General features: G+C 38.4%; 7 protein-coding genes and 2 long non-coding RNA genes across 20 annotated transcripts in view; 6 read left to right on the plus strand and 3 right to left on the minus strand.

The window, feature by feature from the left end:
- The window catches only part of pofut2 (protein O-fucosyltransferase 2), a 6,124-nt gene extending 1,616 nt beyond the window's left edge, over positions 1-4,508 (plus strand). Inside the window, exons 4-9 of one of the 2 annotated variants that reach the window (XM_077536519.1) lie at positions 1-12; positions 652-718; positions 973-1,098; positions 1,855-2,056; positions 2,119-2,242; positions 3,840-4,508. The exon at positions 1-12 is cut by the window's left edge and continues 99 nt beyond it. In XM_077536519.1, the coding sequence (XP_077392645.1) occupies positions 1-12; positions 652-718; positions 973-1,098; positions 1,855-2,056; positions 2,119-2,242; positions 3,840-3,993 (685 nt within the window). In that variant the 3' untranslated portion in view covers positions 3,994-4,508. The remainder of the gene's footprint in view (positions 13-651; positions 719-972; positions 1,099-1,854; positions 2,057-2,118; positions 2,243-3,839) is intronic. The other variant, XM_077536520.1, reaches the window with a different exon arrangement.
- Positions 4,509-6,015: 1,507 nt separating this feature from the next.
- Positions 6,016-71,632, plus strand: abca12 (ATP-binding cassette, sub-family A (ABC1), member 12). 2 transcript variants are annotated; one of them, XM_077535882.1, is made up of 71 exons: positions 6,016-6,215; positions 7,698-7,775; positions 7,849-7,942; positions 10,571-10,715; positions 10,987-11,102; positions 11,300-11,373; positions 11,560-11,718; positions 12,694-12,887; positions 13,287-13,405; positions 13,505-13,605; positions 14,488-14,634; positions 15,700-15,866; positions 15,988-16,121; positions 16,623-16,753; positions 18,865-19,029; positions 19,110-19,321; positions 19,408-19,541; positions 19,664-19,778; positions 20,751-23,360; positions 23,915-24,027; positions 24,168-24,223; positions 25,021-25,148; positions 25,225-25,355; positions 25,553-25,695; positions 26,886-27,053; positions 27,387-27,604; positions 29,223-30,161; positions 30,794-30,900; positions 32,268-32,374; positions 33,286-33,485; positions 33,626-33,702; positions 33,907-34,037; positions 34,234-34,401; positions 35,652-35,816; positions 35,899-36,094; positions 36,191-36,330; positions 37,531-37,650; positions 37,744-37,834; positions 38,042-38,221; positions 38,486-38,768; positions 40,526-40,640; positions 41,257-41,586; positions 41,657-41,726; positions 41,824-41,958; positions 42,882-43,040; positions 43,283-43,466; positions 44,520-44,738; positions 45,362-45,558; positions 46,811-46,968; positions 47,111-47,344; positions 47,955-48,099; positions 48,961-49,207; positions 52,245-52,334; positions 53,824-53,911; positions 53,992-54,119; positions 54,268-54,355; positions 54,457-54,565; positions 55,631-55,685; positions 57,556-57,733; positions 57,850-57,965; positions 60,048-60,210; positions 61,469-61,728; positions 62,159-62,360; positions 63,516-63,625; positions 64,416-64,566; positions 67,771-67,905; positions 68,121-68,224; positions 68,390-68,482; positions 68,652-68,757; positions 70,385-70,522; positions 70,934-71,632. In XM_077535882.1, the coding sequence occupies exons 2-71, from the start codon at positions 7,710-7,712 to the stop codon at positions 71,054-71,056; spliced, it is 13,374 nt and encodes a 4,457-aa protein (XP_077392008.1). In that variant the 5' UTR covers positions 6,016-6,215; positions 7,698-7,709; the 3' UTR covers positions 71,057-71,632. The 2 variants fall into 2 exon arrangements, with proteins under 2 accessions (XP_077392008.1, XP_077392009.1); XM_077535883.1 differs by having other exon boundaries at positions 26,886-27,047.
- An 829-nt stretch (positions 71,633-72,461) lies between these two features.
- On the plus strand, positions 72,462-89,473 carry bard1 (BRCA1 associated RING domain 1). 2 transcript variants are annotated; one of them, XM_077535885.1, is made up of 12 exons: positions 72,462-72,526; positions 72,619-72,671; positions 73,034-73,090; positions 73,509-73,657; positions 74,610-75,595; positions 76,536-76,616; positions 77,025-77,197; positions 82,206-82,332; positions 82,419-82,551; positions 83,724-83,816; positions 87,777-87,874; positions 89,029-89,473. In XM_077535885.1, exons 3-12 carry the CDS (start codon positions 73,080-73,082, stop codon positions 89,371-89,373), a joined length of 2,196 nt encoding a protein of 731 aa, XP_077392011.1. In that variant the 5' UTR covers positions 72,462-72,526; positions 72,619-72,671; positions 73,034-73,079; the 3' UTR covers positions 89,374-89,473. The 2 variants fall into 2 exon arrangements, with proteins under 2 accessions (XP_077392011.1, XP_077392010.1); XM_077535884.1 differs by having other exon boundaries at positions 72,474-72,671.
- Positions 89,474-96,077: 6,604 nt separating this feature from the next.
- Positions 96,078-111,025, minus strand: vwc2l (von Willebrand factor C domain containing 2 like). Of its 3 annotated transcripts, XM_077536666.1 has the most exons (5): positions 110,435-111,024; positions 110,196-110,320; positions 109,418-109,921; positions 100,473-100,602; positions 96,078-97,223 (listed from the first exon to the last, which is right to left on the minus strand). In XM_077536666.1, the coding sequence occupies exons 3-5, from the start codon at positions 109,799-109,801 to the stop codon at positions 97,075-97,077; spliced, it is 663 nt and encodes a 220-aa protein (XP_077392792.1). In that variant the 5' UTR covers positions 109,802-109,921; positions 110,196-110,320; positions 110,435-111,024; the 3' UTR covers positions 96,078-97,074. The 3 variants fall into 3 exon arrangements, with proteins under 3 accessions (XP_077392792.1, XP_077392793.1, XP_077392791.1); XM_077536667.1 differs by lacking the exon at positions 110,196-110,320 and having other exon boundaries at positions 110,354-111,025; XM_077536665.1 differs by having other exon boundaries at positions 110,196-111,024.
- Positions 100,493-165,780, plus strand: LOC144030402 (uncharacterized). 5 transcript variants are annotated; one of them, XR_013287251.1, is made up of 4 exons: positions 100,493-100,646; positions 110,729-110,868; positions 113,547-113,716; positions 121,211-121,871. It is a non-coding gene; the product is annotated as an uncharacterized LOC144030402 (long non-coding RNA). The 5 variants fall into 5 exon arrangements; XR_013287250.1 differs by lacking the exon at positions 100,493-100,646 and adding an exon at positions 109,046-109,133; XR_013287248.1 differs by lacking the exon at positions 100,493-100,646 and adding an exon at positions 109,298-109,353 and having other exon boundaries at positions 121,211-121,868.
- On the minus strand, positions 156,999-171,086 carry LOC144030399 (neutral alpha-glucosidase C-like). Its single transcript, XM_077536664.1, has 23 exons — positions 170,968-171,086; positions 170,813-170,869; positions 170,353-170,455; positions 170,044-170,171; positions 168,825-169,004; positions 168,375-168,396; positions 168,233-168,293; positions 167,985-168,081; positions 166,649-166,820; positions 165,071-165,194; positions 164,598-164,833; positions 163,909-164,115; positions 162,642-162,785; positions 162,109-162,205; positions 161,430-161,531; positions 161,036-161,210; positions 160,885-160,953; positions 160,076-160,140; positions 159,925-160,001; positions 159,523-159,597; positions 158,260-158,373; positions 157,376-157,488; positions 156,999-157,308 (listed from the first exon to the last, which is right to left on the minus strand). Exons 1-23 carry the CDS (start codon positions 170,994-170,996, stop codon positions 157,092-157,094), a joined length of 2,664 nt encoding a protein of 887 aa, XP_077392790.1. The 5' UTR covers positions 170,997-171,086; the 3' UTR covers positions 156,999-157,091.
- A 1,611-nt stretch (positions 171,087-172,697) lies between these two features.
- Positions 172,698-174,782, minus strand: LOC144030712 (uncharacterized). The gene is made up of 2 exons (XR_013287330.1): positions 174,379-174,782; positions 172,698-173,188 (listed from the first exon to the last, which is right to left on the minus strand). It is a non-coding gene; the product is annotated as an uncharacterized LOC144030712 (long non-coding RNA).
- ikzf2 (IKAROS family zinc finger 2) lies at positions 173,093-194,166 on the plus strand. 3 transcript variants are annotated; one of them, XM_077537246.1, is made up of 8 exons: positions 173,093-173,194; positions 175,291-175,340; positions 179,768-179,857; positions 182,205-182,396; positions 184,029-184,196; positions 186,167-186,304; positions 187,285-187,398; positions 190,069-194,166. In XM_077537246.1, exons 2-8 carry the CDS (start codon positions 175,313-175,315, stop codon positions 190,872-190,874), a joined length of 1,536 nt encoding a protein of 511 aa, XP_077393372.1. In that variant the 5' UTR covers positions 173,093-173,194; positions 175,291-175,312; the 3' UTR covers positions 190,875-194,166. The 3 variants fall into 3 exon arrangements, with proteins under 3 accessions (XP_077393372.1, XP_077393371.1, XP_077393373.1); XM_077537245.1 differs by lacking the exon at positions 173,093-173,194 and adding an exon at positions 174,358-174,871; XM_077537247.1 differs by lacking the exons at positions 173,093-173,194; positions 175,291-175,340 and adding an exon at positions 178,347-178,406.
- A 13,187-nt stretch (positions 194,167-207,353) lies between these two features.
- erbb4b (erb-b2 receptor tyrosine kinase 4b) overlaps positions 207,354-288,358 on the plus strand; it is a 238,036-nt gene continuing 157,031 nt past the window's right edge. Inside the window, exon 1 of the mRNA XM_077536191.1 lies at positions 207,354-207,728. Coding sequence (XP_077392317.1) covers positions 207,650-207,728 — 79 coding nt within the window. The 5' untranslated portion in view covers positions 207,354-207,649. The remainder of the gene's footprint in view (positions 207,729-288,358) is intronic.

Consider the following 288,358-nt stretch of genomic DNA (forward strand, 5'->3'; position numbering starts at 1 on the left):
CATTACAGTGACGTGAGTCCTCATGCTTATTGAAATATATTTATAGACACTTACCAGTCACAATTTCATGTACACTTTCAGAATCTAAAATCCTGCTTTTACAACATTAGAATCTGTCAGATTTTGCTAGAAAAATATAGATAAGACACACCCACTTTTATCTTATGCACTCTACACTACTGACAGTGTCCATTCAAACTAATATTTGTAAAGGAGGAATTATTGTCTATAACTCTCCTATAAGCATATAATTGGATGGTGCATGGTTATATTACGAAAAATAGGACTAAATACAAAAAAAACTTTAAGGTAGGTAGAAATGTATGATGATTGCTGTTGCACATTATTTTTCAAAAATTGAACTTTGCACTCAGTAATGCAGTTCACTGCAGATTCATTTATTTTTTTATTATTATTATTTTTAAATATTAAAGCTATATTCTAAAAGCACATGTAGTCCAATTCAGAGCTGGACTGACCATCTGGCATACAAGGCAGATGCCCGGTGGGCCGATGTGGTGCTATTCAATTATTATTTCCCTCTATTTTACCCCAAAGGTCAGCCTACAATTTAGAGGGAGCAGCCAATTAATTAAGTTACAATATAGAGAGCAAGCTGAACCAATTTGTTGTTGTTGTTGTTTTTTCCAGCTCAGTAATGCTCGACCGGGCAGAGACACTTCTCCATGATCACTATGCTGGGAAGGATTACTGGAATGTAAGTCAAACATGTTTTTAACATCAAACGAGCGGAACAAAGCTGCAAACTGTTTAAATTCTGATTATTTTCTATATTTAATGCTGATATTAGTCATATTTCAATCTGTACAATTGCTGTCAGATGGTCATTTCACCTCAGGAGAGTTTATTATTATTATTAATATTATTATGTTGTAAATATTATACTAGTATATTATTTTGTAAATAATATACTAGTATACTAATATGTACCATATTCCCTCTTTAACATAGAGCCGCCGCAGTATGGTGTTTGCCAAGCACCTGCGCCTCATTGGAGACGAGTTCAGAGCAAAGTACCTCAACTCGACAGATGATGGCGATCACACGGTTTACAATGAAGACTGGACTCGCATGAAGGTGAGTCAGCATCTCTGCTGTGACAGCCAGACACGAAAGCTGTCCAAGGGTTACTTCAGGTTAAAAATTTCAACTTTCAAAAAAATTGTTTCATCTTTTCGGATTTGGTCAGATGTCAGAACAAAAATTTTATTTGAATATTTTTGTTACTGAGCCAAAAAGGTTGTCATCCTTTAACAAGCATGGAAGTTACATTTTAAAGTCATATAACAGGTGGTTAAAAATTCGGATATTTTAAAGACAACAAAACTCTTTCATCAAGAATAATAATAAATGTCACATGCTTTTGCAACACTTTTTTTTTTAAACTTTAACTGTCACAAAAATTCAAAAATATCAACCACCAATGTAATGTACAGTCAAACAATATAAACACAGTACAACACACTCCCTTTTCATTAAAAGTAGCACTTAGCCACTTGACGGCTAGCTAGTTAGCATGCTAGCTAGTGTTTACAACATAAACAGGTGAACTACAGTAACAGAACATTCAAAACCAAGTGCTTGGATCACATCTATGCATTTAATCAATCAACTAAAATGGAAATGGAGAAAAACAGGAAGTGCAAAGCTTACCAAAATAAAATTGGCAATAGTGTTCAGCAATCAAACCAACACTTATCCCAAAGGTGTTTGGATGGGGTTGAGGCAAGATGTTCTATCTAGACCAAACTCAACCAAGCATGCCTCTCGACCGATTCTCACCTACAGGCACTTTATAGTCTTGGGGAAAAATGATGATGATTACAATTTCAGATTCTGCAAACTTCCCCTCAGGCGAAGCTGGGCTCTGCCAAAGGCGGTCCATACCTTGGGGTCCACTTGCGGCGGAAGGATTTCATCTGGGGCCACAGAGAGGACGTACCCAGCCTCAAGGGGGCGGTCAAAAAAATACGCAGCCTGATGAAGAAGCACAAACTGGATAAAGTCTTTGTTGCAACTGACGCAGATGAGGAAGGTGATGACATCACAGCATTTGTTAATGAAGTATACAGTTAAAGTGTCTACGCCTTCCAACAGAACTGAAGGAGCTAAAGCGGTTGTTGCCTGAGATGGTGCGATTTGAACCGTCCGCCGAGGACTTGGAACTTTTTAAAGATGGAGGAGTGGCAATCGTTGATCAGTGGATTTGTGCCCACGCAAGGTAAATTGCTGATCGATAGGACCATTGAATGAAAAATTAGTGAAATTAGGGGGATTGATGTTGTACCAGTTCGGTCAAGAGATGTTTGCAAATGTCTTATTTTGATACACACAGAAGATAACAGTCTTCTTTCATGAAGGACTACAGAAATCAGTCAACAATTGTAGACATAAATAAGTCTGTATCTATTTATTCACACTGAGAGGCAGAAACTAAGAGAGCGGTACACATGAACAGTTGAGCAATAATCTGGCAAAATACAAACAATTCTCAGAGCCTTAAATAGAGAGTCAATCAATCTCATTGGTTGTGGCTAGACATGTGAGTACTAGTACTGACATGGAATTTTCTGATTGGCTGTTGACGCCGTAATTAAAGATAGTTCCTGACATCAACAAACATCATATAGCATAAAAGATCCTTGACATCATATAGTCCAGACATCATATAGCCTAAAACTAGTTGAAACTGGATGCTCTTACATCAATACCAAAACAGACGCGTAACGGGTCGTGAACTCTACTCAAACTTAACCCAGGCGTGACCCCAGACATGAGACAAGACCCAAACATTACTCCTGCATGATTCGAGTCATGACAACAATTACTGCTGATAGGCTGAAATCAGAGGATTTGGACAATTTTAAATAAAGAAATTGAAAAAAAAAAAAAAAAAAAAAAAAAGAAGAAAAAGGTCTCCAAATGATTACTCAATTAATAAATAGTTGTTGGTTAATTTGAGAACCATTTACTTGTCGATTAATCGATTCATTTTGGCAGCTCTAATGGAAATTGTGTATAGAGTAGTTTTGTCATTGCTGCACACATTGCGCTGCCAATCTTTGTGTTCCTCCTGATACTTTGCGTTTTTCAGCCTGACAGAGGAAGGACCAATCCTCTTCACTTGCTTAGTGCGCAACATAGCAAACATGACTTGTTGACAAATGAGGTTAGGAGATAACATCAGTTACAAATCAGGGGGTGGGAGGGAGTGTGGCGGAAAGGGACATAGTTAAAGTGATTATGGTAGCCTTTCGAGGCATACAAGATTTGAAACCCCCCCCCAGCAAGATTTATTGTCAAAGTAAAAAAAAAATGTCAAAGTATGTATGTGAACACAATCAGCATTTTAAATGTTCGATGAACCGTCAAACTGCATTGTTCAGCTGGTCCTCGTGTTACTGTGAACTTTTCCAGCTGTCTCATGTAAAAAAAAAAAAAAAAAAATCAGATACAGTTGTACAGGTGAGGGCAGGTGACTTTGGCATATTTACAGCATGGAGGCACATACTTTTCGGTCAGTTTCCAATGTTTTACAAAATCAGTGACCACCGCAAATACACAAGCAGAAATAAAATAATAATAATAATAATAAAAATGGTGGAAGTTTGTCACAGCAAAATAAATAAAAAAATAAAAAAATAAAATAAAATCCTGACCATGTGCTGTGCGTTACAGTGACTTATTATTGTTACAATGATGATTATTGTAACCATGATGATTATTTGTGATCTTTATAAATCATTCATCTGCCTTAGGAAGCTTGAAGAACCATGCTATTAAATGATCATTCTTTTGTTTCTATTGCTTTATCTTAGATTCTTCATTGGAACATCGGTGTCGACGTTTTCCTTCCGTATCCACGAAGAGCGCGAAATACTTGGTTTCAATCCAAAAGCAACTTACAACCGTTTCTGCGGGGACACCGAGAAAGAGTGTGAACAACCCACACACTGGAAAATTGTTTACTGATGTCAACTTTGACTTCTGCCACTTATACACAAGTGCCAAAAAGCAGTGTTAATCATTGCAGTATTTGAAGTGTTACTTTTTGTAACGGGTATCACCGGTACTTTTTTATGCCTTGTGCAGATCTGGAGTGACACCACGAACCGACTGTCATACCGAACTTGTTGTAAAATGTTGTTAGAAGACTGATTTTAATAATTTATTACGTATACCGTCAGCATGGTTACAAAATATATTCGTATGACTTTGACATACGCAACTCTTGTGTGGCGAAAGCATTGAAGAAAATGATGGATGGATTACTTTGACATATCATGTTTGATTTCTCTTTGACTCATTGACTTTTATTTGAGGAGAACATTTCCTTGTTCCTCATTTTTGCACGATACAGGTTTAATTCTTTATTTAAAAAAAAAAATACCGTTGGAGGAAATGCCAGAAATGTATTCTGCTACATGGATCGGACAATGCTGTGATTATTGTGCACTACAGTTGATAAAGATCAAAGGGATTACTAATTTGCCTTCTCCCATACTTTTTCCTTTCACGAAAAAAAAAATATATATATAAATGTTCCTGAATCGCAGTTTACATCTTGAGTACACATTTTTTATTTTTTTTTTAAGCGCCAAAGTGGTATTAACTCATTTACTCGCAGCCATTTTTACTAAAGTTGTTTTATTTGATTTTGACTGATTTTGCAAGACCCACAGAATATTGTGTTCTTTTGCTACACAAACATGGAACCTACCAAAAGAAAGATTAGAGTCTCTTCTTTGATCGTGAAAAAAAAAGTATATTTGTATCTTTTTCCGTTTTGCAGCAATTAGCATTAGAATATAGCTAAGTTTAATCATTATTCACAAATCTGTTTAGAATTGTGGGGAAACAGCTTGTTTTAACATGGCCCTGGTTGATCTCTTACACTCTGCTGCCACCTGCTGGCTGTTACTACCATTGTTTCACCCGTTCTCTGCAGTTGAGAGGCTGCATCAAAGCCTTCTGTATGCTCTAGCATAAAAAAAACAACATTGAAAAACATATAAATACGTCTTTGGGAGACTTAAAACTTAAAAAAAAAAGAACGTATTTATACGTGTTTGGGAGCAAATGAGTTACTGGTTTGAATGGACAATCTATTTGAAAACCTCCTTTGTGTAACCCCAGCTAGTCAATTTCTGATGTGGGTTTCGGGATCAGGGGAGCCGCTTCAATTGGCCGGGAGTCGGCTGTGTTCCATCCCACATCAGCATAAAATGCACTTTTGGACAGGGAGGCTGCTAAGAGTTCTACAGCAATATTGAAGGAGCTGCAAAAATATCTGGTATACTGGCTGTTTAATGTGGAAACAATTTTTGGATTTGGCTAATAAACAATAAATGTCAATATTCAATTTCACCAGATGTTCAAAATTAAAAACTGGGACACTACAATTGAAATTCGAATATACAATACCTCACAAATCAAGTTACAACGATTCAAAATGCTTTTCAATGTCTAATGCTTTTCAATTATCCTATTTATTAATTGATTATAATTAGACAAACAATTTTTGGATTTGGCTAATAAACAATAAATGTCAATATTCAATTTCACCAGATGTTCAAAATTAAAAACTGGGACACTACAATTGAAATTCGAATATACAATACCTCACAAATCAAGTTACAACGATTCAAAATGCTTTTCAATGTCTAATGCTTTTCAATTATCCTATTTATTAATTGATTATAATTAGACAATCTATGCTCCACTCGATTGTGTTATTGCGTTGGTTGCTACCTGTCGTCAGCCATTTTGCACTTTCTGTTTATTTGAGTAGTAATTTAACAAAGCGTAAGTGATGCTAGTAATACATTTGACTTACATTCCTGTACAAGTGTATGAAATCAGTTATGAAATCAGTACTTGGGGGGAAAAAAAAAATACGCGCTCGTGATTGGTCCACTCCCACGCCGGAGACGAGAGAGTTTCGTGTGCAGGTGTATGCTGTTTCACTCCCCTCCGACAGTCAACGTCGTCCACGGGAGGTGTACAAGCGGAATTCAAACCACTTTTTCGTGCTTTCTATCTGGAAGAGGAACTTTACAGACCAACGGTGGTGGTTTGACTTACAAAGAAAAGAGGTTGTTGTGCGCGAGGACTACTAGTCGTGGTTTTTTTTTCCCTCTCACGCCAAGAGTACACTGAAGAAAAAAAGCTAATTGGGAGAACAAACTTAACAGGTGAGCATTATCATGACTTTATGTACGGTCATTAGTAACACAATTAGTAAGTTTTCTGCGTGGCAGTCAAAAAAACGTATTTATTTTTTGCTTCGATAATCTCTTCTGGATGCTGGTCGCTTTTGCTAAAACTGGCTGCATCCTTACAATAATACAGTCGTGTACAATAATAACCACAAAGGTAACAACCTTATGGCTAACAAACACAAATCTCACAAAGTTTATTATTGTGAAATAATGATGTTCTTTCTGTTAACTCACAAATGCTCTCTCATTCAATGTGATATCCAGTTTATTTGAACACAAAGCTATTATTCACATGTTTGCAACAGGTGGGTTTAATTGTATACGTCGCTGGCATGTAGGTGAACAAAGATACCCAATTTGTTGTTAAAAGAAAATCATTTTTTATTGGAGATTGGATACTTAAAAAAACAATAAACAAATCTGTATTATTGATTATATTTAACTGATCTCTCGCAGTTATTACAGGTAGCCTACAAGTGATTATGTCTCTAAACTAACTTTATCTAGACCATTTTTCCACATAGTTCAATTATTAATAGGGCCGATACCGATTTTTGCCAGGGGGCGGAAAAATACTGATGACCTATTAATTGGCGGATTAATTAAAAGGAATATATAATGTATAAAATGCATTTCAATGGGTGTCAATTATGTGTGAATTTAGTCCTGGACCAGCCTAGTCCATATTCCTCGCGAATAGCGGGTGCCAACTGTAAATATATTGTTAAAAAAACAAAAAAACAAAAACACTTTTTGTTTCCCAGAATACATTGTGTGGCACAATGCATTTAATTAATGAAGTTATAAGGACATTAATACTTCTCATATGTATTTGTGTCATATTTGACACATTTATGTTTTGATTTATGTTGCGCTATGGTTTTATTTTGTTTGTGTTGTTTTTGTTACAAAAAAAGACTTTAGGTATAGAAAATTGTGACATCCAGGTTGCATTGCTAACCTAAACATTGCTTGTAAAAGCAAACATTAGCCATTTGACCAATAATTTTGGCCGATGTTTGAAGGGCCGTACTTAATCGATTTAATCGGCCGGGTTCTAATTATTAATACAATTCAAAATGTTTATAATCATACAGACTGTATGGAAGAACGCTTCCTGTTTTTGTACTTTAAAGTCCAAATGACTTCCAAAGTTGTGTAAAGTACGGAAAAAAAATACTAATATGGAGAGACAGCAACACAATATAAAGGAGTCAAAAGTGGAGGTCTTTGAGAAGTACAATTACTGGGAAATTAAACAACTAGATATAAATGTATGCACCAGTTGTACCAATTGTGCATTATTGAATTTAAGCAAGCATGATAGAAATTGAGTGAAATCCCAGCATGTTAGCAAATATTAGTTGTCAGCGGTAGTCGGTAAATGTTTGTGCCAGAGATGAGTTCTACATAATATGCCGGTAATATTTGTAGCACATTTTATCTCCATTATAGGCTCGTCCAAAGATGGGCTTCTTCCAGCAAGTCAAGCTTCTTCTTTGGAAAAATGGGCTGAATATAATCAGACATCCAGTGAGTGTGACCCCTAAGAAAGTTAACGACAGCAATTGATGGCAAGTTAAGGAACGGAAATGGTGTGTTTTAGGTTTGGTCGCTGACTCTGATCATCTGGCCTTTGATCATCTTCATTATTGTCGCTGTGACCCGAGACCATTACCCACCGGAGCTTCGTGCGTCATGTAAGTTAAAAAAAAAAAAAAAAGTGTTAAGTTTCTTCCATCTACTTTTTTTTTTGTTCACATTTACGTCACACTAATGACAGTCAGTCACTCAGATTGCAAACTAAATATGTACAATAAGATAACAGAGCAGAAAGCGATTGAACTAAATAATGGACTCTTGCCTAATACACTGGTCAAACCTGTCTTGTGACTGATTTCAATCCTGATTAGAAATCTACTCTCTTTTTTTTTTTATACTAAATAAACATATATTTTCTAAAAGAATGACATTTACACAATAGTACTTTTCTTCAATATAACCCTCAAATATATCAATCAAGAATGCAATTAAAATGACCCTTTTTTTTTAGCTATCTTGTTGTGAGCAGATTTACAACTTGGGAACTTTTACCATTCCGCAATGAGAGCAAATAAAAGGAGAATTCCTCAAACATAAGAAGTCCTTGACAACCAACCTTTGAACTCCGTTTGTCCTCATCTATTCACGTTAACAGGTTAAATAAAAAAATCAACAAATGTAGAAGGCGCTCACGTAAAGGTGTTGGCCTCCCACCTTATCTTCTACTTAGATTCTAGTTTGCCAAACCACAATGAAGAGATTCCTTACCCTTTAGATGGCCTCCTGAAATACCACAATCTATTACACTTTATGAGCAAAACGGACTACAGTTAAAATGAAACATCTTAAGTTGACAGTCCTCTGCACGTCAATAAATAAAACAGCTTTTGAGTGTTTAGAAAAGTGTTTAATTTAAGTAAAACAACAAAACAAACTCGATTTTAAAGTGGAAGAAGTAAAACTAGTTTAAAATAATGCTTATTTATCATATATATTTATCAGTCTCACACTATCAGCATCACACCTAATACTGTATACTGGTCAGGTGATCCTGCAGAGGAAAGTGGTGGTCCTGGGGCGTCCTGGTCCTGAAGGATGTGAAGTTCAGAAGATCCCCCTGGCTCCAAAATATTTTAGAAGTGTTCCTAGAAAGACAAACCTCCTTAGGTTATCAAGAAAATAGAACATACCGATACTCAGACTCTCAGTACTCACCGATACCAACTGCTGATACCAGTAGTACATTTTGACAAATAAAAAAAAAAATCACTAAAAGATATTTTTAAACAAATATATTTCCTTTCATTTTGACAAAAAAAAACCAAACACAGTCACTCTTCAATAGTCTTAATAAAATACAACACAAAAATGCTCTTTTAGTTTAAGATTCACAATTTTGAAGTATTTCCAAACCAAAAGTTTTGGTGAAAAACTGCTGCAAGCTAGCGCCACTTACAGGCAAGGAGGACTCACTTAACGTCTTCCCCCTCTGCCATCGGTCGCTGGTACTCGTCCGCGTCACGAGGACTCGAGTACTTGAAAAAAGGCTGATGTCGGCTCGATACCTGGTATCGTTACTCGCCCATCCCTAGTCTTAACCGCTTGCAGTAATGCAGAATATTAAAAATGAATCTGTTTTTATATTAAAAATTGTGATGTACAGTGCTTGTACCCAATTACAAATTTGTCACTGAACTATGGGGCTGGCCAAGAGAAAGTTAACATCTATAAATCAATGCCCGAGGCTAGCAAAACAAATAAACTTGCTAAAAATAAAATAGAATGGAGTTTCACCTCCAACTTTCCATCACCAACAAGTCCCTTATCTTTCTCCTTTGATCGTTTGTCATCTTCAGTTTTCTTCCGTGTTTTTAGCGCCACTGAGCTAGCTTCTTTTTGATGACATTACGGTGTCTGTTTTATTTAGTAGTACTCTCGCTAACGGGAAGGGTAGATGTCAATCATTCTCACATCGTTGTTATGGTGCCGTGAGGCAAAGCAAGGCCAGGACCAAGGATGCAGAGCGAGAGACAAAGTCCACAGTTTATTGTTCACAAAAGTATCAACAGAAAATCACCTTTCTCAGGGAAAAAGGTCTAGAAAACAAAGTAGCAACAAAAAACACCTTGTTCAGGGACGAGAAAACACTAAAGCGCAAAGTAGCAACATAAAACACTAAGAGAAAGAGTCATCTTAATAGACCGGTAGAAAGGTAACAACAGTGACGTTACTGATGTCACAAACTGACACAAAAACACCAAAAACACTGCTTAACATCACAGTTTATTTTATTTATACCCTATGTTTGTTTGTTTTTTTAAATCAAAAATGGGATGTAATAAAAAATATTAGAGACAGAATGAAGACAGGACATTTTAATCATCATCAGGTAAGACTACACATAGAGCTTGGGGGCCCCCTGGTGGCTTGGGGGCCCTAGGCAGCCGCCTACTTCGCCTATAGCCAAAAACTGGCTATGCTCAGGGTGTAACGGTACGTCCAAAATAGCTTCAAGCTGTTTATTGAAATTTGATATGATATACTGTACATCGAACACAAATAATTAAACATCCACTGTGGAAACATACCTGATACACAGCCGCATTGGCAAAAACAAGCCCACGCATAGCACACTGTGACTCATATTGTTTTTGAATGTTCATAGTTCATTGAACCAGTTAAACCTGTATTGTTCTGTTTAATGGATAATTCATAACCATATCAGTTTTTTTTTTTTTTGAAGGTGTGTGTTTAAACTCCTTCAAGAGATTTGTCTGGTTTTCTAGGCTATGTGGCACCCCGGAACCTGCCCAGCGCTGGCTTCTTCCCTTTCTTGCAGACCCTCATGTGCAACACAGACAGCAAATGTCACAACAGGTCACGCCTGGTGAACCCAGCCAAGTTTACAAAAAGATCCACCCATAATGCCAGGTATCACCTTATAGCAATGCAGTCCGATAGGGGGCGAGCCCACAATGAGGGTGACCCTAGCGATTTTTTTCTTTTTTGCTGTACTACATTATAATGCAATTGCACATCCACTACAGTAGGTGGCGGTGGCACTCACAGTATCAGAGTGTGCAAAGGGGGAGGTTGTAACAAAAAATAATTGAGAAGCACTGTTTTAATGTGTATTTTCAAAATATAAGGCAAAATGTTTCATGAGGAAATTTACCGTTGCCTCACGTCGTGCTTTTGTCAGGTCATCGTCAAGTGGGTCTCTTTTGGCGAAGCTGATTCAAGGTGGTGACTTTTACGGTGACACGTTTCCGACCGACTCCATTCAAGACATACCCTTGAACTTGGAAAAAATGCTGTGTAAGTTGACGTTGTCTCTAGAATGGGTATCATTTTCTGTAGCACATTTATTTACATTTGTTTGGCTAATTTGTTGACCCTTTACATTTCTATGACCACAAAATGAGGGATTAGACTTACACTTGTTTTCAGCATGGCGTAGCATCATTGTAATAATAATCGTTACGAATAACATCCTTTGTTTTCTTTTGTTACAGCGATAGTTAATCAAGGAAAACACAGGAATGCCACTGCCACCCACGCTAAGAATACAACTCTTGTTCCGGATCAGGTAGGTATTGTTGAAGTGTAGCTTCAGGTGTGAACAATGAAACGTTAATAAGACAACTCATTACTGATGCAATTTATGGCCTCTTATTTGGCAATTGTTTGCATTCAAAACAGTGCTACAAATATTGTATTAAATACCCTCTACTGTGATTGTCTTGACTATGAATGTAAAATTGTCCGCCCTTAGGAATCTTTGTCCAAAATGATGGCAGCATTGAACGTGTTGAAGCAGCCCATCTGTGCGATGATCAACGCGACCGCACCCAGCAACATCAGCAACGCAGCGCACAAATTTTGCAACTCCAATAATACTGTCTTGGAGGACTTTCTACTGATATTAAACCAGGTCTGTGTGTCTTTGTGGATGTAGAGTGTATTTATCGTGTTATATTCCAGCATCACCTAAACCAGGGGTCTGCAACCTGCGGGTCTGGAGCCACGTGTGGCTCTTTAGTCCCTCTCCTGTGGCTCCCTATGGATCTCTAAAAAATTTTTTAAAAAAATTGTAGAAATTAATATTTTTGTACTTATTTATTTTTATTTTTTAGATAATTTATTTTTAAAATGAATAAATGATTAAATAAAACAAGAATAATTAAATATTCAAAAAATGTTAAGAGAAAATGAAAGGTAGATGAAAAATAAAAAAAAAATACCTAAAAATGTCCAAAAAGTGACCATAAAAGAGGAAATGCAGAAAATTACCATTAAATTCCCTCAAATTTCAGAGAAACAAAAAAAAAAAAAAAGTCAGACCAAAACAAAAACAAAAGAAAAATGCTGAAAATTACCATAAAATGTCCACAAAATTGCCAAAAAATCAGTAGCAAAAGAGGTAAAAAAAAAAAAAAAAAAAATCAAAAAAATCAAAATAAAAAATAGCCATAAAATGTCCAAAAAAAGGAAGAGTGGCAGAAAATGACCATAATATTTGCCGAATTGCCAAAAATGTCAGAAATGTCACAGAAATGCAGAAAAGTCTTGAACACTCTTGAAAACGAAAGATGCCGTACATTTTAAGCAAATTTCCTCATGGATCAGTAACAACATGTTCAGATTTGTTTGAGTACAATTTTGCTGACATGAAGTAGGAATTATGTACTTCTTTGTCAGTCTTTACAAAAAGCATTTCTGTGTAAAACAGCAAGACAATTGTAACAAGTTATTGGATTTTTTTTTTTTAAATTGCAAAACATGTGCACATCATTGTGTCAATGCAGTCTAACTCTGCACAATATAGTTTTGTGCCTGCAAATGGCAATGAGTTTGTTCAACACAAGGTGATATTTTTTTTTTACTCTAAGTGGCGTGTGATTCTCAGATCCTGAAAGAGGAAATGCTACAAAATCCAGAGGAGCTGGTAAAGGTCGTTGGGGCCATGTTGCTGGTGTTTGAAGAGATGCAGAAGGAAAGTTTATTGTGGGAGAGTCTTCTAGCTATTCCCCAGCTCTTGTCTGCTGGATCACCTGAACAGATGTTGGACATTGCAGCGGGCCTTTTCACCAACATACAAGGGTAAGTTGCTCCTAGTCATAAAAACAACATGAATGCACCTGGTAACAATACATAGTACAAAAATTTGCAGTCACGGCTACATTTTGATTGTCTTAATTGTATTGGCTCTCATTAGCACTACAAGACCAATATTTATTTTATTTTATTTTATTTAATAAATGTATTTTTTTTATGTGGGAAAACACATTTAAACAAATATGTAAATGATATCATATGTAATTCTAAAAAAAAATATAGCCATTCATTTTCAAACAACTGTTTATTTTTTTGTGGTGAAGTCCGAGTTGAATTTCATAAAGTCTGGAAATTGTTTTTTGCTTTGGCTCTTCAGACATTGAATCTTATTCGGCTGTTTTGCACAGTTGCCTTATTATTGTTTTTCTCATGATCTTTTTATAGCATTATGCATGTTATCCAGAGCAATTTCTCTGAAACCGCTGAGTCAATCTCTGCACTGCATCCACTAATTGCTGGAGGCATCAACATGATCCACTATGTTCAAAACTGGCCTGGCAACGGTAACTAAGCATCATTTGAACTGTATGAACCAATCGCGTGCTGAAATTAACACACCATAGCAGTCACGTGTAATAAATCCATTGTTTATTTCTGCTTAGATGTTTCCATCTCCCTTGGAGACATTGTCATGCTGAACAATGACTCATTGAGCGAAATTGCTGAACAGGTTTTACAAAATGTCCGAATACCACTTGCCCAGGTATGTATTAGGTCGTTTGGACGAGCTTATCAAGCTATTTCCGTAGTTTATATTTAAAGCAAAGGAGAGTGTCTGTGTTTTGTTTCACATATAAAAGTATTTTCTTTTAACTAGAACCAGCAGGAAGATGTTATGTAAACGCTGTCTTTTGCTTATGTTGGGTTTTATGTAACCGGGTTATGCAATTGGTCATTGTGTACTCTATACTATAGCAAAGCCGGCCTTACCCAAGGTGGTACCATGGACAAACTTTTTTTTTAAAGCACCCCTATCCATCAGGGATTTATTATACTAATCAAGTAGCATTGCTATTAATATTTCTGATTAATGTAAGGAATAGCATTTTGATTGACATATAAAATCAGACAAAATGTTAGCAATTCTTCCTTGCTTTGAGAAGATTTGATTTGTGTGACATTCTCTCCAAAAATTAACTCATTTTCTCCCAAAAACGTATAAATACGTTATATTTTAAATATTATCAGTGTCCCAAAGACGTATTTATACTTTTTTTTTTTTTTTTAATGCTAGAGCATACGGAAGGCTTTGATGCATGATGCAGCCTCTGAATGAGAACAGTTGAAGCAATGGCAGTTATTACGAAAACGGCCAACATGTTTTCCCTACAGTTTTAAACAGATTTGTGAATAATGATGGAAACTTAGCTATATTCCAATGCTAATTTCTGTGAAATAGGAACAGATAGAAAGAGAGAGACCCTAATCTTTCTTTTGGTAGGGTCCATGTTTTTATAGCAATAGAACACAATATTCTGTGGGTCTTGCAAAATCAGTCAAAATCAAATAAAACAGCCAGGAGGTTGCTTCAGTGAAAATGGCTGAAAGTGATATGCATCCAATCTGACAGTTTTCTCTTCCTCAGGTTATCTTTATGACATTAGACAAACATTTTCTGCAGTCCTACATTTGTGACAACAGTAGTAACCCCGTGTGGCTCTCAACCATGTGCATGACTGGTGCACTGGATGTGATTCTAGACGCCATCAGTCCCAACAAGGTTGCCCAGCAGGTAGGTTACAGTCTTGGCAATTGTGTCATCCACTTTATGTTGAAAGCGCTCTTGTCGATTCCATTTTCCTCTCCCGACACATTTGCATTCTCAATTGCACAAGTAGATTAAAGAGTTAGGCTTCAGCTGCGCAAAAGTTGTTGACCATGGCGACAAGTGGGTCGGACTTGAGCAACGGAAATGTCGAGGCCATCCAATTAGCACTGTCATTCAACTTTATCTCAATGAGATAAAGTCAAATGGACATGATTAGATTTTAGGGCTGCCATATGTCAATTAGTTCAATTACTTCTACAAGTAGTGAGATCAGGAGGGTGCCACAGTATGTAAAATGCATCTGCATCCACAGATTCACGTTTCATGTACACAACACGCATTATAATGTAAACACAAAATTATGGAAGATACTAAAATTGATGGAATATGTTACAATAGCTTTGAATAAATGAGCGAAGAAAGTTCCTGATGTAGTATGTTGTTAATAGTTTCATAAAGCGTCAAGCACACTTCGAGGGCTTATCGCGATATGTAGCTCACAAACTTTAAAGTGGAAGTCAACCCCCCCAACATTTCTTGACAATAGTTCTCTGCAGCCCCACTAGTTGGCATTGTGGTTAATATTGCATTAGTGGAATATCATTTAAGCAGCAAGATCCAGCAATTTTTTATCAATATCTGAAGGCGGCCATTTTGCCACTTGCTGTTGAGTAGAAATGACATCACAGTTGCTCGGTCTTATGTAACAACCAATCACAGCTCAGCTTCAGAAAACAGGTAAACTACGATTGGTCGTTGCCTGAACCCTGAGTAACTGTGATGTCATCTTTAGTCGACAGCAAGTGGCAAAATGGCCGCCCCCTGAAATGGATAAAAATGGCTGGATTTTGCTGCATAACTCATATTCCACAAATTAACATTAATCAGAATGTCATGTTTAGCCTAGTGACGTCACATATAACATATTCTCAAGAAATGTTTATGGTTGACTTGCGCTTTAAGAAATATTAAAATCAAACAATAATGACTTGAGCTAATTTGAGTTTTCTCCTGACCCTTTTCTTCCAGGCTTTACTGGCTTGGAGTAAGCATGTTGCTCCCCATGATATTTCATTTGCCAAAGGATTGCTCCACAGTCTCTTGGGTGGAGGCTTGCCATGGGGCCTGGGAGGCTCCAACATCTCGAGGCCCTGGCATAATATAGACACACAACCACAAAACATTGAGGAGGAGCTGTACGTATAATGCCTTTTTCAACATAAAACAGCTTTAACACTCAATTTGTTCGACTAGCGCAGTTTTGGAGAGCTCCTGCATTTCCCGGGCATGATTTTCAGGAGGCTTTATGCTTGGCAGGTTTTTGACAGTTGGTGAAGTGCTGCTGAAATTGAGTGAAATTCATCCTGACGTGGACATGATTGTCCAGCACATCCTCCGCGTTGGTTTTCAGTCCATGGAATGGGCAACTCTCTCGATTCATACTGTTGGAGGTAAAATACGTACAAACAGTCATCATGTCTTATCTTATTGGGTTTGAGTTAATTGTTGCCTCTATGATGTCTTGCTTTCAAGACGCCTCTCATTTTGATAGGTGCAAATTTGACATAAATCCATCATTTTTTATATAAAGGAAAGAGCTAAAGGTTAGAGTCCGAAGAAAGTCGAGCATTTCCTGTTACACAAAACCTCAGTCGCTATTGTTCTCTCTATTGAAGTTGTGTTGAACCGAAAGGTAAATGTTCACACCCTTTCTCTGGGGACCGCTGACCGATTTCTTAGTGAAGGGCAACTTGAAGGGTTTGTACGCGAGAACACAATACGTGCTCACAAAGGAAACATACCCCATTGAGCTATTATACAAAAGACAATTGTAAATAAGTGGGTGTGGTCCAAAGGCTGAAATGATTGTTAAACGTATTGTTTTGTAACCTGACATCGCTAAACTTTTCTTGTATAATTTTTTATTTTTATTTTTTTACTCCTGTTTGCAGATATGTTGGGCAACATCTTGACTGATTCTGGTCAACTCCAAAACATTTTTCTAACCTTGCTTACCAACCAAAACGAGGCAAGTGTTTGGATCGGCCAGATCCTAGAAAGTGTCGCTGAAGTAATAATGAAGGTATGCCTGGAAGATTATGTGATGAGATCATATGTTTTTATGCACAATTACATACAGTATACATCATTTTTTGATATCTAACTGGTTTAAATAATTTACTTTTGTGTTGTTATGTAGTGTATGACTTCTGAGACACACATAGGACAGAACAGCTTCAAGTTGTTTCTCCCTGATTGGCTATCTTTCATTTTCACCTCACATTCACGTTGTCCGTGACCTCTAGAATAGAATAGGCTTTGTCATTCTTGTTCACAATAAGAATGGTGTGATACAAGAGAAAGGAATTACAAAAAAAAAGATCACGTGCAAATGAAAATAATGACGTATACAAATGATAATATTGCACTTCTGAGCCATATTCTTCCATTTGTTCAAGTCCACGTAATTTTCCATTCAGACATCTGACACCTACCATGCTTAAGATGAGAATTAATGTGGAAAAACCGAAGCGGTGTGATTCATTGACAGCCGAGACTTGTGCAAATCATGGTGACATAAATCTTTCATGAGAATTGCGAATGTCGTTAAAATCAGTGAACAAGATAAAGCACAAGTCTTTTTTTTTTTTTCCCACCATTGACTGGTTTCACCCAATGAGATGTGTTGACAAATGATTAAAGGGATACTTGACTCATTGAGCCATTTTCAGCAGTAAAAAGTTAATATTTTGTCCAGAATTGGATTTGATAACTTCATTATTTTTCATATACAATTTTTACCTTCCTAACAAATTTTTCCACTTGCTGTCCACTGAAGATGACATCACCTGTGCTGAGGAAGTAGGTAACGATCAATCATGGCTCACTTGTTTTGGTTTGGTCAGCAAACGTTACCAATTTCCTCAGCACAGCCTGTGATGTCATCTTGAGTCCACAGCAAGTGGGAAATTTTATTTTTTAAAGTGCTAATTGTACATGATAAATAAGTTATCAAGAAGTTATCAAATTCATTCTGGACAAAATATTAACTTTTTCTGCTGAAGATGGCTCAAATGGGTCAAGTGTCCCTTTAAATGTGCAAATCACCATTACGACATTACCCAGGAGCCATGCCTCGTCAAAATAATAATAATTAATATTATTATTAATAATAATAATAATAATAATAATAATAATAATAATAATAATAATACTAGGAGCCCTGCCCGTGTTTTTATTTAACAAGCCGGTCACGTCTTGGGTGTATTTTTTTTATTATTATTTTTTTTTTCTTATAGAAAATATTTTGGGCCAGAAACATGTTTAAGTCAAAATCTCTCCTTGCAATTTCAGATGAGTATTGAAAATGAATGACAAAGAAATAAAAGAAGTAAGATGATTTCCGTTTAGTTTCCATGCATTGTTAGCTTTCTGGAAGTCTCTTTTCCAATATTTTTCTTACTTGTGGCATATATTGATACTGCATCCAAACTTTCAAGTACTTGATGCGGGACTTATTACTGCCTCTGGGGGAAGAAAAGAACTTAAATTGATGGGAGAATGCGTGGAAATCCAGACTTGATGGGAATCCCCACAGTTTATGGTTTCGCCACCCCGAGTACATATTGAGCACAAATGTTTGTGACCGTATGTTATATTTCACTTTAAACATTCATGGTGATTAATCTTCACTGTTTTCTGAAGTTAACACAGCCCACTGCACAGGATAATTGTGTTCGGTGATTTTTATTGACGTCTGACAATTGAGACTTTGTTGACTTTGATTTTTTTTAAGGGGGGTAAATTATCTGTGTGTAGGCTACCACCTTTAAGTATCTTAATTCCCATAAATTATACTCTAATGTGTCTAACTTTGTAATTTCAAAGCACCGATTCCTGTTCATCCCCTTTACCCCTCTAACTCACTACCTTCGCTACCCTAACCCTCTCTCACCATCTGGGTATCCTTTAAATTTATATATGAACTATATATAAAAAAATAATCTCATTGTATTGTGAGAAATCACTGCAGTTTGTTTGTATTATTTTTGATCCAACAAATAAATCTGTTGTTTACACTGAGTACTCTCGTGAATGACAAAGGCTAGAAGGCTAGACATCGGGTTAAGAAAAATCATCAAAAGAAAAAGTCAGCACTAAATCCGCACAATCATCATTCTTTTGCTTCAACAGAGTCTGACATCACAGTCTGTTACGTGCGAGGATGCCCTGGGCCCCTTCCAGTGGCTCTTGTCAACTGAGACCATCAAGTTTGAGGTGTGGAAGTCTATCATCTGCGAGAACGCTACAACGCTAGAGAATCTCCTTCTGGTGGACTGGATGCCGTTGATTGAAAAAGTAATACTTTTTGGAAACATTCGGTCCTTTCAACTAAAGCAAAAGTGGAGAAAAAAATAATTTTATGCTGATCTTCATAGGGAGGAGAGCTATACAGCACCCTTACTGAGGGAGGGAAAGACTTCAACGTAACTCTTCCTATGATTCTCTCCGAGTGGCACAAGTTGTGTAACAGCTCCTTGGAATTCGGAGCTTTTTTGCACAGGTTGTCCTCAGAGCTAGGGGAAGATTATTGGCTCAATTGGTTGCCGGGAAATAGCTCAGGAGATATTACGGAGACTCTTCTGCAAAGGTCCGGAGAAAATGAATCTACCAATTTAGTGACGCTTCATACAGCTTAAATGAAAACTTCATAACTTTTCATTCTTTGCTTTTTAGTGTTTTTGTTTTCATGGTGAATTTGGGAGAAAAGGTTGAGATGAGTCCACAGTGGCCTGAGATGAAAAGCTACTTCCACATGATTTACTGGGTTTTGAACTACAGGCCTGGAAACACAACTCAGCCAGCAAACTGTGAGTCTCTTTCCTGTCTGTTCTCCCTCATTACATGCAACATTTTCTTTTTCAATCACTGCTGCAGCGATTGACAATTTCATAGTTGGATTTGATGTAAATATGGATAACTTTCTCTTTAGGTTCTCTTGACATGTTCACCCTTAATGTTGATTGTGATACCGATTTGGATTGGCACACTTTTGTTGAAGCTCTCATTAAGGCTGTGGTGTCGCCAAGCCAAGACATCCTGTTAAAGTAAGTGGCAAATTCCACCTGTCTGAATGTCTAACTCCCAACAACACCATGTCCAACCTTTGAATATGCATACGGTATTTTGAATGAAATAGTCCTTTTTCAAGCAAGAAAGAATAATTGGTGATTTAGAAGTAAGTCATAATAATTTTCCATTTCATGATAATGTTGATGATAATAATAATAATAATAATAACAATAATAATAACAATAATAATAATAATAATAATAATAATAATGATGGGTGTCAGGCGATTAAAATTAATTAATTGCCGGACTTCAATAATGAACTCACAATTAATCGCAAATTTGATATCTGTTCTAAATGCAGAATTACATGTACAATAAAATGTTCTTTTTAAAAAATTTCATACTCTCGTTAACATAAAAGTGGAAAAAAATAAACTAATAGAAATGTGGCAGCATCTTTTAGTCATTGATACAGTAATTTCATTAAAAAAAAAATCATAAAATTGGGTTAAAATCAAAAAGATGTACTGTACTGTAAAAAAATGTGTGTGATATCGATTTGTGTTGAGGTTATTTTTCTGCCACTAGTTGGCATAATTTCGTTTGTAAGATGTTGGTGACAACTCAGTGCATTTTTCTCTTCATATTAAGAGTTGTCTAATTTTTAACATGAAGTAACTTGTAAAATTCTGCACATTTTTAAAATGATAAAATACAACTTGAACCCAGTCTCCACAAATATATGCATTATTATTACATTTTTAATTTTGATGTGGGTGAAAATACAGGTCAAGTTTTCTTCCAAGTATATTGCTAAGACTTGTCGAGTCCAATGTTTTATCTTAAAAAGAAAACTCTCTACAATGGTAGCGAAAGTTATCAAACTGAGTATGCACTATAGTTCCGAACCAGACTGTTCTTTTTCTTGCTGTTGCTCAAGTACACTCCTGACTGCTATTGTCTAACTGTATTTCCGTCTCTTCTGTTTTTCTCTATCCTTTGCAGCTGTCTCAAAGCAACTGTCAATCTCTTACAGCATGTATATGGGGACCTCATTGAGTATATATCAGCTTCATTTTTAACGCAAGAAATTCAAGGTGGAGATGCACTTTCTGCATACCTGATAAACCTAATGAGCAAGCTGAACAACTTTGTTTGGACCGTCACCACACTCTCAGATCAGAACATCTTAAACCCGGACGTCATGTTACCCATCATAAGTGAACTATTTGAGTCCACCGGTCTGTCCCCACTGCTGCCTCTGCTCCTCAGCGACTCAATCAGTGCCTCCAACATTATTGACGCGGCTGTGAAGCTTGGTCGAGGCAACCAGCACATTTTCACCTTCAATGAGACGGACCCAGCAATGCCTGAATTGGAGCGGTTGATAATGCAGTTCCTTTCCTCCGAGGCTAACCTCACGATGTCAATCTCCTATGTGATGGGGAACACCCTGCTTACCTATTCGAACTACTTCGACCAAGAGGAAGCGGCTCATCTCAGAGATGCTTTAAAACCTTTCACCAGCCAAACCTCATCAGGCATTGTGGAGGCCATCCTTCGTGCTATGGAGCTTCTCAATGAAGTGGTTGATGACCCAACAAACATAATTCTTTCATATATTCATCAACTTCAAGAATTTATGGTGTCCCTGTTTAAGCTGCGCCGAATCCAACAAGTCTTGTTGCCTAATGGGCAAATGAGCACATCAGAAGTTGCTGACCTCCACCAAGTTTCTGCTGATTTTCTCAACCTCCTCACCCCTGAGGGCCTTTACAACCTCGCTCAGATTGGCCCGGAAGCTGCCCTGGATCTGGTGATACAAAAATTTCTTGCATTCTTACCACCAGAATTCCAAGCAAAAGCTGCGTTGTGTTATCAAGATTTCAAAGTATTGCAGTATCACTTGTCTTCATGTGCGTCACAACAGAACTGTTCATCTGGGATCTCGGAATTGTTCACATTTTTGGATGAAATTGTCAACGTGATGCTCTCGGTCGATGCCAATGTCACCATTAACCTTACCAGCAAGTTTCTGCAGAGTGGGGCATATGAATATGAAGAGGTTGGATCTGCTTTCTTTTCACTCTTTTTGTCTCCGAACGATACTGCCTACGTCAGGGTGTTCAATCAGACTCTTCATTTCGTCAGGCTGGTTGTAGCAACACCGATCGGAACAGTCTCTCACTTCCAGAATATTCTGAGACAGTCAAGCATCACCCTTGAAGAACTAAACGACATCGCTCACATTGCAGGACCTGCCAATGTTAATGAGCTGTTAGTAAATGTAATGGATATAGCCAATGTTCCACAGTGTTTTGAACAGCACAACACATCAGTGACAGCCCAGTGTGTCATGGGATTAATAGACAAGGCCAGTAAATTTGTGACGAACATACCTGCTCTGCATAATTATGCATCTATCATTTCCCTTGTCCCATTCGTTGTCAATAAAACCACAACCGACCTCCTCCACGTCAATTTTAGCTCCGATGCGCATATGCCTGTTATACGCGTTCTCAACAACACCCTGAACAATATTAAGACCAACCTCCAGATGAACAATCTGAGTACTCCAGAAATCATGGAAGAAATCAGAGTGATGGAAGGCCTGTTGAAGCTAGCCGCTGACCCCGAACCCTTGAACCACATCCTTGATGCCATGTCAGTACCGTACACCGAGGAAGTCACGATACAATATTTGCAAATCCTACATTGGTATTTGCAACGGTTGGAAAACGTGACGAGCGCCAGCTTCGTGTCGGATCTGCTCCACCCCTTTTTGCGCCTCACACAACTACAAGTGACGCTGCAAATAGCGCAGACAAATTTGACCGTGTTTATTAGCAACCGGATTGGCCACTTCCAGCAACCAAAGTATGGCGCAGACGTGATCAAAATCGGCCAAGCGACTATTGAGATTCTGCAGCAGATTCTGGACTATATAGTGGTTAACATTCAAGTTCAAGATGAGTCTTTTCAAACATTTGGCACCGTGCCGTTCCCCAACACAGCCACGCTATATGAAGTTGAGGAACAAATTCAAATCTATCTCGATCTTATCCATGCATGGATGGCAGAGCCCAATGTCACAACACTCTTCACCAGTATGCTCCACTGGGGAAACCCTTCCACGAATGTTTCCACGCCTGTAAAAGACCTTCACCTCCTTTTGCAGACGATGGTTAACCATCTCACTGTTGAACAACTGGATTACCACTACATCATCAGCAATGTCACCCAGTCCCTAAGCGAAGCTATTATGGTGTTAGAGCAACCAGGAGATCAACAGTTTGACCACCTGTATGCCGCAATCATGGAAGCAGTCCAAAGTTTCATGCCAATTCTGAGCCAACACACGGCCCCACTGCCACAGTCCGCGCAGGAACACATCCAGGAGATTGTCCACAGTTCATTGGTCCTGTTTGTCGAACAGAACTTGACTTTTTCCGCATCACTCAACCTCACCCTGGACGTCCTCAATAGAACCCAAATTGTTGTTCAACAATTGATGCCGGATGACGTCGGTGTCTATCTGCTCGCTGGTCTCAAAGTAGTCACCAATTATTTTGAGACCATCGCCATTGCCAATGGACCAGACAACTGGAATCTCATGTGAGTGCCATTTTCAGTTTTGCTGTAGTTTAGACAAAAAAGTCACTGGTATAAATATGGCATTCTGGTTAATATTGCGTTAGTTGAATATGAGTTAAGTAGCAAAATCCAGCAGTATTTATCAGTATCAGAAGGCGGCCATTTTGGTCTCATGTAACAACCAATCACGGGTCACCTGTTTTCTGAAGCCGAGCTGTGATTGGTTGTTACTGTGACGTCACCGACAGCAAGTGGCAAAATGGCCGCCCCCTGAGATGGATAAAAACGGATGGATTTTGCTTCATAACGCATATTCCACAAATATAATATTAATAAGAATGTCATGTTTATACTTGTGAGGTCACATATAACATATTGTCAAATGTTTACAGTTGACTTCCACTTTAATGAATACTTATCTGGTATATGATATCTTAAGCCAAAATGGGTTTTTTTGTACATATAGTCCTACTGTCTCTCTGACCAAAAAAACTTACATCACACATGCAGCAATTTTCTTTTGTCTGATAATGTACAATGGGAATATTGCACTTCTTTTGTTTGTTTTTTTTAAGCATTTTGAACCAAATGAAGACAATTCAGAGCCTCTTGCCACCAAACAGCGACGCTCAGTACTATTTTTCTGTTATCATCAACATCACTCACGTCATCTTGGACTCCAACCAAGGTAAATCAACCTCAATCTGAACTCTGATGGATTCTTCCATTGCATTCGTAAAAATAAATAAATAAATATATGTTAGGTTGTAGCTCAACTATCATTTAAAGTTTCTGTTTTCAGTGTTTTTTTTTTTTTTTTTTTTTCAGGCAACACGAGCTTAGAAAATGAAACAAAAACAATTCTGACAGGGATTTTTAACCAGGTAAGACTTCAAAAGGAGCTCCGCGCACACATTCCAGACAAGTTTGGTGTTTTGCGTGTAGGACGTGCAAACTGCTAAGGCGATCACAAGGAGTAATATCTTGATACCATCTGTATGTCGTCTTTGTTGTGCTCGCCTGACAGCCCCCATCTGAACCACACCTAACTGCAAATGAGTCACAAACATTCTGAAATGTAACTGAGTCGCAGGCAATTTAACTGGTAATTTTTTAGTCATTTTTTTTTAATTCAACCAATTCATTAACTAGACTAAGTGCAAATTCTGGAGAAATTGCGTGGGAATGCTGAATGCTGAAGGCTAAGATTTGAATGCATGTGGAATGCTTATGAAGTAAATTGAGAGATACATTATGAAATTATAGGCCCCTGGTTAACAACTCTGCCACCGAGCAGTATCAAACACCTGGTAATGATAAGTTATACGTATGGAAGTGGGCGTGGAAAGCGAAAAAAAAAGTTCAATGTCTGTCCCATTGAAAATGAATGGGGAAAAGTTGATATTAAATGTTAAATTGTGCAAATACTGTAAGTAATGTAGAATCAGACGATATCTATACCCCGGGAGGCGTCAATTTTTGAAGCTAGTTGAAATTTGACCAATGTAAATTGGAAGTATTAAGTGGGAGTTGTTACGCGGCAAAAAAGTGTGGAGAATACAAATCACAATAACATATGTGGGAATGCTTCAGCATTACCACAATTACAACCTGTTCTGTATATGTTGTGCAATACTAGATCATTTGAATTAACTTTTTCCTTTTTTTTTTTTTTATACAGCTTTGGCAGATTTTTATGTATGGTCCAGGCTTCGGTACTATGACTCCATCTGTGGACGCCTTATCCCATCTCTGTGCAGTACTTGAACAGATTTTGACTGGACATGCTAACCAAGAGACGTGGCATAAGTAAATTTAATCTGACTGAAATGATTAGGGGTATTTAAATCTGCTTTTGAGTTATAGTCATTTTGTTTTGGCACAGGCTTGAAAAGATGTTGGAGGCTGTACTGTCAACAGTCAGTGAAATGCAACCATGGGACAATGTCACGGCTATTATCCCTTATTTTGAAAATATCATCGAATGTATGGTAAACACCAAGCAAGCAGAAAACAGTGAGTAAACCGCTCGGCATTAAACGTTTGGTTCTGCATTTGTATACGTTATATAAAATAATAAAACAGTTTGATTATTTGCAGGTTACATTTTGAACATTTGTTGCAAAGTTGAATAAATACCAAAACATACTTTCGCAACGTAGTGTTTTTGAAGAGTCTGACTCATCAACCCTTTTATGTTGTCTTTTTCACAGTGATGATACTAAGCCTTGCGGAGCCTGTGGTGACCCTGATGAGAGAAATTGCACAGACTGTGAACACCAGTCATTTTAACTTGTCGGAGATCTCGGAAAGAATTCCGACTGCCATACAACAAACATTGCTGGCAGTCGAGCAGGTAAAGGCCATCCTTTGTCCACAGGAGAGCAATATGTTGAGTCATTGTCATTTGCTGCAGGAGACTTAACTTAATCCATTATAAACTGTATTCGGTTTCTTGTGTGTTTGTATTTTATTTTATTTTATTTTTTTAATAAGTCCTGGTTAAGTGAAAATATATGTGTTCTAAATTTGACACACTGCAGAGAGAACTCTTGTTAAAAACTTTTTAAGACATGCTACTTGCCCTGGAAGATCCCTTTTTGTTAGATTTGTAAAACAAAGATGTCTATTGACTAAGATTTTTTTTTAAACTCCAATATTTTACGAACCTTGTTCAATAAATATATGGCTTAAAAAAAAAATTTAAAAAAAAGGTGGAGTTTTTATTTTTTAAATTTTTTACGCCAATATTTTCCCTTTTAATGAAAATGAATATCGGCTACAAATATCAGTTATTGGCATCTTGACTACAAATAATCGGTATCGGCCACACCCACTTTTCAAGTGAGCAAAAGTATTGGAACACATGAGTGAAGGATGTTCCGAGTTGCTCCAGTGTTGCCTTTTAGATTGATTACTTAAACATTAGATTCTGCTTTTTGAACTTTTTGTTTCACCTGTAACAATTGCATTTGCTGTTAAGCTAACATGAAGACCAGAACGCTGCTTATGAGAGAAAAAGCAAACCATTTTGAAGGTGAAACCAGCGAAAACCGACTATGTCCTGAGCAACCCTGTGCTCGTCTAGATGTAAATACCATTACATAAAAGCTAGAATTCTGAAATTTTGACTCATATTCATCTTTTGATCTGAAACCCAAATGTCTTTGGTATATACCAAAAAAAAAAAAAAAAGATCTTGCCATTCCAAAACTTTTGTAAAGAACTGTAAATAGCTCTGGAGAGACACACCTAGTCTGAAAACCTTTTGCATTCATTCTCTGTGTGGGTGTCCAGTGATGTGAAGCGGTGATACCTGTGTGATTCTTGTGCCATTTACATTGTGCGTCGCACGAAGAGAGATTATCAAGTATCCACCTGCGCCCCAGCCTTTCACCCAGACTCTTTGTTGTGTATTGTTGCGCTTGTGTCCGTCACTGCCTCGCCAACAGAACTGGTTTCCTCACTCGAGGAATGCGATGAAAGATGACAACGTGTAGCAAAACATGGGAGGTGATTGACACATTTTGTTTGCATTTCTTTTAGGCGAATGGAACGTTGGAGTGCAGTGAAGCTGTGAAAGCATGGGAGCCAGTCAGGGTTGCGGCCGGTTTAAGCCGTGGCGCTATTGAAACGTGGTGCAACATCAGCCTGCAGCCTATTTTGGAGATGTATGCTGCGACTCATTATGTCTGCCACCATCTGGATGTGAGTGTGAGTACAGCAAATAGAAATTGATTAACCTACATCAGGAAGTTAGATGAAATCCTGAAGGAGATTGGGTTGGATTTATTTCCTTTTTTTTTTTTTTTTTTTTAATCTTTCCAAGTCACATTCATTTAGCAAGGGGATTTAGTGCCAGCACATTTCAATAAGAGACGTATTTGATCAGATCATATCAGAAACGAGGAGGCGTGTGACCATGACTTCTCATGACTTCACAAAGAAATGTACCATTACAGTGCTGGTCACATTTTTACCATTAGGTGGCAATGTTGACACACACAACACTTTGAACATTTTTTTTTTTTTTTTTTCCCCCTTCAGCACATGGATTTGGAAGCAATCACCGCTGGTGATGCCGCTGCCCGGATCGTCAATGCTACAAAATCTCTGTATCAAGTGAACAGAAACCAATGGCATGTGATGGAGCAGATCTTCACAAATGTCTCCGGTCTATTCTTTGAGTTGCTGGGCCAGCCGTTAAGCGCTAGCGCTCAGCATCACTGGGACGAGCAGCTCCAAGTCACGCAGCTGCAAAACAGGTGACTGCACTCATAATAAGATCACAAAAATATTCACACTATTTGTGTAGAAGGGCAAATATTTTAAAACAGTATAAATACTGATGCAACTCCTGTACTTAAGAGTTAGCTTGACTTTTATGCCATCAAACAGCGTGTTCCCGTTATAAATTTTCATATACAAGTGCTCGGTTATCTAATAGCAATAATAACAGCTTTTGAACACAGAATCTGGTGTATTTTAGACTTGCACAACACACGTTATTCGCCACAAATCCTTCTTGTAACTGACAACATAAACTTCTCTGCAATGAGGCCACAGATGGTAAATAACATAAGTCTCTGAATCTCGCCATTGTCGTTAATGCTGAGTGTTTTACGTTTCTGTTTGTTTCTGCCCCTTAAGCCCCCAAGATCGCAATCAATCAAAACGTCAACCGCAATTGGCCTAACTTATCTCTGTTAAATGTCTTTTTTTTTTTTTTTGTTCGTTAGGTTGAAAAAAGAGCTTTGTTTGTTCTTCTTGCTCATGAAGCATAGACAACACTACTGAATATGATAAAATGAAATATAATGTATCAGCAATTTCTTACACATAGTAGTTTGATCAGTAGAAGAAATGTGAATATTTTTTCTCTGCATACACTAAACGTTTAAAGTTTAAACGGGAAGTCAATCCACCCCAAAAATTCTTGACAATCTAAATAGGGTATTCTGGTTAATATTGCTTTAGTGGAATATAAGTTAGGCAGCAAAATTTAGCAGTTTTTATCAATACCAGAAGGCGGCCGTTTTGTCACTTGCTGTCGAGTGAAAATGACATCACAGTTGGTCAGATCTCTGGTAACATCCAATCACAGCTCAGCTTCAGAAAACAGGTGAGCTGTGATTGGTCACTGCCTGAGCAAGTGTGATGTCATCTTCAGTCAACAGCAAGTGGCAAAATGGCCGCCCCCCTGAGATGGATAAAAACTTCTAGATTTTGCTTCATAACTCATATTCCACAAATGTAATAATAATCAGAATGTCATGTTTAGATTAGTGAGGTCACATATAACATATTATAGTCAAGAAATGTTTAAGGTTGACTTCCCCTTTAAACTGACTTACACACTACCTAATATAATATGGTCTTGTAGTAATGAATTGATGGTTAGGTTCCAAAAAAAAAAACACATGCAAAATTGCACTAAAAAATCCACGAAACAGCGAGGCCGTGAAAAGTGAACCACATGACACACTATATTGAGATTACGTATATTACAAAAAATGTACTGGCTGCAATAACGAGCTATGCACAGTGATAATGATGCTCGGCACATTGCGGCAAATTCATCAGGGTCAGATTACAAGGGGAAAAGATCAGGAATCACAGTGCAAATATTCTTTTTTTTATTGTCAGGGACGGGAATGGGAAACTAGCAGCTGTATGAATATTAATGATAGAGGAATTATTACTTTGGCCAGCACTGAAAGAACACTAATAATCTTTGGAATTAAAAAAAAAGAAATCTCTTGGCCTACAAAAGAATCCCCAGCTGCCCATAGAACTGCTTCCTCACAGACATTTCACTCCTTTTTTCCCCAAACTTTCTTCTTGCAGTGAGATTCATTGATATTGAACTTTTCTCCTCCGCAGTTTATCCTCTCTAAAAGTGTTGTCAGACGAGTTGCTTCAAGTGGCACCCATGCTCGAGCCGTGCACGGATGCCATGGAGGAGGCACTAAGCCACATCCTGAACAACTTCCACCTCGTTCAAGACACCGGCTCATCTCAGGTCGTCTTCACTGAGGCAGCGACCATCTTCCTCTCCTGTGTCGACATCGACTTAGACGATATCTTCTCAATGGTGGGCGGCGACTTATCTGGGATCAGTAACGGATCTTTCCTCGACATGATAAGGGATGCTGTGAAAGCCGCGAGCCACCTGAAAGTATTCGGGGATGATCCGATGGTTGACCAAGCCCTGGAGCAATTTCTGGCCTCCGATGCTGGAAAAGTATTAGCGCAGAAGGTGATTGAAATGTCTGCATGGTTAGCGTCGTCAAATGAATCCGGACTAGACCTTCTGACCCAGGCTCTGCCCAAGATATCGGAACTCCTCGGACATTTATTGTCCACCCTGGCTCAGATGGGAGTCGATCTTCCGGAGATCGCGCACCCCGTCGAAGAGCTCGTTGAAAACATCGTGGCTATGCTGAGGCAGTTGTTAAGCAGTGAGATTTTGATGTCAATGGACCACAATCTGGGCGAGCTCATTGGTAGCAGCCACGCGTTGAACATCCGCCGCAAACGAGAGGCCCCGATGATTCCCCAGGTGTACCCTCTGAACGACTTCCTAGACTTTGTCTACTTTGTCTGCTTTGACTACCCAGCCATGTTCGGCGCCATGTCGGTCCCTTCTCAAGAGGAAATCCTGGAGACGGCTCACATGTTCTTTTCCGATCCCGATCTGAACACTGTAATGAAGGGATCGACACGGGGCATGCCGTGGACTTTGAACGGCTCGCGGGAAGAGGCCATCGATGCCGCCCTTGGGGTCCTCTCTTTCGCCACCCTCCCCAGTTCCGATCAGATGTGAGTGTCATTTTAACTGGCAACTGATACACATGTGTGAAATAGCCTCCTGACTACCAGCAATTCAAATTTGTCCTCTGTAGTGGACATTTTTAAACCTGAATATCTCCCACCCAGTGGATACAATTGAATTAACTCATTTTGTGCTCTATAGAGGACATCCAGAGCTTTCCAATTATACCAAATGTGTGGGGGTGGGGCTTTGCTACCTTTGATTGCATCATAAAAAAATGGCTTCCCTCGGTGCAATCACTTTTTAGGGAAGAGGAAAAGTAAGTGTATAACACTTTTTATTGAACAAATTTAGGTTTTAAATGTTGTCAGCATGTTTTCTTTAAGACTCTTAAGAACACATTAAAGTATTGTTTGAATTATTTTAACTATATTTTGAGCCTAGCATTTAAGTTTTAAAAAATGTCCTCTGTAGTGGACACATCATAGCTTAAAAATAATTTATTTATTTTTTCCAAACATTTATTTTGCAGTATTCCAGTTACTTCAAAAAGATTGCGGAATATCAAAATAAACATGATTGGACAATTTTTTTTCCTGGTAGTCAGAAGGATATAAAAGAGAGCCAGTTTTGTTTAATTGCGAGCGCTGCACAGAAATTTTGTTTCTTATCTTCCTAGGTCATCATTGGCTTTCTTGAAGGATGCTGTTGATTTGCTGCCGGATAGCTTTCCATTCGCTGCTCTGCTTAAAAATATGATCACAGCTCTTGCCAGTGAATCTCAAGGTAACTTTGACTTTCACATCCTCTGTTGAAATGATCTGCATATTATAGTACAGTAATTTCAAAATTATTCATAAAATTGAGTTAAAATTAAAAAGATGTACTGTACTGTAAAAAACGTGTGATACTAATTTGTGTTGGGGTCATTTTTCTGCCACGAGATGGCATAATTGCATTTGTAAGATGTTGGTTACAGCTCAGTGCATTTTTCTTTTCATAGTAAGAGCAAACTAATCTTTAACATTAATTAACTTTTGAAATTCTGCACATTTTTAAAATTGTAAAATACAAATTGACCCCAGTCTCCACAAATATATGCATTATTATTAAATTTACTACAATTTTGACATGGACATTTCTGCGACATTGTGACTAGAATTCCCCCGGGACAGGCTTTCCAAGTAAGGGGTTATAATTAATCACACATTAAAGGAACTTTAAATTAACACAAAATTAACGCATTAATTTTGACACCCCTATTAGAAACATCCCTTATTAATATGACCAAATACGGTTCGATACAGTGGCGAATTACAACCACAAAATAAATCTAAAGTGAAAAAGCATTTGCTATATTTAATGAAGTGTCCAGTCGATCCACCATAAATATTGGATTAGCAATACATTTTCTGGGACAACTGTATTGCGAAACAGGATTTTTTATTTTTTTTTTCTCAAATCAATGCTTCTTTTCAACTTTTAACTCCCTGTAGGGAAATGACGAATATGACTTCGATCCTGTTTAGCCGGCGCTCCCACTGAGTCTGAGGCTTTAATTGAAAGCCACTCAGCACGTTTTAAAATCTCATTAACAAAATAGAATCCAAACAATTATCTTGTCAGCCCTGGCCAAACATCTCACCTCGAACTGACATACCAAAGTGCACATCTATGACCTCCTTTCTAATTGGCGTCTGGGCTTGTGAGATAATGGTTCTTTTACAGCGCGGCCACAATGTTCGCGCTTGTGTACATTTTCCACAGTATTACACGCGTTTTAATTGTCCTTGTGAGGTGTCGACCACTATAAAATTCAAGATTGTCTAATTTCAGTGTAATTACACATTCTGTCATTGCATCTTTTGGATGTTGTCAGATTTGTTTTAATTCGTGACATCATTGACATCCCACTGACCCCATCTGTTCCCATCGTTCCAATCCAGGTTTTTTTCTACAAGCGGATCATTTGCAGCATATTGCCTAACAATGCTCGCCAACAACAGTCTGAGTTGTAATGAAGCCCCAGTGGAATGTTATGTGTCACCTTTTCACATGTCAAGACCCGAATGCATAATATTCCTCTTTCTCTTTGTTCTGCTTTCTAATCTTTCCTCATTACATATTTGTTGTTGTTTTTTTTCTCATTGCAGAGAACTTGATAAACCTACAACAGATCCTTCAGACACTTACTCTGCTTGTTCGGAGCGACCTGAGTGATCCACTTTTCGCAGAACATCTTGATCAACTGAGATATCAGGTCTCTTTAAAATAGTAACTCAGAATGTAGAATAAGGATTAAATGAGTAACTGTAGATAACACCTTTCATATAGTTCATTATCTACTGCATTTTTGTACACCTTCACAATCCAATGAGATCCAGTAGAACAACAAGACATTTTTGCCATTGCAAAGATAACGACGTCCAAACATTTTTTTTTAAATTCAGTTTATAACAGCAGGGTGCAAACATCAAAATGGGTGACCTCAGGTTTGCAAGTAGTGTTTCAAAGCAGGGTCAAATTAGGGGTAAGGTTTCAAAATAGGTTTCGGCTTCCAAAGTAGGGTTAGGGTTTCAAAGTAGGATGAGAGTTTCAAAGTAGGGTTCAAAGTAAGGCTTCAAAGTAGGGTACACAGCAAACAAGTGTTACTCCAACACTGTATATGTCATGAGCTGGAGGTTGGATCCCAAAGCGCAGACACAAATAAGATTGTAACTATTTATTCACATCGAGAGGCATGGAAAAAAACTTGACTAGTTGAGAAACAAAGAGAGTTGCACAGAGGAACAGAGGTAATAATCCAACAAAGACAGGAAAGGCTTATATAGACAAGGAATCGATCTGATTGGTTGCGGCTAGACATGTGGGTAACAGGACTGACATGGAATTATCTAATTGGCTGTTGACCAGGTAAAGTGATTAAAGATTCTCTGACATCACATAGCCCTTGACATCACATAACATCACATAGCCTAAAACCAGTTGAAACTAGATGCTAGTTACATCAGTTCAAAACAGACTCTTGACCTCACGGTCATGAACCCAACTTAACAGGTCAAAATAGGATTTCAAAATAGGATTAGGGTTTCATAGTATGAGGGTTGTTGCACTTGTTCGTCGGACATACCTGGCAATTCCTGATGGCAATTGTTTGCTGGTGGATTTCAGGTGTGCAAAATGGAGCAAACCGAGTTTGGCGATCACCTCTTGGGCGCCTTCGCCATGGAGCCTGGTCAACTGTGTTACGGTCTTCTACCAGGCCTGCAGGTCTTGTTGCAGGCTGTTCAGGTCAACACCACAGATCTGAATGACGCCATCTTCTTCACGTTAGTCGGAGACCCCAGCACCTATGACGACGACACCGACTGGTACAGTTTTGTTTGTTCTTACTACAGCATACTGTATGCCTATTTATTTGACATCTCTTTGTGTTCGGAATAACTATTTATTTTATTTAAATGATATATTAAGTGGAGATAATACATGCATGTCCGTGTGTTTATAATAGGTCCGCTGTGCTCAGTCAGAGTTTTGGCATTGACACCAGCAGCCTGAGTTCTCTCAACATCAACTTTACATCTCAAGGTGAAACACTTTATTTGCATTTCCAATATGATTTACACATTGCACTTCATCAAAATGGGCTTATTGACAAATCACAAGCTGTCAAAACATTTTTGTTCATAAAATGGACTTTTTGTTGATGGTGTTTGTTTTATGTCCAATTTAATATTATCAGTATTGGAAGGAAACAATGATGGAAATTGCAGCATTTACGTTATCTTGCAGAGGAGATAACAGTTGGCGAGATGCTGCAGAATGAAAGCGCTTTTTTCCACGATGTTCAGAAGCACATGGATTTCAATCCGTATGCTCTCCAGATACTCATGGACACAATTTTGCCTGCCAACAATTTAGAGGTGAGTAGTGGGGGATTCTATAAAAGAGGGGCAGGAGCCACAGTGCCCCACCAAATCTAGCATGGGTTTTTTCCCCCCCTCTTTTCATTCTGTTTTTGTATGAACTTGTCTCATAATCCTTATTGTGCTATTTTTGTCACGGTAGATATCTTTTTATACAGTCCTTGTTTTTACCACTTTCATGCGTTCGACACAGATCCTGTCTTGGTTGCTGAATCTGCGTCACTGCGATTCCCCCGAACGTCTGAGCATACACCCGGATCATCTTGTGTTCCAAACATTCTGCTCCCTGTCCGCTGAAGACTGGTACATCTTCTCCGTGCTCATGATGCGCCACGTGAACCTGGAAAAGTTCATCTTCAGAGTAAGGCTGATTGAATGAATGGCTTAATCATGTCATTTTTTTTAGTATTGATTTTGTGGGAAAGGTAAATGGGGAAAAGGATGGATGTGTATTTCCCCAGCAAGAAACATTTTCCATTTTCTCTCATGCTGCTTTTTCAACATGACTCGCTGATTCTATTTGATTCTTGGTAAATGATATATGTAAATCTGGAATTTTTCCTTATTGAGCTAAAACACAGTCTCCATTTTAAAAACTTATTGGTCAGTTCCTTTCTGTCTCAGTCTCCATTTTAATGAGCTATGTGCAAGTTCCTTTTTGTGTTTTAATGGGTTCTCCATTGAACGCTAAACACCGGCTTATCTTGATTTCGAAAATCCTCATTTGCTGTGGTGTCTCAGTGCCAGTAGAAAAAAAAAAAAAACATTCATTCTAGAATCTCTCATTTTAGAAAATCGCAATTTATTATGTCTAAAATGACACGTTAATGCTTGCGGGTCACATTGGATTTGGCTAATTCGTGATAATCTTATGAATAATTAAAAATCTGGCTCAAATTAAAACGTGCATATTTTCATTTCACTGAGCGCCGATAACCTCGGATTCATTTGTAAGACCTTATGAGTCAGCCAGTAACAATTTTTTTTTTTTTTTTTTTTTTATCATGACATTTGAACTATTTCATCATTTTTGCATCCAGAAAATGTCACAGCATCAACAAGGCACACTTTCTGAGATGATGACGATCGGTATGTGCCTTTTCACATTCAGCTTATTTCATTTTAGAAAAGTATTCATATGAATGCTTGACTAAAAATGTCCCCTGCCAGTGTATATTGATACCAGCCAAAAGAATATAGGAAATCTACATTTAAATCGCACACCTGTGGCTAATTTTATTTTTTATTTAATGCATTGACTGGTTCATAACAACCCTTTAGATGAGCTAGCTGGGACATCACATCACATTCAGTTTGTCACGCTGAAATGAATTGTAACTTCACATTCAATCCTTTTACTTTTCTTTTCTTCGATGGTGCTTGTTCTCTGAGAAAAAGCACACTTTTGCGAAGGACACAAGAAAATGTGTCAATATTTTTAAAGGAAAAATATAAAAATGGGACCCTGTCGTTATCACATCACATGAACTCTGTAATGTTAGGTAAAATGTATGCAAATATATACATAAAAGTCAATATAGTATGCACAGTTACCTTAGGAGATGGAACATTATAACAAATTAATACCGTGGAACTGCTCTTTGCTTTCAGATGGTGTTGTCAGATGAAGTTCAGAGCCTTTTGCGAGTTATGCTTCAGATGGCCAGCAATATCATCCACATGATGAACAAAATCCTTCCTGCCATCGATCAGCTGCATAATTACATGATCTCCTTTAAAGAACTCAATCTGATGGCCAACTCTGAGTTTTACCATGTGCGTGGAATTCATTTTTTAAAAGCATGTTTCTTAACATGTTTGTAAATAATTCCTGGATGATGTTTGATTTTTTACCCAGGCTACACGACACATGAAGTCGCACCTCTCTAGCAAAGCGACATTTGTCACCATGACTCAAGCAATGTGCAATCACGGTATCCTGCCTATCTTTGGACTCGCCAAACTGCCAACCAATTCATACTTCAACCCATCCTCCTTTGACAGCAGTAAGAGGGAGGAGATGATTGACAGGTTCAAGATTCCACGAAATGCCAGTATGTTGGGAAAACATGGGTCTTTCGTTGCCAATGTATTTATGCAGTCTCGTTGGGGAGAAGGATACAATGTGTCATGTTCTTTTCCATTTGTAGCTCCCTACTGTTTGAACATGTACCTAGACATGGTCAACACCACTGGGGGCGCCATTGCGTGGGCCTTCCTCAAACCAATGCTGATGGGGAAAATCCTCTTCACACCTGACACACCAATCACCAGGGCTATTATGGCAAAGGTACCCACCAGGCACTGACATACATTATTATCATCCATAGATTTTTTGTGTGAATAAGTTAAGTGTCACGGTTGAAGGTGCGGAGTGAATTTGGTGGATGGACCCAATGGAAGAAACACATGACGGGATGAGAAATGAGAGTAACTTTATTGACCAAAAACAACTAAAAGACAGGACGGGACATGAGAGGACTGGTCGCTAAGACCAGACCGGGCAAGGCAAAGCGGATAGCCATGATGGCGCGGGACGTGAGACTGATCGCCATGACTTGGACGTGGGGAGACTTGACTTGGACGTGAGTAAACTTGACTTGGACGTGGGGAAACTTGACTTGGACGTGGGGAGACTTGACTTGGACGTGGGGAAACTTGACTTGGACGTGGGGAGACTTGACGTGTGGAGACTTGATGTGGGGAAACTTGACTTGGACGTGGGGAAACTTGACTTGGACGTGGGGAGACTTGACTTGGACGTGAGTAAACTTGACTTGGACGTGGGGAAACTTGACTTGGACGTGGGGAGACTTGACTTGGACGTGGGGAAACTTGACTTGGACGTGGGGAGACTTGACGTGTGGAGACTTGATGTGGGGAAACTTGACTTGGACGTGGGGAAACTTGACTTGGACGTGGGGAGACTTGACTTGGACGTGGGGAAACTTGACTTGGACGTGGGGAGACTTGACGTGTGGAGACTTGATGTGGGGAAACTTGACCTGGGAGAACTTGACTTGGACGTGGGGAAACTTGACTTGCATGTGGGGAAACTTGACTTGGGGAAACCTGACTTGGGGAAACTTGACTTTGACGTGGGGAAACTTGATTTGGACGTGGGAAGACCTGACGTTGGGAAACGATGTGGGGAAACTTGACTTGGACGTGGGGAAACTTGATTTGGACGTGGGGAGGCTTGACGTGGGGAAACTTGATGTGGGGGAAACTTGACTTGGGGAAGCTTGACTTGGTCGTGGGGAAACTTGACTTGGACGTGGGGAAACTTGACTTGACTTGACTTGACGTGGGGAAACAACACCAACACAGCACGTCCCAACAGGACCAGACAAGACAATGCTCCCACAACACTTGAACAAACACCACTGACTAAACACAACACTAACAAGACACACCTGGGAAACACAATAGGCTGGGGGGCACATAGCAATAGCTATGACACTACATTTCTTCTACTGTTCTTATTCAGGCCAATACTACCCTGCAAGAGTTTGGCAACCTAAGGAGGCACTCTGACGATTGGATCAAATCATCAAAGTACATCTTTAAATCTGCCGAAATGCTGAGCCAAACTTTGCCATTGCTTCAAGTATGACATCTCAGGGCCGCTGTCTTGCAAAATGTCCTCCAACTGGTTCTTGTGGGATTTTAAAAGCTGTTTCTTAATTGCGTGTGCTTCCAGAGTTCCTTGGCCAATGCCTTTGTGAGGCGTTTCATTGAGATGCAGACAGACATCGATGTCGATAAAATGAAGGAGACGCTCAACAGCTTCTGTGAGTGAGCATTGTTATGAGCATCACATAATTTAAAATAATATATTTCATTATAATACACTATTACAGTTGCTGAGTTACCTGAATAATTCACTTAAAATGAACTATCAATAGTTTATCAAATGGTGCTGTAAAACCTTTACTTTTTTAATTTCTGAACAGATTAATTGAATAACTATTATGTGTGTGTTTTTTTTCTTGATACAGCAAACATGACATTGATGTTGGAGAGAAACAAACATGTAATGGATCAGATCACCACCCTGTCCACACTGATGGTCAACATCTCATCTTGTATCAAATTTGATCGTTACCAAGGTTACCAATCTGCTGAACAGCTTGACGCTGAAGCTCAGGAACTCGCCAAGGACCGCAATCTCTATGGAAGTGAGTCAATGTTGCACCAAATTAAAGAGTAAGAGATACGAAAAATCACCACATTGATTCTGATCACCATATCTACTGGACAATGCCCAGAAAAAAAGGTCTTATAGTTACAGTATATTGCAATTTGTTAGTTGGATGCAGCAATTGATCGAGTACAATTCTTAATTTATTTTATATTTGAGTTCACTAGAAGTTGAGATGATGTGCAATGATTTATGTTTAAACTTTTTGAAATGAAGTTATGTTTTCTCCTTTCTCAATAAGGTGTCATTTTCAAGCTCCCCGCAGAGTCCTCTTCCCTGCCACCCAAAGTCAGCTACACCATCCGAATGCATCTGGACAACGTCATGCGGACGGACCGAGCCCGCAGCCCTTACTTCACCAAGGATACGCACATATCTTCGGGGAGAACGATGCGGTACAACCGGGCTTTTGTGTACCTGCAGGAGAACATTGACCGGGCCATCATTGAGATGCATACTGGGAGAGTCTCAGACACGGCTGTGCAACTCCAACCTTTCCCATATCCCTGCTATCTTCGTGATAGGTGGGTTCTCTCTCTCTCTCTCTCTTTCTCTCTCTCTCTCTCTCTCTCTCTCTATCTCTCTCTCTCTCTCTCTCTCTCTCTCTCTCTCTCTCTCTCTCTCTCTCTCAAGGGCGCGAGCGAAAAATGTTTGGGGTATTTTTATTATTAATTTCAATATTAAATATTTTATACCGATGTGTAGGTATAAAATTAAAGCAGAAATATTGAGGACAGGTTGATACGTACGCACTTAATGTAACCAGTTCCGTGGTGTATGAAACGACAAAATCACAATTTGCCAGTTCGTTGGAATTTACAGTATTCGGAGAAAGGAAAAAATGACATCGCAGAAAAGCCGCAAGAGGTTTCAACCAACGATAAAGTTTACTGACCTATTTGGACAGCCACCTAGCCACTGATGTTTCTCGTATGTCCTTTCTTGAAAGTGAGGAACAAAATTAGTCCCCGTTTTCGTGATGATTACTCCAGTAGAACGACCACTTTAAATGATATTTTCGCTGGAGTATTCCTGGAGCGCGCCGTTGGACCGCGGAGCACGTCCGAGAACGCTGGAACCACCTCGGGCATGAAATATGGCCATTTGCCGGCCCTCTATCTCCGGGATGCAAAGCTACTGACTGCTAGCCAGTGCTAGTTACAATATAACCAGCACAGTACAACAGCTCTCGATGCTAGCAGGAATAAAAGTACAACAACAAACAACGTTAACTGAACTACCCTCCCTCCCGGGAGACCTGTGCTGTGTTCACTAACAGTCAGACATCATAGTGCTCAACAACCCCACTTAGTTCTCCAGGAAAAGGACACTCATTGGGATGAACTTGAACTGAAAAATGACTGTTGACCACAGAACAAGCCAAGTACGGCAATTTTGCGCATGCAGGTTGTCAGATAGGCTGCATGACCGACAGCTTTTCTGCCATTCAAAAGCCGCACTACCAAAAACAACGTTCACGGAACTAACACAATTGATTTCTCATTGTGTATGCGCGAAACAAACTGTCGACTTCTCCGCTCCCCACGAGGAAAACAGGACAAAATATACTGGAATTTAAGACCAAAACAGTAGAACTACGGTATTGTATTTTAGAGGACACTGACAGAAATATTTTCAATGGTTTTATTTTGAAGAGGTCGGGCAAGCGTCCCCTAATAGCTTACTAGGACGGAACACCACTGATATATATGTATGTATGAAAAGGATGATGTACACTGTCTCGGGGGTGAACTCAAGCCATTGATGTGGAATAATGCAAACTCCCTCATTATTCATCCGCCACTTGGGACTGTCAGTAAGTAGTCAGTCACTGGCAAGTCTCACATGATAATTGGCTCTGAAAAGGGTGCATGAATATTCAGCAAAGTGTGTTTGCCGTTCCATGCAGACATGCGCCACTCAAACCGCCCCCACTGCTCATGTCTAAAATGTACATTACTGTACGTATAACCAATCTGACAGTCAGACATTTTGCAAACATGCTAGAGAGTGTCTGGTTACTGAACACAGCGGCAGTTTGTGCTCGCCCTCAAGGGCTTTTTAAGACAATGCTGATAACTCATATCAGATGTACCATCAGGTCACTCACTGTATCTGACAGGCTGCTTTCGAGCCTGACTATGAGAAGGGCGCATCTGTGTCTTTTATTATTCAGGGTACAATTCTCTATTAGGCATAGCTGCAAATTTATATTATCTTTGTCATTCTCCAAATAAAAATGCTTCATTTTGAATTGTTGATGGATTTTTGCATCCATCAGGTATCTTCAGGCCATCTCTTTAGTCTTCCCACTCATGCTGATGTTAGCCTGGATTCTGTTTGTGGCCGACTTTGTCAAGAAATTGGTTCATGAAAGAGAACTGGGGCTGCATGAGGTAAGGATTCATTTTTTAATTTCATGTTTAAGGCACTGTTATACACCAAAGTTGTTGTTATTATTATTATTATCATTATTATTATTATTATTGTTATTTTACTCTGTTTGTACAAAGATAATAATTATTGTTGTTCCGATACCATTTTTTGGCTCATTTTTCGGCCGATAACGATACCATACCGATACTTAAGTTTTTTTTTTTCCTCAACATGAAAAAGCTGTCCTGCCATTGGTTCAGAGCATTCAAGGACCAATAGGATATCTTAGATCGGCATGCAGTGAACATGTCACATACCAGTGAATGTCGTGCACCAGCAAGACACAAGATGCTGCCTCCAAAATCCTATATTAGCGTTGGAATTAATGGTATCGGCATGTTACTTGTGAGTAGTCACCGATACCGATACCACTGTTTTAATGCAGTATCGGCACCTCTACCTATACCAGTATCGGTATCGGAACAACACTAGTTATTATTATTATTATTATTATTATTATTATTATTATTGTTATTTTACTCTGTTTACACAAAGATAATAATGTACAACCACAATCTTATATTTAGCAACTGATGCAAAAAAGAAATGTCATTTTCCTTCCCCTTAAATCTCCAGTATATGAAGATGATGGGCGTAAACCCACTCAGCCACTTCCTGGCCTGGTTCTTGGAATGTGCTGCTCACCTGATGGTGACCATCATCATCCTCACGCTGATCCTCAAGCATGGCGGCATCCTCTCGCATAGCAATGGCTTCATCCTCTTCTTGTACCTGAGCGACTATGGCTTGACCATCCTGGCCTTCAGTTACCTGATAAGCTCCTTTTTCGACAAGACCTACATTGCCGGTCTTAGCGCAAGCCTGCTTTACATTATCTGCTTCTTCCCATTTATTGTGGTCGTGGCGGTGGAGTCCAGTCTCAACCTTTTTCAAAAGAGTGCACTGGTGAGGGATTAAATTTTTCATCAAGACGTCGTTTGCGGTAATTTGTTTAATAAGTCTCATTTCTCCACAGAGCTTATTTTCCCCATGCTGTTTCAGTTATGCTAGTCAGTATATCTCTCTCTACGAGACTCGAGGAGAGGGTACGAATTTCCCACCTTCATCTGAAAATGATGCATTAGACATCGCAAACAAGGGAGTACATAAAAGGTGTTGTTGTGTTTGATGTTTTTTTTTTAGGAATTCAGTGGAGCAACTCATATTCCTCACCCCTATCTGGAGACACAGCCTCCTTCGGTTGGCTGTGCTGGATGATGCTCATCGACTCACTCATCTACTTTACAGTTGGGGCGTACATCCGAATGGTCTTTCCTGGTAAATTGAATGGAATGTGATGATTTTGGGGAGTTGAGACTAACCTTGGAAGTGTTATTCTTGATCAAGGGTCACCAACCTTTTTGAGACTGAGAGCTGATTCTTGGGCTAGCTGTTTTATACACACTTCTGAAACAATAAAAATGCTTAATTTACCTTTAATAATATTTTATCCTTCTTTATGACAGCAATTATCAACACAATTTGAGTGTCTGCACGTTTTTACATTGACTTTCACATTTAACTCATTCACCCCCAGCCATTTTCACTGAAGCAACACCCTGGCAGTTTTACTTGATTTTTTTTTTTACTGATTTTGTATGTCCCACAGAATATTGTGTTCTATTCCTATAAAAACATGGCACCTATCAAAAGAAAGGTTAGAGTCTCTTCTTTCAACAGAAAAAAAAGTACATTTGAATCGGTTACCGTTTTGCAGCAATTAGCATTAGAATATAGCTATGTTCCATCAATATTCACATTCCTGTGGAAAACAGTGTCAAAAAGATCTTGTTGCAACATGGCCCTGGTTGATCTCTTATACTCTGCTGCCACTTGCTAGTCGTTTTTTTTTTTTTTTTTTTTTTGTAATAACTACCATTGCTTTAAGCCACCTCTTCATGTCAGAAGCTGCATCAAAGTCTTCTGTATGCTCTTGCAATTAAAAAAAAAAAAAAAAAAAAAAAAAACATAAAAAACATATATATATGTTTTTGGGAGTGAAGGACAAAGTATTAAAAAAATATTTACACGTTTTTGGGTTTGAATGAGTTTTGATGACATTGTCTTTCCAACTAGTTTGCAGATAATTCCAATCATACCTCATCAGAAGCAGTTGAAACAGAAATTTGTGTTCATGCATTTCTTTGTGCATGCTTTAAATGTCATCATGACAAGTCTTTTTCCTTTTCATGTTCAATCAGGCAAATATGGCATCCCAGCTCCATGGTACTTCCCATTTACAACCTCCTTTTGGGCTGACCTTTTCTGCTGTGTAAAGTCACAGAAGGGGAGCAGAGGACATCTGTTCATCAACACCATGAATATAAACCAACCCGTGTTCTCTAATGACAAAGGGAAAGGTACAGAAAAAAAAACAATTTAACTTTAACAACTACAAGAGAACACACAGTCTCAGACAATTGCTTGTCCACTCTTTTTTTTTCTGGGATTGTCTCTCCCTTTGTTGTCTTGTCGCACTTCTTTTCATGGTCACCCATTTTTCCCTGTATAGGAGCACCTAACTATATTTCTGCCACTCTCTCTATTTATGTCCTGTACTGTGGTTCTTTGATTTACTGTTTGCATTTGTCCATTCTCTCAGGCCAGAGCCAGCTTTTCTCTCAGACAGGCGAGGACTTCTCTCACCTCCCGGTGGGTGTTGCCCTTCACGGTCTCACGAAGACCTATGGTGACCGGGTAGCCATCGAAAACCTCAACGTTGCCTTCTACGAGGGCCATGTCACATCACTGCTCGGTCACAATGGCGCTGGCAAGACTACTACCATGTATGTAAATACTGTATTAAATTTCCCCTTTTACCTGTCTCAGGAAGAATACTAAGACACACCGGCGATTGATATACTATATGTGCATGTGGGTTTTTAGTTTGATACATTCCTCCCTGTTATGGATGAATGACATTTTTGGGGATGAAAAGTTTACAAATCAGCATGGGTCAATATTAGATTCTGATGGTATGAAAACCGTGAGAAAAATATCGCCGTATCACGGTCTTGAAATTACATCTCTTAAATGTTGTTTAAAAAAATAATAATAATAATTTTCATAAATAAAAACAATATTTTTTTCCCATTAACATAATCCATTTTATTTTTAAGCAAAATATAATTTTGAATATTTGCCAATAAATAAATAAATAAACGTTAACCTTCCTCTATTTTAATTCTTCTGAGTAAGTCACAGTGTCCCATCACTGGTGAGTTAACAGACTTGTGGGCTACTCATGTTGCCTTGGGGCTAATTAGTACACTCTAGCACCATGTTTTCTATTTTTTCTAAGGACAATGCACATTAATCAGAAGACATTTCGTCTAACCTGCTTCCATCCTCCCACCTCCTTCTCCCCTCGCTGATGCCGAGAAGGAGAAAAGGAATTTATTTGGAGGCAATTAAATTCAAAGAGGCAGCTCTTTACTCAGCTATGCCAGCAGCCAATCAAATTGCGCCCTGTTTAGAAGTCCCCTCAAAAACGAATAAAAAAACGGCTTATTACTGGTGATAACTATAGTATTACCAGTTATTGCAACCGTAAACCACGGTAAACTGTCAGCCCAGACTGTAGCGGCCCATACCTATTATTTACATTGCGTTTTCGTGCATAATAAATGAGATATAACATTGCAAAGGTTGCCATTCTGCACCTAATAAAGCTTGTCTCTTGGGTCTCATCACTTTGAGGCTGGTACATATTCCCCTCAGTTACAACCGAGATAAAATAACCAGTGTAGCCATCTGCACTTAAAATCTTGTATAAGATGGTCACATTCAGTATATAATGTAATATAATATTCTAAATATGATATTTTGTATGTGGTTAGGTCTCTCCTCACGGGTCTCTTCGCTCCATCATCTGGGAGTATAGAAGTGTATGGCCGAGACATGCAAGCAAACTTGGATGACATCCGCAAAGATCTTGGCGTGTGCATGCAGTATGACGTTCTCTTTGACCACATGACCACCAAGGAGCACCTCCTGCTCTACGGCCAGATCAAAGCCCCACATTGGTCCGAAAGGGAATTGCATGAGCAGGTCCGAACGTAAGTGTTTACTCACCCAGGGTATAATGAACGCTTACAATTACATTATATTGCTTTCATTGATGTTGGACTGGGCCCTAAGGATCATGTTTTGATTTGTCCATGATGCAATAATGTAATATAGTGTATTTTTACAGCCTTTAGTTTTCATCAGCCGTGGTGAAACAGTGGTCTTTGCTCCGTTGACAGTATCTCCCCCCTAATAAAAGTGAAATGTGGGAAGTTGTTGCAGTGTCTAGAATTGAATGCCAACGATACGCTGGAGAAAAAGTTAAACATGGTTGTACTCAAGCACATTTTATGGCCACACTTAATTTATATGCATCTCCGGTGGTAGAGATAACGTAATTGTTGCACCTGTTACTCTTGAAATATGGTTTTCGATTTACCATCTGAAGAGCAGGGCAATATTATGAGGTACTTATAAGACCATTAGGTGCATGTAGAGAATACTAATGTGGGCTGAGTACTGTAAGGGTTTTGTAATATTCTGTTTTTGTGTTGATTTCTTTTTTAACTTGAGGTGAACAGCAAATCCCCTGTAGGAAAAAAATGGTATTGAAATGCATATAAACATTAACGTGCAGGTTGTCTTGCGTTCTTCCCACTGATTCATTTTCCAGAGTCCTGGAGGAGACGGGCATGTACGCTCACAGGCACAAGCGGGTGGGCACCCTGTCAGGCGGCATGAAGCGCAAGTTGTCGATCTCCATTGCGTTCATTGGTGGCTCCCGCTTGGTGGTGCTGGATGAACCCACCACAGGCGTTGATCCGTGTTCCAGGCGCAGCATCTGGGATATTGTTATCCAAAATAAAAAGCGTAAGTCCCCACTATTTGCAACTTTTGGTCAAATATGCTAATTCTAAGTGGCCATGCGATACCGCAATACTTTACATCGACTCACCTTCACGTGCTTTAGCAAAGAATACAAATTTATTACAGTTTGACGAGCCATTAAAGGCAGGGTCTGTCTTTTTCACTCAGGAAAATGCACTTTTTAAATACAGGATGTACACACTTTAACTCTTTCTCAGTTTACACATCTGGGCTTATGTTAATGTTTGGTGGTGATTTTTTCCTAAACCCCAAGCCTGTATTTTGCCATTTTGTGTTTGTTTTGTAAACAACGGGATGTTTCTTTGGACAGACAGCGTTTATACCTCTCCAGCCAATCCGGGAGAGGGGGGTCGGAGACGGGGCCGTTCGAATTTGTCGGCTTCGTGACGTCACTCCCGTGTCAACGACAGCACGCAGGGATTTTTTTTCTTTCCACTCATTCACTCACTCACTCACTCACTCACTCACTCACTCACACATGTAAGCTTGTGCGAGTGGAAAAAAAAATCCATGCATGCTGTCAAGCCACCCCCCACTCTGCGATTGGCTGGAGGGTTCTAAACACTGTCTTTCCACAGAAACGTCCCGCTGTTTACAAAACAAACACAAAATGGCAAAATACAGGCTGGGGGGGGGGTTTTAAGAAAAAATCACCACCAAACATTAACATAAGCCCAGATGTGTACACTGAGAAAGAGTTAAAGTGTCTACATCCTGTATTTAATAAGTGCATTTTCCTGAATGAAAACGACAGATTCTGCCTTTAAACAAATGACATGCTTTTGCTTCTTTGAATTAACTTTTCCTTTCATGTTTGAGGAAACTACAGCTAACTGGGCTAGGCTAAGCTAACTGGTAAAATGGAAAATGGTCTTTCGTACTTAACTATTTGGGGCCATTTTGTTTTACATAATCATTCCGACTTAACAGGCCTTACTTGGACTAATTCAAAAAGTAACTTCACTAGCTTTCGTAAAAGTTGTGGATATGGTGGGAGTTGAAGATTACTTTTTGCGTGATGTTTTTTTCTTGCAGTAAACAAAAGCAATGAAACTATTATTTTTTTAAGCCTAGACCATGCCTTTTTATTGTCAGCCAGGGTTACTGCTGAGATGACCTACGCAGTCAAGTTGGCAAAGAGTGAGCGATTTGCTCTAGGGTGTTTAGCTGGATGCATACACAAATGGTTGTATATTTTGTGTGTGTGTGTGTGTGTGTGTGTGTGTCTTCTCAGGGCATACTATCATTATGTCCACCCACCACCTGGATGAAGCTGAAATGCTGAGTGACCGCATTGCCTTCCTGGAGCGAGGGGGGTTAAAATGCTGTGGCTCGCCTTTCTATCTGAAAGATAAACTGGGCCAGGGCTACAAACTCACTCTCACCAAAAAGGTCATACTAGTGGTTTGGTAATAATGTGGAGTGTGATACAGAATTACTCATTGACATGTTATTGTGTATATGCTTCGAAATAATCCTTCAAGCAAATGACATTGTGATGTAAAATACTAACTTTATCTCGTAACCACTTCAGGTGCAGATTCTCGAGTCCGAGCGCTTTGACGACGCTGAAATGAAGGCATTTATCCAAGCACATGTACCCGAAGCGCGGCTAAAAGAGGCCCACGGGAGTGATTTGGTCTACTCCCTGCCCCCTTTCACCTCGTCCACTGCATCCTCATACAGCTCTCTTCTGACGGCGCTGGACGCCAACCTTAACGATCTGCAGCTGGGAGGCTACGGTATCTCTGATACCACCCTGGAAGAGGTAATCTCACATGCATCGAAAAGTTAGCATATATGTTAACTCATTTGCTCCGAATAACGTATAAATACGTAGTTTTTTTTAAATGTTGTAAGTGTCCCAAAGACGTATTTTTTTTTTTTTTGTTTTTTTTTTTATGCTAGAGCAAACATAAGGCTTTGATGCAGCCTCTCAACTGCAAAGAACGGTTACAGAAATGGTAGTTATTACACAAACGGCCAGCAGGTGGCAGCAGAGCAAAGGAGATCAACCAGGGCCATGTAGAAAAAAAGCTCAATTACTTACAATTTTAAATAGAGTTGTGAAAACTGATGAAACTTAGCTCTCTTCTAATGCTAATTGCTGCAAAACGGAAACAGATAGAAACATACTTTTTTGTCCTGATGAAAGAAGAGACTTAATCTTTCTTTTGATAGGTTCCATGCTTTTATAGCAATAGAACACAATATTCTGTGGGCCTTGCAAAATCAGTAAAAATCCAGTAAAACAGCCGGGAGCGAACGTGATTGCTTCTGTGAAAATGGCTGGGAGTGAATGAGTTAAAAAGATTATTTGGGTAGTCACTGGCTGCTTCAGGGGGCGTTGACTTGCATTTTTTTTTCTTCATCTATAGGTCTTCCTCCAGTTGACTGAGGATAACAGAGAAGGTGTGCAGGAGGACAGACCCTTTTCTATCTCAGAGACGGTTTCAGACACGGGCTCCATGGAGAGTTTCCCTGCAGATCCATGTGACATGATCTCTAATTCTGACAAAATTAGTAAGTTTATTGTCAAGTTTATACACCATCGATGACATTATAAAAATACACAAATGAGGAGACAGACACAAAAATGAGAAAACAAGGCTTTTATTATTCGTAATATGAGGAGAAATGGACAGAGAAATGTGTGCAGATCACCACTCTAACACATCCTCACACTTCTCCTCTATTTATTTGGGATTCTCTAACAAATGGTCACTAAAGGAGGTGGGGAAATAGCAACATTGACAACAATCAATTTACACCACTGCAGATGTCTTTTACAATATTACTCAAGGTGTCTCAACCATAAAACTTCCCCAGTCAGTAGTCTTTGAAGTTTGTTTACAGCCTTGGAATGAAGTTCCTCTTTCCGCAGCTCCTCGGAACAGATGTAAAAATGTTGAATAAATGCTTTACTATTAATTCTATGTACGGTAATAAAAGAGTACCGTAAATATGGAATAATGTATACATAATAAACCTAACATTTTATATTCTGTATTGATTTGTCTTGTGCAGATATTAGGGCCATGCAAAACATAAAAAAATATCACTATCACAATCAATAATATTACCAGCATAACCTTTTGAATTTATATAATCTTGTAATATTATGACTTCATTCTCGTCACGTAACTTTTTGCACTATTGTCCAATTTTCATTTTTTCATTTTGATTGTTTCTCAACCATTGAGTGTTTTTTTTTTGTATTTTACTCTCTTCCGAGTGTAAAATTTACTCGATGTAGAGTAGGACCAAATAAAGTACTCTTTAGAGTAAAGTTTCCTCTACGAAATTTACTAATGTAGCTAACAGAGAATAGGAAAGTAAGCCAGTGATTCACTTTGGTTTTGTGTTCCCCCAAATATCCTCTAGAGTTGACTAGTTCCAACAGAACACAAGGCATGGCCCTTGCCTGGCAGCAAGTCAAAGCCATACTGATCAAGAGGTTCCATCACAGCTGCAGAGACTACAGAGGCCTGATCTCCAAGATCCTACTTCCGGTTTTGTTTGTAACGTTCGCCATGGGCCTGGGATCCATCAGGAACGATCTGTGGCACTACCCTGAGCTGGAGCTTAGCCCCGCACTCTACAACTTCAAACCAAGTTACTCTTTTTTCAGGTCAGTCCTCGTGGAGGGCGGAATAAATGTGTAGATAGATCGTCAACGCTGTTGATCTGATCGGATGGGATTCAGGTAAAACTAAATTATCTAAGTCAGGGGTGTCCAAACTATGGCCCGGGGGCCATTTGCGGCCCGCCATCCATTTTTCAGTGGCCCGCGACATGTGCTAAAAATGGCATTTGACTCAGTTCAAATAAAATAAACAAAACAAAAATGTTTGGAGATGGTCAAAGTAAGAAGGGAGGGTATCGAAAAACAGGTGCCATTAAAGGTTATTTTAGTTAACTAAATCTAATGAAAAAACTACAACTAAATTTCAAAAACGAATATTGTTACCGAAATAAAATAAAAACAAAATGCTTTTAAAAAAACTAAAACTAACTGAAACTACATTTTATATTTACAAAACTAACTAAAACTAACTATAATTATAGCAAACATAATCTTCGTTTTCGTGTTTGGTAATTAATTTAACGCATGAGCCTTTGGGGATGATTTTAAATGTGATTTTTATTAGATTTATTTTGATATAAACCGGAAAAATGACGTTTGAAAGTATGTCACACAGAAGTGACGTCATCTAGTAGCAGCCAATAGAAAAGCACCTTCAGATGACATCGCACCCATGAAACTAACAAAGTAAACTAAAACTAAGCATTTTTTTAAAGAAATAAACTAATAAAAACTAACAGAACCACCCTGAAAACTAATAAAAACTAACTAAAATGAAAAAATCCCAAACTATAATAACACTACTGCCATATTACAAATAAATTAGTTTATATACTGTAGCATTTTTCTAAATATGCAAAAGCACAAATAAATTATTTGTACAATGTTTAGGACTAAACATAATTTCTCTTCATAACATTATGTGGCCCTTGCGTCCTTCTGATTTTCTGTATGTGGCCCTCAAATGAAAAAGTTTGGACACCCCTGATCTAAGTCCTCACGTCACTGACAAGATTTCCGCGAAACCCTTGCGTTTGTATTGATGTACCTCTAGGAGGCACAAAAATCATTAAAGTACATCCCGCAACAAGGCAATTTGGATTTGTTGAAATATTAATGACGGGCTGATGCATGTTGTTGCTTGAATTGGCCCGGCGTGTCCCTGCATCACTTTTTGGGTATCAAAAAAGTGGAGGTTCTTTGAAGGGCAGACATGCCCAAAGGGGAAATCAAGACGGAGAATGCGACGTGTGTCGATGCAATGCACGATTAAAGTGAATAACATTAAAAGTGTCGGGGGAGGTTGTCTTTGCCCTGAGAAGTGGCGCTATTTGATTAAGGATATACAGAATGCGTACCGAAGAAAATGCTGAGGTGCCATTAAAAGTTCATCTGCTTTCTTTATCCAGTTCGAAGGTTGAAGTAATTGATTTGATTTGTTACCTTTTTGAGCGGCACGGTGGGTGACTGGTTAGCACGTCCGCCTAGGCTCCAGCACCCCCCGTGACCCTTGTGAGGAATAAGAGGTCAAGAAAATGGATGGATGAATGGATGGATTATGGTTCTCAGGCAATTACATTTTTTAAATCATGATAATGATAAATTAATCAAATGTATTTTTTCTTATTTTCATACTCTTGTTAACAAATATGACTGCATCTTAGATTAAATTTTTTAATTTTAAAAATTTTAATCCTAATTAATCTCATGACTTCAATAGTTAACTCACGATTAATCACAACTTTTATATCTGTTCTAAAATGAAATTTTTTTTTCATACTCTTGTTAACATAAAAGTTGAAAACAATGTTAAAGGTATACTTGACTCATTGAACAATTTGAAGCAGTGAAAAGTTAATATTTTGTCCAGAATGAATTTGATAACTTCATTATTTTTTTTATGTACAATTAATACCTTTAAAAAAAAATGTAATTTTATTTTTCCACTTGCTGTCGACGGATGATGACATCACCTGTGCTGAGGAAGTAGGTAGTGGACAATCATGGCTCACCTGTTTTCTGGCTTTGGTCTTTAAACTGAGCCATGATTGGTCGCTACCTCCTTCCTCAGCACAAGTGATGTCATCATCAGTCGACAAGTAGAAAAATACTTTTTAAAGGTATTAATTGTAATTAATTGTAATTGAAAAATAATGAAGCTACCACATGGAGAAATAAGCGGTCAAGAAAATGGATGGATGGATGGATGGATGGATGGATGGATGGATGGATGGATGGATGGATGGATGGATGAATGGATGGATGTTACCTTTTCGAGCATGCTTTTTTTTGGGAGTGAGACCAGCGTTGATGACTTCAACTCATGGAGATGAGAAACTTTCTTATTCTAATGAGAAACTTTCTCGTCCAAACGAGAAACTTTGTCATCGTAACGAGAAACATTTACGTGCGAGTGGTAGCTTATTTAGCAGACTACAAGACTTGAGATGTTTTCAGTGTCTGTCAGGCACAACATAATGGTGACGACTGGCAAGTAAAGCAGCAATGTCCTTAGAATAAAGTCCCAAGTGAAAATATAACCAAACTACCGTATTTTTCACACTATAAGGCGCACCGCATTATAAGACGCACCTTCAATAAATTACATATTTTAAAACTTTTTCCATATATAAGGCACTGCAGTAGAGGCTGGGGTTACGTTATGCATCCATTAGATGGTGCTGCGCTAAAGGGAATGTCAACAAAACAGTCAGATAGGTCAGTCAAACTTTATTAATAGATTACAAACCAGCTTTCTGACAACTCCATTCACTCCCAAAATGAATAAACAGCTGTTTTATTATTTTCTCTGATGTAAAGCATTAGTATTAGCTAGCGATCCAAGATGGCGGGATCTTCTGCGCATGCGCGTCACCGATTGTGCAGGGTCACCGATAATACGAATACCGAAAATACGGTAGGTCATTTTCACACAGAAATGCTAACCGAAAAGTAGTTTTAGTCTCCTATGCTAGCATGCAATGGACTACTTTCTCATCCTTCTCGTCCAAATAACAAAAATATAACCCCCCCATGCCTCAAATATGATCAATTCCATTATTTCTGTTATGTATTGTCACAGTAACCAGAATGAAAAATCTAGCAAGCTGGTGGACACGATGATGTCATTCCCAGGAATGGATAACAGCTGCCTTGACCAGTCAAGTAACCCGTACGTACACACAACAACACAAGCTTCCATATTTAACAGCAATTTCCAGTTGATCTCATTCTCATTCTTCCCATGGCTCCCTTGTTTCATTTTCCTAGTCTGCCTCCTTCCAATCTCAACAACTCTGAGTCTCTTGCGTCGCTCTTATTTTTTTCCCGTTTCTTGGCTCTCTGTGCATGTGAGCGAATGCCGACAGCAGAGCCTTGCAGCTCAACAGCATAATTTGTATTCCATAAACACCTCCCGTTTATTGCAGAGATTTTCCCCTTACTGTCGCTGGATCGCAGTGTTGAGACTCGTGAAGTACACCTCGGAGCCATTTTAAAGCTCCCTGGCCCCCCAGAAGAAGTGTAAAAATCCAACGGCGCAATAGAGATTGAATGTTTTGCCTTCAAATGACAAGAGGGAGAGTGTGCTGTAGACCTTCACAAATCTAAAAATCTACATCCATTCTTGTCCTTTTGCTGTAGAGAAACAAACCTGACAGCATTTCACGAGCATGAAACGCACATATCGCTGGTACAGAGCAGAATCCTCACATCTCCAAAGCCCTCACCTCTCAGGAAAATAAAAATCCAAACGGTTGAGACATTAATATTGTATTTTCAAAGAGAGAAAGCCGTTTTCAACACTTTAGAGGGGTCAATAATAATAATAAAAAAAAAAAAGAAAGAAAAAAAAAGAAACAGGCTGAGCTAACGTATCGATTTGTGAAAAAAATGTAAAATTGACCACATTTGGGCATTGAAGGTATCAGATGACAATATGCATATACATTATACATAATGCAATAACCTGAAACAGCAGAATAGCATAACTTTACTTTCAAATCTAAACTTTGATATAATAATAATAATAATAATAATAATAATAATAATAACTTTAAAATCTAAACTTTGATCTATGCATTGTCAAAGATTACAACTAAAATAAATATATATGCACAAGTTTAGAAGTCAAAATTCTATTCAATCGCATCAGGGCCGGCGCTAAGTAATTTGGTGCCCTGGCCGAACGTGCAACCCCACCCCCCCCACCCCCCCCCCGTCTCCACCGCCGTGAAAATAAACGAATAAATAAATAAATACATTAATAAATAATATTTTATACCACACCACACAATAAATACCAAATTTCACAGACAACTACAAATTAAAAAATAAAGTCAAACGAATGCCTTTTTTTGTTTGGTTTTTAACCCTGAAATTTGGCGCCCCCTCCACTAGGTGGCGCCCTAGTTCGCCTATGCCCAGGGCCCAGCTTGAATAGTATGTACAAAAGCAGTCAAGTCTTGAGTGCCTGCAGCTGCGTTACTGTATGAGTGCTTTGCTCTCGACCTTCCTTCCATCTCTTTAGCTGTGTACAGGCTTTTAGCGTCGTCTCCGTCATATCAACTCATGTGAAGTTACGTTCTGGCATGTGACTGCACTCCCGTCGTTTCATTGAGCCACCATTTTCACTCAGTGAATGTATTCATTATTCTTTCAAGGGTTTGCACAAGCCAAACTAGCAGCTGGACTTCCGGAGGAAACGGCTCCGTGTCATATAGTGATTGCAAATGTACCATTAAGGAACAGGTGAGGGACGGCGAGAATGGAAGCGAGTGAGAATTTTTTCATGCTTTCACATTTTGGGTTAATTCCAAAATATGATGCAGATTTGCCATGGGGAAAGGTTCCAGCCAGCCAGTCGTCAGATCCCGTCTTCGCAGATCGTTTACAACATAAGTGGGATCAATGTAGAGAATTACCTGTTGACCACGGCCAATGGCTTTATTAGGAACAGGTAAGAAGAAGCAAGCATATCTACCTCTACGCATTTCTTTTGCGGCTGTTTGTGAACATAAGTGAATGAGTCTGAAATAGTTGACAATGCTCCTGGTTAGGTGTTGAAAAAGTTGATTCCAAACGTTTGGGTTTTTTTTGTATCTCAGGTACGGCGGGTTTGAGTTTGGAAAGCCGTTCCCACCTGACCTGCAAACGGATATTCTAGCCAAGTCTGACAATGCCACCTTATCGAAGGTATCATTCTCTTCTCTGCTGTCAATCGAATTAGAAAAGGAAAACTTTACATGACGCATGAAGATGGCCTCACAGTTGTGAGTGTTTGTGTGTTTGTGTAGGTTTGGTTCAACCCTGAGGGCTACCACACAATGCCAGCATATTTAAACAGCCTCAACAATTTCATCCTACGCTACAAACTTCCAGCAGATAAGGATCCAAAGGAATACGGTACTATATGCTGCTGTGAAGCAGTAATGAATACAAATACTTTATATCCCATTCGACTATAGGTAAAGGGTTGGAGAGAAAGGGAAGGGGGTCGGGAGGTTCACTATTTTAAGTGCTCTATTCCGTTATCGTGTCATTGCATCACCGTAAAGATTAGACTTGACATTTTAATATAATTATACAGTACTTGTACGCACACATAGCATATATACAGAAGCTGTGAGATCCAGGGGGATTACTTATGACAGTTATGATCTTTTAGCTTTGGACATGTAAGTTCTTAGCCTTATATAATAGACTTCCCACTCGAGGTTAGAACCTGCCCACGGATGTGTCATCGCACTCCTGCTCACCTAAAACACTGAAATTTACAGCCTATTCAAGCCATTCAGCAGCGAGTACACGGTTACAGAGAGGGGCGATAACCAGTTTGACGTTCATTAGAAACTTCTTTAGAAAGCTCAACTGTGTCATTTTCAAGATCAAAATATATTTACATCCAAACTGGATAATGCTCTATTTTGTATGACACTGTCAACTGTTTTTAATTCTTGACAATAATATATGTGACCTCACTAGTCTAAACATGAAATTCTGATAGCTATTACATTTGTGGAATATGAGTTATGCAGCAAAATCTAGCCGTTTTTATCTATCTCAGGGGGCGACCATTTTGCCACTTGCTGTCAACTTAAGATGACATCACAGTCGCGCAGGTAATGACCAATCACAGCTCACCTGTTTTCTGAAGCTGAGCTGTGATTGGTCGTTACCTGAGACTGAGCAACTGTGATGCCATTTTCACTCAGCAGCAAGTGGCAAAATGGCCGCCTTCTGATATTGATAAAAAAATAAATAAAAAAAAAAACTGCTAAAGTTTGCTGCTTAACTCACATTCCACATTTGCAATATTAACCAGAATACAATATTTAGAAGCTATTATTGTCAAGAAAACATTTTTTTTTGGTTGACTTCCATTTTAACAAAGTTTATTAATCATTATTGTGATTATGCCTGTTATGTAGTTAATATTTTTGCTCCTTTTCTGCCTCTTTTTTGTTGCAGCCATTTCAGTGTACAGTCATCCATACTTTGGTCGGACAGATGAAGACGACTCAATGTAAATGCATTTTTTACTTACTTAAAAAAAAAAACAAAAAAAAACATGCACTAGCAAAAAGCTCCTAATGGTGTAATTATTTGTTGTTCTACGGCTTCACTCAATAAAAAGCCTCACACATTTTACTTAGGACATCATAAGTGGTTGAGTGAGGGCTCGAGGAGATGGTGCTTTTTTTTTTTTTTTTTTTTTAACACTAATATTTGATTTTCTAAATGGATTTTCTTGCGCTTGCACTATAGAGCAGAGTGCCATTATAATGATGTTTGGCCAGCCGATGGCCGAGCAGCTGATTGACTGGAACTTCTAAAATGAACTAAAAAAAAAAAAAATGTTCAGAACACATAAGGAAGGATTTGTTTGGTTACATGTTTAAAATGTATGAATTCTCGTGGTGGACCGTACCAAATTATTAATTTCGCAAGTGGATTGAAAATGGCATCACCCTCAAACCTTCAGTATTTTATTTTGTATCCATGGAGATTTTTTTTATAGTTGCTAGCCTGGCAGGCTACTCCAGGACAAGAAGCCATTTTCTCCTTCTTCCATGCCCATATTGACGTATTGATTTGGCCTTGGCCATTTTAAAGATACAGTCGGCTTATTACAGTAAGATATCTTGATTCTCACAATGTGGCTGCCCATGGGATACATTGCGGAAGCTCAAGCTACAGCTTGGCCATGCTGATAATGAGCCTGATCAGTTGCTGCTGGCTACGTACAGTAATTGGAGCTTCCTTAACGCTCCCACCATGTTCCTTCTTTTTTTTTCTCTTTTTTTTTTCTCCTCCTTCTCACTTGGTCACTCAGCCAGCTTCGGCTTTATTCTCTTCGAGCTGCGGGTAGCTGATTAGAATGGTGGTTCCGGCCTGGCCAACTTGCACAGGAACACATAGTGGTGTTATGGCTCAAAAATTGATGTTTTCCACTGATGTTGCGTTCTTGGAATCTGTAGTCGATCCAAAAAAATCTCCAGATGTATTTTTAATGGATTCATTAATTTATCAGGAGTTCACTCAGGCGTACAATAGTGGAATTGTGGACATTTCTATGTTTGCAAGTTTGTTAGGAGAGTTTGCATAATTATTAAAAACAAAAAACAAAAAACGGCGGCAGATTATAAGAGATCAACCAGGGCCATCATGCAACAAGCTGTTTTCCCCACATTTTTAAACAGATTTGTGAATCATGATGAAACTTACCTATATTCTAATGCTAATTGCTGAAATATGGAAACAGAAATAATACTTTTTTTTTTTATGATGGAACAAGACATATTTCTAATGCAATAGAACACAATATTCTATGGGCCTTCCAAAATCTGTCAAAATCCAGTAAAACAGCCAGCCGGGAGCGAAGTGCGTTGCTTAAGTCAAAATGACTGAATGAATTAATATTTAACATTATATTACAGGAAAAATCTGATTTTTTTTTTATTTTTTATTTTTTTTAGGTGGTTTGATTTTGTTTTTATTTTGTTTTTTTGAATGGTGTTTTATCTTGTGAAAAATTAACGTGTTAAACAATCTGGAAAAAAAAGCTAATATCGGCTGATTAATTGGTCTTGCCCTACTCACAAATATTCTCCTGATTGAAAAGATAAACATCCCTGCCGACACTACATTTAGTAAAAAGTCTTGCCAAAATAGTGCAGGACTCCCTATAACTTTTCCATATAAGGTACCGCACGTATAATATACTGTTGCGAGTACAGCCGCACCAAAATAAATTGCAACCGCAAGCCGCAGCAACGCACAATATAGTTTTCATTATTAGATGTCAACAAACTTGGCCCAACGATTCATAAAAATGATGCTGTGATATTGTTTCTGTGAGACCACTTGTGAATAATCCAATTTGGTCTTCACAGCACTCTGGGAATGCTCCAGATCCTTGTGGCCATGTGCGTGCTCGCAGGCTTTTCCATCACTACAGCCAGCTTCTCCATCTACGTCGTCAGGGAGCATCACAGCGGCTCCAAGAGGCTGCAGCACATCGCGGGCATCAGTGAGCCTTTCTACTGGGCCATTAACTTCCTTTATGACATGGTAACACCTAATTGCCCAGTCTATAAATCACGAAAACACCACCTCGTCCATTTAATAACCGATAACCATCAAATAATTTGTCAGCAACGGATTACGACCTGGATCTTTTCCCACAGATCATCTATTTGATTCCTGTCATTTTGACCATCGGCGTGGTTGCAGCCTTCCAGGTTCCAGCGTTCACGGATAAGCAAAATTTAGCTGCCGTCTCGCTACTTTTGGTGCTCTTTGGGTGAGTCATCAGTATGCATTATATGTTAGCGTCCTCATCTTTTCAACGTACTGGAAGTTTCCTTGTCTTTATTTTTGATGTAAAGCATGTTTCATACAAGCTGTTTGAGGTTGGTGAATTTCAAAAATCCAATACAGAATAGTTAGGGCTGGGTTTAAAAAAAATTGAATAACCGGTATCAAATTGATTTTCATTTTAGAGCCTGATATCGATTCATAAAACCATGAATCAATTATTTTATCTCATTTACCAATTAATTCATAAGAAAGGCCTTTTTTTTTTTTTTTTTTTTTTTTTTTTTTTTTAATCTTACTGTTTTTGTCACGTCACGGGCGTGGACCCAAATGCAGGGAATCAGGGCGAGGAGGCAAAGAATGCGGTCAAAAAAATGTTTAATAAACAAAAACGAGGAGGCAAAAATGAGCTACAAACTAAGAAACCAAAACAACAAAGTCCAACAGGGTAAAACGAGACAAGACGTGGAACAGAACCGTCAGCATGACGGGAGGAAAATGACAATGAATCGACACAGACGGAGGGGAAACAAAAGACTAAATACACACTAGTTGACACAACGAGACACAGCTGGGCAAGACAGCAGAGTGTTCTGATAGGTTGGCACACGAGGCAAACACAGGTGGGCAGGACAATGCTTGACGAGACAATGTGAGACACACAAAAAAAAAGCAGAACATAACAGATCATAGAAACTTGAAGGAACATGATGACTAACTCAAACAAAACTCACTCAAAACTAGAACCCTGCCAAAAACAAAAAGTAAAAAAACAAACCAAAACCAACCAAAACCATGACAGATTGTATCTATTCTAAATTTTCTTACATTTATGAAAGACCTGACTTGTTGCACTTTAAAACTTTTTAATTTATAGTTACAATTATTGAATTATAAAATCTCATCCTTTCGTCAATGTTTGTTTAAAGTGATTATAACACTTGTTACTTTCATTAATAAACTAAATCATTTAACCAGTTATTGCCTCTGCAAAATTTAATTTGTAATTTTAATGTTGGTGGAGTTTTCATCATGCCCTTGATATTCAAGAAGAATTAATCTTATAACTACCAGCAATGAATATTGGATTGAAGTTAAGTGAATCTCATCAATTTGAAAAAAAAAATCGAATCAGACTGAACTCTTGTCAATGAAAATCAAATTGATTAAGGAAATAAGAATTGATACTCAGCCCTACAAAATAGAATACAACCTCGTTATTTTCTAGCCAGAAATACAAAAAAAAAGGACAGTCACCTGGATGAAGTGTGGCTATAAGCAATAAATTTGAGCGTCGATGTCATCTTGAAATTTCCAAGATTTGAAAACTGATGCCCCAGCAACATTTAGATTGAAGGTCAGCTTTTATCCCCTTTCGCTTGTAAACACATTTTCACGCCAATAATTGGTTCTCTCTGTTGCATACAAATCCGACGTCGCATCTGTCCTTGGCTATATTTACATCATTTTAATTCTACTATTTACTGTTCACCCTCCTGTGTTTTGCTCTGCTGCCAATGGGCCCTAGATCTTAGGAGGCCGAGTCAGCACTGTGCAACTCATTTATCAGACAGATGTCTCCCTCCCAAGCAATGAATAATCACATTCCTCCATCTGGCAGGCAGCACCCACCTGCTCTGGTTCGCAGCCGTCATGCTGCTGTTCTCCGCTACGCTTTGGCAGCCGTCCTGTGTCTACCAAGCACCTTTTTTTTTTTTGGGCTCGCTTCCCAGATGCAACGTCTCTGTTCAGCTCGATTTGTTGTCCTGTGCTACTTTCCTGCTTTTAATCTATTTCCCCTTTCTTCCGCTCCCTTTGTGTTGTTTTGACCCAATCAAATAAACAAGCAGATTATGTGAGAGGAAGGAGTGGGGAAGGAAAGAAAAAAAGGTTTGGTGGGGAATAAAAGAAGAAGTAATCTAGCTTCCTCTCTTTTCCTGATGATTTCCATCCACCTTGTCAGCATTTTTAGTGCACCTCATCCTAGCATTGATTCTAAGCGAAGCATTGTTTAAAAATGTATTTTTAATTTGATTTTGAGGTCAAATTTCCACTGTCAACTCCTCAGGTTTGCCACCTTCCCCTGGATGTATCTCTTGTCAGGCGTCTTCAAGGATGCAGAGACGGCCTTCATCACCTACGTGTGCATTAACCTTTTCATCAGCACCAATACCATCATGTCCACCTCCATTGTTTTCTTTCTGGCTCAAAGTACGACGACCAGCGTAGAGGTCAGCATCATTTCTGCAATTATTATTATTATTGGGGGTGTCAAAATTAGTGTGTTAAATTCAAGTTCCTTTCATGCCAGTATTTTTTTTAAGGCGCAATTAATGGCCGCCCCTTACTTGGAGAGCTTATACTGGGGGGATTCCAGTTGCAACGCAGCAGACACGTCCACGTCAAAATTTAGTAATTATATATATTTCTTTAATGCGTGTACGTGCACGTGAATTCGTGTGAGTTTGTACTCATTAGTTCACCTAACACTAAATAAAAATCCCATTACCCTTCACCTTAACCAGATACTTCAGAGTCTCGCCAGAGTCGTGAAGTTCAGAAGGTTAGGAGACCAGAGGAAAGGTCAAAGGAAAGAAAGATGAATCCAAGTGAAATCCAGCACAAACTAAACACCACCTGCCACCCAAATGGTTACAAAACCAGAATCTTACACCAACCCCAGAAACCTCCAGATTCCAACAGATTTGGGACATCTCAAGAGACCAGAGGAAAAACTAAAGAGAGGAAGGAGGGAAGGATAGATGAAGCAGAGTGAGATCCACAGACACCACAAATACTTAATAATAATGTATATATTTGTGGAGACTGGGATCAGGTTGCATTTTACAATTTTACAAATGTGCAGAATTCCACAAGTTACTTCATGTTAAAGATTAGATAGCTCTTAATATGAAAAGAAAAATGTACTGTGCTGTCACCACGTCTTACAAATGCAATTATGCCATCTAGTGGCAGAAAATTGACCTCAACACAAATCAATACCACACTCGTTGTTTTACAGTACAGTACATTTTTTTTTATTTTACCTCAATTGCATGAATTATTATTAAAATACCATATCAGTGACTAAATATGCGACCATATTTGTATTAGTTTATTATTATTATTATTATTTTTTACAAATTTTGTGTTAACACGAGTATGAAAACTTAGAAAAAATATATTTTATTGTACATTTTATTGTATATTTAGAACAGATATAAAATTTGCGATTAATCGTGAGTTAACTATTGAAGTCATGCGATTAATTATGATTAAAAAATTAAAACTCCTTGCACCCCTAATTATTATTATTATTATTATTAGTAGTAGTAGTAGTAGTAGTAGTAGTAGTAGTAGTAGTAGTATTACTACTACTACTACTCAGTAACACTGAAAATTTGCAATATATTGCACCCATGAGCAGAAAAGTGACTACTGCACTACAATTCCTTATATGGTAAATCCGATGCTCATTGTCTCTCTCAGAAAAAGAACATCCAGAATATCTTCAGGATATTGAGCGACGTCTTCCTCATCTTCCCTCAATTCAACTTTGGTAACGGACTGATGAAGCTGGCCAGAATGAACGTGGAGGTCCAGATCCTTAGCGGCTACGGCATCGACGCCTACAAGAATCCATTCTCCACAGAAGCTCTTGGCTGGATGTTCATCTCCTCTATCGTCCAAGGCGTGGTCTTCTTCACGCTGCGTCTCTTACTCAACACGTTTCTCATCCGCAACGTCAGGTGCGGGAAATAGAAAAATTGGCTTTTAATAATGTTGTAGTTTATTCTCAAAGATTTATTTATTTATTTTTATCTGAAAGTAATAGTTTCAGGAGCTTTTTTGTTGGTTACCATGGTTTATAATAAGGAAAATAGCATCTCCAGCTCCTCCACCTCTTATGTGTTCAAATTAAACTCGGTTGACTGGATGTGCTTGTTTTTTCCAGATTCATTTAAAGGAGCAGATGTGTAGTCTTGGTTTTTCCCCTCCCCCTTCTTTATGTTTTTTTTTTTTTTTTTTAATAATTCTAATAAAAAATTCAGGAGGCTGATATTGACCCACCAGGCTTCCCGTTCTGTCTCCCTCTGTTGGTTGTTATTTTATGTTTCTTTTTTTCCAAATCCAATAACGACTGAATATGTGATTGATCATCTTGTTTTCTCTCTGCAGGCACTTGATTTTGGGCAGGAAAAAGGTGTCCCAGATGGCTGAAGGTGAAGATGAGGACGTTGCAGCTGAGCGCTTGCGGGTGTCCAGTGGAGCAGCAGGTGCAGACATCCTGCAAGTCAACCAGCTCACCAAAATCTATCAGCATCTCAACAAGAAGATCTTTGCAGTCAAGCGGCTGTCTGTGGGAATTCCTGCAGGAGAGGTAATCCTACCAGCCAAGGGGGTCATACCTTGGGAGGCACTGCTTTTAAAGGACAGCAACATGAAAAATCAACTTTTTGGCACGTTTAACCATGTTAAAATGCTAATGCCTAACCAAAAACATCACCGAAGTAATGTTTTCCTCCATTCGACCCTCTCTGAGAAATTCAAGGTCATTCTGCTCTCCAAGCGCCAGCCCCTCCCAACCGGAGAAAACAAACTGTTTGCACTCTTTGACGTCATAAGGTGCGGACCCACCCCCGCACCGCCTCTGCGGACTAAACGCACGCCCACTTTCTCTGAGACCTCCATGGGGTAGTGACAAAAGTAGCCTTTATCAGTAAACATTCTGTCCAAATGAATTCAAAGCAATCAATTATCCTACACGTTTGCAATGCCAAAGTGCAATGACAATTGGCTGTCTTAAAATCCCAGGGTTCTGGCTGACACTTGTGTAAACTACAAGTAAAGCTTTTGCACTGTTGAACCTAACTGAACGAATAGTATAGTGGCTAGTGTTCTCGCTCTTTTAAACAGCAAGTTCCTGGTTCGAAACTAACCCAGGTTTGTTTCTTCTGCCCTCTTCCTCCACGATTTCTTGCGGCAAGGAGCCATTTTGTTTCAAATGTTTATTGAAGAATTGGCGTACGTCAAGTTGCGTGGCGTACTCAGAGGAGTGCTCAAACGCAGAGCTACAACAGCAGACTGCAGTTGGATCGCCGGGGGCGGGTCAATCACGCGGGGAGAGGCGAGGCTTTACCGAACGGGGCATTTTACATCCGCGTTACAAAAATAACCAGCAAAACACCTAATATTTCATAAAAAATTACATCGCCATGGTGTTGAAGGGAAGATTTAATCATTATATGCCGATAGTTAACTTTTGGAAGGGCTTAAAATACCGTGGTGTAATCCCTTTAACCATAATGTCGCTGTAGTCCCCGTGTGGAGTAGTTGGAAGTAAACTCAGGGACTAATAATCAAATTCAGATGGATAGAGTTCTCCTGACCTGACATCATGGATAACTAAACCAATGTAGAATGATTTTACAAGTGTTATATGATTTACTTGTTAAACGGTTGCTGTTTATAAAGTGGTTGCATATTGAACATTGTGTCAAGCAGCTTTAATAAATGATTCATCTTTTTTCCAAAGTGCTTCGGTCTGCTGGGAGTGAACGGAGCAGGAAAAACAACCACATTCAAGATGCTCACAGGAGATGTTAGCCCCACGGATGGCACTGCACAGATCAGGGACTGCGACGGGTAAGCAAGCTACTCATTCATTATTTTTGAGTTTTTAAAAGCACGGCAAAGCAAGCGAGATGGAAGCATATGGGCCTCTCTGCAAACATGCGGACTCACATCATCTCTGGTGATGCATGTTTTAGCCGTTGCCTTTTATTGTTGAAAGATTTCAGTGCCGGATATCCAGTATGCATAATATGTGCTTAATATCAGTTTATTCTGTTAATACATCTTATAGATCTAATAGATCAATAACCATATATAATGTAACAGCTGCCATCTTGTGAATGTAGTAAGACTTTTGGGTTTCTCAAGATGATAACAAGACACTTAATTAATGCTCATGTTCATGCTTGACTGAACACGTTGTTTGGTCCATCGTACCCAAACACTTTTGGCCCCTTGACGCTCAACACTTTCACCTTGGGAATATTTGTCTCTGGAAAATGTATAATTAGTTACCTTGGAGTTCAATAACTGCAGTGTAGATTTTACCTTGAGGATCACAAATGTTCTAATGCTGCAGTGTACTAATGAAAAATGATGTTTCTTTTAATAATAAAGGGATTTCGTTCTATTACGTGAGCTGCCAGATGGATCCGAGCTATATTGCTTTATGAAGCACAAATGATTAGGTAGCATAAATCAACATTCATACATGAAAGCACATTCAGATTTATAGGCTATGTCGTGCTTTCTAGTACAAAGCCCCACTCAACTTCCTTGTCTGTCCGTCTTCCCTATTGAAAATTCCGAACGCCTTTCAAGTGCGTCTTTCTATTTTTTTTTTGTGTGTGTGTTTCCTCAGGCGGCTGGTAGACATTATGGAGTGTCGGCGCAAGGGAATTAACATCGGCTACTGTCCCCAGGTGGATGCGCTGGATAATCTGCTCACTGGCGAAGAGCACTTGTATTTTTACGCTCGTATTCAAGGCATCTCAAAGAGAGAGATAGACCGGGTAAGCGCTTGAAGGATGTGCTGTTTTTCATTATCTGACAATCATTGCGTTGATGTCTGAAATGAGGTTGCAGGTGGATGCATTCATGCTAAAATAATCAGCAGGTGTGACAATATTGAGTGATGTCTGCTACTTCTTGGGCAGCTGGAATTGCTTACACTTGTGCTGTCAGCATGTGGCATGTGAAATCGTAATGTCAGATTCGATTCCTAATTCGTCAAGACAAAACCTTCAAAATTGAAGATGACAGGATTCCATTTGTTTTTTCTCCTTTATCATTCTCAGAACCAATCTTTTTTTTTTTTATGTGTTGATTTGCTGGCCCTAATTGATGGTCTTGTCTGAAAATAGGAAGAAAAATCATATCAACCAGCAATTCAATTTTATTTAAAGAGCAATTTTAATGTTGGCATTTAACTCCTTCACTCCCACCCATTTTCAAAGAAGCAATCTCCTTCACTCCTGGCTTTTTACTGGAATTTGACTGATTTTCCAAGGCCCACAGAATATTGTGTTCCATTGCTATAAAAACATGGAACCTACCAAAAGAAAGATTAAAGTCTCTTCTTTCATCTGGAAAAAAATTATATTTCTATCTGTTTCCATTTTGCAGCAATTAGCATTAGAATATAGCTAAGTTTCATCATTATTCACAAATGTATTTAGAATTGTGAGGAATGGAGGTTTTTTGCAACATGGCCCTAGTTGATCTCTTATACTCTGCTGCCACCTGTTGGTCATTTATGTAATAACTACCATTTCTGTTCTTTGCAGTTGAAAGGCTGCATCAAAGCTTTCTGTATGCTCTAGCATAATAAATAAATAAATAAATAAATGTATTAATATGTTTATATTTAAAAATAGAACGTATTTATACGTTTTTGGGAACAAATGAGTTAAAAACTAATGCAAGAATTTTAAATCAATATGTAAACAAAGTGGGAGCCAGCACAATAACCTTAAAATTACTGTTGTGCTGTTTTTTTTTTTTTTTTTTTTTTTTTTTGTGCCAGTTAAGTCATACAGCAGCATTCTGAACCAGCTGCAGTCAGGGAAGTGACGTTTGTCTGTGCCCAACATTAGTCTAAGCAGTTTGTGATAAAAGCACGAATCAAAATCTCAAAATGATTCAGAGGAGGAAACAGTTTAGCTTTGGCCAGGTAGATGCAATTGGAAAAAAAAAAAAGAAGCCAAATTTGGTTTTGGCTTCAATGGATCATAAGAAAATCTCCCAAACACGTGGCAAATACGTGACGACAAATGTTTTACAGTGTAATGAGACCAAGGTTGAACTTTTCGGCCATAATCCCAGAAGGTATGTTGCTCATCATCAAAAAAAGAAAAAGAAAAAAAAAACACCATGCAGACAGTGAATCATGCTTTGGGGTTGTTTTTCTTCAGAATGTAGTCTGTTTTTTTTTTTTTAAAGAATTATGAACAGTTTGAAATAGCAGCTAGTGTTAGTGCAAAGCCTTTAGGATTTTGCTTGAAAAAGGTCACAAAAAGCCTACTAGAACATCTGAACTTTAGTTAGAGTTCATCAGAGCCACTTTATATGGTGGCAGGTGTTTGCTGATTCTCAATGTACTTTTAACACAGCCACATCCCAGTTTTAAGAGGGTGTGTACACTTGTGCAACTACATTAATTCCTTTGTTTATTTGTACTTTTCCCATCGAAAATAGTATTATGTGAATAATAGTCACATTAATGGTAAACAAATGTCTTGAAATGATTTCTTATCCCCCCCTATAAAAAAAACAACATTATTTTAGCAGGGGTGTGTAGACTTTTTTTTATTGTTATCCACAGTGTGTGCGTGTTTATGAGAGACACACACTTTGTGAGACAGCATGCCCAATGGCTCCGTCTCGCCCTGTTTAGCTGCAATGATGCTATTATGGCCCTTTGGCCAAATGATCATGGCCTAATGAACAAAAATGAAGATGAGGCTCTACCTAAGAGTTCTTGTCGTGTTGACTCCCGCTGACACTCTCCCATCCTTTGTTGTGGATAATGGCGATGCCTTAATGGAGTCATTTCACATTGGCATGTTTTTGTCAGGCCTAATGTGCTGTACAATCTCAGGTGAGAGGGGGGGTGGATCTCATGTGCATCACAGTATGTGTAAAAAAAAAAAAAATACCAAGACAAATCCTCAAAATCACAAATATAAATATACTGTATTAAACTGTATTTAAATACACAGTGATTTGTAGCATGACGACTTCAACAGAGTCAATCTAAAATTTGAATGTGATGTTGATTATAGTGCAGGGGTGTCCAAACTTTTTCATTTGAGGGCCACATACAGAAAATCAGAAGGATGCAAGGGCCACATAATGTTATGAAGAGAAATTGTGTTTAGTCCTAAAAATTGTACAAATAATTTGTTTGTGCTTTTGCATATTTAGAAAAATGCTACAGTATATAAAACAATTTATTTGTAATTTGGCAGTAGGGATATTATAGTTTTGGAATTTGTCATTTTAGTTTTTATTTTGTTTTGAGTTTTGTTTTTTTTAATTTATTTAGTATTAATTAGTTTTCAGTTTTTCAGTTTTTTTTAATTAGTTTCAATTCTTTAATAAATGCTTAGTTTTAGTTTAGTTAGTTTCAGTATTAGTTTTTTCTTCTTTTTTTTTTATGTTGTTCAATGTCATTATTCCGGTTTATATCAAAATAAATGTACTAAAAGTCACATTTAAAATAATCATATATAAAATTAATTACCAAAGACTAAAACGAAGGAAATGTTTCCTATAATTATAGTTACTGTAGTTTTATTCTAGTTAGTTTTGTAAACATAAAATGTAGTTTCAATTAGTTTTTTTTTTTAAAAAAAAAAGCTTCTACGTTTTTTTTTTATTTTGTTAACGAAATTGTTGTTTTGAATTTTAGTTTTTTCATTAGTTTTAGTTAACTAAAATAAACTTTAATAGCACCTGTTTTTCAACACCCACCCTTCTTACTTTGACCATCTCCAAACATTTTTTTATTTTATTTGAACTGAGTCAAATGCCATTTTTAGCATATGTCGCGGGCCACTAAAAAATGGACGGCGGGCCGCAAATGGCCCCCCGGGCCGTAGTTTAGACACGCCTGTTATAGCGAGTTCTTCAAAATTTGATTAATTTGTGGCTTTAAAACGGTTGTTCACCTGCTGTGTTTATACCCTTTACGATCCCTGCATGCGGTCTTCCAGGTGGTGAAATACCTTCTAAAAAGGCTGGAGCTGAACTACCATCGAAATATTACCACTGATGGTTACAGTTGCGGCACACGCAGGAAGCTTTCCACCGCTATCGCTCTCATTGGACATCCGCAGATTCTGCTCCTGGTGAGCACACACATTCTTTTAATATCTGGAGAAATGTATACATTAAATCCATTGGACTGTACTTTTGCCATTTCAGAGTAGGTCAATGTAACATTTTATTTTTTTTTAAGCACTGAACTTGAACTTGAGAATTCTCACTTTGGTGTCACCCCCATTCTTTTTTATTTTTTGTTTGAACCGTGACTTGAAAACGCTGTCCTCCTCTCACGCATCAGGATGAGCCGAGCTCTGGCATGGACCCTCGCACCAAACGACACCTGTGGAAAATCATCTCTGAAGAGGTGAAAGGAAAGACAGCGGTGGTCCTCACTTCTCACAGGTTAGAGGACGGCCTCATTCCTTCATGCGTGACAGTGCTGGGAGTTCACCCAGTTCTGGTTGTCAAGAAAGTATTAAATATGCAACAGATTTTCAGGGATTGTAAATTACCCTATTTGAGTCCAAACTTGACCTTTTGACTTCTCCATTTTTCTCCGTGTCTCAGCATGGAGGAGTGTGAGGCATTGTGTAGCCGCCTGGCCGTTATGGTGAAAGGTCAGTTCCGCTGCCTGGGCTCCTTGCAGCACATTAAGAACAGGTTTGTGACCTCTAATCAGCTCCACATCCTCAAATACAGTCATTTCTGCCCTGCTCTGAAATTTGCTACGGCTATTTCTTCATCCGACTAAACGCACCCCTTAAGCACCACCTTGCCTCCGCCGCTCACGGCTTTAACACTTGACCCCATCTCATGTCGTTACGTGCAGGTTCGGCAGCGGGTTCACTGTGAAAATGTACATGGCAGAGTCTGCCAGTGATGTCGAGGCAATCAACGCGTTCATGCAGAAACGATTTCCCAGCACGTATTTGAAGGTAAGCTTAGGGAGGTGCGCCGATATTTTAGACATATTTTCCTTTTTCTTCTGAAATCTTTTGCAGAATATTGCTGTCACACTACTTGTCCATTCATGTTAAATGTAACTAATATCAGTATTGAAAATTTGAATTCAAATAATAAAATGTGCAGCTCATTTGGGACAAGAACATTATTACTTATTAAAAAAAAAAATAGTGTTTTTTTTTTATTTTTTATTTTATCAAAAGCAAGATAATGGTAAGAATACACATTATGTCGTGAGAATATGACTGCATTAAGTCCACACATATGCAGGTATTTATAAAATAAATAAATAAATAAATAAATAAATAAATAAATAAATAAATAAATAAAATTCCTTCATACTACCTCCATGGTAAAAATAAAATCAAAATAAAATTAGTGCTGTCAAAGTTAACTCATTGATTAATCACAATTTTTCTGCAATTTTGCATTAATCATGTATTAACGCAGATTAATCTCACTATTAATTTTGACCCAGGTGATTATTTAGCTTGACAGCAGATGGTTACCTTAAAGGTAGCACAGGTTGTGTTTGAGCAACTATAACTGCATGCGTTAAATTAAAGCATTTAATAAATGTTTGAATGTGACATTCAAAATATTTGTTCAAGTCAAAATATGGGGCTATTTTTTTTTTCATTTTAAATTATGCAAGTAATTAACTGATTAGAAAAAGAGGATGGTGAGAGCGCGCAGTGGATCAAACAATGTGGAAGGCATCCTCATAACATTAAAGTTAGAAAGAATTAACACATAACAGGTGCTCGTTATCAAATTTGGCGAGCAAAAAATGTTGATTAAAAAGCATTTTTTTAATTAAGTGATTAATCCCGATTAATCAAAATTGTAAGATGTGATCAATCTTGATTAAAAATTTAGTCGTTTGACAGCTCTAAATAAAATACCCCAAAAAAATCTTGGATGACATGAAAACACATTCACCAGCTGTCAACTGCTTTTTAGCCAATCAAAAGCCTGAAAAATTAACAGCAGCTGTCTTGGTTGCATAATCTATTCAATCAGTGATTGAATAGATGTACCATATATTCAGGCGTCCTAAAGATTGTCACGTGAGGTGCAGAATTAGGACCCAAATGCAGACAAGACACGTGAGTTGGGAAACAATCTTTCTATACAAAAATAGAAAGTAGCAACAGAGAGCAAGGCTGGATTCGGGTGACCTTGAAGAGAACTCTTGACTGAGAAAGTTCGATTGAGAGAGCAGGGCTGAATACATGGACACAACCTTGAACAAATGGAAGAACAGCTTGCATGGAAGAGTGGCGATAGGAAACCTCGACAAACTGACAAAAGTGTCATTCGGTAACTCTCACTAGGGCAATGGACAATTCTACATGACTGAATAAAGGTCTATATGACAAAATTAGTCAGAAATACAGGACAAAACAGTGACAATTACTGGACGTAACTGCATAGTAACTGATATCTTCATCATCACAAGGGAACAAATACTACAGGACCATAACAACATAATAATATTGAATCGAATAATTGATTGAATCTAAAAATATCCAATAGTGACAGCACAAGAGCATTTACTGCATGCAGAAATGATAGACGTCCTATTTTCTCATTTAGGACCAGCATTCGTCCATGGCGGAGTTCCACGTTCCCGTGGCACCAGGAGGGGTGGCTGACATCTTCCAACAGTTGGAGCGCAACAAGACTTCGCTGAAGATCAAGCACTTCTCTGTGAGCCAGACCACCTTGGATGAGGTAAGAATGAGGCAACTCAACCATCTTGGGGGTTTTGTTGATGTGGATGCAGCAGATGCTGCGGAGTGACTGAAAAGCGGTAGGAGGATAAATTGGGACAGTCAAGAAAGCTTGAGTGGGAGTGGAAGACAGAGTCGGCAATGTAAAATGAAGGCAAGAGGGAGGCTGGCAGGTTGGAGGGCACGCCTGAGGGAAAATAAATGGAATATGAGTTGGGGAGAGAAATTATGCACCCAGTGTTGATTTTCTGCGATCTGCTCTTCTGGGGCTCTGGGATTGGAAGATACCACAAGGAGAAGAAAAAAAGGGGGGGTGGGGGGGGGCTGAGGAGTGAAATCAACATTTGCAGAGATTGAGGATTTCAAGGGGACATATTACAATCATAATAATATTTGTGTTCATCCTCAACAGGTCTTCATCAACTTTGCCATGGGAAATTTTCACAAGAGTTCCCTCTCAAGTCACAGCAAAGGAGATGATGATGATGATGATGAAGATGACAACCTGGGCTTCATACAAGAAGTCGACACATAACGCTGACTGACTGATATTATTTCTGCACTCAAATGAGAACATGATCTCATTGTACTGCATCTGTCTTCAATAGATACTTTGAGACAATAGTATTAGACTACAAATCTACCATGCCTGGCAATCAGATTTAACTCTCCTAAGATTCAATGTGAAGAGCGACTATTATTTTGATGTTGCCCAAATTCTATTGTTGCTGTTCTATTGGGCCTGCACAGATGAATATTTATTGATGTGGATGTACGAAGGATTTTATTTTTTATTTTTTATCCTATTTGAGAGATTACCTAATCTAGTAATCTTGATTCGTATGAGAAATACTATTCATGACATTGTTTTTAATTTTTTTTAAATTTTATTTTATTTTCAATTAATAGGAATTTATATCTATAAATCACAAAATGTATAATAAACATTTTTTTTGTTAATGTGCACACCTTCATCTTAATGTATGTCTTACTTCAAGAATGACTGTTCTAAAAAAAAAATATCTTTTGTACTTATGGGCCATTTTATGATGGTCTTGAATGTATTCAGCAATATATTTTTTCATGATTCAATAAAACACTTTGAAATGTAGCTACTTTGAATGCTGCCAGTTTACATAATCATTTTCATTTAAGATTGCAGTAGTATGACTGATTACATCATGGCTGTAGGATGCATTATGCTAGATTTCTTTTTTTTATTGTGTTTTATTTAAATGTGGCTTCACCATAAAGCTGAAAAAGGCTGAATCAACAACAATAATGGGGGCGGGTACACCAACCTTTCTGCAAAGGAACATGATAAACGTTCAAGATGTTTTCCATGGAAAAATGGGAAGGGAATTGTAACTACCCGCCCGCACAAAAAAATATTGGGGGTTGGGGGGAGGAACCTGCGGTGTGAACCTCGAGCATGGGGGTCGACTGTACATACCAATGTGAGAAATTAATACAAATCTTACTTTTCAAAGGTGAGTGTATTCTTTAATGTTGAGCACTGCAGTACAGTATACACCACCAGGGCAACATATGAACAATATGAATAAACTATTTTTTGTAACTCAACTCAACTTTATTTATATAGCGCTTTCAAACAGCCTGAGTTGTCACAAAGTGCTTTACAGAAACACAAAAAACAAACATAATATAACATAAAACATTAACACCAATACAATACAATCACAACAAATGCACACATAGCAAAAACTCTTCTAACTTCCTCACTAAACAATATAAAGCTTGTCTGACTCGACATTTGTGACTTCAAATTAGTGCAACAACACAATTATACTACTTTACTATACTAGACATTGCTTTGAAGCCATGTTGTGGCATTTACGGGTGCTTCAGAAAGACAACAAAACAACGAGTAGGTGAGTTTTTCAACAAATACTGTAGTCGGGGAACGGTTACCGGAATTACGTCATCAGGGTTGCCAACAGTGACGTCCATCGAATAGGCGGGAGATGCGAGCAGTAACCAGGAAGTAGGTCGCAATATTTTAAAACGGAGTACAGACTTGCGTTCAATTTTAGTATAATGGATACATCTGTTGTGTTGCAAACAAACGACTGGAAGAACACCAAAGAGGCGCTTACCAATTTTCGACGTCTTCTACTTTGTTCAAAATGGTAAGTTACCGTAACCTCGTCGTACGCCATTGACTTCTCTTAACAAGTAGATATTCGCTTTTACCGGAATAATCAGAACGGGGAGAGAGGAAAAAACAACACGACCTCAAGACAGTCTATTCAGATAACCCTCAACACCTAAATATAATAATAATAATAATAATACCAATCATAATAATAATAATCATAATAATCATAATAATTTCAGTTTGTTGCGAACGAAAGTGACCTTGCAAAGCTTCGAGTAAGTGTGTGACGTTACTTAACGTGACGGTTATTTAAGGATGAATCTGTTGAAAGACGATAGCTGATCTGCATTGATCATAATGGCCTACCACGACTGCTGTTTTCTCTTCATCCAGCTCCCAGTTACTGAAGGATCCAGTTTGTCTCGGAGCATGTGAGCATATGCTGTGCAGGTAACGTTCCCATTACTTTATATGCCCTGCAGAAATGCACACGTAGGAGTAAATTACATCTCAGTGACTTGGCCACGCTTGGTATTCATGCGCTGCGTCACATTCGAACTACATGGAATTGAAGTACATATGCTGCACCGATGTAAATTGACTGCAAGATGAGATCAGATGGGATGAGACGAGATAGGGTTTGTGGAAGGTAACGACGTAAGTTGCCTGTGCACATAAATGCAGATGGTGTTTTTGCAGTGTATGATCAAAATAGCCATGCACACCTGTTTTTCTGTAACATGCTTATAAAATACATAGTTTTTTTTTTGTATACTCCACCCAAGTATTTGTGTGTATCGAGTTTGTATTATACCGAACCAAAAAAAAAGTGGATTTTAATGATTTATTTATTTTTTTAATTCCATAGGTCGTGCGCAGGCCCACAGGCAGGTGATGGCTGTGTGGTTTGTCACAGCCCAGCCTGGGTGAAAGACATCAAAATCAACAGACAGATCAGCAGCATCATACCGCTCTATTGTGACTTGGAGTCCATGTTGAACCCTGATGGACTGCTTGGTAAATGTTGCTCAAGTTTGCTCAAATCAATATTTACTGGCTTCCGTTCCTTTGTCACGGTGGCAGACTCAAACATTTACATTATGACACGGGGGGAGGACAGTTTCTTTCCTTTCCGGCAGCATCCCTCTAATGACTGTAATTATGCAATGCAATTAGTAATGCTAGGATTTTTGTGCACAGACTGTGGCACGCATACAAACTAGTCAATATTTGCTTTTATTTCCCTGTTTATGCCAGTTTGTGTGCACTCTAAGTCTGGTTTCAAAGCTCCTCTTAAGCATACGGGACTCATTATAACATTTTGAAATTCAAATTTCTTACAGGTGGTTGAAAGTCTTGAAAATGCGCCAATTTTAATATTGCGTTTTCTGATTCAGTGGCAAATATTTTAGGGTGTAGGCAAAGCTTCTTAGAGTTCTTAACTCATCTGCTCCCAATAACGTGTAAATACATTTTTTTTTAAAGTTTTAAGTGTCCCAAAGACGTATTTATATGTTTTTTTTGTTTTGTTTTTTAATGCTAGAACATACAGAAGGCTTTGATGCAGCCTCTCAACCGCAAAGAACGGTTACAGAAATGGTAGTTATTACCCTAACGGCCATCAGGTGGCAGCAGAGCAAAGGAGATCAACCAGGGCCATCTAGAAAAAAAAAAGCAAAATTACTTAGAATTTTAAATAGATTTGTGAAAACTGATGAAACTTAGCTCTCTTCTAATGCTAATTGCTGCAAAACGGAAACAGATCGAAACATACTTTTTTTTTCTGATGAAAGAGGAGACTTTATAGCTTTTATAGCAATTGAACACAATATTCTGTGGGCCTTGCAAAATCAGTCAAAATTCAGTAAAACAGCCGGGAGCGAACGGGATTGCTTCTGTGAAAATGGCTGGGAGTGAATGAGTTAAAGTGCTTAAATATTTTTTTCTTTCCTCATTTCTCATTGCACAGACTCCTCTGAGGTAATGCGGCCAGAAAACGAGGGCACCGTCTTAAAACACAAGAAGAACTTCAAGATCTGGCTCAGCCCTCGGAGCCGTAAAATGCGTTGCGTGGTGGAAAAAGTTCCAAAAGCCGCCATACCCGAAAGCAAGTCTTTGCAAAAAGCGGCGGAAGCGCAGCCCGTTGCTTCAACGGCTGAAGTTGGTGACCTGGCAGTTTTCAACTTCACCTCATCCTCTCAGGACTCTGGCTCCTCTTCTCCAAAGTCCAACAAAAACAACCAGAAGAGGAAGAAGAGGACATATGCGAAAAAGATGGGCAGCCAAAGGAAAACATCGCAAAAGGCCTCAAAGAAACAGAGTCGACAGATGGCGAAAAAGAAGCTTGATGCCATAAACAAGCAGTGGGAGATGATAGAGGATCAAAGTACCTTAACGGAATCCGAACAGCATGGTGGCGAAGTTGAAAGGACGTCTCATAAAAGGGTTACCTTCGTTAGCCCTGTTGTCGTATCTGACATGAATGATCTCGCACCTGTGTCTAGCACGAGCACCTTGACAGATGGACTTGCTGAACCCAAGAGCCCAAACTTGCTTTGTCAGAATGAATCAGACATTATTGATGGCACACTGCCAGCCTCTGACTCCATGTCAAAACAGATCCAGAAAAAACAGGGCTCCCTTTCTTCTCCGCAGCATTCCTCAAAACGCACAAGACTGGAGGGAGAGGTCGTTGCCCTGGAGACAACACCGAAAAGGCCAACAGCCTCATCAGGCCGCTGTCGAAAGTCATCGGGTCACTTGTCTCCTGCTGCCATTAATTCACCATATTTGACCAAACTGAGGTGTAAAAAGCCCCCCGGAGAAGATCGAGGAGAGAGTTCGCCTGTTCCAAGTAGGGCTGTTAGAAAATCTCCTTCTCGTGCTTCAGGGAGCCCAACAGTCGTAAAGAAGAACCACAAAGGAGAAACCCCGCTGCATTTAGCTGCTATAAAGGTAGGTTGTCAATTTTCATTTTAGAAACTGTGACACATTTTTTTGTGTAACATTGCAAAAGTAAATAAATAAATACAATTACTTATTAAATCCAATTAAATCAGCATTAATATTCCTCAGAAATTGTGTCGTTCAAAAAGTCAAAACATGAAATGTGTTTTAAAACTTTACAATTGAAGATATAATACATTTTTTCATAGAAACGTGCAAAGACTGAGTCACTTGCTGGGCAGATGAATGTCTTGCCCAAGTAAGCTCATAAGTCTTCTTCGCTTGAAGACTTACGTACATTTCCCTGCCACTCTTATGAGGCGCTCCCCCTAGTGGCCCGCCATGTAATTGCTCAATAAGTAATGAACAATGGAGCCGTTATAGTGGCTGTATATTAACTACAAATATCGATACTTGGCGTAGGCGTATCTAATAATTTATCGCGATATTTATATATCATCACACTCCTACCTTGTAGTCAAAATACTTTTTTTTTTAAACGCAAATAAACACATCTGAATAGCTAAGATGGCAGTATTCAGGACTGAATATTCAGACAAAAAAAAAAAAAAAAAAACCGACAGCTATCCTACTCTGCTGCAAATCCATGACGAGGTTTTATTTTTTTTGTCTTGTAGTAGACTGTAGGGATTGCTGTATCTAGATTTCAACATAGCATGAAAATCCTGGTTTTCAGCACCGGAATATCGACGCAAGTCTTTGCTGATGAAATTTGCGTTAGAGCATGCTGTTCACTTAGTAGTTGTGTGGAAGCTTTTATGTAACTTGCTCAATGGTGCGCCGGCTGGCAGAACTTCCAACGGACTTTTCCTCCTTTCTACAGATAGAAATGAAACGCGATTCCGAATGTTTGCATGTTGTTTCATACTTCAGTTTCACCAGTAGATTTTACAGTGTTGTTTAATTAATTCTCGTTGGTGTCCTACAGGGGGATGTCGAGGGTGTCAAGGAACTACTGGATCAGGGAGCTGACCCCAACCTGAAGGATAATGCAGGATGGACACCTCTGGTAGGACCAATAACCTGCTTGTAATGCCTTAAATCCAGTCATGCTCTTTTCAGACATACTTTTTGAGGGCCACATACAGAAAATTGATTTGATGTTACTGGTTTGGTCATTGTTTTCCAAAGTAAAAGCAGATGTTTGCGAATGTAATATTTTGATTAAACACAGAAGATAATCAGCCTTCTTTCATGAAGGAAGACAGAAATCAGTGAACAATATGCTGATATGCTGAAATCTGAGGTTTTAGACTATTTAAAAAAATTAAAAAAAAGGCTCCAAACGATGATTCCATTACTATTAATTGTTTAAAAATGTTAATGTATTGAACATAGATAGATGTATAATAAACCCTTCTGAGTATTTCCCACACAAGCTGTTTGCTGATTCAAGACTCATGTTTGTGTATTTCAGCACGAGGCATGTAACCTGGGCCATCTGGTAGTAGTGGAGGCACTGTTATCAGGGGGCGCCCTGTTGAACACTCCTGGCTATGAAAACGACTCTCCGCTTCACGATGCCGTGCGAAACGGGCACATAGCTGTGGTCAAATTGCTCTTACAATTTGGAGCCTCGCAGAGTGTCGTGTAAGTTCTCTTGTTGTTTCTTTTATACTGGCAGTTTTTTCTTTTGTTTTTGTTTTTTTGCTTCTACAGAATAAAGGCATTATTATAATGCAGGCATGAGTCACTGGCAGGCAATTTCCAGGTGAGGAATAAGGTGATTTCCTATTCTGGAAATAACAGGACTTTACTGCACGAGGCCGGTTCCAGTAAAAAAAAGACAAAATACATATCGAGTTGAACCCCCGCTATTCACAGATAGGGACGAATAGTGAAAATCGGCGCGTGATGCTTAGCCTGGCGGGTGGGCAAGAAAAGCATGGCAGCCCACCTGTATTGGCTGAACCAGTTGTTATTTTTATGTGAAGTGAAGTTTTTAGTGTCTGCTGAAACTAATTAATAATGTGACTTGTAATCAAACTTTGTTACTTAAAATCAAGTAGCAAAGTAGCTGAGTTACTTTTCAAAGTCAAGTCAAGTAACTTTGGCAACACTGATCTTTAGGTAGTTTGTGGTTCTTCAAGAAATTGCATATTTGGAATGCATCACACATAATGAAGTTAATGTTATGATGTTGCATGATATAAATTGGTTTTAATCTCCACACAAATGTTTAAAGGAAGGCTCCTTTAATTTTACATGTATGGCTTGATCGGCAGTAAATAGTTAGTTTAGCTACGAAAAATGCATAAGAGCTGAAGAATACACCCTTATATTGATTTATTTAACTTTTCTTCAACATAGAAGTACTTCCGTGTTGCAACGCCCCCGAGTGGTGACGTCACTAGTGTGTATACTCGCTTGGCGAACAGTAGTTCACGCAGACATAACAACGGGGAGGACACAAACTGTCACTTATGCCTTTGTGTATTGCAAAATTTTGCAAGGCGTCGGCAAGGAAAAACCCGCGAGACCCCCTAAAAAAAAAAAAAAAAAAAAAAAAAAAAAAAAACCGACATGAGTAGAAGGACAAGCAGGCGTGCGCGCAGCGAACATTTCAGGCATGAGGACTTACATACAAAATATGTTACAATTTGAGATGGGGTACGCCACACGCCTAATACTAAAGCCCAACGCAGTACCGAGTATCTTTAAAGAACCAGACGTGGGAAATAATCAAGCCGATGGAGGATCTCTGGCGGCTACTTCTGCTAGCAACACGGAGCTCACTCTCACAACAGCCGGCACAAATCGAGGTCTCCCTACGGCCACTGAAAGATCTCGGAGAAGCGAAGCAAATGTAAAGCGAAAGGTAGGCATGTTTCGGGGGTGGGGGGGGCATTCGTTATTATACTGCACGGACTGTTTTATTTCATAATTCATTTGAAGGTGGCCAACGCAGGGGCACGTCGGCACGTTACCGTAATGCACAGTATTAACAATCGTTGGGGCGGCTGGCTTGACTTCGTCTTTTCGAGTGGCGGCTGGCCTGACCGCAGTGGGACGCTCCGCAAAAAAAGAAAAAAAAAAACAGCTAGGGGAGGTTGGGTGCTGTAACGACGATACATTTAATTTTACTATTTTTTCTTTTTCCTGAAATATTTCGTCAGTTCCACACGTTTTGCATTGCTCGTACTGTGTGTCACATTACCTGTTGGATATTTGCTCCTCCAAGACTTTTCTTCTTCACATCTTTCATCGCAACCAAAGCTATCCTGAGAATGTCTATTTAGTATTGCCATGTTGAATGTCTGATGTTCCAGGATGCAGTTGAGATTGTCCGCAAGGAACCGATCCTCGAGTTTTTTCATTTCCAGACAGCACACATTCATTTGCGGATTGTCCATTCATGTGCAGCTCCCGCACGAACACCACTCACCCCCCGCCTGATTCACTCGTTCGTCAAAGTTTATTTTGTGCCCGAAAAGACCATCTGGCGCCACAACTTTCACATCCAAGGCAGACTTTCCTTCGGTAGAGTTATTTTGTCGTGTTGGCTCGAAGCGATAAGGTTTAATCCTTCCGGGTTTGACGCGAGATGCACGGCTGCGTTGCATAGTGCTTCCATAGTGTAGCGTTTACACACTAGTGACGTAAACATCCGGGTTATTTAGTCACGTGTAACAAACATGCCGGCGTTCGATTCATTTTAACATCGGTTTAAAAGTTATTAAATGTACATAAAAAAATAATCACGTCACCAAATTAATTATTGAAAAAGTAGCAACTTTTTGCTGCTAAAAATGGATCAATAAGTAAAGTGTTCCTTTAATGAACAGGAACAAATAATGATGGTTTACACATCATTATTTTAACAGTAGCAAATGCTTACTGTCATGACTAGGGTCATGCAAGGGTTATGTTTAAAACCTAGGGGTCCGCCAGGAGGCGTCCTTGAGGGGCGCGGGGGGTACTGTCATGACTAGGGTCATGCAAGGGTTGTGTTTACTGTCATGACTAGGGTCATGCAAGGGTTGTTTGCTGTCATGACTAGGGCCATGCAACCATGAGGTCAAATGTCTGTTTTGAACTGATGTAACCAGCATCTAGGTTCAACTGGTAAAACATTATGTGATGTCAGAAGCTATGTAATGTCAGGAATCTTTAATCTCTTTATCTGGTCAACAACCAATCAGATAATTCCAGGTCAGTCCTGTTACCCACATGTCTAGCCACAACCAATCAGATCGATTTGCTGTCTGTATAAGCCTATCTGAGAAGGGTGTGTTTTTGTCGGATTATTACCTCTGTTCCTCTGTGCACGTCCACAGCCCAAGTTCGCTTAGCGTCTCATGATTCTCGATACATTCTCGTTGTTTCTCGTCTCGTCAAGTTTGTTCTATGCCTCTCAATGTTATGCGTATAAAGAGTTAAAATCTTATTTGTCTGCGTTTTTGCAAATAGCGGGGCTCGACTGTACTACTTAACCAGTAAGAGTGGCCCATTATAAACATACATTATTGGCAATCACTGTTCTTTCCAGCAGCCCTCTGTCCAATCAGTGTGCACCCGTCATCTGCTGTCGTCTCACTGGCACTTTATTTGTCTTATCGCTTTGATGGGACTCCATCTTCTCTTTCGCTCGTCTGTCTAAAAGGGAAATGGAACAAATGAGCCCCTGTCCGTGCAAGATAAATACAATCTTTGCCCTTTCTGCGCCCTCCTGTTGCACACGCATGCAGTCAACTCAGAAGAGGCCGTTCCAGACATCTGCCAATGCAATCTCTAATGGAGGGCTTGGCATGCGGCTTTTGCATTTGTAAATATGTTACTGCATACATTCACTGCGCTGTGTTGCGGTCATGTTCTAAGACCAAATGGGGATGTGTTTGAGCAAATCTTATAATAGAAATGACTCTTGTGTTAAATACTTTCAGTTGCGCCGTCTGAACTTTGTCCCATTACAAATGTTTGTTCACTTAAGTGTCTCTTTCATGGGCTCTTCCGGGTTTTTGTGGAGCAACTGCTCCAATTTCTTCCCATGACTTTGACAAGTGCCGCTATAGAACTACTTATGGCTTCCCCTCTCGTGTATTTTGGCGCAATAGCTTGTGACAGATTGTTCTCGACTGCTTTCCCCATCCTTCCCCCCCTCACTTTTCATGTGCAGCTGCATAAATCGGTTTGTGTGTGGGTTAAAGTGTGTGTTTGTGTACCTGTAAATTTTGCTTGAGGTAAGAACCCAAGTGAAACATTTTTATGGACCAGTGGACCTATTAATTTTCTCCCATGTGTTATCTTTGCTGATGCCTAATTTTTCACAGACAACCAGCAGGGCTTGGTCCTCCTTAAATTATTGTTTTTGTGTGTCCCCCCCCATCCCAGTGTGTTGTCTTCAGATAACACCTGTCTTCCTAGTAGACAAGTATTGATAAGACAACCTGATTGAATTCCGACACAGCTGGCCGGAGAAAAACTGCAGCTGTCGTCAAACCTTATATACAGCGGCCCGAGTCAAGTGCATACATTTTACCAGTGCTATGTGGTCTAAAATACCAATCACAAGATATACTGTAAAAAAAAATACTGGAGCGTGATCTCTGATGTCAAGTTTATTCTTCAAGAGCAGGGGTGTCCAGACTTTTTCATTTGAGGGCCACATACAGAAAATCAGAAGGACGCAAGGGCCACATAATGTTATGAAGAGAAATTGTGTTGAGTCCTAAAAATTGTACAAATAATTTGTTTGTGCTTTTGCATATTTAGAAAAACGCTACAGTATATAAACCAATTTATTTGTAATATGGCAGTAGGGTTATTATAGTTTTGGAATTTTTCATTTTAGTTTTGATTTTGTTTTGAGTTTTTTTTTTTTTTTTTTTTTTTAATTTAGTTAGTATTAATTAGTTTTCAGGGTGGTTGTTAGTTTTTTTAAATTAGTTTTTCTTAGTTTTAGTTTAGTTAGTTTCAGTATTAGTTTTAGCTTTTTGTTTTTTTGTTTTAATGTGTAATTACTTGTGCACAATATTTAAAAAAACACCATGGACTCAATGTCATTATTCCGGTTTATATCAAAATAAATGTACTAAAAATCACATTTAAAATAATCCCCAAAGGCTCATATGTAAAATTAATTACCAAAGACTAAAACGAAGGACGTTTTTCCTATAATTATAGTTACTGTAGTTTTATTTTAGTTAGTTTTGTAAACATAAAATGTAGTTTCAATTAGTTTTTTTTAAAAGCATCTTCGTTTTGACTTTATTTTGTTAACGAAATTGTTGTTTTGAATTTTAGTTTTTTCATTAGTTTTAGTTAACTAAAATAACCTTTAATAGCACCTGTGTTTTTCGACACCCTCCCTTCTTACTTTGACCATCTCCAAACATTTTTGTTTTTATTTTATTTGAACTGAGTCAAATGCCATTTTTAGCATATGTTGCGGGCCACTAAAAAATGGACGGCGGCCCGCAAATGGCCCCCGGGCCGTAGTTTGCACACCACTGTTCAAGAGCTTTCAAGTCTTTTAAATGAACCTTGCCTTAATTAGTTTCATGTATGACTGGCCCCAGTAGATTGTCTTAGTCGCAGCAAATCTTCTAATTATGTACGCGCCATCTGATCATTACATTTGATGTAATCTTTTTCATAGTAACCTTCATGGCAAGCGGCCTGCAGACTACATAATAACTCAAGAGATGCTGGACGTCTTCCAGGAAGTGTCTGAGCAAGCTCAAAATGCCAACACATCTCTGAACAGCCCAGCCAGTCGTTCTCTCGTATGTCTACATTTTTTTTTCTTCTTCCAGTGAAATTCTGTATCTAAGAATTCTGAATTCTAAACTTTTTTTTTGTCCTCTTGTAGATGGGTAATCGTGTGAAGCAAGAAGAAATCATTTTGCTTGTGTCGAGCAAGCTGTCGCAAACAGACCAGCATCAGTTTGCTAAGCTGAGTCGGCTTTTGGGCGGAACGATAACGCACTCCTTTTCTTCTTCAGGTAGCGGTTTTTTTTTTTTTTTTTGTCTCAAAGACTAAAAACAGATTTTTATTTTTGTCCCCTTAAGGCAAATACTGCAGTACGCGTGCACGGAGTTTCACTCACGTTTTTACGCTCTGAGAGATGAAAGGTTTTCTGTGATCACGAAAACGGATTTCAGGCTTGGGGCTATGAACATAGTTCATTATAACTAGTACAAAGCTATTTTCCGTGGCATGTATTTTACATGTATGGTCTGTGGAAACTCATTAGTACATTTAAAAAAAATGCCGACAGCAAATGAGGAGTTTAACAAGGCTTGTAAGAATTCTAATTTGCAAGCAGACACGTTGGCGCTAACGTTCCAAATATCTTCAGATATGTAAACTGAACTTCCCCGTTTGGCTTTAAATATTGTTTATGAGCAGCTACTGTATAGAAATTATTGCCTGTAGAATTCCTCACTTGAAGTTCTTAAATTATTACGATTAATGTGGTTTCCAGCGTCGTTAAATAAAATATTTCTTGCATGTATTACATTGACGCCATCACTTAATGTCAGGAGTAATTAAAGTGTTGTGACGGCTCCTTCCATCATCTCAAACGTATTGGCTGGCTGCGAGAAATGTAGAAAGCAAAAGCGATCTTGACATTTGGAGGTCTTTTAGCATGTCGCTCAAAATTGCAGTAAAGGATTTATTTTATTTTTATTTATTTTTTACTCTGATTGGAAGGCTACAAATCAACAGCAAGTGCAGCATGCAATAGGTTTTGCCCTCCAGGTGTAATTGGTTGGGCTTCGCCATCAGCATCGCTGATGTGCGTAGTACAAGCAATAAGCTTGAGTTAAAATTTGGACTGCCCTCTAATCACATTTTCGGATTGCCTTCAGGCAGTCTTGTAAATCATTTAGAGTGAGAGATGTATTTGGAAGCCAAAACAATCACAAGATGCAAGTTTTCTTGATAGAAGTGGAAGCTTATGAATGAGAAGTCGAGAAATAATAAATCAGAAAATTGTGGTACAGTTTAAGGAAATGAAGTAGTACAGTACATCTATTATTTCTGAGTTATTTTAATGCATTCGATGCTTATGCTGAACAGTTCTACTGTTGAGCTCAATATCGAACCACATCCGACTTGATGATGACAACATTGCTAACATGCTCTTTCATGTATGTTGCCCTCCCCCAGTGAGTCATATTGTGGTGCCGGAAGGACCGATGCCGACCACTTACTCCACCCTCCTTGGACTTCTTGCAGGCTGCTGGATTGTCAAATACAGCTGTAAGTAAAGTTTTAGGTTGAGTAGGTCCACCATTCAGCAATTTTGGCTAAATTTTAAATTCATATTTAGTGATAGACCGATAATGTTTTTACAAGGCCGATACTGATTATTAGTAGTCAAGGAGACCGATAACCGACATTTCAAGGTGATGTTCATTTGTAGTAAGAGAGAAAATATAACGGCATGAGGTATGTTAATAGTGATTGAAACTGGACTAAAACCGAGACTACTGGTAAATTTAAAAATGGCTGATAAAATTAACACTAATAGGAATGATCATCGGTGCTAATCAACATGTTGCTTTTTTTTTTTTTACTTTTAATGTCATCTCATAAATGTAACCTCCGAAAAGGGAGCGAAAAGTATGTTTGCTAGTAATGCTGACACCCTGAGGCGTGCTGATTCCTCACAATGTGTCACAGTCTGTCACACTCTTGCAGATGTAGCAGTGAGACAAGTTGATATGTACTAGACACAGGAACAAGCTCAGACAATGTACCTGAAAATTGCTCGCACAAAAGTGGCCACAAATGCTCCCCCAAGTTAATGGAAAATAAATAAATATGTTTGATTCCTAAGGTGGCTCTGAAATTGGCAACAACTTTTTTTTTTTTTTTTTTTACTGAAAAGTTGAAGCTGGAATGGAAGCATGATTGAGCGTACTTTTCTCAGACCATCACAGAGAATTATTGTCAGTGGAGGCTCAGTAAAACAAAGTTTTGCAACTCTTTCTATTAAGAAAGTCCGAAAAAGGCTGTGAGCCCGCATTATATCCAGCATCACCACGATGTAAGTTGCCGGCCATACACGTTTGACAAACGACGAGCCAGGGCTTGCAGAGTAGATACAAAAGAGGTGTTAATTTAATGTACTTTCCTGTGTTTGTTCATGAACTAAAATGTCCATATAAGTAAATTTTTTTGTCACATCTTCATTAGTTGATGAAAATGCATACTGATTTCGTACTTATTGTTTATTAATAGGGATGAACGATAATATCGGGGGGCGATAATTATCGGCAGTCATCGACCAATTTGACGTCATACAGATAAACCAGATAATAAAGAAATTTGCCAAAAATTATCGGCAATTATCGACCAATTTGATTTCATACAGATAAACCAGATAATAAACAAATTCACCAAAAATTATCAACCAATTTGACGTCAAACAGATAAACCATATAATAAAGAAATTTGCCAAAAATTATCAGCAATTATTGACCAATTTGATTTCATACAGATAAACCAGATAATAAACAAATTCACCGAAAATTATCAACCAATTTGACGTCATCCAGATAAACCAGATAATAAAGAATTCCGCCGAAAATTATTGGCAATTATCAACCAATTTGACGTCATACAGATAAACCAGATAATAAAGAAATTTGCCAAAAATTATCGGCAATTATCGACCAATTTAAAATTAACCATTTGATTTGAAACATTGTGTAAAGTTCGTATTTATGTATTCGTATTTGTATTCAAGTTCATTTTGCAAACAATTCTCGGCTTAACTATCGGTTATCGACATTGGTACGTCTAAATGATTGCTTTATCGGTATCGGTTGAAAATAGCATTATCGTGCATCCCTATTTATTAATGGGAGTTTTAGTCGAGTCTAGTTTTAATCCGGTGAAACGTATGTTGACGAAATTGTTTTGTTTTCATTGACGAAATGAACACTAATTCCTGCCACGTATCATTTTTTGACTGTGTCTGTATTGAGTAGCGTGGCCAGCCCACTTGCATTACTCTCCACACACGAATCATTTTGAGTCGCAATTCCTACCTGAAAAATGTGTCACTTTATACGATGGAGAGGAGGAAAAAAACAAAACAAAAACATCTTTTTTTCATTCCCACGGGCTGAGCACCCGACACAGCTTGTCTCCCCCATGACAGTCACAGTGACATGCTATCTGTTTTTGTCCGTGTGCGCGCGTTCTTGCTCACATACGGCAGTGGAGCTGTCATTGCCGCCTGTCTTTGCATGCTGCTGCTGTCAAGCAGGCCAAGCCCTGCATTGTGCCTCTTTGATTCCATAGCAACACCTCAAGATAGATTTCAGTCTAAAGCTGTCACAATGCTCAGTAAATGAATGCTCTCAATTCGAGAACAAATATTCTTGAACAACTACGTGTTATGTTCTGAAACTCGTGGGTCAGCAAGAAGAACATAAAGCTGGAGAACAACCTTGAAGACTGTTTGGTCTGTCTGACCAGCACAGTTGATGTGCTAATAACCAAGCTTTGTATTTTCTTCCCCCCCAAGTCAAAGCAAACATTATCTTTATGATTTATCTTGAATAGTGTGGACTTTGGAGTGCTTTTACATGACAAAAGTTGCAACTGTACCATATCAAATCGAATCGTAATCCAACAGAGCGACTCAAATCGAATGTTTCCAGTTAAAAATTTACTAATTTGTATAAAACATAAATGAACTGAATTATGTCAAGGCATTATTAATGAAATTCTACATTAGAATCATCTTACAGTGCAGCAGTGCTTCTCAATTATTTTTCTGTCATGCGCCCCCCCCCCCCACCACCACCACCACCAGTAAGAAGAACCCCCCCCCCCCCCCCGTGACTATAAATAGTATCATTTGTCTATAAAATTATGTACTTGCAACAAAGAATAGCTTTATTAACTGTCACAGAAAAGATTTAAAGTGCATCTGAAATTCAAAAATAAAATTAAATCCTTAATTAAACTATAAACATTTTTTGACTGACCATGTCAAACCATATGATACGGAAAAATAAAATTACATAAAATCAATAAATAATAATGCATTCAAACTGATCACCAACATTAACTCGGGAGCACAATATTAAAAATAAAAAATAAAAATAAAAACTTTAACCTGCAAAACAAAAATATATCAAATAATTTGTGCTGATTTTTTTTTTTTTTTTAATTTTTTTTGCTGTGTGCAAAGCGCGCACGCTCAGTGCAAACAAAACCCCTACAACCACCTAGCGAATGCTCCCTGCCATAATGGGAGTGCCACTGCCCCCTAATGTAGTGGAGGTGCAATTGCACTTTATTCTAGGACAGTAAAAATAAATAAATAATAAAAATAAAAAAATCCCTGAGGTCAAATGCTCCCCCCTTTGTGCCTATTTGAGAAGCACTGCAGTACAGTATCATGCAGTGCACAGATGAACATCCACAATCAAAAACAATATTCTTGGAGGTGACAGCCTTTTCCGATCCTTAAATGCATCCCATTTCTGCATTCCGTCTCTGTAACAATAATTAGCTAAAATGCTAATTACTCCGTAGCACTTAGTACTGTTATCTGGAACAATTAACCCCACTGCGTGTCTGCTCGAGCCTGTTGGACTTGCGCTAAATGAAAATGCGAGGCATACGCTCATTTCATATGCACAAAATGAAAATAGGTCGTAACATTATCTGATATCATGTGAATTGGAGATTAGCTCAGAGGGGCTCTTGATAGCTCACGATTGGAAATGGTTGTGAATGTATTATTATTTTTTTTAATCTAATGTAGTTACTAGTTTTGTTAACGGGACAGGAGTCTTGATTTTTTTTTTTTTTTTTTTTTTTTTAGGTTTGTGTAAATACAGCCAGGATGACATTAAATAAGTACAGTGCTGTATTAAAAAAGACTGAATCTATGACTGATGGTTTAGGTTCATAATACAGTACATGTTGCAATTCAGTTACAGCCTTGTACACACAGCAAAACAAATGTATGACTCATACTTTTATTACATGGTGTTACTTGCTTCTTATTAAGGTGCATCATTAACATGATCATGCTGTTGGCATATTTTTTTTATTTTTTTATTTTTTTTTTATCAAACAAGCGCCGTTTGCCAGTCGTTGAAGACTTCCAACTCGTCAACAACATTAGCTTTGTCATCCCGCTCTTTCAAGTCAATATAATTAGCGGTGGCTTTGATTTCTCGTTGATGCCAGGGGTGGAGGCATGTCTGCAGGCAGGCGAGCGGATGCCAGAAAGCGAGCACGCAGCGGGCGAGGGCCCCCAACGCAGTCGCATCAACCGATGCAGTTTGGTAAATGAGACACAGACGCACATTTCAGAAGTATTGATGACCTGAATTGGTTGGAAAATTGATGCAAAACGAGAAAGTAATCCTCGATATATATATATATTTTTTTTGTACTAGAAACAGACAAGGAATGTCATCCTTGTATTTTGAGAGAACTGTTAACAATATTACTAAAGCATGTAAAATATGAGATTTTTTATTTTTTATTTTTTTTAACTATTGTAACTTGACAGAATCCTGAGTGAGGCTTTCCACAGGTCATTAAAAAGTACCGAAAGGTATTAAATTGATTTTCCAAAAATTAAGACCTTAAATTGCATTAAGAAGCATTAAATACAACGTCAAAAGGCATTCGGAGTTGCTTCATGCTCCAAATACAAATTGATCTGAAAAGAAAAAATGTAATGCTCCTGTCACCAATGTCCATCATGAAACACTGATGCCACCTAGTTGCAGAGGATTACCTCAACACAAATCTATGACTCAATATTTCACACTTCTTTTAAATATAACTTGTAAACAGTAATTTCATGAATTAATTACTATAAAGTTACTGTATTAATCAACTAAAAGATACAAGCGCTTTTGTATTTGGTAATCATATTAGTCATATTAACAAGAGTAAGAAAAATTTGAAAAATATGTTATTGTACATTTAGAACAGATGCAACAAGCGATTAATTAATAATTGATTGATTTACGATTAATCGCAAGTTAACTATGGAAATCGTGATTAATTATGATTAAAAATTGTAATTGACTTACAGCACTAATATGTATAAAATATGCAATGCATGTGTGTCTTTATATGCAGTACGACTTGGACATTAAATTAGTTTTAAGTTGCTTTACAAAAAAGCATTAAATTAGATTTGATGTTACTGTTAAAGTCATTTTCCATTTGTGCTTATATTTGGATAGTATTGCCATAATTCTGACTTAATTCTTGTACTAACAGTATTTTTTTTTTTCCTTTGGGTAACTTGGCCCTAACATTCCTTTGCACTGGCTTAAACAAATCCTCACACATAATTGGGGAAATGTGCCTGCTTGGATTATGATTAAAAAGTTCCTAGAGAACCATAAATGTAAGGGGGGGTCAAGTACTTGAAACAATTGACGGAATTTCTTCTTCCTCATTACGTGTCGCTTTGCAGCTCCCACCGCTGTTCGACGGCTGCTTCTTCTTCCTCTTGGGCTCTTTTAAGTCGCCCAATAAAGACGAGCTGGCCAAGCTCCTCCGCGATGGAGGAGGTCAACTGCTGAGTCGGCGGCCCAAACCCGACAGCGATGTGACGCAAACCCTCAACGCCGCTGCCTACCATGCTTTGCCGGGATCCGACCAGGCCCTCTGCACCCAGTACATCGTCTTTGACCAAGAGGGTCCTCACAAGCCCGCGGTAGTTCGGAGGGGCAAAGTGTGGTCTGCCCCTTCCACCTGGATTATTGACTGTATCAAATCTTTTCAACTTCTCCCTGTACCAAACATTCAATCACAATAAGGATTTTGAACTTACCTTTACCTGCCTTTTGGATTTATTATGTTGATGATCAATGTTTATCATGGAGTACTGAAAGTGAAAGTAAATCATGCAAGTCATACTACAGTCCTAATCTGATCATTTCACCACACAATGATAATTGATAATCTTTCCAGTTTGAGTAATTTTAATGTGCAATGGTGTATTACAGTATATGCAAACCTTTGACTGTTACTTGATTGATTAGATGTCAGATAATAATGGACAAGCTCTTTACATTTGCTTCCACTTTGAGCTCACAGAATTTATAACATGAGTCTGCTCTTTACAGACGGTGGATGGAATGTCGTAGCATTCCCTTACAATTGTCAGTCGCAATGTCGCGGAAAATGGGGCCCCCAATGGAGGATGGGGCCCTCAGCACAGTGCCTGTTCTGCGTGAACGCTCTGAATCAGAGGTGGCAAATCCAGGTCCAGAAAGTAAAAACCCTGCCACAGTTTGGCTGTAGCCCCTTGTGCTAGCTAGCTAGCTCCCTAGCAGGTAACCGAACACCCGGGGAGCTAGCTAGGGAGCTTGCTAGCTAGCACCTGGTACTGGATTTTCCACCTCTGTAATATGTTGTGTATTTAATGTCATTTCTAGCATAATCCTTAAACTCCAAATGTTGTAGTCCTGTCACTATGCTGCTAGCTAGCAAGCTCCCTAGCTAGCTCCCCAGTGCTCAGATACCTGCTAGTAAACTAGCTAGCTAGCTAGCACAAGGGGCTAAAGTCACTGTGGCTGGGTTTTTACTTTCTGGACCTGGATTTCCCATCTCTGCTCTGAATGGGACTTTGCCGTTTTCAAGGAATCTCGTAGAAGTGATTGTTTGAAAATGAAACGCGCAGAGATAATGCCATAGATGTATTTTTGTCTTTTAAGAATCCAGGCATTCAAGCCCAGGTATGTATTTTTTATTTTTATTATTATTTTTTGAAATCTTTTTTTATTATTATTATTTGTATTTTTTTTATGTAATTGAGAGTCTAAAAATGGCTGCTACTGCATTTGTTTTTCAAGCATTTTTGATGGTTATAATGACATTAACATGAGTGGCCGTCACATGATGGCTATCATTACAATAACAAAGGCAATTTGAGCATTTTTCATTTTCATTTCATTAATCTGCACCCAAAAAGTAGCTCTTGAAACAAGTTCCCATTCAGGACCAGATGAATGTGTTAACAAATTGTCAGTTGACCTGTTTGAATTAGAAAATTTGACGTCCATTTGTTGGTAGTGAAGTGGCGTTTTCAATTTGTGACAGTTTATAAACCTGGGAGAATATGTCGTTCCGTAGATTTGAGTAAGTGTTAAGCATGAAAAGGGGGATTTTGTTGATATAATCTGTGGATATCAATTAAAGCTCTCTTAGCTATAGGGATAATTTTGTGGTATGTGGTGACAAAATCTACAACCCACTAGTCATGTTGCAAAATGAACAGAACAATAGCTCCTGAATTACCATGGAAAGATAATGAAAATTCTTTTTGAAAATGCAAGTGCAAAGTCCCAGACAGGATTGATTGAGTGTTGTTTGTTACCTAAATTGGCTGTTATAAAAATGCAGATAAACTTCTGCGGCAACGCACGAGGAGAATACACAATCATTTTGTTTGCAAGGTGTGTATTTGTGAATACAATAAGTATGTGTAAATTGTATTCAAGGACTACTGGCCTGCTATTAGAATGCACCTAACTGCTATTGATTCCTTTGCGCTGCTAAAATTTCATCCCTTGTCCACGCTAAGCTGCAGGAGGCCGTTAAAGGATAAGAGGCAAGGAAGCGCTTCTAATTAAACCACAGTTTATGTCCTTGAACTCACAAAAAGCACAAAAATACTCTTCTCACGCAACCCGTCGAAAGACACTTTGGATTATTTTGTAACATGAAAAAGTTGAGATATTTACTTGTGCTGTTTTTTTCAAATTGAAATTTGAATTTAAATGACAATTTGGTATACTGATCGCCCTGCTGTGCTTTTCCTCTATGCTGAGGGACAAGTACAGTATACACTGCTGGGAGACTGAAAAATATATGTCATTAATCTGCCTCGTTAGTGGCCATTACAGCTTTACCATCTCTTAAAGACAAAAAATAAAATCAAAGTAAATCATGAGCTCAAGAATATTGAGGTCCAAGAATCAGTGTACACTCAACAGAATGGTTGGCCACAATTAAAAGCCACTTAAATGTCCAATTTTACTGTGTTGGAAGCTCCGGGTGGTGTGTCACCCCCCCTTATCTCGGCAAAGGAGATGTGCTCACTGACAGATTTATACTGTTTTGCTATGATGGGCTGATCTGATGGTCCTCAGTTCCGGATTAACCCCATGAAACCCCTCATGAAAATAATAATAATAATAATAACAATAATAATGATGAAGACCAAAAATCCCATTTGCAGAATAACACTTTATTTGAAGTCTCTTTAACAAAATAGTTTTGTGTCATGGCGATTGATACATTTTTCCACATCCTAAATACAGATACCATATATTTAAAGATATTTACATAGAAACATGTGGCGTGCCAAGGGTTGTTTTGTAGCTTGTGTGTTTCCAGTGTAAACTCGAGTGAACCTGTGCGAGCATGTGTTCACTTACAATCAAGCATACTCTTAGCTTATTTTACTTTTAAGATTTCCAAAATGCCTTAATTCGTTCTGGCTGCAAAATAACCCTTTAATGCTCCCCAAAAATATGAAAGCAACTGATTGGATATTAACAGTGTTTGTCTTCCTGTTCCAGGCACATTTTAGAGACTTATGTCTTGATGAAAGTAATACAAAATAAATAAAACAGTCTTTAGTTATTTGCTTTGCAACTTGGCATGGTATAATTACTGATGAGTTTGGAACAAATAGTGATGCTGGACTTTCCTTGCTAGCATCAACATCATTTTTTAAAAACATTTTCTTTTTTTAATTTAATTTGATGATCCCATCATCACCGCTAATGAAATAATCTTTTACTTAATTATAAGGAATTAAAGCTGAGGTTTGATTCTCAGTGTCACACGTGGATGAAGTTGTCTGGTCTATGTAAAAACTCAATCTACTATTTTAGTTGACAAACCATTAATTAACTCTTTTACTGCCACACGTTGTCAAAGAAAAAATTTGAAATGACACAGGCTTTGATCATTGACGAAAAAGAGATGCAATGCTTCCATCTCCTGGCCATAGTTTAGAGTGTTTTAGATTCCACAACCTATTGACCAGGCAGCGCTGCACTTAGACGTTGCACTAAGAAAAAAAATAAATAAACGTTATTTAACGTTTATGGCAATATACGTGGTGATTTTACTGATCGTTATTAAACGTTTTTGGCAGTCAAAGAGTTAATCATTTGCTCAAAGAAAGACTATATTTTTCACACACAAGTTCACAGTCCAAAACAGTTGTTTGTGCGAAGTGGTTGACATGGCTGATTCCCATAGATCTTCCATCGGATCAATGCGGGGTGGGATGGCCTTGTAATGAACTGCTGACTGGCCCAGAGTCTAATCCGTCTTTTTTGCTCCAGTCCAACTCGAACAGGCTCCAGCCAGCGGTAGAAAATGGCTGCCTATTAATGTTGAGGCCTTTTTGTGCTGTTGCATGAAGTCAAAGAGCAACCTTCATTTATCCTTTTTAGAGCTAAAAGGCATCAGCGGCGAGAGCGATGTCTCCGAGCCTTTTCTTTTCATCTGGCACTCGCAGTTCTGTCTTTTTTTTTTTCTTGCCGCCCGGTAGAGTAATTCCAAATTGTATCAGCACATACACGTGGACCGAATTCTAATAAGGCTGTGATATGTATAATGAAGATAAATAACAGTTTATTAGTCTTAGGATGTCTGGAGCACTATGGTTGTGATTGATAAACCGAAGGTGTCTACATACCTCAAGCCAGATAGATGGTTCTGTCTGTTCACATAGAAAGACACTAAATCACCATCTCTTAATAATGGATTTGACCATAGCTCAATTTTTGAGCCCAGGATTGAACCCAACCATTTTTTTTTTCTGCATCAGCGAACTGCTATGAACAACTGTTCATAAGTCTTTGGTCTTTATCTGACGCTCGTTTCTATTTCATTATAGGGTGCCAGGCCCTGCCATTGGGCAGCCCCATCCATCAGCACCCAAGAAAGGGTCTAAAAGGTTAACAGGAAGAGATTATCGGGACACAGTGGGTGGGGGGGTACTCCGGTGATATATGACACATCTGAACTGGACAGCAATGTGGATTTGGAGGTGAGTAGTTATGTCAAAAACTGGTTGTGGGTCTTACCTCGAATTTCATGCAGGATGGTGCAATAACAGTCATTTTGTAATGACAAATAGAATGACTGATAGCGTGGAACTGCCAATGTGGCGTAAACACTTTTGACTGGGCTGTCATGACTGTGTCTTGTTTGGGTTCAAGGGTTATGTTTGGGTCATGACTAGTGTTGTTCCGATAACGTTTTTTGGCCCTCGATACCCAGCTTTGCAGTATCGGCCGATACCATACCGATACTTAAGTTTATTTTCCCTCAACATGAAAAAAACTGTCCTGCTATTGGTTCAGAGCATTCAAGGGCCAATAGGATATCTTAGATCGGCATGTCACATATCAGTGAATGTCGTGCACAAGCAAGACACAAGATGCTGCATCCAAAATCCTATATTAGTGTTGGAGTTAATGGTATCGGCATGTTACTTGTGAGTTGTCACCGATAACGATACCGCTGTTTTAATGCAGTATCGGCACCTCTGCCGATACCAGTATCGGTATCGGAACAACACTAGTCATGACTGTGATTTGTTTGGGCTCTGATGCAATCAGCATGTAACAACAACTAGTTTCAACTGGTAACAAGCTATGTGATGTCAGGAATCTTTAATCTCTTTATCTGGTCAACAGCCAATCAGATAATTCCATGTTAGCCACATGTCTGGCCACAGCCAATCGGAGCCATTTGGTGTCTATATAAGTCTGACAGAGAAGTGTGTCTGCCGATTTATTCCTCTGTTCATCTGTCGTTTGTCAAGCTGGCCACCTGCTCGTCTGTTCCTCGATGCCTTCTCGTTGTTTCTGGTCTAGTCAAGTTAGTTCCATGCCTCTTGATGTTGTGTGAATAAAGTGTTAACCTCTTATTTATGTCTGCGTTTTTGGGATCCAACCCCAGAACATAACATGGGCTATGTCATTCGGATGTCTTGGTGAAGTCGTTCGCACGTATCGGCAAAGTCGTTTGGACGTATCGGTAAAATGGTGGCTAAATGCTAAACGTATTACTACCATAATGCCATGAGAAAATACAAATCATGTTTTTAGCATTTAGCCTACATTTTAACTCATTCAAACCCAAAAACGTATAAATACGTTTTTTAATACTTTGTCATTCCCTACCAAAAACGTATTTATATGTTTTTTGTGTTTTTCTATGCTAGAGCACACAGAAGACTTTGATGTAGCTTCTGACCTGAAGAGGTCGCTTAAAGCAATGTTAGCTATGACAAAAAACGGCCAGCAGGTGGCAGCAGAGTATAAGAGCTCAACCGTGTTGCAACAACCTCTTTTAACCACTGTTTTCACCAGGAATGTGAATATTGATAAAACTTGGCTGTATTCTAATGCTAGTTGCTGCAAAACGCAAACAGATACAAATATACTTTTTTTTTAACGTTTAAAATAAATCTTTTTTTTGGTAGGTTCCATGTTTTTATAGCAATAGAATGCAATAATCTGTGGGCCTTACGAAATCAGTCAAAATTCAGTTGATTCCGTGAAAATAGCTGGGAGTGAATGAGTTAAAATACGTTCAACTGGCTTTAAAATAACGTCCGAACGACTTTATCAAAAGGTTTGAACGTAGTATGTCCAGTTGACATAGCCCGGTCGAAACGGTTTATTCCACTTTGGCAGCCCCACCTTGTCCGTATGTGATTTAACGTTAGCACGCTAAAAAAATAGACCCACGGAACTAATTAAATGTTGGTACATACGTATCTGGATAAAGATCTATCTCTTCGTCATCCACCATGAATTCGGACGCAAAATACTTGACTTTTTGTAACAGATTTTCTCTTGGTGGAGGTTTGAGCTCGGCTGATTGACGTTTTCGCCATGTAGAATTTGTAAAATAATTCTCATGGTTTACTGTGACAGTACCAACAACACTGCACACTTTTCTTTAACTCCAATCTACATCTGTGCTATTAAAGCAGAATATGGATACAATATTTATCCATTTTGAAAAAAACAGGCATACATTTTCACTAGTGCACTTTGACTACATGAAGGAACTGAGCGCTAGTGCTTACTCAAGATGACAATATGCATGTTAATGCTGCTTAAAAAGCATTTGCAGATTCCCTCTTTTGTCTTGCTACTTCTGCATGCAGACTGCAGACGTGCCAAGCACCCAGCTGGAGGATTTTAAAACACTGAAAGCGGCTTGATTAAGGGAAATGGAAGCAGACAGCTCTTGGCACGCTAATTACTTTGTTTGCGAGTGAAAACATTTGGTTTGTGGTCATATTTGGAGGATAAGAACCTCTTACTAAAAAACACATCATCAGACACAGTCTGTTAGAAATGATGGCCCGTAAGGTGATTTTCGATGTATTTTGGCTCAATTTTTGAACTCCCCCAAATTATTATGAACATACTAAATGAATGTGAGCGCCAGTCTTAAAACAAACAGTACAACTATGTGACAAAATTAGCATTGGAGTGTCCTAAAGTTCCTATTGAGAATAAAGTTGTAGTTTTTATGAGTGAATATCAAAATTCCATAATGAATTTAAGACCAGAAGGACCTGACCTATATATTCTTGGGGCTTTATTTATACATATTTTTCACAATATATTATTCACCAAAATATTTGACTAATGATCATCCAAACCTGACAAAAAAAAAGCGAATTTCAGCCAATGTAGATTTTTTTTTTTCCCCCTCATGAAGAGACACAAACACAGTCACAGGCACAAATTTCTCATACTGATGCTGTTGATGTGTCAAAACATCGACTCTTTCATTGTTTGTGAAACTTAACAACAGTTCTCATCTTAACATATTTATAGGTTGATGATCGTGAGTTTTTTCCAACTTTATTCTCCCAAAGAAAATACAGTTTTAATCTTTCGTGTTTTGACACAGCACCAATTCATACAATCTACTTATTTATTAACATCATCAGTGTTGGAGGTGAATTAATACCATAATTTGTAAAAGACACACGTTTAAATGTGATGTGCATCTTGTAAACAAGCTTTGAGAGTGAATATGTGACACTCGTTCATCCTCATGAGATTTAAAAAAAATAAAAAATAAAAATAAAAAACGAGCACAGAAAGTGCGCTTCCAGTTCTTTTTCCAGCTGTTGGGTTGTGTCAGACAGGAACAACAAAAACAATCACTATGATTAGTTCACATTGCCCACGGTGAGGAAAAATCTGAACTGTTGTTGACAGCAGCAAGTTAAGCAAGTCGGATTCTGCAAATATGAGAGAGAGGTTGTGGGAAAAGACTGGAGATCGGTTCCACCATCATCATCGTATCCTCTGCAGTCACATGACGCTTGTGACAGTGTCTGTCTCTGCAATACATTGCACTGTATTCCTTGTCAGCTTGTTCCGGGCGCCCCTGCCGTGTCAATCATAAAAAATGGTGCAGTGGGTAGGCAGGGCCGCGCCTGAGCTGAGTCTCTCTACGACGACTGACCGTTGAGGCACTCGCGCCGCAAGCACTGCGCCGGTTTCCACCAGTCTCCGCTGTGGCAGCGGCAGATGGTGCAGTCGTCCACTTTGACTTCGATTCCAGCTGGGATGATGGTCGATCCGGCGAAGCAATTTGGACCTGCCGCATGGGAAGGCAGAGAGGAAACAGGGGGGTGTAAAAAGGGGGAATTAGAGCGACAAGAAGCGGATGCGGCTTCTCCTGTTGGTAGGGTGGCGAGGAGATGAGAGTCAGAGCAGACTATTTTCACAGCCGTGCACAGACGGGCTTGTTTTTTTTTTTTGTGCAACACTTAAGCTCTTTTGTTAGTCTCCCCTTCTCCCTGGACATAGAACGCTTTGCATCCTAATGCGCCGCAAGCGTGGTCGAGTGCCAGGCGCTGGCTCGCCTCAGCGCAGTGGCTCAAGTACAGAAGAAACAGAAGGAAGAGGGTGAAAATCAGCTCGGGCAGACTGTAGTTAAGCGGGAAGGTTTTCATCACGTCGGATGTGTCGATGAAAAGGCCACATGTTTCACTTTCGAGAGTATAACTGTTCATCTAATTCACAGAAATACGTTTCTACCTTCGTTGAGAAGATTGGATACAAAACCAGCAGATGCCATGAATCCTTCCCGGTTTTAATTATTTCAGTCAATCATTCAGCCGTTAAAAAAAGCGTGACGGTGACTTTGAATTAGGCTTTAAATTACTCCATAAAATGTTCCACCTTAGGCTTCCCCTGAGTGGCCACAGAGAGAAGTGATGTCCCATAATTCTTCTACGCACATTACGCTTCAATTTCAAGTATTGACAAATGTCTTTAACGGGAAGATATATCAATCTCCAGCCATTTTTATCCATCTCAGTGGGCGGCCATTTTGCCAGTTGCTGTCAACTGAAGATGACATCAATGTTGCTCAGGCTGTGATTGGTTGTCACAGCTAGTTTTTTTTTCCTGAGCTGTGATAGGTTGTTACCTGAAACACCGAGCTGTGACAACCAATCACAGCCTGAGCGACATTGATGTCATCTTCAGTCGACAGCAACTAGCAAAATGGCCGCCCGCCTGAAATCTACACAAAAGTGGCTGGATTTTGCTCCATAAATGATTCCACAAATGTAACATTAATCAGAATGTCATGTTTAGACTAGCGAGGTCACATATAACATATTATTTATTGTCAAGAAATGTTTAAGGTTGACTTCCACTTTCAAGTTTAAGATGACTGATAGACCAAGAGAAGTTTTTCAGGTGATGAACCTTTTTACATAAGATACATTCATTAAAAGGGAAACAAACCTTGCATCCTATACAAAAAAAAAGCTTTCATTTGCGACTGAAATTGTTCATAAAACATTCATTGCATCTGCTGTCATATTCTCAAACCCTCAGGGAGGAGATTGCAGGTGGATTTTTTGTTCTCCCAGTCCCTTGTCATTTGTCCCAAATGTTTGTAGAAGCAGTACAGTCCTTATTAAAGTCCTCCCTCCATGCTCACACGGGTCGGCCACTCTCATGAAGATTTATTTTCCTGCCCAAGTTCGACCCGGAGCCCTCGAGGGAGTTTAGAAATGACAAGCCTACCCTTAAATGCCACGGGTTGTCACTGTGTCCTTTCAGGATGGATTATCTCCCGCCAAGAAGCGTCTCTCGGCCCGTGTTATTAAGCCACAGTATGTAGTCAACGTGAAGACAAAAGAGAGGAAGCGGATGACAGAAAGAAGAAAGTATGTGAAAGTAAATGTGAGGAGGTGTTGAGAAGGTCATTTATCAGAAGGCTTCAATTGATTTCCTCAGTAAGGGTGTCGTCGTCAGGCCAGTACTGGCACCAGGAAAGACGAAAGCTCCGGAATCTCTGTACGGTTATCACCATCGCTAAAATGTCATTGATTCATTGATTATTGTTAGTAATTGTAAAGAACATGATGAAATGATGATATTGACCTCTCGTGCCATCCTAGCAACAAATGAAAGGGAGTTTGTAAACGCGGATGTTGGCTGGACCTGAGAGACAAACTAGCTTAGCGCTAGCCTAGCTATGGTACAAACTAGCTTAGCGCTAGCCTAGCTATGGTACAAACTAGCTTAGCGCTAGCCTAGCTATGGTACAAACTAGCTTAGCGCTAGCCTAGCTATGGCAAGACTCCAGGCTAGTACAATACAACAGGAATGAACTTCAAATAATGTTCCCCATAAATGATTTTGTCAATTTCCTCTTCCTATCTTCCCATCCTATAACACGTGACATTTGCAAAGTCGTTATCGAAATCAAGTTGAGCCGGCATGCTTTGGAACTTTTAAGACTTTGAAAGGGAAATCTAGGTTGTTTTGGTAACTCGTTACAACAGGATTCACACCACTGAGCATATATTATGGAACAAATTGGAAACGAACCATCATTTCTCGAATGACTCAGAATCAAAGACTGAATAATGAGTTGCTGGCAAAAAGTCACAGATAGTATAGTAATCAATCATTAGCTAATTAGCTCATTTCATATCACTTTCTTTGGCCCCTGAAGGGAAGTGAGAGACGATACCACACAAATGCAGATGAGCGCTACACTTCTACAAAGCAAGAGGGGGGTGGAGGGGATCGAGGAGCGAAAAGGTACAAACTTCAACATGAATTTTAATGAGCGACATTGCCAGGCCTAGAGGGCATTCACCACTTGACAATGAAAGTAATCTGGCTAGAAGTTTTAAAATGGCATTTGAGGAATGCAATGGTGAGCACAAAATACTTTGGTAAAGTGCGCGGGAGTGATTATCTCTGATTCAGGTCAAAGAGAAGCAGTCAAGTGGCACTGTTTCAGGGTTATTTTCGTCTTTTTTTCCGAGGTAATGACAGACTGTGTGACCATGCTGCGGACACGGGTCATTTCATCAGGCTTAATATCATAGAGCTAACTGCAGTGGTGGGATTTGACTCGGTTTCCTTGATTTATTCATCTAATTCATATTCAGGTCCATGAAACCATTTATTTCTATAATTAATTTTTACTCTTTGAGTCACTAATGACATCTGGCCTGCCCCACCTTGTCAATAACCACTGACCCAATTGCATTCCTTTGTGTTACTTTTGGGGATTGGCTGTACATGGTGCCACTGGGAGATAAAAGGCTTTCCAAAAGAGCCATTACTTCCTCCAACCATGCCTTTAATCAATGAGATAATGTATACGCCGCTTAGTGTGTCGTTTTGAATTAAAACTAACTACCACACATTAGTGTCCAGTGAGCCTGTGGTAATAGATCAAATTCATAATAAGCCAACGTCGGTTGTACCCTCTTCCTCCGGTCATCTGATGTTGCCGACAGTATTGCCATCATTGAATCCATTTTGGACTTCTGAAGAGTGCGTGCGAGTGGATAAGTTTGCCGTTTACCATTTTTACAGATGGGGCAGCATTGCTCCGGCTCGTACACGGGGTTGACGCACTCCGGGACGGCGCAGTCGGACACCACGCAGTGCACCTCGTTATTTGGTTCGCAGCGGCACCATTCACAAGGTGACGGCTGTGGGCAAAAGGGGAAGGAGGGAAAAAACAATGCGGGTTAAGGTGAGTCACGGAGCTGGGGAATGTTTGTGTTTGCACGTGCTCCTTTTTCAGTATTTTGAAAACGTTTTTCTAAATTGGATTGTTTATTCTCGAAGGCTTCCTGTCGAATTGCTTCACTTGATTCACACAGACAATGCAATTAATGGGTGAAATTTATTTTATTTTATTTTTTTAACTCACATTAGTCAGAGCTAGGGATGACCTTGAATTAAATGGTTTGAAATATCTCGTTTTGCCCAAGTGTACCCAGATGTTTCCCACTGTGTAATGTCACTGTCCGCCATACTGTATAGGATTCTTCCCCATATCATGAATGACCAATGACATCTATTTCCACACTCTTTTCGGCAATTTCAGCATTTGCATCACAAAACTGCAGCACTCAACATTTGAGTCCATCTCAATTTTATTCAATGCACATCTACTCTATATTGTCAGTAAATATTGGAAAAAAGGATTCCTGAAGGTGACTTTCTGGAGTTGAAAACAAAAGAGGGAAATCTATTCAACCCTCTGAGCTCTTATGATGATGTTTGTGTTTATGTGGCTTTCACTGTTTTCAAGCTTTTCTAATGACTTTGATAACAAGCTGTAATTGAATTCTAATCTAGCCCTGCAAAATAATCCATTAATGCGTGGACAGAATATATGCTACTATAAGAAACAATCACCTGCAATTTGGGGAGTTGGGTTTGCATTCAGGCCTTTCAATCTAAAGAGGTCGATATTTATAGCAGCTACGGTATACCGTATCTACCGTATACTGTATAAATAAAAATTGTAGTTCAAGTTCAACACCATTTCCTATTACCCTAAAACAGCATGACATTGAGAACCATTTCAGAGACAAAACCTAATGCATTAGTATAGCACTACTTTTGTCAACCACTATTATGCTTAGTTAAATCCTCCAATGTCAGTTAAAATTTTATTGCGCAAAAAGAGAAACATTATGTCCAGACGTGCATAACTTGGCTCGAAGCAGCTGGTATAGACCATCAAATAGAGTGTGAAATAAAAAGTGGATAGTTTTTTTTTTCTTCTTTCCTTGGAAGAGGACCCAATGGGCTCCAGATTTAAAACGAACAGCCAGACTGCAAAAAAGTCCATGAGCCTGTATTATGTATTATTTATTAAATATGACCAAAAGGTTTTTCATTCCTATACATACATTTGCGACCCCTCAACAAGTGTGAAACATTAAGCAAATCAGTTGATCAGAAAGATGTCGTGTGCCAGTTTAAACTCACTTAGCTAGCAAACGCTAACAGCCATGATGAAAAGGGCAGTCTTTGATTTTTCATGTGTATGTGCCAAATCTGTAAAGTTTGTTTGTTAAAATTATCTGCAGGTTTCATTTCTACTACCCGACAAGTAAGTGTCTCACAGCTGAAGCCAGAGGGCAGCCATCTTATCAATGTATTGAAGTTAGGCAGCCTTAGTGAGTGACTACGCAAGATGGCCGCCGGTGGCTTCACTTCTCCCAATGGCAAGTAGGTGGCATGACAGTCCAGTCAAGTCCGTGGTTGGACTCCAAAATCCACATCAACAAAGACTTTTCAAGAAACACCAGTTAGCCTAGCACATGGTTTAGCTTAGCACATCCTCAACTGGCATGGGTTAGCGCATCTAAGCCTCACGAGATGAAGTTTAAAATTTCTTTTGGATAATCTGCATGGAGTTGGTTTCCCGTTCCACATTCCAAATACACTCAGACTTGTGCATAGTTGATCATTTCTGCAGTCTAGAAGGCATTTGAGTGCACACAGGCTTGTATTGGTATAGCAACTGTCTACAACCTCCTCAACAACTCTAAAACCAGATGAGAGCAGTATCGACAAAAATTCACAGTTTTGTGAATTTAATGTTATTACCCCGCACCCGTCTCCTTTGCAGAGCCCTGGCTCAGCAGCAGATTATCAATTATGTGTCAGTTTGAAGTTGCTAAACAGGGAAGAAAGTGCAGCGCCAACAGAAATGCATTGCTGGAGCAGGACAATTATTTAAATGAGGCTTAAGGATCCAGCTTACACCAATTTGGATTCTTATTTGATCGACTGCCAAACGCGGAGCCGGGAAATTATGCTATGAGTAACAATGGTGACAACAATATACACTTTACTTTGCATCTATATTTGGCACAGCTACCGGAACAGATCACATTTCCTATTATAATACTAAAACAGTATAAGAAACGTGGCCACTGGCTGCACTTGTGGATGTGCTCAAATACTTTAGCTGGGGAGAAACGTCTCTCCTCATTAACATGCCATGCGTTTAACTTGGACTCAAATTAAAGCACTATAAAACATCATGAATTAGTGAGTAACCGTCGCTGGGTTACCTGTTAATAAGGCTATCTGGAATGGGTTCAGCCGCAAACGTGCAATTTGCTGCTGTTCACATGGAGGTAATATTTTGGAATAATAATATGTTGGAAACCCTCCTGACATGTGTACTTTAGTCACTTCAAGCAGGTCTAAAAGTAATATAGAACCTAATTGCGTGCACTTCACAAACTCCCTTGATTAGAACCCTTGTCGGCACCAGTAAATAAGACGGTGAAATCAATGGGAGTAATCATTTTTTATCACTTTCACAAGATGTATGATCTCGTTTATGTCAGTGCCCAATTGCTGCGGTACTAATTAGTGACGTGCGTAATGTGCAGCAGATCTGTTTGTGCGTGACTTATTGATACATTTGCTCTTACTTAACAGCTTTGAAATTTCAGTACAGAGGGTTCCTGTTGAAAGTGAAATTCTTCTGTTATTTGTATTCATAAATAGGAGTTCAGTAAGAGGCAATTGCCCTTTTTGTAATGAGGTTGCCTGGAAATGAAAGCCCTTCGCTTCGCATTAATGGGCCTTAAGATTATTCCAGTTCATTTTAGAACGTCTGACCAAATTTTTCCCTTCTTTGGAGTCAGTAAAGTTACAAGATGTCAAAAAAAACAAACCCACCAGTAATTTGTCCATTATAGAGTCTATCGAGTAGAGAGCCTCAGATTGTTACAGTTCTAAGTATGAGGACATCCCACGCCTGCAGACACATCTGTAAAAATATGCAGGTCGCAAATGTAACAGCCTCCTTTACTCTATCAATAAGCTTTTTTTTTTTTTCCCCCCTCCTGGGTAAACCATAAAAGCTTTAAATCACATTTTGGAATGTCACACATCTAGTTGGCCTTTTGTCCACTTTTCCTTTGACATTTAAACACACGGTCATAAAAAAACAAAACAAAAACAAAAACATTAAAAGTCATGAAATGGATTTTGATCAAATTAAACCCTTGATGGCTTTAAAAAACATGTAGTCCACAAGTTGCTTCATGTTCCATATACAAAGCGCTCGACTTCACGTCCAACATGAAACACCAATGCCACCTCGTATCAGAAAAATTACCTTAGCACAAATCTATGAATCAATGTTTCACACGCCTTTTAACTATCTTTTTGTAACTTAAAATAACTATCGGTAACCGCTTTTGTATTAGGGAACTGTATTTGCCAACTTCTATGTTAACACATTCACTCCCAGCCATTTTCACTGAAAACCTCATTCGCTCCCGGCTCTTATACTGGATTTTAACTGCTTTTGCAAGGCCCACAGAATATTGTGTTCTATTGCTACTGTATAAAAACATAACAAAAGAAAGATTAGAGACTCTTCTTTCATCAGGAAAAAAAAAGTATATTTTATCTGTTTCCATTTTGCAGCAATTAGCATTAGAATACAGTGAAGTTTAATTGATATTCACATTCCTGGTGAAAACACTGTCATAAAGAGCTTGTTGCAGTAAGGCGCTGGCTGATCTCTTATACTCTGCTGCCACTTGCTGGTCATTTTTTTATTTATTTTTTGTAATAGCTACCATTTCTTTAAGCCACTTCTTCATGTCAGAAGCTGCATCAAAGCCTTCTGTATGCTCTTGCATTAAAAAAAAAAGAAAAAAAAAAGACAAATACGTTTTTGGGAGTGAATGACAAAGTATTAAAAAAATATTTCCACATTTTTGGGTTTGAATTAGTTAATTAACAAGCATATGAAAACTTGAAATGACATATTTCATTGTACATTCAGAACAGATATAGCGTGCAATTAATTTTCTGATTAGTCGCGAGTTAACTATTGAAATTATGCTATTGAGTATGATTAAAAATTATGATTGAAAGACAGACCTAATATATAAACAGTATATGCATGTGTGTGCGTGTATATATATGCAGTGTAATGAGGGCATTAAATTTGTTTTAAGTTGCATTAAAAACAGCATTAAAAAGCATTCAATTAGATTTGCTGATACCCGCAGAAACCCTGAAATAGTTCAGTGGTTTAAATAGACCAGGCTGACATTACAGATATTCAGCACTCACTCACCTCATAGTTTAATAAAGACAAGTTATGCAATGTTGGCATTATTCTATATTGTTATACACACTATGAAACAGAAATAACCCAACGCCAGGATCTGTCTTGCTTTCAATCCATCAAAATGGCTGACGTTGTTACATTAGTGGAGGCCAAAACAGGATTTTCCCGTCTGAAGTTTCAAGTTGAACTTTTTGAGTTATGATTGATTCTTTTCTGTTTGTGGATTTATTTTGTGCGCATCTCATTGTCGAGAATTTCCCGTCTTGCCTTCTTGTGTTTCCGTTCGCTGCCTCGTTATCAGTCACACCTGTTGGCCAGGCAATCTCTTCATCATCATCATCTTCTCCTGAGTCTCCTGCCTTTCCTCATTTGTTCGTCATGTAATCACTCGGAGTGGATTTATTTGACTTTCCTGGTTTTGTTCCATCCTTGTCAAGTTCTTGCTACAATGAGTTGTGTGTGTGTTTTTTGTTCTTTTTTTAGGGTCCTTGTTCCCCTGTGGGCCAAGTCTGTTTTGGATTATTCCTTCTTTGTGTTTTTGTCATTGTGACTTTAACTTTCAGGGTTATCGCTTCCCTCCCGTCTGACTTCAACATTGCACATAACGTGACAGTTTGAGCCGAACGCTGATTATTTCAGACATTTTAAACATGTCCTGACTGTGTTTCACTTGCCTTTTAAACAGGTCAACATTGACATTTTTCACTGCCATTTGTTATGTTATGGGGTTGGATCCCAAAAACGCAAACACAAATAAGAGTTTTACACTTTATTCACATAATATCAAAAGGCGAGGAACTAACTTGGCTAGACCAGAAATAACGGGAAGGCATCGAGTAACAGAGGAGCAGGAGGCCAGATGGAACAGAGGTAATAATCCGACAAAAACACACACTTCTCAGACAGGCGTAAATAGACAGCGAATCAATCCGATTGGCTGTGGCTAGAAATGTGGGTAACAGGACTGACATGTTATTATCTGATTGGCTGTTGACCAGATAAAGAGATTAAAGATTCTTGACATCACATAGCGTCTTACCAGTTGAAACTAGATGCTGGTTACATCAGTTCAAAACAGACACTTGACCTCACGGTCATGACCCAAACATAAGCATTGCATGACCCTAGTCATGACAGTAAACATAACCCTTACATGACCCTAGTCAGGACAGTAAACATAACCCTTACATGACCCTAATCACGACAGTAAGCATAGCTCTTGCATGACCCTAGTCATGACAGTAAACATAACCCTTACATGACCCTAGTCAGGACAGTAAACATAACCCTTACATGACCCTAGTCATGACAGTAAGCATAACCCTTGCATGACCCTAGTCATGACAGTAAACATAACCCTTGCATAACCCTAGTCATGACAGTAAACATAACCCTTACATGACCCTAGCCACGGCAGTAAGCATAATCCTTGCATGACCCTAGTCATGACAGTAAACATAACCCTTGCATAACCCTAGTCATGACAGTAAACATAACCCTTACATGACCCTAGCCACGGCAGTAAGCATAATCCTTGCATGACCCTAGTCATGACACCATTGATGTACTTCAAAATATGTACAGCACTCTTTGTATACAGCAATGCCCGTTCTTAAAGCTCTTTATAAATAAAGTTGAGTTGGGTTGAGTCTCCTTATCCATCCATATTTGGTGTGTAGCGTTAGTGACTTCACTCTAACACAATAATTCAATATCCCCTGCCCCTCTTGTGCTGTGTGAGGGCAATCTCTTAAAACCTCTTTGAGGGTCAAACATCATTGTTGCAACACTTTAAAATTGGACAGGACCATACAGTTGTTACACTAACATGCTCATTGTAATCCAACTCAGTACTCCACTTTCCCTGCAGGGCACACTTTAACATTTTCACTGTTGTTCACCTACAACAAGTCAATTCCCAGTAGATTTGAGAGTGATGTCTGTCCTTGAGCGAGAACTCTCTTTACATGTCAGGCACTTATTTCTCTCTGTTGTGTAACTTCACAAAATGTCGGCCTTCTTGTAGCACGTACTGGCATAAAACTTTAATGCTGATAGTGCTACCAGTGAATTTGTCACTTTGACCCATCCCTAAGTGACAGTGCAGATTACCTACACGTTTTTGAAATTGCCTGATCCCACACACTCCACATTAATAATGTTGCAATTGTGCTTATTGAATACATGGGCAACACACAATAATCAAATCTTAAATCGTGTGCAATATTGTCTCTAGCCAGAAGGGATTTTAAATTGCCTGCTTTGCCAAACTAACAGCTTACCTTGCAAAAAAAAAATGCAAACGCAGTTAAATTACATAGCAAATAGTCTCAATGGATTGGAAACGTGAGCAAAATTGTTATCCTCGTTTAGAGCATTCTATATAATAAGTGAGTAAAAGAGCATCCGATTGTAAAACGCCAATGTCATTTCTCTTGAGAAACATACTGTAAATATGAAAATGGGAACTGCATGTCTACAAAATCATCATCTAACACATTGACTGTTAGCTGCCTTCATCCCTGATTTTAAATATATATTATAAAACAACAGTATTGTGCTAAAAAGGATTATTGTTCAATAGGATTTAGCTCGGGGCTTTTCAGACTAGTCCAACATTTTTGCTTTTCACCATTCCTGGGTATGTTTAGTTATCTTTTAGGTTGTGTAAAGCAGCCCCTGCATGTATCTGTGCCTCCTGTGTATTTTGCTGTCAGTAAAGTGTTATGTTCTTTGTTGGCTTCATTTTTGCCACTGTAAGCATCAAGCTGATATTGGCCTGCCAAAAAAAAAGGCCAAGTTTCGTCTAATAAATGACATTCTGGTTTGTCAGTGTGCATTTTGGCAAATTCCAGTCTCATCAGTTTCAAGTTAGTTCATTGACCATTGTGGGATTTTCCTTCTTTAATGGAAGTGTACCAACAACTTTGACCACACGTGTACTGTATGTCAGGCATTACAATTCTGATTTACTGTTATAGCAATTCCCTTGAGGACTGTAGAAAAGGATCACCTCTAAATAACAGTTAAAGTAAGAAAACTGTCTCCAAAGTCCCTTCTTTTAAATTATAGTTATGAAATTCTCATGCAGACTTTTTTTTTTTTTAATGCCATATCACAAGTAATATCTGGGGCTCAGACAGTGAAGTCATGATCTTCAACAGCCTACTGGAAAAAACAAACAAACAAAAAAACTTCCTTCTATTGCCAGCTATGTATCAGCATCCATAAATCCAAATATTACTCCCATCTGTCTTCTGACGTTGGTTTAGGGCATGTCTAACGCTGCAGGGACAATGACATCACTCCAGCAGTCAGCCATATTTATACTCTTGGCTGGAACTCGTCTCTATGCCAAGATAAAATCAAATCCCTGAATCTCACTTTAACTTTGAATTCCTGTCTTCACAAAAAATATATGGACACAGCCTATGACTAATGAATGCCCCAGTTTACGAGTTAAGCCCTTTTCACACTGCACTCACTCAGTGTGGAGACAACACGTAATAACCGGTTGCCAGCATGCCCATATTTGGAAGTGCTGACACAAGAGCCTACCAGCAAGTAAAAATAGATATTTTTTCCATCTAGTTTGACGAAAGCGCGCTGCGCCTTGCTAAATGCAGTATGAAAAGGGCTTTGCTTGTTTGGTCAATTTTTTTTGCTGTTTAGTTTGTGTTTAGTTTCATATTTTAGTTATGTCATGTTTTTCATCCATCCATCCATTCATCCATCCATCCATTTTCTTAACCGCTTAATCCTCACAAGGGTCGTGGGGGTGCTGGAGCCTATCCCAGCTGGCTTCGGACAGTAGGCGGGGTACACCCTGAACCCCAGTCAATCGCACGTCATGTTTTCTTGTGGTTCATATATTTCTCGTTATGGTTTTGTGTCCACCTATTTGTCAGCATCTGTCCCTACCAATCAGATATCTCAGCCATTTGTCGTGTCCAGGAGTTTCTCATTGTTTCGTTACTTTTCTTGTATTTACTTCCTGGTTTCTGTTCAGTATGGACACCTTCATGGCCTACGTCACGATGACGTCACGGTGTTTACTGGCGGCAAAAACAGCAGCTGGAGGCAACGAAGTGCAGCTAGAAGTAAACAACGCTGGTTGTCTGTTTATTCTATTCTATTTTTATCAGTTTACTCAAATGGCCGTTTCCGCGTCCTTTCCGACGTGAACTTTCTGTGAAAATATGCTAACCGGTGTTAGAATCACACGCCAACGCCACTGAGGTGTTTTTGCCTCCAGCTAAGCCCCGCCCTTTAAATTGCGTCACGTTGTTTACAAACTTTGAAAGGGTCTATTTTGTCCAGTCTCCAGGTTAATGTAAGTTCGTTTGTATCTTTGGATTGTTTTGGGGAAATATAGGGAAAAATAAGCCACATCTTACCTTAAACTCTTCCAGAATTTTGTACGTTTTCCCTCGGTACTCGCAAAAGTTTTTGACCTCCTTGCACTCTGGGCAGCAGCCGTTATGCTCCACTTTAGTGCACTTGGGGTGAAGTTTGGGGCACTCGGGCTGGTCGCACACGGGCCCGTCCTCCGTGCACACGCACGGGCAGTTGGAGTGGCCCGGGTAGAAACGCTCCCCGAGCTTGTAGACGAAGCCGCTGTCGTCCACGCATCCTTTCCCCCGGTAGTCGTCGAAGACGAGGCTTTCGCCGGCCGCCCGCTCCGCCTCGTCGCCGGCGTAATCCTCGGGGTCAGCGACCGTGGCGGCGGGGCCGAGGAGGGCCAACAGGAGGACGAGGGCGGCCGAGGGGACGGGAGCCATCCTTCACCGCGGCGTAAAGATCCACATTCAACGGGATTTACCGGGATGACATCCTTAAGTTAAACCACGCTGGATCCGCCCGACCTTGTGGTATGACAAGCATCATTGCCACGTCAAGTGCTGCGGGGGAAACAAAATGTGGCGTCAGCCTCCATGCACGTATTTAAACGCGGTTGCGTTGTATTCTAGTATCCACTGACTGATGGTTGTTCTACTCGTTCCATCCCCCAGTACGCTCAACAGGCACGTGCCATGAAGAACCAATATATTGCGCAAATTACCTTCATATTTTTACTTTATTCCTTGTGCTGTCATCCTTAGTTTCAAGTGATTCGAATTCTTAGTTTTTGTACGTTTTTAATATGCGTCGTTAATATAGCATTCAATAACTCACCGTGTTTTGAATTATTGTCTCCTTTCTTCACTTCGTCCAAATCCAAGTCTGCGGTAATCACGTTGCCTTTTTTTGGAAACTTTACCAGCTTCCAGGAAAAACTAGAAACATCCTCCTTTTGGTCGCTATGGTGTGTTTAACAACAAATAAACACAAACCTTTTAGCCTCTGTGATTCCTTGTTGACACGACGTCCACGTTAAAGTAGCTCTGCGTCAAATTTCCCCTCAGCCCACTCACCTCAGATCAAATCACATCCAAACCCAGAGCCGATTTTTTTTCTTTAATTCCCTGAACATTAATTCAGTATTCCCCGGTAGTGCAAATTAATATTAAAACGCACTCTTGTTGCGCATGCACGCGTGCATTTAAATCCATCAGCCGGAAGAGTCCATAAAAATCCCCACAGAGGGTCGGCGTAAAAACGCACCATGAAAGAAAAGGGAGAGTGAAGGTTATATGTTTGGTCGGAGGAGGACACGCTCCGACTTTCAACACCATGGACAGCCACTGACTGCTGCGTTCTGCTTACAGGAGAAGAGGAGTGCAGAGCGCCCCCACCCGTCTGCGTCATCCTCTGCACACACGACATCATCCAACGCGCCGCCACCCGAGGAGAACTCCTCCTGGTCATGCAAGGGTTAAAATCAAGCCAACAAATGGAGAGCTACACGGTCAGTAATCACAGATACTTATTCCTGAAGGAGCAGCTGGTGAATTCACAAGGTTACGTAGCTCCATCTGGCAAAACGTGCGTGATGGCTCTCTTCTCTTTCCCCATCTCAGTCTTAAACGCATGTAGCCGTGCACCTGTTTTGTTTTCAGGCGCGCACGTGTGTGCAGATGGTCTTCTTCGCTCGCATAAGCCGCAGTGCATTAATCGCAAACATTTATCGTTGTACGTGTGTGACCTAGCAAGAGAAAAACAGCTCAGAAAAACACACAGTGCCGTTTGCCTTGTTTACAAATATTGTCTGTGTTCAACTAGGGATGTTCAATATCACTTTTTTTTTTTTTCTTCAGGCATACCAGTAAGAGTACCCAGTTATTGAGTTATCACCAATACCACTTTTCATACATAAAATGTTCCCAAAAAACTGCTAATTTTACAGAAAGTCCTGTATCGCATTTTCCTCTAAAATTGCATGAAATTTGTGGGAATTTTCTATTTTTCTAATGTCAAGTTCCTGATTATAAAACGACCATAAGAGGACGAACCATACTGGGATTAGCGACTGTCACCTTGAAATAAGGCCGGGTATCGGTCTGATACCTGGTATCAGTACATGCCCATCCTTAGTTTCAACAGTAAATGTACCACATGATCCCAAAACAGTTTTAATATACGATACAGGGGTCACGATAAGATTCGTATCACGATACATGTGTATCCCAATACATGATCTCCAAGGCGATACGTATCCCAATATTTTACATTAATTTACTTCCATTTTACATCATATGTATACCTAAAGGATATGTTTATTATGCTGGATGACAAAAATGTTTTTGTTAGTAGCTCTTCTGGTTTACCACCAAGCGGCATGCCTGGTTTAAATTTTATTTCGTTTTTTTTTCAAACAAATTATAAGAAAATTGGTACATTGAGACACGTGCCATGTTAAGTTTATAAGTAAATAAATGTTGATATTCTTCCTCTGCTTTCAGTTTTCTTAGCAAGACACAGTGTCCAATCACTGGTGAGCTATTTTTGCATTAATTGAAGGCAATTAACTTCAAAGACGCTGCCTGTTTTTATTTTTTAGGTGCAATGCAAGCTGCAAAGGCAAACGTTAGCTGCCCATTTATTTAAAGTTAATGAGCAATATTGATTCTGATGCCTGCATATCGATACGTGTATTGTAATGAGGCCCGCAACGATATAGTGCTGTATCGATTTTTTGAGCACACCCCTAATCATTTCAAGCTAATTTTATAGCATTACTCAAAATCACAGCCAAAGTGTCCATTGACAATAACATATCTTTATTTTTTCTCGAATGAAGCACAGCACACACACACAAAAATACAGGGAATTTCCCCCAACTCCCCCCTCGCCCCCAAGATTTGTGAAAATAAGAGAGAGACGCATGAACTATTTGAACCTACGTAAAATAACCAAGACTCGATTCATAGTTGCTCTCACAAATAAAAATAGTTCAGTAACGTCAACAAATGTGAATTGTGTTCATTTGATCCACTTGCTGTGCCACCTCAAGGTCAGACTTAAAAACATTCTCAAGATCTTCACGCAAATGCTTCTTTTGGGATTGTCTGCTTTGCATAGTTATAGCTCTTGGTCCTTTTGAATGCGCTCTTCAGTGCCGTGGCAGTTCTATTCTTGTGGGATTTAATGCGGCCTTGTTACCTTAAGTGGTTTCAAACAAAAGGTGACGAATCTCAAATTAGACGCTGCGTCTTTTTCAGGCCTCCATATGAAGAGTTTGGACAACCTTGTCTTAGACCAGGGGTCAGCAACGTTTCTCCTGTCAAAAGAGACATTCTAGGCCAAATAAATAACAAATCTGTCAGGAACCACAAAACATTTAAAGATTATGTAGGAAACTGTAGGTTACAGTTAGCCTAATGTACAGAGGGCCAAAGAGCTAATTAGAGCTTCACCATACACAAAAAAATACTTTGATAGTCATTTTCTTCTACCTTTTTGTCTTTTTTTTTTTTTAATTTTCAGACTTCGTTTTTCATAGTTTTAGATTTTTCTGCCTTTCTGTCCAATTTCTGCCAAACAATGGTCATATGTTCATTTTCTGCTTCTCCTTTTTTTTTTTTTGGCATTATAGGCTATGTTTTGGACCTTTTTTAATGTCTTTTTTTTGGGGGAAATAATTTTCCTGACATTTTTGGAAGTTTTGTGGACATACTATATGGTAATATTTGGGAAATCTTTTTTTTTTTTTTTTACATTTATAGTTACTCTGAATGTTTTCTTTTCTGCCTTTTCAATAATAATATTTTATGACTTTTTTTTGCAATATAGAAATTTTCTGTTGGTTGGAGTGGACATTTTTATTTTTGTTTCTTTTATTCAATTCTCTGACATTTTTTTGTAATTTCATGGACATGTTATTATAATTGTTTGCCTTTACTCTTCCTTTTTGGACATTTTATGGTCACTTTTTGGACATTTTTAAATAATAAAAAAAAAAATATTTTTCATCTTTTTCTGACAACTAAAAATTTGACTTTTTCTTTTTTTTTCTTTTTTTTTTTTAGAATATTTAATTCTTCATTATTTTATGTAAAGCATTAATTCATTTAAAAATATTTTACCTAGAAATACAAATACATATGTAAAACAAATGTTAATTTCTACTATTTGTTTTTCTTTTAGAGATCTACGGGGAGCCACAGGAGGCCCCAGAGCCACAGGTTGCATACCCCTGTCTTAGACTCAAAAGCTATACGTCATTGCTGTGCTAAACTATGCACCAGCCACCCTCTGCTCACATCCCTTCCCCCATCATGGCTGTTGACCTGGTTCTGAAGAAAAGCAACACTTTGGTAAACCTCTCCGTTTCTCTTCTCACACTGCAGCCTGAAATAATGCCGCAAGGTAAAAATGTATTATTTAGTCAATCTGTCAGGGCACATGCATACTGTCAAATCTGGATCCTAATAGGAGGTCTCGGACAGCCGGCCAGCTACTCCAGCACACTACGCTCCATTAAACCTTCACTATAGCTCACCCAAAACATGGCAAGGATGGGGAAAAAAAAAACGTATCAGGTGCGTCGAAATGCACCAAAGCATTCTTGCAACAGGCCACCTGCATCTTAATGTGCAGTTAAACGGTGACATCCTTTGATAGGCGCAGATGCGCTCGCGTTGGAGTTCCCAGCCCACAGAACTTCCAATTCAATCAGCTAATGGAAAGGAAGCTCTTCATTCCCCCTCAGCATCTTCCAGGACCACCCCCCAGCCCCCTTGCCTTCCGCCGCCTATGTTTTCCTGCAGCAGCACATTCATTTCAGCTGTTCAGTCCGCTCCAAATGTTGTAATGCTTTAGCCATTAGGGCGAAAGCATTCACCGCCTCCGAGCAGGATTTAGGCATTCGATTCAGTCACTCCCTATTCAAGTTATACTGTAACTCTTAAATTGGAATAGCAATCAAGCTGAGGCAAGTGGCACACATGCACGGGGGTGGGCGGGGTGGGGGGGGTGTTGTCTGAGGTTATTATGGACTTATCTGACTGAGACATTCTTAATAAAGCGAAAGCTTTGTGTCAGCGTGGCTAATAACGGATTCTGTTTTTATACAATATGCCTTTTCATTTTCAAATGTCCTTTCCTTTTGTTTACGCTAGGGGATAAGACAAACTCATACCTGGGCTTTAGTACCTCTTTATTTGCAGCAACATGAATTAATGTCTGCTCGACTTATCCATATGATCTTTCAGTGCTTGCAGATTCGGCTTCCAAATCATTTCAATTTAATTTGTGCATAATATGTCTCATTTAAAACTGCCCATCACTTGATGGATGGCAAACGGCATCCTGTTTACTATTTATGTATAAGCCAATAACGTAGTAACAGCCCATAATATAATAATGGTCCATAACTAGGACCCGATTTAAAAAAAAAGAAGAAAAAGAAAAATCTATCATCTCGATTTTCCTTTTTTCAGCCTGATAGATAAAAGATAAGATATGGATAAGATATCATATGGATAAGTCGAGCAGACATTAATTCATGTTGCTGCAAATAAAGAGGTACTAAAGTCCAGGTATGAGTTTGTCTTATCCCCTAGTGTAAACAAAAGGAAAGGACATTTGAAAATGAAAAGGCATATTGTATAAAAACAGAATCCGTTATTAGCCACGCTGACACAAAGCTTTCGCTTTATTAAGAATGTCTCAGTCAGATAATCAGATAAAACAATGAATGGATTATTTTAATATCTATTTTTCCCCATAAATGTATTTATTTATTTCTACATCTAATCAGTGGAATTTTGCTTTATCTGGATGGCATGACTGCAATTTTTGAACCAGCATACCAACTTTAGTTTTTAATCAGCATAAAGATCTAACTCAACATTTTTTTTTCCCAAATGGTTCCCTGGTGTAATATATTCAGAGGTGTTGTAACATCTGACTCAGGTCATTGAAAGTATCCTGCTGTTCACTGACCTCCTCTGGGATGTTTGTGCAGTGTGCAGAAGGTGGTCCACGTTGTGCATGAAGCTGACAACCTTGTCCAGCGTTTGTATTCACCGCCCGAGTCAAAGTGAAGTGTTGTCTGTCTCTATTATATTTGTGATTGTCAGTCAGGGATGTAGTCCGCCATTCATCCCAAGTCAGGTGGGATAGGCTGCAGCTCCCCACGACCTTGAGCAGGATCGAGACAAATGGATTGATGGATCGGAGAAAGTCAGGGGGAAAAAAAAGTCATTGTTCTGCCATGAAATGATTGGCAGTGATGAAAATTGGTTGTCAAAAATGAGTGTTGTTTCAAATTCAGACATTGACACGAGAAACATTCCTTGCCGTTGTTGCCAAGCACTTGAGAGGTACATTTGGACAAAAATGAAAATTATACTTGATTACTCCGCAAAGAGGTTTTGCAAGACATAGAACATCTGTCGTAAGCCTTTGAGAATCTTGATGTCGAGATTTAATGAGTCAGGCGCTGCCGCTTTCAAATGATCCTTAAGTACAATTCACAGGAAACAATTTGCTGCCATTTTGCAACGGCTGTAGAATTGTTTTGTTGTCTTGTAAATACAGGCTGTGTCATGTGTGATTCACAGAGGCGAGAAAAAGGACGGCTGGTTTTTGAGGCTAAGACTCAATCAGGAAATTGTCAAAAAGCACATATTCAGCCGGTGTAATTTTCCGACCATTTTGACAATTTCACAACACCCTGAGAGTTATTTCAATTTCTAACTATCAACTGTTTGCGTTAATAGCTCAAGGCGAAAAAGTAGCATCAAAGTGGTCATTAGGGGTGTGAATTGCCTAGTACCTGACCATTCGATCTGTATCACGATTCATAGGTCACGATTCGATTCGATACCATTTTAATCCCGATATGAATTTACAAGTCGATTGTTTTTACTCAATTTAGAAAATAGCATTCAGTAAACTTGTACATGTATACTGACTGTAAGATTTGTATGAAAATGTATTATTTATTGATCTGAAACTTCAGTGTTATAACTGTGAGCCACTGTATATAACAAACAGGTTGTAACCTTTTTCATGTTAGAACAGCATTGAAATAAAAGGTTACACGTTTTATTGAATATTTTTTCATCAAAAATGGATGTTAAAAAATCGATTCGGCTGCCTATTGAATCGATTCGAGAATTGCATGCTGTAGTATCGCGATATATTGCCGAATCGATTTTTTTTAACACCCCTAGATGGAAGTATACAATCATTTTCTATTCATTTCTTACTATGAGAAAAAGTGAAGGCATATCCTTTATATTAATGAGTTTGGAATCATTTTTTTTCCAAAAGCTGCTCGCTTCTGCATTCTTTTTTTTTTTCTTTCCTTTGCTAACAATAGCGTTGCGTGCGCTTCCCGTGTGCATTGTGTTAAGTTGACTCTCAGAGTGCAAATTAATTCTGATCTTTTGTTGATTACATTTCTGTCAAGAAAATGAAAAGAAACACTTTGCATGGGTAGGGAGGGATTAGAGTGGGCGAGAAAATTGTTTGCTGTGATTAATGGCTTTGTAGAATTCATGCGGTTCTTCACTTCTGGTTCACAACGGGTAAACAAATTACGGCTAATTGCAACATACGTGTGCTGTTCTCACACATATGTGGTCTCTCTATTATCTTAAGTGACAGTTTTTTACTTGTATCTCCCCACCTATGATTACATAACATTGTCTTGCTTGCTTTTCTTTGCGTGACCTTTGCTCAACGTTTTGTGCTTGAGACGATCCTTTCCTGCAACACTTTTCCGTGCAACTCTCGATTCAGTCTGCCTGCAATCGGTTCAATCGTTACTAGATTGACAAATGTTTAAACAAACACTTTGTGTGCTTACGCTGTTCCCTTGCATAGCTGAGACAGTTCTAGTTCATTGCAAATTAAATATTTTTCCCAGTTTTATTTGCTTTTGGCTGCTTTCCTTTTAACATTACAACATGCACAGTTAGTTATCCCCTTTGCATGTATTTCAGTTTTTATTTGTTAATTTTATATTTAATTCAGCAATAATTTTGACAATGTTCCTTATCTTTAGATAATGTAGGTCAAATAAAGAAAAAAAATAAACTTTATGATGTCAACTGTGCCAGAGAGCATGCATGGCCTTATTTGGTCGTTCTGCAACATCTCTGCATGCACTGCTTGATTCCACAGAGCCTTCCTCAAGTCTCGCACGGCAATTTTATCACATTTTGACTTTTCTTCTTTTCCTTTATCTTAATTCTCCAATAAGACATTTGATAAGCCATCAGGGAGCCGTACATGAATATTTGATGCAGTGTTCGCTTTGATATTTCAAGAGAATTGTGCTCTTCCAACAAAATTGTATCTTTAATCTGTGTAATCATTTTTTTAAACAAACTAAAGTTCAGTCAGAGGTGAATATCTTTCAATTTCCTCAATGAAAAAAAATGACCACCATGTATTCTGTGTAAAATTATACGATTTACCCTTTGTAGAGTTAGAGCTAAAGCAAATAATGAAGAAATACACAGAAATTATCAAATAGTTGAAAGAAACTAATACATCATCTGTCTCATTCTTTGAATGCAATTTATTAACTGACATTCTTTTGTACTTTGTATTGGTTGTGCAATACATTTTGAGGAATAGTATCTAGCGCAGGGGTGTCCAAACTTTTTCATTTGAGGGCCACATACAGAAAATCAGAAGGATGCAAGAGCCACATAATGTCATGAAGAGAAATTGTGTTTAGTCCTAAAAATTGTACACGTAATTTTTTTGTGCTTTTGCATATTTAGAAAAATGCTTACAGTATATAAACCAATTTATTTGTAATATGGCAGTAAGGTTATTATATTTTTGGAATTTTTCATTCTAGTTGGTTTTTATTAGTTTTCAGGGTGGTTCTGTTAGTTTTTATTAGTTTAGTTTTTAAGAAAAAAAAGCTTATTATTAATTTAGTTTGTTAGTTTCAGTCTTAGTATTACATTAGTTTTTTTTTTTTTTTAATGTTTATTACTTGTGCGCAATATTTAAAAAAACACCATGGGAGCAACGTCATCTGAAGGTGCTTTTCTATTGGCTGCTGAGAAATGACGTCACTTCTGTGTGACATAATTTCAAACGTACTTATTCCGGTTTATATCAAAATAAATTACTACAAATCACATTTAAAATAATCCCCAAAGGCTCATGCATTAAATTAATTACCAAACACGAAAACGAAGATCATGTTTGCTATAATTATAGTTAGTTTTGTAAACATAAAATGTAGTTTCAATTTTCGTTTTTATTTTATTTCGGTAACAATATTATTTTTTGAATTTTAGTTTTAGTTTTTTCATTAGTTTTAGTTAACTAAAATAACTGTTAATGGCACCTGTTTTTCGATACCCTCCCTTCTTACTTTGACCATCACCAAACATTTTTGTTTTGTTTATTTTATTTGAACTGAGTCAAATGCCATTTTTAGCATTTTGTCGCGGGCCACTGAAAAATGGAACTATTCTGACATTTTGATCCTATCAGCTAGAAAGTGGAGACATTTAATGAGGAACGAGATACTGACGTCAACATTAACTTCTCATGCATAGCTACACTCAGATTATATTATGTGTCTTGTCAATCAATGCTTGAGTGAAGAATTTCAAAGTGTTTTCTTTTGACCAGTGGTGAGGAAACTATTTCCTCTAAATAATTGATGATACAGTTCTGTACTATATCGGGCTATTTTGACTTTTTTGTTTTTGTTTTGTTTTTTTAATATTCATGGACATTTATAGGAGAAATAGTATTTTTGACTCTTGATGTTGGCCATCTGAGTAGAACGAAAACAGATAATGAGCTACTGAGTTCACAATAGAAAAAAAAAAAAGTTGTCTCATCTAACATTTCTATTTTATTTAGGTCATATGGTAACTTCACAAGAGCAGCAGTTGCGTAATGAATGGCAAAACATGTTGTGTCAAACTGGTTCCGCATATTGCATTGCAGCTTCTTTTCGAAAATGTGTGCCTTTCATGGGTTATTTTTTGTGCCAAGTGACAAGAGATTTATGTTGGCGAACAGATGTCAATCAATTCAGCAGTAACACGGAAGACGATATGTTATTTTGGTGCGGTCTTGAGAAATCGAGATAAGTGCCACGCTAGCTCCACGTGAACTCTTTGACCTTTTCGACAAAGCGTCAGAGCGAGCTCATTTATCGTGAGATGATGTCTATTTTAAAATGCACCGACAATGACATTTTGCCAGCATCCGTTAAGATCCGCTGAGACGCCGGTGATCTGATTCACCCCAATGTGCTGCTCGGTTTGCGATGTGAGGGAACATCAAGGAACCGTCATTATAGAGAGGAGCCTTTGAAAAATAAATCCGCCACACAGATTGAGTGAGGCGAGTCTGACTTTGTTGCTAAAATGACATACTACGGCAGATATATATATATATATATATATATATATATATATATATATATATATTTATATATATATAAAAGAAGCCTCAAACAGGAAGTAGATGAAAGTCTCCGTAAATGACAAATCAAATCCACGAATAATCATCATTTAGAAGCTGAATAATTTCTGCCAAGTTATGTAAATTATGAATATTATTTTAATGGGAATTCGGTGCTCATTTACCTATTCAGTCCATTGCTGGCATAGTTGTTTTTGGAACAGTCTACTGTATGTCAGGCCTCATTTGATCACGCAAGACTTCTGGTTTGGGGGACGGGACTCTCTTGAGACTGGATTACCATGCCTTGATTATACAACATTTCTGACTATGGAGAGAAGCTTTGAATGGGACACGGCACATTTCGGGAGAAATTGCCTGTGAAGGCGGAAAGGCTGAATGAAAAAACATTGAAGCATTTGGAATTATTTGGAATTATTCTGAATGATAAGTAATGATGTGGAATGATATTGAATGACATGGAGTGAGCTAAATTATGTCAAAGTTGGAATGTGTAAACTGGGGTGGAATATATAAATATTATAATGGGACACATTCAAGTCTACGTCACACCAGCTGTGGTACGGTGCGGAACGGATGTGGCAATGCGGAAGGTTTCCGCAAGCATTCTATTTTTTCCGGATGCCGCATGCGGATTTTCATGAAGCTGAAGAAATTACACGAGCTGGACAGGAAGTCGGGCGTCTCACATCAAGGTAAATCGGGTATATTTCAAAATAAAACCGTTTGCAAACTCGTTTTTTGGGGGGAGGGAAGCTAGCTAACTACATAGCATAACTTATGTCGGACATTTACGACAAAAATAATCAGCTCAGAATAAATTAAACATGACAAAATAACACTATTTAAACACAAAACGTACTTACCCATGGTAGAAGAGCCATGCTATAACATGGAAGTGTGGCCATTGTTTACAAATAAGACTTTATAAACATGTTTGTTATTGCGTGAACTCAACTCTCCAGCGTGAACCCCCGTGATCTTGTGGTCTGGCGAGTGCAGATTTCCGGACACGCAACGCACGCGGTGTGATTTGCAGTCCGTGCAGAAGCCGTACGGAAAACGCACCGCTTCCTTAACCTGACGCAACCTCGATCCAGGGATCATGACAGTAGTGCATGGCACGGTGCACCGTCACTCTCTGGCTGTTCACGCAGAGAGGAGAGAGAGAGGGGGAGGGGACATTCCTCAATATTGGTTTAGGACACATAACGTAACCCGGGTTGATCGGCAATGGCGGGGAGGCATTTTCCGATCATTTTTACGTGCCAGATGCATACTGTACGCCCACGCCAACCTCTGAAAATATATTTTTTTTAAATGATCGCACCAATAATTTGTACTTTTTGTATGAATGACATCGTTGTCGTCCTCTCTGCTCTGTACAGCTTGGACGAACCAGGACACGCTGGAGAGACAAGGGCGCACTCACACTTGGGCCATTTCTTCCGTACAATTTTGGAAAAACTGTGAATATATGGAATGAGAAAAATACTAGCACCCATCATGTGTATTCTTGGAATATGTTGAAACTGGAATGATGTGAATTATGTGGAAAGAGATGCATGTCAAAGATGGAGGAATTAAAACAAACAAACAAAAAAAAGAATAGCATAAACTTATTGATTAAAAAAAAAAGCGCTCAGTGCTGTCTTCAATGTCCAATCACTTGTTAATCAAAAATGAAATTCAAAAAGACTTCGGGCTCCTACATGCTAAATTCAAACAAATATCTGTTGCTGTTATGTAATAGGTCATAAAGCTCAGTTCAGCAGCTTTTGCCTTGACTTTTTTTTTTTTTTTTTTTTTTTGACTGCACTGAAAAACGGTGGACTCTCGGGGCTGTTGGAAATGCATAATACAATTCTGCCAATGCATTCTCTCATTCCTAACGAAAGAATCTGTCGGATGCTTCTGCTGTGAATGTGATGTGAAAACATACACCTGATTCTCAATTCATGCTGAATTGATGAAATCAAGAGAAAAGTAATCTAAGACATGGAAATCTCTCTCTATGTCACTCTCTCTCTCTTGCTCTTGCTTTCTCTTTCGCTCTCTCGCTCTCTCCCATTGAAGTGAAAAGAGGCTTTGTTCCATTGCACATACATTAGACATGAATATGATTGAAACATATACAACTCATCGTAACTGTGAAAGTGAAGAGTGAGAGAGGCATTACATTTTCACTTTATAACATATATCGATAACGTGACTATTTTTAGGCATAATGGAATTTCCAGTCATGAATACAAATGAGCAAAAAAAATCTGTACGATCACTTGCAAAGAAACCTCAAATTGCTCATTAACGCTTTTTTCTGTCTATAATCTTTCAGACTGCGAGGCTTATTTCTCGTCCGTCCGTCCTTACCCTCTGGTAGTCTGATTTTTCACTAGAATGAGACACTTTTGTCAGTTCCCTGAAATATTCATGGGTCAAAGCTGCAGTGAGATATTGAGAGTGAATCTAAGAGGAACTCTCTAAATGAAAAAGTAGTCGTAATATTTAATGACATATCTCAAGGTGTTGATTTATTTCTGTTTCAAGACGATTCATTTCATTTTGGCTTGGAAATGTAAATCACAAAAAGTACTGTATGCTCTCTGGGAGTGTGAATAACACATTAAAAAAGTAACTACAGTAATGATCTTTTTTTGTTATGCAATAATTCTATTGTGATTCTACATCTCCTAAAACTACTACAATTGCTACAAGTACTACTACAAGTACTGCTATTACTAGTACTACAACTACTACAATGCTACTGCAAGTACTTACACTACAAGTACTAATAGAAGTACAAGTAGTACAACTACTACAATTGGTACAAGTACTACTGATACTACTACGACTACTACAAGTACTGCTATTGCTACTACGGGTACAAGTACTATATGCGTCTTTCAAACTTTTTTTTTTTTTTTTACAATTTCCGTGGGAAATTTCTAATTTCACAATTCATTAATACAAATTAATGAGTCTTTTTGGATCAATAGTGTCCCGCTGGCCTTTCAAATTCATACAGAATTTCATTAGTTACTCAGTTGGCCTCTGAGCTTCCGCGAATGTTGTGAACGCACGATTGGCGACCTTTTCAAGCACTGCTCATGCAATCATTGGACACGCTTGTATTAGCAGTACCACTGATCTCGGGACAGCGCAACTGTTGGTGTGATGCCATTCGTTTTAATAACAAATGTATGGCAAGTAAAAATAAAATCATATAAAGTCATTCTAGTATTGTTTGAGAATGCAGTACATCAAATATTACTAGTACAAGTAACTGATTTCAGATCTGCAATTCACTTATGAATATACATGTGAAAATTCATCATCATTCAAGGTAGTGCTTTATGATTTATGATCTCTAGTAGTGTTGTTCCGATACCGTTTTTTGGTTCCCGATACCGATACTGATACCCAGGTTTGCGGTATCGGCCGATACCGATACCATACCGATACTTACGTTTTTTTTTCCTCAATATGAAAAAGCTGTCCTGCCATTGGTTCAGAGCATTCAAGGGCCAATAGGATATCTTAGATCGGCATGCAGTGAACATGTCACATACCAGTGAATGTCGTGCACCAGCAAGACACAAGATGCTGCATCCAAAGTCCTATATTAGCGTTGGAATTAATGGTATCGGCATGTTGCTTGTGAATAGTCACCGATACCGATACCACTGTTTTAATGCAGTATCGGCACCTCTGCCGATACCAGTATCGGTATCGGAACAACACTAATCTCTAGGCATGCCAAGGTCAATACAGTACTGATTGTGAATGTAATGCAATGTACAGTCAGATATTTGCTGCCTATTATGAAATATGACTGGGTTTGGTTGATTGAGGTGTGGGTTTACGGAATACAAACTAACTACCAGACCGGGTACCAGGAGTCCTGAATTAGTAATAAAGATGCATCACATTTTTGATGCAAGGTGATTGTTTTCTTTTGCTAATTTCAGCACTGGAGGAAAACGGTTCCATGGAGAGAAGTAGTTGTTGTCAAAACATTGTGAAGTGAAATTTGGCTACAAGTGTGCTTAATTATTTATCCCCTGCCCGATTCCAAATGTGGTTGAATGCTGTGTTTCATGAAAAATACCCTTTGTGGTGTTTCTTTGTGTCACAATCTACTTTAGATGTTGAATTGCTCGCATTTCCCTCCATTGGGGAGGCTTTTATTCCAACCAAATTGAAACCAATAAGATTAATCTTCCATTGTGAGCACTTTCAGAGACACACTTCATTAAAATTTACCTCCTAAAGAATGGAACACCTGCTTTTCAATTGAATATTTGAAACTTGCTGAAGAATGAGCAACATTCATGAGAAACAATGCAAAAATAATTCTCTTGTCCAACTGTTGCAATCTTAATCACTCTTAATAATTAGGTAAAACAATAAATTACTTAACGATAATTTAAAAAAAATAATAAATCAGTTTTCGTGCAATGCATGCAGCACGCTTGAGGCGGGTCCTTCTTTTGGAATAAATGTCACAAAAAGCCAGCCAAATAGAAAGCAAAAGCGAAAGCTAATTATTTTATTCTTGCTGAGCTCTTGTGAGGTACACTGAGCTGAGGTTACGTGTAGGGATGTCACGATAAGGGCAATATCGCAATATCGCGATATTAAAACTGCCACAATATCGTCGTCGTCATGTTCACAATATTTAAAAGGATCACATTTGTTAAAAAAAAGTTGTTGATTTCCATTTGTGCAGTTCTAGCACCCTCTAGTGGCTAGTTTATTAGTGCTATTTCATTTTCATTTGGGATGTTTTGGCCTTCTATGTTTAAAATCTATGCTAATTGTCAGATAAAGGGGAACCTAATTTGCTTGTGAAGTGATGAATGTGTGCTTGCATCAGCAAGGAAGTGCCTCAATATTGTTATTAAAGATTGGAGGTGGTTTATATGCATTGCTGTTATGTACAAAGCAAATATTGTGTTTTTTTTTTATTATTATTATGATTTGCTCTTCAGCATTTTCTTGAAGGTGTGGTTGCTTTACAAAAAAAAAAAACGCTCAAGAATTAAAGTCTTTGGTCACTTTATTGAAAAATAGTTGATAAACTGGTCAGAAAATTCACCAACTTGACCAGATTTTCTGTGCTTTTGTAAACAAGCTCTGTTTGGAGCCTTATTGTTGTTGTTGTTGTTGTTATTATTGTTGTTGTTGGTGTTGTTGTTATAAATGCAAGCAGCTTATGATTAATCACCCTGCACTGTCATGATTGTAATTTTTTTTGCACTCGGCCAAACTCAATCTTAATTTTTATTTTTTGGGGGGAATAAGTTTGTGACTCGCAGTTTTAGAGCAGAACCATTCTGAGCTACATATTGTGATGCTCAGGGCAGCAACATTAATATGTGGCACGAACACCGCCTGTCTGCCTGCCTTCCACGTCGGCTAATTTGTAGTAAGATGCTTAACATGGCAATTAGAGAGAAATGGGAAGCGACAGAGAAGCCATCTTGTCTGCAGAGACTTAATTTACTTTCAATCAACCTGACCCCACTATAGCAGGATGAATGTACTGTACACGAACAGGCCTTTGGTGCCGTTTAACTTAACACTTATAAACGTGTACTTCAAGAGACCTTTCGCACCCCCTCAGGGTCTGTTACATTGCTACATGGACTACTCACATCAATAAAAGGGTCAGATGAGCCAGAGCAATGGTGGGTTTTGTTGCATTAGGCTTTTCTTGACGAGACTAGCCATGTTTTTGTCAGTTAACACATACTCATTATACTGCGCGTTTATATTGACAAAAATATCAACATGCCATTCTACTAATGTTGCTGTCATTTGGTGCCTTGAGATATGAGTAACCTGTCTTCGCCGTTGTTTGTTTATTTATTTATTTTTTGCTTTGACTTACATGCGCAAACTTGTGATACAAGCTCTGTGCACTGGCTGATATCATTTCTTTAAATTCTTAAAAAAAAAAAAAAAAAAAAGGTAGTTTCAAGCTGTTTGTTGCCACACTCAGCTAAATGTTATTGCCAAGCTAATCATAAAACAAAGATAATGACACAATGTTAAAAGAGACTCAGTAGCCTCCGCTAGCGGCTAACATTCAACGGGAAATGCCACCGGCACACAGGTTAACAATTAGCATCTATGTTGTTATTAGTTATTATAGTTATCTAAAACTAAAATTGGAAAAAAAAATAGTGAATAAAATAAAAGCGAGTGTTTAAAAAAAATAATTGAGACTACGTTTTATGTTTTCAGAATTAACTAAAATTCAGAGCTAAAGTGTCCTTTTTTGGTGCCTATTTTATTTATTTTTTTGTCTTAAAATGAAAATAAAAACTAGCAAACTTGCTGTAAAACTAACTCAAGTCAAAACAAAAATAAAAACTGACTGCAGTCGAAAAAAGCAATGCAATTAATAGCACTGGTTGTTCATCATTAAGCAATGGGTGAACATGTGGACAGACCATATAATAATAATAATAATAATAATAATAATAATAATACATCCATTTTCTGAACCGCTTGTTCCTCATAAGGGTCGCGGGGGGTGCTGGAGCCTATCTCAGCTGGCTATGGGCAGCAGGCGGGGTACACCCTGGACTGGTTGCCAGCCAATCGAAGAATTAATAATAATAATGATAATAATAATGATAATAATAGACATATATTCTTTATCCTCTGAAGACGGACACATTTTATTAATGTATACAGTAATATTAAAAAAAAAAATACATTTTTATTTGTTTTCTATGGGAGTAATTGTTTGACATTTCCATTCTTTTCATCCATCCATCCATCCATCCATCCATCTACTTGACCGCTTATTCCTCACAAGGGTCGCGTGGGGTGCTGGCGCCTATCTCAGCTGGCTCTGGGCAGCAGGCGGGGTACACCCTGAACTGGTTGCCAGCCAATCGCAGAATTAATAATAATAATAGACATATATTATTTATCCTCTGAAACTGACACATTTGATTAATGTATACAGTAATATTATAAAAAAAAATACATTTTTATCTGTTTTCTATGGGAGTAATTATTTTACATTTCCATTCTTTTAATTGGGGAAAATTCATTTCACCTGAGTCATATCTCAAGGCCCCAGTATTCTACCTTTGTACTAATCTTAATCTTACTAATCTACAAATATTTAGTTTTTGTTCAGCTTTTACCTCTGTCTCAAAAGGACCACAATTTCATTTCACCTCATTTTATTGCATTTCTTTCCCTTATTTAATTAATTTATAAAAGAAAAAAACAATACAAGATAGTACAAATATTCGTCAATCTACCATAGAATAAAATGGAGCAGAAAGAAACCTTGAATCACATTTCAGTTTGTTAGTATTGAAAAGTGGCCTTGCTTATTATGGCCACGCATGTTGTGCCCTCCACAGGGTTAAAGCTTCCATTATGGCAAATCTTTTCCTCCGCCTCTGGCTGTGATGGAGAGATTAAATATGTGATTCAGCGGGTGCTCAAGTCTTTAAGTGATGAAGCAGACACTAAAGCATCGACATGAATGGATTTTTGAAAGCAGTGAATGTGCAGCTGAGGACATTGTGGTGATTGGAGGCAAGATTCATGATTTGTTGATCAAGAGGCGAGATGACTGATTGGTTTTAGATTGGAGTGGTCTTTTTGTCCTTTTATCTAGTTGTTGTAGCAAATGTGTTACCGTCATTTATCAAGAAAAAATGGGAAATAAACAGTAAACAAGATATGCATTTTAATTAAACTGCAAATGTAAATAAAATGTGATAAATGTGGGACAATTGTGATAATTTCTGAATATCTGCATTTGCATATTATGGGGTAAAAAATACTGGATAAAATAAAAGGCATTTGGATTATTTGGTGATTCTTTCACTTCACAAAAAAGTTTTGGGAATGGGATGAGGAAATGATCTATTTTCTTTCTGATCTATTCGCTCGGCGGCTGGACGGAAGATAGTTAAGATAAATGGCTAATCTGGGGTCCAGATCTCTGCCTCCATTTCCTTTGTCATTTGAATTCTCAGTGTACCAGCGGGGAAGGTGAAAATGATTTGGGGACTATTACCGCTTGCCCCACGTTGCTGCGCCAGTAAAACTGAAAGGCCATTAGGACACTTGGCCCAGGGTAATTGCAGCCATATTGTGCATAATTTGGGATCTGATATCTATCAGCGTTAAAGTTGCCGACATTCAAACTGTGAACATGTGGCTGGCGAGGGAGGCTGAAATTATTATTGTAGATTGCATCTTTGGAAATGGTCTGTTTTTTTTTTCTTCTGCTTTTACAGGATGTTGATAGAACACTCCTGGTCGAGTCGGAAATACCACTTTGTAAATGGAATCTTTGATGCAAAGCGCTGTGTGTAGGTACACAAAAACACTTTGGGTCAGTCACTCAAGGGAATAACATAGTTTGATATTCTGAATGTGTGAAGTGAACTGGTTTCTTTTACTATAATGTAGTGCAGTTCTATCATCAGGTGATTGGACATGATGTGTGTGAATAATAAATGCATTGCATTGCTTTACTTCTGGAGCGCTTCCAGCCAGGTAACATGACAATCTTGTTAAAGGTCAGTCTCATAATAATGTGATTATATCTGCTGAGATCTCAATGCTGGAGGTAAAGAAAAATGTATGCCTGTTATACCCATTGCGGCTTGGCTGCTTACAATAGTTATACATACAATTGATTTCAACATAAAGCGAGAGTAGTGAGTCTCGGGTTTTAAACTTCGCACTCTGCATCAGTACCTGACACACAGGTTCGCGATCCAATAAAAAAAAAAAAAAAAAAAAAAAAAAAAAAAAAAGCTGTTCGATGGCCAGTGTGTAAAGATCTTCGGATTTTGCACCAGCTCATTCAAATGCACCTATGCTCTCTCTCCACACAGTCTCTGCTATTGGGCCGGCCCTTTTCCAAATCCATCCCCATTAATCATTTAAGTGAAGCAATTTGTGGAGCACCTGTCCCGACCCTGAAGGCCATTAGACTTTTCAATAGAAGAAGCACAGCGGGGCTAATGGCTTTTCCGTGGAACTTATTGGAAGACATATTGGATTCAGTGCACATACATAAGGTTTATGATACTTGGCGTAACGGTAAAGATCCAGGCTGCTTTTGAGGAGTAGATAGTCGTGACTGCTCTTCAGCTAACATTTTGTTATGACGATTGAGTTAAATGGCTGGTTATTTTTGGAGGACAAAGTGTGACCTTGTACAGACAGTGTACAGCTTCATCTTTTTTTTCTTCCCTTTATTGCCTTGACTATAACGTCCACATTAATTGATCCTGATGACCACCAAATTTCATACAAAGGATTTTCTGCCTGCACATCAGCTGATGTAGGACCTCTTAGTCCCCCCCGATGTGGTCAATGTTATTTATTTATTTTTATTTTTTTTACAAATTCATATGATTCGTATGTGTGTACGTCTTATGACCAAATTCATAACATTTAAAATAGCTTGAGACAAACGTACTAAGCTCAATTGCCTGAAGTGTTGGAAAACTTCGCCTCTTCCCTCACTGCGCGGGAGCCATGCGGCATTATGTAGCCTCAAGACTGTAAGGCTGGACATTTAATATAACGATTGAAAATGGGTTTTAAACTTCTGAGTAAACCTATTTTGTTAAAAATAGATGACTGTTTTATGCATCGGTGATAGGGACGGTTGTTGCTGGCAACGTGCTGGGGACGTGTCCTACCATTTTTATCAGTGACAGCACAATAAATTTCCTTAAAAAAATAAATAAATAAATTAAAAAATAGCTTTTTAAATTAGCAATTGTTGGTGTTGCTGTTGGTGCACAACAATTAATGATATCAATATCTGGTATAATACCAACTTGAACTATGCAGTTTTTGGTAACTCAAGCACGATGGCGTTTTTTATTGTATTTTCTTAAAAGTAGTGACTTTGAAGATGTGAGGATGGCACTTGATCAATGTGGAAGAACTAGCTTTAGCCTAATTAACACACTCACTGCCAGCCCAGCAAAAATGCATCATTGACGTCTTTTTCCGTCAATGGCAGTGAATGAGTTAAGTCAAGAACAACCTGACTAAATTACAGGGCAAATTACCCGTGAAATCTGCTTCCATTCGATTCAGTCTAAATCTTCAAATGAAGGATTAAGAATGCATCAAGCGGAATTCTTTTAGCTTGCCCCTTGAACATTGTTTTTGCAAAATCTAACCACTGAGAAATACTACATACACAATAAAACTGTATTATCAAAACTCCATTTGATGATGTAAATTTTGACGTTACCATCCTCTAACTCCTAATAAATCACTTTCTCTTTGGATAATGGCATCAGAGTTCTCTTTACAACTCTTTATTTTAACACAGCGGCAAGAACATTGCGCTGCCACTACAAGGTCATCCTACATTCATTTTCGCACACAAGGGATTCTTAGTCCTGAGGGAAGAGTTCTATCCCTGTGAAATATTGAAAAGATGATCGAGAGAGATGATAAATGACTGACGAGTCGGCGATATGTAAAGTCTGCAGATCCAGAGCAATGGTTGTGCCTTCAATTTGCCTTTCAGTTGGCCGTTTGGATAGCAGTGAATATGGTATTATGAGATTTACTTTGAAAGGTGGAGGAGGATCCATCTTTCTAGTCTTTACTTGGTATTTGTGGAGCTGTCTTATTGTGAAGGTGAATTCAAAAGCTATACTAGCGTTGATATGGCCAAACATTGTCATTGCCATTGCGACCCAGGTACACATTCGTTATTGCAATATTAGGATTCTCGAAAGATGTATTTATTTATTTTTACACAAATTTCTCATTTTTAGCAGTTCACCTCCAGCAACCACAAATCATACTCAAATGCAGGAAAGAGACGTTAATGATGCCGTTTTTAAAAGTGGCTCCTTGATCGCAGCGCTAAATCATACGCTGACTAAGATTAATGGCAGATATTATAGACGGGGATGGAAGATGTTCATTTGCTGATCATTAATATGCCTGCCCCTGGCAAAACTAATTTATTATGATGAGTGACATATATCTACAAACAAGCAGTGTTGCCACAGTTACCTTGAAAAAGTAACTTAGTTACGTTACTGATTACTTGGTTTTAAAAGTAACTAAATTGCGTTACTGATTACTTGATTTTAAAAGTAACTAAGTTAGATTAAAAGTTACTTTTTTAGTTACTTTCAGCAGCTGCCAATAACACCATCTCAACATAAAAATAATGCAGTAGAAACGGAGTTCCAAATACTTTATTGAAAGTGCATTTTTAACATGAAAATAAAGGTTTTTTTTATGAAAAACAAAATAGGCAGTCTCTCTTGACTTCTTGTAACGTAAATACTTTTTATAAAACAAAAAATAAAAATCTATCCAGGTTGAAAATGAAAATCCCCTAAATTCCTCTATTGTTTGTTTGTTCCGCTATTCCAGTGTGTACACATGTATCAGTTTAAATATTTATTAGTAGTTATTGACAGTTATAATTTTTTTTTGGTTTGTTTGTTTTTTCTCTTCAAAATAAGGATCAGGAAAACAAAAGGTTGATAATTTAATGTTAAATATAAATATTTAACCTTTAGACAGACACCAACACAATTAAACAGAATATTTACACATTGTGAAGTATTTCAGAAACATAAATTTAAGACATGAAATAAACCTACCGTCCAGCCAAAAGAAATATGAAGCCACTTTATGGAACAATAAATCTATCAAACACATTTTAACCACTTAATATATGCAAAAATATTTCCAAAAGTTCATTTCCCTTTTTAATCAACAATTTTTGTATTTAACAATTGTTTTTTCTTTTGTCATCACTTTCATTTTTGGTTAATGTATGACATATTTTTTTGTTTTTTTAATCTGAGACACGATGATGACCACAGAATCACTACTGTTTATATTTTGTTTTTTGGGCTGTCGTAATCGCGGGCACGTCTCAGTTCTCCTATCTGCTGCTCATGCTCGTTGTAGACATAGACAGGGAGCCACAAACTGAGAAATGAGATACTTGCAGTGTGCTTTTAGCTTAGCTGGTGTGTTGGCTGTGGGACATACCTGTGTCGTTTGAATCCATGCATTGGCTCGTCACGGGAGTTATTCTTTTTGGCTCGCGCGCAGTACCAACGCCGGCCCGAGACATACAAGTGCACCGAGGACTCGATAGCAATGGGAAATATCGAGATGTACGGCACCGGCTTAACTGTCTCCATTTGTATGTTGTCACTCGTTGCGCGCGCGCGCGCCGTGTCGCGAGCGCAGAAACACGGAAGTAGCTTGAATGGTGATGCTACTGAAATGTAAACAAAACAAGTAGAGCACGGCGCAGAACTCTTGCTATTGTTATGAAAACCATAAAGCCTCACTCGCAACCGATACGGTCGTTTAGCTCCCCTTGACGAACGATGGTTCGGTCGAATCGTTTTTTGTTCCACCCCCTGAAAAACGTGACTTGTCTGACGTCACTCCCCCTGGCGAGAGGGCAGAGACGACCTCATCCCATAATGCTTCACGGACCAGTTGAGGATGGAAATAAATTATTTTTTTTTACCACTTTTATGGTCCATAATGCACACTTTTTTTGTTGCGTTGTGTGCCTGTTGGTTAATAAAACTAGTAGTAAAAGTATCATCACTTTTGTTTTGAATGTGCAAACCATTCATGACCAGACCATGGCTGAATTCAGTGTGGTGATCAATGACTTCTGCCTCATCTTCGTAGTTAGCAGCAGTTGTTTGTGACTGTTACGACAGTGAGATATTTTGCCTTCTTCCTAAAAATGTGGAGTAACGCATTGAATCTCTGGACAGTAACTTTAATCAGACTACTTTGTAGAATAAAGTAACGCGTTAGACTATTAGTTACTTTAGAAAGCAAATTTTTTGAGTAACGCGTTACTAAGTAACGCGTTACCGGCAACACTGCAAACAAGCCATCATTTATATACAGTGACTATGCCGTATGGAATGGCGTATAACCGGGATATTCTATTAATTCTAAAAAATTACAAACATTGAATAAATCATTTGGTAAATACCACTTTTTGGACGTTTTCAACATTTGTATTTACTGTCATACCAACTCAGAATTTCTAGCGAACACAATTCACATGATAGCAAGTTGTCCCATTGATTTGTTACTACTTTAAATGTGATTGACAATTGCTAAAGGAGCACTTACAAGTGACAATCCCAGTAACAGAGAATACAAATACTGCACTTTGGTGTACAACTCAGCAGCTGTGCATTCTGGGACTGGTCAGCTGGTGCTATGATTTCAGATTGATCGATTTGTAGTGGAAAAACTGCCAATGAAGCGTTTATGAGCAATAATACAAATGTATTACAATTACAGTGAAACTATAATTACGGTATGAGTTAGTGGTCCAAAACTCGTGGCCTGAGGGCCATTTGTGGCCCACAGGATGATATTTTACAGCCTTCCGATTCACATCAAAATTTCATGTCGGTGCGGCTCCCGCCTTTTGCAGCGTCACTGCCCTGGGCATTTTTTTTTTTTTTTTAATAATCACAGGCTACCATAGCTCAGGCTCATGACAGCTTTCGGCAAAATATAATTTTGAAGTGACACAGAGTGGAAGGAAAAGATAACCTGTCACCCAGTCCCAGTCATGTCTTCTTCAAAACGTGCCATGAAGAGAAAGGAGACAGCCAATGTCAAGAAAACCAGGAGGCAGAATGTTTTTTTTTTTTTTTGTTGAGCACCAGAGCACCCCAACATGTTTTGAATACACAGAATGTTGCGGCGCTTAAAAAATTAGACGTCATTTCTTGATGAAACATGCTGAGGAATATGCAAAGTCAGACGGAGTTGATCCATCCATTTTCTTAGACCGCTTAGTCCTCACAAGGGTCGCGGGGGGTGCTGGAGCCTATCTCGGCTGGCTTTGGGCAGCAGGCGGGGGACACCCTGGACTGGTTGCCAGCCAATCGCAGGGCAGTTTGAGAACATTGGAGTACTTTTTTTTTTTTAATACTCGAACCCTCTTTAACTCATTCACTGCCAGCCATTTTCATGTTCTATCTCTATAAAAACCTGGAACCTACCAAAAGAAAAACGTGCCTCTTCTTTCATCAGAGAAAAACAAACAAACAAACAAAAAAAACGAGTATGGTATATTTTTTATCTGTTTTTATGTTTTGTAGCAATTAGCATTAGAATTAGCTAAGTTTCATCATTATTCACAAACCTGTTGAAAATACTGGGGAAAAAAAAGAGCTTGTTGCAACATGGACCTGGTTGATCTCTTATACTTTGGTGCCACCTGCTGGCCGTTTTTTTTTTTTTTTTTTGGTAATAACTACCATCGCTTTAAGCAACCACTTCAGGTCAGAAACTGCATCAAAGCCTTCATACAAAGACTCTAGCAAACAAAAACCTAAAAAAAAACGTATAAATACGTTTTGGGGAGTGAATGAGTTAAAAAATAAATAAATGACACTATCTCCAGTGTCCCCCACAGAAGTTCTTTGGGACCCCTGCTTTTTGCTGTTTGAAAACAAAAAAAGAGGTACAAAATAGCTTGATTAACTCATTTACTCCCAATAAATGTTTTTTAAATGTTCTAAGTGTCACAAAGACATATTTATACGTTTTTTTGTTTTTTATGCTAGAGCATACAGAAGGCTTTGATGCAGCTTCTCAACTGCAAAGAACGGTTGCAGAAATTGTAGTTATTACACAAATGGCCAGTAGGTGGCAGCAGAGCAAAGGAGATCACCCAGGGCCATGTCGAAAAAATGCTCAATTACTTACAATTTTAAATAGATTTGTGAAAATTGATGAAACTTAGCTCTCTTCTAATGCTAATTGCTGCAAAACGGAAACATACTTTTTTTTTCCTGATGAAAGAAGAGACTTTAATCTTTCTTTTGATAGGTTCCATGCTTTTATAGCAATAGAACACAATATTCTGTGGGCCTTGCAAAATCGGTCAAAAACCAGTAAAACAGCCGGGAGCGAACGGGACTGCTTCTGTGAAAATGGCTGGGAGTGAATGAATTAAAAACTTAGTATGGTAGCTAAGCAAACAATGATTTTAGTCACATCTAAGGTACAGCATACAATAAGAAATGTTTGATGGTGGGATATTACCTTGAAGCAGACGGTCCTCCAGAGACTGAGCAGCTCTCCGTTTTTTTGTATACAGGACCATTTATTTTGTTGGTCTGATCGTAAAGTGTGCTTCCTTTCTATTACTGGATGGAGTAACATCAGACAGGCAAGAAGGATGGTGCAGGTAAAGATTACATTTGTGAGGGCTTATCAGGGGAGAGAAAACTAAGATACAGTAAAAGGTATTTGTATGCTCTTGGCAGGGGGGAAACAATGGCCACGTTGCACAGAGCTTCCACTGCTGCACCATCAAGCAGTTAATAACACCATTTAGAGAAGATTGTAGGCGCGAGAAGCAATCTCTGATGACGAGAGGACGCAATTCAAGCATGTTTACTTATCTAGTTTATCTATAACAAATCGTACTCCCATCTGCCAGCCATCATTGCTATTTTATCAAGTCCACTTTTCAAATCGAAATAATTTCACTACTGTTTTCCAGTCAGGCCAAAAGTTTTTTAACAGTAAGAATGTCACTGAAAATACAGTCAGAATGCATGTTGTCATTAACTCATTAGCTCCCAAAAACATATAAATACGTCATATTTTAAATGTTTGAAGTGTCCCAAAGACGTATTTATACGTTTTTGTTGTTGTTGTTTTTTATGCCAAAGCATAGAGAAGGCTTTCATGCAGTCTCTCTACTGCAGAAAATGGTTGAGTGGCAGCAGAGTATAAGAGATCAACCAGGCCATATTAAAGCAAGCTGATTTCCCCACAGTTCTAAGCAGAATTGTGAATAATGACGAAACTTAGCTATGTTCTATTGCAAATTGCGGCACAGCGGAAACAGATAGGAATATACTTTTTTTTTCCTGATAAAAGAAGAGACTCTAATCTCTCTTTTGGTAGGTTCCATATTTTTGTAGCAATAGAACATAATATTTCGCGGGCCTTGCAAAATCAGTCAAAATCCAGGAAAACACTTCAGTGAAAATGGTTGGGAGTGAATGAGTTAACATGAGTTTGTTTTTTGGATAAATACACAGTTCGAATTTCTCTTCTGGAAAGGGTTAAATTGCAATTGGACGTGGTTATGATATCTTCTTATCAGGCAGGTGTGTCAGTCCTCTCAGCCAACAAATCAGTTTCTTGGCACAGTGGAACCATTTCAGGATGCGCACGAATAAATTGATCAATCTGAGAAACTGATAGGATAAAGCATCGTCCCCTGCTACAGACACCGCTGGGAAATCATCGAATCGTCCCCAACCATGACATGAATCACAGCGTAGGCAGACACGGCGCAGTACAGTTTTAATCTGGCGTGATGACAGGGGAGAGTTTATGCTGGTAAAATACACAGACAGAAAAAAAAAGATATATTTATTAAAGGGAATTTACGTTATGAGTGTAAGTGTCCAGAAAAGCGCTTTATGACTACATTTATTACAATGACATATCTTAGCACAAATACATCACTGCTAGAGAGTGACTAATGAAGAAACGGGGTCAATGAACTCGCACACAAACCCTGTTAGCGCACTTTATAATGTGTGACACGATGCTTCAATGAAATATTTAGACGTCACGGAGTCGACTACCAAGACGGCCCATTTATTAGCCTCTGTTCAACTTGAAGAGAATGAAACAAACTGTGTGAAGCTTAGGCTTTGGTCGCTGATGTCCTTTAAGTGCTCATCTGTTCCACATGGCGTGACTGAGGCGGCTTAGAGCTATTGTTGCCTTCTCAGCTGTGAAAGGCTCTACAAACATCTAGGACAAGAGCAAAGCGACAGTAATGTCATGCTTGCATGTGTCCTGAATAAGCCACAAGTATATTTAAGCGGAAGATATCAATGCTGTATTGTGTATGAATCCTCTCAATACCGGGACATCCCCTGAAGCGACGTTCACTCAGTCACTTACCTATGAGTAAATGATTTCCGAGAAAACCAGATGTGAAAGAAGACAACTTAGAGCTCGCTTGAACTTGTTTTGGAAATATCAGCTTTAAAGTACCCAAAAGTAACCAAAAGAGCTTGTTGCAACATGGCCCTGGCTGATCTCTTATACTCTGCTGCCACCTGCTGCCCGTTTATCGTAATAACTACCATTGCTTGAAGCGACCTCTTCAGGTCAGAAGCTGCCTCAATAGATGCTTTTCCACCAACAAGCCCAGGAACTTTGAGTAAAGGGAGTTCTTGGTTGGAAAAGTTCAGCAGGGAATTTAGAATTTCGTTTCCACAGCTTCACAGCAGTCTTAAGGGTTCTCGGTAATTCATTAAAATAAGTTTGATTGACTCCAGCTGATGTAAAAACAATCCGTGGCCATTGCAGTCCCGCCCCCTCAAAGTTTCTGCCTGGCTCAGCAAGACCCTGCTGCTAAGGTAGTACTTGGATGTCCCCTGGGGAATTTAATTACCGGTACCCTGGTAATTGTTGTTGGTGGAAAAATGCACAAACTGAATTTTACCAAGGTAAACTGAAACGTACTCCAAAAGTTCCGGCGGTGGAAAAACGCCTAATGCCTTCTGTATGCTCTTGCATAAAAAAAGCAAACGTATAAATACATTTTTGGGATCATGCCAATATTTAAAATAGAACGTGTTTATACGTTTTTGGGAGCAAATGAGTTTATGTATAAAACCACCGTCGTAACGTTGCAGCCACTGAGGGAGTGTCTAGGGAGCGTCTTCGGCGGATACAACATGTGCAATCGGCGTTGCACCGTTGTGACATTTGATCACTCTAGCAAACAGGTTTCTGGTTGCCTTTTTCTAACAATGAGGAATAGTGACTACTGCCACCGATGGCATGGAGGGGTATTACATCGGCATCAGCGTTTGTTGTAGTGTGTATTTCCATCATTCTTCCTGCGTGATGTACCGACGGTCAGACTGATTAGTGTATAGAGGCTTTTACATCAGTGGTTAGTGACTTGGTGGGAACAATTTCAAATTGTCATCCATTTTCAGTCCCTAAATGTTTAATGGTCAAACACTTTTCTCCACCGTGTCAGTTTCTTGGCAAATTCTTTTCAGTCTAGCTACCTCACAAGATTAACCCGTCCTGTCAGTGATCAGCTTTTTCTGCTTAAAAGTTTACTAGGCCCATAAAAAACGAAGTGGGCATCTCTGCTGGAATGTTGTCCTTTTTTGATAGTCCCGCGAGGTAATGGGGACGATCAAATTGAAAGCAGTTTTACAACAACAAGTAAACACATTAATTTTAACAACAAAACACATTAAATTAACAACAGCACTCAGGGAGTGCAGACCTATAAGGTGAAAACGTGTCACATTTTAAAATCCAGAACAGAACTAGGATTCTAATCGCTAATGGACCCTAATACAACTCTACAATAACAAATAGAAGTATTTTCAACGCTTTTTTTTCCAATGTAGATTACCTTACACACAATTACCAAAGTAAGAATGGCATATACTGCAACAGAAATTGTATGTAATTCCTACAGGAACCTTTTAGTATTAATCTTTTTACGAGGTACATGCTGTTAACTCATTCACTGCCATTGACGGAAAAAGACGTCAAATGATGCATTTTTTTTGCTGGTCTGGCAATGAATGTGTTAAGTGGAGACGTCAAGTAAATCTTCTACACAGTCTGATGGCCTTGCCGTGAGTTCCAGTCCACTGGGACTACACCACTTGCACCGCATTTGAAGAACCATCATTCCGCTTGTCGCCATCTTCATCTCAGCTGATTGAGCTAGTGTACATTTTTTTTTTTTTTTTACATGATCTCGTGATGTGCGGGCCAAGAATAGCAGCACAAATGAATAATTGACTCCTTTCCCCCCTATTCGTGTCATTCTTCAGTTATTTAGTTATCAAGACACTTCAGAGAAATTGCCATCTGGATTTATCTGTGCAACATTCTCTCAGAAAAAGTTGTAGACTAGCCAAGGAAGACATTTTTACAGCCTCTAAAGTTTTGGCTCTTGTATAACTTGTGTACATTTAGGCAAGGTCCAATTAAGGGTTTGACGGCTTATCATGGCTTTAAAAAATAAGGGTACTTCACTAATATGGCTGCTTTCAGAAAGCCTCCTCTTTGAAATTAACTCATTTGCTCCCAAAAACGTATAAATACGTTCTATTTTAAATGGATTAAGTGTCCCAAAGACGTATTTATACGTTTTTGAGAGAGGCTTTTGAGAGGCTCAATGATTTATTGCGAGGTGAAAAAAACGTATAAATACGTTCTATTTTAAATGGCTTAAATGTCTCAAAGACAAATTTATACGTTTTTAATGTTTTTTTTTTTTTTTTTTTTTATTCTAGAGCAAACAGAAGGCTTTGATGCAGCCTCTCAACTGCAGAGAACGGGTGGGAAAAAAAGGTAGTAATGACAAAAACGGCAAACAGGTGGCAGATCAACCGGGGTTATGATGGAAACAAGCCGTTTCCCCCACAATTCAAAGCAGATTTTAGATTAATGATGAAACTTATCGTTATTCTAATGCCAATTGCTGCAAAATGGAAAAAGAGAATTTTTCCTGATGAAAGAAGATACTCTACTCTTTCTTTTGAGAGGTTATAAGACACTATTCTGTGGGCCTTGCAAAATCAGTCAAATTACAGTAAAACATCCAGGAGGGAAGGGGCTTGCTTCAGTGAAAATGTGAGTGAATGAGTTAAATGGGGCCAGTTTCTATGTATTTTCTCTTCTCAGCAAGCAGAGATGTGAGGGGTGAGCAGTTACGCACGGAGAAGGGAGGAAGAGACACCGCAAATACGGATGCATTTTTTTTTGCTTTGTTGGTCAATGTACATTATTCTTAGAAAAATACCAAATAATTTATATTTTCATGAAAAAAATTGCGTTTAATGAACAAAACGTTTTTATTTACCTAAATATTTAAAAACATGCCATTTTAGAGCTTGAATTATTTATCATTCAATAGCCAAAAAATATTTTTATTTGCCTATTTTTGTAAATGCATTTTAGAGCTTAATTTTTAATGATTAATATTGTAATACAACAATATTTTTTTCTCATGGTTATCATACCATCATAATCTAATATTGGCCATAGTCAGAGGCCATGTCAATTAATTACACTTACCTTCTAATTGGTAGTCAAATCAGTCCTAACACTGGCGGCCCGTGTTTTGATGTTTGCGATCTGCAACGTGCCCAGCTGCTTCTCCGCTGCGCCCACTTCCACCCAGTGATTCAGCACATTCAAACAAACTAAAGTGCGTCTTCATCCAACAAGCGCCTGACCTGTCCGGCCTTGTTGTCACTGCTCCACCTGCTCCACCCACATACACACCTCCCAGCCAATTACATGTCACTTGATCATCCATCTGTAACAGGTTTGTGTGATTAGTCAGCCTCACATTTGCCAGATTGTGTTTGTCTGTTCCTTTCATTGCCTTTGCTTTGTTTTTCCTCTCTGGATTTTTGCCTTTCAGTGTTTGTTCTTTGCTCGATAAATTCTCTGCTTTCATATGTGGGTTGGATATTTTGGGGATTTGGAGCAGCGTTTTTTCCCTTGCCTGCCAGTTTTAGTAAAATGTGCTTAATTTTTGCTCCTTTGTTGTTATTGTGCACATCACTCCCTTTTTTTAACCGGTCCTTTCAGGCATTCATTTTCTATACCGCTTATCCTATTCAGGGGCGCATGCAGATGGAATTTAGAATGTGAATTAATTATTTAAATGCTCAATGACCTGACGTTCTAATGAGAAAGTGCTGAAAGTGTGATACAGTATTTGAAGGTTGCCGTTGTGTGGCCATATTCAAATTCCACAGCATCCACTTTGGCCAGCCAAGTCGTCCAAAGACATTTCCATATAAAATATAATACAAATACTGCATGGTATATTAGGTGCAAAGTGATTGACAGTTATTTGTACTCTACACCCAATCAAGGTGTTCCGTTTTTTTTAGCTTATACTATCCGCCGCATTGATCATCATGTGCTCTGTTGGAGGCCGTTTGCTAATATGCACGCGTCCAATTTCCCCTCTGCTACTTTTGCTTTCAGGTTCAGGCTGTTGCTTGTCAGTTACACACCTGAGCATCTAATCAACATAATAGTATTCACCCGTCATGCTGCTCGATCTTGTCATCTGCCAGATCGTTGTCTGTAAGCAAGAAAGATTCTCACCTCGGATGAGATGCACATTACACTGGTTCTTAAATCTCACTGACCTAGCGAACAACCCCTTCTGCAAGTAGCCAAAAGTTATGATACTGTCAAGAATAAACTAGTGCATTAAATCCACATCATGGCCTTTTCTATGCATTTTTGCATAAATGTATTTCCTTGGTTTTGACTCTTTGTTTTTATAGTGTTTAAAATTTAATTTAACAGCTTATTAATTTTAATGTATTTCTGGCACTTTGAAGCATTGTCTTTGTCTGAATAGTGCTCCATAAATAAACGCACTTTGCCTTGGCTAAGTTTTTTAAACACAGTCAAGCAACATCCCTTTTCATAAGTCAGTGATGTGAATGAGCCCTGTGGGGCAATGCGAAAGAAATGTGTGCTTGTTTTGTTTACTTCAGTGTATTCTCTTAATGCTGTAGGCGTAAACTGTATGACCTACACTATGGTAACATCTTTCCTCATGAGTTAGTGGCCTTAGTCAATGTCAATGTTGCATTTTCTTCAAGATTACCATACCAAAGTTTCTTTCAAGTTATGTTACGAATACAGAATAGGAAGCCTGGTGGTTCACTAATTAGCGCCCTGAGGGGCCTATTCACTAAAGGGTTGCGTCGCCTTAGCACAGAGCGCTAACTGTTAAAAATGGAGCAATCCGGGAGCGCCTAAATTACTAAACACGCGCAAATGGGGAAATCCGTCACTATGTGCGCTGCCAACCAGATTGCGCCCCGGTGCGCCTGTGTTATTTGTGCGTATGCAAATGAGGTAGTTTGCATTCATTTGACGCAAAATATGCCCACCCCAATGCAAATGAGACTCATTGATATGCGTCTAATTCACTAACGTCAGCGCAAATAGCCACACAGAGTTTGTGTGACGCAAATAACGATTTTGGAAAGCATGTATTAACCTGACGCAACCTCGATCCCGGGATCATGACAGCAGTGCATGGCACGGTGCACCGTAGCTCTCCGGATGTTCATGCAGAGAGGAGAAAGAAAGAGAGAGAGGGGGGGGTATTTTTCTGTGTTGGTTTAGGACACATAACGTAATCTGTGCTGATCGACAATGGCGGGGAGGCATTTTCCGATTATTTTTATGTGCCAGATGCATACTCTACAGCCACGCCAACCTCTGAAAATATATTTATAAAAAACGATCGCAACAATAATTTGTACTTTATGAATGAATGACGTCGTTGTCGTCCTCTCTGCTCTGTACAGTTTAATGGCGCTATAAACGTTTACTCTCGGTCCAACCTCGCTTTCTGATAATGTCATCTTTCTCACAACTGTTACTATAACAACCATGTTCTTGTGTGGTAAATCAGATGCAAATTTGCTCCCAGCTGTCAATTTTGTGGACGTGTTTGCACCGGTATATGATTAAAGCAAGATCCTGAGTGAATAGGTGGGTAACTGGGCGCAGACTGCGGGTGCAGTTGTGGTGCAATATTTCGAGCTATTACCGGACGCAGCGCATTCTTAGTGAATATACCCGTGAGTTTCTTCGATGAGGAGGAAAAAAAGAGACATTAGGAACGGTGGGGGGGGGGGGGGGGACAAGACCCAAAATGTCCTCTTATAAAATGGAGCATGTATGGACCTGGGAAGAATCAAAATCACTTTTTTTGCCAAATGCATCAAAAAGACACACAAGAATTTTACTCAAAACAATTAAAAAAAACAAAAAAACAACAACAAAAAAAGTACCAAACAGACACCTGAGCTGCAACAAACATGAATGTACCTGCCATTGAAATGTCCATAAATAATTAAAACCAAAACACATGATTTTTTTTTTAGTAGTGAGAGTTGGGAGGCGATATCCAAGACGAGGAGAGGTACATAGCAACACAATGATGGGGTGGGGGTGGAGCATAATGAAACAGATCCACTGTCAAGCAGCTGTGGTCTACTTATTACGTTATGGAACATGAGATACTAATATACCTGCTTGTTTTATTATGTATTGAATAAACGTTTGACTGAAACGGGACTACCATAACAGTAAAAGGCGAACTTAGTTAGCATTCCGGTGGTGTAGTGTTGTACTTGGTATATTTTCCTCTCCTGATTGTAGACGTTCTACCAAGTTCTGCTTCCAAACTTCAACATTCCTCATTGTGAACCACCTGCTGGGAAGGGGCTACAAGATTCTTGTTTTGTCATGCAATACTTTTTGCATTTTAATATCTTGTCATATCCTTTTCCCTAAAGGGATGGCGGAAAACTTATTCTAGACTTCATGCAAAGTCACAAAACCAGTTTGGGTTTGTTGATGCATCTACAAATAACAGAAAAGAAAATATCGCCTTTTCACCACGACAGTGTGGCCAATCTTTGACAGAGATCTCTCAGCAAGATTGAATAATGCTGGGCTGAAATTAATTACATTTCAGTTGTTGTATCCTAACAGTAAGATAGCAGTCAGCTAACGACCTAAAAATATCTCATGATGGAGGAAATTAAGCTTCCAAGGCCACAATGTAATGAAATTAAAACCTGAGAGCAGGATGAAATTTGAAAGAAAAAAAACAATCACTTTTGCTTTTGTATTACCACACGGTAATTGATTTAGGCGCTGGGACACAATAAAGAAAAATGAAAGATAATCCCTAAGCATCAAGATGTCTGACTTTACAAGGTTAAATCCTCTAAAAGTGTTCGGGTATATAGTCGTTTAGTGCACTGTGGTCATCATTGATGATCTGTTCATCATGGACAAGTTGATCGCTAATCAAGTTTTGCAGCATCATGGAAAGTTTGCTAATGCTAATATCTGAAACCTGAGTAAAATCGCCATCAAGAACATCATATGACCTTGAGGTGCAATTTTTTTTTTTTTTTTTTTGGTGAGTGACAGAAAATTAATACATAATATAAGCAATAGAAAAACAGCATTGTGAGATTAAATGCAGATGTGTCTCATGCTGTTAGCAGTAGCATATTTCATTTTCTGACCTAAGATGAGCTAATTAGGAGTTCTGAGCTCAGTCATGCTTGACATGGTCTGGACATGGTCTACATGCCTGTTTTTGTCAATGTAGGTAGAAACAAAAAATACTTTAAAAACCAGTTAATCCGAAAATTATTCAAAGTCAATGTACCTGCCACTTACATAATATAATAAAGCTCCACAAGTAAACTGTGAACCACTATATTCTCGATGGCTCTCATTACATGAAAATTTTTTTTTTTAACTTGGTTGGAATTAAAGCTGCCTCATATTTTTCACTCCATAGTCTATTCTCTTTGAAATATTCTGTTCAAAGGCAGTTACTTCATCGGCTTTTGTTACTTCATGAAAAGGATCCCGAGGAATAATATTTTCTGATGATTTGGTTGCAAATGCATTGAAATCATTGGTCCAAACCTAATTAAAAAACGACAAAAAAACAGCTTCAATAAGCTTACGCCAAAGCCAAATAACACGCTGAGGCCTATTATTCGGACAGAAGGGTTGAGCCATTGGGACAATTTCAATGGAGGTCCAGATTGGCATCCATCTGGACTGTTTTTAGGAAGTCGCTCGGCTTGCAATGAACAAATGGTCTTCAATTCCTTGGAGAGGGTTTGGCACTAAAAAAGAATGATGATTAGGGTGGAGGAGAAAAAGGGGAATCAGTCTGAGATGAACATTTGTTGGAGAACACCTGAGGGAAATTTTTATCTACTGAGTGTTTTGTTTTCTCCCCAAATGTTTGTTTTTCTGTTTTCACTTGATGAAGAAATAGAGAAAGAGTGAAAAGGGCTCATTCTCCCATGTCATTTTTGGGTTCTGCAATGTTTTACTGTTTTATGTGCCACAATGAATAAAGCTAAATTCTTTAGGAATAGCTTTTATCTTTACTAGGATTGACCTAGGGTTGAGCAATACATCGAATTAATTTGATACATCGTCATTTTAAAAAATCGAATCGTTGAAAATTTGCTAAATCGTGAAATCCAGTTTTGTCTTTTGGATTATTAAAAGTTGTTCTTGTGTTCTGTTACATCTAAATGCTTTTATGTGTTGTAATTTTTCACAAGTGGCAGAATGTTGGATGGTTGGTTTACAAGACGTGTTTACAATAGCTAACAAAATCCTTAATTGTGGCATTCGAGCACAAGCTATGAATGTTAAGTTTGTGTTAAAACTGATCTAGAATCAGTATACGTTGCTGGTGTCTGAACATTTTGCACAAGAATTATTTTTGAATAAATGAAACCTTGAAATAAACATTTGTTGGATTTATTAGATTAAAATCGATTAAAATCGTAATCGTCCTGGAATGGCTGCAAAAATTGAGATTTAATTTTTTGGCCATATCGCCCAGCCCTAGATTGACCCTTAAATTTTTTAGAGAAAATTCTAAGAAATCATCAATGTGGCCACTAGGTGGAGCTCTTTGCAGTAGACCCCAGATCTCTGCAGCCACTCAACCTTTTCCCACATTCCTTTTATATATCCATATCTGTATCAAATCGTAACGCAATGAGCAGAGTGACTGATGATGAGACCAATGAAACCAGACTTGGTAGGGTGACTCATCATTGTTGATGTTAACTTTTACTGCCAAACAAAACAAAACAAAAAACCCACAGTGCCATTTCGCTGATTACGAGCATTCATCACATTACGTCACAATTCATTGTAATTCCATACACCAACAGCCCATTGAAAAGAGACACAATGCCGCCATCTGCTGGCCATAGATAGGTGGTGTTTTTGATTCCACAACACATTGACCAGGCAGCGCTGCACCTCGATTTAAGAAAAAAAAAAAAAGGTAGATGACGTCATTTCACGTTTATGGCAGCATACATCGTGATTTTACTATTCGTTATTAAACGTTTTTGGCAGTCAAAGAGTTAATGGACCTTCGAGTACTACCCGGCGATCAAACGGCTGTGCATTCAGTGGTGTGACATCACGAAGGCTGAACAAAGCAAGACCATCGCAGTATGGAGTGGATCATATTGATCGCATTCTTCGATGTGAGAGTTATCGTCCGTTCACGCAGCCAGTCTACAAAATTATCCTGCAGTGTTTGCTGTCCTGTGCACCAGAAAAGGCTAAAGTCATGGCCGCTTCACTATGACAACCCTTGCTCAGTGTCCTGAACATCATTTCCCTGCCGAGAAGAACAGTGCCATGCTCGAGCAATGTCCCTATTCACCCAATGTGATTCTTTACGCTTTCCCAAGAACGTCGTCTTGGGGATCCGTTTTGACGCCATCAAGATGGCACTGCGGAAGAATCCTTCAATTATGACATGGCAGAGAAGTTTGGGAAAGTGTGTTAGACTCCAGGGGGACTACTTTGAAGAGGAAAACGAAGTTTGTAGTTTGGATTCAAAGTGTATCGTTAGTGACACAATTTTTCGTTGAAGACTATATCATATGTAGATGTAGAGACTCTATCAGGCAATCGTAGTCCTCAAGGCCCGGAGTCCTACAGATTTTAGATGTTTCAGTCCTCTAATGCACCTGGCCCTAAAGATCAGGATCGTGATCTACTTCTGTAGATCTTGCTGATGAGCTGATTATTGGGATCAGTTGTGTTGTAGTACAGAAACATTGCAAACCTGCAGGACTCCGGCTCTCGAGGACCAGGTTTGGCCATGTCAGTTTTTTTCACGCTCCTGCAATAATTACCATCTCCTGCACTTGTAAGTCTCTTTAACTCATTTGCTCCCAATAACGTATAAATACGTTTTTTTAATGTTCTAAGTGTCCCAAAGACGTATTTATACGTTTTTTGTTTTGTTTTGTTTTTTATGCTAGAGCATACAGAAGGCTTTGATGCAGCCTCTCAACTGCAAAGAACGGTGGCAGAAATGCTAGTTATTACACAAACGGCCAGCAGGTGGCAGCAGAGCAAAGGAGATCAACCAGGGCCATGTAGAAAAAAAGGTAAATTACTTACAATTTTAAATAGATTTGTGCAAACTGATGAAACTCAGCTCTCTTCTAATGCTAATTGCTGCAAAATGGAAAGATATAGAAACATACTTTTTTTTTCCTGGTGAAAGAAGAGACTTTAATCTTTCTTTTGATCGGTTCCACGCTTTTATAGGAATAGAACACAATATTCTGTGGGCCTTGCAGAATCAGTCAAAATCCAGTCAAACAGCCGGGAGCGAACGGGATTGCGAAATGTGAAAAATGGCTGGGAGTGAATGAGAAGCACATGACCACTTCTGTGTGATATTCCAAGTTGCCAACGAGAGACAGTTTGTAATGTACCAGTTGGCACAGATGTATTGAGGCCAGTTGGAGAAATCCTTACGTGCTAAGGACGGAGGAATAGAAAACTAGGAAATTCTGACCGATGGTTAAAATTTGGATCAAAGTTGTAACTTGCTGTTGTCAAAAGGAAATGATGTGACTAGTGAGATAACATGATGTCATCAACTGCACTGACACAGAAGAAAGTGACATCAGAGTAGCTGTGACAACCAACACTCGAGGGAAAATGAAACCGACAACCATATTTTGCCACTTACGCACACACATAACAGCAAAGATTTGAAAGTTTAACAGCAAGGATTTGTAAAATGCATACTACAGAATCCACTCAAACCCAAAAGTCTGCTTCAGGATCAAAGCCACTGGACTACAATTTGACAGACAAAACACAAGAACATGTTTGAATCCACTCAAACCCAAAAGTCTGCTTCAGAATCGAAGCCATTGGACTGCACTTTGACAGACAAAACACAAGAACATGTTTCATTAGTAAATGGGAATAAACCGAAAGTCAAGGAGACTGAGAACGTGAACAAACCTGTTTTATTTGTTAGAAAAAATCCCAGTTCTTTCTTCCACAATGTCAGGGAGCCCATTGCGAAACAGAAACCAATAGAATGCAACAAAGGTCAACTTGTGAGAGAGGATAAAAGAAATCAAATATTAGAAGAGGACAGAAGTCAAGAACCGGGGTCTTGTAAAGATGTGCCCAACCCTGTTGGACGGAGACAATTTTATTACCATCCTTTAAATGATTACGACATTGAGCAGACGAGAAAACGGCAGCAAGAAGAACAGAGACAACAAGAGAAGCAAGCGCGGGACAAACTTAAGCACTATCTTAACTTCTACATGGAGGAGCTGAAACGAGAGGAAGAGATGAGAGAGATGTCAAAGAGACGGCTGTTGAAAGAAATGCGGGATGACATTTTGGATAAAGACGCGCAAAGAGGAATGCTTCCAAAGACTGCAAGAATGGAGGATGCAGCGACAAACATGCAACTCAAATCATATGACGAGAACCTGCAAAAAACAAATCAGACAGAACAGCCGAAACGTGAGTTACGAGTTGATGTTGTAGCAGATGAAGCTTTTACGGTTTTTATTAAGTGGTGATAATAAAGCAAATCCCTCGATAGCTTCCCTTGAAATATGTTTGCATCCATCAGGTTCATCCTGTTTGACTTTAACTCATTCACTGCCATTGACGGAAAAAGACGTCAAATGATGCATTTTTGCTGGGCTGGGCATTTTAGCTGTTTTCTTAACACTATTTGACTTGGAGTCTGACTATGCTCAGGTGGTTCAGTGGTCATCTCCCAACCTGAAAATTGGAGGTCCTGTGAATCCCCTCTTTCCTGAGCATACATAGGCCTACTGTATAAGATGGCAAAATAAAATCAATGATAAATCAATGATGCTCCGTTATTGTTTCCCATCTTAACCCGTTTTTGAAAATTCTTTGAAATCATGCTCACGTGGCAATGTTGATATATACTAAGTGCCTTAATGTGGATAGAATCAATGTATTTTATACACTGATACTGAAGAAACATGCTTCTCAATGTCAAGGAGCATTTAATGACAAAGGTGAAGGAGCCCGGCAGAGATGAATCATATAAGCAATGGCTTTCAACTCTCACAGCATATGTAGATAGCGGTAACAATAATGATTAAACTAACAATAATAAATGTGATGTGTAGACTTACAGGAATAGAGTGAGCAACTTTATGTGAACTGTGCATGAAACTCGCACAAACGTATCGGAAACAACAATCAAAACGGCCAACTACTTATGGGTGACAGTAGTACAAAAGTTATTCTCTAGGGACGGGAATAGAGTAAATATGACTCCAAGTGTATCCCAATACTTTTCCCAAATCATCAGAAATTATTTTTGAAATGATTTTAGTCAACTTTTTAATTCAAGATGTATTGTTTCACCTTACTTCACATTTTTGTGATTGAATGACTTTGGTGTATTTTGGTCCAATATGTGCTGTTCGACGGAGCAATGTGTGCTTTGTAGACTATTTTAGTGTTAGCTACAAGCTAGCGGCTAACTGGTTCCCTATATGCTAACTTGCTAACTGCGCTATACTTGTGTAGGTGACCAGACATTTTGGCCGGCGTCCCGTTTGTTTGTTTGTTTGTTTGTTTGTTTGGTTATGTGTTTGTCAGTCGCACACTTGTCATAGCGTTTAATATGATAAACGCATTGAAAGGTAATTTACCTCTTAAATTCCTTCCTACTTACTCCCAAATTCACATTTGTGTTTTCATTAGCATCCACATCTAATCGGTAGCTCTTAGCGTTGGCCAGAACTAGAAATACTTCCTGCTTTTTCATCTTAGAATCATGGGAAATGTAGTCCTACTATACACTGCGGTCGCCACTCGCTGGTCAGACAATGCAAGCTGAGCTTTCTAGCAGTAGCCTATATTTCCAATGTTACAATGCGTGTCGGTGATCTTGACAGATCTTTATATTGTTGAAATAAATGCTTCCAATGCCGTCAGCTGCTGGGGTTTTGGTCATTAAAAACTGAGTATAGTGCTGAAGGAAACAAAAACTATCATCTCTCCCACGAGTCATTTTTAATGGACTTCTGCTGGCGAAGTGACATCAACGGCAGCCTTTCCAGACCCGCCTTTTTGTCTTTGAAGAAAGTGGGTTTGGCTTGCCAGGCTAAACATGTATTCCCATATATTCATTCTCATTCATTCATGAGGGGTAGAATCAAACAAGAACTTTATTTTTTAAGAACTCAAGTCAAAGGGTTTCTGCAGTTTAGATGAAGGAAGGTGCCAAGGTGTTTATTTTCTGTGGTGAAACTGTCCAGCTAATATCAGTTGGTTGGTTCGTGTCACATTCCACAGTAACATAATCATTTGTTGAGTCTGTTCAGGTTCTAAGACAACGCCTAAGTTACCTCAGATGCTTTCACACACCAGCGAGATTAAACGGCCATTAGATGACAATGATGTCACCCACCGCTCAGTGAAGCAGAGACGTGTCATGCTGCTTGCTATAACCCTATGATGTCATTTGACTACTCTGAAGTAAAGGCAAGATGTCATTTGCTTCACGACCATGACATCATCATCTGCCCTATACCAAAAGCTAGTGCTGTCATGAAGTGGCTCTGTTACAAAGCACCTGAAAGAACAATGTTACTCTTGTGACATTCATCTTGTTAGCCCTGAAACACAGCTAAGATTAATCACAAACAGTGACCACACAGAGATGTTTACAACAGGAACCCCAAAACGCAGGGTGTCGCTAAAAGGCGTATTGCCGGATCGCGCCACTCCGGTAAAACCGCAGGAAGATGTCGCGGTGGTTGAAAAGAAGGAGGTGGCAAAAACGAAGGCGGGGACCAAAGCCAAGTTGCTTGCGAAAGCAAAGGAGCTGGCAAAAGCAAAGGAAGGGGCCAAAACGGACAAGTTGGAAAAAGCGCAAGAGCTGGCCCTTGCAGAGTTGAGGATAACTGAGGCGATGCTCGAAGCGTTTGACGAACCGCACCTCACGCCGCGCGAGCTGGAAAGAGAGAAGCACCTGGAAAAGTTCCGGGAGATTTTTACTTTTGTCAAACACGTGGACGACACGCCTATCTTGTACACCGTGGTCGACAAGGACACGTTGACAAATGAGAAACTGATTGAATTAAAAAAAGGTTTGCAGACGATGGAGACCAAAAGAAATAAAGTGTTAGAACAGGATAAAAAGCAAGAGCTTGAGGAATTTTGGAACGAAAGAGACGAACGAATTCGTCAGAATTGCATCAACGAGAGGGCTTTTCATGACTATAATTTAAAACTAATGAAGGAGAAACAGGAATTCCTCGAACTGCAGCGGCAAATTGCCAAAGAAGAGAGGGACGAAGCCGCGCGGCGTCGTGACATGGACGCGCAGGAGGTGAGAGAGGAGGAAGTGAGGAAACACAAATCAAAGAAAAAGATGTATCAAGAAATACAGCAGGACATTTCGAACAAAAACAAGCAGAGGGAAATGAATGCGCTGAGGTCAATGGCGGACGAAGAAAAGGCCAAATTTATACAAGTCGACTTGGATGAGAAGGAGCGGTGGAAGCAACGTCATCACTACGACAAGCTACAGAAGCAGCAGTCGCTAATAGACGTCGCGGCAGAAAAATACACCGTTATGATCATGAAGCAGACTGTTTCACCAACTTGGAAGAACAAGGTTCAATTATTTAACGATTGATTTTACCAGCATCACTTCATCCTTTATTTTTCGTCATTCAAAAAAAAAAAAAAAAAAAAAAAAATCACTGTGTACATATTTGGCTCAACTGCAATGCAGTTTTTGCCAAACAGAAAACATGTTTTAAGATAACAAAATTAACAATGATTGGAGACTTTGAAGTTGCATCAAAACGTAGCAGAAAAAGAACTCTAATCCAATTGCCGACTGATCATGGATCAAAATGTCTACCATCTGTTATGTGATGATAACATTTTAAGTCTCAGGTGCACGGCAACGACCACAATGCTCACTTGAGTGTGACCAATCAGTGGAAGACCAATCTTGGTGTCATTTTCCGGTCAGCCAATGAATTCCGTTGACTCAGTTCAACTAGGGCGGGAACTGTCAACCAACGGATGATCTTAAGCACGATTCTGCTGCCAAGCGCTCTGCAGAGGTCAATCTTCGGTCTGCTGATAGAACGCACCAATGGAGACGGTTTTTACAGCATGTCGATATCGTCCACCGAATTACTCATGTTTATTCATGTGGTTCTTACTTTTGGTCACTCATTATGTTTCTCTGAAATATATATTTCCAGTACACAAGTATTACTACACACCATGTGTGTATTACGAATCCACCGACAATATCTGGAGCAGAATTCCATGACTGTTATCCATTTGGAAAACAGCACTGTTTCATCTTTCAATTTGTCAGAGTCTGAACCAACTTTATTATGAACAACGTAATCTCCAGAGGGGATCATTAAAGATGTACTGTAGATTACTTCAATGAAAGATTAATAGGATTGACTCAAATTGCTTGTCGCCTCGCTTTGTTTATTGAATGAGTTTTCGAATTTATTCCAGTTATTAGCTGTGATTACGCTATTTACACGATTAGCATTGCTAATCTTTGAGGGTTTTAAAGTGCTTGTCATTAGCCTCAGAAAGAACATCTTTACCAGATGGTTTTGTGAAACACTTGTTTATGATATGATTAGAACAATGTTCATTTTGTGAATGTAGGTTGCAGTGTTGTACAACTGCACTACATTATAGTTAGCTCTCTTGCGTGTATTAGCCATGGCTAGTGTTCTTTTAATTATTTTTGTATACAGTAATATACTGTACCGTTGGGTCTACCTGCCTCCAACATACATTGGAAATAATTCTGTGCTACCACAAATGTCATGACCAATGTGTTCTCTTCGATGGGGTGGCTCAGGTGATAGAGTAGCAGATCACACAAAGACTCTTACTCGAGCTCGGGGTTCCATGATGTGTCAAAGTCTATGACCACATTTGTTTATATCATGTAGATTTATTGAGCATCTGTGTAAAAAATGATTATTGCTCACAATGTGACAGAATCTTGATTTCCCAACTCCCCCTTTTATGTCACTTAATTCATGTGAATAAAAAACTTGAGGACTACTTAAAGGGATACTTTACTTATCCAGCCATTTTTGTCAGTCAAACATTAATATTTTGCCCTTAATAAATTTGATATTTTCATTATTTTTCACGTACAATAACTACCTTTAAAAACACATTTTGCAACTTGCTGTTGACTGAAAATGACATCACAAGGGCTCAGGTAACCAATCACAGCTCAGTTTTCTAGGTTTGGTCATGTGACATTCACAAGCTGAGCTGTGATTGGTTACCTGAGCCCTTGTGATGTCATTTTCAGTCGACAGCAAGTTGCAAAATGTGTTTTTAAAAGTAGTGATTGTACGTGAAAAATAATGAAAGTATCAAATTAATTATTGACAAAATATTAACTTTTTATTACTATAATGGGCTAAAGAAGTGAAGTATCCCTTTAAGTGACCAGTTATTCTGTAAAAACAAAAATACCTCCAAGGATCCCATAGTTGCAAATATGATTTTGCATTTAGTATATTAACTCATTTACTCCCAATAACGTATAAATACGTTTTTTAATGTTCTAAGTGTCCCAAACACGAATTTATATGTTTTTTTGTTGTTTTTTATGCTAGAGCACACAAGGCTTTGATGCAGCCGCTCAACTGCAAAGAACGGTTGCATAAATGGTAGTTATTACACAAACGGCCAGCAGGTGGCAGAAGAGCAAAGGAGATCAACCAGGGCCATGTAGAAAAAAAAAGCTCAGTGACACAATTTTTCGTTGAAGACTATATCATATGTAGATGTAGAGACTCTATCAGGCAATTCTGGTCCTCAAGGCCCGGAGTCCTACAAATTTTAGTTGCTTCAGTCCTCTAACGCACCTGGCCCTAAAGAACAGGATCGTAAGCTACTTCTGTAGATCTTGCTGATGAGCTGATTATTGGGATCAGTTGTGTTGTAGTACAGAAACATCTCAAACCTGCAGGACTCCGGCTCTCGAGAACCAGGTTTGGCCATGTCAGTTTTTTTCACGCTCCTGCAGTAATTACCATCTGCTGCACTTGTAAGTCTCTCTAACTCATTTGCTCCCAATAACGTGTAAATACGTTTTTTTAATGTTCTAAGTGTCCCAAAGACGTATTTATACGTTTTTTTTGTTTTGTTTTTTATGCTAGAGCATACAGAAGGCTTTGATGCAGCCTCTCAACTGCAAAGAACAGTTGTAGAAAGGGTAGTTATTACACAAACGGGCAGCAGGTGGCAGCAGAGCAAAGGAGATCAACCAGGGCCATTGAGAAAAAAAGCTCAATTACAATTTTAAAAAGATTTGTGGAAACTGATGAAACTTAGCTCTCTTCTTATGCTAATTTTGGCAAAACGGAAACAGATAGAAACATGTTTTTTTTTCCTGATGATGCCTTTAATCTTTCTTTTGACAGGTTTCATGCTTTTATAGCACACAATATTCTGTGGGCCTTGCAAAATCAGTCAAAATTCAGTAAAACAGCCAGGAGCTTCTGTGAAAATGGCTGGGAGCGAATGAGTTTTTAAGCTATGCAGTATGTTGTAAATAAAATGAAATTAAGCAAATAAAATTATATTGTTTAATCTTATAAATTAAAATCTCAATTCATAAATAATCGAGAATCGAATATAAAGTGCTCTATATCGCTATATTGGGGACTGTATTTTACCCTCACTGATACATTTTTTTAGCAGCTTAATCGCTCGCAGACAAAATTGAGTGATGGAATTGCTGGGGAAGAAACATCAATAATTCACCATGCTGAAATGTGAAAAGTTGGAGCCATGGCCTGCACACTCAAGAGAGTAGATTTTGCTCTTAGCTGTTTTGAGGAACTGTGGAGGGCAACGGAATAAATACTCGATAGAAAAAAAATAATAATAAATCAGTCCAATGTTTTTATAGTCTCCTAAATTGTTGGTACTGTACAGTTCTCAACATATAAATAAACATTTTGTTTAGAATTCAGAATTTTGATGCTGAGACTCACCTGTGGCTGTGTGCTCTCATTTTTGCAACATCACATGCATTTTTTTTTTTTTTTTGCTTTGTTTTTTTAAGTCACATTTGTGTGTGCACATTGACAAACCTTGTGGTATCGTATTGCATGGAAACGTTCTCATTCTAACAAATGTGGTCACTCAGTCAGGATACTCATGTATGTTGAGTACTGTAAATCATCATGCGTCATTCACAGATCAGTTATGTCATGACCTTAAATCCGTTCATATACTTAAGTAGAAAGGATAAAGACTGTCAGGTTTAGAACGCTTTTTACTTGTCCTGTGAGCAACAGGTGAAGGCTTTTTGAGCGTGTTGTAACCTTAAAAGAGCCAAAGAGCTTCAGGCTAGAGTTACTTCTGACTGCGGGAGATAAGAAAGCACTTTTCCAGTTGCATTTTGGGCTATTAGGTACTGTCAAATTCGGACAGTAGTGACAACACTACTGAATAAGGTGCTTTAGCAGGACACTTTTTTTTTTCTCTTTTTTTTTCCATATTGATTGAAAGTGCACTTCTCGTCACTCCAAAAGCAAAATATGGACAATCACAACATTTTGAATTTCTGAGGCAATATCAGTCTGTGCGCCAGCTGCAGGAGTTATAGAAAAACACGTAGCCGCCAGCTGCAGCAACTCTCACAATGTCAGTGCACTTACATTGAAACAGTTTATTTTAGGATTTAATAAGATGTCTGAATTTGCCTTTTTTTTTTTTTGTCACTTACCCTGAAGTCCCCCTCCAAACCAAGCCAGCTCATTTTTATGAGATTAGTGCCATCTAGTGGTGCAAATAACTGGCTCTGACTGTACTGTATACACACACGAGTGACAATGACGACATGACAAGCAAGGTAACGTATTCGTAGATCAGTAACAGATAAGGTCCATTAAACTTTGTCTGGTCAGTAGAGAATCTTACCTTTATTAAATGATTTTTCATCCATCATTTGCAAACATTCACTTTCCATTTTACTTGTGACAGCAGAATGCCTCTAACATCAGTTTTTTCTCATTAAAAAAAGAACCATTGATACAGTATAAATCATTTGAAGCTACAATTGAAAAAGTTTTTTTTTTTTTTTAAGAAAACATGCAGCATAGATAATAATCGAATCGAATTGTGAGACAGTCAAAGATTCCCAGCCCTAATATTTTTGTATTTGATGATTTTCCTAATTTTTCCCCATTCGTCCGGAATCCGATCAGCCATATGGCAATATCTGAAAGTTGACCTGAGGTCATTGAAAGCAACATAACGGAACATCCTTGTCCCAGATTGACACCCTTAAATTGCACATCTGCACAGGCTTCCGGCCATATTGTTTTTTTTTTCAAAAGTGGGCTGACTGAGAGAAACAGAACACAACTGAAGTCTTTCCAAGCACGTCATCTGTATTCGGTTTTTCCAGGCTTTTCCGGCGCCATGGCGCGCATTCTGCATTACAAAAAGATCATGGCACCCCGCCCCCGCAAAAATATAAAAAAATAAAAATAAAAATCCAACTTTATGGTAAGAGGCAGTATTTTTTTAAAGTATTCTTTAGCTGGGTTCAACAAGTGATTCGAAATGACATTTCCCCCATTGCTCCTCCGTCAATGACCGCAATAATCTTGCCATCACTTCCTCCGTCCTCTTTATTCACTCATCATATCTCAGTGGCGGGCGAGTGGAATAAGAATTAGATAGTCCGTTGACGAGCCAAAGTTGGCCAGGCTGGCTAATTTGTGCTCATCTTAGCTCAATCAATCAGTGATGAATGTAGTGATGGCGATTCAATCAAAAGCAATCATTTCAAGATAGATCGAAAGTTAAAATGTTTCATTCGGTTGCTATTGCATGGTCATGATTTTACATTGACAGTGTTCTTGAAACTGTTTAAAGCTTTTTTTATATACTTTCTATCTATCTATCTATCAATAAAACATTTTGGACTGTATTTGAAATTATTACTCTTACAAATGACCCCTCCCTTTAATTAGTCAGTCAAATCGTGGTTCCACAGTAACTAGTGATACGATAGCCCAATAATATCACAATACATTAATTACTGTGCACGCTAATCACTGTACAATAATATGTACGTAATAAAAACAGGAAACAACAAAATTTTACCTTTAGTTTATTTTTTGGCATTACGTGTAAACTCAATCGGTGCTCATTGTTATTTATATATTTATCATAGTACACATACAGATAAGATGTGACATAAACTCAGCATATTTGGATGTCCCATTCGTCGTCCAGGCTGAGCTCCAAGTTGCCGATGCTGAGCACGCCTCGCTCCGCGTCGTGCTCGAACTCCACGGAGTCGCCCTGGCCCCCCTCCACAGCGTAAACCTGCACCGCAGACGGCTTGTCCCGCACCCCCAAGATGCCCACTGAGCGCACCAATGTGCGGCACTTGTACCTCCGCACTTCGCCGGCGGCGCTGCTGGGCGACAGACCCGTGATGACGTTCTGAAGGTACGTCGTGACGAGGGGGTGTTCGAACTCACCGACACTGCAGACGTCCAGCCAACATGTGGAAGGAGCACAGGCAGAACTCCTGCTTGTCACGGTATAAGAAGGTGTGTCCGTCATCAAGATAGACTTCACCTTTGGCGACACCCTGAGGGAGATTGGACAGTGTCTTTCACACAGTGAAATATATAATACTACCTCCAATGCTGAAAAAATGTTGTTAAGCCGTGACACAAGATCGAAAATTTAGCTACCCGTGCCTTTCACATAATACCGGGCAAATGAGGGATATTAACTCATTTACTCCCAATAACGTATAAATACGGTTTTTTTTAATGTTCAAAGTGTCCCAAAGACGTATTTATACGTTTTTTTGTTGTTGTTTTTTTTTATGCTAGAGCATACAGAAGGCTTTGATGCAGCCTCTCAACCGCAAAGAACGGTTGCAGAAATGGTAGTTATTACACAAACGGCCAGCAGGTGGCAGCAGAGCAAAGGCGATCAACCAGGGCCATCTAGAAAAAAATTTCATTTACTTACAATTTTAAATAGATTTGTGAAAACTGATGAAACTTAGCTCTCTTCTAATGCTAATTGCTGCAAAACGGAAACAGAAACATACTTGTTTTTTTCCTGATGAAAGAAGAGACTTTAATCTTTCTTTTGATAGGTTCCATGCTTTTATAGCAATTGAGCACAATATTCTGTGGGCCTTGCAAAATCAGTCAAAATCCAGTAAAACAGCCGGGAGCGAACGGGACTGCTTCTGTGAAAATGGCTGGGAGTGAATGAGTTAATAAACTCGTGCTACCTCATATGCTACCTCCAATGTCAGTTTGTAAAATACTAGCCGTACAGTGTAAATTTTGACACCTTTTATCCCTCCATTCAACGTCATTATCATCCTTGCTCCTCTCACCTGAGAATCCAGAGCCACCGTGATGGCAAGAGGCATCTTCCGGAGGTCAGCGGTACAAGTCCCGGCCGCTACGGCACGGCACACCATCGTACCGCCTCGCTGGAAAACTGGAATCTAATGACCGTGCACAAAATGGAAACATCTGTTCGCTCCAATGGTTAACCCTTAAACTCCATATGTTACCTTGAAATACTTCATACAACAAAACTCTACGAGCTGTTGAAGTAGCACTATGTGATCAATCACATTTTACTTTTGAAGGATTGTAAACAGAAAGGTAACAGTTTCCTCTTGTAATCTGTATTCTATGTTATCTTAGCACATCCATTTATTTTTTTTTATTTTTTTTTTTTAGAGACTAACAAATAGCTAACTATCACCAATAGCTGGTTGGTCAGTCGGTTAGTCGTCGTCAGAAAAAAAAAAAAACTAGCCTATTCACTGCTTTTCAACCTACAAACAGAAAGATGATGTAATTAGTAACTTATCGCCATCATAAAACCTCTGCAGTATAACAAATGTAGCTGTGACGTCTTGAGTACCATTTTGACATTTTTAACTCATTGTAATGCACTTTATTCCTACCTACAGGATAACGATTGGCTGGTTAATTGGTCGGTCGTCTGGATCATTGGTTAGTCTATTGGTTGGTTGGCCAGTGAGTTGATTCGTCCCTTGTCACTATCTTAAAGCCTTTATCAACTATCACCGTGATGTCCATCCATCCATCCATCCATTTTCTTGACCGCTTATTCCTCACAAGGGTGGCGGGGGGTGCTGGCGCCTATCTCAGCTGGCTTTGGGCAGTAGGCGGGGTACACCCTGGACTGGTTGCCAGCCAATCGCAGATCACCGAGATGTCTTGGGTAGCATTCTGGGTTGGTTGGTTGGTTGGTTTGTTGAGTCGCAAGTCAGTTGTTTGGTTAGTCAGTTGGTTGTCTGATTCATTCATTTACTAGTTAGTGCAATCGTTAAACCCTTATCTGTGCTTGGGATGTTTGGAAAACCATTTTTTTGGGGGGGAGGGGGTGGCTTAAACCAATTTGTAGTATGCAGTTAGTCAGTTATAATTAGTTGGTTAGCTAGTTTTGAAGTTGGTGAGTCATCACCATCATAAAACCTTTCGTAACTAAATCTACTGATGTTTTGAGTTCTGAGTGTGTCTATGTCAGTTTTGTTAAGCAGCCCTTGACTCACTTCTTCATGGTCACATCTTTTCACCGAGGTGCCAGAACAGGACAAAAATCCACATAGAATATTTACCCTGTCCAAGGTGACCGGTATACTCAGAGTCCCTCCTCCTTGGTGAACCTCCGCTGATTTGATGTCATACCACAGCTAAAAGATAAGAAAATACAATATATTTGACAGCGGTGAGCTCTTGAATCAATGTTTACCGTGGCTTGCAAAGGTATTATGTATAAAATATGAACATGTTCAAAATTTCTTTGCGACAACAAAGACCATTAAGACTGTTTGGAGAATGTTTAGGAAACGCAGCAACCTTGAACAAACCCTGACATGAAAACAACTTTTGTTGGCATCTCAAATGTTCGCCCCTCAAAGGGTTTACAATACAGAGTGTGCCCCAGTCATGCGGTTCATAGGCTATTTCATAAAAAAAAGTCAAATGGGGAAATACTTTTGCAAAGCACTATACGCTACCTCCTCCGCTCCAGGAAACAGGACTTGAAGCTCCGTAATGCCAGCTTGCGTGACGGGACATGCCATCAGCGCTTCTCCTGCGCTCAACATTAACATATAGAATGTAACAAAAAAAATTTGCGATGGGTGAATGTAGAAAATGTGACATTACCAAGCATGTACTGGTGCTCCATACTGAAGATGCTCTGTTCCTGAGGGAACTCCATCCACAGAGGCCTGAACGTATAGGACACTAGATTAGGAACACCCACAAAGCCAATGACATCTCATGCAAGGGCTTTCGAAAGAAAGAAAGAAAATGAAGATAATTGTATTTTATCAATATTGGTAACAGTGATGATTTAATGTTGGCCAGGGCGATCACAGATCTGCGCTGTGAAGTACGGATGTAACAATAACGAGAATATTGCGATCGCCGTCGTCGTGTCACGATATTAAGAAAAATTAGCATCTCTTCTTTCATCAGGAAAAAAAAGTATATTTTTATCTGTTTCCATTTTGGAGCAATTAGCATTAGAATATAGCTAAGTTTAATCATAAATCTGTTTAAAACAGTGGGGAGCTTTTAGCAACATGGCTCTGTTTGATCTCTTATACTCTGCTGCCACCTGCTGGCTATATTTGTAATAACTACCATTGCCATTACCATTCAAGCGTTTTCTTCAGTTCAGAGGCTGCATCAAAGCCTTTTGTATGCTCTAGCATAAAAAAACATAAAAACGTTTAAATACGTCTTTGGGAGCAAATGAGTTAAAGGGTGTTAAAATGGTGAGGTTGTATTGTATCTGTGCACTTCCAACACCCTCTGGTGGTTAGTTTATTAGTGCAGTTTAATTTTAATTAGGCATGTACGGGCCATTGTGTCGGTAATATCGTGACATCACATATTAAAAACATCACTAATAAACGCAGCATTTTTTAATTTTATCTATAGTCATGTTCCCAAGCAGTGGCACTAACCTGAGCACAGGTAGGCCGTCTATGTGGGCCCGGTAGAAAAGAGTGTACCAATATGGCAGCAAGCAGTACCTGAGAACCCAGACGCTTGTTACTTTGGAAGTATTTCAAATGAGATAAATGCAATTATAGACGAAGGAGCGTGGTACTGCACCTCTCTTCAATGACGCGTCGGATAGCGTCGGTCACCTCGTCCTTGAACAGCCAGGGTTCCCGACGCGTAGTGTTCATCGATGAGTGACCTCGGAAGAATGGCTGCAGGCAGGCGGCTTGGTACCAACGGACCAACAACTCGTCGCCTGGCTCCGGAATGAACCCGCCGACGTCAGCTGAAAAGCGCGGGAACAAATTACAAGCCATTTCTTCAAGGTCATGATCACTTGCTTCGAGTATGAGTGTTGATTTTTTACGTTAGTGCTGTTTTGCTTAATTTAAAAACATACTAAAAACCAAATAAAAACAATGGTGGTGATTATACGAGGGCTAGAACAGATTAATGCCATTTCAACGGCATAACTATTTTTCTACTAGTATTTTTCCTGACTCACCTCCGCAAAACGAGATGCCCGCTACGCACATGGACAGACACATGGGGATTGAGATCCTCAGATACTCCCAAGTGGCGAGGTTGTCGCCAGTCCACACCGCTCCTGCATAACAAACACCGTACTCATTGTTTAGTTTTCGACGAATGTAAAGTTTTTCAAGAGCCTTCCCAAGTCAACATATCATCATCACTCTCTTTTTTTTTTTGTGTGTGCATGTGAGTTTGTGCTCTTTAATTTGCCTGAAACCTGTTATAAATCCCAGACCCTTCACCTTAACCGGAGACTTCAGTCCCGCCAGAGTCGTAAAGGAGACCAGAGGAAGGGTCAAAGGAAAGAAAGATGAAACCACATGAAATCCAGCACCTACCATACACCACCTATCACCCACAGAGTATCTTTCACCAACACCAGAAACATCTAAATTGCAACAGATTAGGGAGACCTCAAGAGACCAGAGGAAAGACTATAGTAACAAAGAAAGAAAGGTAGGATAGATGAAGCAGAGTGAGACCCACAAACACCAGCCTCCACTGATTCAGCAACTAGTAGGAGAAGCAAATTCTGTTTGAGTTTCAGTAAATGCTGGTATGGTGGATCTGGCATAGCCAGATACCAATACTGCCCCCCCCCCCCTACTCACACGCCCTAAGCCCAACGCAGACACGACCTAAAAACATACCTAGTCGCTGGGTCCCGGCGAAGAAGGCGCGCGTCAGAACGAAAGGTCTCTCTAAGCCACCGGAGCGGGTCATCAGGCCGTCCACTGCTGCCATTTGCTAGCAGCAATGCATTCATTACAAAAAAAATAAATAAATGATTGTGTGGTGCTCGTTGTGTGTTGACCCACTTAAGTTTATTTTCCCTCCCTCCTTCGTTCATTTTGTAGCCAGCCCCTATACCTCTTTTGTGTTTATTCCACTGTCCTTCGTGTTTTTTTAAAGTATTTTATTTATTTATTTTTAATCTTTGATTTCTGTACATATTTAACTGTTTTTTAAGGCTATTAAAAGTATTTTTATCATGGAAAGCACATTGAGTTACACTGTCTATGAAATGTGCGATAAACAAAGCTTCCTTACTTTCTTTAATTCTTGGCCTCAGGCATTAGTACATTCCAGCTTTTTGCTTCCAATCATTGTGTTCAAACATGCCACGCAAAGTCAATACTTGTTGGAATACCATTATATTTATGTTCACTCTTCCTCCCCTCACCTGGTAAAAGCCGTACATATTGTGCAACTCCCGGTGTTCCCAGCCCCCATATTGTACAGCATCCTTAGGCAATGTCAACTCGGGCCCAGTGAACACGGTGGGTTCATTCAAGTCAGTCCAAACATGTAGCGATGGTGTGGAACCCTGTGTGGAGAAACACACCAACGAAATCGGGTCTTAAAGGCCCAGTCTGCCAGTTTCATTCTGGAAAAGGCACTTTTTAAATACAGGATTTAAACAAACTAACTAATTCTCAATTTACAGATCAGGGCTTGTCTTCATTTCTGGTGGTGATTTTGTCCTAAACCCGCATCCCCCCCCAGCCTGTATTTTGCCATTTTGTTTTTGTTTTGTAAACAGTGGGACGTTTCTGTGGAAAGACATTTTTTTTTTACAACCCTCCAACCAATCGCAGAGCGGGGGGGGGGTGGCGTGTCGCAAACGGGGCCGGACGAACGTGTCGGCTGCGTGACGTCACTCCCGCGGCAATTTGAAAGCATGCTCGGATTTTTTTTTTTTTTCACTCACTCACTCACTCACTCACTCACTCACTCACTCACTCACTCACAGAAGCTTACATGTGTGAATGAGTGAGTGAAAAAAAATAATCCGTGCGTGCTTTCAAATTGCCGCGGGAGTGACGTCACGCAGCCGACACGTTCGCCCGGCCCCGTTTGCAACGCACCACCCCCCGCTCTGCGATTGGCTGGAGGGGTGTAAACACTGTCTTTCCACAGAAACGTCCCGCTGTTTACAAAACAAACACAAAATGGCAAAATACAAGCTGGGGGGGTGCGGGTTGAGGACAAAATCACCACCAGAAATGAAGACAAGCCCTGACCTGTAAATTGAGAAGTTTGTTTGCTTAAATCCTGTATTTAAAAAGTGCCTTTTCCACAGTGAAACTGGCAGACTGGGCCTTTAAGGTCACAGAAATAACTTGACGTAGGTGATGGGAATACACTACAGTATATTCATGGTAACACATCAAGCGTTACCAGGGGAAAGATTAGGTAGGGGACAGTTTGCGGTCTCCATTTATTCAAACTACTGGGATAGCAATGGACAGGGGAAAAAAAACCCAAACTTTAATCGTTAAATCTTCCCACTTAGCCCACCACCGCCACACCCAATCCACATTTTCAATATACAAAGTAGTCTAGCACGTCGTCGTCGCTCGTCATCATCCTTTTTCCTCATTTTCCGACAATTTGATATTTGACAAAATCGTGTCAGAAGTGGCACAAGAGATCATTTTTGCACCAACCTTGTATCGATCCAGGGCAAAGCACTTGGCGTACCAGGCCCGAGCATGCGGGCTGCTGAAATCTGGGTAATGCGATTCTCCCGGCCAGCAAGTCCCCTTGAATATCTGTCCCTCTCTGTCCATGACAAAATGCCCTTCGTCCCGCCCCTCTTGGTAGAGCGACCAATCAGAATCAATCATGATTGGGGGATCAATGATAACCACCAACTGAAATCAGAAAACGGACTGGCTGGGTCGGGAAATCAGATTAGGAGTACAGACTAAATGAATAAGCACGCAGACTCAGCATAGACTAAGATTTAGGACTAAGATACAGATTTAGATCTGATGTCTTTAGGACAAAAGGCTAAGGGAGGTCTCGGACTAAGACTACATACTTAGACAAGAAACTATTTTGTTGTGCAAAGTTATCAAGGGTGGTACAGGACTGAAGGGTAAGATTTCGGACTTAAGCATGGGAAAAAGGAATAAAGACTGGGACTTGGTACTTAAGACTAAAACAGAGCGAAATAAGGACTAAGGACCAGGAGTACAGATTTGGGTATATAGCGGCACAGGTGGGGTTAAAAAAAATGAAACTGGACTAAGGACTTGGACGACAGACTTAGGTCTAACAATCAATCATTATGTGGAATCATTGATAACCACCAAGTGCGTGAAGGACATGAATCAGAAAACCAGGTGACGACCTTCCTGTTCTTCTCCTCCAGGTGGCGCTGCAGGCCAGTCGGATCAGGAAACATTTTGGAGTTCCAGGTGAAGAAGCGCTTCTCGTCCGTGTGTTCGATGTCCAGCCACAAGACATCATATGGGATGCGGTGGCGGTCGAACCCAGCATCCACCTCCAGCACATCATCTTGGGTGTCATTGTCCCAGCGTGAATGATGGTAGCCCAGGGTGAAAAAAGGCGGGAGGACTTGGTAACCTGGAGGAGGGAGTCATGATGTTTTCTCAATTCTGGTCTCTAATCTCTCTATACTGCAGTTTTTTTTTTGTTTTTTTTCTGGTAGGTGAATTATAGCTCACTAAACTGTTCATTAAAAATCGCCGCGTAATGACGAGAGAGTAGGGAATGAATTATTCCCACCATAGTGGCGGTGTTGCGGCCGGTACATCATTACGTATATGACAAATCGCCGCTTGTGATTGTTGGCTCACATACCAGTCAGCTCAGCGTACTGGCGATACATCTGCGCTGGAGTCGGGCCCAGCAGAACCATGCAGTCTATCACTCCGCTCTCAGACAGCCAGTGGACATCGGTGTGGGGTAGTAGCCCGTTTTCTTCCTGGAGGAAGTCAAGAAAATGGGAGAACTGGGAAACTGCAGTTTGTGATGTTCCTTGGGTTTGGTTTAAGTTTGTACTACACAGGGACGTTTTTTATTTATTTATTTTTTGCTCTGGGCAATTTACTCAACAGGTGTGACTAAAAGTCAACTAGAATAAAACATTTATTATTTAATGAAGTAAAATGTATTCAAATACTGGAATGTCGTGCAGACAAATTTTTGCAATTTGACCTGAGGCTGGAGGAACGCTGGGTCGGTCTGATAATGGTGGAGCCATAAAACAACATAAGACAAAAGCCGAACATAGGACTAAGGGTCTTAGGAATTAGGACAAAAGATTATGAATTAATACTAAAGACAAAACTACAGACCAACTGAGACTTACTAAAGACTGTGACAGTCTGAAAAACTAAAATAGCACTAAAGATTTAAGATTGGGGTAGGAATGGATGACAAATTAGAGACTTAGGACAACCGACAGACGGTTTAAAAGATAAAGACTGGAATAAAGAGTAAAATAGGACTTAAAATGAACACCTATGATTTAGTTCTAAAGATTAAAACAGGACTACAGACAGACAAATGACTGAGGGTGAGATATTACAACTAAAATGTTGGATTTAGTCTCAGACAAAGTCAAAGTCTAAAATAGGATGGAAGACTAAGGAATATAATTTAATACTGAAGACTAGTATTTAATTCATTCACTCCCAGCCATTTTCACAGAAGCAATCCCGTTCGCTCCCGGCTGTTTTACTGTATTTTGACTGATTTTGCAAGGCCCACAGAATATTGTGTTTTATGGCTATAAAAGCATGGAACCTATCAAAAGAAAGCTTAAAGTCTCTTCTTTCATCAGGAAAATCTGTTTCCGTTTTGCAGCATTATCATTAGAAGAGTTTCATCAGTTTTTGCAAATCTATTTAAAATTGTAAGTAATTGACCTTTTTTTCTAGATGGCCCTGGTTGATCTCCTTTGCTCTGCTGCCACCTGCTGGCCGTTTGTGTAATAACTACCATTTCTGCAACCGTTCTTTGCAGTTGAGAGGCTGAATCAAAGCCTTCTGTATGCTCTAGCATTAAAAAAACAAACAAACAAAAAAAACGTATAAATACGTCTTTGGGACACTTCGAACATAAAAAAAACGTATTTACACGTTATTGGGAGCAAATGAGTCAAGACTAAATACTGGTACTTAGTAAAAACTAAGAAATAATCAGACTAAAATATGCCGATTATGTGGGACTTGGAGTACAGATTTAGGACTAAAGACTAGGATTTGGGACTAAAGAGTAAAACATGACTAAGGACTGCAGACCTGGGTCTAAAGACTAGGATTCAGGACAAAAGGCTAAGAGGGGTCCGAACCTAAGTCTTATGAAGACTAAAAATGGATCAACAACTAGGACAGACAGACTCAGGACTATAAACTAGTACTGTATCACCAGTACCTGGTTGTAGTTTACGTGTACAAATGAGTTTGAGGCATTGAGCCAAAAGACTCCCAGAGTTCGGTCCTGCTTGTGGGCCACCAGGAACGGGACGCTGCCGTAAATGCCCAAGTGGCTGTGTATCTCATAGGCATACACGTCCAGGTTGTACAGTCGGTATGGTTCGTCATCCCTGCGGGGACATCGGCGGAACAAACACAATTTATGCCCCAAGTTTTAATAAAAGAAACATGTAAAACGTGGGGGATAAATGTAGTTAAAAAAAAAAAAAAATACAACGGAACATGGCAAATAGTCAATATGAAACAAACGCTACAAATAGGAACTAAAGCTAAAAGACGCCGCCACATCCACAGTTTGTTGCATAAGTCCTGGCTTTAGAGCAACCGTACAAATATTGACATTTCAAAATAGCTTCACCGTTGTGTATTTTTGGATTACTCAAGAAAGTCATTACATTTCAGGATGAAAGAATGGTAAACGTAGAAACTAGTGTTGCTCCTTTTTTGGCTCCCGATACCGATTCCGATACCCAGCTTTGCAGTATCGGCCGATACCGATACCATACCGATACTTAATTAGAATTTTTTTCCTCAACATGAAAAAGCTGTCCTGCCATTGGTTCAGAGCATTCAATGGCCAATAGGATATCATAGCTTGACATGCAGTGAACATGTCACACATCAGTGAATGTCCTGCACCAGCAAGACACAAGATGCTGCATCCAAAATCCTATATTAGCTTTGGAATTAATGGTATCGGCCTGTTACTTGTGAGTAGTCACCGATACCGATACCACTGTTTTAATGCAGTATCGGCTAGTGTTGTTCCGATACCGATACTGGTATCGGCAGGGGTGCCGATACTGCATTAAAATAGTGGTATCGGTATCGGTGCGTACTCACAAGTAACATGCCGATACTATTAATTCCAACATTAATATAGAATTTTGGATGCAGCATGTTGTGTCTTGCTGGTGCACGACATTCACTGAAATGTGACATGTTCACTGCATGCCCATCTAAGATATCCTATTGGCCCTTGAATGCTCTGAACCAATGGCATGACAGCTTTTTCATGTTGAAAAAAAAACAAAACTTCGGTATCGGTATGGTATCGGTATCGGCCGATACCGCAAAGCTTGCTATCGGAATCGGTATCGGTAACCAAAAAACGGTATAGCCGATACCTAAGGTTTTTTTTTTTCCTATTAGGAACAATACTAGTATCGGCGCCTGTGCCGATACCAGTATCGGTATCGGAACAACACTAGTAGAAACAAGTCAGTTTGAGCGGAACAGTGTGTAAGTGTTGAAGGTTTCTCGCCGACATGGACCTGGTATCTGCCAGGCGGAGACTATCAGCGTGTTCCGGCACACCGAACACATCCCGGAATCCGTGAAGACGCAAGTCAGCGCCAATGCTACTGGGTCCTAGCAGGAAAACACACAGCAGCACACGTTACTTCATCTTTGTCGATGCTAAGAACACAAGAAAACGTGAATGACTGCATTTGTTCTGAGACAAACTGCAGCTGTAGTAAAAGGGATTCCTAAATGTTATTTAAAATATGTGAACCCAAACCGTTCAATTTGATGTCCACAAAATCCCCAAAGGTCTCTCGCCACAGATTGTCCTGTAACTTCTGTGAGGAATAGGAGACAATAACATTAATAATAATAAAACATTTGTAAAACAATCAAACGGGCTTGTGTCTTACTCTGACCTCGCTTCCATCTGCTGTGGGCCTGAAAAGAACAAACACGCCAATGAGAAGCATGTCGATATCGCGTTAGTGGAATATGAGTTAAAACAGCAAAATCCAGCCGTATTTATCAATCTCAGGGGCGGCCATTTTGCCACATGAAGATGACATCAATGTTGCTCAGGTGACAGCCAATCACAGCGCAGCTTGAGAAAACAGGTGAGCTGTGATTGGTCGTTGCCTGAAGCCTGAGCTAGTGGGATGTCATCTTCAGTTGACAAGTGGCAAAATGGCCGCCCCTTGAGATGGATAAAAACGGCTGGATTTTTCTTCATAACTCATATTCCACAAATGTAATATTAATCAGAATGTTATGTTGAGACGATGAGGTCACATGTAACATATTATTGTCAGGAAATGTTTAAGGTTGACATCCACTTTAACAAGTTAATAGTCAATTGATATACTCACTTGTGTGGACATTCCCGTTGAGCTTCGAGCCACAGCTTGCTTTGCGAGTTTAACGTCACTACCACTTGGTCCTCGCACAAGAGCTCCGCGCGGAAAGGGAACCGCCACACGCGGCACCTGTAGAGCCCCGAAGACCAGGACAGCGCCACCGAGTCGGGCTGCCGATCCTCCACTCTTACCCTGCCCACAGGATGAGGACAAAGACGTATGTGTAACGTCAAGATGTATGATGATATTTAAAGTTAGGCGCATTGTTGCAATTTATCAAAAAATTGCCCAGTAGATGATAAAAGCATGAATTTTGGCACATAGAACAAAAACACGGGAAAAATTCGAGCTATTGGGCCATCCTAGTTTTGACCCCTGACCCAAACGACAGCCATTTTTCAAAATGGCCGACATAAAATTATATACTTCCATCGCAGTTTATAGTCCAGTTTAGTTTGCTATGCTAGCTAATATACTTTCCGATCCAAATATTACAATTATTGTTGTTCCGATACCGATACTGCATTAAAACAGTGGTATCGGTATCGGTGAGTACTCACAAGTAACATGCCGATACCATTAATTCCAACGCTAATATAGGATTTTGGATGCAGCATCTTGTGTCTTGCCCGTGCACGACATTCACTGATATGTGGCATGTTCACTGCATGCTGATCTAAGCTATCCTATTGGCCCTTGAATGCTCTGAACCAATGGCAGGACAGCTTTTTCATGTTGAGGAAAAAAAAACATAGGTATCGGTATGGTATCCGTATCGGCCGATACTGCAAAGCTGGGTATCGGGATCGATATCGGGGGTCAAAAAACAGTATCGGAACAACACGAATTACAATGAATTAATAAAGCCAATTTTAGAAGCCTATCTAATTCAGAAAAGCACAATTTGGTTGATGAACTATGTGGTGTCATCTTCTACACACACTATATATATTCTCAAGATAGATAGAAGATAAAGCTTTGTGATAATGTGCTTGCACCAGCATCACAAGTCAAAAACGTCTGCACATAGTTTGCCACCATTTTAAAGTACATTTGATTCAACCCAAATAAATTTCATATTATCTACACTTTTGCACATCAAAAACAATAGGATGCAAGAAAAAAAAGGGCAAAAAAATGCAGATGCTTAATAAGCACCTTATGCTGACTATGTGTGCACATTCCTAACTCCCCGCCCTCCAGTAACAGTGAACATGTTTACTCGCCTGACCTTTCGCACTGCGGCTCCTGGGTGAGCACATCCGGGACCCGATAGCGCGCTTTAATGGGCTTCAGTTCGTCAATCACGATCCTGACCGTGTCGTTTTTGCAAGGTGACACGCACACGATCAGCTTGCTCTGTGGAATCAATATATATATATCTATATTTATATAAATATATGAATATATCTATCTATCTATTTAGTATTTATCTCATAAGCACGTAACATTAGGTAAGTTACTTTGGTGTAAATGGTTTAAAACTATCTTTTGAAGTTTATCTTATTTATTTATTTATTTATTTTAATTGATAGTGGACCTGAATGTTTGGTTCCAGCAACTCGAAGCGGGCTCCCTTTTCATTGAGAACAAGTGTATCCAAAAGGGCTTGATACTGCAATTTGGGACCCTCTGTCTGTCGCCTTGCAGGAAAAAAAAAAGAAAAAAAAAAGGAATATATTAAGTGACAAAACTTTCAACACAATTTAACAGTGACTTCAATTAAAATGGTATTCAATATTTTGTGTTGTGATCACTTTTTTTGCTTGTCTGGTTCCACACGTTTCATTGTATTTTGTTAATCATATTGGAAAATCGTATTCAAACTTAGTATTCGGTAGATGATCTTTAAACACAAAAGTTATAAAGTTACATTCATGAAATAAAATACTGCATTATATTAAATCATTGTTAGTATGACACACTAAAAACAATCATTTGAAAATTACACTGAAATAATTTTAAACACGTGAACACCAACTGTTGCTGTTACGACACACCTGTAAAAGGCAACTTCATGACTTTTCATGAACTTGTACTTGCCATCAGGCACACAACTATGGAAAGTAAAAACAACAACAAGAACATATTACGTTATTACATTTAAACGAGCACCCTTGTGAGATGTGATAATATTAAAAGGTCCACACGATACCTGACAAAAGGCTGTTTCACGTCCCCCATGTTGAGCGTAAAAGTAGGTGATACCGACTTGCGAGGAGAAACAAGTGATGTGACTTTTATCGTTTACACTGGGTGTAGTGTCAACGTACAAACACATGCTGAACTTTCGGATAGAGATTGCATTTCCTGTGTCCTATTTCAAAGTAAAAGCTCTATTTGGTATTTTATTTTATTTTATTTTATTTTTTATATTTGGAAAGGTTCCATGTAAAGCTTAAATAACTTTTTTTTTTCCTTTGAGGAGCAATTTAACTAATCACTTACTTCATTTGAGGAGCAAATTGAAATGACTAACTTTGATGAGTACACATTGTTCGTTGCCAAATCCAGTGTCACAGCTTACTCTCTCTCTCTCTCTCTCTCTCTCTCTCTCTCTCTCTCTCTCTCTCTCTCTCTCTCTCTCTCTCTCTCTCTCTCTCTCTCTCTCGCTCTCTCTCTCGCTCTCTCTCTCTTCCTTTCTTTTTACGTCATCTGTCTCCCTCTAGTGTGGTAATTTTATGTAGTAGTGCATAAAAGTTTGACATGTCATCCAGACCTCTTCCACTAGATGGCAGAAGACATATTCGATTACAAAGCAATCAATAGCCTTGAAGCTGAAGCAGCAGGCTTATTATCGCTTATCCTATAAAGTTCCATAAATCACGCAGAATTACAACAAAATAATACATTAATAGACCACTACACTCACATTAGAATTCCTAAATCTAAATGTTTTGCATTATATCAATGGCACTATAGGCCATTAATCATTTTACATTTGATTTTTTTTTCTTAAACTCCAGCAGAGAAGTGCATAACTTAAATGCATTATTAATTGCTTCTCTTAAAGAGATACTTTACTTATTTAAGCCATTTTTGATAATCAATCATTAATATTTTGCCTATAATAAATTTGATATTTTCATTATTTATAATGTACAATTAGTACCTATAAAAACACATTTCACAACTTGCTGTCGACTGATAATGACATCACGAGGGCTCTGGTTACCAATCACAGCTCAGTTTGTGAATGTCACATGACCAAACCTAGAAAACAGGTGATTGGTTACCTGAGCCCTTGTGATGTCATTTTCAGTCGACAGCAAATTGCAAAATTTTAAAGGTATTAATTGTACGTGAAAAATAATGAAAGTATCTAATTAATTATAGACAAAATATTAACTTTTTATTGCTATATTGGGCTAAATAAGTGATTTTTTAATTTTTAATTTAATTTAATTCTTTAATTTAAAGAAATTCTGACTACAAACAATTGTTCGCTATATGATAAAGCATTTCCAGTGTCTCCAAATACATGTTATCCATACATTTTAATATATTTGAAAAAGTGAAAATACTATTTAAATAAATTATTATACAGTTACTGTGTGGTTCAGTATTTATTTTTACATATTTTAAACCTATTGTTTAAATGATTGTTACAATTGCATGTCTGAAAGGAAAATGGCTTTTTTTTTAAAAAAACAAAAAAACAAAACAAAACAAAAAAACTGGAGAGTGGGCGTTAATAAGTATTTGTTCAAATTTCTCACCAACACGAAAGTATACTTTCCTCACCACAAGAGGGAGCCCGAGTAGAAAGGATTTTTTGAGTAGAAGTGATTTTTGCACTACAGTACTTTACACTAGGTCATTTTTATTAAAATTCCCGACCAGCAACTCAACTTCGACAAATGTATTCAAAAAAATTCACAACTCTTCCATTTCAAATCATCTTTAATAAACACACGAGATAACATCCAAGTTTCAATTTTCAAATTGAAGTCAACATTCTTATTCTGGAGCCATAAATAACGTCAGTATGTGCATATGAGCCCAAGTTGGCTTCATGGTCACAAATAAACGGTCCGCAGTATAAACGAACCACTGACTGTCCTGTAGCCATGCAGAACCGTTCCGCAGTCAGCGGTCCATTTCTCAGTGTCAGACAAAACCATAGCCTGACTAACAAACATCCCCTCGCATGCGCCACAAGTGGCACTTGTCACAGTGCAGCTGCTCTCTGCGGGAGATGGAGACGGAAGGCGGCGGTGGATCTTAACGGGAGATTACACGGTTGCCGCGGGAGCTTCGGAACCGCGACCCGGTCTTCTCTCGCTCTCTCTCTCTCTTCTCAGCATGGTGCAACAATGAAGTCTGATCCGCTCCGAGACGATCACTGTGGATCGACGTGCACCTCGCTGAGAAAGCTTCAGGTAAATACAAACAAACAATAAACAAAAGCAAAAAAGGCAGATATGTGCAGCAATGCATGCTGCATGGTGACGCAACGAACGGGCTCGCTCCCGATCACCTGTTGCATGTGATTCGGTGCTGAATCCCCACAATAAAGAGCACACGAAAAAAAAAAAAAAAAAAAAAAAAAAATCACGTATAGGACTAAGTTTATGATGCCCCACACACAAACATTTTGTAGTCTTAATTTTGGCATTGATAATCGTGGCTTGTACAAAAATAAATAAGCATTTAATTGATCATTTCATGAAATGCCAATCGATTAATTGTCACTTATTGGTGTTTCATCTAATGAGATCTAATATTAGACTACAACAACAAAAAGGTACAACATGGTGTGCATTGTATCACTTTTTTTTTTTGTATGTTTTGGTTAACTTTGTGTCATGTTTTGCTTTGTTTTTGTTAGGGTTCTATAGTTTTGAGTTTGTCATGTTTATGTTCTGCTTTCCTTGTCTTCCCTAGTCTTGTTAAGCCTTGTCATGTCCACCTGTGTTTGCCTGCCCTTCCTTATATGTGTCAACCAATCAGCACCCCCCCCCTGCCACATGTGTCTTGCCCAGCTGTGTCTAATCATTCTCAATTAATCTGTGTATTCTTGTCGGTTCATCGTTCTCGTTTCCAAACGTCCATGCTGCCATTGTTAAGTCTCGTCTTGTACCGTTTTCCCCCCTTCAGCGTTTTGTTATTCTTAGTTACCAAACCCTGTTTGCCGCTTTTGTTTTGTCTGATTAAATTGACTCCTTTTTTGAGCACCTCTGACTCGGTCCGGCTCCTGCACTCGGGTCCTCCGCCACACTTCATAGCCGTGAGACTTTGCAAACACGAGTGGAAAGGGAATAAAATAAATAAATACGTAGAATAAAAAAACAGTAAAATTAAACACAACTTTAATTATTTATTGAATTATTTATTTAGCTTAACACCTCTGACGCACGACCATCAAAACTCCCTTCAATTTTTGCGTTTTTAATTCTACAGTTGTACCTAATGTTGTGGCCTTCATCGCCTCACGCATTCAAGTAACAATAAATCGCGTGTGTCGCCGCAGTTCCCTTCCAGCACTAAATGAGTCACGTACATCTCCAACACTTGCTTTTTTTTTTTTTTTTTTTTTTTTTTTTTTCTTTCAACACCGACTCACCAACGGATTTTCCAGTCCCTTGAAACGCGACTGGGTGCTCCCTCGTCGCTATGGCTAATTCCTTAGGAACCGGTGGATCCAGTTTGATCCATCCCTTCTGCTTCTTTCCTTTCTTAGCTTGCCCGTCGAGTCTTCCCTTTTCCGACGTCCCTTGTTTGCACATCAAGTTGAGTCGAGTACGTGAGGAACTTTCCCGGTAGTGATCTTTGTATTTTTGGAGAAGTTGACTTGGGCAGCATTGAGGGAAGATGCGCTCCTTAACTTTTCCATGCGCTTCTAAAAACTTGCTCTCATCACGTTCCTGGCTGGCTTTCTCTAATTGCTTTGTTCAATAATGCAGAGCTTCCCCGCATTATTTAAATATCAGGAAAGGAAATAAGTGATTTGGACTTTTTGGGGTGTTTTTAAAGGGAGGTGGGGACGACCTGCCATCCCCTCCCTCAGTCCTCTATTGAAATTACCAAGTAATTTTGCTCAGGAGAGACACTTGAAGGTAATTATATCAACTCACCTTTTTAAATCTGTACAGTATTATGCTCGAGATTATTATTATTTTTTTACAAATCATGTATAATTTTTTTCCCCGTGGGTGTAAGGAGGCCCAATTGTGAACACTTACTGATGGCAATTATTTTATGAAAAAAATGTTGTATGAGAATTTTTTATATGATCTGAATGGAAGTATTAATTTATTATAATAACATTTCAGTGACTTTTTTTTTTTCAACAAGTATGCATAGTAAATGAAAAATAAATAAGATATGCCAAAATAAATTTTTGTTATAGAGCAGCTAAAAGAAATGTTTATTTGTGTGTATATATATATATATATATATATATATATATATATATATATATATATATATATAAAAAAGTTGATCATAATGTCAACATTTTTTGTCTTTTCCTCAGCCGCGCCACCACAACACTGGAAATGGAGGCACCCAACGGCTACTCTGCTAGTAAGTGGTTATATTGCTTCTATATGAGAGTCAATGTAAAGTATACTGTTTTGTTTTTAGTGCTAGTGAGATCTTCACAGTAAAAAACAAAACAAAACAAAAAAAACCACTTGAACGTGAAGCCACTGTTTGACTTTTAATTTGTTCAAAATTCAAGACAACTCTTTCCATTAAAAATCATTATTGAAATAACCTCTCACCATAAAAGCAAAGTGCAGAAATAGTGTTTTAACATTTTTAACTATAAAACAAAATGAAGATATTATCTTATCTTCATAATATAACTAAAAATGGAAACATTCCTCACCCTCAGACTGTATCACAAAAAAATGACCTTACAAAAAAACAAAAAACTGCTAAGCAAGAAATGCTAAACTCGCCATTTACTTTGATGACACAGACTGGTGGCATGCTGGAAAACATGCAGAGGCAGGATTCCATCAATTATTCTTTTCATAATAACATCAACATATTGTTGCTTTCGATACACTACATTGTACTGAGCAGCCAGGACAGATTACCCGCACAATTGTCATCATCACATTTTTCGTCTTTGCCGTCAGCGAACACACATAAAAGCCAAAGAACAAAAGTTTATCCCCCTTCATCACTGATCTGAAATCACATGATGGCAATTCAGCCTCCAAGTTTAGTTTTGATTCTCCTGACTTTAGGAGCATTTTTACAAACATTCAACTTATTACTTTGGAGTTTCCACTACATTATTACATTATTTTTGTATATTATTGACATAAAGTGGATAGAATTTAATGAATTTTCCTGCTTACCACACTTTTTACTATTCACTCTAAAATTAGAGAGAAATAAGCATGAGCAACATCCTGCTGAATTTTACAATGCCTGGATAGGCGCCTTGTGGCACTCCGTCGCTCTGCTGAAAATTCAATTATTTTTGCTAGCTTCATATTGTTGATGTGCATACAAGTAATGTGAGGGAATCACCTGATTATTTTTAGATAGACTGACGGGAACGTGAGGTTGAGACACAATGAATATTATCTGGAGATTCTAATTGATGATTGAATCAATTGTGTGCACTGTGTAGCCTCAAGGTGAAATGAATTGCATTGCGCTAGGAATTGCTTGTTAGTAGTGTGTGTTTTTGGGGAAACATGAATTTGGAAGACGGAAAGTCAAGTAATTTTTTTGCAGGACCTGCAACATTTGTTGCATGCATGTTTTTTTTGACTGTATGAAAGACTGAGGGAGGAGAGTTGACAGGAAAAACCACATCCCTACCACTCAGGAGAATGATTTGTGTCCTCCCATTATGATTGAGCGCAAGCATGACGCTAGTCTTGTTTAATTAACATTGAGCAATGTTTACATCAGTTATTATAGTTCGATTTAAGTCAGTGAGTGTTGGAACAATAAACACATGTCAATTAACAGTGACTCAATCTAACATTTATAAAAAATAAAAATAAAAATGTGGCATCCTTCAAGTACAAATACAAATGTACCTGAATGGGTTCCTTGTGGTACTCCAAAAAAAAAACAAAAAAAAAAGTACATTTTCCAGTGCTTAAGTTTGATATTAGAAAACATGTTTCACTATAGAATTCCTCATAGCCAAATAAGTGTAAAAAAACCAAACTGTAACGATACCAAGAAAATTTGAATTGCTACTTGAGTACATCTGATCTGAATGCTGAACTGGCGTCAATCTAATATTTATATAAAAAAAAGAGGAATGTGGCATCCTTCAAGTACAAATACAAATGTACCTGAATAGGTTCCTTGTGGTACTCCAAAAAAAAAAAAAAAAAAAGTACATTTTCCAGTGCTTAAGTTTGATATCATAAAACATGTTTCACTATAGCATTCCTCATGGCCAAATAAGTGTAAAAAACTGTAACGATACCAAGAAAATTTGAATTGCTACTTGTGTACATCTGATCTCAATGCTGAACTGGCATGACAGGAGTCTGGACTTCACACTCTGCACTCACATCCCACTTTTTGCACTTTGTTGTGTACAAAGGAATGTTGCCGTCCAACAAGTATGTACAGTATATAACATGTAACACCAGATTTGGTGATTTGAAGGCGCCGCTGCGTCGGTAAATGATATTCTAAACACTTTGCACATCCTATGTGAGGATGATTTTGGCATTCAGCTTTACGTGTTCTGTTATTTTGACATTTTTAGCCCAAATAGATCCAAACAATTATTGAGTAGGCCATGGTCAGTCTTTTCAGAGTCGAACGATTTCCACACTCTTTCGCTGTCACAGATCATCTGAGGTGCCACACGAAATTGGTATTTTGCAGAATTTTTCAAAAAAATTAATTACAAATAATTGTTCATCTATCCATGCAAGTGACTTATAGTGATAGAATACTATGCTCTTCTATTATGAGGCAGAAAGTACAGTAAATGTGTATCCAACTGATACAAAATACAATTGTAAGTTCAGATGAGATCATCATTTACTTTAGTGTGCCGTGAGATTTTTCAATTGTAATTTTAGATCCATTTTCGAAAATAGCGTACTCATCCATCAAGGAATGGAAAATTCTTCAAGACAAATCTGGGCCAGGACAAATCTCCAGGACAGGATTGCCACGGGGGTTAACTCACCTTGGTCACCTGAGATTTGCTGCAAGTCGCGCAACCCGAGCCCAGACCGAACCATTGTGTCATGGGCAGTATCTTCCAGTGTGCCTTTCTCTGGGCTGCCGCAGCACAGCTTGAAAAACAAAAGTTGAGTCGTCACAATAAGTTGAGGTTGTGGCAAATTTGTTTTGTTATTGTATCTTAAAAATATTTGCATGTTGCCTTCATTGGGGTATTTTGTTTGTAAAGCTTTTCAGTGATGACTTCCAGCCTGGTTGGTACCTTTAGGGAGCTGAGCTGACAGTTGGGGCGTTTGCCTGTTGCCGCTGTATTGTTGAAGTGACCCCGATGGAGGAGGCTGTAAGAGGATAAGGGATTGGTTTGCTCTCCCTCTGAGTGGACACAGGCTATCCATAGCCTGAGCTGCTGAGAGGTTGCAATCCGATCCATGTTTGCTGGACATAAGGATACTATAGTTACATAAGGTCGGTTCAGTTGGTTTACTTCTGCATTCGGCGGTGTTACCTTTTACAGTTGTATACAGACACTGAAGAAAATGGTCTGTGCTCTGATAAAGACCCTTGTATCTGTAAATGTACACTATCGGTGAAGTATGTGATGTATTGCGAGAAATTCAATGTAATTTCTGCTTCACTGACCTTGACTGAAAGGATTTCTATCACCATGGACTGTTTTTCCCAGCCGAGACGTCAATGTCAATGCATTCTTTTTCACAATCTATTTTGCTTGGCTCCCAGTTTTTACACTTTCATTGTCCCTCTCAGTGACATTATTTGTTATTGTTGCATCTGCTATGTTTCGTCCAATTCGTCAACTGGTAGCAAAGCTATACATATATTAAATTGCATAAACAACATGAAAATATATATACATATATATATATATATATATATATATATATATATATATATATATATATATATATATATATATATATTAGCGCTGTCAAACAATTAAATCTTTTAATCAGATTAATCACATTTTAGAATTTTGATTAATCATGATTAATCACTGACTTTAAAAGGCTTTTTTCCCCCTACATATTTTGCCTGCTAAATTTGAAGCGCACCTGTTATGTGTTCATTTTTTCGCCATTTAATGTTATGAGGACGTCTTCAAAAATTTATGTCCACTGCACATGCTCATCCTGCTTTTTCTAATCAGTTAATTATTTGCATAATTTAAGGTCCAACAAGTAAACATGTAAACATTTATTAAATGCTTTACTTTAATACATGTAGTTATGTTTATTGCTCAAACGCCAACAGCTACATTTAATGTAACCATCCACTGTCGGCTAAAAAGGATCATCTGCGGTCAAAATTAATAGTGTGATTAATCTGTGGTAATACAATGATTAATGCGACAATTCATTGTGATTAATTAATTAGTTAACGCTTTAACTTTGACAAGACTAATATATATGTATATGTATAAAATAACAAATTTACATAGAATGTTTCCTGGTGATGTCGCGCAATTTCCATGGTTGCATTGCTAAGCAGAGTTCAAACCCACATCAGAGCCAACTCCGCCCACTTTGAAAGGCAAACAATGGGCTAATGTTGCTGTGCCCATGGAAAGAAGTCGTCAGAAACATTACGTCAGACGCACAACATACTACATCACTCCAAAACAACACTGGAAGGACTATCACATACTTTTATTTACACAAAAAATGTTGCGATTCAATTAATAATCTGAAATAAACGGAAACACTGCCATCTACTGGAGCTAATGGGGCACTGCTTTCCCTTGCCCCAAAGGCAGAGTCGCCATTGGTACCTTAAACAGCAAAGTGAAAATTGCTGACTTTGTCTTGTAGGTAACGGCCAGTGCTCTCCAGGCAAGGAGAAGTCAAGAATGTCAACATCTAATGGACAAACGGAACCTTATGGTCAGAATTCCCCCAGTGGTGAGTACTTACAATATATAAATTCATATTTAAAATTAGGGATGTCACGATACCGGAAATTTAGTCGATGCCGATACCACTGAAATTCCATGATTCTCGATGCCATTTCGATACCACGGTAAAAATAGAAAATAAGCAATAAATTCAATGTACTTCAACATACACTCCTTTATTTGAAGTGAACAACAAACAATGATACTGTGTGCTTAAACAGAACAATTGGCATGTAGCTTTAAAGTATTAAATTAAAATACTGTGCATTAATGTATTAAACAATAGAGTAAACAATAAAATAAAATACTGTATATGTACTAGCTACAGTAAGCAATAGCATAAATAATGTATAAAGCTTACAACAATCTACTCTGCCACAGTATTCAGAAGCTATTTGATATTAGAGAGAGGCCTTATGACATGTGTCTACAAAAAAATCAAAATAAGAACAAATATTAAGCAAAGGTGTGCTCTGTAAGAGGTGTTAATTTGTGGAATAATTTTGGTAATGACATGAAAATATGCAAGTCGATTGTTGAGTTAAAAAAAAAATGTTTAAAAGTAAAGTCCAAGAGCATTATTTAAATCAGACATGAGCTAGTACAATTGCAGAAATGTAATTTTTTTTCCCCCCGAACGTTTGATATATTATTTCAGGGTTGTTTAATGTTACTTTAGGTGATTCAATAAATTAGCTGCCCGACAACTTAACTTAACTTAACTTGTTCTTCCTTATTGTCGCAGCGGCAGGGTAGTCACGTGACGTCATTAGACGTTGCGTGGGTTGACGGATAACGATAACCGCTCATTTACACCCCCAAAACAACACAAATGACGCGGCCAGATCTGCCGCCTCGGTACCAACGATACTTCGGGTATCGTATAAATGGCGGTACCGTCACATTTTCAGACTCTTGGCATCGACTTGGTACCGAAGTATCGGTTCTCGTGACAACCCCATTTAAAATGAGCTCAGTCGGTCACGTGTGAAAATGATATCTTTGTCACAACCTCTGCTTGAGAATCATTTTAGCTGAGGCGCTATATGCACTGTTGTACTCTTATATGGAAGGCCTCGGTTGATAATTTGCTTCCAATGTGAAATACATTTATAGCCAAAAGTGTTTCAAGTAATCCTCAGTTGACCGCTTGAAACGTTCAACTCAGTCACACTGAGAGAAGACTGATGTAAAGATGCAAGGTCCGCTCCTTGTTGCCAGGATACGGACGTGAAGACGAGGCTTGTTCATAATCTTTCTCCTAAAGTGGAAATATAAATTGCAAGCTTTAGAAGCTTTGTGGAAAATGTCTGCCGCTCGTTCTTTCTTTCATCACTCAACTCCAATGACTGAACTTTAAAGGGTTAAATTGAACGTGGCTCCAATTGCCTGTAGGGACAGCTGAAGGATGTAGTCAGACGGAAAAGCTGTAGTTAAACAACCAAATGTGGTTATTTTTGCTGTTGTAAATCCCAAAAACCGGATCATCTGGACCAGTAAGTTTTATGTCTTGGCATTTTCACACACACACTCTTCAACCTACAAAGCCCCTTGATGACATTTCACACCGGAGGCAACAGACGTTTACGAGAAGAAAGAAACAAATGAAGAAAAAAAAAAAAGCAAGTGTGGTTAAAGGGAAAACAAACAGAGCAGCGTGTAGTGCATATAGACTTCGAGCTAGTTCAAAGCACTGATTTTTTTTTGTGTTTATTTTTAAATATGGAGTAATATCGGATGTCTATAAGTCTGGTAACGCTGACCAACAAAACCACAACTCAATCTAAATACCTGTCATCAGTCAGAGCTTTCAATCAAGTTCTTTCACACTCATTGATACTTATTCACCTTATGTCCCAATACCTTTGTCCATATTGTGTACTAGTTTTAGAAAATCCTGCAAGCTGCTACAATCTATTCTAGTTTGGTCCAAAGTGGAAGTGAGTGTAGCTAGGCATAGCTTTGTGCAGAACTACTATCTCCACACCCACAGACGCAAAATTTCGCAACGTCTTACCCTTATCGTTGTGCTGGTGTCCATTGGTGGGAAGGTGCTAGAAATGACACGGCCTTCGACACGCCCTCTTTCCCTGGAGACAGCCAGGAACCAGACCAGCCTGTTTATCTTTCGTTCCTCGCTTTTTTTTTTCTTTTTTTTTTGGGCATTGAGTCTGTCCATCCTAAAGCTTCCCTACACATTCAGTTGCCAGGTTACGGCGTTCTCCTCCAGTCGAGTCGACTAATAATTCCATCTTTTTTCGTACCACAATGAAATCTAAGTTTAGCTCTGTTCAACGTCATGGCTAATCTAAGTTGAATTGTGTTAACGATCCATCCCTGTTTTTGTGTTGAAGAGCTGAGCGATAAACAGATAAAGCAGGAAGACACAAGTGAAGAGGCCGACAACAGTAGTCCAGTGAGTGAGCCCAAAACGGGAGAAGAAGGGACATCTGTGGGGGAACCTATGGCTGAGAGCCCAAGTAATGCACAGGATGGAATATCTGGACAAAACATGGCCGTGGATGCACCCAGTCGACAACCAAATGGTCAGTGTTGCCATAGTTACTTACATGGCTTGCTTGATCTTCAAAGTAACTTACCCATAGTTACTTGACTGATTACTTCTTTTTAAAAGTAACTTTGTTACTTTCCTGATTACTTGAGTGTAAAAGCAACTTGATTTGAAAAGTAATGAAGTTACTTTTAAAATAAGTAACAGTCAGATTACAAGTTGCTTTATTTGTTACTTTCAGGAGTTGCCGACAACTCTGTTTAAATGACAACTGGATTACTTTAGCCTACTGATTAATTGATTTAAAAAGTAATTTAGTTTTTTTTTTCTGACTTAACTTCAAAAGTAACTAAGTTACATTACAAGTTACTTTGTTAGTAACTTTCAGCAGATGCTGACAACTCCGCTTAACATGACAACTGGATTACTTTAGCATACTGATTACTTGGTTTAAAAAGTAATGCAGTTACTTTACTCATTATTTGATTAAAAAGAAGTAACAGTCAGATTACAAGTTACATTTTTAGTTACTTTCAGGAGTTGCCGCCAATCCGTTTAACATGACAACTGGGTTACTTTAGCCCACTGATTACTTTATTTAAAAAGTAATGCAGTTACTTTACTCATTACTTGATTTCAAAAGTAACTACATTAGATTACAAGTTACTTTATTTGTTCCTTTCAGCAGATGGTGACAACTCCGCTTAACATGACAACTGGATTACTTTAGCCTACTGACTACTTGATTTAAAAAGTAATGCAGTTACTTTACTCATTACTTCATTTCAAAAGTAACAAAGTTAGATTACAAGTTACTTTGTTGTTGTCAGCAGGTGCCGACAACTCCGCTTAATATGACAACCAGCAATACATTGGAAGGCCATTTTTAACATTTTTAAAGATACAGTGTGTAAAATTTAGCATCATCTAGTGGTGAACAAATAATTAATATAATTATTTTTTTTCCCACTTTCTAATTTAACGTAAATAATTTTTTTTCCTCGAGGAAAAAAAAAAACTCCTGGATTTCATGGAACATAAATGTCTGTTTTTCTTTAATTTAAAAAAAAAAAAAAAAAAAAAAATAATAATAATAAAAAAATAAATAAAAAAAAAATAAATAAAAAAAGAGGAGTCTTTCTTGACTTCATTTACTATTAGGGTTAGTTGCGAGTTACCGGCATCACTGCAAATCGTATTGTATTTGGAGCAAAACAAGGCATGTTTTTTCCCCCCCATCCTTAAGATGAGTCAGACATCATTTGTTTTCTTTAAAATGGGGTGTGGAACCCTTTCTTTCATTGTGTTTCTTTTTCTTCCAAGACAACAAACTCAGACTTGAAATTATTATCAGGGAAAAATATCCTCGGAATCCCCCGCAACCTGTTCCAATCGACGCCACGGCAGCCGTGGTTGTCACAGCGTTGGATCTCGTTTCTCCTTTCCAACTGACTGCTGATCAAATGATTTTCCATGAGAACAGTGTGGTTACAGTATGTACAACAACAAATACTTCCTGCTGCTGCGTGTTGCCTGCAATTTATTTACATTGTTTTCAAGTGACATATACGTCTTAACCTTCTCCATATAGTTGCAAAATATCCTTAATATGTTGAAATAAATTGCTGTGGTGAGATGAATTCCTGTGTTATGCCTGATTCTTAAGGTGACCGGCCATTCCAGTGCAACCAGTGCGGCGTCTCGTTCACTCAGAAGGGAAATCTGCTGCGGCACATTAAGTTGCACACAGGTGAAAAACCCTTCAAGTGCCCCTTCTGCAGCTACGCCTGTCGCCGCCGTGACGCTCTCACGGGTCATTTGCGCACGCATTCTGGTAAGACTCTTCCTTGCGTCCTTTTAGTCCCTGAACAACTTTTTTTTTTTTTTTTTTGCTAACTTTTAGATGAGTTATTCTCAAATATATTCTGCCATTCCTTGCTTGTCACACAATGTATACAGTACTGAGGCTACCAACTAACCTTGCTGTTTTGCTAGTACTTGTTTTCCCATAGAAAAAAAAAGTACTGCAAAATTCCATGAATTACACACACCCATTTATAATACCAAAATAATAAATAAATAAATCGCCCTTAAAAGCATTTTTTTTTCCACTGTAGTTGTGTATAATATGGTCCCTCGATTTACATACCAATAAAGTTTAAATGCTTTTAAATCTAGGAAAACTATGCTTCTCCCCATAGCTATGAATAAGGTCTGTTAAAATATTTTGAAAATCTTGTTTTTGTACTATACATTTTTTTTTTCATAATTTTAGTCTGCGATTTGTTAATTTATTTTATATTTTTTATTTTTCCCTTTTTTTCCTTTTCTTTTATTTCTTTTCTTTTCTATTTTTTATTTTATTTCTTTACTTAGCTTTTAAATCTCTAACGGTGTTTGTAACTGATTTTAATTGTAATTACACAATGTGAAGTATATTGAGTTACAATGTTTATGAAATGTGATATAAATTAGTGAGTCTATATTATGTTTTTCTTTCTTTTTCTTTTTTTTTTTTTTTTTAAACAACCACTTGGTACTGCCTCGGTAATGGTAAACGTTTAAACAATGTGGTTTAAAAAAAAAAAAAAAGCAAATTCTTATTACTCTTTTTGTATATTACCTTGATTTGTGATTTTTCTTGAGAAAAATTTTTTTTATTCACAGTATTTTACAGTAAATAATGAAAGACCACAAAACTGTGGGGAGGCAAATGGATTTGCATCTCATTACAATTGATAGTTTACTTGAGAACAACTTAGTAAAAATTGAAACTTTCAATTTATTAAAAAAAAACAAAAAACAAAAACATAACAGATCACACGATTAAAATGATTCCTGTAAACAATGAGCAGCTGAAAACACTGTATCGAGAAACTAAAAAAAAAAAAAGTTTGAAAACATAATTGAAATCTACGTTTTTCTTTCTTTCTTTCTTTCTTTCTTTCTTTCTTTCTTTCTTTCTTTCTTTCAACATACTACATAAAAAAATAAATAAAAATATGCTATCACAATGCGACAGTAGTGACAAAGGCCAAAACATGCTCTTTGTGTCGTCAGCTATAGATGCATTTATCTTCCTGCAAAAGCTTTGTTGCTAGGAACCAAGGACAGGCTGTTCTTCATCTTACTTGACTCACCCAGGAGGAAAGTGTCGGTTAAAAAGGGAGCGGTGGTGGAGTGTGTCAACTGTAACCCACTTTCCTATCAGAGACCATTTTTTGCTCTCCCCTCGTTTGCATCTTTAAAATCAAGGTCAGACAGCGCTGTCATTTCTAGGTTTCAGGACTTAGTCACTCAGTTTCACTTTTTTGGCGAGTTTTCTTATGTTTGCTTCGGGTATTTTTATGCTTTCATTAAAATGAAAGGATCCTGAGGTCAGATACGGACAAATAAAAATCGCATATACTTTGCCTAATATGTCAAGTTAGATGTGATTTGAGTGCGTCTCTGAGAGCAATGTGGACTATTTGCATGAATAAGAATAACATCGGAAAGGTTAATTGTAAAGGTCTATTTCCACAATGTCAGATGGTGGTGGGTTACTAAATATAAAACAACTGTCGATGTCGCACCCACACTTGAATAATATTGAAACTTGCTGTTATTAGCCTCTGGATTTTCTATCTGTTCATAGAAAAATACTCGATATTCAATGAACAATCATTTTGTCTGTGTAAAAAGACCACCAGACCACTCTTAGCGGGATGCATGATCTCTTTTTCATACTGCTCAGTGCCTCCATTCTTATTCGGTGCAGCAGCGAATGAATTAATTGGATGAAAATATTGTCTTCACTTTTAGTTGGCAAACCACACAAGTGTAACTACTGCGGGCGGAGCTACAAGCAGCGCAGTTCCCTCGAGGAGCACAAAGAACGCTGCCATAGTTACCTGCAGAGCATTGGTTTGGACCCAACTGCCAACACGAGCCCTTATGCAGGTAATGTGGATTTCTAGGAATGTAAACATGCAACCTGCTGAAGAAAATTCGAGACGTTACAACAGCAATATACAATGTAGACTTTTATTTATTCGTTTTTTCAAAGCGGTACCTTGAGTTTAATTCATTCCGTAACTCAGCTTGTACAAGAGGGAACTTGCAATAAAGTTGAATCTTACAAAGGACTGACAGTAGTGTTTCTTAATGCAGGTTTTTTTTTCTGTCATTATTAGGTTAGGTCCCCTTTTTGAATTTTTTTTTTCTTTTCGTTTTTATTCTATATTTTTATTGGTGGGCCGCTTTTGTCCCCTGTATGTATGTGAGTGAATTCAACTTTCCGACAGAGGCACAGGCAGATCCGCCCGTTTGTCACTCTTGATGATCAATAAAATATTTTATGTCCAGTCACTTTTTTTTTTTTGTGGTTGGAGACCCCTGGCTTTCAGTTATATTTACAACTACACCAATGCTAGTTTTGTTAGCTTATCTAGTGTTACGTAGTGTGTTAGCATTAAGCTAGTTTAGTGTAATCAATTTTGTGGCTTAATTAAGTACACAAGGAGTAATTCTCCTTGTTGGGAATGGCAATAAACAGTTAGAAGCTAGAACCTAGCCTCTTCTGTATAAATAAATAAATAAATAAATAAATAATGCTTGTGACGTTTGCTGCTACCGTTTGTTACCATTACCGTTTGTTATTCATATTTTTTTCAACACATGGTGGAAAAACCCCCAAAACAAAACAAAAACTGTCAAACCACAGCTCATATCTCATAAGTTGGAGTACCACTGTATTATATTATTGTTGTCATTCTGTTTGCAGCAATGTCATAATGAATTATTTTGCTAACATTTGTTGATTTAAAAAAAACCAACCTGTTTATAAAAACACTAAAAACGCTGTAATGTGTTTCAACTTTAAATTGTAATTTCCGCCTCCAATAAAAAGTAATTATTTATCTTGATGATTGTTTCCCCAGGTGAGGTTCCCAAAGAGCCGAGGCCAATGACGACGTTTGAGCGGCCGCTTGTTATTGAAAGACTGCACAGCAATGTTGGAAAACGGAAGAGTACAACACCGCAAAAATTTGTTGGTGGGTATTTATCAACACCGGCAGGTGGTTAAAGGCGGAATCTTTTTGGTCTAGTGTTTATGGATGGATGGATGATTTGAAAGTAGGGATGTAACGATATCCAAACATCACAATACGATATCACATATTGAAGTTCACGATACGATAATTATGATGATATTGTGGTTGATATTGTTGGTGATATTTAAAAAAAATAAATAAATTACAATATTGTAAAAAAGAGGTCATACTAAAAAAAAGTACAATATTGTGCTTTTTGTACATAACAGCAATGCATATAAACCACTTACAATCTAATAACAATATTGAGGCACTTGGTAATGCAAGCACACATTGATCGCTTCACAAGAAAATTAGGTTAGACTTAGACTTGACTTTATTCATCTTCATCTGACAATTATCATAGATTTTAAACATAGAAAGCCAAAACATCCCTGATGAAAATTAAATTGCACTAATAAACTAGCCACTAGAGGGTGCTAGAACTGCACAAATGGAAATCAACCTGACTTTTTTTAACAAATGTGATCCTTTTAAATATTGTGAACATGACGACGATATTGTGGCAGTTTTAATATCACGATATTGCCCTTATCGTTACATCCCTATTTGAAAGTACAATAAATGTAAGCAATGAAATATAAATTATAAAATCAAAATCCGATCTGTACAGGAAAAAACACCAATAGTGTACTTCATTATGGCAGATATAAAATACACAGATTGAGGAAGTTAGAGCAGCCTCAGGACAGAGTGGCAAGGAAATGTTTTTTGTTTTTTTTCATTTTGTGGTTAGGTACACCTGTAACTTTGCTACTTGCAATCTTATTAAGTGACAACAGCTTACCGCATCCCTGTTCTGGATGGTTTGGTCTACATTAGTAGATGGATGGGGATTTCCACTCCTCATACTTTCACACATTGAACATCAAGTACAACATGTAAATGACAAAATGCAGTTTTGACTGAAGCACAAAAGGAAGTGTGTTCTGACTTTTGCCTTCCTTGTACCAGGTTTACCGCTCTTTTGTGCTAAAAAAAAAAAAAAAAAAAAAAAAAAAAAAAATCACTTCCCTTCCACAATCACTTAAAAAAAAACATATCTGGCTTTTCAATGCTGTGAGGAATTTAATTTGATTTGATTTATTTGTTCATTTTTCCTTTCGGACAGCATTGTTGACAATCAAACATTACATCATACAATTTTGACATACAATAACCGAAAAGAAAAAGGGCTGGCAGGAAGAAGCATAAAGCTTATAGATTCCCGCCCCCATACTAAACTAGGACGCAATTTATGGTAGTTAATGGGTGCATAATGGGTCCGTTGTGGGAGGGAACACAACCGACTTGTTTGCCATCCGATGGAAGTGGCTCCCCATCATTCTCTTTCATTAAACCTGGTGCAACATGAAATGAAAATGTGCCAGGTTTACGCACCAGTCTACAAAAATAGGTCCCTTTGTGTTGCAAAGTGCAATCAGCAAGTTAAAAGATAGATACACAGAGCCAGGAAGAGTCACTAGGATACAGTGAAGCGGACGTCCTTGGAAATGTATTGATCGATTCATGGATCAAATACCTGTTGTGAATTTTGCCATTCAGCTCTTTGTTAGAGAACATTCTAAAAAGTAAGGAAGATTGAACACTTGGACATGAGCATTCAAAAGTTTAGAGAATGTCAAATTAGGTTCACCAATTCCTTTTACTGTAGGTCAATTCTGGCATTTCTACTGAAAGCTGAATAGCACAAATTTTCTTGAGGATTGCAAATTGAAAAATCTTCGTGCAATCTCAGAATGTAAAATTCCCCTTTTAAACCTAACTTTAAAAAAGGTGTATGTAATCCTGCATCGTCGCAATCATAGTTTGAATTTTGTCACATCAATTCTCTGAGTGCAAAGTGAACCAGGAACAAATGCATGAAGAGGTGGGTACGTCAATTTAACTCATTCAGTCCCAGCCATTTTCACTCCCGGCTGTTTTACTGGGTTTTGACTGATTTTGCAAGGCCCACAGAATATTGTGTTCAATTGCTATAAAAGCATAGAAAGAAACATTAAAGTCTCTTCTTTCATCAGGAAAAAAAGTATGTTTCTATTTGTTTACGTTTTGCAGCAATTAGCATTAGAAGAGAGCTAAGTTTCATCAGTTTTCACAAATCTATTTAAAATTGTAAGTAATTTAGCTTTTTTTTTCTAGATGGCCCTGGTTGATCTCCTTTGCTCTGCTGCCACCTGCTGGCCGTTTGTGTAATAACTACCATTTCTGCAACCTTTGCAGTTGAGTCTGCATCAAAGCCCTCTGTATGCTCTAGCATTAAAAAAACGTATAAATACGTCTTTGGGACACTTCGAACAGAAAAAAAACGTATTTACACGTTATTGGGAGCAAATGAGTTAAAGTACTTATTAATTTGCTAATCATTTACTTCTCGATTAATCAATTAAGTTTGACAGCTCGAATGATAACCTTTTTTGGATGAAAACCCACTAAGTCCGTCAATTTTTCGAAGCTTCCCATCGTTCGTTCATCGTCAACAAAACGGGCGTCCATCAATACCCACACACATATACCATTTTGGGATTTGTTTGAGACCCTGTGTGCCAGTCAACATAAACGATGGACCCCCAAGACCACCCAGCAATAATCCTGTTCTGCTTTTAACAGGTGAAAAGATGGTGCGCTACAGCTACCCTGAAATGGGCTATGAGATGGGCCTCAAGTTTGAGAAGCAGGCTGAGCTGTTGTCAGCCCACATGATGGACCAAACTATGGGCAACGCCATGACGTACTTGGGATCAGAAAGCCTTCGGCCCATTCTCCAGCACACGGGGCACGCCCTCATGACTGACGTCGTGCCCATGGTCAACCCACTCTACCATCACGTTCTGCCTCTAGACCAGAGAGTGGAGCGTACGGGGAATATCGACTCACTACCAACTCAGCCCACCTTGCCGTCCGATTTCCCCAGCCACACCATCGCCAACGGGCCAACTTTTTTGACTCGGCACGGTCGGCCAACCCAGTCGGGGCACGAAGGGTCGCCGAGCAACAGCGGGGGAGACTCGCCCGAGTCGGCCCGCAGCAGCCCTCAGGAACGGCACGCTAACCCCGGTAGCCATCTCCCGTCCGGTCTCAGGTCGCGCTCAAGCCCCGCGGTTTATTCAGGTGATCACGTCGCAGATGCGTCACCCAGAACTGGCTCAGGATCGGCCAGCGGGGTATTGCGAGAAGCCCCCGAGAGGCCTTCGGTCCAGGAAGGGGTGCGGGTGTTTGGACGAGAGGGTCGGGAGTTGCGGGCCTTCCAGTGCGACCATTGCCAAGTGCTCTTCCTGGACCATGTCATGTATACGATCCACATGGGTTGCCATGGATACAGGGATCCACTGGAATGTAACATCTGTGGTCACCACAGCAAAGACCGGTACGAGTTCTCCTCACATATCGTTCGAGGTGAACATACGTTCCAGTGAAAACATGGATACAAATTTACAGACAAGTAAGAGGAATATTTTCCATTCTCTTTTGTTTTGTTTTTTTTTGTTTACCTTTAATGTTGCTGCAGACCCGTGTAGCACTCGTACAAGCTTTTCAGAGAATCTGAACGGCTGAACAACCATATGAAGGCTTCGAGATCAAATCAGTTGTACTGAAGCATTTTAAAAGCTTGCGAAAACAGACCTCAAGGATTACGTTTGACCAAAGCTACTTTCTGCAGCAGTGTACAAAGTGGCCGGGGGCGGGTTTATGGGTTGGCTGTTTTGTTTCGGTTTGTAATTTTAAGGATGAAGGAGTATGAGAACCATACTTAAACAAATTACGACAAAAAATAAAATGGAAGCATTGTAAGATTGAAATTGTAATTAGGAAAATTAAATTAAGTGAGTAATTGTGCAAACCTTTAAACCATCTAAATTGCAGATTTTATTGTAATTGTCTGAAGCAGAAGTGCTTTACTGAACAAATATTGTTTGATACTACTGCTGCGTTCACATACGTGTGGGTGGGAATTTTGACATTTGCTTGTTAATATAGTATACAACTTGAATCAAATGTTTTTTCCAGTAAGATTATGACTCTTTAAAATGTTTTTTTGTTTTTTAAGTATTGCTTTTTTTCCCCTTTTAATGTGGCCCTAATTTCTAGAGTGTGCTGCAAATTGTACTTTGGTTGCCTAATGCTGCTTGGTGTCCATTTGGACTTGTCAGAAAATATTTACGCTTGTGCCATTATCATTATTTAGCTCTGCTTTGTTGCATTATTTATTTTAACATGATATTGAGAGGTCAAATTTCCATTGTTACTAAAAGGTTACGTTTTATTACAGCTAAATGGGAGGCGTTGGGTAAGCCTGCTCTAGTATTTACAACATGGATCCTCAGGGAGCTTGGAGCTTTTTAATGTGGGCCAATGAATCACAAAAACGTATAATTCATATTTAAAATACCTAGTTAGTATTCACTATACGGGGTGGCACGGTGATTGAGTGGTTAGGACATCCGCCTCCAAGTATTGAGGACACAAGATCGAGTCCGGGCTCCAGCCTTCCTGGGTGGAGTTTGTGCCCGTGTGGGTCTTCTCCGGGTACTCCGGTCTCCTCCCACATTCCAAAGATATGCATGGCAGGTTAATTGGGTGCTCCGAATTGTCGCGAGATGTGCTTGTGAGTGTGGATGGTTGTTCGTCTCTGTGTGCCCTGCGATTGGCTGGCAACCAGTTCAGGGTGTGCCCCGCCTGATTCCGGCTGGGGATAGGCTCCAGCACCCCCCGCGACCCTTGTGAGGAGCAAGCGGTTAAAAAAAATGGGTGGGTGAGTGGTAATTCACTATACAGAATTTGTTAATGTACTGTATACTGAAATTATATCTGATTACATCGCAGCAAAACAATGAACTTCCATTTATTTTGCACTTAAATTAGAGAACGACTCATCAAATATTGAAACCAAACTAGGAGAGCTAGCTTAACGACACCTTTGTACTCTTTCACATCCTTTTCATTTACATCCTAGCTAAAGTACGTCGAATGTGAGTCTATCCTCACTTGTTTACAGCTTGGTTGATCTCGGAGAAAAAAAAAAAAAATCTGATCAAATGAATGAATGTTTGTCGGCTGTAGCTTTTAAAATGAAGTTGACTTTATGTTCATATTTAAAGGCGCAGTCTGCCGGTTTCACTCAGGAAAATGCACTTTTTAAATACAGGATTTAAACAAACAAACTACTTCTCAATTTACAGATCTGGGCTTTTCTTCACGTGAGTGAGTGAGGAAAAATAATAATAATCCGTGCGTGCTTTAAAATTGCTGTTTACAAAACAAACACAAAATGACAAAATACAGGATGGGGAGGTGGGGGTTTAGGACCAAATCACCACCAAAGATTAACATAAATCCAGATGTGTAGACTGAGAGAAAGTTAAAGTGTGTACATCCTGTATTTAAAAAGTGCATTTTCCTGAGTGAAACCAGCATACTGGGCCTTTAAGTGTAAGGAGTTTACTTGTTGGGTGGGTGGGTCTTAAGCACTGTAAATAGTATAGTAATTTGTATATTGCGCCCTACCTATATCCTTTCAAACATGATGTTCTCTCCCAACTGTATGTGGAGTACTTTCTATACATAATGCCTTAAACTTTGCCTCAGACAGCTTAAATTATTACGCAACTATGAGCACAATATGTATTCGTCCTTTTATGGACTTAGCCCGCTAATCTTTTGACCTCATCAATTACGTTGCAAAAACGTCTCATAATAATCGATTCATTGGTCATGAGTACAAAATGCAAATTCAACTTACAGCGAAACTGTTTTGTACTGTGAAGGAAAGAAGGAATTTTAACCTCCGAGTGGCCTCATTAGCCTCTAAGAGGAAGAGATGTGTTATGTATAGCCGACCTTGCACTTTAGTCATGCATTTGCAACAAGGAATCGTTTTTAATCAAGTCCTTTGAGTAAAAACTTGATAAAACCAAAAGTACGCTTTTGAACGCTTATGTGGAAACGATTTAACGTCACTTTCCTTAAACTACCTGGTAAATAATTTCCTTATGAAAGCAAGTTTTGTACCATTTGGAAGCAGACCATTATCCTCAAAGGTCAACTCAGCAACTTGATTAACCTCAGCTTTTCTTTTAATTTAATATCTTCATTAAAAGGCAGCTTTTTCTCTCTTTTTTTTTTTTTTTTCCTCCTTCTTAATCTCTGGTGCTAAGCAACCACAAAACTTACTTTGTGCAAACTGTGGCACGTAAATTTGTTTACATCTTGAACTGTGAAATCTACTTTTCTGTTACCTAACCGACTCAAATCAAGCATGCTTACAAGAACAAAACAATGCTAAAGTTTTTCTGTGTATACCATATAGACTACTGTATGTATACTAATATATATATATATATATATATATATATATATATATATATATTAGGGGGGTTCTATGATGTATTTTACATTTTAGTAATGAATTGGCGCTCACGCGCTCAAACAGGAGCTCAGGTATTTATCATTTATAGCTTGTTATAGCTATTTTTACGTCCCAATACATTGGATTCGTTGATCAAACAATGCACATAAATTGAGCTTCTCTTGTAATATCTTCTCTGAAATACTGAATGGAGGATCTGAAGAAATATATCAATTGAAGGCACGTTTCTGTGAAGAATATGTATGTTTTTTTTGTGTGGTTTTTTTATGGAATGGGTTTCCTGTTCAGTAAGAACAGAAAGTCGTACATTGTTACAATAAAATTTGTTTCAACTACTAAAATGTTTCCTACTCGTTTATTCGAACCTTTTAATTCATTATTGAACCATCCTGTGAATTTTGGGTCGAGACTCACATATTGACATTTGCAATTGACATTTAATCTCCCTGAAATTATTTGATTAGATTCAATAATGGGCTTAAATATAGGCTACCAAGTCAGACATATTTTTTTTTTTTTAGTTTCACTTTCTCAGTCTATATAATGTGAATAAATTACAACAATAATAAATGGGATCAAATTTAACAAGAGTTTTCTGAGGGTTTTATGTTGCTGGGTGGTTGTTGTAGTAAACAGGTGTGTGAACTGAGAATATAGTGACAGTCACTTTAATCATCCATCCAAGATTTTAAAATATTTGATTGTGCATATTTGCACTACTTTTAACACGTGAATCTTGTATAGTCCAAGTAAATGTCCCAGTACTTCACCCCCTTACCACACGAAAACACAGCGTAAATGCTTATAGATCCCAGAATATATTTGACAGCAGAAGCAAGAGTTGTAAAGTCTAAACAGACACTGGTGCCAAATTTGTCATCGTCCAATTCATCATGTTAATGACTTGCTTGTTTACTAGCAAGAGCTGATCTCTATTTGACTTCAACTTTTCTTGTGCAGTATTTCATCTGGCCTCACTTTTTACAATCATTTATGGCACAGAGCTCACTTTTGGCCTCCACATTGTACGGGGAGAAAAACAAAATCAATCTCTTGAAAATAAAGGCAAAGTAAGAAAGAAAGAAGCCAAGGTCTCCTGTCATAGCTCTTGTGGTGAATACTTGAAGAAAGCAATTTAATTAAAGAAAATCTTGTTAATTGTCTTTCATGAACTCAAGTTTGGAGTAGACAAAAACATCCGTTGAGTTAAACTTTGGTAAAATATATTGAAATAAAATGAATAAAAAGCTGTGAGTCATTTCAAATGGTAGTCAGGCCACTGTCTGTTCTATTTCTTTTGCTTGAAATTACCTATTGAATATAAAAAAATAAAATAAAAAGTTATCTTCCAGTGTACAAATACTGCGAGGAGAGATGACATTTTCACCGCATATTCACCTTTCTTGACTGGCGCGAAATATTGCACCACAACTGCACCCGCAGTCTGCGCCCAGTTACCCACCTATTAACTAAGGATATTGCTCTAATCATATACCGGCGCAAACACGCCCACAAAATTGACAGCTTGCAGCAAATTTGCACCTGATTTACCACATATGGCAATGGATTTGTGCCAAGAACATGGTTGTTATAGTAACAGTTGCCAGAAAGATGACATTATCAGAAAGCAAGGTTGGACCGAGAGTAAACGTTTAGCGCGCCATTAAGCTGTATAGAGCAGAGAGGACGACAACGACGTCATTCATTCATAAAGTAGCTACAAATTATTGGTGCGATCGTTTTTTTTAAATATATTTGGTTGGCGTGGGTGTACAGTATGCATCTGGCACGTAAAAATGATCGGAAAATGCCTCCCCGCCATTGCCGATCAGCCCGAGTTACGTTATGTGTCCTAAACCAACATAGAGAAATGTCTCTCTCACTCTCTCCTCTCTGCGTGAACATCCGGAGAGCGACGGTGCACCGTGCCATGCACTGCTGTCATGATCCCGGGATCGAGGTTGCGTCAGGTTAATAGATGCTTTCCAAAAACGTTATTTGCGTCACACAAACTCTGTGTGGCTATTTGCGCTGGCGTTAGTGAATTAGACGCTGCATATCAATGAGTCTCATTGGCATTGGGGTGGGCATATTTTGCGTCAAATGTATGCAAATTACCTAATTTACATAAGTGCAAATAACACCGGCGCACCGGGGCGCGATTTGGTTGGCAGTGCACTTTGTGACGGATTTCCAGATCTTTGCGTGTTTAGAGGATTGCTCCATTTTTACCTGTTAGTTGGCGACGCAAACCTTTAGTGGATAGACCCCATAGTTTCTAACTTCTGAGATCCTTTTTTCTTAGCGACTCACCATTATAGAAAAGCAATTCGCAAAATTCAGCATTTTAGATCAAATTAAACTCTGACAATGAAAGGACACCAATTCTGTCCAGATTTTTTTTCTACTACTTTTTTTGTTACCTTGCATTCCAGTATGATCATCCATGGTCTACATATGGAGCCCTATATCTATAACCCTAACCCTATCTAACGCTAACCTCATCTAAGTCAGAAGCTATTTTTGGCTCCGGTAACAAAATCTGTTGTCCACATTGTTGAGAAACACGCAATAAGAGCACAGTTAATTATGCCATCCAGTAAACTAAACACTTTAAAATAAAGTACATGTTGATTTACAAGTGGTGTGACTTGTTTTGATGGTTTTAAATTACAGAACAAGGACAGTTCCTGCTGTCTTCTTCTTTTTTTTTTCCAGCTAAGTGAGAATCCTAAGCAAGGTTGTGTAATCATGAGGTGACAAGTCCTATTCCTGTTTTTCCTGCCAGGTCATTGGTGGATGCTGGCCCTGCCCTTAAAACTTCACATACACCAGTGAAGACACGCACACCGACACAAACACACAAAGTACACTTGTTTTAGAGTATATTGTAGAAACGTGGTGAAGTACGCGCTGTGTGAATTCGGGAAAATTTGGTCTAAAGCTAAAATGTAAAATTTCTTTTTAGGTTAAAACATTTTGTGCACATGACTTATGATATAATGGGATTTTTGTCTGACTGAAATCACAATTAAAAAATACATGAGAACCCCAATCGTATTTCTAAACACGTCCTAAAACACAAACCACAAAAATCGGCGTAGGCCGTCACGACGTGACTCAAGGTACATCTCGAAGTACCCATATTAGGACTTACGGGAATGGAAAACGTCGAGCCAGCTTTTCTTTCTGCTTGCAGCTGGATATTCTTGTTTGAGCACCATTTGAAAACCCTTTGCAAAGGCTTCTGGGTAATGTCAGCTAGGTTTGTGGTCAGCGTTCTCAAATGCGAGAGGTTGCAAATGTGGGGAGGAAGGGGGACGGCGGGGGAACTTCCACTTTCCTTCCTTTATGCAGCCGTGTGCGGTGAGCACGTGCAGTAAAGGGCATTCGAGAGGTGCACTAAATGCAAGTCTGAGCCGCTTCCCAATTAAGTGTGATTATGTCAAATGAGCACAGGGGAGAAAGCCAGCTGACATTTTTGGGCGGCAGCCATTAAAAAGCCCATCGCTACACTGTATGCATCCTTCAGATGCGTCTTGTGAAATCAGAATGAGAGAGAAAAGCAACAATAGTGAAACTACTGTTTGAGAATAACTTTCACACACACCAAGATAAAGACTAAAAAGAGAGAATGGGGAGATTTTGAGGAACAGCAACATACAGCTGCTCATGAAGTTACTGGCAAACAAAAGCTGGTTATCCACCAAGGAGCACAGTTTCAGTTCACTTGTGAGCAGTGTTGCCGGTAAACGAGTTACTCAAAAAAAATTATTTTTTTTAAAAGTAACTAGTTCAAAGTAACTAGTAGTCTAACGCATTACTTTATTTTACAAAGTAGTCTGATTAAAGTTACTGTCTAGAGATTCCAGGCGCTACTCCACATTTTCATGAAGAAGTCAAACTATCTCACTGTTGTAGCAGTAACAAACAACTGTCGCTAACGACGAAGATGAGGCGGAAGTCATTAATCACCACACTGAATTCAGCCATGGTCTGATCGTGAATGGTTTGCACATTCAAAACAAAAGTGACGATACTTTTACTACTAGTTTTATTAACCAACAGGCACACAACGCAACAAAAAAAGTGTACATTATGGACCATGAAAGTGGTAAAATTTTTTATTTATTTCCATCCTCAACTGGTCCGTGAAGCATTATGGGATGAGGTCATCTCCATTAAAAAAAAAACACCTTTATTTTCATATTAAAAATGCACTTTCAATAAAGTATTTGTAACTCCGTTTCTACCGCATTATTATGTTGAGATGGCGTTATCGGCAGCTGCTGAAAGTAACTAAAAAGTAACTTTTAATCTAATTTAAGTTACTTTTAAAATCAAGTAATCTGTAACTCAATTCAGTTACTTTTAAAACCAAGTAATCAGTAAAGAAACTAAGTTACTTTTTCAAGGTAACTGTGGCAACACTGCTTGTGAGCAATTTGTTTGTTTAAATAATAACGGGCAATTGGACTCATCTTCTTGTCTTGACTTTCAGGCAACCATATTATAGGCTAATTATATCCAATAGCGTCATTTAAAATAGACCACGTTTATGAACACAGAATAAGATCATGTAGGTGTTATCTAATGAACATTCCATTGGGCTGTTCCGTTATTGTCAACATTTTCACTTTGGCCTGAACTTCATTTGGGGCGGTTGAACTTAAATGAGGCTGACGGGAGGAATTGTGTTGAGTGATGTAAAGGGCAAACGCACATGCTGTAAAACCAAAGGAAACAAGTAAATGTCAACCCTTTATGTTGTTACTTTCACTGTATATTACACATTGCGGGCTGGAACGCTGCTCTATTTGTTTTTCCGAAATTTGTCATTTACATCCCACACGTTTGTCTTCTACTACTACTACTACTACTGTGACTACCACCTTGACAATGCGCACACATGCACATATTAGGGCTGTATAGTTAATTTAATGTGAGTGGCTAGTGACCAATGCAGGGTGTATCATTCAAACTACTTGTATCCATGCATCCATTTTGTGCTCTGAGGGATTGACTGGCGAGCTGCTTGAAGTCAGCCAGGATAGGTTACAGCTCACATCAACAAGCTAAGCAGGATAGAAAATGTATGCGTGGATGTATTTGGCCCATAAATCACATTTCATGTTCTGAAATCAGCAGGCAATTGTATTGTGCATTGTCTAAAAATGTTTCAATTTCAAATTTGTGACACATATTTGATCCATAATATATTTGATCAAGAAATCATGATGAAGGCATAAACTCCAATTTTAGTTGTAAATAAATATCCACTTTCTTTTCTCTTACTGACATCCAGTGGTTTTATAGTGCAATCACAGAAAGGAAATTATGAATTTATCAAGTCTTTCCATACATATTTTTTTTTATTAATTCTATGATTTGTATATATATATATATATATATATATATATATATATATTTTTTTTTTTTTACTTGAGCCAATTTAAAACAAGATCATTCAGAACACAAATATTAAGACTTTTTTCCCCCCCTCCTAATTATTATTTTACATGAGTGTATTCTTGTCATAGTCCTGCAGATGTCAGCATTGTACAAGGAATAAAACAACAACTTTCAGTGCTGCAATCCTTGTCTTTGCTCCCATCAACTTGATGGGGAAGAGCTCATCTAAGTGATTAGTGGACTGTTAATAGCTTCAAAGTGATTTTGTCTCTTTTGTCCTTTGGTGTCAAGTCTCGCGTAAATCAGTGAATTGACAAAAGCTTCACGGGCGGGGTGAAATATTCCCAGCAATCAAATGTGTGACTTTGCATGTTTCTCCAGATAATATGTGGATGGCCAAAACACTCGATAATTCATGAGCACAATCGTGGGGCGGTGAATTTGCCTTGCAGTTCTACTACGACAAGTAGCAGTTAATGATTGTTTCTAGATTGTTTTTTATATAAGTTGAAGTTGCAGCCAGAAGACATAAACATAACAAATAAAGAAATACAAATAATGTTTTGATTCTAGTCTGCTTTATTTGTGTTCCCTTCTCATTAAAATTGAAATAATAATCATACGGGGGGGGAAAACACGCACACAAAAGATGAATCACTTTCACCTACAAACTGACAAGAGGATTTTCCGACATTCCATCACAGCCTACAGTGGATTCTTCACTCTCATCAGCTTCCTACTCTGTAGTGAGATGCAACTCTACGGCGGTGGATGTTTCCCCTAATGGGAAACAATTACACACTTGGCGGCTTCTCCAGTGACTTCTGATGAGACTCATTCGCTGAGGAAATGGCCACGTAATCATGTGTGTGTAATGGGCTAACGCTGCTCATTGCTCACTGAGCCGGGCCGCAGACGGCGGCGGCGCGGTTTCAGTCCACTCTGTGTGACTTTGATGAGAAATGGAACAAGGATTTTGAAAATGTCGACTCACCTGGGTTGGAGACAAATACCGGTAATTGTGGTGCTTGTATGAGGAAAAATGGTCTTTCATACATCCAGCCATCCATTTTCTTGGCCGCTTATTCCTCACAAGGGTCGCGGGGGGTGCTGGAGCCTATCTCTGGGTAATAGGCGGGGTACACGCTGGACTGGTTGCCAGCCAATCGCAGGGCACATGGAGACGAACGTGTTTCATACAGTTGATTAAAACTTTTTTTCACTAAATTCGGGGTTTGTTTAATGTCATTATGTAAATTATAAATATATGTGGGGGGAAAAAACACTCCCCTCGAGTACCATCTTGCGTGTTTTTGGCCTTTTTCTTTTTTTTCCTTTTTTTTTTAGCCATGTTTTCAATTCCTGATTTTTTCCCCCTTTGGGGTGATTTTGTGTATATTAATTGTTAAAATCTTTTTTTTTTTTTTCAATTCAAATCACCAAACTATGGTCCCCAGTTTTGTTGCTGTAAAAGTGTATTTTTCTGATTCTATTACAGGATATCAGTATTATGCAGATGGAACTAAACTTACAGTTAGGAAGCGCTTGGTGTGAAATGGGGATGTTCGATAACGCTTGTTTTCTCAGATCAATACCAGTACGAGTACACAACACTTGAGTAGTCACCGATACCAAATACCAATACCAGTTTTACTTTAAAATTACAACCCGCCCCCCAAAAATGACCTATATAAAAATCGCATGAAATTAAATGGCAATTTTCTACTCTTCTAATATCTAGTTCCCGATTGTAAAATGCCAAGTATGGATATCTTGCAATAAGGCCTGATATCCTCCTGACTACCAGGAAAAAAAATGTTGTCCAATCATGTTAATTGTGATATTCCCCAGTCTTTGTGAACTGGAATACTGCAAAATAAATTTTTGGGGAAAAAAAAGATTTTATTTTTAAGCCATGATGTGTCCACTACAGAGGACATTTTTAAAACTTAAATGCTAGGCTCAAATATAGTTCAAATAATTCAAACAATACTGTAATGTGTTATTATTATGTCTTATAGAAAACATGCTAACAACATTTAAAGCCTAAATTTGTTCAATAAAAAGTGTTATACACTTATTTTTCCTCTTCCCTAAAAAGTGCTTGCACTGAGGGAAGCCATTTTCTTTTAAAATGCAAACAAAGGTAGCAAAGCCCCACCACTACACATTTGGTATCATTGGAAAGCTCTGAATGTCCTCTATAGAGCACAAAAGGAGTTAATTCAATTGTATGCACTGGGTGGGAGATATTCAGGTTTAAAAAAGGTCCACTACAGAGGACAAATTTGAATTGCTGGTAGTCAGGAAGTTACTGGCCCATTACTGTACCCGTTATCTGTACTTAACCCATACAAAATGTAGTACATGATCTTTTCTTGTGAAATGGGCAAAAATGAAGAAAATCTAAAACCAGCTTGACAAGACTGTAAGTTCTAGTTATGTTATGTTCGTTCAGTATGAACTCAAATGTGTTTGAAGAGCCTGGAATTATTACAGGTATACGATCTGATCTGTTCCTTATTGTTCCTCTCATATCCCACAATATGCATTATCATTGTTTTTGTCTTAGCAAGTTTTTGTTGAAATATACAGTAAATCAAAGTGTCAAAATTCTTCTTTCAGGCTTTTTTGAACTCGAGCTGATTATCGAACCACAATGTCATGATGACAACTCGACTGTGCCCTGTTTCCATTTTGTGCTCATGTGGCACGACATTCATGTTTTTTTGTTTGTTTTTTTTGCAGTGTATGGTTTCAGTTCCCACTCTGCGACGGTGTAAATGTAATTCTGAATAGTTGTTTGTGTCTGGATGTGCCTTGTGATTAAATTTAAACAATTCATTTCTAAAACCTTCCCTCACTGACTTTTGAAGTATGCTTTCAAACATACATTTTTTTTTTTTTACAGTAACAATCACAACCGACATTATTCGAACCTTTCTTTGGATCTGCAACATGTGGCTGATACTTCATCACCGTGAACGTTTTTTTTTTTTCTTTCATGCGCAGGAAGAAGATTGCTTTTTACTTGCTCGCCACCAACAGAGCAAAATAACGTACAGGGCGATAAAAAATTGCTTCATAACCCTCACATTGTGCGTCTGGCATCATTATGAGGCACAATAGCCTCCGGAGGGCGGCGGCTTTTATTGGCGTGCCTCTCAAAGGCTCATCCATTAAACAAATCAGGAGGTTATGTATTAGATTAGCCGTACAGAAGACACCAGGGGAACGTCTGGAAGAACACTTGAAACCTTGTCTCATAACGCCGGGAATAAATTAGCTTATTGACGGCATTAGGGTGATACTGTCAGAAGGCGTCTCTTCAAGCGTTATGTTAAATGAAAAGACCACCTCCCCAAATTATGTTACCATGGAATTAAGAGTGATAAACGGCAGTCATTTGGGCCGTGTTGAGAGCGAAGCTTCTCATCACAGCAAGTTGCCACTTCTCATTTTAACACCAGGCCTAATAAATTTGCAGCGTCGGTGATATTAAAAGCTGAGGAATATTTATTCAAGCTTAGGAAGGCAATGTCACACGCGAGTCAGGAAGCTGGTTGGGGGCAGCTTGGCTCGCTCACCACCCGTGGAGTCAGTCTGCTGATCGGCTGACCCTGGAGGTGAGACGCAGACTGCCACCCACTGGTGAGGGGTCAACACTGCAGTGGAGGTTCACGGTTCAATGCACTGCAAAAGAAAGCTCGACAAAAATCCTTTTAACTTTCTTTAAAGTGAAAACTGGCTGTGTATTTGTTTTGAAAGTATCGCTGCACTATATAGAATTTTTATTTTTATTTTTTTTTGGCATTGTGCGCATATGTGTGCGTGTGCACAATTAACTCATTCACTGCCTTTGACGGGAAAAGACGTCAAATGATGCAATGCATTTTTGCTGGGCTGGCAGTGAATGTGTTAAGCAGGCCGCCTCTCATTTAGAGCCAAACAAAAGCCTTGGAAAATCTCAGGAGAACAACCTGCTTATAGCAAAGGAAGGATGTTTACGGCGTTGACTCGATTATCGCTCAGGCTTACACTTTGATGAATTGGAAAACGAACAGGAAGGTAAGCCGCCTCCTTCAGGCTTATTGCGGCTAATAATGTCTTTCAGAAGAGCATAAACATAATAATTATACCCCTTAGACTACTAGCAAAAAAAAAATCAAGGTAAGTAAAGTGTCACAGTATGTCGCAGTAAATGCATCGAATATGTATTCCTACTATTATTATTATTAGCACGGCTCCAAAAATAAATAAATAAATTAATAAATAATTTTAAATTTGAGACTGCAAATTCAATTTTCATCCACTTGCACCACCGCAACCAATAAATTTCCTGATTTTTCTCAAATGTTTTAATAATTACTACAGGACTGTCTCAGAGAATTTGAATATTGTGATAAAGTCCATTATTTTCTGTAATGTAATTAAATAAGTCAAAATGCCACACATTCTGGAGTCATTAAAAATCAATTGAAATATTGCAAGCCTTTTATTATTTTAATATTGCTGATTATGGCTTTTTTTTCCTTTTTTTTTACTTGGTCTGAGGAAATATTCTAGTATTTTGAGATTGGATATTTGAGTTTTCTTAAGCTGTAAGCCATAGTTAGCAATATTAAAATAATAAAAGGCTTGCAATATTTCAGTTTATTTAATTGCATTACAGAAAATAATGGACTTTATCACAATATTCTAATTTTCTGAGACAGTCCTGTAAATATTGAACGTCATTGATGTCAAACTTCTGCTCCTTTAAGAAAAATATAATAATAATAATAATAATAATAATAATAATAATAATAATAATAATAATGATGATGATGATGATGATGATGATGATGATGATGATGATGATGATGATAATAATGATGATGATGATAATAATAATAATAATAATAATAATAATAATAGTTATTATTATTATTATTATTATTATTATTATTATCATTATTGTTATTATTATTGTGTTGAATTCCTGATTCAGATTCAAAGCTAAGCACATTTTTACTCCATGTTACAACACTGAACCTGATCAACAACGCGTTTGTGCGCCTGGGTGTGCAAGTGTGCCGTAAAAGTGGACGTGAGGTCGCAGTCAGAGTGCATGATTAATGTCCAGATGTGTGGACATATTGCAACTCAGGGTGGCATTCGTCTTTCTTTCTCTCAAAGTGCAAAAGTAAGCAGCATATGGTCCGGAAGGTAATAACCCTTTGTCAACTTTTGTTTCCTGTGGAAAAGAAAAGACCCGCGTCACTGATTTCAGAGTAATAGAAAGAACACATCAAGTACAGTATCACTTTGTAAAGCTCTTTTTTTGACTTGTTTTATTTACACTACAAAACCTCAGAACAAAACAGCTTACGGGAGAAATCAAAGTGTATGGATCACTATGCTGAGAAGTCAAAATCTTTTGGGTATAGTTGGACTTTTTGAGCTTTGTGAGAACATATTGAACATTTTCTAAGGGTGCAAAGTACGAAAAGTGGATTGATGCATCACAGCATACAACAGCGATTCGGAGACATTGTGCAAATTGTGCCCTCTTTGGCTGTGTGTAGGAACGAAATCAGAACAATCAGGTTAGATAAGAGCTTTGATCTTGCGATCCATCAATGATTTTCTCTCTCACCTTTGATGTACTTGCAGAAAAAAAGTCCAATATTTCAGACTATGCTTGGGCTGAGAAAAATATGAGCAAACACTCCCCAAATTAGCTTCGAGCTTTTTTCTTCTAGTGAGTCGGACTCGATCGAGCTACAAGGAATAATAAATAAGTATAATCGAAATGATAATACCCGTGACGTCCCAGAGATGCCGTTGCTGGGTCCATCTACGGAATTAATGACTGCAGCAACCTCTGTTAACTCATTCACTGCCATTGACGGAAAAAGACGTCAAATGATACATTTTTTCCTGGGCTGGCAGTGAATGTGTTAATACATTAGTATATCAGAACAATGCTCAGATACCACACAAACATGTTAATAGGACATCATTTTCTGCATTCCATAAAACCTTGAAGTCAGAAATGTGACCGAGTTATACAGGGAAACACTATTTAATGATCAAGCAGCCAAAATGTACTATAGGTTTGATGTCAGGATTTTTACTCACAAACACATGAAAAATAAGTTTTTTCTGGAGGTGTTTTGTATTTATCTTTTAATAGAATGTTTAGAGGTCAACACCTTTAAATCTCCAAATGGGCTCATTCCAAATTCCTAACAGTATTCAATGCACATGTGTCCATGACCTCTCCTTTAATCCTTCATCCTGAAATAGCCGCATATTTTTTTTCCTGTGAGTAAAACTGACAAGTGTTTTTATTTTCATTTGTGTCTCAGTATTCACACAACGATCACAAAAAAAAATATGGTTTGAATATGTTAGCAAGCCATTAGATTGATGATTAAATACAAGTCAAATTAAGTAAAAAAAACTAATAATAATGTTATAAGAGCTTACATTAAATGTTTTCCACAACCTATAATCCCAAAACAGTTAATATCATTTTAAACTAATTTCAAAACATGCCCTTTTAAAACAAATGGCTTACAACAGACTTTTAATTTCATGAAAATGAAACTGATTATCCTCATTTACACGAACAACCCGGCTCCTCCCCCTACATAGAAAGCTACTCTCTCAGATGAGATATATAGAATTACTTCAAACATTCTTGCTTGTGACCAAGTCCTATTTAGCAGGAACTTTGGCGCCATCTTGTGGTATCCTACAGAGCTATATAACAGTATCTTTTTTCTGTTATACTGAATTTTTTTTCTGTCATAAAAAACAAACAAACAAAAAAAAGGAGGAAAAATTACTCAGAAAAACAGGGCTAAAAACATTATTTAAAAAAAAAAACAGAAAAAAATGTATTCCAAAAAACAGAAAAAAATATTCATAAAAAAATTATAAACAGAGCACCAACTTCTGTTTTTCTGAGTATTTTTTTATTTATTTATTTATTTTTACCTCTGACCTCCAAGTGACTTGTTGCAGACCACTAACCTGTATATATGACTGGATAGCCCATACAAGCTAGTGCAAGCTGTTGAAGTCAGAGGGCGGCCATCTTGTGGCTGTCCAGTACACAGGTCAGTGGTCTGCAACAAGTCACTTGGAGTTCGGAGGTCAAATAAATAAATAAATAAATAAATAAATAAATAAATACTCAGAAAAACAGAAGTTGGCGCCCTGTTTTTTTTTGTTTTTTTTTTTGGAATATTTTTTTCCCCGTTTTTCTGAATAATTTTTTCCCACCCTGTTTTTCTGAGTAATTTTTCCTCCTGTTTTTCTGAATATTTTTTCCCCTTTTTTTCGGAATACTTTTTTATGATAGAAAAAATATTCAGTAAAGCAGAAAAAAAATATAAAAAATAAAAAAAGAAAAGAAAAAAAATACTCAAAAAACAAAGCTCACCCCCCAAAAACTAGTCAGAAAAACAAGATTTTTTTTCTCCAAAATGAATGCAATACGCTTCCGTAACAAAGGACATACATTAAAATGAATACATAAACAAATAAAATACTATTTCCATAAATTTTCCAGCTGTCTGGGATTTAATAATAGAAAATATATTCAGTAAAGCAGAAAAAAATATTAAAAAAAGAAAAAAGAAAAAAAATACTCAAAAAACAAAGCTCACCCCCCAAAAATTAGTCAGAAAAACAGGAATTTTTTTTTCCAAAAATGAATGCAATATGCTTCCGTAACATACATTAAAACATAAAAAATAAAAAATAAATACTATTTTCATATTTTCCAGCTGTCTGGGATTTAATTTAGGGGTGCTAGCGTGCCCCCCAAAATGAGGTAGAAACGCCCAAGGATGGCACCCAGAGTCCCTTTTTTTTTCCCCCCTCCCAGAATGAATTTTGACCATGTTGACGTGACAGGTGCACAGTGCAAGAATTTAAACTAAAGTGTCATGTGAAGTCACCTAATGGCAGTGCCAGTGGGTGAATGCCTGGTGAGCTGCGGGGTGACGGTCGGCCACCTGTGCCAATCGCAGCGTGCGTGGGAGGAGTCGAAGAGCTCGGAGGTGTGTCTGGAAAAAAAAATCAAGTGTGGCGCCGCATACTGAGTACAAGTGGGGGGAGAAATGGCATGAATGCAGCCTTTTACTGTTTAGACAAGCTTTACTGTGCGCGCCTTGGAAACTTGTTTCGCCAGCCAGTTGCAATTTTAGCTTGTGCACATTTGAGAGGTTTACCCGAAGCACAGTCCGACAAACTTAAGGAAGAGGGGGCGAAAAAGCCCCCCCCCCGCCCCCACCCTCAAGTCCCTAAAGTGACGCTGATTTGCTCCAAAACGAGCAAGCCTGTTGTGCGGTTGCTTCAAACAAGGATACGCTGTTGGACATGTGAATTTCAAGGAAATAACTGGCAAGCGCAACAATGAAACAAGCGACTGTCCTGTATTGCATCGACTTTTTCCTGGCGTGCCTCTTGTTTGGGTCGAGCTCGTCACAATCAGGTGAGTCAAGCCGACGTGTGCGCGCTGCTCGGCGGGTTCCAAGTGAAGCGCGGAACGCGTGTGGGCTCCGCGGGGAGACTTTTTTTTTTTTTTTTTTTTTGCATCCCGTTTGCTTTTTTTTTTGCATTCGTGATGAGGAACTTGGGTGCGTTCAGGCTGTGCATGATTGGAATCTCGTTTTTGCTGTTCGAACGATGCTTGTGGAAATAGTTGAATAGTGGTTTGGTGGATTTAAAAGTTCGCACCTTGTTTATTTTTCTTTTAAAATATGTGTTTGATACAGATCTGAGTTCAACAGATGCTTTTTAACATTCATCCGATCCATAAATCCTGCAGGGACGATCATGCAGATGAACTGTTGTCCATGTGCAATCTGCAAACGGCTTGATATTAAAGCGGGTTACCGTGAAATGACACGATTTCATTTGATTGCAAACTCCCCCCCGGGGACCATGTGCACCTCACTTTATTGACGAGCGCTGCAGCGGCGCTCTTTTACGCACCGGCAAATGCACTTTTCCTCTTCTTCTTCACTTTGCAGACGACACTTTCATTTAAAAAAAGAAAGAAGACAAACTGTATTTAATATATCGGCTCCTTTCATGCGGCGAGCAGTGAAATGTAAACAGAGAATGTGGAATTGTGCACTTTATCTACTGTAGGGCATTCCACAGAACAGTCGAAAGAGATTAAGTGATATTTTGACATTCATATGAGATAGAAATCAGGACAAATCCAATATTGGATGATTGGGTGAATTGGGCAGGTGCAAAGATCTCTCAATATGGCTTGATGCGCTGATTTTAAATATGCTTAACACATTCACTGCCAGTCCAGCAAAAGCTTTGACATTGACGACTTTTTCCGTCACTGGCAGTGAATGAGTTAATTGATGCATGTATGAAAAGAGTCAATTTAGCCAGAAAATCAAAACAAAACATGTTTGTTTTTTTCCCCCCACAGTCAGACCATCACCTCTGGATCAAGTAAAATGCAACTCAGCTAGAAGGAATAGATTATGCAAATAACTTGGTGTAAACATTGGTTAATTTGTATGATGGAGAGGGTAACGAGATGGAAGTGCTGTAATATGTGTGTCATGTTTGATTCCATGAGCTAGCGGTGGCAAATGTGCATGCCCACACTTGCCCCTCGCTCAATTGCTTTTTCATCATCTTTATTTGATGCAATCTTCTTTTTATTTGAGCCACTCAGCATGTGCAACGTATTCTAATATGTCCATGTTTGCTGATTTATCTCCGCTTGAATTGTTATCCACCGGAAAATAAATGGAAGCTTTCCTCGGGCTGTGTAGTCCTTTGCTAGAAATTAAAACAGTTTGTCACCTAAGTTGTCGCTAGGATGCGTGCGAGCAGGCTGGCGAGTGGCCGCAGAGTTCCTGCACTGCAGCACACTTCTTCGTTAGAGCGCTCCGAAACACCGGAGAAGGGAATTGCAAATAGCTGCCGATTCCAAAAACCATATGGCCTCATTCAAGATAGCTCTGCGTTGTTATGAATATTCATGTATTCCATATGCAGGAGACGGCGTAGGCATTACATCCGTCTGCGTGTATTTGTGTGGGCTCTTTCAATTAGTCGAGTCGGTGCAATGTGGGGTAAACTGGAGACGCTAATTATTCTGCGTGCCGGCTTTCGGCAATAGTCTTTAGAGTTTTGGATTGTTGTCAAAAATGAAATAGGGTTTGAAATGCGTTTATGCTGACTGGAGATGTAGCATTGTTGAACTGGGAGCATGCTCTGTGAGTGAGGCTGAGCAAAAGTGGACAAGAGAATTTGTTGTATTTTTATTTTTTTCTTTCTTAAGCTCACCCACAGTATGTGGACTGATTTGCATGATATTAACTCATTTACTCCCAGTAACGTATAAATAAGTTTTTTTTAATGTTCGTAGTGTCCCAAAGACGTATTTATACGTTTTTTTTTATTTTTTTTTATTTTATGCTAGAGCATACAGAAGGCTTTGATGCAGCCTCTCAACTGAAAAGAACGGTTGCAGAAATGGTAGTTATTACACAAACGGCCAGCAGGTGGCAGCAGAGCAAAGGAGATCAACCAGGGCCATCTCGAAAAAAAGCTCAATTACTTACAATTTTAAATAGATTTGTGAAAACTGATGAAACTTAGCTCTCTTCTAATGCCAATTGCTGCAAAACGGAAACAGATAGAAACATACTTTTTTTTTCCCCAGATGAAAGAAGAGACTTTAATCTTTCTTTTGGTAGTTTCCATGCTTTTATAACAATTGAACACAATATTCTGTGGGCCTTGCAAAATCAGTCAAAATCCAGTAAAACAGCCGGGAGCGAACGGGATTGCGAAATGTGAAAATGGCTGGGAGTGAATGAGTTAAGGATCAAATCTTTTTTTTTTTTTTTTTTTTTATTTACCACAGTGAGCGCATTTGATGTATTTTCTACTTGAATGTATGGTGCTGTGCTATACCATAAAACGTGAGGGCGCACTTGGACCGGGGCTACTTGACACTGCTTCAGGGTGATTGCTCCTCTCTACCGCTCTCTTTTACTGGCCTGCACTCACACTGCACTGCGCTCAGCCGCACTTCATGTGCTTACATCCGCCATCACTTAACAATACAACACTGTATCGCTTCAATTTTGTGGATTATTCTGAACCCAGGTGTTCAGAACATTCCAATTATACCTTGCACATATTTAAATGAGATTAAGATAGGGTGACCAGAATTTCAAAATGAAAAACCAGGACAGTATAATTTTCCAGAAAATCAAATATACAATAAACTCTCACCAGGAACTATTTGGGGAAATGAAGCTTCATGAAGCACTTGCAATATATTTTTTTACTCTAGATAAAGATAAAAGTTAGAGTGCAATGGAAATTGATTTAATGTCGACTGCATCTTTAAAGCAAGAGTTCCATCGAGATGAGTCAAAAAATACCACAAGTGTTTGATTCACTAATTTATAACAAATTTAATCGCTAGTCTATCTGGTGACCGGAGCTAATGCTAAATGCTATTTTGGTTGACAGTTCAACAGAGCTAAACAACCCAATATACTCACAATAATCCAACTTTTTTTGCCCAGTTATTGGAAACTGTTATTGGGCTGTTTCCCTCACGTTGAACCCGCATTGTAACGTTGGAAATATGCCAACAGAAAAGCTCAGCTTGCCTTGGGTTTGACCAGCGACCACATCAAATAGCTTAGTAGGATACACTTCCCATGATTCTTTGACACAAAAGCAGGAAGTAATTCTAAAGCGTGGATGTGAAAGCAAATGGGAAGGAATTTAACAGTTAAAGTAATTTTGAATTGGTTTATCGTATGACTCGCTGTGACAACTGTTTGATTGACATACACATTGATAAACAATTGGCTTGTTGACTCGACTAAAACAAAAACAAACAAAGAAAAAAAAAACACCTCCCTCATTTCGTGCTCTTTTTGCCACCTTATTTGAGAATGTTTAAATTGTATTTTTAGCGTTACAGCGCCACTTCAGGCCTGGCATGTATACTACAACTTTTCAAATTTTATGCCCTATTGACGCACACATTTCTTGAAAGGATTCTGTGAAAGTTTTTGAAAATAAAAAAGAAATGCAATCACTCTTTTTTTTTTCATGTGAACATGACCTAAGAGATTTCCCCCACCCCATCTTTAAAACTCATTCACTGCCAGTCATTATAGAAAATTTTTCCAATTTATATATATATATATATATATTTCCAATACTCACGTGATATTACATTCAATAATTATATATAAACCGAATCTACCAAATAACAGAATAGACTCCCTACTTTTTGTCCCGTCCCGTTCTTTTATAATTGACAGTAGAAAAATGTAGGTTTGCCAAAATACAGCCATTTCTCCCATGGACTCTGAAACTGTGTTTATTTCCTATAAAATGGGGCAATGATGTCATCTACCGGTGGTTGGGCATCAGTAAAGTTGTTTCCAAGTTTGATATTTACAGTGGAGCATGCTCAGATTCGCCCCCATTTAGCACCGCTCTAAAAAATACAATTGACAAGTATACTTGTCAAAGGCAGTGAATGAGTTAAATATGGGAAAAAAAATAAGGGTAAGAATAATTTAATCAGAACCATTATTCTAGAAATGAACAGTACAAAGTCAAGCCCAAAAGTATATTATGACTTTCTCCGTCACCTGATTTTGCATCATTACTGTGATTATATTTAATAATGCCTTTTCAACATAATAACCCTCTTCACTTTTTCATTTACTTCGGTTTTTTTTTCTTTTTTTTTTCCCCCTGCATTTCCCTCCCCGGTTTTGATTAGTTGATGGGTTTATCAGCATTTAGACTGTCTGCCGGCAGCAGAAGCGATTGGATCATATTTTATGTGACCTTTACGAGATCTATAAGCTCATTTATCAGATGCAGTTATACAGGCAAAACACAAGTCCATACGTTGGGCCATGCATCATCATTATTGTCAGCTGTTGGACGCCCCTTCTGTGAAGGATTTCATAATGGCATTGGTGCATCCCGCCGCTTCAAAATGATGCGTCTGGAGAATGCAAACAACAATATGTAGCTCATCAAATAGACGAAGTGGATGTTTTTTTGTTTGTTTTTGTTTTTTTTCACGCCATTTCAGCTTTTCCTTTTGCAAGCTGAGGCAGGATTATGTGGATCTTTCTTTGTAGAAAGACAGAGACAAAAATAACTTCTGCGCAGCGCTTAGGCCCCCTAAGTTCAATTCACGTATCGATCAAACCATCATTAGCACAGTAGTTGCTACAAACTCTAATACGGGAGCACATGCTTGCGTGATATCGCAGACAATTTGCTGAGCGACTTAGAAAAGATTGGAGGCTCAAAGTTTCAATTGGGAAAAATCGATCCCCTCTGTCTTAATTAGGCTGGCAAATGTGTGTTTGGGGACTTGGTTAGGCAAGATCCCGCGTTAGACATTTAAATCAACTGCTCAGAGAACCACAGATGTTTGGTATTTTCAACACTTTTTTCTTTTTTTTTTCGTTATCATTTGATAACTGCGACATACTTGATAGTTCTACAAAGTTGTTGATGGGCTTGAGCACAAGTAAACTTTAGCTCCGCCTCCTTGATTGTCATGGTAACTAGGGATAGACCAATTATCGACTGGGTCGATTATCGAGGCCAACATTCAGCATTTAGAAGAATCATACAGCCGATAATAGATCCATAAAAAAAAAAAAAAAAAAAAAAACTTCACGGAACTAATATTAAATTTCATATATGCTGCTGACCCTGGGAACTCTCTGCATCTTTTGTTTTTATTTGAAGTTACAACTAATAAAAGTACAATTTTAATACTTCAGTTAGTTTGAAATTTTAAAAAACTTTATGTCCTGTACAACACAATAGGGATCTATTAACTTAAGTTTTTATTTAACTTAACTGAAGATATGCTTCTGGCCCTGGGAGATCCCTGAACTTTTTGTTAGATTTTTAAAACAAAAATGTTTATTAAATAAGATTTTTTTTTTAAACTCCAATATTTTACAATCCCTAAAAGTTGTTCGATAAACATGCTTAAAAATTCAAAAAATAATTAAGAGCTAGAGTTTGCATGTTTTCAAATTTTGATGCCAATATTTTCTCTTTTAGTGAAAATGGATATTGGCTCCAAATATCGGTTATCGGTCAAAAAAAAATAAAAAATACAAATTACACAAAACTGGCTAATTTCAACAGGTATGTAAAAAGAGGGTGGACAGTGTGCTGTAATTCTGTATTCTTGTGATATTTTGACCGATTCTGTGTAAATGGAATCCTTTGATTTAAGAAACCATTATTTTTTGTTATTAGTTATTTTTCACTGTTGAGAAATATTTTATTGTAAAATCTTCAAATGTTTTATACCCAATAATGGCAAAATGATCTTTTGAAAAAATAAATAATGCATCTTCAGACACACACATACACACAACAGTCAAGCCTTTACTCTGAGCTATCACCCTAAAATGGAGGGCTCACAAGTGACACTCAAACCCTTTAAAAACTGTCCGAGCGTGTGATGTATGTCTCTCGATTTGCTCGACTTTTGATCCCCCGATGATGTTGTTGCCTCCTTCCCCGCACAATAAGAGTACTGTATCTGTCCTCGTCATCTTGCTGGAGGGCGGCAGGATGCTGTCAGCCGCTCAAACCTTTGACAGACATATTTTGGAAGGTTTCAAAATGTGGTGTGCGTTTGGAGATTTGATGGCTGTCAATGTTTGTCTGCGTAGGACCGAAGGTTATGGATGGTGACTGACGCGATGACTTCCACGGCTTCTTTTCCCTGCTCTTCAAAATTTGCTGGTTTTGGGTGCCTCCTCCTAATTTGATAAGTTTGAAATGAGCATAAAAACTCGTCCCATGCTATGTTATTTTCCCCCCTCCGCCATGACAGCATGCCATGTTGTAGCGGTGGCTTTTTAATTGTAATTTTCCTTTTGTTATTTTTCTATTCTGGCTCCGAGTTAATAATGGTCGCCAACATTTGAAAGGATGATAATAGGCTGACAACTTGGCATGAAAGACAAGTTCCACCTTCAGACGAGCCTTTCATTCGGTTCCGCATGTGGGTGCTTTAAAAGGCAGATTCCTCTCAAATCTCTTCCGCTCCTTCTCTTTCCTCTTTTAGTAATCCCCCTTGTAAAATATTCATAGCTAATCTGCATTTACAATGTAATTACAGACGGCCTTTGAGTGATATCAGATAAAGTAGGCTCAACACACACTTCCTTCAGAATCATGATTTGGTAATTTGTGTGTTTGAATACATATGAGACAATCTTTATAAATTTTATGTGGCCGAGACACAATATTTTAATAGTCAATGCCCGACTTGTAGTGATAAGCAGAGAATATCTTTTTACACTTTCCCACTGGTTTTGCAACATTGTGGCTATGAAGTCACATTGTTAACAATTATTTGCCAGAGGGCCATAATATATGTAATAAGTGTGTAATAAATGCATAATAACATGTGTAATAAATGAGACGTGGTTTAAAAACATTTGATAGTCAATATATTTTTGGCTATTAAGTGACAATGAAAGCAACTCTATGCACGTGTGCGATATGTAATAATGCGTAATAAATGTGTAATAAATGCACCTTTACCACTTTTGCCAAAAAATCATGATCTACTCCATTCTGCTTTGCAAGACAAAATGACAAATAGACATTAATGTGTCTTCTTTGTTTAAACATTTATTAAAGGGATACTTTACTTATTTTTCCCATTATAGCAATAAAAAGTTAATATTTTGTCTATAATTAATTTGATACTTTCATTATTTTTCACGTACAAATAGTACCTTTAAAAACACATTTTGCAACTTGCTGTCGACTGAATATGACATCACAAGGGCTCAGTTAACCAATCACAGCTCAGCTTGTGAATGTCACATGACCAAACCTAGAAAACTGAGCTGTGATTGGTTACCTGAGCCCTTGTGATGTCATATTCAGTCGACAGCAAGTTGCAAAATGTGTTTTTGAAGGTACTGATTGTACGTGAAAAATAATGAAAATATCAAATTTATTATAGGCTAAATATTAATGTTTGACTGCCAAAAATGGCTAAATAAGTAAAGTATCCCTTTAATTTTGTATTGTAATTGCCTTTTTCCACAAAAACAGCATGTGGGCTACAACTGCTTTTTCCCCTTCGTCTTCATTTCTAATTTAAATAAAATCGATTTTTGAATATTAAAATCGATTCGATCCGATTAATAAGTGAGAATCTCGATTCTTTTATGAATCGATTTTTTTGGCACACTCCTAGTATAAACTTAAGTCAGAAAGTCCTAAATCAGAAAATGAAGTATTTTTTTTTTACCCGACCCAAATGGTGGCCTTTGCGATTTGAAAATTGCATCGCAATGTCTTTTTGAATTCAATTAATTGTTCACCCCTAATGTATATGTACAGTAACCTTAATTCTGCCTTTTAATGAGCGAGGCATATATCTTGAATTGCCTCTTCCTGCATTACCACTGATTAAAGGGAAATGATTTTCGTGCTTGGCAGTAATAGTGTGGCTGTCACTGGTGCAGTCACCTTGGACAGAGTAGAAATAGCGCCGCTCTCTTCTCCTGGATGTGAAGGTTCATAAAGCACGGGATGAGAGGAGCAGGAAAGGCAATTGACCTTGGTTGCTTTTTTTGGGGTGTGTGTGGGGGGGGGTATAGTCCCTAAACGGCCACCCGATGGTCCTACGGTGCGGTGAAAGGGACAATGCCCAGAACGACAGGTATTATTAAGACTGAGGAAGCATACGACAATTTTGAAGTTATACAGCTCTGTGTAAATCAAAGCTGAACATTATTATTACCACGACGTACACAGCCAATTTTTACGACTTTTTTTTTTTCACGACTGCCATATTATAAAGACTTACAAGAAAGTGTCCCAATCTATATAAGATCCATTCAAATGATTGTAAAAAATTAATTGCCATTGACTACGTTTACATCCAGTCAATATTCGGAAGTGAAGTCAGCCCCGGGTGTAAATGCTTTTAAGTTTTACAACTTTGCTTTTTTCTTATACCTTTTGATTAAGGTCTTTTAAACAGTTTTAAATTGTGTTTTTTCCCTTTTAATTAGCATTATTATTAAAAAAATAAAATAAAATCTCCACGCTACTCATTTACTGCCACATGTTATCAAAGAAAAACTTTGATATGACAGAGGCTTTGATCATTGACAAAAAGAGATACAATGCTTACATCTGCTGGCCATAGTTTAGAGTGTTTTAGATTCCACAACCCATTGACCAGGCAGCGCTGCAATTTTAGTTGACGTTATTTAACGTTTTTGGCAACAGACGTGGTGATTTTACTGATCGTTATTAAACGTTTTTGGCATTCAAAGAGTTAAAGTTTGCTGTATAATGTTTTAACATTGTCAATGTTTGTTCTTTTAATAAATTTTCTAACCTACTCTTATTTCCGCTTCTGTAATGTTGTTAACTAATGTCTTTGTTGATGCTTCTTTCCTTGTATAAAGCACATTGAGTTGCATTGTGTATGAATGGTGCTATACAAATAAACTTGCCTTGCCTTGAATAAACCTTGATGTGAAATCAACACATCGTCGCTGCTATGTGAAAAATACATGTCCATTTTTGTCATTTTTTTACATTTTTATGTTTTTGAGATGTATGCATTCAAAAAAAAAAAAAAAAAAGCAAAATAAAAAAAAACAAAAAAACCCACAATATATCAGTTATGAGTGTAAGCCGACTTGGTGCAGTCCGGTGCCAAAGTCAAATGTGCCATTTCAAGCCCCTTGTGCTAGACTATTTACCTGAGACAGGGGTGCTTTATCTCAGCCAGTCACTAGTGCATGAGTAAACACACAGGAGGTGGGAGGGAGGGTGTAGGTGGTGGTGGTGGTGGTGGGGGGGGTTGCATACTCTATATCATGCTGCTTCCAGCCGGCTGCCTTTGTTCCAAAACCTCTCTCCCACAGAGAGACATTATCCCCCGATGGCAAGGTGAATGGGTTGCTGATGTAGGATTATTTGTTGTGGTATGTGGAGACAGGATGGGGTACCAAAGAGAGAAATTCCCTTGATTTGAGTCAGAGAAGGGCAACCTGGTACAAGGGAGCTGAGGTGTCTTTTTTTTTTTTTGCAAGGATGGAATATGGTCCGATGTCTTGGGAGTCTTGGTTAAAGTGTTCGCTATCACAGGAGCTGTATGGACAATTAATCAGCAGCGGCCCAGAGGGGGAAATGGGGCTCTGACAGGGACACTTCATTTTGCACCGGACACACATACTCGCGCACTCACCTGCCTGCTGGCAGGCTCACCCACCGCTTCGACTCCCCACTTCATTTTTTTAACGTTTCTCTTCTCATGATGTGCACACCCCCCCCCCACCCACTCCCCACCTCAATTCCCCTTCCCTATTCCTACTCTTCTCTGCCATCTTTTTCGTCTTCTCGCTTTGTCTTTGCCTCTCTTCTTGATTTGAATCAGTTGAGAGTAACCTCGTGAGACTTGACAGCTGGGTCCAAACTCTGTAGGAGTTGAAGTTTCTTGCGGCTTTAGACGAGGAGACGGGAGGGGTTTGTTTGTAGAAAAAAAAAAAAAAAAAAAGTAAGGCAAGCCACGGTACTTCACCCGAATTGCACCTCCCTTCTTCTTCTTCTTGCTCATCCCTTCATTTCCCTCTCGCTATCCCCACAGCTGCTGCTGAGTGATTGATGGGTTCAGGTTTGACATGGCCTGCTTCACCCGAGGGCATTAGCAGCAAGGACAATGGTAAGAATCAGCCAGATGCTTCAGTGAAGCAGGCAAGGGAAGTAAAAGATGAATAACGGAAAGAGGGGAGACTGTAGATGGGCATATGTTATATTGTCACCCTCTTAAAATAATTGACAAAGGGATTTTCTTGCAAAAATAATTTTTGTTTGCCTAAATGACCTCCTCATGATGCAAATGGTTCAGTTTTTGGTGTTTCTTGTAAATTCTGAAAAAAATGACAGGATATTATTTTAAACTCTTGTGCTCCCTAAAACGTATACATACGTTCCATTTTAACTCATTTACTCCCAAAAACGTATACATATGTTCTATTTTAACTCATTTACTCCCAAAAACGTATAAATACGTTCTATTTTAAATATTACCATGCTCACAAAGATGTAATTATACGTTTTGGTTTTAATGCAACCTCTGAACTGAAGAGAATGCTTGAAGCAATGGTAGTTATTACAAAAACGGCCAGCAGATGGCAGTAGTGTATAAGAGATCAAAAAGCTCTTTTCCCCACTATTTTAAACAGATTTGTGAATAATGATGAAACTTAGCCATGTTCTAATGCTAATTGATGCAAAATGGAAAGCTAGAAATACACTTTTTTTTTTTTTCCCCTGATGAAAGAAGTGACTTTAATCTTTCTTTTGGTAGGTTCCATGTTTTTATAGCAATAGGACATAATATGCTATGGGCCTTGCAAAATCAGTCAAAATCCAGTAAAACAGCGAAAATTTCCTGGGAGTGAATGAGTTAAATGATTTAAGTTTCCCAAAGACATATTTATACGTTTTTTTTTTTTTTTTTTTTTTTTTTTTTTTTTAATGCTAGAGCATACAGAAGGCTTTGATGCAGCCTCTTTACTGCAGAGAAAGGTTGAATCAATAGTAGTAATTACAAAAACGGCCAGCAGGTTGCGTTGAGTATAAGAGAGCAACCAGGGCCATGTTGTAAAAACCTCTTTTCTCCACTGTTTTAAACAGATTTGTGAATAATGATGAAACTTAGCTACATTCTGATGCTAAGTGCTGCAAAACAGAAACATACAAGTATACTTTTTTCTTAATGAAAGAAGAGAGTCTAATCTTTCTTTTGGTATAGGTTCCATGTTTTTTATAGCAATAGAACACAATATTCTGTGGTCCTTGCAAAAATCAGTCAAAACACAGGAAAACAGCTGGGAGGGAAGTGGATTGCTTCAGTGAAAATGGCTGCGAGTGAATGAGTTAAGAAGGCGTCGATATGGGCCTGTTTTACTAAAGTCTTGTGCAAAAACTGGTGCACACTTGATTGTGCATGCAAACAGATGTGGACGCTGTGTTACTAATCGGGTGCAAACAGGATTGTCAAAGAGGCAGTATTGCTGCAAAGTTCATTTAGTAAATTCAAGGAGATTATTTGATCACGTCGAATGTCATTTATCAAACTAGTCTGCGTCTGAAAGGCAAACTAGGCAAAATGTTCACCCACGAAAACATTTTCAAAATGTCAGAAACAAGGCATTTTTGGAGCGACTGTGGAGCCGACTAGGAACCAATATAATAATATCACCTGGCAAAATTCCATTCAACTCTGTATTTGACTTCAGTGTTGCCCAAATCACCCCCCCCGTGATGGTTACCAGTGCTGGGAAGCGCTCTCAGACTGAGCTGACAAATTACTCTTGCAGCGTGAATTGGTTTTCTCTGTGATGTAATATAACAAGCCAAGAACATACAGTAGATAAACACGTTTGTTGGCCATAATGCTTTTAGAGTGTTTGCAAATAATGCTTTGATACAAACACTGAGATGATATATACAGTCAGGGTGGAATGGAGGGTTGGAACCCTCCTGGTAAGCAAGCAGCCATTTAACAAAGAGCCAATGCGAAAAGGGAACAAGGCTGGCAGTGTCCCCCCGTTTTCCAGCGTTGCGTCCTGGAGGAGGCTCCTGCCGTGGTTCCCACGTGATCCGCCTGGGGATGAGGGCAGACATTTGTCTCATGGTCATTGTGGATGGGATCGGCCTTTTCTATTCAACTAGTCAGACACGGACAAAATGGTTTTGAAATATGATTTGAAATGAAAAAAGGACCCATTTGGAAAACATAATTGCAGTTCAAAAGAGAAATGGTAAACCATTTCATTCTTACAATAGATTCTGAATGTTCTTTGGAACTCAGATTTTGCTGCTGTTTTTCTTCCTTGAATTTTATTCTTGCAGTGGTGGATGATTGATTGATTGTCTAAATGCTGGTCTCCTTAGAAATGATACAAAGCTGAAGCAAAATTGGCATTCGGTGATTTTATAATGGTTCTGAATTTCGGTTCATTTTTCATTTCCAGCAACATGAATTATTTGACAATGGATCAAATATTTTCACTCATGTTTGAGTTCATGGTGGGTTTCGTTTCATCTTTCGTCTTTGCAGTCTTCAAACAGGAAGTAGTGTGCTTTTTCACTTCTTTTCTCCACTGCTGCTCAATCTGGTAGAGTTATACAACGACAGATTATTTTAAGTCAACATTGATTCAATAAAAGTCGAATCAATGTCAAATAGTCACTGACAATGTCATTTATATTTTAGTTGGAACATAACAGCATTGCCTTCGTAAAGGCTTGTGGTATTTCCAGCCAGACGGTCAATTAAAAAAATAAAATAAAATAAATAAAAACAAAATCTGGGAAACCTGTCTTCATTCTGAGCCCACCACAGTAGCAGGGTTTTGCATGGTGGGAATTTGCGATGTTTGCAAATAATCACAGACCCCTTCGTGTGTGGTGGAACAATTCACCGCTCTCTTTCCACTTCAACAGTGTGTGTCGTATTGTGTCAAGCGGGTTCAAACGGGCTATTCTACAATGTAAGCTTTTATTCACAACCACAGGGAACAATGACCGTCCGGGTCTGCTCGGCAACAATCGGGAATCGTTGCTGCAAGCATTCTGTAGTAGCCTGTAAAGTTAGGCCTTCAAAATAAAAGCACATCAGTATGGACTGAAAAATTGTTCAAAATCCTTCTTGAACTTGATTCCTCTACCTCTTTTTCTGCTCATGCAAACACATTTCCTGCGCTGTCATGGCCCATATGAATAATAAATAATGTATGTTTTAATTTTCAACTCTGATAAATGAATATACCACATAGCTGTTGACATATTTACAACATTCCTTTTATCATATTGTCTTTTAGCTTTGTTTTTGCATTTTATTCTGTTGTAATTTAGCTTTTAACTGTTTTTATTTTGTTGTCTGTTAGTTTTTAGCTCCAGTGCCTTTCCTCACATGGTTTCTCTGTGCCCTGCCATTTTTTTTATTTTATTTTTTTTTAAATTATGCACCTTGAGTTGCATTTCAGTGTATGAAAGGTGCGATATAAATAAAGTTTGATTGATTGGTTGTTTGATAATATCGAAACAATGAAGGGTAACATTTGTTGTGTTGTCATTTTGCCATATTGCTGTCATTGTTAGAGACCCAGAGAAGTCTTTTGTATGCAGTAAGGCTCTTTTCATGGTAAAGTCATCATCTAGCCACTGATCCGTCAAGCTAAATACTCACTGGGCAGACGTTTGAATTCCATATGTCGGTGGTACAACTGACTTGGACCGGTATCAATCAGATGATGAATGCGTACTGTCAGGAACATCGCAGGGAGAGAAATTTCTGCAAATTAGCGCCGGCTTGACTTGTACCTGGTTTCAAAATGCACTAATAGCTTGCAAAAATCTTTTGGCCTTAGCCATGGAAATGATTGCCATAATTGCAGTGATGTCATCATAAGATTTGGCTTCTGGATTTTCTTCATTCGTCAAATATTTCTTGAGTTAGCATCACTGCACACTCAATCAGAGCGAGACATTTGCACTTTTTTTTTTCTTTTTTTTTAAATAATCATTTAGTACACCATCATTGTGATTATGGCATATGGTAGCTATACTGTATGTAATATTTCATAGAGGTGTTACTCTGTGTACTCTGTGTTTTGAGGAATAATGACAGAATAAAACTAACACTGGAAGAGGTGACATCTTGCCTCTGCTCTCTATGTGCAAATAGAAAAAGTTTCAATGCAGGAAATGTTTTGCAATCACCCTGTCTTCGTAAGTGATAGGTATATTATTTAGGTGTCAACCAGCTGTCTTTGAGCCGCGTCTGGCGATCTCAGTTGTAAACACAACAGCAGCGAGTGCCTTCGCTGGCACCTTGCACACTTCAGACATTTGCTCTCATTCTACGGCAACATTGCCAAGTCAATAGGATGAATAAAACATCCCCAAATCAGAGCCCTCCACCTTGGGAAATGTCATGCTGTCAGTATAGCTTAATGGGGAAATATAGGATCAATCCCAAGGGTCGGACAGTTAAAATTGTGGGGAGAGTCGGTTGCTTTGTAGATCAAAATATAAAAAACAAACGTCCTCAAAGTTTTGGTTTTATCTACAAATATGATCACAAGAGCGCTTTTTATGCGCAGTATTATTATTATTATTTTTTTTTTAAACTCATTCACTCCCAGCCATTTTCATGTTCTATTGCTATAAAAACATGGAACCTACCCAAAAAAAAAAAAGTCTCTTCTTTAATCAGGAGAGGAAAAAAAAAAAAAATGTACGGTATATTTTTTATCCGTTTTATGTTTTGTAGTAATTAGCATTAGAATTAGCTAGGTTTCATCATTATTCACAAACCTGTTGAAAAAGAGCTTGTTGCAACATGGACCTGGTTGATCTCTTATACTTTGCTGCCACCTTTTTTTTTTTTTTTTTTTTTTAACCATTGCTTTAAGCGACCACTTCAGGTCCGAAACTGCATCAAAGCCTTCATACAAAAACTCTAGCAAACAAAAACCTAAAAAAGAAAACGTATAAATACGTTTTTGGGAGTGAATGAGTTAAAGAGGTGAATGGAACTCCAAACTATTTTTTTTTAGATAGCAGATAAGGTAAGGGGCTATAAATTGCCATATAATAATGTGAAAATATTACTTAACATGAGAGGAAAATATGGTGATGTGCATTAGTACATGTTGTTACTGTGTTGGGAGAGTTATGCAAACTTAAAAAATAAATAAATAAAACATATCCACAAACTGCAGTTTTGCAATCTGTCTTTTATTTTATGAATGTGCTGTCACTGAAAAGCACATTAGTGAATATTTTATACAGCGTTTTTGGCAGCCACTGGGTGAGGGTCCAAGTTAACCCCTGCAGCTAATTATCTTTAAATCAAAGATGAGGTTGAGGTTTAATTAGGCCTCGCCATGAGGAGGGCAGTAGCTCCAACTACTTGCGCTGCCAAAACTCATAAGCATAATGCACACCTAAACACAGAGCGCCAAGGCCACATTCTGTCTTAAGCTAAGCAAGGCGTCCACAAGGCTCTTTTTTTTTTTTTTTTTTTTTTTTTTTCTTTTTTCTTTTTTTTTTTTTTGTGTATGTGTGAGTGAATTAATGGATGGGCGTGGGGCCATGGGGGCTAATGAGTAATTGGCGAATACCCATGTAGACAGTCTGTATGCAGTTTTTTGTTATAACCTTCATTTAAAGGTCCGGCCAGCACTTTCAAAACATTACAAGCTTGCTGCGATACTCTCACCTGTCCGTTAAACTGTCCGTTTCAGACGTGGACAAACAGGCAAGACTGGACAAAAATGAGCAATCGGAGTGTTTGTTGACTGCCTCTCCACACTGACAGCAAGGCCGTCTCTCGGGGTTGAGTGACAAAGAGGGGCCAGTGAAGCTGGCAGGACGCTAATAGGTGTGATGCTAATGAGCTCCGTGCCAATAAACAAGTGCTTCCTCACCTCATCCTTCTCCTCCCTCCTCCTTTCCCTTCTGATGTTTTCTTGTTTGTTGAAGGGAATGCGAGTGCAGCCTCCCTGCCAGATTTGTATTTCCGTATTGTCGTGCTGGATGAATGATGATTCTAATTCGACCACCTTTTTGGTGTTGCTAATAAGACAGCTACATTTGAATGAATAAAAAAAAAAGTACTGAAGAATTGACAGCTTTCAGACGCTGTGTCTACTGAACGCGGCGAAAACACGCCCCATTTCACTGTCAGACAAATATGCGCGTTCGACGTGGTGCTAGCTTTTAGCTAGCTAGCTCGCCGGCTAATATGCTTCTGATCGACAGAGAGAACTGGCTGGTTTGTCCAATTCCTCACCGCTTAACTGGCTTCTTGTTGGGCCCCAGTTTGTGTCTTCATAGCAGAAACCCTTAATGGAAAGTTAACTGTTCATTAAACAGAGCGGCACATTTTGTATTCAATCTCTTGCTTACACTAACAGACATTTGAGCACATACTCTACATATAGGCATAAACCCCACAAGGCTTTGCATTTCAACTTTTTTGTGGTAGCTTGAATAAGAAAAAATACATGTTTTTAACACTTAACTCATTCACTCCCAACCATTTTTGTTTTCCTGGATTTTGACTGATTTTGCAAGGCCCGCGAAATATTGTGTTCTATTGCTATAAAAAATATGGAACCTACCAAAAGAGAGATTAGAGTCTCTTCTTTTATCAGGAAAAAAAAAAAAAGTATATTCCTATCTGTTTCCGCTGTGCAGCAATTTGCAATAGAACACAGCTAAGTTTCATCATTATTCACAATTCTGCTTAGAACTGTGGGGAAATCAGCTTGTTTTAACATGGCCTGGTTGATCTCTTATACTCTGCTGCCACTCAACCATTTTCTGCAGTAGAGAGACTGCATCAAAGCCTTCTCTATGCTCTGGCATAAAAAAAAAAAAAAAAAAAAAAAAAAAAAAACGTATAAATACGTCTTTGGGACACTAAAAAATATTTAAAATATGACGTATCTATACGTTTTTGGGAGCTAATGAGTTTATAATGTCAAGCAAAGTTGTGCTTTTCGAGTTGTAGGCATGCCTTGCATTTCTAAGCGAGCTGCACGCTAGTAGTAGAAATGGGCCAAGCTATTATTGCTAAGGAATTGGCAGTTGCGAGGACAGGTGGAATTAAGGCGCTTAGTACTTATATTGTTGCGGTGGATCGACTCGTACCAGAAAACCCAAGTGCGTACTTGGCTTTGGTTTTAGCCATGTCCAAAAGACAACTGAAATGTTGAACAACAGTTTAACACGTCAACGGAGTTTAACAATTTAATACTAAATTGTTCTCGGTCTTCGCACAATTTCAGCACTTATTTCTTTCAACCATCATTTATTTAAAAACAAATCACTGAAATCACTTTATTGGGTCGTTAATATTGAAACATGTTTTATTAAACTCCTAGCTATTCTACTTTATTACAAACCTGTAATTATGAACGGGATACGTTTGTCTCCGTTCCATATATGCAATAATGAAAGACTGTCTCAGTTCTGATTATCTGTATTATCTGTGTAAGTTTTTATTTAGTATTTAGTTGATTGAAAGCCAGCAAGCACAACCAGTGATGCCCACTCAGTGCTTGTGGACGCTGTTTTGTGCCGTCTTCACTTTCTTTCTCTTTAACACTTTTGTCTCCCTTTTCCTACCCGGGAGAAATGTCACTAAGACCAGCATCGTCCGTCAAACTGGCATCTCAGAAAGAACGCTCGGCTAAAGGGCCATGCTCCGATTGGCATGGGATCCCCCGGCTGTGCTGCTGTCAACCTCTCGTCCTCTCCTTTTCCTTTCCTTTCATTCTAAAATGCAGAGAACACGTTAGTTGGTGTGAAAATGTCAGTTTAGAATATTTTAAAAAGGCTAACTATAGCATGAGTCACAAATAATGTGAATTTTATTAGTTACATTTTATGTATCCACATTTTTTCTAAACAGTTCCTTGCAGTTCGGATCAGGAAAATCTAAGTTGGTAATACCTGAAATAAGGCTGTCGTTAATTTCACCAATAATGTATTATTTTTGGAACCATGGTGAACACTAACTTGACCTTTTCTTCTTTAGTTTTGGTTGACAGTTTTCCAGAAATTTTGGAGTGTACATTACTGAGGCCTAACTGCAATGGCTCAATCATGGAGGGCAAATTTAAAACAGGACTCAACTACTTTACCTTAAATCTTAAGCAATTATTAATTTCCCTGATAGGGAGTCTTACAAAAGTGGCAAGTTTGAATTGACTAGAGAGATCTTGGGTGGACACTTTGCTCTATTTTTGCAATTGCTCCTTTTAACCTAGTGAATTTTTGAAACTGTAACGTTAGAAACAAGATTCAACTGTTTTATTTTCCAGCGATGAATGTTAATTACACCAGTGCCCTTGTGAATGATTCAACGCTTAAAATGCATGACGCGACTGCGGGGCACTTGTTTTTATCATTATCTCGACTTGGATTCCAAGAATGTATCATTTATTTCAAGCTTCTTCAAATGAGATATTGCTCTATTGTTTGTGTTCGGTTGAGATACTGTATGTGTACACGTTTGTGTGAGAGTAGTCACGAGTCAGTAGAGTATGCATATATTATATATTTAAAAAGAAAAGAAAAGCCAAAGGCTATTCCTTTTAAAGGGACTGTGAACAACTGTGAAAACAAGTGGACCAGACAAACAGTGGAGCTATTTGTGGTTGTGCCCCTTCCAGGTCTGTTAAATTTGAATAATTTCTTAATCTACTCCTATTAACAAGGCAGTCGTTGTGCACAAAGTGTTTAAATTGTAGTTATAAAACAAAGTTAATGCCGTTTGGACAGCAGTTCAGAGTTAGTTGGTAACTTTATTGTTCTACTGTGATGTATCACAGTAAAAATGTGCTCATTTTGGATGCTTTTCAGAGCTTATCACAAATATGCAATGTGTGAGATGGTATAGTCTTGAATTTTTATTCGCAAAATAGAGCTTTTGTCAATTATATTGCTCGTCGTATCGTGACTTGCAGAGTTCAACTGGCTCATGTGCTTTTTAACGCCAGTTTTTTTTATTTTATTCATTTATTATTATTATTTTTTATGTTAATGTACGTTGTAAATTAGGGGTGGGAACCTCTGGGTAACTCACGATACGATACAATCTGCGATACAAGGCTCACGATAACGATTATCTCTCGATATGACGATACCGCGATTATCGATAAATTGGTCAGGTATTAAATCCATGATAATCTACGAAAAAAAGTACCGTAAACATAACATAATTTAATATAAATAAATGAATAAAAATAAATAAGATAAATAATAAAAATTAATTCATATAATAAAAAATACATAAATCTAATCTAAATATATAAAATAATATATAATTATATAATATATAATAAATATATGTAATATAATATATAAATAAAAAATAAATATAATAATAGTAATAATAATGATAATAATAATAATAATAATAACAATTATTAATAATAAGCTCATGTGTCTTCTTCGTTTCAAGACTTCCGTACATTTCCCCACCACTCTTATGAGGGGCTCCCCCTAGCGGCCCGCCAAGGAACTGCCCAATAAGTAATGAACAATGGGGCCGTTATAGTGGCTGAATATTAACGACAAATATCGCGATACTTGCGTAGGCGTATCGATAATCTATCAGGAGACAAAGTATCACGATTTATCGCGATAGAGATATATCGTCACACTCCTATTGTAAATATTGCCCTGAAGCTGAATTTTGCAGGAAAAAAAAAGTGAATCAAAACCACAATTCCTGTCAGGAAAAATCACAATTCAATCTTTACCTGGAAACATTCAGCCCTGTATTGCGTGACACATCGGGTTATTTATTTTAAACAAAGAACATATGGGCTTGAAAACATTGTATTTGCTGTTATCTCTGTTCATGGCATTTGTTTGTTTTCATAGACTGACACACTCACACACAAACACGCACGCACAATGCACAGTTAGAGGTGGAAGCGAAACGTTTAACTTTGAAAGTTGGGCAGCTAATTAGCAGAATTAGCGGTAGATCAAAGAGGACAATTAAAGGGGGTGTCTGTGGTACGGAGGGCTCATTAGCATCACAACACACGGACATGGCCATGAAAAGGAGAGCAGCAGAAGGAGTCTCATTATAAAGCACCGCTGTGCTTCTCCTATCTCTTTCTATCACTCTGCCATTGAGGCAAGTCAAAGGCGACACGGAAGCATGGATGTGTCCTTGTCCACAGAAGAAAAAAAAAAAACACATCCACACCAACAGACTGTAAGGTTTGCTGGCACCAAACAAAACAAACCGATCCCTGCCTGCTCTCGTCCAATTTTCAGCTTAATTAAGAGGGGAATTAACTTTGATCTTCTGCAGTGCAGTTGTAGGAGTTTGTAGCCCAGCACGTACTAAAAGCCCAAACCAATAAGTATTCTTCAACCCTCAAAGTCAGACCCAGATTGTTTTCTAGTCATTTTGCTCTGTTTGAAGTCGATACAGACACGGTGGAAATATTCTATGAGGACTACCTGGGCCGTCCTTGTTAGTCGGATCTAACAGCCTTGCGGCAGAAGGCCTCTATTTGCGTCTCTCCACGCTAATGGCATAAACAGAACAAAAGATCAAAGCTTTAGAGACAGCCTTGGACATTAGTGGTCCCACTCCATGCGTCTTTGCTTCAGTGACAGAAACGTATGATTTTGAAAAGCTAGTATAAAAAAAAAAAAAGAAGAACATATGTTCAAGCCTAAAAGAAAAAAAAGTGAGCATTCAGGAACAGCTTGAACCTTTTTCAGTGTAGGTCTGTGCTCCACTAAGTGCCATTTTAGTTATCTTAAGTTTTATGTTGCTCTTCTTGCATTGGACTTTACCTCATTTGCTCCCAATAATGTATAAATACGTTTTTTTAAATGTAAGTGTCCCAAAGACGTATTTATTTTTTGTTTTTTGTTTTTTTAATGCTAGAGCATACAGAAGGCTTTGATGCAGCCTCTCAACTGCAAAGAACGGTTGCGGAAATGGTAGTTATTACACAAACGGCCAGCAGGTGGCAGCAGAGCAAAGGAGATCAACCAGGGCCATGTAGATAAAAAGCTCAATTACTTACAATTTTAAATAGATTTGCGAAAACTGATGAAACTTAGCTCTCTTCTAATGCTAATTGCTGCAAAACGGAAACAGATAGAAACATACTTTTTTTTTTCCTGATGAAAGAAGAGACTTTAATCTTTCTTTTGATATGTTCCATGCTTTTATAGCAATAGAACACACTATTCTGTGGGCCTTGCAAAATCGGTCAAAATCCAGTAAAACATCCGGGAGCGAACGGGATTGCTTCTGTGAAAATGGCTGGGAGTGAATGAGTTAAAGGGATACTTCACTTATTTAGCCCATTATAGCAATAACAAGTTAATATTTTGTCTATAATTAGATACTTTCGTTATTTTTCACGTACAATTAGTACCTTTAAAAACATATTTTGCAACTTGCTGTCGACTGAAAATGACATCACAAGGGCTCAGGTAACCAATCACAGCTCACCTGTTTTCTAGGTTTGGTCATGTGACATTCACAAGCAGAGCTGTGATTGGTTACCTGAGCCCTTGTGATGTCATTTTCAGTCGACAGCAAGTTGCAAAATGTGTTTTTAAAGGTACTAATTGTACATGAAAAATAATGAAAATGTCAAATTTATTATAGGCAAAATATTAACTCATTCACTGCCATTGACAGAAAAAGACGTCAAATGATTGTGTCACTTCAAGTTGACACGTCTGTCTCCTTACGCAAGACTTTCTTTTCTTCAGAGAGGTACATGTATCATAATCAATGGATCCGATTTAGCATCCTAAGTATTTTTGAGGTAAAGATGAAAACAGGCAAAGTGCATTAGGTATTCCCTATTTAAAAAAAAAAAAAAAAAAAAAAGCAAGCAGGAAGCATCTATAACAGATCCAGCCCTCATTTTTACATTTGCTGACAAGATGTTCCTTTTCCTGCCTCCATCTCTTATTTTTTATTTTTCACCCACATAACAGCTGTACTAAGGTTGATTTCAGTGCATTGACGGTGCTGATTATCACCATAAACACCCCAAGGATCCGGATGGTGGGAGGTAAGCATCTGTTACCTATATGCCACCCAGGTTAACAATTCCAGTAAACTCCACACTCTTGACAGACCTTCACTCTTCCCAGCGGGAGACTGGGAAGGTCTGAAGGGAGAAAAACATGTGATGTAGGAAGAAAGCACAACAGAGGGAGATGCACAGCAAGGGCTGGCAGCACTCTGAGTCAGAAAACTCCAACTCAACTTTTATTTCTAGAGCATTGAAACATCAGCCGCGGATGCTACAAAAATAAATAATGTACATAAAATACACTCGTTTAATTAATAATGTTACCTTTTCATTGGCATTTAGTTTCAGAGTCCAGTTGCTGGAATATTGGTGGTAAGATCACAGCGGCTGGGTAACTGAAATTGTGTACGTCGTCAATCACGTTTTCTACAAGCTGAGTTTGAATGTAAACAAACAACTGCAGTTTTCGAACAGCCAATAGTTTGTCCGTTGACGCCCAACACGAATGAACACAATGATTAGTTCAATTCTTCTGTCTCATTCAGACTAGTCCCGTGCTTCACTTTACTTGATTTTACTTCCCTTCCGTATCTCCTCCATGACACAGTGTTCACCGAATGGTCGCCGCGAGTGCTCCACATTGGGGTGAAGATGAAAGGATTCTTTAATATTTTTTAAATGTTTTATTATCCGAATACACAATTTTTCCATAGAATATTCAGAAGGATATCCAAATTCTAGAGCTTTCAAACTATAGCATTTTTAATCAGATTAATCACATCTTAGAATTTTGATTAATCGTGATTAAAGGGCCTGTCTGCCGGTTTCACTCAGGAAAATGCACTTTTTAAATACAGGATTTAAACAAACAAACTACTTCTCAATTTATAGATAAGGGCTTTTCATAACGTGTGGGGGTGATTTTGTCCTTGATTTTTGACATGAACAAATATTCTGAATGTCATAAGCAAACATTTATTAAATACTTTACTTTAATGCATGTAGTTATGTTTATTGCTCAACACAACCTGTGCTACCTTTTATTGTAACCATCTGTTGTCAAGCTAAAGGATGATATATAGACAAAATTAATAGTGTGATTAACCTGCTTTAATACATGATTAATGCAATAATTTTTTTGTGATTAAAACTCATTCACTCCCAGGACATTTTCACTGTTTTACTGGATTTTGACTGATTTTGCAAGGCCCATATAATATTGTGTCCTATTGCTATAAAAACATGGAATCTACCAAAAGAAAGATTAGAGCCTCTTCTTTCATCAGGAAAAAAAGTACATTTCTATCTGTTTCCATTTTGCAGCAATTAGCATTAGGATATGGCTAAGTTTCATCATTATTCAAAAATCTGTTTAAAATAGTGGGGGAAAGAGCTTTTTGATCTCTTATACTCTGCTGCCATCTGCTGGCAGTTTTTGTAATAACTACCATTGCTTCAAGCATTCTCTTCAGGTCAGAGGCTGCATCAAAGCCAAAACGTATAAATACATCTTTGGGAGCGTAGTAATATTTAAAATAGAACGTATTTATACGTTTTTGGGAGTAAATGAGTTAATCAATCAGTTAAACTCTTTGACAGCACTACCGAATACCACATTAACGTGAGGTAGTTTCAAAGGGATGAGCAACTTGTCCGACCTTGTCTTTCTCTCCTTTTATCCAGTTGTGATTAATCTGACCAAATAACTGGAATTAGCAATGTAAAAGTGTGTTTTCTCCTCTGCCAGTTGGAGCAGATGCTCAAATTCAGCATTAGCGCCAGATTTTGGATTGGCGTGAAGCTAAGCCAAAGGGACGATGCTGAGGAAGGAGAAAACAAGAAAACAGATTGGGGGGAAAAAAGGAGACTGTGCTTGTGCGAGAGACGGGGAAAATGGACTGGGTCGAGCGAGCATAGGAATAAGAAATGGCAAATTCTTTAGTTTCAGCCAATTAGGCTGAGAAGCCACTGGTAATTAAGTCTCAAGGGACACACTGAACAGTCATGCACCTCGTTTACATAATGAGGATAAGAGGAGGAGCTCTTCCCTCGTTTTTTTTTTTTTTTTTTTTCCTTCTCCTTGCTTCTATATCAATCTCCATTGTTGGCCTGTTGAACCAAATCAAAGCAACACTTTCTACTCGCGCATATGACAAAAGTCATACACTGACCCGAGATTTGCTGCATGTATTCATCGGGAACATGTTCAAGGAAATAGTTGAGAATGTTTCCCCCCCAAACTTTCTTTATTAAATGTAGAGCAATTGATACTTTTGTATTGAGCACATTTTCAACCTTTCTCATTCTGTTGAATTCTAAGCAAATATATATATATATATATATATATATATATATATATATATATATATATATATATATATATAATACATTTGATCATGTAAATTTATGATAATCCCTTTGACCTTCCTTTTGTGCCCGTTGAAGGAGAAAATGATGGACTTTTGCTTCACTAGAAAGATTCTGAATATGAAAGTGAAATGCGAAATACGTGTGAGGAACACACATCCTCCTTGATCAAACCGAATGTGTTGAATTATTTTAACTAAGTTGTGTTATCCACCCTTCAGGCAACCGGCATCCTAAATAGCAGACCCCTCTGGCCATAAAGATAAAAGGATTTTAACTAGGTCTCCAACTTCATCATGTTAAGTCTGCAAACCTTTATTGTGACGTGCTGAGGCAAGTGCACAAACTGTCACCAGTCACAAAATCTTTAACCCACGAAAATAGTGATTTTTTTTTAAGTCACAACAATGAAATATAAACATGAAGTTCCAAATGGTGATGTATACAATATTGATAGACCGACACTAGGTATGAATACTGTTGCTGTTAAATGTGTTGGTATTCTCCTCTGCACATTAAAATATCCAATGAAGACTATTTAACTCTTTGACCGCCAAAAATGTTTAATAATGTTTAATAAAATCACAACGTGTGCCGCCATAAACGTTAAGTGACGTCAACTACTTTTTTTTTCTTTTTCTTTGCAGTTGAGAGGCTGCATCAAAGCCTTCTGTATGCTCTAGCATAAGAAAAACAAAAAAAAACAAAACGTATAAATACGTCTTTGTGCCACTTAGAACATAAAAAAACGTATTTATGCGTTATTGGGAGTATATGAGTTAAAATTGTAAGTAATTTAGCTTTTTTCCTAGATGGCCCTGGTTCATCTCCTTTGCTCTGCCGTTTCTGCAACCGTTATTTGCAGTTGAGAGGCTGCATCAAAGCCTTCTGTATGCTTTAGAATAAAAAAACAACAACAAAAAAAACGTATAAATACGTCTTTGGGACACTTAAAACATTACAAAAAAAAAAGGTATTTTCAGGTTATCGGGAGAAAATGAGTTAATTGGATGAATATGCATTTTAATGAATATATTTTAATAGGATCATTATGAGTGAAGTGTGCTTGGTGTCTTATGATTGCCATGACATGCAGTGATGTAATAAATACAATTGTAAACAATCTCTATGTGACACACATACCGTCATTTTTAACCACACACAGAAATAATTTCTACCCTGATCTGGACCAGAAAAGTTGGATGTTATTAAAGAGTTGGTTGTTTCAGGGAGCCTTTGATTCTTTAAAAAAAATAAAAATAAGAGTCCCTTTCCCTTGCATGAGGTTGAACATTGCTAAGTGGGTAGCGTGGCTGTAATGTAACAGGAAGAAATTCATATCTCCAGGATGTGTGTTTTCTCTTGTGCCGCAGTATTTTTTTTACCCCCCTCTTCCTTTGATGGCAGAGTTGGGATAAAAGCGCAAAGTTCACTTCCTCTTTTATTGAGGGAAGCTTAATTTAATTAGCTTTTACTGCGCTCGTCTCATATCAGGCTCGTCTGTTCCCATGCTCAAGGTTTCTGACGCTCTGAGGAAAAGAAGGGAAGAAACAGGGAAACTGTCGGGTGGTCTCCAAGGAGGAAGTGTCCTTTTAATCAGACTTCTGCAAAGATCCCATTACCGTCCCTGTAGTGAGAAAGAGGGCAATATATGTATATGCAGATGGACAGAGTTGGAGTTGGAGAACAGGATGTTCAGTGTATGTAGAGAATGTGTAATGTCTTTAGGCCAACATATGCGAGGATGATAAGGTGAGGATTAAAAACACCATATTTGTGCTGTGCGGTTTGGTTCAATTAACACATTCACTGCCAGCCCAGCAAAAATGTATCATTTGACGTCTTTTTCCGTCAATGGCAGTGAATGAGTTAACTAAGTCTTGTTTTATCTTGCTACTTGCTTTCTACATATTTATTAATGTTATATATTTCTTTACTTACTCTCTCCTTTCTCTTTTGTTTTGATTGTACTAACTGATATGAACTTCTAAAACATACAAAAATAAGGATGCGAGATGCTATTTCATAGCGCAGTCTCGTGGTTTGGCTTATCAAGATTGTCTGTACAGTTTTGTTTTTTTTTTCCTCTGGTCTCACTCACATCATGAAGGCCTGAGGGCTGATTGCCGTTGCTCCAGCATTTTGTCTTTCTGATGTGTTGCGAATGCCGAGCTAAACATAAGGTGCTGTATTTTTATATTTTTTTATTTTCAAAAGGTTTAGTTCTTTTTTGGCCTGCAGACACCTTTAATCCCTTATGCTGTTTTGTCTTTGCACAGAGTATTTTGAGAGATGACGGTGGATGAATAATCAAAGTAAAGAGTAAAGCGGTTGGAGCTCTTCAAATAGGACAGCATGATTCATCAAACGGCTTATAAGCATAAAGCTCTCAAGAGGCTAGGAATGTATGCACTTTTTAAAAAAAAATGCTAAAAGAGGAAGCGTACTTTCAGGAATAATACACATTTTCAATATTGCTTAGAGGTTGGAGGACATTCAAATATTTCTCCACCAACTAAATAAGAAATGAAACACAGCCAATGGAAGTTTCCATTGTTGGCAATGCTTTTTCCTTGCAAAAGCAAATTGAAGATGTGATAATGTTCTGCTTAAAGTGGAAGTTAAATTTCTTGGCAATAATATATGTGACCTCACTAGTCTGAACATGACATTCTGATTAATATTCCAGTTTGTCACTGTTCTGTGAAAAACACGTCCATTTTTATTTTTCTTCAACGTTTTTGGGATTTCTGCATTCAGTTTCATCCCATATATATATATATATATATATATATATATATATATATATATATATATATATATATATATATATATATATATTAGGGGTGTTAAAAAAATCGATTCGGCGATATATCGCGATACTACATCGCGCGATTCTCGAATCGATTCAATAAAAAAAAATCGTTTTTTTTTTTTTTTTTTTTTTAAGAGCTCAGAATTGTTCATTCGGTAGTCTTACCGATTCAACGTCTTATCATCATTGCCTTTTTTTTTTTGTGTGTGTGTGAATCGATTTTTAAACTTCCATTTTTAATGGAAAAATATTCAACAAAACGTCTGACTTCGGGTTAGGATTCACACCTTGAGCATGGAAGAATGTTATATGAACGGAACATTAAGCCTTAATATTTTATTTTAATGCTGTTCAAACATGAAACAGATTACAACCTCTATAAGACTGAAATTTCAGATAAATAAATAATACATTTTCATATAAATCTTACACTCTACAAGCTTACTGATGAGTATTTTCTAAATTTGAATGAAAAAAATCGCAACAATCGACTTATAAATTCGTATCGGGATTAATCGGCATCGAATCGAATCGTGACCTGTGAAGCATGATACGAATCGAATCGTCAGGTACTAGGCAATTCACACCCCTAATATATATATATATATATATATATATATATATATATATATATATATATATATATATATATATATATATATATATATATTCACAAAATACAGCAGGGGGCGGCCATTTTGACACTCGCTGTTTTTTGACGATGACATCACAGTTGCTCAGTGCTCAACCAATGACCAATCACAACTCACCTGTTTTCTGAAGCTGAGCAATGATTGGTTGTTACCTGAACCCTGAGCTGTGATGTCATTTTCACTCGACAGCAAGTGGCAAGATGGCCGCCTTCTGATAGTGATGAAAACTGCTGGATTTTGCTGCTTAACTCATACGCCACTAACAAAATATTAATCAGAATACCATATTTAGAATAACGGGGCTGCATAGAACATATTATTGTCTAGATTTTTTATTTTTTTTTAACTTCAACTTTAAGAGAGCATCTAATGAGCAAATTGAGTGCTAAGTTCAGCCAGCATTTTACTTTCCATGAAATTTCTTTACCAATGTGTTTCGTTTTTGCTGTTTATGTTTTTAGTTGTCAAATCTTGTTACTATTCTATCTTAGTGTTTTATTTACATACATACATACATACAAACTAGTACTGTAGAGTATATATTAAATTCCCAAACCCTATGTGCTAAAGCCACACTTGTGTAAACTGACTCTATTGAGGGTTTAACACCACCTATATTCTCTGTTTATTTAAGAAACCGGACGCCACATTCCATTAAGCCTCAACACTGATCTAAAATCATCAGGTAATGGAGCTGAAAAATCCTTACACTCCATACAGCTCAACAGGAATGATTACTGTGCTTCGGACATTACATTTCACTGCATCATCTCATAAGGTCTAAGAAGAAAGTGGGTGTATGTGTAGTTTTAATATCTGCAACAACATGAAACTAATATATATTCCATAGTTTGGGCAATTAGTTGCACGTGCTTATACCCGCGTATAATCACATTGTATGGTCTATCTGAGATGTTTTACTTGACCGTCGGGTGGGCGCATAAATGGAAACATCTTGCAATTTAAAACTCATCTATCTACCGTATTTTTTCGGATTATAAGTCGCAGTTTTTTTCATAGTTTGGCCGGGGGTGCGATTTATACTCTGGTGCGATTTATGTGTGAAATTAACACATTATTATATCATTTCACGTTATTTTCACACTAAACCGCAAGAGGGCGCTCTAGGCCTGTGTTGATAAGTTCAACATTGCCGGTAGAAGAGCATCGTCTACCTCCCGAGTTGGGGGAGTTGTTTAAAAGTGACACCGAGGATGAAGATTTCATTGGATTTAGTGATTTGGAGTGAAACTGATAGTTTGGTAAACTTGTTAGCATGTTCTTTATGCTAGTTATATTAATAACTTGTAGTGATGGGAACATAATTCACCCACGGAACGTTGGGACGAAGGGAGAGTTCCGGGTAGGAAGGTTTTGTTATGTGGAAAAGGGGAGTTAGCCTGTTAGCTTCTAGCTGAGTGGGGAGTTGCTGTTAAGACCTCAGAAGCTGATGTCAATAAAACGCCAGCCTTTGGCTCCGTGCTTCAACACTCCGTCTCCGACTCCTGTCACCGACTCACTCTTAATATGTTACGTCGTTACTGACATTACCAGGCATGTCAGTCATGTAACGTTAGTATACCGTACACTTATTCAGCCTGAATTTTCTCTCGTTTATCTTTATTTTAAATTGCCTTTCAAGATGACGTATGTTTTTGGTGTTGGATTTTACCAAATAAATTTCCCCCAAAAATGCGACTTATACTCCAGTGCGACTTATATATGTTTTTCCCTTCTTAATTATGCATTTTTTTTGCCTGGTTCGACTCATAATCCGGAGCGACGTATAATCCAAAAAATACGGTGTTTGATTTTACATAAATGCAACACAATGTTACCATGAGCAATACAAATAACTTTGAAGTTTACAAGCTGAATCTGTAGCTTTTCTACATCTTTTCTAAGAGATCGTTTCATCCTTCATGTTTGAACCGTTTGATTCATTTCCCCCCATACTGTGATACATTGTGCATCTCAGTAAACAAGTTGAGAGAGTTTCTCTGACTGTTGTTTCCCGTGCCCGCCCGTAACTGGCACATGCTGGAACCAGCGGCCAGTTGCCAGCTGACATAAAGCGGCAGTAAGAAGTCTCTTCATTGTCCCTTTATGACCGCTGTAAAGTTGCTGGCTTTGCTTCATTCTGTCACACTGAATTTGCTTGTCGCCACGTAGAACAGACCGAGTCATTAGATTGCTCCATGCGTCCTTTAACCTAATTTACTTTTTTTTAAAAGATATTTATTTATATGCTGACAAATGCCTCTGTCATTATCTCACTCACTGCCATTGACGGCTAAAGACGTCAAAGATCCGTTTTACTGGACTGGCAGTAAATGAGTTATTCAAGTCTTTGTCCGACAGTGTCTAACGTTACACAATGTGTGTGATTGCTAATGATATCCTGTGACAACTTTCTATAGACTCTGTGGAAGTTGTTGAACATTTGTGAGGTCAGAGGTTGGAACCTGAGAGAGGGCCTCGCTCACAATTTGTGTTGTAATTCATCCCTCAAGTGTTTGATGTCGTTAAGGTCAGTCAAGTTATCAACCTAAATTCATGTCTAGTGTAACAACAGCCATCTTTTAAGGAAAGGCGTATAGTTCGCCTCTAGATAGTTTAATGAGATATAGTGATGGGATTTTTGCCGATACCGATTTTTTCCCATTACACGCAGCATATGCCTTCAGTTTTCCAATCTTGTTTTAAAGGAAAACATTGAACAATATTGTCAAAATAATACAAACGGGTTGTTTTAACTGTACATGAAGTAGTTCTCTCAAATAAAAATGAAAATCCTACTAGTGGCTGACTTTTTCAGACGTCTGAGGAGGGAGATGAGATTGGTGGAAAAGATCGGTTTATTTTTATGTAATCGGCCGATCACCGATCTTCTAAAATTAAGGAAATCGGGGCCGATAAATCGGCCGGCCGATCGATCGGTGCACCCCGAGTTTAGATGCAGACGTGAATGCGAAGACAAACGTGAATTTGGAAGGAATTTAACAGTTGACTTTTAATCATATGAATTGCTATGACAACTGTGTGATTGACATACACACGGCAAAAAAAACAAAACAAAAAAAACGGGATGCCAGGATGGGACGGTACTGGTCAAAACTGAGGAATGTCTGGTCACCCTAACTTGAACACAGCAGCCTTTTGAAATTGAATCTGATAAAACTACTCGGCCAAAAAGAACATTTTGCTTAAGACTTGAAGATACACTGAGCTAACAATCCCTCCGAAATGTATTCATAGCAGAACCCACCGTCATATTGTTTTCTATGCGGAACACCCTGTCAATTTTCATTCTTACCAAACAAAATGTTTTGAACTTGTCTCGCAATTTCTTCTTCTACATTCATACTTGACTGAAAGTCTCGAGTTGTTTGTCACCAAGCTTGGGCTGCTGTAGCTCCCCTTGAGTACCCCCTGAGCCTCTCCTGGATAAAACTCATTATCCCAGTCTGTTGCTCTTCAGGAAACTCATTATCCCATCCATCACCAGTGGACTCTCAGACAACAGCATGAATATGCCCTTTCATGGTTTAATTAGATCGCTTTTGCTACAATATAGGGGAAAGCACAACAACGGGCCATGCCACTGTATCTGCTGTAATTATCCAGCCAATATGATCGGTTCGGTTTGACATCTGATCCTGCAGTTTGTTAGTGTTTACCGTCCGTGTTTGGGGTAATCAGGCTCATCCCCTATGACTGAAGCACTGCAAGACGGACTGTCTGGTAGGACAGTTGTTCTTCTAGCAAAGTTTGCTCCTTAGAGATGTCCAGAAAGTAAAGTATTAAAACGGGTTTTCTAGATGTGTTCTAGAAGTTTTCCAGCAGCAGTCTCAAAATGTTTGTGTTTAGACTTTTTTTTTTGGGGCCCTGATGTGACCTTACTAGCCCACTGCTATGGCTTATTGCGATGTGTGATGCCGGGATACATTACAACCTACAATGAACTGTGAAGTCATTTGGTAGATAGATGACTATTGGCCTCACCGTCTCCCATAACCTCCTACCACTTTACTTTCTCTCGATTCTATTTTCCCACCCACTCTGCCCGCCCACTATTCATCGTTCAACTGCCAAATGGATGTCAAATAACAATAGGGGGCCCTTGGATGAGTTGGAGAATAGATTATTGACTGGAACCAGAGATTTACACTCAAGCCACGGGGCCAAACTTCCACAGTGGAGATAAATGGCACATGTAATTGAGTTTGGTCAGTTGTGTTGAAGTGGCTGAGGCCACCACTGTACCCACTGAGGTGCTGCTGGATGGGGACACATGAATGCTGGTGAGGGTTGGGGGGGTCCATAGGGCGGGTGACACACATTGAGGTTTATGAGCCATATAGTGGCAGTGGAGGGTCAGACAGAGGGCAATGTGACACTTAAGTTGGTATGGTCTAAGGCACATGTGACAAAAGCCGGGGAAAACACATGGATTTTAACAAATTCTATTAGCGACACCAGTCATTCATGACAGCTGTGGAATTTTGCAACACAATGAAATGCCGTAGGGGAACTTTTTAAAATGCGTGACCAGGATTATAATTAGTGTTGTTCAGATACCGTTTTTTGGCTCCCGATACCGATACCCAGCTTTGCAGTATCGGCCGATACCGATACCATACCGATACTTAACTCATTCACTCCCAGGCGTTTTTACTGTTTTATTGTTTTTTGACTGATTTTGCAATGTCCACAGGATATTGTCTTCTATTGCTATAAAAACATGGAACCTAGCAAAAGAAAGATTAGTCTCTTCTTTCATCAGGACTAAAAAGGTATATTTTTATCTGTTTATGTTTTGCAGAAATTAGCAATAGAATAGCAAAGCAAAGAACACTGGGAAAAAGAGCTTGTTGCAACATGGCCCGTGCTGCTCTCTTATACTCTGTTGCCACCTGCTGGCCTTTTTTTTTTGTAATAACTACCATTGCTTTAAGCGAACTTTTCAGGTCTGAGGCTGCATCAAAGCCTTCTTTATGCTATAGCATTTAAAAAAACAAAAAACAAACCAACGGAAAAAAAACGTATAAATACGTTTTTGGGAGTGAATGAGTTAATTATTATTTTTTTTCCTCAACATGAAAAAGCTGTCCTGCCATTGGTTCAGAGCATTCAAGGGCCAATAGGATATCTTAGATCGGCATGCAGTGAGCATGTCACATACCAGTGAATGTCGTGCACCAGCAAGACACAAGATGCTGCATCCAAAATCCTATATTAGAGTTGGAATTAATGGTATCGGCATGTAGTCACCGATACCGATACCCCTGTTTTAATGCAGCATCGGCGCCTCTGCCGATACCAGTATCGGTATCGGAACAACACTAATTATAATGCACATTCCAAAAACAGTAAATGATGTTAGTCGCTTGTAATCTCACACATAACCAATTAAAGTTCTGTATACTGTACTTTCAAATTAATTTGCAGAGTAAATTGGCAGAGAAAAAGTTTTGTAAAACTTTATTATACCTTTTTAGAAAAAAAAAAAATCAGTTGAACACCATGTCAAAGGAGTATGTAGATAAGAGATGCCTTGCAGCTTCACTGGCACGTCTGGCAGTGGACCAGCGCGTCTCTACACAGTGGCCCCCGCTTGGCGAAATCATATTTTTAAGCACTAAATGGAAAGAAAGAAACTACAGGATTCCCGCAAGAGTGTTATATTATACATAACAGTAGATGTTTTTATTGCACAGCTCTATACCACATTGTGTATCAAACCAGTCCGCCATTTCCATATCTGATAGTGACCAGATTTTCAAAATGAAAAAGCCGGGACACGATAATTTCACCAAATGTCATCGCTGGTCAATCTTGAGGGAAAGACTGCTGACATGTGCATCAATTGCTTATGTGAAATGCTATCTTGGTTGACTTTTCAACAGCGTCAATGCAAGTGCACTCACCATTATCCAGCCTTTTTTTTTGTTTTTGTTTGGTCCCGATAGCTGGCTGTATTGTTTACCTCGCGCCACATTGTAATTGGCAATATACTGCTGGAAACCTCAGCTTGCTTTGGAGCGACTTCCGACAGCACTGCATAGCATGACTACGTTTCCCATGGTTCTTAGCTGTGAAAGCAGGAAGTAGTTGTCGTTCTTACATATGACTTATTTGTACAATCGTACAGCATATACTGTGACATTTTTTGATGTGAAGGCAGAAAATGAGCACACAAAAAAAGTGGCAATGTAAGATGACCACTCAAAAAACGTCTGGTCACACTAATATCTTATTAAGCTAACGTGCTACAGAGGCTAGTTTAAAGTGGAAGCCCACCTTAAACTTTTCTTGACAATATGTTATCTGTGACCTCACTAGTCTAAACATGACATTTTGATTAATATTACGTTTGTGGACTAAGAGTTATTTTATCCAGCTCAGGGGGTGGCCATTTTGCCACTTGCTGTCAACTGAAGTCAATGTTGCTCAGGTCTCAGGTAACAACCAATCACAGCTCAGCTTCAGAAGACAGGTGAGCTATGATTGGTCGTTGCCTGAGCCCTGAGCAACAATGATGTCATCTTCAGTCGACAGCAAGTGGCAAAATGGCCGCCCCTTAGATGGATAAAATGGGTTTAACTCATATTCCACTAATACAGTATTAATCAGAATACCATGATTAGATCAGTGGGGCTGCATAGAACATATTAACTCATTAGCTCCCAAAAACTTATAAATACGTCATATTTTAAATGTTTTAAGTGTCCCAATGACATATTTATATGTTTTTTGTTGTTTTTTATGCCAGAGCATAGAGAAGGCTTTGATGCAGTGTCTCTACTGCAGAAAATGGTTGAGTGGCAGCAGTGTATAAGAGATCAACCAGGCCATGTTAAAACAGGCTGATTTCCCCACAGTTCTAAGCAGAATTGTGAAAAACGACGAAACTTAGCTATGTTCTATTGCTAATTGCTGCACAGCAGAAACAGATAGGAATATACTTTTTTTCACTGATAAAAAAAGAGACTCTAATCTCTCTTTTGGTATGTTCCATATTTTTATAACAATAGAACATAATATTTTGAGGGCCTTGAAAAATCAGTCAAAATCCAGGAAAACGGTTGGGAGTGAATGAGTTAATGTCAAAAAAAATTTTTTGGGTTGACTTTCTCTTTAAGTAAGTGATGTAAACATACAGTTACAACGTTATGACTGCACATTGCTAATACTTGAGCCATTTTTTCATTGTGTGTCTGAGCTACGTCCGTGCAGTAAGCCTCCACTGTAACTACACTGACATATTTTTTTTTTATGTTGTCTTTCATCACGACCCTCTCAAACACTGATAGACTAAATCAGTGGAAAGTGGAAAGCTTTTACACAGTGTGAAGTTCAGCCATGGTTTTGAATGATGGCAGGGGGCAAGAACTGTTACCACAGTAACCAGTGCCTTCTCAACTGTGTGTGTTTGCGTGTGTGCGTGTGGGTGTGCATGCTTGAAATTAAATTATTGCCTTGTGATTGACTGGCGGCCAGTCCAGGAAGTACCCCCCTTGCCTCTTGCCTGTAGTCAGCCGGTGATCGGGTCCAGCTCAGCTCACCTGCGCGCCTCAGTGGAAGAAGTCGAAGAAAATGAGCGGAAATGATTAATTTGAATGACTCAGATGGGAATCGTTTAAAAGTGAAGCAGATGTTTGATTGACAATTTATTACAGTCAATTGTAAAACCATTTCGTGTCTCTTGGATGGGATACTTGGCTGTGTATTTGCTGTCATCTGCATGTTTGCTTGCATGTGTCCACCGGATGTGATTTAAAGGATTATCTGGTGGCCAACTGAGACCATCTGAGCACTTCTTCACTGATTCTCCATAGCGCGATCTTTACATTAATGAAAGGAACCTTAGCCCCTGCAGTGGAATGCATATGATTAACTCATTCACCCCCAAAAACGTATTTATACGTTTTTTAATGTCTTTTTTATTATTTTATTTTTTATTTTTTTTATTTTTTTAAATAATGTAAGAGCATACAGAAGTATTTGGTGCAGCTTCTGACATGAAGAGGTGGCTTATGTAACAATGGTAGTTGCTACAAAAAATGGCCAGCAGGTGGCGGCAGCGTGAGATCAGCCAGGGCTATGTTGCAACAAGCTCGTTTTGATAGTGTTTTTTTTTTTACCTGGAATGTGAATATCAAGGAAACCTATCTGTATTCTAATGCTAATTGCTACAAAACGGAAACAGACACAAATCTATTTTTTTTTTCCTGATGAAAGAAAAGACTAATGTTTCTTTTTGTAGGTTCCATGTTTTGATAGCAATAGAACACAATATTCTGTGGGCCTTGTAAAATCAGTCAAAATCCAGTATAACAGCTGGGAGCAAAGGGGGTTGCTTCTGTGAAAATGGCTGGGAGTGAATGAGTTAATCAACCTACTGTTTTGTTATTGGTTTAGATATAAATGAATAAAAGGCCATATTTTGACCACCCTTGAGTCTGATAGAACACTGTCTGCGTCAACTTATTTCGAGGCTTTGCACAAGCCTTCTGAAGTCTGAAATGTTTATTTTGCTTTCCCCTTTAGTTGTGCTTAGAGTTTTATCCTCCTATTATCATGGCCCATGTCCTCTTTCATCAAAGGAGTTTCACGTCGCTTTTTTAAAACCGCTCTGCCCTCCAAGGTTATAGAATTGGACTTAGATGTTACTGCATTTGTCGGTGTCTCATTGTGTCCTCGTAACTGTTTAGCACCGTACATTGTACCTTTTAGTAGTTCGTACTACGACAACATATGCTGTGAGATGATAGGGGTCCCTGCAGCATGCCCTGAGGGCAGATGTAGACTTGCATGGAGGCGGTCTGGTGAAACGCAGGCAGATGATGGTTGGAAAGAATCGTGTAATGGACCAGTCATCTCAATACTGAATAAAAATTAAAAAAATAAAAATAAAACGAGAGTCACTTAAGCTGCTTTGACATGTTAAGCTGAATATGATACAAGTACATTTCTTACAAGGTCTTCAAGGAATAATTTCAGAATGAGTTCTATAGTTTAGTTTGGGGAACAATGCTGAACAATGCACAGTAATTATATTTTTTATATTGTGAATTTTCATTTCACAAGATAAACAATTTGTGAATAGGAATGAGTTTGATGTTTGGGAAAATGTCCAAAAGTATATCCCTTGACAAGACTTGTCTTAGACCTGGTGTTGATTGTTAATAACTAGTTTGATTGCGCATAATTGATGATTGATTCATCATGTCTTGAAGCAAATGAGGAAAAATGGACTGCACTCCTGGGCTGCAAACAGCAGATGTGCAAGTTTGCTGTCTAATGAAAAACAATGCTATGACAAGTGTGGGGAATTGAGGTAAATGCACGCAGACCTCCGCGATAGCAACTCCTCCAGACTGCATTATTCTGCTCACTTACATCGAAAAAATAGTTCGTAACATTTAATTTAAAGCAGTGGTTCTTAACCTTTCCTATGCACAATGAGTGCAATATTCACAATTGAAAATGTGTTGCAATAATTTGAAAATATCCCTGTGAGATAATAAGAGAGATTCAGGCCGATAGAGGCTATCATAAGACTTGTTTTCACATTTTGTAGCATGAGTCTGCGTGTCCATCTGTCCACCGTCTTGTTCTTTTCCTTTGGGATAAACAAGGGTCCATTTTCGGATGAAATGTTTGGAGAAAAGAAGCTTAAGCTAACATGTATCCAAGTGCCTGTAAGCAGCTATTTACACTACTACAAGCTGCTTTGCACTGTCGCCAAGTGACAGCTGATGTCATCGTTGAGGCATGCCAACATGTAATGTATTCCAATGTCCATCTGGGATTCCAGTGACTTCACTTGATTCTCCACGTTTTTTTATTTTTTTTATTTACCAGCTGAAAAATGGACATTTTAAAGTGGATAAGAGATGTAGGTAGAAAGATTAACGTCTCTTCTTTTATCAGGAATAAAAAGTATGCTTCTATCTGTTTCCGTTTTGCAGCAATTAGCATTAGAAGAGAGCTAAGTTTCATCAGTTTTCACAAATCTATTCAAAATTGTAAGTAATTGAGCTTTTTTTTTCTACATGGCCCTGGTTGATCTCCTTTGCTCTGCTGCCACCTGCTGGTCGTTTGTGTAATAACTACCATTTCTGCAACCGTTCTTTGCAGTTGAGAGGCTGCATCAAAGTCTTCTGTATGCTCTAGCATAAAAAAAACAAACAAACATATAAATACGTCTTTGGGACACGTAGAACATTTTAAAACATTTTTACACGTTATTGGGAGCAAATGAGTTAATAGTAAAGGTCAGGGATCACCAGGTAGCAATTTTTTTTTTTTTTTTTTGACATTCCCTTTAACGCAGCACCATCTAATGGATGCATAACGTAACCCCAGCCTCTACTATAGCGCCATATATATGGAATAAGTTTTAAAATATGTCATTCATTGAAGGTGCGCCTTATAGTGTGGAAAATACGGTAATTGCATTTCCTTATAATTCACATTTCCAATCCTTTTACACTACTGGCAAAAATGTCATGAAATCACCTAAATTTAATACAGTTATCACATTGTTGGTCCATATTGAGCAACGGTGAACAAATATAAATCCAATGTATGACTTTGGCATTGAGCAATACTTTTTGTTGTACACTTGTAGCGGGTTAATAGAGACGTACTTGAACGGGATTCAATCGTCCCCTTGACAGTTCTTTCATTTTACTGTGTCGAACAGTAAGTATCGAATTTTAGGATATTTTTATGTCGTAAAGGTGTTTGTTTTTTTTCCATCATTCCATCTACAATTGCAAAGACTTGCTTCTTGTTCTACTGTAATAAGTCACGCAAGAACAGCCATGCTTTAATAGCAACAACTTTACACCACAATCACACATTGTTCCCCCACAGTGAGGTTTTGTTTCTCCACGTTTACTTGCTTCCTCTTCAACCTTCACAGTTATCAAAAGCGTTATTGCTTCTGTACCTTTTGCGACGGCAAAGTGATTTGTCATGATTTGGGAGGAAATTTTTCTCTCGCCGCGCTGTCGAGACCGTGCGGTCTGGAGCGGGTGCGTTCGCACAGCAGAGGCTTCTGTTCATATTGCAGACGCTCTGTCAGTTTATGAAAGCAGCAGATATTTTACACACTTTGGGGACTTTGCACTTGAATGTGCATCTGCTGCTAGTCAACGCAGTCCTTCAAATTCTTAATATGAATCTTTCTACTTTTTGCTTTTGCTTAAACTTAATGAAGTGTCCAGTGAGTGTGTTTGCGAAAATAGTTTTGTTTTTAATCTGTATTTGCCACTGTTTTCTATTATTTTCAGCTACAATATATCCCCCATTTTCCATTTCCTCTATTGTAGTGTCGTTATCAGTTTGACTTTGAGATGATTTTCTTTTTTTTAAGCAGCGAACCTTACATACAAATGATGGTTTGCAACAACTTTTGAACCATAAAGAAGATCAAGCCTGCCTGAGAAACTCCAGAGAGCGTCGGCTGCTCATTTTAATTTTCGCTTGCATTTCCAGAGCAGATGCAAGCTGACATGATCTACAATAGCAATAACAAGAGAGTTAGACAAGTGGAAACTGATTGCTTTTTCTATTCATCTCTCGGGATTTCGCCAGCGATCCACAGTTAGAAGAATATGCTAATTTAAAATAGCACTGTGAAACCCTTGTTTTGTTGTTTACAATATTTCTTAACCTTTGCTGTTCTCCCTGGGCTCATGACCTAAACGCTGCTGCTTTATTGATGCAGCTTAAGGGTTTCACCTCGAAAGGCCACAGCTTTCCCCAGACACAATGGATAGCTAACCTTTCAGCTGGACTCGATCTTTGGAACGATTTTAGATTATTGACACTCATTTGAGGATGTGCTAATGAGTACGCGGTCTTGTTTTCTTGTGAGGGAGTCGGGTGGGCTGTTAAAAGCTGAATCCGAATCCCTGTGCGTTAGTGCCAGCTCCAAAATGAATGACAAACTCAGTGACTAAAAAGGCTGCGTTGTTAGAAATGTCTCAGTGGGAGAATCATTTAAGTAACCAATGCCACATGGAATACTACTTTATTAGGCGGGCGGATTTTAGAAATGAATAGGCTATATCGATGAGCTTGTGGACAAAAGGGAACGTATGTACAAAGTTTAGAGGTCATAATGAAAGCAAAAATGACAAAAATCTGTGAAGCTAAACACATTTGAAATAAACTTTTGAAACCAGTGACAATTAGTGTCTACTCCGTTAGTTTTTTTTTTTTAATGCTACTTTGTCGATTATTTTGCTTATTATGGATTATCAAATTTCTTGATAATTATTTTTTGATAAGTGATTAATCGCTTAGATGCCTTTTTGAATTGAATGTTCTCCAAATTCTAACAGTAAATATTGCCAGATTTTTGTTGTCCTCCATAATAGTGGACTGATTACCTTTTGTCTTTAATCAAAATAAAACATTTGCTTTTATTTTGGAAAGCAATTATGCAATTTTTTTGCCTATTTTACGACATTTTATGACCCACGCCAGTAACCGAATCATAATTCATTTATGTTTTCTGCACTGGTATTTTGAAATAATGTCCTGTTTTTGAATGACAGCTGCATATTTAAACTTTTTTTTTTTTTTTTTTTTTTTAAATCTGACTCATGGATTAAGCGACAAAATAATCAACAGATTAATCGATTTTTAAAATAGTCATTAGTTGCAGTCCTGAACTTCAAATTTGAGCTATTTAAATATCCACTTATAGCATCCGATTGCTGGAAAACATCATCCACTCAAGTTGTGGGGTTTTTGCATGCTGTGACAATGAGGCGCTCTAAAGTTGCCATGCCAGCACAAAGCTGCTGTCCACAAGCTTGTTTCACGAGGGTATTATTATTATTATTATTATTATTATTATTATTATTATTATTATTATTATCATTATTTAATCATCAGTATTATTTCAGCAGTTATCTTCAAAGATGTATAATATTTATTTATTTATCTATTTATTTATTTATTCTTTATCTCTGAATCCACTTTATAGCGTCTTTTAACTGTCCTCTTGTGGTGTCAACTTCTTTAGCTTATACACAGGATAATAAACATGTGGAGGATGCTGATAAGCTATAGAATGTGATCATCTATGGCTACCCATTTGTAGTTGATTAATGTCGTCAAGCTAATATGAATTATTATGTCAATGAAATGAGTCCACTGGGAATTTAAAAATCGGCAGCTGTTGGAGTGCTGACAGTTTCAACTCCAGGTCACTTCTTGAACCCATCTTTTCCCCAAGAGGACAGCTTGCCGGAGAGCTTCTCTACATCTGTGTTGGGATGCACAGCTGGGGAATTCACATCCACCTGTTCTGCCTGTGTTGTAGACTTACCTTGCCAAAACATGCCAATGTATCTCAGATGTGTAAAAATTAGCAAAAACTTGTATAACTGTATACATGTGGATTGTCATTCGGTAAAAGAAAAACTTTTTTTTTTTTTTTTAAATCATTTCTATACTCATTAAAATTCCCCAAGGGGAAATAAATCTTACACTTTGCTGTATACTGTATTTTGTGTTGCACACTACTCAGAGAACCAGATCACAGACACGCAAGGAAAGATGTCAGAATGAAGGGAGCATGCAAACAGTGTTGTACCACTTTTGCTGGGGTTGTGCCGGGAGGGAGTCGGTGCCTTGTTCAGGCGGCACCGCATCTTGATGGTGCAGGAAGCAGACTAGCATCTTGTTGCCAAAAAACAACAAAAAGTTACGTAACTGGTGGAAAAGTAATTAGTTACTTTTCTGGTAATTAGCTTTAAAAAGTAACTTTGTTACTTTACTGAGTACTTGCATGAAAAAGTAATTACATTAGTTTACAAGTTACATTAATAGTTATATTTGAACAAAAATGACACCTGTTTTTTCCACTTAATTAGAAGTGTGTGATTAGTTAAATTACTCTCACTCTGACTTGATTTATTGCTATGTTGATGTTCACTCGTATGTCCTCGACTTGATCAAATTGTTAATGTGTCTGTCCTTTCCACTGGGATGCAATTACTCGTAGATGTAGAGAATCACACTAATTGTTATTAACGGAGTAACATATGGGGGTGGTAAGATACCCACAAGATTCTTACAAACTTTGAAGTCTACTCCTAGAAAACAAGTGATGTTAATGTCGAGCATCATATGACCCAGTGTGTTTTTAAACTTCTAATGGTGTACAATGAATAAATAATCATTTCTATGTTTTATTCATCCCTCAAGGGAACAAATCAGTTTAAACCCTTACACTGTAAATGCATTACAGCATCCAATTACTACACACTCCAACATTTATCAAGAAAAAGATGACAACCAAGTTGCGTTCCTGAGCAGTTTTCAGTTTCAAGTGTCCTTACTAAAGAGCCATTGTCGTGTTCCGGAAGCAATCTCCAGCGACCAGTCCAACAACAGTATGGTGGAAGTAAGTGGGCACAAACATCCCACGGTGCCCAAGTCCCACACATAAAGTACTTAGTGGCCATTTACAGACCATGAAGACAAACATAACTTGTAACTTTGTGTAACTTTTAACACCTGGGGGGTTTCCAGCAGCCGCCTCTCAACATTAACTCTTCAGATTTGCACAGACTCACCCTAAGCTTTTAGAAAGCTCGATGTTTCATTTCGCCAAATAAAGTGACATTTATAAGCACAATTGATTAGCAAATGGAACAGATCTGAGCAGAAACAGAGAGGCAAATTGAGTCTTGGGAAAAAGGCTACAACAAAAACGAACAAATCAACAACATTTTCTTTGCCAGTCTAGTAAGGAAACAGTATCTTCAAAATAAATGCAAACTTAAATTGAGTGTTTTGGAAGATGTAAAGTACCGTATTTTCCGCACTATAAGGCGCACTGCGTTATAAGGCGCACCTTCAATAAATGACATATTTTAATACTTTTTCCATATATAAGGCGCTACAGTAGAGGCTGTGGCTACGTTATGCATCCATTAGATGGTGCTGCGCTAAAGGGAATGTCAACAAAACAGTCAGACAGGTCAGTGAAACATTATTAATAGATTACAAACCAGCTTTCTGACAACTCCATTCACTCCCAAAATGAATTAACAGCTGTTTTATTATTTTTTCTAAGTTAAAGTATTAGTATTAGCTAGCGATCCAAGATGGCGGGATCTTCTGCGCATGCGCGTCACCGATCGTGCAGGGTCACTGATAGCGTCTTGACTTTTAGGTGCGCCTTTTAGTGCGGAAAATACGGTAATCTACTTTTATTTGTAAGCTATCTGTAAACATCAATAACTTTACTATTAACCAACCAATCTTCCCCTTTCCATAGTTTTAAGCTTCAGAACCAAATGACTTGAAACGTGTCTGTATGTGTAATACAACTCAATGACTATACCCGTGGTTATAATACAGTCATATGCAGCAAGCTAGATGATTCATTTGTGACCTGTCAACAGGCCAGTAGTCACGGGGGCATTTTGGTTATGGCCTCCTAAATCTCAAGGGAGCACAATGACTGCCTATAGTGACTTAATTATCGATGCAAACTGCCCATAATGCTGCCAATGCTTCAAGAATTACCGTATATTCCGCACTATAAGGCGCACCTAAAAGTCTTACTTTTTTTTCAAAAGCTGACCATGTGCCTTATAATCCAGTGCGCCTTATATATGGATCAATATTGAGCCGCAACAGGTCCCGCTAGCAAGACGCTATCGGTGGGTGACCCTGCACGATTGGTGACGCGCATGCGCAGAAGATCCCGCCATCTTGGATCGCTAGCTAATACTAATACTTTACCTCAGAGAAAATAATAAGACAGCTGTTTATTCATTTTGGGAGTGAATGGAGTTGTCAGAAAGCTGGTTTGTAATCTATTAATAAAGTTTGACTGACCTGTCTGACTGTTTCGTTGACATTCCTTTTAGCGCAGCACTATCTAATGGATGCATAACGTAACCCCAGCCTCTACTGTAGCGCCTTATATATGAATTTTTTTTTTTTTAAATATGTCATTCATTGAAGGTGCGCCTTATAATGAGGTGCGCCTTATAGTGCAGAAAATACGGTACCCCCACTACACAGATAAACTCGTCATCTTCGGCGCCTGTGTCACAGTCAAACCATTAGACTTATACCAAGATAATGTTTTATGTGTATTTTTCGGTTCCAGGAATGTGAATGTACAGCAATTAGGTCTACTAGTTTGTCGCCTTCCATTTTGAAGATGCATATAATCAAAAATCAGTACCATGCACTTGATCAAAGCTATGATTTTGTAGCTGATATAAGGCGAAGCCTCGGTTGAGGTCTGTGCTCCCTTACTCGCAGCTGTCCAACTATTACTTTCCGTCCTGTCTACCACCAACGACACACAAGACAGATCTGTTGGCGCAATGAGTTTAGGCCACCCCTCCGTTTGACACACTGATGAATGGTTAGCCGGCCACTGAGTCGGGCCTGTGACCCTGTCAGTCCCTCACTAGACTGATTGGATTCCATTTGTCCCCACAGAGGCAAAGGCAGTGATTACCAACAGATAAACAGTGTTTTGCCACAACAGCCTGCCTGAATCTTCTATAACAGGGGAGGAGATTGAGGGTGTAAGAAACTGGTACCTTTGAGAACATTTCAAGGATGAATTGCTCTCACATTGTCACTCCTTGTGTGACTTTGACTTATGAGGTGTTTTTTTTTTTTTTTCTCAGTTCGCCACCAGCCCTCAAAACTTGCTTGGGCCGCCGTATTATTCTTGGATGTGAAACTTTTTTTTTTAAATTATTATTATTATTATTATTTTTTAAGTTTGACAGCCTTACCGACAGATTTACATGATTCTGTTCAATCATTTGATTGAAAGTATTGTTTTTTTTTTAAGCGTACTTTTAATTTCATAATCCAATAACAGAATGCTGGCAAAAGCTCTTCTCGTTAGCACAATGAATATATATTTAAGTGACGTGAAACCCAAACCATCTAAAATTCCAATTATGTCTTCATTTATCCCAACTTAGTCAGGGTAGCTGTAACTCATATTGATGGAAGCCTAATTTTGATATTCTTCACTTATAAACTTAATTCTCAAATCTGTTTTCTGAAGAAGGAAAATATGAATATATACTCAAAACAATTTTTTAGCAATCATGATGAAAACATTTGTTTTCATGTTCCTTGTCCTTATCCAATCATGTGACAGGAAATTGGGGACAATCAAATTTCAGATTAATTAGTTTTACTTTTCCCCTGCTAAACATAAAAATGGCACCTGATAGATTGATTCATAGATTGATTCATTTACCATTTTCAGATATTTATTTTTGCTAATTGATTTTTTTGACCACTCAGGATCACAATAAAAAACAGCATATATGTTTAAAAGGCTACAATGTTTTCCATTTGTGCAGTTTCACCACCCTCTACTGGTTGGTTTATTAGTGCAGTTTATTTTTAATTAGGCATGTTTTGGTGACCATTTTCAGATATTTATTTTTGCTAATTGATTTTTTTGACCACTCAGGATCACAATAAAAAACAGCATATATGTTTAAAAGGCTACAATGTTTTCCATTTGTGCAGTTTCACCACCCTCTACTGGTTGGTTTATTAGTGCAGTTTATTTTTAATTAGGCATGTTTTGGTGACCTACATTGAAGTTAATCACCAGATGAAGGGAAACATAACACAAATTTGTTGCGAATGTTTTTATTTGCAAAAAAACACAATATTTTGCTTTAAAAAAAAATCAGTTTTTTTTTTTTTTTTTTTTTTTTTTTTTTTAACAATATTGTGAGTTTTTATACAGTATTGTAAGCTTATATATGAGCTTACATATCCCTAATGTCCACATGACATCTAATATTTTGCATTGTTTCATTTCTGCTGCTTGGCTATTTTGGGATCTGTAATATTTGTGCCAACCAGATGCGATGTTAGTTTGGCTTTGTGACTGTTTTCTTCTAGACTAACTCTGCATATCAGCCTTAAATGATGATGTTGTGGAGGTAGGTTAATGATGAAGAGGAATATGTTGTGTGCTGCTGCTGAGGCGAAGACAAGGCCCGTTAACTTGGCCCTCTGACGAGTCCCAATGACAAGAGGCTTCACGGGTTATAAACCCAGAAGGATGAGGGCCAGTTGAAAATGGCCAGCAGTCTCAATTTTCTGCCAGACTGCCTCTCACCTTCCCTCATTTTTTTTTTTTTTTTCTTGTCGTTATAGGTGCACGTGCTCTTCTCTTATGTAGACCAGCTCCTTCCTCGCTGATTATCCCGACCTCCCCTGTAATTCAGATTTTCCGTTTGGCACGTTTTTTTTTCAAGGATTGCTCTCTCTTTCACTTCACTGCTTTGCTACCATACGACGCTGATACTGCGTATTTTCAAACGGTACCCTTAAGGGTTGCATAATTGTTTGTGGAGTCTGCATTACGAGTCGAAGCTAAGTGGTGCATGATAGCAAAATGCATGTGCTAACAAACAAGTGTGCCCGTCTTCTGACTGCACAGCCTGGCGAAGCCAACCAAGCAGAATGGAAGATTCATTATGGCTGCTGCTTGCATATCAGGTTGTAATTATCACTGCTGGCTGAGTCATTCTTTAATTGCCTCATGTAATTAGTTCAAATTTGGTGCTGAATGATGTCAGCTCGCTGAAGCAATTTGCTCCAAGGACGTATGACATACTAGAAACACAAGCTTTGTGTGTGTTTCTATTTTGGGTGCAATAACGTATGCTATATTCTATGACTCCAATTTGTATGTCAGCAATACAGTTTTAAAAACTATAATAAACTAGCATATTAATATATATTAATATATGCATGTGCTTACTGGTTAGAATGGACTTTATACTCTAAGACAGGGGTGTCCAAACTACGGCCCGGGGGCCATTTGCGGCCCGCCATCCACTTTTCAGTGGCCCGCGACATATGCTAAAAAATGGCATAAAAACAAAAATGTTTGGAGATTGTCAAAGTAAGAAAGGAAGGTGTCGAAAAACAAGGTGCTATTAAAGGCTACTTTAGTTAACTTAACTAACGAAAAAAAGTAAAATTCAAAAAACTATTTCGTTAACGAAATAAAATAAAAACGAAGATGCTTTTTTAAAAAAGAAAACTGAAACTACATTTTATGTTTACAAAACTAACTAAAATAAAACTAACTATAATTATAGCAAGCAAATATGTCCTTCGTTTTAGTCTTTGGTAATTAATTTAATGCATAAGCCTTTGGGGATGATTTTAAATGTGATTTTTAGTAGATTTATTTTGATATAAACCGGAATAATGACGTCACGCCAGTGGTGTTTTTTAAATATTGCGCACAAGTAATACACATAAAAAAAAACTAAAACTAATACTGAAACTAACTAAACTAAAACTAAGCATTTATTAAAGGTCATATTATAAAAAGCACAATATTGTGCTTTTGTACATAACACCAATGCATATAAACCACCTACAATCTAATAACAAAATTGAGGCACTTCCTTGCTAATGCAAGCACACATTCATCGCTTTACAAGCAAATTAGGTTCCCCTTTATCTGACAATTAGCATCGATTTTAAACACAGAAGGCCAAAACATCCCAAATGAAAATTAAATTGCACTAATAAACTAGCCACTAGAGGGTGCTAAAATTGCACAAATGGAAATCAACCTGACTCTTTTTTGAACAGATGTGTTCCTTTTAAATATTGTGAACATGACGACGACGATATTGTGGCAGTTTTAATATCGCGATATCACGAAATTGCCCTTATCGTGACATCCCTACTAAACAGATGTCTGCCTTTCTGTTGTTTATTTAGCCCAAAAAAAAAAAAAACTCCTCTTGTATTCAGTCATCTTAGATTTATTCTGGTGTACGATACATTGAAACATTTTTGACCTGTTCAACATACTGATGTTCACTCGTGAGCATTCTCGATTTAATATGAACACCTCAGCAAATCCTTGTTCTCTGCTGAAGACGAACAACATCTTTGCCATTCTCCAGTCTGTTGCCACCTCTGTCTATAACCTTTATTTTCTGATCAATTTTAGTGCCTACGCCAAAGAGTGCCAAAGTGGTAAGAGAGCTGTCAGCGTAATTGAGTGCACCGGTAGAGAGCGTGTTAGGAGGATATGTAATAAAGGCCTGGCTGATCCGAGAGTGTCTTGCTGCTATTACTCTGGCGTTCTGCTCAGGTGTGAACACTGTAACCAAACTTAGGTGTGGATGTCATCAACCAGATCCCTTCATTGCTTTCAAATGAACTTGGTGATCCATTTTGGAGTTATGCTCAAAAATGATGTACCGTATTTTCCGCACTATAAGGCGCACCTCATTATAAGGCGCACCTTCAATGAATGACATATTTTAAAACTTTTTCCATATGTAAGGCGCTACAGTAGAGGCTGGGGTTACGTTATGCATCCATTAGATGGTGCTGCGCTAAAGGGAATGTCAACAAAACAGGTCAGTCAAACTATATTAACTCATTCACTCCCAACCATTTTCACTTAAGTGTTTTCCTGGATTTTGACTGATTTTTCAAGCCCGTGGAATATTATGTTCTATAGCTATAAAAATATGGAACATACCAAAAGAGAGATTACAGTCTCTTCTATTATCAGGGAAAAAAGTATATTCCTATCCGTTTCCACTGTGCAGCAATTAGCAATAGAACATGGCTAAGTTTCATCATTTTTCACAATTCTGCTTAGAACTGTGGGAAAACTGTGGGAGTTTTAACATGGCCTGGTTGATCTCTTATACTCTGCTGCCACTCAACCATTTTCTGCAGTAGAGAGACTGCATAAAAGCCTTCTCTAAGCTCTGGCATAAAAAACAACAAAAAACGTATAAATACGTCTTTGGGACACTTAAAACATTTAAAATATGACGTATTTATACGTTTTTGGGAGCTAATAAGTTAATAGATTACAAACCAGATTTCTGACAACTTCATTCACTCCCGCAATGAATAAACAGCTGTTTTATTATTTTCTCTGAGGTAAAGTATTAGTGTTAGCTAGCGATCCAAGATGCGCGTCAACGATCGTGCAGGGTCACCGATAGCGTCTTGACAGCGAGACCTGTTGCGGCTCAATAGTGATCCATATATAAGGCGCACTGGATTATAAGGCGCATGGTCAGCTTTTGAAAAAATTGAAGGCTTTTAGGTGCGCCTTATAGTACGGAAAATACGGTGCATTCAATGATTTGTCCGCACGCCCGATGTTCTGCTTTATTAGTGCGACTCAGACGATTGGTTTTTGGTCCCGCTCACCTGTTGTAAGCCCCCCACTTAAATCTTTTTTTTTTTATTACATTGATATAAAGTTCTTATGTTTTTATTGCACATGTATATGAATGTGTCACTCAGGTCTCCGTGCATGTACAAGAGGGAGTCTCATTGTTAAGTCGAGTGGTGATGTCGGCCTCATTAAGATTGATGAGGAGCGCCCAATGTCATGGCTGGGTTAGCATCCCATTGGCAAGCCAGGAACAGAGCTACCTTGCTGTCGAGCTCCTAGATCTGCAATGCACCATGTAATTATCTGGTTGAACGTCAAATGAACAGGCTAATTTATTCACCTGAGTTATTTATGAGAGAAGGATTAATAATCTTCCCCACTTGCCCTTTTCAATAAGTGCCCAAACTGATTTTAAAATATTTTTTGTTGCTAGAGTGCTTCTAAATTACATACCAATGTTGATTGTGGATATGTACAGCAGATGCATAGACTGCCTAAATTGTACATGAAAATAGTAAAATGTTTGGATTCTCTCTTCACCTGTACATGCACCTCCACTACAAAAAAAAATAAGGTGACAGTTGAGAGAATTGAACAGTCGCTGCTGGCTTCAAATCCATTTTATAAAGCCTCAATAAGCTTTACACGGTTCATGACGGATTGACTCAAACGGAAATTCACAACTTCAATGATTCGAGGCGACATTCTTTGACTAAGTGCCAATGCAATGTGTAAGTGAATTCCTTATGGAGGAGTAGGCGGAGTCTTCCAGTGGGCGGAGGATGTGAGTACCAGATTTGATACATCTACATCAGGGGTCACCAAAGTGGTGAAAGGTTAGCCTCCTCGGACCACATGAGTAGCCCACAAGTCTTTTACTTTTATTTTATTTTATTTTATTTTATTTTATTTTATTTTATTTTATTTTATTTTATTTTATTTTATTTTATTTTATTTTATTTTTTATTTTTTTTTAATAGCACACCGGTGATGGCACAACATAACTTCCTTGGAATGCTGTTTTATAGGGAAGCATGGAAATGACAAGTGATAATTTTGCCGGAGTAAAATTTTCGACAGAATTTTCATCGCAAATTTTTTTCCGTGTTTAACTGTTAAACAACAGTTACAAATAGGTGTGCTATAATTTTCTGTATAAAAGTCGGTAAGTATGCTGAAGGAAAACATCAACTAAACTGTCAATTTAGCCAACTAAAATTGCTCTTTTTTTATTGTCGACAATAGTCGACTAAAAATTTATTTTCGTCGACTAAAATTTGGTTAAAACTAAAATACAATCAGATGACTAAATTATGACTAAAACTTTAATTTTAGTCAAAACACTAAAACAAAATTAAAATTTCTTGTGAAAATTAACACTGGAACTAACAATGTTCATTAAAATTTTCGACTGCTGATTATTTGCAAATACATTTAAATATGTTTGACTGACAAAGCGTATCAGATGTAGTTTCGAAGCGTTTTAATGTGTCAGCGTACGAGTACAGACGTGCGGCATCGGTGTCGATACTGGTATTGGGATCATTGCATTTTTAATCATTTTGAGTTTTATTTCTCAATATTCTACCTACCTAACTTTGGCTTTAATTACTTCTGTATAATACCATTGGGATGCATAATGAAGTTATATTTTTGGCAAAACATGCAGAACTATATTTACTGAGGTTGTCAATGGAGTGTATACAAAGTTTGAATTAAAAAATATTACAAGTATTCTAAGTAAAACTGAATTGATGCCATCCTTGATTAAATCAGACAGCCAGATGGGAGGTTAACGAGAGCTTGTCCCAGCTGCAATGTTATGTTTTCATGGCAAATTACCAAAATAATTACAGAGGTGACTATTTGAAGGGCAAACGATCGTATTGACAAAGCATCCAACTATTTGCTTTTGGCTCTGCAAGCAAAAACCACTAACCTCTTCATTAAATTAACATCAACAGCATACACATTAGTGAGACCTGTACGTGACATATGAATAGTAGACAGTAAACCTGCTGCAAAAGTGAATAGAGTGCAACATTGACTTACAAGTGCCCTGACGTACACATTCTTTGAATTACAAGCCATTACTTGGTCTTAAAAGGGGGGGGGGGGGGGGGGGGGGGGGGGAAATGACTTTCAGCTTAGTGAACTAATCCAAAATGAGAACACTAGCAAGGAATTTATTTAAAATTCCTTTTCATTAAATTAACATTTTTTTTAATAAAAAAGATTTATGAAAAAAAAAATTCTCGTCTTTATGTCTTTTGATTTGAAATACAAAAGTAAAGTAAATTAAATTATGATCATGGTGATGGAACAAGTTAAATTCACATGTCAAGGTAGCACTGTACAACCGTGCATTTCTCTCGGATTATCAGTGGGAGTTGTGACCCAGTATGAGAGAAATCTTAGAAGGGAATTCTGAACACAGGTCTTGGCCTTCAGCTGTTTATCTGCTAGACAGAGTTGGAGGAAAATAATCACACAGCCGGCATGACGTCTCAACATCTCTTCTTTTACGGTCCAAGTGAGTGTCTGTCCACTTTTAGTTATCTGCACTATATTTCCATCAGATGGATAAAAACAACAATATACGTTTGACATCTAGACAACATTTCTTAATTTGAAATATTACAATTTACATTTTTCTGTTATTAAGGCTATTTGTTGAAGAGAATTCCTTTTTAATGGTGCAAACATTGAAGATGAAAAATTGAATCACAATTCGCAATCTAATGTGACTTCTTATGTGAGTTTCACTTTGATTCGAACTTTCCAATGTTCTACCTTTTCAAGATTGTTTAGCATAATTAACAACATTGTGTGTTAAGGAATGGTTCTGACATGTTTTGTCATGTTTCGGTTCGGTGGGGTTGGGTTTTGTTGTTGGTGTTCAAGTCAAGTCAGTTTTCCCCACGTCAAGTCAATTTTCCCCACATCAAGTCAAATTTTCCCACATCAGGTCAAGTCAATTTTCCCCTCGTCAAATCAAGTTTCCCCCCGTCAAGTCAAATCTCCCCACGTCCAAGCCAAGTCTCCTCACGTCCAAGCCCAGTCTCCCCACGTCCAAGCCCAGCTCTCCACGTCCAAGCCAAGTCTCTCCACGTCCAAATCAAGTCTCTCCACGTCAAAGGCAAGTCTCCCCACGTCAAAGCCAAGTCTCCCCACGTCCAAGCCCAGTCCTCCCACGTCCAAGCCCAGTCTCCCCACGTCCAAGTCAAGTCTCTCCACGTCAAAGTCAAGTCTCCCCACGTCCAAGCCAAGTCTCCCCACGTCCAAGCCAAGTCTCCCCACGTCCAAGCCAAGTCTCCCCACGTCAAAGTCGTCTCCCCATGTCCAAGCCCAGTCTCCCCACATCCAAGCCCAGTCTCTCCACGTCAAAGTCAAGTCTCCCCACGTCCAAGCCAAGTCTCCCCACGTCCAAGCCCAGTCTCCCCACGTCCAAGTCAAGTCTCTCCACGTCAAAGTCAAGTCTTTCCACGTCCAAGCCAAGTCTCCCCACGTCCAAGCCAAGTCTCCCCACGTCCAAGCCCAGTCTCCCCACATCCAAGCCCAGTCTCCCCACGTCAAAGTCAAGTCTCCCCATGTCCAAGCCCAGTCTCCCCACATCCAAGTCAAGTCTCTCCACGTCAAAGTCAAGTATCCCCACGTCCAAGCCAAGTCTCCCCACGTCCAAGCCCAGTCTCCCCACGTCCAAGCCCAGTCTCCCCACATCCAAGTCAAGTCTCTCCACGTCAAAGTCAAGTCTCCCCACATCCAAGCCAAGTCTTTCCACGTCCAAGCCAAGTCGCCCCATGTCTCAGCCAAGCCCCACGTCCCTGCCAAGTCATAGCGACCAGTCTGCTCACGTTCAAGTTTGTTATGTCAAGTTTTGGTGCTCAGTCCTCTCAAGTCCCATCCCGTCTTTTACATATTCATTGACAATAAAGTTCCTTATATAGCCATCCCTGTCTGTCTCCCTGTCATGTTTCTCCGCCATTGGGTTCATCTCCCCTCACCCATGCACCATCCATGACCATCGTGACATGTTTAAGAAGAGCTGATATATGTAGACAAGTCCCAGCTAGCTCACATAATTCATTCGTGGGCACCTTCCAATTTGCAGTTGTCTGTTTTTTGACACTCATGGATTCATCGACACCTCCTTGCCAACATCGACACTCTAGGAAAAGACCTCAACTGAGAATTGATTCTCATCATTATTGGTCACAATCCTGATGCTGCACTCGTACTGTACCTTTGGAAAGGTCATGGACGTCACCTCTTGCTTCTTTCTGTCTCAAGGATTATTTGTGGCTCTATTTGTTTATTTAATTGTATTGTTTTTATGTAAACTGTTATGACCGCATTAAGGGCACTCATCTGAGTTCATTTGCGTTCCCGTTTGGCCGATGCGAGCCTGCTTATTTGGGCGTGCTCCCAGGTGCCCTCGTTTCATCGCAGTGGCTCATTTGAGATACCTGCTTAATTGGACTTTGCGCAGTTTAATGCAACTCTGTTTTGTTTTCCGTGAACATTACTGACTGTGTTAATGGGTGTTCTTCCTTCCGTCCATGTCAGAATCGGGCCTCAGTGTTTGCATATATAAAGGAGAAAATAAACTCTCATTGATGAGCCATTGTAGTTCTCTCAGCTTGTAACAAAGCAATGGATTGAAATAAACGTGACCTCATTGTGTAATGGGGCTACTTTTGTCACCAGATATGCACACAGTATAATGGTTGGCTAGAAATTACTGATGGGAAAATGAAGCTTCATGAAGCTTCATGGAGCACTTGTGATATTTTTTGATTCTTCTAGATGGTATTCGGTTTAAAGGTGTAGTGGACATTATATCAATTTTCATTGCACTGGCCTTTATGTTTAAACCAAGACCAGCATCTAGAGGAGTAAAACAGTATTGCAAGTGCTCCATGAGGCTTCATGAAGCTTCATTTTGCTCTCACTACTGGGAATGTACCTTTTATTGGCAGTCCATCCATCCATCCATCCATTTTTTTGACCTCTTATTTCTCACAAGGGTCACGGGGGTGCTGGAGCCTATCTCAGCTGGCTTTGGGCAGTAGGCGGGGGACACCCTGGACTGGTTGCCAGCCAATCGCAGTCATATGTGCAGATTTAATACTTTTTATTACCAGTTGCCACTCTGGTTCATTAAACTGGGTGAAGATTGATTGGAGCTCCTCTTCAGCATGTTGTGTTTATTTGCCTTTCCAATAAGACGTAGAAGGTGCCGTGTGGTCTGCAGCAGAAGTAAATGGTGTGAAGGAGATACAGTCATTGATTTTGGCAACACACTTTTTAAACATGCAGCACTGAAAATCTAATTATGTGAAATAGTCACTTTCATATAGTGGGGAAGTGATGTTAATCTGTTTTTTATTTTTTGTATTTTTTTTTTACAATTTTAATCTCATTTTACCTACTTAGTAGTGCTGTCACTCAAATATTTTTAGAATCGATTAATCCATCAATTATTCAATCGATTAATCAACTAATTGGATTCATTTTAATTTTGCATTAAAGTGTATTTGAAAAACATTTTCCCCTGATTACTGTTCGTTTATTTTCGTATTCTTATAGTGATTGGTTGGTTGGTTGGTTGATTGGTTGGTTGGTTGGTCGTTGTTTCCTAAAATAAAAACATATCATTTCAGATGTTTTATTTTGATTAAACACAGAAGATAATTGGTCTTCTTTTATGAAGGACTGCAGAAATCAGCGAACAATTACTGTTGATATGCAGAAATCAGACGATTTGGACAATTTTAACTCATTGACTGCCATTGACGGAAAAAGACGTCAAATAATGCATTTTTGCTGGGCTGGCAGTGAATGTGTTAAACACAATGTGCCAATATATTTTGTGATTATATTGCAGCCTCCTTTTTTCATTTTTATTTTATTTTTTTAAGGCAAATGTTGCTTAAAAATCCATCAATTTTGGTTACATCTCATCTTAAGTCATTGACTGCCATTGACGGAAAAAAGACGTCAAATAATGCATTTTTTGCTGGGCTGGCAGTGAATGTGTTAAAGATCTCCTGAAATGATCTTTGCAGCAATGACACCAACCATCCTCTGGGCGCCCTAAAACTGTATCAAAAGAAATGTTCACGAAATTGTACCTTGTTGTCGAGTTGCAGTCTCCACGAGGAAGGTCTACTGTTAGCCTAGCCTCAAATGAGCGGATTTTGGTGGGCGTGGCCAAGGCTCGCCAGACTTCCGTGTGTTTTTGACTACAAAACGAGTTGGGCGTGGCCAAGTCTCATCCTTTCCGTGTGCTCCTGCTTACAAAGTCTTCACGTCTATGCCTGAAGGAATATTGGCTCATTAGTTTCAATAGTTGGTATAAATAGTTGTCGACTACCGGTAATTTGATAATCGATTGTCGATTCATCAATTAATTTTAACAGCCCTACTTCTTAGTGGCCTCTTTCTTAACCAAATAAGTGCAAGCCATCGCAGCCACTTTTTTATATTTACTGTAGGCTACTCAAGACTTAAAATTCTAACAATGCTTGCACCTAAAGACATCCTGCACCTGAACTTTGCACCTGGAGTAAAAATATGTGTGCGCGGGCATCCGTGTTTGTGTAGATGCAGGTTATACTCGAGTTCCCTCGACAACCTCAGATCAATAGGTGATGGACAGGGCAGTTATCGATCACCGCGGTGCATAGGGGCTAATTTATGCCACTGCTCCGTCCAACCCCACGCAAACGGAGCCACCGGGGCGTGAAATTCAAATTATTATTACAGCCGGGCAATTCCATTATCTGGGGAAAGGATATGTCGCTGTGGCATATATTTGCCGTCTTCCTTTAGGAAAGGGAGAAGGGAGGAGAGGAGGAAATGTGGGGGGCAAGGCTGTGACCACGGATAGTTGGGGGGGTTACTATTAATCCACTTTATCATTGTTGCCTCACTTTTCTATCCTTTCGGCATCCTCCTGTCCCCACATGTAATTGACTGACCTAAAAGAGCTGCACTTCCACTTTTGGGCTTTTGGGCGAGGTGAAGCGGTGGTCTCCAAGCACATATTTAAAATGTGCAATTATACATTTACAGTGTTGTCATTTCTACATGACTAATTTGCATGAAACATTGTGAAGGGCATGATCTCCAGAAGAACACATATTTCGGATTTGCTGAATTTAACCCTGTAAACCCAAATGTATCATTTTAATATACAATACATTTTGCGCCCTATTTCATGAGTGTAATTTTTTCCCCTCCATTAAAACCCTGACGTATATGATCTGATACATGCATTGCACGGATAAGCCATTAGAGGGCAGTGTCACCCAGCTGATGGCTTTTCCAGCGACCTTGCAAGATCGCACCAAATGAGAATGAAGAGACACCTACCTCTACTTATTAACTCATTCACTCCCAGCCATTTTCACAGAAGCCGTCCCGTTCGTTCCCGGCCGTTTTACTGGATTTTGACTGATTTTGCAAGGCCCACAGAATATTGTGTTCTATGGCTATAAAAGCATGGAACCTATCAAAAGAAAGATTAAAGTCTCTTCTTTCATCAGGAAAAAAAAGTATCTTTCTATCTGTTTCCGTTTTGCAGCAATTAGCATTAGAAGAAAGCTAAGTTTCATCAGTTTTTGCAAATCTATTTAAAATTGTAAGTAATTGACCTTTTTTCTACATGGCCCTGGTTGATCTCTTTTGCTCTGCTGCCACCTGCTGGCCGTTTGTGTAATAACTACCATTTATGCAACCGTTCTTTGCAGTTGAGAGGCTGCATCAAAGCCTTATGTTTGCTTTAGCATAAAAAAACAAAAAACGTATAAATAGGTCTTTGGGACACTTAGAGCATTAAAAAAACACATTTATACGTTATTGGGAGTAAATTAGTTAATAGTGGGAAATGTTCTTTCTTTTTTGAAATACTAATATGTTTGATATGCCTGTTTATTATTGTATTTTTGTCAGTTAAAAATGTATGAATTTAAAACCTTGTGACCAGATGTATCAAATTTGACACAAATCAAAAGTCATATGTGGAAGTTGATTTAAAAAAAAAATGTTTGTTCAAAAGGACAAATAAATACTCAATTTACAAAGAATCAGAATTTTCTCTCATATTTCATGGTTCAGGCTTAATCAATTTCTAAATACAAATAATATTAATATTGTATAGAAATAATTGCCTACAAACAAATTTATGATATATGTAAGTTAAATGCATCTGCCTCCCAGTTCTGAGGACTCGGGTTCGAGTCCAAGCTCCGGCCTTCCTTGGTGGAGTTTGCATGTTCTCCCCGTGCCCGCGTGGGTCTTCTCCGGGTACTCCGGTCTCCTCCCACATTCCAAAGACATGCATGGCAGGTTCATTGGGCGCTCCAGATTGTCCCTAAGTGTGCTTGTGAGTGTGAGTGGTTGTTCGTCTCTGTGTGCCCTGCGATTGGCTGGCAACCATTCCAGGGTGTACCCCGCCTACTGCACAAAGCCAGCTGAGATAGGCTCCAGCACCCCCCGCGACCCTTGTGAGGAATAAGCGGTCAAGAAAATGGATGGATGGATATGTAAGTTAAATGCTTTCCATTTTCCAAATATGTCTCCTCCGGCCTGAATCAGAAGACATCCGTTGCCCAGGTAATGACATAAAATGTACGCTAATTTATGTAACAACTTTCCACCACACACCATCTTTGTATGTAAATTTCAGTGCCATGTTCTTCAGGGGAGGGCGAATCGAGTGACTGAGCCCATTAAAGAGCTCAGCCTCTGCTCATTCAACCAGGGTTAATATGCATAGCCTTTCTTGCTTCAAGTGGCACCTGGGGAGAGCTAACTGGCTGTGAGAGGACTACAATTTATTGTTGAGCCAATACAGAGCCCGGGACATCTTGTGATATTATTGCTTCTGTCAGCGAGAGACCAAAAGGAACCATTCTTTAACGTTCTGTATCCAATTTATATATCAATCTAACTGCTTTGAAATGACCCACATTGGATGTACCTGTGCTGTGCTTACATTTACTGAAATACACAGCACAAGAAACGCGAATGGCAGCCACATCCAATAACAAAATAGGTGGAATGTAAACAAAAATCTTGAACATTACATCTGACTCAAAATTTGCACACTTAAGTCTTTTTCACACTGCACTTGCCCAGTATGAAAAAGTCACGTGACAATGCGAAATGGTCGGTTGCCAACATGCCCATATTTGGAAGTGCCGACGTAGCAGCCTACCAGGAAGTAAACACGAACGGCCAATTTTGTGGTCTCTGAACCTCAACACATACTTGAATGTGTTTGATGACTACTAAATGCAGTGTGAAAAGGGCATTACACTGCAGTCACAGACAGTTTTCTGCTATATTATCTATATACAACTGAAGGCCTGGTTCTGATCTGAAAATATTAGATTCAGTATTCAATATTAGATTTTCCCCTGCTTCCGCTGCTATGACATACTAAATATTCAAATGTGAGCGGTATATCATATCGTATCACTTAAACAATGTCAAATAACTTTTTTGATTTCCTTATCACTCCTATTTTCTGAGTGATATGATATATGCATGATTCTTAATTAATGACATCATACTCGTAATTTGGTGATCATCCAAACTGCTACATGCAATTTAGTATCTAATTATCGATTCTACTGTGGTCTCCCTGTAATTGTGCCTTTTGTATGTTGGACAATCGATTATGAATTATGCCATGGTGTGTGATGATGATTAGTAACATATTCAACATCTCTCCAAAGATGTAACTATTAACTCATTTGTTCCCAATAACATGTAAATATGTTTTGTTTTTTTAATGTTCTAAGTGTCCCAAAGACGTATTTATACGTTTGTTTTTGTTTTTTTGGTTTTTTTTTTATTCTAGAGCATAGAGAAGGCTTTGATGCAGCCTCTCAACTGCAAAGAGCGATTGCAGAAATGGTATTTATTACACAAACGGCCAGCAGGTGACAGCAGAGCAAAGGAGATCAACCAGGCCCATCTAGAAAAAAAAAGCTAAATTACTTACAATTTTAAATAGATTTGTGAAAACTGATGAAACTTAGCTCTCTTCTCATGCTAATTGCTGCAAAACGGAAACAAATAGAAACATACTTTTTTTTCCTGATGAAAGAAGAGACTTTAATCTTTCTTTTGGTAGGTTCCATGCTTTTATAGCAATTGAACACAATATTCTGTGGGCCTTGCAAAATCAGTCCAAATCCAGTAAAACAGCCGGGAGCGAACGGGATTGCTTCTGTGAAAATGGCTGGGAGTGAATAATGACCTGCGACATGTACATTTATTTGCATGAAAAGGTTTAATTGTTTCTAGGTTGCCAAAACCTCAGGATCAGCCATTCCTAAGTATTTTCCCTTGGTGGTGTAAATGGGTTTGATGTCGGTCTCTCTCTTGTGGTTTTCCTTCCCTTGTCTGCCAACTACAGAAACGTGTGTTAAAGCAACACCTTTTGTTGTTGTTGTTGTTGTTGTTGTTGTTTAACCTGGTGATTGATTCCCCTGTCTCACGGGTGTGAATGGGTTAAATATCAGTGGGACCTCTGTAACAGAAAGATTGGATTTAGCTGCTGCTGCCAAACTAAATGGCCAACCGGTCTGTCTGGGGGGAAAAAAAGATGAAAAGTAAAGCCAAATTAAGGAAGGTGAGCAGGGAGAGAAAAAAACAAAACAAAACAAAAAACAACAATAAAAGGCATATTAGCACTCTGCCTTTCAACTGTTTCATGTTATTTTCTTGTTTGCATTTAAAGAAAAGGTTGCCTTGCTCAAAATTAATGTTTTTTGCGTTGTTTTTTACTATTATGAAGAAATATTGATTTACATTTGGTCATATATTAACAGTATATAATACATTATGCATATTAGGCTGTGTAAATATTTCTTCATCTTTTGTTATACTGTATGTGCATCAAGCTGAGTGGTCAAGGTAAACTTTAAACAAATATTTGTCTTTTTGTCTTACTGTATATATTTTTTTCTTGTCTTGCAGGTAATGTGATGATCTCCACATCCACCCCCATCAAGTGATAACAACAGTGATAAGTAAAACACCTTAAATTTTGGAGTACATCATATTGCGAAAGAGCGTATACATTCATGCAAGCCAAATGAACATGCAGTGTACAAATACATTTTGTTCCTGCAGCACAATGTAATAACAGAACACTACAGCATTTTTTTTTTTTTTAATGCTGAACTCGGATTATGTGTCACATGCTGAAATTTTTTTTTTTTTAAATTAAATTAATTTGCAAGCATTTTCAAACTGTGCAAGCCACTTCTCAATGACAACCACAATCATTTATTTGCACTTCAGCAAAAAAGAGCCATTTTTGATCAGATCTATAAACAGTCGGCATCATGTGCAAATCCATTCTTGTTCTGTGGATGGTGTGAGCAAATATAGAATATTTTTTTTTTTTTTTTTTTTTGTTTTTTTTTTTTGTATATGTACTTTTATTTTTTTAAATTTTATTTATTTATGTATTTATTTTTTTAACTTCCATTTACATTTATATACAAGGTTGCGCCAGTACTAGGTTAGTAGAGTCAGTGCATTCCCATCCTTAAAAAAAAAAAATAAAAATAGGACATCTGCTTGGAACATAGTATGACAGGTACAGGTAGGTGCATGTTCAGTAAACAGACGAAGGTTGTTGACATGTAGGGTGATAAGGTTGAGCGTCTGTCAGACTGAGCAGTGTTGGCGGCTGTCACAATCATTACATGAAAGAAGAGATGAGGAAAAAAAGCAGGCCCTAGAGAGTGTAAACCTCTGCTAGGGCTTAAACAATCAGATTTGAAATAAATTAGCGTTAGGTTATGTTAAGGGTTTGGGTGGCGGATCCAAATGCAGGAGAAGCAAGCCAGGAGTGCAGGATGTTCTCAAAGGAAAAAGAAATGTACCCCCCCAAAGGAAAAAAAAAAAAAAAAGGCAGACACTTGGAATCAAAACTACTAAATTAACAGAAGAAAAATATCTTTTGATGGTAAATGGAGTGCGCTTACATACTACTTTATGTACACCATATGTTGTCCAACGCGTTGCCAAGCCTCATAGTCACTTTTTTGAGGACATATCAAAGTGTATCAAAGACGGCCACCACACTAATGCCGCCACATCAAACTATAGAAAGGAAGCAATTAAGTTATCTTAAACTTTAAAGGAAATTAAAGTTAAAAAAATAATAACTTGCTTTAAGGATCCCTTGCTGTACACTGGCCAACGGCAGAAGACGTTTTTTTTTTTTTTTTTGCTTTCGGTTATGTTTTAAATCCATCCAGGTTGTGTCTGTCATGCTACTAGCTAACTAGCTAGCGCTACGCTAACTTACGGTCAGTCGCCTCTCCTTCAAACATTTACTCAACTCAACTTCATTTGTAAAGTACTTAAAAACAAGCATTGCTGCATAGCATACGAAGTAGGGATGCACGATAATATCGGTGGCCGATAATTATCGGCAATTATCGGCAATTTGATTTCATACAGATAAACCAGATAATAAAGAAATCCAGCAATAATTATAGACATGCCACTTTGGTCCATCTGTTGTGGTTGTGGCTCATATCAATAAAATTCAGCTTCATGGCGCTTTACATACATTGAAACATTGTACAAAGTTTATAGAATGTTTCAATGTATTTGTTAGACTTATAGTAGGACTCGAAAGTATATTTGTATCCAAGTTAATTTTGCAAACAATTATCGGCTTACTTATCGGTTATCGACATCAGCACTTCTAAATTATTGGTTTATCAGTATCGGTTGAAAATAGCATTATCGTGCATCCCTAATACAAAGTGCTGTACATGAAACAGAAATGTCTAGTTAAGTTGTGATTACTTGATAAAATAAAAAAAAGGGCTACAGTGACTGGTTATAAAATTTCCACTTTATGAAGTAGCAGAGATTTGGTGGGAATGATTTTCTCATTTGTAATTTATTATTATTATTATTATTATTATTATTATTATTGCAAATATACCATTTTTCGTGTTGTGGAGCATGTTGTATTCTTTTCAGTGGCCGACAGAATTTGCCACATTATCCGGCACACCACCACTACATCTTTTTGAGACACACAACAACAACTTGATGAAGTCTACATGAGTTTTTGTCTGTCTTCAGCAGTGTGTATTTACTCGTGTGTGCGCGTGTGTGTGGCAATTCCCACCTTCCCTCCACTGCACTTCATAAAGATGTCAACACACGAGCGCACACACACCTTCCATTATGTTGTTTACAGTTGGCATGGTTATCTGGCACTTGGCCAGCAGACCTTGCAGTCTTGTTTGTCTGGCTGTGTGCGCCCATCCCTACATGCACTTGTCTCTCTCTTTTTTTTAAATCGACATCTCCAGCCAAAGCAGCTACGAATAAGATAATTATAAAATCTAAATGTTTTACATCCTGGAGGAAAAATGGCAAAGCTGACTCAATCATTGAAAGTCGTTTTTTACTGAATTTACTCTTCATACTCATCTGAAATTTAAAATGGACTGCAGTAGATGTTTAAACATTGTGGTGGCCTCCGATGTGTGCACTTGGGCGTGCGCTGACTACATTCACCTCTTAATCTGCTGAACAACGGGGAGAATTTTTATAGTGAGTGACTTAATGTTGACATTAAGCGGGAGCAAGAGGCTGAGTTTAAGTTAAAGTGGCATCACAGAGTGTTTGCAAACAAATAAACATATGTTTACTACCTCACTGAGGTTTTAGCTTCGCAGTTCCCTCACACGTACTTAAATGCTGCTTTTGATGGCTATCCCTGCTGAGACGTGACTGATAATAACAATATTCACCTGCTACCTACCTACGTGCTGCCATCTGTTCATTGATATCTGCACTTGCACACTACGTTTGATATCAAAAAATGACTGATCATCACAAAGACACATGCACCTCAAGAAACATTTCATTTATTAGTGAGGGTCTGTCATTCACGAGCGAGAATGTGCAGGGCAGATGTCACGAGCCCTGGTAGGAGCCAGTTGCATTCCTGTCTGGACTTAAAATGAATGGGGAAAGGAGCAAATCAAAGACATGGCAGTCCCACATTACGGAAGCGTAGAGCTGCCAATGTGGAGGAAACATTTTTGGCTGGCGAGTATGCTCGAACATACTCGCAAATATGTTTGAACATACTCGCAAATATGTTCGAACATACTCGCAAATATGTTTGAACATACTCGCATATATGTTCGAACATACTTACAAATATGTTCGAACATACTCGCAAATATTTTCGAACATACTTACAAATATGCTCGAACATACTCGCAAATATGTTCGAACATACTCGCAAATATGTTCGAACACACTCGCAAATATGTTCGAACATACTTACAAATATGTTCGAACATACTCGCAAATATGTTCGAACGTATTGAAATATGTTTGAACATACTCGCAAATATGTTTGAACATACTCGCAAATATGTTTGAACATACTCGCAAATATGTTTGAGCATACTCGCAAATATGTTCGAACATACTCGCAAATATGTTTGAACATACTCGCATATATGTTCGAACATACTTACAAATATGTTCGAACATACTCGCAAATATGTTCGAAAATACTTACAAATATGTTTGAACGTGTTGAAATATGTTCAAATGTACTCGCAAATATGTTCGAAAATACTCACAAATATGTTCGAACGTATTGAAATATGTTCGAACGTACTCACAAATATGTTCAAACGTACTCGCAAATATGTTTGAACATACTTGCAAATATGTTTGAATGTATTGAAATATATTCAAACGTACTCACAAATATGTTCGAACATACTCGCAAATATGTTCGAACATACTCGCAAATATGTTTGAAAATACTTGCAAATATGGTCGAACGTCTTGAAATATGTTCAAACGTACTCAAAAATATGTTCGAAAATACTTACAAATATGTTCGAACGTATTGAAATACGTTCGAACATACTCACAAATATGTTCGAACATACTCGCAAATATGTTTGAAAATACTTGCAAATATGGTCGAACGTCTTGAAATATGTTCAAACGTACTCAAAAATATGTTCGAACATACTCGCAAATATGTTCGAACGTATTGAAATATGTTTGAACATACTCGCAAATATGTTTGAACATACTCGCAAATATGTTTGAACATACTCGCAAATATGTTCAAACATACTCGCAAATATGTTCGAAAATACTTGCAAATATGTTTGAACGTATTGAAATATGTTCAAACATACTCGCAAATACGTTCGAACATACTCGCAAATATGTTCGAACATACTCGCAAATATGTTTGAACATAGTCGCAAATATGTTTGAACATACATGTAGGCTACATGCTACAAAGTTAGCATACCCTCCCATAATGCCACGGCAGTACACGGCAGACATAATAAACTGTAAAAGTTATGAATGAACACTGTTTTTTGTCTACTTAATTTTTTAATGAATTAGTAATGTGGCCCAAATGCCTAAAAAATGTGGTTTTGTTTTCACTCGCGCATGTGCAAATGATACCCCGTGGCATTATGGAAGGTATGCTAACTTTGTAGCATGTAGCCTACAAGTATGTTCGAACATATTTGCGAGTATGTTCGAACGTATTTGAGACTGTTCGAACGTATTTGCGACTATGTTCGAACATATTTCAATACGTTCGAACATATTTGCGAGTATGTTCGAACTTCTGACATACTCGCCAGCCAAAAATGATTACTCCACGTTAGCAGTTCTACGCTTCCGTAACACATCTATCAACCGGATGAAAAAAAAATAAAAAATGCAGCACAGTTCTCACATGCAAGCATGCCGTTTATTTTTTTTGCGCCAAATGCTTGTGTAAACATGCTGAGCGGCGCATACATGCACACATGTATAACTAATTATTATTAATGGTTTCAAATGAAATAGTGTACAAGTATGTGGAAAGCAATGTTTTAGGATCAAACTGATTGTAACCATTATAAAACAGGCACTGTTTAAGGTCACATTATTTTAAGGTGAACTGTCATACTAACGTAAAAAAAAAAAAAAAAAAAAAGTGCAAGTAAAAAAAAAAAAAAAAAACTTCTGTCATACAGATTCCCAATTCTTTTCCTCTCACATTCTCCTTCCCTCAACACCCGAGCAATAAAAAGCCAAAGAAGAGAGTAAATCCTTTGACGCTGGCTGCACTGAGCTCTTGTGAGGTATGCTGAGGTTTTGTGTGACATCATGCATGACATGGCCGCGCTTCAAATTCTCAATTTTTGTGCCAGCTCGACTTTTCTCAGAAATGTTGGATTTATTTACAATGACTAAATATACAGTGTGACTCCTAAGCACTTCATAACACTATTTTTTTGCAGGGAATATCGTAATTTCTCAACAATAGCTCACTCGTATATTAACCCCGCCCCAATTATCATTCAAAAATATTTTTTTATGTGCTTATGTACAGTCACCTCCAAAAGTACTGGAACGACAAGGTAAATCCCCTTGTTTTTGTTTTATACAGAAGACAGTTGGTTTTGAAAGCAAAATATAAATGACACAAAATGTCAGAATTTCAGCTTTTGTTTCATAATCTAGATGTGTGAAACAACTCAATTTGAATGCCGCACTTTTCAAGTGAACAAAAATATTGGAACGTGAATGACGGGTGTTTCTAGTTGAAGTTGCCTTTTACTTAAACATTAATTCGTGCTAATTGTTGGCTTTGGGTTTCACGTGCATTTGCTGTGAAGCAAAAATATAATAGAAAACATGAGATATTTATGTTTTGTTTAGCAAAACATTATTGAGAAAATAAGTTATGTAACAAATTGCTCTAATTGCACTTCTGAGAGTTTGTCACACCAAAGTAAAAGACTCGTTTTATAAATAAATTCCCATCTCACTTCGGTTTACCACTCCCACTTTTTTTATTTTGATCTTGCGCTGTTTAGCGTGAGCTGTTGGTCAATTTAGCTTCTCACTTGTGAGTGTTTCCACTTCAAAATAATGACTCTTCGACTGGAAATTAATTAGCTGGCAGACCATCTGAACACTTTGACCCATTCATTTTTTTTTTTACGAGACCTGCCCAAGAGCAGGTCGGCCAAGCATTAAAACATTCTGCGCTACTTGAAAAGGAAAAAAAAAAAAAAAAGAATGATAAGAGCCAAAATTGTGATCCAAGAATACCTCACAGTGTTGTTTTATTGGCAATGTTTGTGTTGGTATTTCGCAGTTGTTATTTTATTAATGATAACGGAGTGTCCTGGTGTGGGCTCTGTTCTCTTGCTAATGGTGCTGTTTACGTTTAAATATATTAACACAGGCGCATACCAACAATGACATGAATATTCAGCAGCAACAGATTTAACAGATTTGATCTGTTTTGTTCAAATCGACATCGTAATGGTTGAATTTCAAACTGTACAACTTCTGGGACATACAAGGTTCTATCTTCTAACCTACAGTAACATTAACCCGGCACAGGAATTAAACCAGTTCAGCCCAAAACTTTTGCTTTGACAAACACTTTTAAAAAAAATAAAATAAATAATAAAATACAAATAAAAAAACTAAAAATAATAATAATAATAATAAAAAGATGGGTTGAAGCAGTTTTTTTTTTTTTTTTTTTTTTTTTTTTTTTTTTGCTACTCCCTTTGTAAGTTTACTGTCAGGCTAAACAAAATAAAACTAATTACACAATGCAGGTTTAACATCACTACAACTTTGCCTTCGAACATCTGTTGAAATGTTTTTTTGTTTTTTTGGTTTTTTTGGTACACGATTAATCAATTATGTAATAGACAAAACACTCAACAGATTAATTGTTTACTAAAATCATCGTTAGCTGTAGCCCTTCTAGACCTTATTTCAAATTAGTACATGGCCAACACTCGACCAGCCACATTTTCATAATCTTTTGAAAACAACAACTAAAAAAAACAACTTTTATTTGTTCTACTTTGATGTAGGTAGCTTATATAAAATAAAATGTCATATGTAGTTGATGTTAATTGTCAGATCCAGTTATACATGTTTCATTTTTAACCTTTTTTTTTTTTTTTTTTTTTTTACAACATTTCACGGATTTAATAAATTCTCTTTGACAGATAAAGACTCCTGTTGATTTTAAATTGCATTTAAAATGCTGTGGAGGGCTCAAGTGAAAGATATTATTTTTTTCAACAGCGTATGGAAATATCACACTGCTGTTATCTGTGACAGTTGTGTGGTTAAATTGTTATTATTTAAAGATCAAGCCAGTCCAGGTTTAGTTTAGCTGCTTCCGACGGTGTCATAAGTGAGGTGCTTTTTGAAGTAGCAGATTAAAAGGATTTACCACTTGAATTCCTTCACTTCGGGATGCTCCTGGGTGTTGTCTGAAAAAAAAAAAGAAAAAAAAAAGAAGGGAAACTAATAGTGCCTCGTTTTTGCTCTCATCCTCCACTTGTCCATCTTACTGATGAAGGCCAAAACTAGAACCTGATGTCCCAGATGATCCAGACTTATTTTGCCAAGGTACATCTGCACATTTTAAGTTCCAGTTAAACAGCAGCGCGTAGAACAAAACGAAAATACCTGAAAGCTATCCGCATAATTAAACCGGAGAACTATTGTCGATGTTGACGACGGTGTTATGATAGCATGCCAGTGAAGGTTAAAAGGCTGCGTAAGGTTAGACAGAGAGAGAGGAGTTTCGTGCTGAATCTGTTGAAGGTGGAATTAAATGAAAGTCATTGATATTCTGCTCCACCACTTGGAAATACATTAAAACCTCGTTCATAATCTCTCTGTCATCATTATCTCTTTTCTTATCACGTAAAGCAAACAAGGCTTAGACAACCTTGGAAAAAATGAAGGCTGATCCTGTTGTTCTGTTTTCCCCAGAAACACAGAAGGGGAATTCTCGCCAACCCGGCATGCATTCTTGTATGTAGCTCATCCATGATGATGGAAGAAATGGCAAACACTTGTTGAGGTGCCCTTGTGCAAAAATTAAACAGTGAAACCGACTTCAGGTTTTAATTTAACTTTATGGGCTACTCAATGAAATAAAAGATGCAACCACATTTGTATTTGGTAACCACATTTGTACACTTTTATGTTAACTAGCAAGAGTATTAAAAACTTGAAAACACATCTTATTGTACGTTTAGCACAGATATAATGTGTGTGTTTGCGATTAATCACAAATTAATTAGGGAAAATCATGCCACGAATTACAATGAAAATTGTAATCGACTGATAGCTCTAATATATAAACAGTTTAATTGCATTAAAATGGTATAACAGCACCACATCAGACTTCGTGGGTCTTATTTTTTTGTCATTTAGCAATGTGAGAGCATCAATGCATTGGAAAAATTCTTTTTTCTTTTTTTTTTTTTTTTTTTTTTTAAATACAATGCTGTATTTTACCTGAGGATTTGTCCGAACTCTTCATGCTCATGAGATTACATACATACTGGCCTGCCTCACCCAGTGCAGTCAAAATGAACAATGTTTGGCACTGATCCAGTTGAGACAATGCCAAAGTGCCTTATCTCTGTGTTTGGGCATCTGCTGTAAATCTAACAGCAACTCTAAATCAAGTTGGAAATGCTTCCTGAGTGTGTATGATTTGATGAGTTGATACTTTCCACATTCATTGTTGGAAGTTTTTTTTATTTTTTAAACTCATCCACTCCCAGCCATTTTCATAGAAGCAGTCCCGTTCGTTCCCAGCTGTTTTACTGGATTTTGACTGATTTTGCAAGGCCCACAGAAAATTGTGTTCAATTGCTATAAAAACATGGAACCTATCAAAAGAAAGATTAAAGTCTCTTCTTTCATCAGGAAAAAAAAAAGTATGTTTCCATCTGTTTCCATTTTGCAGCAATTCGCATTAGAAGAGAGCTAAGTTTCATCAGTTTTCACAAATCTATTTAAAATTCTAAGTAATTGAGCTTTTTTTCTACATGGCCCTGGTTGATCTCCTTTGCTCTGCTGCCACCTGCTGACCGTTTGTGTAATAACTACTATTTCTGCAACCGTTCTTTGCAGTTGAGAGGCTGCATCAAAGCCTTCTGTGTGCTCTAGCATAAAAACAAAAAAAAACAAAAAAAACACGTATAAATATGTCTTTGGTACACTTAGAACATAAAAAAACGTATTTATACGTTATTGGGAGTAAATGAGTTAAGGATAATCAGTAATTCTGAATCTGTCTGACGGTGATTCCCATTTTTATTCAGTCCAACAAGTACCATTTGTCTAGCCACCTATGCAAATTTTAGCAGAGGCATTTCGAATCAGAGGTAGAAAGTTCACGCATCACTGAGGTCTTTTGAGTTCCCTCTGCTACTTGCCTTAAAAAGACTCACTGTCAGTGTCACATACTGACACTTAATTTTTTGCGAACTTCTGGGTGTTGATCAAGATTATTTATAATAGTTCAGCTCTACTTAGTGATGGCCTTAGTGCGCACAGAAGTAGTTTACGGTACATTGAAAACAAATTTAGCGAGATCAATGTTTCCGAAAGTTTACTGATTTTAGATTTTAATGCTGCAGTCACAATTTAAAGGGATACTTTAGTTATTTAGCCATTTTTGTCAGTCAAACAATATTTTGCCGATAATAAATTTGATATTTTCATTATTTTTCATGTACAATTAGTACCTTTAAAAACACATTTTGCAACTTGCTGTCAACTGAAAATGACATCACAAGGGCTCAGGTAACCAATTTAGAATCCAAAATTGATCTGTTTTTTTCTATCACATCAATTTTTTTTAGCTATAGGATCCCCATAATTCTTAGAGATACTTCACTTATTTAGCCCATTATAGCAATAAAAAGTAAATGTTTTTTTTTCTGTAATTAATTTGATGTTTTCATTATTTTTCATGTACAATTAGTACCTTTAAAAACACATTTTGCAACTTGCTGCCGACTGAAAATGACATCACAAGGGCTCAGGTGACCAATCACAGCTCAGCTTGTGAATGTCACATGGCCAAACCTAGAAAACAGGTGAGCTGTGATCGGCTACCTGAGCCCTTGTGATGTCATTTTAAGTCGACAGCTAGTTGCAAAATGTGTTTTTAATTAAAGGTGCTAATTGTATGTGAAAAATAATGAAATATCAAATTGATTATAGACAAAATATTAACTTGTTATTGCTATAATGGGCTAAATAAGTGAAGTATCCCTTTAAGAACATGGGGATCCTCTCGCTCAAAAATTTGATGTGATAGAGAAAAACTGAGATCAATTTTGGATTCTAAACGATGGACAGAGTGAAGAATGAAAGTTTTATCCTGGTTATGGTTAGCAATTAATGATGATCTCTTATTTTATTCAGTGGATGATCAGCAATTCTTAAAAGCTGAAGGCCGAACCTTTGCTTTATATAACCAATATTATTTAATAATATTTTGCCCAAGTGATTGTGAAATTCCTTTTTTTTTTTTTTTTTAATTGCACTCCCGAGTAGCATGTGATGCAAGTGTACTCTGCATGTTGTGTGTTCTGTCTTCCTGATCAAGCTGTTTCCCTACCTCAGCAAGATTAGGCATGCCAGCAAAGCAGGGAAGTGTGAGCCAACTGAGAGTTGGACTTTAGTAGCGGGAAAAAAAACAACAAAAAACAAAAAAACACAAAAACGTTTTGCCCCAAGCAGACAGGCATCTGCTATGTCTGCATACAGTAAACGTTAAATGATATTTGGACATTGGCCCATTACTACTTCGCTCTGTTCTGTCTGTTCTCTCTTACGGTAACCTGTATTTGTATGTTTTTATTAACACATTGACTGCCATAGACGTATATAGTCGTCAAAGATTCCTTTGGACTGGGCTGGCAGTAAATGAGTTAAAATCAAGGGAATTAGGTCAAGCATTCCTTTAGTATATTATTTGCAGACACCTGTTGACATTAATTTTAAGATACGATGTTATCTCAACAAACGTGTCAGTTCGTACACTACATATACAGCTCATGCTGCCCCAAATAGGAAACACACCAGCACCTGGTCGCACACGCGCGTGCGTGTTCATTTATGTTTGTGTGTATCACAATAGCAAAGGACACAGTTTGCAGGAGGAGCAAGAGTTGGCAGGCCAATTAATTTGTTTATGACCTGAGCGCCAGAGATGGTTAGAGTGCAGTTAGCAAACTGATGAAGTGGAAGTACATCTATTAAAGATAGGCATGACAGCGGATAATGTCAGCTGAAGCTAATCAAGTACTTTTTGTGATGTTTTTTTTTAAGTTTGATAAAGGTTGAATTTAATTTTGTGTTAATGATGCTCGTCAATACATTTGGTTTGTAATTTTCAGGTGCCGGCTAATTTTTCAGCCTTGACTGAAGAGGGAGCAAAGATTCGTCGAGAGAGTACATGCCGATGTGTGGTGAAGCACTCCAAAAGTTGGATTGTTTCCTTGTTCCTTTGCACATGACTTTAATTGACTTAATAAATCTTACACCGAGGCACATAGGTGCTTACGATGATATGTTATTGCCGACATCTTGTATTTTCATACATATTTATGCATACAGCAGATTTTGAATGCATACGGTTCTGTTATTTTGTGGCAGATGGCAATCTTTTGTGCGTCTGTGTATCTAACCCACTGACATGAAAATAACATTAAGGTATTTGCATGTGATACACTTTTACCTTCGCTCTGGTATTGGAAGGAATAGAATTCTCTCAGCTGTATGATACATATTTCACACAGCGTGAGCTATGCAAAGAAACTCTCCATCTATTTATACGCTCAGAAAATCAAGTACATCTTTGTAACTTTAGGCTACAACTGCTTGTACCTTTAAAATGTACTGCTTTTGCTCCCTTGACATTTACTGTTTTCAGTTTAAGAACACATTTGTACATTTAAGCCCCAGGAAGGTACAAACTGTTACTACCTTGGAGTCCAATAATTAGTCCGATGGGGTATGCTAGTGGTTGAGAGAAAGTAATAGGCTTCAAATGGCAGTGTAGATGCTTAAAATTGATGCTCCTCTCTGACTGTGATATGTACAGTATCATTTAAAGTAATGGTTCTTAACATTGTTGGAGGTATTGAGCCCCAGCAGTTTTCTACACATTCACAGAACCCTTCTTTATTTAATGTTTTTAATATATTTTATATTAATAATAATAATACTAATAATAATAATGTATTATTATTATTAATATTAATATTAATAATAATTAATATTGATAATATTTATAACATTTGTCTTCCCAAAAAAAAAAAAAAAGTTAATACTAAAAAAAGCATAATATTGTGCTTTTGTACATAACAGCAATGCATATAAACCACCTACAATCTCTAATAACAATATTGAAGCACTTCCTTGCTAATGCAAGCACACGTTGATCGCTTCACAAGCAAATTACGTTGCCCTTCATCTGACTATTAGCATAGATTTTAAACATAGAAAGCCAAAACATCCCTAATGAAAATTAAATTGTACTAATAAACTACCCACTAGAGGGTGCTAAAACTGTGATAGAATCTGTCTCTCTTCACCTTGAATTCAGAAAGTGTTGTGTACTTGTAGTCCCCATCTCTATTCAGTTTAAGGAAGTGTTCCTTTAGTTCTGCTAGCTAGCTAGCTGGATTAGAATTGCTCAACTTGGCATTGCAAAATCATAGGATGTTGACTCCCATCACTCAACTCTATATTCATGTAAACCAGGGGCAGCAAATACAATGTAAACAGCAGAGGCCCCAGAATTGAACCCTGTGGAACACCATGCATTCCATTATACATATTTGTACCATTACACGAGTCAAAAGTCGACTACTGAGCGCACCAAATTCCCAGCAACACAGAGAGGCCAAGCAATGTAGCGTGATCACCTGCAGCCAATGACGGTAAAGCGAAGCGAATCATCACAAATCATTTGACTCGGGCGTGCGTCTTGACCTCCACCGAAGCTCCTGAGGCTGATTCTCTGAACATGTGGGGTTCGATCGAGACTCTTATTTAGATTCCTGTATTGTTGAAAGTGCAAGACAAATACAAATTAGTCTCAAGTCCAGCTTGTTTTACATGTTTGGAAGTAAGAACTGAATGTAGAATTTCTTTTTATCATTTATAATGAAGACGTTGATTAAGTTATGAAGTTGGTAGTAGCAGTTCTAAGTGGGTGAGTAGATCTGGAGCTCATTAATTGTTGATGTACTCATGAACATGTAATAGTAATGTAAATATTAATATTAAAATAGCAATCATTACAGTATGTTACACACCAGTGGGAGACGGAGTGGTGCGTTCTCAGTAGTTTTGTGAATACTGTGAGACAAGCTTTGCTCAAATGTATTAGGAGCTGGTTGATTTCAAATTTGTAGTTTTTCTTCGTTGTGTTATGTTGTTATGCATGTGATGTACAATAGTTTCTTTGACATTTTGGTCAAAACCACAGCATCTCTTAGTAGTCGTTGAATGTGGATACCGGTTAAATATCGGAAATTCCCAGACATACACAGTGATTCTAGTGAAAACAATTCCCCCCCCTCCCCGGAAATGCATCAAGGCCACTCCACTGTCAGCCTTCTGACACTGCGTAATTGACAGTATTTCTGTTGGGATGTGATGGATTGCCTGATTAGGCAGCCTGGCAGTAGAATTCTTCACAGATGGCAAATTAAGCATGAGACAGATGCCCCCAGCCCCCTCCCACCATCTTACCCACTGTACAAGCACAATGACCCCCCCCCTTCAAACTCCAAGGCTGTCTTGCCCTCTTCCATGCCGCCTCCTCTTGTTGTCCTGTTTCTTGCCATCGATTTCCACTTAGCATTCATGTATTTCATGTTCTCCCTAGGTTTGCCTGCCTTGGTACAAAGTATTTAGAAAGAACATGATGGGTCAAGGAGAGCCAAGAGGCTCCACTAAAGGAGACTTTACAGAATTGCTTCTTTGTCTGAAGGTTGACATGCACATTTTGGGTGGCTCAGTGGCCAATTGGTTAGCGCATCCACCTGACAATTCTGAGGTTCATGAGTTTAAATCGGGGTGGTTCAGGATTCTCGGCCACTAAACGGCCGGGATAAGCTCCAGCAAGTCCTCAAGTGGTTGAGAGGATGGATGGGTGGATGGATAGATGTTAGATATTATGATACAAATGCATCAGTCATGGTAAATGTTAAAAATCCTTAATTAATGAAGCAACAATGGCAACCGTTGAACTAAGGTTCAATACATAACTTGGGAATTTTTTCTCATTTCAACTTAAGATATAGAGCACTTTAAGACAGCTGCAGCCGTAACAAAATAAGAACAGAAATAAAACATAAAAAAATGCTGGAAAAAGCCAAAATATTAGAAAAATAAGAATAAAATCTCCAAATATGCAAATCTGGGCTGCCTAACTGTGACGGTACTGGAGATCGACTGTAGTTTTAAGTTGTAATATCACCAATCACCACTAGATGGCACACATCTTAGTTGCGTGTACATTGTCGTATAATGCCCAACAGGACTGTCTCAGAAAATTAGAATATTGTGATAAAGTCCATTATTTTCTGTAATACAAATAAATAAGCAAAAATGCCATACATTCTGAATTCATAACAAATCAATTTTTTTTTACTTGGTCTGGGGAAATATTCTAGTATTTGGAGATAGGATATTTGAGATTTCTTAAGCTGTAAGCCATAATCAGCAATATTAAAATAATAAAAGGCTTGCAATATTTCAGTTGATTTGTAATGAATCCAGAATATATGGCATTTTTACTTATTTAATTGCATTACAGAAAATAATGGACTTTCTCACAATATTCAAATTTTCTGAGACAGTCCTGTATATTAGAATATAAGTATGCCGAATATTTTTTTGTGGATTTAGAATGATATGCAGGACAAACGCATACCTCAATAATGTTGCAATTTTTAGTGTTTTTTTTTTTTTGGAGGGGGGGGAAAAATGAGTAGGTTTCTTGTTCAGCAGTTGTGTGTCAATCTTGAATGAGAATTGCTATGATGAGAATCTCCGCAATGTTAATTAAAATGATTTGTTGCGTCTAAGGTTACAAGGATCAGTTACAATGGTGCAAAAATATTACATTTGCTCAAAATTATCTGATAAGATCCGGGATACGAAACACTTTGTTGCAAATATGTTTCAAAACAAACTAACCAGATAACACCTTGAGAGCCTCATAAAGTGGCTAAGGCCAATTATAATAAGCATAAAGCTTGCATTTAATTAGTTTGAAACATTCTTGGAAAATAAAAAACTCTCCCTGAAAAAAGCTTTTCAGTCGTTGAGTGTTGTGGATTGTGGCCGCTTGAGTTGAGAACGACCTCGTCTCCTGCGGATGTAACCGCCAGTCTTGACAAATCAGCAGGGTCGGCCATCAGGCACGTCGCCATTCTCGCAGAAGTACACATGTACCATGAGAGCAAACACAAGTTCTCGCTCACTTTGCATGGTGCGACTCGAGGTTGCGAGGCTCTCGGCTCAAGGGGTGAGGGCTAAGTACTTCGCAAGAGAAAGTAGGCCTGCTTTCAAACGCGCAGCTAATAAAGCTTTGATGCGTTCACTTGCCTTGTAGCTTCACGCACTTTCATGTTTTTTTTTTCACCCCATCTACGGCCTGGCAACGCTCGACTCGCACATTCAATTACCCTCAAGCATGTCTTTGTTTTATCTCGCTTGAACGACTGTGTATTCTTTCCCGGTAAGGGCCAGCGCCCGGGCCAGCAAGTAGCCTCCTCCTTGAGTGGAGAAGGACGCAGACAGCAGAGAAACCGTATTAGCGCTGTCGTACTAATGGTTTTTACCTGCGTGTGTGTAACTTTTCGCCGCCCGCCTTCTAAAACATCCAGTCGCTTCACTGGCTTGGAAAGCGTTTATGTTCAGTCCACAGAACAATGATGGGATGCAGATGGTGCTAGAGCTTGTCATGTCTAGTATCTGCAAGTGCCTTTTTTTGCAAATGCCAGCGACGGCAGACCACAGCTCCATCTGCATGCCCGACCAACCTGGGCGCTCGTGTTTCGAGCAGCAATCTTGCAGTGAAATGAGCTTTGTAATCTAATGATATCTCCTGCTTGGATGTGAAGTTTATTTTTTTATTTTTTTTGCTTTTGATGAACACCAAGAAAGCAGCAAAGCAACTCTAAATTGAATTGCTGCTGTGATTCACAAAGCAGTATGGGATAACCGTACATGCTTAATCATGCTTTAAATCAAATAAAATTTATGTCAAACGTAAGGCTCGCGGGCCAGATCAGGACCGCAAAGGTGTTTAATGCGGTCCACAAGATGATTTTGTAAAGTTAAAAAAAATAAATAAATGTACTGTCGGACTAATTAATCAGCCGGCCACAATCAAAATATAGAAATTTGTAATTTCACAAGCAGGGGAATCGTCCTGGATGTCATTATTTTGCACACAACTTAAAGTTACGATTTGTTTAATAATAATAATAATAATTATTATTATTATTTTAATCATAGACCGACAAACACACAAATTCAATTACTGGTAACACAAATAGATGATTAGCGTCCTGATAACGTCATTAACTGCGCCACACAATGCATTCTGGGAACAATATATATGCAAAACAGGTAGATTTAACACATCCAGAATTCAGTGTTGCCGCCTTCTATTTGCTTTTGTATTTTTTTTTTTGGAACAATAATTTAGGACAGGCACACAAATTGTAAAAATCTGCATATAATTGACGGTGATCGTTTTTAAGTTATATACCGTTATTTTAGCGATACGGCCCACTTGGTAATATATTTTCCTCCATGCAGCCCCTGAGCTAACATGAGTTGACACCCCTGATTTAAATTGTACTAACTAATAACGTGTCCACCTCAAACCTGACATATTTTGACATTATCTGTGTCTGTTCTCCAACCCCTAAGCACTTAATTCCAGTGTTAAACTCACTAGCTGTGTCAGTCTTAGGTTAGCTTAGCAATTAGCATGGCTTTCTCCATCTATTCTCATCATCCTTTCGTGAGAACGACACTTGTTAGAGGTTTATCTTATTCGCTGCCTCAATGGTGATGATTACTGACTTGAGAGGGGCTCTACAACATGTTTAGGCGCACAAGTAGCCAGGCGAAGCTTGTCGCTAGCTAGCTGCTGCGGCGTAAGTAGCACATGAGACTCCCTGGATGTTCGACTACTCACAATAGGTTGATGTGAGACTTGTGAAAAGTGTACTCGTTCACCCAAACACTTAATTTCATGTGTCTTTCACGCTAACATTAGGTTATCTTCACAGTTAACATGGCTTCTCCGTCTTCACCTCTCTCAATAATTCCTCGCAATCCCTTCGTGAGAACGTTACTTGCTTGAAGTGTAGCTTGTTCGCCGCCACTGAGGCAAAGGTTCCTGTCTAAGAAGCGATTCCGCAACATGTTTAGGCGCACTCGTAGCCAGCTGAAGCTGTTGCTAGCTAGCTGCATAACGCACTAGTAGCCAACTGAAGCTGTTGCTAGCTAGCTGCATAAATGGCACAGAGCTTCCCTCGACCTCCGACTACCTGCGGTAGACCCATTGAAGCTTTTCGGGATCCTTCATGTTTTACTGTAGCTGTCAACCATCGTTCACAGCATCAAGTATTTCTTTTTCTGTATTTGATAGAAAGAAGCAAGCTTTAAAACTTTAGTTGGGCTATAAAACAAGTATTTGCTGTCACGCCAACTAAGTTTGCAACATTTTCATATGTTTAGTGTGCATAGATGCAGGTTGAAAACCATCCAAAAATGGTTATTTTTACTTTTTCGTTGGTCGGTATCTTCATACAGCTGCCATTCCTTTTCTTCTCCTTTTTTCTTCTTTACTTTCATCTTATGGCTCCATGGAATTGATTTCCACCCGCCTGTCTGCTGCTATCTTTGTGAGCCACGGGAGAGAGAGAGAAAAAAAAAGATAGATGGAGAGCCTGAGTTCTCCTTCAAGGAAGGTTTCACATTCCTCCCTCGAAAGATTTTTTGTATTCACCCTTTTTTGGTTTTTGGACAAGAACAAGAGACTATGTGGGCAAAAAAAAAAGAATCATGCCGAGTCTGATGGAGTTGTGCGCAGTGTGCTGAGCAGATAGGTAGCCTTCAACCCACGGAATCAATTCGCCAGCAGAAAACGTCTTCATTGCGCTAAATGGTAACACACCTTGAGAGGCTTGGCCCTTGACATGGGAAAAGAATAGCTGCATGAAACAAGTGTCGTGGGAGATGTAAACATCTTTTCTCTGCCAACCCCAAACTGGCTCATCATCTTGTGTAGGCATGCTGTACCTGTGGGGTACTTGTCTTTTTTTTTTTTTTTCCTCTGTGTTTTTGTGTCCGAAAAAACAACAACAGTTTTTTGTAATGGTTCCCTAATGATGTGCTAAGAATTGTCTTTAATTTAAATATCTTCCTTAACTTAAAATTACTTTTTTTTTAAATAAGCTAATCAATTGCATTATGCCTTATATCACTATGACCAAATCCTGCTTCTTTCAGAAGTGTGTTCCAATAATATAAAAGTGTTAGTCACAATATACAAACATGTGGTTGTATTTCCTTGTCAGTTCTTGCTTAATCGGTATGGGAATTTCATACTCTTTGACAAGTTTTCCTAATGCAGACTCATGAGTTATTTTCATTTGACACATTTAAACTTGACTTCATTGGTACACTTACAACACCAGACTTGTCTAACGATCATCTAACTGCAAAACTTTGTAACTTAAACAGACTTGTTGAGGCCACCACAAGATTTTTTTTCCACTGCTGTCCAGTGTTATCTTTAGGCCAGCTCTCACTGCTGTCAGGGTCCAGGCTGGAGATTGCCCCTTGGGCCATAGTGCATCAGTTTAAGTCTTTTAAACTGAAAGAAAATGTAATTGTTTGATACATTTTTTGTCAACCACAGCATATAGCAAATATTACGCTTGGCTTCTAGTTCGGTAGAAGTTCGCTAACTCAAGTGACGCCCTAGTCATCATCTCATCAATATATTTTGGGCAGTTTGATGCTTCCAACTTTGTGTGAATTGTTTCGGAAACCCCCTTTCCTAACCTCCTTTGTAAAGTATGCGCACTACAAAAACAACGGTCACCAAAGGGCTGACATTGCAATCACATCATTCTCTGTGACTTAGCTAAGACATTTAAGTGTTTGTCCAAGGAAGGTTCTTTTTCATCCTTTCCTTGTAGCACGTAATTTCTTTACAAGGGCTGCGGGAATTGAAGGTTCGGAGATGAGAGCAGTCAAAGATAACACCATGTTGTCAGTGCAACTACATGTGTTTTTTTTTGTTTTTGTTTTTTTTTCTGGGCTTTTACTCCATGACATTTAATTTAATCTCAGTTTAGAGTTTCTGCAAATGCAGGAAAAACAGAGTGAGTGAAAAATTGTGGAATATATACTGAATTATATTATATGGTAAGAGACTTTATTCAAGCTTTCCACATTCGTGCGTCTGACTGCCAATTGCACGTAGGTTAATGTGACAAAAATATGATCATCCAACCCTGTGCGGAGGATGTCTCAACACTCCTGGCGTGAACTATCCCAAGAATTACAACATACACAGTTCCACGTGCATGTCCAAAGTGATCTGCGGGCACACAATGTAAACTTATGGTGGAACCTACAGATATTGTGCACATGCTGTAACTCCTTATTTACTGTATTATGTAGTATAATGTCAGCAGACGTACTATAAAACCTCAAACGGCCAATAATATATAACCAAACTAAACAATAATTTCTGATTTTGAATGTTTTAAGACATTTTTTTTCTGTATGAAATAAGACATGGTGGAATGAAGGCCTCTTCAACATACTTCATTCAGTTCACTTAAAAGTCTAAAAAGTTAACCATATTTATATCTATGAATATTCTCATTGATCCAGTTCATTTCATTCTCAGGGCATTGATTAGAATGCAATTGGACTGTTGTGGTTTCACCTCTCAGTGAACCAAGCTTCATCAGTTCAAGACTTGATAGGCTAGCACTAGCCGGGGATTTGTTAAGGAACCCAACAATTTATCCTCCGAGTTGGAAGCATGCACCAAACCACACTTTTGGAATGCAAAATGACACTCGTTAAGAAGCTTTGCTGTTGACGGACAGTGACCTCTCTGCAAGACATCTCAATGAATATCGTTGTGCATTCCAAACGAGTGATGTAAATTTGGAGGATAAATCGAGTAGGCCTACCGTATTTTTTGGGTTATACGTCGCTCCGGATTATAAATCGAACCAGCCAAAAAAAAAGCATAATTAAGAAGGAAAAAACATATATAAGTCGCACTGGAGTATAAGTCGCATTTTTGGTAAAATCCAGCACCAACAACATACATGTCATCTTGAAAGGCAATTTAAAATAAAAATAAAAGAGCGAACAACAGGCTGAATAAGTGTACGGTATACTAACGTTACATGACTGACG

Source organism: Festucalex cinctus, chromosome 11 (genome assembly GCF_051991245.1).
Source record: "Festucalex cinctus isolate MCC-2025b chromosome 11, RoL_Fcin_1.0, whole genome shotgun sequence".
Lineage (NCBI taxonomy): Eukaryota > Metazoa > Chordata > Actinopteri > Syngnathiformes > Syngnathidae > Festucalex > Festucalex cinctus.

Bases quoted from the DNA above. Each gene is read 5' to 3' on its own strand.
- ikzf2 (XM_077537246.1), top strand. From the start codon at position 175,313: ATGGAGGCACCCAACGGCTACTCTGCTA. The intron at 175,341-179,767 runs GTAAGTGGTTAT...TTTGTCTTGTAG, and splicing joins ACCCAACGGCTACTCTGCTA to GTAACGGCCAGTGCTCTCCA. The intron at 186,305-187,284 runs GTAATGTGGATT...TTGTTTCCCCAG, and splicing joins CAACACGAGCCCTTATGCAG to GTGAGGTTCCCAAAGAGCCG.
- vwc2l (XM_077536667.1), bottom strand. From the start codon at position 109,801: ATGGCTCCCGTCCCCTCGGCCGCCCTCGTCCTCCTGTTGGCCCTCCTC. The intron at 100,603-109,417 runs GTAAGATGTGGC...TTTTGCCCACAG, and splicing joins AAATTCTGGAAGAGTTTAAG to CCGTCACCTTGTGAATGGTG. The intron at 97,224-100,472 runs GTAAACGGCAAA...CCCATGCGGCAG, and splicing joins CTGCCCCATCTGTAAAAATG to GTCCAAATTGCTTCGCCGGA.
- abca12 (XM_077535882.1), top strand. From the start codon at position 7,710: ATGGGCTTCTTCCAGCAAGTCAAGCTTCTTCTTTGGAAAAATGGGCTG. The intron at 12,888-13,286 runs GTAAGTTGCTCC...ATCTTTTTATAG, and splicing joins CTTTTCACCAACATACAAGG to CATTATGCATGTTATCCAGA. The intron at 45,559-46,810 runs GTAAGTCCCCAC...GTGTCTTCTCAG, and splicing joins TGTTATCCAAAATAAAAAGC to GGCATACTATCATTATGTCC.
- bard1 (XM_077535884.1), top strand. From the start codon at position 72,580: ATGGATACATCTGTTGTGTTGCAAACAAACGACTGGAAGAACACCAAA. The intron at 72,672-73,033 runs GTAAGTTACCGT...CTCTTCATCCAG, and splicing joins CTTCTACTTTGTTCAAAATG to CTCCCAGTTACTGAAGGATC. The intron at 82,333-82,418 runs GTATGTCTACAT...GTCCTCTTGTAG, and splicing joins GCCCAGCCAGTCGTTCTCTC to ATGGGTAATCGTGTGAAGCA.
- LOC144030399 (XM_077536664.1), bottom strand. From the start codon at position 170,996: ATGGGGGACGTGAAACAGCCTTTTGTCAG. The intron at 162,786-163,908 runs GTTGGTGCAAAA...TTCTCCACACAG, and splicing joins TTGCCCTGGATCGATACAAG to GGTTCCACACCATCGCTACA. The intron at 161,532-162,108 runs GTATGTTTTTAG...TTTGTTATGCAG, and splicing joins CGCCGGGACCCAGCGACTAG to GAGCGGTGTGGACTGGCGAC.